The sequence below is a fragment of the Pipistrellus kuhlii genome, unplaced genomic scaffold (genome assembly GCF_014108245.1).
Source record: "Pipistrellus kuhlii isolate mPipKuh1 unplaced genomic scaffold, mPipKuh1.p scaffold_m20_p_10, whole genome shotgun sequence".
Taxonomy (NCBI): Eukaryota; Metazoa; Chordata; class Mammalia; order Chiroptera; family Vespertilionidae; genus Pipistrellus; species Pipistrellus kuhlii.
Window position 1 is genome coordinate 16,308,545 of NW_023425405.1, and position 244,199 is coordinate 16,552,743.

Below are 244,199 nucleotides of genomic sequence, written 5' to 3' on the forward strand. Positions count from 1 at the left end.
ATAGGTGTGCCCAGGGTTTGAATGAATCACACTTGAATGAATGCTTAGAAGTGGTGGAAAGTTTTTCTGAACCTTATTTTCTTAAATTTGGGGAGTTTCTGTGTGTGTGTGTGTGTGTGTGTGTGTGTGTGTGTTTTAAGTCAGCTCTAAGCAGGTGTTTTAATAGGAATGCATTTGGTAATGCTTTGGTTTATCGATGAGCATGAACAAAAATATGGCATGTAGTAGGTATATACTATATCTATACTGAGTTCCCTCGATTCGCACTCCTTTTAGATTGCCCCAAACCTGCTCAGTTTTCTGAGTCAGAACAGTATATCCAGATCCGTCCCCTTGTCTAAGTCCGCCCCACCCCTCTTATGTGGTAACTGGGCAGCACCCCTTTCAAAGGCTTTTTAAGCTTCTCAGGGGTGTGTGCCTCTTACTGCGAACTGTGCCGAGAACTGAATCCATGAGACTGTAAATGGTGAAGATCCAGAGCGGCCTTTGGGGTTAGGGTGCACTGCCTGTTATTCCCTGTCCCCATGGATTTCTCTTGGTCTTCAGTTTCCTTTAGCTCTTTCCACCTAGGGCCTCTGCTCGCCCCCAGGCCTGGATAGTGCGGTCTTAGCTGTCCAGGCCACAGAACTCTCCGTGGTTTTACTGCGGGAGAAGGAGCTGGGGAAAGGGAGTGTTAGCATGAATCGCGTATGGATCGCCATACAGTGTGCACGGTGCACACCCTGGGAAGGGCATCTTCCTCGTGGTGTGCCCCACCCCCACCTTAACCCCGCATCTCCCAGCTCCTGACACGGGAGGGAGCCTGGGACAGGCGGGGTGAGGTGGAGGTCACGGGTCCCAGTTGCTGGGCAGAATGCTCTAGCGCCACCTTCTCCCCTGGCGGTGGCAGTGAGAGCTGCCCCCTAGGGGGAGCAAGTCATGGGATGGTCTGCCCACTATGGGAGAAGCTGAGGGCTGCACCCTTCTCCCCGTGCCTGAAACGGACGACACGGCCATCTGGATATTCTAGGAACGTCTGTGAGTAGAAGCCCGGGAGAAACCCAAATTATCAGCATCGGCACTGGGAGCGTCCCACAGCCCAGAGGCCCTTGGTAATAGAATTTCTAGAACTAGAGAACTCCAGATTCCGGGAGGTCCCTGGAATTTTCACCTCCATTCCTTGATTTAAAAAGGTCCCCGTTATTGCGCAGGTGCATTCATTGTCCTTAAATTTAAATTAGAGAAGCTATGGCCTTAGGCCAGAAGGGTCTCATTTTGCCCCGGGCAGTTCAAAACCTTCCCTTTGTATGAAAGATGCACTGGCTTTTGGAAATGGGACACTCTGAGGGTGTGGCCTTCGATATGACCCAGCCCGCGGGCTGCACGGCCGCTGCAGGTTCTGCGCTGCCCCGGCCTGCTGCTGGCGTGAGGCCCGCTCACAAATGTCACAGGAGCGTCCTGCCGTGGTCTGGGCAGCAAACCGCGGGAAAGCAGATACCCCGGGGAAGTCCACGTTGTCGGCGGGAGATCTGCCTTCTGACCTAAGAGGCGTTTTCAGTCCCACCCTGCTTGATTGGTTGCCTGCCCTCTGGCCGATTTCACCCCTAGAACTTCGTGGCAAAGCGTTCTCCCACCCCTTCCCCATGCTCCCTCTAGCGAGGAGATCCCGTTCCCAGCTGCGGCCAGCTGTGGTGCTTTGACAGAAGTGTTGCCACGCGTACACTCAAACCATGAAGGTCTCAGAATGACCTGGGGAACGCGTTGCCCACCAGATGCCTGGCCCCACCCCAGCAGCTTCAGATCCAGGGTGTTTTGCGGCCCTGGCAGGCGGGGTGAGGTGGAGGTCACGGCTCCCTGTTGCTGGGCAGGGTTCTCTAGCGCCACCTTCTCCCCTAGCGGCGGCAAGTGACAGCTACCCCCTAGGGGGCATGTATGTTTTCAACAGACTCCCCAAGTGAGTCGCTGAGGTCAGGCATTGTCCTGCGCAGCAGGACTGAGCTCAGAGGAGAATGGGTCCAGGGAAGACCATTCTAATTTAGTAAAAACCCCAGCACTGAGCACACCTACTGGGGCCCGGAAGTGTTGAAGACAGGACCTCTCTGTTCAAAGAGCTGGCAGAGCAGTGGTGGGGTGAGTGCCTGAGGGAGGGGTCCATGCCTCAGGTAAGAGACCTGGACCCTGACTCTTATAACTGTCAGGTATCAGTCCCAGAATCCCCTCTCCTGGGGATGGGCTCCTGGTTCTTAAAATCAGGGGTGCCAAAGGACGAGGTAACGATCGCCTTCAGAGCCCACTAGACGCAGGACAAGCTAAGCCCACTTCTCTGTCCACGTGTGACGTTTTGCTTCCACAGGCAGGAGAGTGCCTTCTCTTCTCTTTGAAGAGCACCTGAAGAACACACTTCGGTGGGTTATGTTTTCGTATCTGCACGCCTGTGTAACCACTACTCAGGTCGCAGTGGGTGCATTCTGGCGTAGGGAAATGCCACAGAGGGTGGGCTGCCTCCCGGTTCGGCTTTTGACAGAAAGTGAAGGATACGATCTCAGGGTACAGCTTGCTCTCCTTGGCCACCGCAGTCAATGAACAAGCGTCTGGTGAGTACCTGCAGTGTTCTGGAAGCTTCCTGGTGCAAAGCAGCAGTGCGCCCTTCACCTGTAAGTCAAATACGAGTGAACGGGCTTGCCTTTAGGAACGGATTGTACAGAACACATTTTGTGTCACCTGTGGCTTACTATGTATCTGCTATTGATTCTGTTCATTGGTTTGGGACCCTTTACTTTCTTCCTGCTCCAATCTGCCTTCCCTTTTCTTTAATATTGTATCTTTCTTATCTAGCCCCACCCCCCACCCCCAAAGCGTACTATTACATTGTAGCTTTTAATGGCGACCAACGAAGAAGGCAGCGACCCCAGCCCCAGAGCGGCGCCCTGGCCCCTGGCGCAGGCGCGGGTGCAGAAGCTGGAGCCTCGGCTGGCCCGCAGGCGCCTGTCCCAGGCTCGCCACCGAGCCACCCTGAGCAAGCTCTTCGGGAACCTGCGGAGAATCCTGTACCAGCAGTCTGACTTCACGGCCTCGAAGGTATGAGGACCTGAGTGTGTGTGGGGAAGGTTCCTAGATGTGGAGGGGCTGTGGAGCCGAGGGGGGGGGAGGGGGGTTGGGCCTGGAGTTGCTACTCCCCCATCCTTACCCCTGAGGGCTGGGGCCTGCCCAGGCGGGCCGGCGGCCAGCTGTGGACACCGCATGGTGCTGCGCCTGCTGCTGTCCGGCTGCGCTCCGTGCCCTGGTCCACGAGGCCCGTCAGTCCCGCAGGGGAATCAGCCCCTCCTCCCGTGGGGTCCCACAGCCCGTTGCTTCGACCCCCTGTTAGCACTCGCAGAACGCTAGTTTGTGTTACAAGTTGTGGTTCCCGTGCCGGTCTTTCCTGATAGAATGCCAGCACCCTGAGAGCAGGGCTGATGGGCTATTCTTTTCGGGCCCAGCACAGCTATCGGTGGTCAGCGAATAAACAGTATTCAGCAGTTCTCGGTTTGTTTGTTTTTTAGGTTTTTATAATATATTTTTTTATTGATTTTTGTACAGAGAGGAAGGGAGAGAGTTAGAGAGTCAGAAACATCGATGAGAGAGAGTCATCGATCAGCTGCCTCCTGCACACCCCCCACCGGGGATATGCCCGCAACCAAGGCACATGCCCTTGACCGGAATCGAACCCGGGACCCCTCAGTCCCCAAGCCGACGCTCTATCCATTGAGCCAAACCGGTCTTGGCAGTTCTCGTTTTTTTTTTGTTTTTTTTGTTTTTGTTTTTTTTAACAATCTCACAGTTATCATTTTGACTTTAGTAGTCATTTGGGGGGCCCTAGATAATAAAGATACAATATTAAGGAAAAAGGAGGGCAGAATGAAGTAGGTTGCACACTGTGACCAGTGAGGGAAGCTTATTGGGAGCCTGCTGCCCACCTGGGGTTGACATCACTCAGGCCGCCTCTAAGTCACCCTTTATTCCACCTGCAAGTAGCACATGGAGTCGTTTGCCTTTTTATCAGCCCTAGTAGTTTGCTGAATGCAGCTTACTTGTTTCTGAATACTTTGTTGTTTCTGGGAGAACCATTTCCCTATTACAACTTAGACAAATCCTATATAATAAAATCCCAATATGCAAATTGACCAAATGGTGGGAAGAGCGGTCGCTATGATTCGTACTGACCACCAGGGGGCAGATGCTTAACACAGGCGCTGCCCCCTGGTGGTCAGAGCGCTCCCACAGGGGGAGCATGGCTCAGCCAGAAGCCAGGCTCACGGCTGGTGAGCACAGTGGCGGTGGCAGGAGCCTCTCCTGCCTTCACTGCAGGTGGGTGGTAAGGAGTGAGGAGTCCCGGACTGTGAGAGCCTCAGACTATGAGAGCCCGGGTCTGTGAGAGTGATGTCAGGGGAGTGGGCCAAAGCTGGCAGGCGGACATCCCCCACGGGGTCTGGGACTGTGAGAGGGCACAGGCCAGGCTGAGGGATGCCCCCCTGCCAGTGCACAAATATTGTGCACCAGGCCTCTAGTAAACAAACAACCAACAAACAAACTTCATGCCTTCTGCACAACAGAACAAATTTCCTACCCTTTTAATCAACAACGTGAAGGATGGTGATTGTGCATCTAAGTGAGGGGAGGGGAAGGGGGTAGAGGAGGGAGGAGGGAGTGTGGGGAGGGGGGTGGCTCCTCTGTTTGCAAAACCTGTCTGTGGCCGGGACAGGTTTGGCTCAGTGGATAGAGCGTCGGCTTGGGGACTGAAGGGCCCCGGGTTTGATTCCCGTCAAGGGCATTTACCTTGGTTGCGGGCACATCCCCAATAGGGGGTGTGCAAGAGGCAGCTGATCGATGACTCTCTCATTGATGTTTCTAACTCTCTATCTCTCTCCCTTCCTCTCTGTACAAAAATCAATAAAATATATATTTAAAAACAAACAAACAAAAAACCTGTCTGTGCAGTGGAAACCGGCCTGTCAGCATTTTCTGTCTCTGTCCGCAGTGGCAGGTTCTGAACAGGGCGAAGAGTCACATTCAGGAACAGGAACAAATCTTGGATAATCTGCTGAAGGTGAAAGGTAACAGATCCTACCTGCCACCTCCATCGCCCTCCCAGGGGAAGGAAGACTGGTTGGTTTTTCTATTGAAAACAGAGACACTGCCGAAACCGGTTTGGCTCAGTGGATAAAGCGTCGGTCTGCGGACTGAAAGGTCCCGGGTTCGATTCCGGTCAAGGGCATGTACCTTGGTTGCGGGCACATCCCCAGTAGGGGGTGTGCAAGAGGCAGCTGATCAATGATTCTCTCTCATCGATGTTTCTAACTCTCTATCACTCTCTCTTCCTCTCTGTAAAAAACAACAACAACACAAAAAAAACAATAAAATAAAACAAACAAACAAAAAAACAGAGACGCTGGGTGAAGTGAAGGGAATGAATATTTACTGAGTACCTACTGTGTGCTAGGCAGGCGCTGGGCTTGGGCCAGGGGCACGGGGAGATTCCCAGCCTGACCTTAGGGCTGTCAGCTGTGGGAGGTACCTGAGCTCATCTCGAGAGGCCAGAGGAGACGCAGGCCAGTGTTTGTCAGAACCTGGCTCCTCTCCTCGGCACTTGTCTTGGGAGAGATGGCTGCTGGGAACCTGAGTTTAACGACCTGGTGGAAGCTGAACTCTGAAAGGGATTCTCTCGATGCCTTGAGTGAGATGGGCCAGTCCGAGAAGCCCTTTCCCCTCACATCTGGAAGGAGGGGTGCACCTGGGCTCTTGACCCCTAACGCTGACCCCAGTGGGCTCAGGGACCTCCGTGCTCCCCCTGGAAAGACAGGAGACTCAATAAAGGCCCTTGTTCAACTCCCTTGCCTTCATTTCTCTAAGTCACCCCCCCTTTTTTTTTAATATATATTTTATTGATTTTTTACAGAGAGGAAGGGAGAGAGATAGAGAGCCAGAAACGTCAATGAGAGAGAAACATCGACCAGCCGCCTCCTGCACACCCCCCACCAGGGATGTGCCCGCAACCAACGTACATGCCCTTGACCAGAATCGAACCCGGGACCTTTCAGTCTGCAGACCGACGCTCTACCGCTGAGCCAAACCAGTTTAGGCTCTAAGTCACCCTTTATTCCACCTTCAAGTAGCACATGGAGTTGTTTGCCTTTTTTTTTTTTTTGCAGCCCTAGTAGTTTGCTGAACGCAGCTTAATTGTTTCTGAATACTTTGATGTTTCAGTGAGAACCATTTCCCTATTACAACTTAGATAAATCCTATATAATAAAATCCCAATATGCAAATTGACCAAATGGTGGAACAAGCGTTCGCTATGATTCATACTGACATTCTCCCTTGCCTTCAACTCCCCAACAGAATCCTTCAAACTGCAGGATGGAAATGCAAACAGCTTAGAGGAGGTCAAGGAGAAATATGCCAGGATGTTCTCCAGAAATCACAGGTAAGAGCCGGCCCCGGGGCCTCCTGGTGTCATGGCCTGCTGTCACAGGAGCCGCTTTTGGCTGCAGCATGGGGAGAGCTGAGGAGGGTGGCTCACTGGTTAGAACCCTCTTGGGGAATTCTTTTCTATTTTATCTTACAATGTGCCTGGGATTTTGTGTTCTGATGATAAAAATCTCTGCTTATTACAGAACATGTCAAAAATACAGAAAAGCCCTAAAAAGAAAATTAAAATACATATTGTTTCACCTCACAAGGAAATCCAATGTTAATTTCAAAGCCTAGCCTTCCATTAAAAAAAAAAAATTGCATGTTATTTTATGGAAAGATGAGACCAAGTACTTCTTTTGTATTTCAGCTTTTACAAACTCAGTCAGTGGCTTATTGGCAGGTGCATATGAAAGTAAGGAAAGTCCAAAACTCAGCCTGATCCCCCAGCTTCTCAGGAGCCAAGAAAGGCCAGTTTGGACTTCTGAGAGCTCTGACTGTGAATGGATGTTGACTTTTGCCAAGTGCTTTTTCTGCCTCTATTGAGATTGTACAGCCGAAACCGGTTTGGCTCAATGGATAGAGCGTCAGCCTGCAGACTGACAGGTCCCGGGTTCGATTCCTGTCAAGGGCATGTACCTTGGTTGTGGGCACATCCCCGGTAGGGGGTGTGCAAGAGGCAGCTGATCGATGATTCTCTCTCATCGATGTTTCTAACTCTCTATTCCTCTCTCTTCCTCTCTGTAAAAAAAACCCAATAAAATATATTTTTTAAAATCATACTATTTTAAAATCAAATATTGATAAGATTTTTAGTCTGTTGATATGGTGAGTTACATGGATAGATTTTCAAAGTTTAAAACAACTGTTTCGCATTCACAGGATAAACCACACTGGGCTATAATGTATGAACACACACATGTGTGTGTTATAATATATGACCTATATGATGCATATCATATATAATATATCATATATAATATATACGTTTGCTAAGACTGTTAAGAATTTTGGTGCCAATGTTCATGAGGGAATTAATCTGATGTTACCTTGTTTCTGTTTTCTCACCAGCCTACTCCCAAATAAGGTTCATCCATATGACTTTGACAACTTGTACCCATTTGAGGCAGTCGGGAAGGATGAGGAGGAGGAAGATGAGGAGGAGGAAGAAGAGGAGGAGGAGGAAGAGGAGGAGGAGGAGGAGGAGGAAGAGGAGGAGGAGGAGGAAGACCAAGAAGAGGAGGAAGAAGAGAAGGAGGAGGAGGAGAAGGAGGAGGAAAAAGTGGAGCTCTTACCCTCCCCAGTCACTTTGCCACCCGACCTCATGGAGTTTGAACGGTGTGAACAGCTGAGCGAGGTGGCTCTGTGCACAGCCCGAGCTCCTGTTGGGGAAGGGGCGAGGCTCAGCGGGGCAAGCTGCAGCCTCCAGTGCTCAGGCCAGGCTCTGAGCCGTGGATGCTCAGAATTTCCACTCGGGAGGGGCTGGGGGATGCGGTTGGCAGAAAAGCTAAAGAAATAGTCTTGAAGCTACATTTGCATAGCACACACACTGTGCTTACTTAGACCGGGTGCTTGTGTGGGGTAGGGGATGGGGGTTGATGGTGATTAGAAGAGCTAGAGCCCCCTTCCACACACCTTCCCAAGGTCTGTTTTGGGCTGCATTATAGTGAGAGAGATGAGAATGGCTGGCTCAGACTCCCACTGCCACTCACCGCCCTCCACAGATAGCCCCTTGGCAGCCACATCAGCGTTCAATAGACGGGAAGCTCCGTCCACAATGAGCCTGACTCTCAGGCCTCAAGTTTAAGCATCACGTCACGTCTGCACATGCACGGGCTCGGGATTTTAAGTGGAGTGAGAGCTGAGCCAGCCACGCCTCTCATCGTCCCCTCTGTAAGGCACAGGATCTGGGAGGATGTGAGGAAGGGCTGAGAAGCAGAAATCTGTCTCCATGGCCCTGGAGATGGCGTCTGCTCTCCTAGGCTCAGGCCCTCCAGAGACTAGCAAGGCCAAGCCCCTGGCACAGCACGGAGAGGTGGCCGCACGGGGTCCCTAGGAGTCGGCCTGGGGTGGGGGGTGGAGGTGGGGGGCCTTGGCCTCGAGTTTCAGGTCTGGGAGATGCTGTCATTTATGCTCCAGGTACCTCAACTTTTACAAGCAGACCATGGACCTCCTGACCAGGGACAGGATCGTCTCCTCCCAGGAGGTGACCCTGCCCGTGGTCTCCGCGGCCATCTCCCACCTGTGGCAGACCCTCTCCGAGGAGAAGAAGGCCGGCCTCCTGCAGGCCGTGGCGCGGAGGCACGGTGGCCTGGCGGGCCTGGGAGGGGCCCCCCGGGAGCCGGCCTGTGCCGAGGACAGCGTGAAGGACAGCGGCGTCGACAGCCAAGGGGCCAGCTACTCGCTCGAGTCTACCCCGGAGGAGGTGAGCGGTCCCTGGAGGCGGGGCGGAGGGGTGTCCTCGAGGTCACTCAGCAAGTCCGGGGAGCTGTTCAGATTCTGGCTCACGTGGTCAGTTTCTGATTTTCCTGACCTCATCACCACAACCACAGAGCGGCATTTCTTATTCTTCCGTTCGTTTCCTGGCCTTCCCCTGAGGATTATAGGAGAGACGCCTTAGCCTGGTCGGCGTGGCTCAGTGGTTGAGCATCCATCTATGCACTAGGAGGTCATGGTTCCATTCCTGGTCAGGGCACATGCTGGCAGAGGAGTGGTTAGGGGGTGATCAGGCCAACGGGCAGAAGTGGTTAGGGGCGATCAGGCAGGCAGGCAGGTGAGCTGTTAGGAGCCAGCAGTCCAGGATTCCAAGAGGGATGTCTGACTGCCAGTTTAGGCCCGATCGCTGTGGGATCCCTGTGGGATTGGGCCTAAACTGGCAGTTGGACATCCCCCGAGGGGTCCCAGATAGGAGAGGATGCAGGCTGGGCTATGGGACACCCGCCTCAGTGCATGAATTTTGTGCAGCAGGCCCCTATATATGATGTAATATGCCTAGGGGAAGGATGGAGGGAAATAAATCAATATGTTAACAATGAGCCTCTCCAGGTGGGATTGTTTCTTGGTGATTTTTTCTTATTGGTTTCTATTTTCATGATAAACATATATTTCTTTTATAAAGCAGATAATATTTGGGACTGGTTTGGCTCAGTGGATAAAGCAGATAATATTCAATAATAGCTAATATGGCCCTAGCCAGTTTGGCTCAGTGGATGGAGCCTGCAGACTGAAGGGTCCCAAACTCAATTCCAATCAAAGGCACATGCCTGGGTTGTGGGCTCGATCACCACTAGGGGCTGTGCAGGAAGCAGCCAATCAATGATTCTCTCTCATCACTGATGTTTCTCTCTCTCCCCCTCCACTCTTCTCTGAAATCAATAAAAATGTGTTGTTGTTGTTGTTGTTGTTTTTTAAATAATAGCTAATTTGTTTGAGCCATGATGTGCCTGGTCCCTCACACAGCTCTTCTTATTGAGTGCTTGCAAAATCCCATGTGTAGGGACTGTTGTGATTCCTATTTATAGAGGAGGGTTCGAGAGATGAAGTCACTTGCCTGAGGTCACGCAGCTTTCCGAGTGGCAGGGCTGGGTGTCAGCTCTCCTGCAGCCTAACTCCAGAGCCCCCTTGACCTCTGTGCTCAGCTGCCTCGGCATGAAGCTGCTCACCTGTCAACCTTGGCTCAAATGGGCTCTGCACCTGCGGAGGTGTAGCTGTGCCCTTCCCCAGGTAAACTGAGGCTCGGCTCTGGCATCTCACGCCGTCTTCTTTAGAAAGAGGAAACACGGTCCCCAGCACTTCCCTCTGGGGTCGGCAGTTTGTTCTGGGCGGGCAAGAGCTTCATATTCCCCGCCTGGAAAGGTCACCAAGCAGAGTCTGACGGGGCCCAGCTCTCATGGGCACGCCCTTCAGAGACAGAGAGACAGAGAGACAGTCTCGCTCCTCCTCCCGCAGCAGCCCAGGGCAAAGTTCAGACTGCTCTGTGCTTTCTTTCAGCTCCTTTTCGAAGATGCCTACGATGTGGCATGTTTCCTGGATAAAAGTGAGGCCCCAAGTACATCTAGCTCCAGGTGAGGTCAGGGTACGAGATGGTGTGTGTGTGTGCTCATGTGTGTATTATGTGTGTGTGTATGTGTGTGTGTGGGGGAGGTGTACCCTTCCTGGGATGTTCAGGAGCCTCCCCTGCAGCTCTCCAGAGGAGTGCAAAATTCAGTGGGAGTTCTTGGAGATCCACTTTGTCCTGTGATTCGAAGTGGGCTGGTCCTAGGATTGTGCCGTAGCCCTGGGGACACTATTGTCTGGGGTTCTTCTGAGCAGAACATTCTCCCATCCCGACCCAGGGCTGACACACAGGTTATCAACTCCAGACTGCTCATGTTGCACTGTTTTCCCAGGGTGAGGTGCCATGGGCAGTTACAGCCCTCGGTCTGATCTGAGAGGTGGGAGGGGGAAGTCTGGCCCTGAGAAACTGGGTCAACATGGATACAGGCCCCATGTCCCTCTCCTCTCCTCTCTGAAATCAATAAAAATAAAAATAAAAAACCTTTTTCTACTTTGCTTGGAAAAGATGGGGGCTGCTGTCTGAAGGTTCCTAGCTGCCTGGAATGTGAGGTGAAAATGCCAGCTGGCCTGGCATGACTCCCGGCTTCTTTGCTGGCTTCTTGTCCCAGGAAGGCAGGGGGAAAGGAGTCTGCACAACACGCCTTTCCTCTGCATCCTGTCCCCCTGAGACCTCCTGGGCGGAGGCATCTGAAGGGACTGAACTCAAGTGTGCGACGTGCCCGCAGGTGGGCCAGAGCCGTGAGGCGTCACTGTAGAGGTCGACTCTCAGGGACAGAGGACATCTTGTCCCCTTGCTCCCGAGACCATAGCTCAGGGCCCTAAATTAGGACCCAGGAGCCAGTCCCCCTATTGTCTCACTTTCCCGGTGCGTCCCAGACATGACATTGAGCTGAGGCGAGGCAAACCTAGCGAGAAGGACTCCTGGCTCTCTGAGGACTCAGCTGGGTGTTTGAAAGTGCTTGGTTCACATCATCATCCAAGTTCTGTAGGGGGTCCAAGCAGAGGTCAAAGAGTAGGATTCCAAACATGGGCTGTTTCCTTCTCTGTCGTCAGTCCCATGTTTGCCAACTGCAACCCAGAGAACCCAGAGGAAAAGTTTCAGCTCTACACACACATCGTCGACTTCTTCAAAGACCTCTGTGGTGCTCACCCTCAGGAGAAGCAGGTAGGACAGCGCCGAGTGGGAGACCCCCTTCCCCCTCAGGATCCAGGTCCCTTGAGGGGTGCTAGGTCTCACCCGATCACACCAGAAGGCTGAGTGGTGCTCCCGCTGAGGGAGCACACTGAATACCAGGGGGCAGCTCCTGTGCTGAGTATCTGCCCCCGGTGGTCAGGGCACCAGTCATTCCTTAGTTCGGTCAATTTGCATATTAGCCTTTTTTTTTTTTTTTAAGAAATAGTTTTAACATCTACGTTTTATCTTTTTTTTTTTTTTTAATATATTTTTATTGATTTTTCACAGAGAGGAAGAGAGAGGGATAGAGAGTTAGAAACATCGATGAGAGAGAATTATCGACCAGCTGCCAAGGTACATGCCCTTGACCGGAATCATCAATCAGCAACCAAGGTACATGCCCTTGCCCGGAATTGAATCTGGGACCCTTCAGTCCGCAGACCAAAGCTCTATCCACTGAGCCAAACCAGTTTTGGCAAGCCTTTATTATATAGGATAAGTTGCACAGCCAGAAATGAACATCTTCCCAAAGCTGACAGCGCATATTGCCCTGGGTCTAGGCGGGGAAACAGGTCTGCCTCTTGGCGAGGAGCCAAGCAGTCACAGGACATTTAGGAATTCCTGGGGACGCTCTTTCATTCTCTTTGGCCTGTTCCATGGATGCTCGACTCCAGCCTAAGGCAGCCTGTGGGGTGGAAGATGTTGGGGAAACTGAGGTGAGAGGGAAGAATGCCTTTTAGGGCAGACCTTGATGTAGCAACCAGGTACCAGGAGAGGTTGGCTGGGATCCTTGTAAAGGGAATGAGAAACTCTTGCTAACCAAACATTCCCTGTTTCCCCGAAAATAAGACAGAGTCTTATATTAATTTTTGCTCCCAAAGATGCGCTAGGTCTTATTTTCAGGGGATGTCTTATTTTTCCATGAAGAAGAATACGGTACACATTTATTGTTAAATGAAAATAAAGGAAATTTATTACCGTATACGGTACGGTAGTACAGTAGTTGTCAACACAAACCAGACAAACTGTGAATCCTACAGTATCAAGAATTTACTCATTTGTTCAATGACAATCATGTCATCATCTTCTGGAACATCATCATAACAATCCAATTCCTGGATTTCCTGGTGAATTTCTTGTGACTCCATTTTTTTTTTTTTTCAGAACCAGTGGACCAAAACTCTCATGTTTAGCTTAGGGGGGCCTTATTTTCGGGGGGATGCCTTATGTTTCACTCAGAAGGAAACCTGTAAGTAGGTCTTATTTTCGGAGGATGTCTTATTTTCGGGGAAACACGGTAGTGCTGCTTCTTGAAAAAAAAAAAAAAATGACCTCCTAACAGCTCACCCATGTTTAAGTTCAAGTTACCAGAAGGCAACAAGGAAAACAGCGTCTTTCCTACCAGCCCCCTTGGTTACTACCCAGTCTCTGCCTCAAAGGCAGCCACCATGACCAGTTTTTCGAACAGCCAACCAATGTGAATGGATTCTTTCAAACACAAATGGTAGTCTCCTTGTGCACATTGCTTTGTATCTAGTCCTTTAAAAAAAATATATTTTTATTTTCTACAGAGAGAGGAAGAGGAAGAGCAAAAGAGAAACAGCAATGTGAGAGAGAAACATCAAACACTAATTGCCTCCTGCATGCCCTGCACTGGGGGTTGAGTCCGAAACCCAGGAATTGAACCAACAACCTTTTGGTCCATGGGAGGATGCTCAACCAATTGAGCTACACTAGTCAGGGCGTTCTTTCCCTTTTAAATTAATATGTCCCACAGATAGAGAGCGATTGCATTCACTTTTTTTTTTTTTTTTTGGAAACAGCTGCATGGTGTTCCATTGGTAGATACATCACGATGTAATTCAAAGTCCCCTCTCTTCTGGGCCCCTGCAATTCCCCATGATAGGAAAGCAGCCAGTTCTGCGGCATCCAGGGAAAGCCTGTATTGTGGTCAAAGAGTAACATGGACATGGGACCTTCCCCCCACTGCCTTTACTTCCTGGCCGTAAGCTGGAGGTGGAGATGCAGCTGAAAAGATGTGGGTAGAGACGGAGGGAGAGGGGCACGCCTGCGGTGGAGGGGGCTCTGGCTGTCACCCAGAGCCAGGAACCCTTAAATAAATACCAATCCTCTTCATCCTGTGTGTTGCAGGAACCAGAGCTTCCCGTGGACGATGCGATGTTGATGTTGCAGTGCATGGAGACCTTTGATGACGAAGATCTGTAGTGCAGAAGGGCTGGCAGGGGAGGCAATGAATGAAGTGGACCGTTTCCAAGTTTGCCCGCTGCACCCGCCTTGGCCTTCTGGGATATTTTGGATGGACTCTCCCAGAAGCATGTTGATGGTTTTCATTTTTTATTATTATAAAGCTTTAAGAGCAGCATGGCTCTGTGTTGGTCTCTCAGGGTTGTTTGGTGCAAAGGACTGTCCTGCAGGGCACACACCTGCTCCCCGGGCTCCTCTGGGCCGGGTGGTGCCAGGCGCGGCTGAGGCGCAGGCCCTGGGCCATCCCAGGGAGGGACAGGCAGCATCTGTCTGTGGAGTGCACTCTGGGTTCAGGTTGTTGTTCTGGAGATTTCTGGAGACCACCACCTGTTCACCTGCATGCTCTGGGAGCCTGGGAAAAGTGCGGACCCCGAACCAGGGCTGCAGGACATCTGTCAGGGTGGAGCCAGCGACATCTGCTTCTTCTGGCGATAAAGACCCCTGAATGGAGCCCAGCCAGACTCCAGAGCTTTCCAGCGAGGCTCCTGGACAGAGTGTGTACAATGTCCCTGGGCATGTGCACTGGAGGTGACAGTTGGTCAAACGTTATTCTAGATGTTTCTATGAGGGTATTTTAAAAAAATATATTTTATTGATTTTTCACAAAGAGGAAGAGAGAGGGATAGAGAGTTAGAAATGTTGATGGGAGAGAATCATTGACCAGCTGCCTCTTGCACACCCCCTACTGGGGATGTACCCGCAACCCGAAATTGAACCCAGGACCCGTTAGTCCGCAGGCCGACGATCTATCCACTGAGCCAAACCGGTGCCGGCAAGGGTATTTTTTTTTTTTTTAATAATTTTTTAAGAAAATATATTTTTTATTGAATTTTTACAGAGAGGAAGAGAGAGGGATAGAGAGTTAGAAACGTCGATGACAGAGAAACATCGATCAGCTGCCTCTTGCACATCCCCCACTGGGGATGTGCGGGCAACCAAGGTACATGCCCTTGACTGGAATCGAACCTGGGACCTTTCAGTCCGCAGGCTGACGCTCTAGCCACTGAGCTAAACCGGTTTCGGCTGCCTGGCTCTTTACAGTTTACACACATCTTAGCAACAGCAGCTCCCCTCCACTGAAGGCTGTTTCACCTCCTGTCGGCTCCGCAGCCCAGCTCTCACCGCTCACCGTCCTGTGATGCAGGAGGCAACGCCAAGGACTTCCACTGCGGGAGCATGGCTGAGGGAGTTCCCATGGGGATGGGCATCAGGCTACACTGGTTTCCATGACAGCCCGCTGGGCTGGAGCCAGGGGGAGGATGCAGCCTGAGGCCAGGCCGTGGGGACGGAGTGCCAGGTCACAGTAGTCTTCACTTGCTGCGTATTCCGCTGCCACAGTGTACAGGATGCTGCGGGTGCTCAGGAGGGTGTGGTCCCTGCCCATGCCTGCCCGGGGAGACCAGCACCTTCGGGGTTGGGGAGGGGGTGGAGAGGGCTTGGGGACGTGCCTCAGAAGAGACAGCCTCACATCCGGGTCTCTATGGCACCCTTAGGGCGCTCTCCTGAGGAATCCTGGGAGCAGAGTGTGAGCTGACTCACTCCCACCTCCCCGGTCCCCCCAGGCTCCCGGCTGGGCCAGAAGGGGAGGAACTGGGCACAGGAGGAAGTGCAGTACGTGGTGCCAATCCCACAGGGGAGGCTGTAGATCTCCAGGACCCTCGCAGTCTCCTCCGTCCCCTGGGCTTGATCCCATGCCCGGAAGCCGCGCTCCTCCAGACTTCCTGCGAGGAGACAGGGAGCACTCAAGACTGGGCCCAGGGAGGCCTGGGTGGAAGCTGGAAGGCACCTCTGGTGCCCCCTGCGGGCACTCATGAGGTCTCCTCCTGCCAACAGAGCCGCCAAGCCCACCAGAGGAATCACACAGCTCAATCTGACTCCTTGGGCCACCCTGAGCCCCCAGGCGGGGCTGACAGTACAGAGCTCCGGGCAGGACCTTCTGTGAACCACTGTCCTTCACTGGGGCTGGCTTTCCACATGCTAATGTTTCTGGAATGCAGACACATCCTACACGTGGAGGAGAAAGGAATGTGGGAAAGAATAGAAGCTGAGGCTAGCGTAGAGGTTCCTGCAAGAGGCTGTGGGAGGGTCAAGAAGGAAGCATGTGGACCCAGCCAGTTGAACATCATCAACCTATGAACTGGGAGGTCACAGTTTGATTCCCAGTCAGGGCACAGGCCCAGGTTGTAGCTTAACCCCAGGGTGGGGTGTGCAGGAGGCAGCTGGTCAATGATTCTCTCTCATCATTGATCTCTCTCTCTCTCTCTCTCTCTCTGTCTCTCTTCCTTCCTCTCTGAAACCAATGAAAATATTTTTTCTTAAAGAAAATAAGGGAGCAGGGGAAGCCATCGATGATAGTGGCTCTGCGCTCTCCGCCTTCCACACCCTCAACACTTAGAGACCCAACTGGCTCATCATCGCATTTACTACCTCAGATGGCAAGTGCCTGCTTTCTTGACTCTCTCTCACAGTAGCCTGTGGGTTTCTGGAAGGCAGGGGCATGTCTTTCTGGTCTCTATATTCTCAGTTCCAGACCACCAGAAAGAAGTAAGTATTGTAATAAAGCAAGCCATAATATTTTTGCTGCTGGAGCTTGTTAAAACACAAACACAACATCATATCTGTGAAATGAAGTACAATAAAACAGGGTGTGCCTGTACAGAGCACCTGGAACATAAGTGCTCAAGGGGTTTCTGTTAAAAACTAGAGGCCTGGTGCATGGATTTGTGCACCAGTGGGTCCCTCAGTCTGGCCTGTGGGGATCGGGCTGAAACCAGCCGTCCAGCATCCCCTAAGGGGTCCTGGAGTGCGAGAGGGCACTCTGAAAAGTTGCTGTCCCTCAGCAGCTCCTGGATTGAGCGTCTGGCTCCTGGTGGTCAGTGTGCATCATAGCTACTGGCTGGTTAGCCCACCCAGTGGCTTAGGCTTTTATATATATACACTAGAGGCCTGGTGCATGAAAATTCGTGCACTTGAGCGGGGGAGGTCCCTCAGCCCTGCCTGCACTCTCTCAGAGTCTGGGACCCCTCGGGGGATGTCCACCCACCAGCTTAGGCCTGCTCCCTGAGGACATCCCTCTAGCAGACAGGAGCCCTCAGGGGATGTCCAACTGCAGGCCTAAGCCGCAGTCAGATATGCTTAGAGCTGTGGAGGCAGGAGAGGCTCCCACCACCACCACCACTGCACTTGCAGCCATCAGCCCGGCTTGTAGCTGAGCAACCTCCCCCTGCTTTTCCAGAAACTTGTACTGACCACCAGGGGGCAGCTCCTGCGTTGAGCATCTGCCCCCTGGTGGCCAGTGCAAGTCATAGCAACCGGTCATTCCACTGTTAGGGTTAATTTGCATATTACCCTTTTATTATATAGGATAAATATCAGTGAGTGAATGAATGAATGAATGAATGAATACTTGCGTTGTCTCCCTCATCAACTAGACTGTAGGCTCTAAGAGAGAAGGGCCTAGGTCTTTTTCTTTTCGCTTCTGGTGTATTTATCACCATAGGGCCCTGTGATGGGCTGAATTGTATCCCCCGAAAAATATGTTGGAACCCTAATCCCTGTACCTTACAAAATGATTGTATTTGGAGATAGGAGCTTTTAAGAGATGCCTAAGGGCTGAGACCAGTTTGGCTCAGTGGATAGAGCATCAGCTTGCGGACTCATGTGCCCCGGGTTCGATTCCGGTCAAGGGCATGTACCTTGGTTGCAAGCACATCCCCAGTAGGGGGTGTGCAAGAGGCAGCTGGTCGATGTTTCTCTCATCAATGTTTCTGACTTTCTATCCCTCTCTCTTCCTCTCTGTAAAAAATCAATATATTAAAAAAAAGAAAAAAGAAACAAAAAGAGAGATGCCTAAGGTAAAGAGGAGGGTTTTGGGGTGGGCCCTAACCTAACCTGATGGGTATCTTTATAAGAAAAGGAGCCTAGGACACACAGAGAGACCCCGGGGATGCACACCCCCAGAGGAAAGGACAAGTGAGGGCACAGTGAGAAGGCAGTTGTTTGCAAGCCTAGGAGAGAGGCCTCAGGAGAAACCAACCCTGCTAACACCTGGACCTTGGATTTCCAGGCTCCAGACTGTGAGAAAATACAGTTTGGTGTTTTAAGCCCCTGAGAAAGCTAATACAGACCCATACACCCCCCCCCCCCCCCCCACCACCACCACCACACCTGCTCCCCGAGACCCAAGGCCCATGCAGACTGTGGCCAGCCTGACCGGGCAATCAGTGCTGGAGAAGCACGGCGAGTGGCCCGCATGCTGGCCACCTACCCAAACAGCTAGCCTGCCGCGCGAAGGGAGCCCTACCAGGGATGGTGTTGTCCAGCACAAAGGCCAGGAAGCCGCCAACGAACATGCCTGTGGTCAGCAGCACCTGGATGACCTGGTCCAGCTGGAGAATCCCTGGAGTGGAGACAGAAGTGAGGAGCATTCCCAGGGCTGAGGGCCCCCAGCCCTGCCCCAGGAGTGGTCACAGTCCCGAGGCTGGCGAGTCACCTGTCTGGAGCTGGTCCGAGTTCTTGTTCACCCAGTTGGGAATCGCGAGCCCACAGAAGATGGAGAAGCCAAAGACAAAGAGGTTCCTGGACGAGTTCATGTCCACATGCTGCGGAGAGAGGCCCCGGCCGCCCTGAGCTGCTGCTGCTGCTGCTGCTGCACACCCAGCTGACACCCCTCTGAGTGCCCCTCCCTCCCACCGCCTCCTATGGGGGCAGGAGGCCGACCTCAGCAACACATGCTCTCCGTGGGCAAGCCAAGCTCCAATTCCCACTGGACCTTGGGAGCCGAGTGGTTTGGGTCAGTGCTCGGCACACTCATTAGTCAACAGAGCCAACTATCAACAGTACAACGATTGAAATTTCTTTGGAGAGCCACATTTTTAAAATTTAAACTTCTAATGCCACTTTTTCAAAATGGACTCGCCCAGGCCATGGAATTTTGTGCAAGGGCCACACTCAAGGAGCTAAAGAACTGCATGTGGCTCTCGAGCCGCAGTTTGCCAAGCATGGGTTTGGGTAATCCAGTTCAAACTGATACAATTTCTGGTTTGGGGTGCTTCTGTTTCTTTCTTCCATTGGGGGCCAGTGTGGTGACTGGCCTTCCCCCCCCCCTCCCCTGGCCCTGCTCCCTTCATCTCAATCCCGTGGGCTCCATCCAGGATGGGCAATGCTACTGCTTTCCCCGGGGCGCCCGGCTCACCTGCAGATTGGAGATCCCCACGGCGGTGATGATCCCGAACATCACGACGAACATGCCTCCGATCACGGGGGCCGGGATGGTGGCAAACGCAGCCCCGATCTTCCCGAAGACACCCATCAGGAGCAGCACGCAGCCCGAGGCGACAATCACCATTCTGCTCCCCACCTGAGGCACCCGGAGATGGAGGAGGCACTCAGTCGCCTCCCAGGGACTCACAGCAGCAGCCCCAGCACCTAACCCCAAAGCGGCCCCCCTCAGCTCTCTCCCGGGGTTTGGGAAAGATGGGGGTGTAGCCAGGTGGCAGCTGGATATTGGGGTCTGAAGGCCTCACCCAGGCTGGGCCAGAGGGAAGTGGCCTCCCACCCAAGTTTCAGAAAGTGAGGCACTTCTCCAGGGTTCCCAAAGCCCCTGCCTTCCACAGGAGTCAGGACAGGCTTTCTGCCTGCAGAATGGCCACCACCAGGAAGGGCAAGCGTGGTAAGCGGAAGGATGGTCCTTCGAAGAATCACGTCCTCATCCCCAAACCTGGGACTATGTCACCTTGCAGGGCAAAGGGGACTCTGCAGATGTGATGAAGATGGAGGTTTTGAGCTAGAGAGAGCCCCGAGTGACGCAGGGAGGCCTGATCTAACCGCCCGGGTCCTTATAAGCAGAGGACCTTTCCTGGCTGTGGTTGGAGGGATGTGTGACTGCAGAAGAGAGGCCGGACGGAGGCAGCATTGCTGGCCTGGACGGTGGAGGATGGGGAACCGTAGCCCAGGTATGTGAGGGGCCTCTATCAGGGGTCTTCAAACTACGGCCCGCGGAGGAGTCTGATCCGGCCCGCCAGGTTTTTTGGGCAGTGAGTGCAGCCGAGGTGATATAGTAGGAATTAGTAGTTCATATAGTCCAGCCCTCCAGCTCTCTGAGGGACCGTGATCTGGCCCCCACTTTAAAAAGTTTGAGGACGCCTGCTCTAGGTGATGGGAAAAGCCAGGAGATGGATGCTCCTCTGGAGCCTCCAGGAAGGAACACAGCACTGCCAACACCTTTACCTCAGCCCCACGAGACCGTGCGCACCAGCACGGCCAGGGGAGAACCTGAGTGGGGGCGGTGAAGGATTGAGAAAAGACAGACAAGAGAAGAAAGCTGGGTCCGGGTGGGACGCTGCCCTCTCTGTAAGCTGTCTCTTTATTTTACAGCCAGATTTCACGAGGCAAACTAAGAGCGTGGTTACAACATTCTCATGGGCTTCAAATCTACTCAATTACGTGCCCCTGAACTCTATCAAGCCCACATCACCCAGACGCATGGGGCCAGGTGTTCGGACCATGGGTTCAAGCTCACAGCTATAACCTCTGGCTATCATTACGCTGGGAGGACTCTGCCCTCCAAGCTGGGACTTGCACGTGACTTTGCCATGAGAGGACTGTGCCTTCTCATTAGTCCAAAGCTTGAGCCTGTCCAAACTCTGTAGTCCCTCTCCACAAGACCCATGTCAGACTTTCGACCTCCGGATCAGTCAAATAAATTTGGGTTGTTTGTAATCACTAAGTTTGTGTTCATTTGTTGTAGCAGCAGTAGGTGACGGATACATTGAGGGACAGAGTTAGGTACCCCACCTGCCCCCAGGAGCCACCGTCAGCAGCCTTACCTTGGTGATACCCAGTGCCCCGACGTTCTCACTGTAGGAGGTGGTGCCGTTCCCTGTGCCCCAGGCCCCTGCCAGCAGACAGCCGAGGCCCTCAATTCCAATGCCACGGTTGATGGCATGCTTTGGAGGGGGTGGGGCCCCCACCAGCCGGGCACAGGCATAATAATCGCCTACTGATTCCACCACGGAGGCGATCACCCCGGCGATGAACCCAAAGACCCCAGCCAGGCTGATGGTGGGGAGACCCCACTGTCCTGGAAATGCAATGCAGAGGGAATGTTAACTCAGAAGATAACAGGGGTGCTGAACCCCAGTAATGTCTTTGCCGGAGGGGTCCCTGAAAGGCTTTAAAGACCGGGCAGCGTGTCTTGAACCTCACAACAGTCCGGAAGCTTTGGCTCGGACTCCTGCCCTATCCTTTCTCCTCGAGGCGGGGCAGGCACGCTGACCTTGAGGTCCCTGTGCACAAAAAGAGCCAGCAATGGAGTATCTCCCCAGAAAGGCCTCGAAGCATTTGGAAGATGAGAGTCTTACTCTGGCCAGGGCAGCCCCGAGGAACCTGATTATTCATACATCCTGAGCCAAGAACTGCGGGGGAAAGAGACCAGAAGGGGCTAAGGCAGTGGTCGGCAAACTGCAGTTCAAGAGCCACATGCGGCTCTTTGGCCCCGTGAGTGTGGCTCTTCCACAAAATACCATGGCCTAGGCGAGTCTATTTTAAAGAAGTGGCTTTAAAAGAAGTTGAAGTTTAAAAAATGTGGCTCTCAAAAGAAATTTCAACCGTTGTACCATTGATATTTGGCTCTGTTGACTAATGAGTTTGCTGACCACTGAGCTAAGGGATGGTCTTGAACTTGTTCTCATTCAGCCCCAAGCCTCCCTTGTGTGGGATCTAGCGAATGCGAGAGGAGACCCACGGGTCTGGCTGGAGGGTAGGGGCCTCTCTGTCCTCTCCCCACTCCCAGGCTCACGGCTCAGAGGGAGGTCTGGAGTGGGAGCCTCTTGAACAGCAACAAAATAATAAATACGGGTTGTTTGAAGCCACTAAGTTTGAGCTAATTTGTCACAGTAGAAAGAGGGGACTTTGAGTGACAGACTTAGGAACCCCACCTGCCCCAGGAGCCATCGTCAGCAGCCTTGGCCTGGTCATACCCAGCGCCCGACATTCTCACCTTTGGACGGGGTGCTATTCTCTGTTCCCATAGGATTCTTAAGACAACCCAGGTGTCACCTTCTTCTCTTTGGAGTCTGACACGGACTCCCCAAGGCCTGCCCCTCATTGTCAGATTCCTTAGAGGGAAACCCACCTCCAACCCCATTCATCTCTCCACCCTGTGCCCTGGGTCCGCCGGGCAGCCCTGGGATATGTGCCCCAGGCCAGAGGCGCCCCCCCCCCTCTTTATTACCTGGGTAAGGGAAGCGAAACCAAGGGGCCTGGCTCAGGACGTGGCCTTTGGTGTCTGTGCGGGCCAGGTACCCGTAGGCCGTGGGGGCCGAGGGCAGGGTGTTGGTCTCCGTGAGCACGAAGCACAGGAGCCAGGAGATGCAGAGCGCCAGCAGCACCTGCCAGAGGAAGGAAGCGCCTTCACCACCGAAGGCCCACCCTCCACCCCTGCCCTCGCCACCCCTCCCCGAAGGCCCTTCCAGGGACAACAGGAGTCAGCTGTGCTGTGGACAATCAGCACGTTAACAGAGCCAAGCGTAGAAAATAAACAACGGGGAGCCCTTAGTTCTAACAGGCAGAATGTCTACTAACGTGGGCACTTATTACAGTCTCCTTTTCTGCTGTTTGCTGGTCACATGACCTTGGATCGAAATCCTTTGAGCCTCAGCGCGCCCATCTGTGCAATGGAGGTACAATCCCTGTTCTGTGGAGCCTGAAGCAGGAGTTTTTACAGCTGGTCCTCAGATATTGGATTTTTCATTACAGGTGGCTCATACATTTTGGAATCACTGGCCTACAGGGGCGTTGAAGGACCCACGAGCTCATTCTGTGGAGGTATCTTCTTACAGTGGGCAGTGGAGCTGCCAAGCTGCAGTTACTTGGCAGCAGTGGTTCTCGGGTGACGCACATCAGCTGCATGATTGACAGCTGCAGGTACTTGACGGTGTGGTGCTCCCTCAGCAGAGAAGGCTCTGCAGAGGGAGATGCCAGCATCGTCACTGGGCACTTGAATTACCCACGAGCCAAACAAGAAAGAACCTGGTCTAAGCATCTTGTCCCCGAGTTTCATATCATTGGCCGTGAGCCTGGCCGTCTCCCCAGTGTCTGGCTGTGAGTGGCCCGGGAACATGAGGAGGCTGTCCCACCCCGGTGCCCAGAGCGGCACCCAGGGCAGGGTTCTCTGCTCCTGGGAGAGGAGCCCTGAGGGAAGACCGGGGATGGCGTTACCCCAACGGCCAGATAGTGTTCCCACAGACCACAGGCGGGCTGAGGGAGGTCACGGAGGGGAGGCCGCTGCAGGAGGGGGAGGGCCAACTGGGAGTACAAGACACGGCCTCTCACTCTCAACTAAGAATGGAAGAGATGGGCAGTCGGTCCTACTTACAGGGAAGAGCTGGAACAGGCGCACGCTGGACATGTGACACTTCTTCTGTCGTCCATACAGGGGCACGGGCACCGCGATGTGCTTCAGGTACTGAGAAAACAGCACGATGAGGAAGATGGTCCTGAAACAGAAACATGCCACACCCAACCTGGCAGCCAGGCCGCCCTACGCGAGGGAGGGCCCAGGACGCTGAGCCGCCGGGGGAGGTCCCCGCCAAGCCCTGCTCTGCAGCTCAGGCAGCGTCCTGCCATCCTGCTGGCTGTTCCCTTTCAGATGTGGCTGGTGGCTGCAGAGAACTACTGGGAAGTGGGGGTGAGGGTAGAAGTCCCTGTGGGTGGCAGCTGAGTAGATCCAGCAGCTGGAGCCACGAGGCCAGGGTCTGAGACCGCCTTCTCTCCCAGGTCATTCTGCAAGTGCTGTGGTCAGACCACAGGGGCAGAGTGAACGAGAGCATCCAGCGTCATCCTCAAGTCCCTGCAGAGCTCTGTTTGCATGCTGGGGGCCTCTCTGTCCAGGACGCCGGAGGCCAGAGGTTTACAAACAGTTGCTCAATGAAAACTTGGTAGGCAGGGAACTGGTGGTGTTAACTTAACTGTGAACCCCACACGAAGTCTGTGTGTACTAACGACATAGTAAATAGCAGTAATATATATATAAAAGGCTAAGCAACCATCTGGCAGTTTGACTGTCCAGGAGCTATGATGGCACTGACCACCAGGGGGCAGATGCTCAACACAGGTGCTGCCAAGCTGCAGTGACTTGGCAGTGTTTCTCGGTGATGCACCCTGAAACCAGAGAGGAGGGACCCTGATTCCTGGCGGGGCCCTGTGATTCCACCTTCAGCCACGGGTTATGTTGTTACTGGGGCACTGTCGGCCCCGAATCTGGTTCACTGCACACTTGCATTTGCATTCCACACCCTGTATGACAGCGACTTTGCAGTGCCCTCTCGCACTCCGAGGGACCCCTCAGGGATGTTGGAGAGTCGGTTTTGGCCCTATCCCCGCAGGCCAGGCCAAGGGACCCCATATGCCGGAGGGACGCCGCTCACCCTGAAGACGCCCTTTGAGCCATGGGGCCCAGGTGCAGCCGGCCAGGGAGGGACCGTGGGAGGTTGGCTCCAGGGTGTGGCCAGCCCGTCTTGCCCAGTCCCACCCCACCAGCCACTTTCTAATTAATTTCCTCTCAATGTGCACGAATCCGTGCACCTGGCCACTAGTAAATTATAAGCAGCAATCTCACTGCTTTTTAAGGCATCATAATGCTCTTGGGAGTATTTGTAAAGCACAGAGTTGGCCAATATCCAGGACTCTGGGTTTTCTTGCCGAGTAATCTTCCACCAAAGAGAACCCAGACGGCTCTCCCTCCCGGGAGAGGACTTACATGGCGGCGATCCCCCAGTGGGCTCCGGCATCGTTGCCCGCAGAGTCGAAGAGGGGCAGGGCCATCAGGGAGATGGTCGGAGCGATGGTCAAGGGGCCAATGAAGCGCATGAGGTAGCCAACGAGTCCCGAGAAGCCCACAAACATCTGGACGCAGGAAGCGGCCATGATGACGCCCTGCAACTGAAGAGCGGGCAGCTCAGGCATCTGGGAGCCTGCAGCAGACAGCGGGTCCCAGCACAGCCCAGCCAGGCCTCTGCCACAGCTGTCACCCCTGGGTGCTGCACTCAGAGGCAGTGCAGAGCAAAGCGGGACCCCAGAGACACCGAGGGAAGGAGAACTCTGAGCTCGCTCCTCTCTCTAGTTCTGGACTACCTGACGGACATTTTCACTTAATACGAACCTTCTCAGGAAGTAGCTTTCGAAAGTATGTATTTCCCTAAATCGGCAAACCACGACTCGGGAGCCATATGTGGCTCTTTGGCCCCTTGAGCGTGGCTCTTCCACAAAGTAACATGTGTGGGCGCACAAACAGTGCAATTGAAACTTCGTGGCCCATGCGCAGAAGTCGGTTTTTGGCTCCCAAAAGAAATTCCAATCGTTGTAATGTTGATATTTGGCTCTGTTGACTAATGAGTTTGCCGACCACTGTATCAGACAACTCATAAAAGGAGGTTGAAACGTGTGACAGCCTCTGGTTGATAGCCCTGGTGAAAAGCGTGGGGCCAGCAGATGGAGCTAAAGTGCCGGAGATGGGACTCTGGGTTGGGCTCATTGTATTGAACCCTGGGAGGCAATGTGGGAATAAGCCATAGTGTCTATTCCCTCTCATTGGTCAAATATGGGTAAGAACAGGGATCTTGTACCATGTCCCTCTTCTGATGTCCCTCTTCCGTTATGCTTCGGATACAGGGGATGTGACCACAGATGCAGCCATGAGGCTCGGCGGGGTACTGAACATGGATGGGGGTGGGCTGCAAGATGGACCCCGCTGGCGTAGGGCTTCCTGGCCTGGCTCCCAGGGATATCTAGGGAACAGACTGCTCAGCTCAGGAATGTCTCTGGTTCAGGTCTAGTGAGTCTGCAGTGAGTGGGGCAATTCGTGGGGTCACATTCAGGCCTGAACAGACTTTGTACTGGAGCCCCATGATCATGGGGTGCTCAGGGAAGGCTGCCCCTGCTCTGCTGGGGGTGACCCCTGGCCCAGCTCCAGGCAGGGTGATTCAGGTCTGCGGGAAGGGAGATGGTTGGGCTTCCTGGAAATCTGAAGTGACCGTTATTCTAAGGTGACCAGATCGTCCAGGTGTTGGCTGGACAGTCCTGATTTCTAACAATTTTTCCCGCGTCCCGCAGTGTTTTAAAAAAGTCCTGATTTGCCAAAGCTAGTTTGGCTCAGTGGACTGAAAGGTCCCAGGTTCGATTCCGGTCAAGGGCATGTACATTGGTTGCGGGCACATCCCCGGTAGTGGGTGTGCAAGAGGCAGCTGGTCAATGTTTCTCACTGACGTTTCTAGCTCTCTATCTCTCACCTTTCCTCTCTGTAAAAAAATCAATAAAATATATTATTAAAAAAAAAGTCTCGATTTTTGGAAAGATTGTTAGCATTGGAAAGATTCTTTCCAAAAATCGGGACTTTTTAAAAATGCCGTGGGACGTGGGAAAAATTGTTAGAAAGCAGGACTGTTCCGCCAACTCCTGGGCGATCTGGTCACCTTACTTTATTCTCTTATATAGCACCCCCCCCCCCCCCTGCCAGCCCTCAGGTGAGGATGTGGAGATGGGGAAACTACCCAGTTTCCTGCCCCTGGGGGTGGGACTGAACTCTCTGCCGAGAGTCCTGAGTAGCTATTGCTTAGAGAAGCCCCCCGGGAGCTTGGCCGAGCTGCCGAGCTCACGCCCAGGCCAGCAGCTCCTTTCCCTCGATGGACACCCAGATTGAGCAGGGGCAGGTCTTATATAGAGAAGCACATGGCACAACCATCCAAAGTGGGCAGACGGAGCGGCCAGTCCCCACTAGTAGACACCTGGTCCTGCGCATTGGTTTTCCCTTTAATCTGAGCCTCCTGGGGATATGGTCAATATGGCACTTGTGCATCCATGAAACACTTGTAGCAGAATGTCGGAAAAACTCTACGTGCTTAGTAACGATGACCTGCTGCTACTATCTACTATCATCACCACCATCACCATCACCATCACCATCATCATCACAATCATCATCATCATCACCCCCATCCTCCCCCTCCTCCTCATCAACACTGTGATGTGTCTCTCTCCTCTTTGCTTCCTTGCACTTAGCACAACTCTTGGCATCAACCGTGACATCTGATGAGTTAATATAAGACAAGAGTACTGCCCGCTGCCTGCTCTGCCTCCTGGGACTGGCGAGGAAAATGCTTGCGCTCTCCCGCCTTGAAATTTGTGACATATGATGCATCTTCAGTCCCTCTCCACCTTTTCTGCCCGGCAGCCCCAATCCCTCTGTTGCTCATCACCCTGCTTGATTTTCTTCATTACACGTATGACTCCCTGAAATCTCCCCCTTTTACTTCCTTATTGGGATATTTTTGTCTCTCCCTCCCACCCTGGCCTGCACAGCCACACGCTAGGACATGAGGTCCTCCTTGTCTAACTTAGCGTCAGCAGTCTCTGAATGCCCCGGCCTTTGCCTAGAGGTGAACTGAATAATGAATGTTGAACAAATGAATCAACACAGTAACCCCCACTGAGTACCCCTCCATGCCACACACTGCCCCCCAGCCCCTCCCTCGTGTCCCGTTACCTCTCGGATCCTCATCTGCCATTCCTCGGTGAATTCAGGAGAGCTGGTGTTCACCTGGCTGGCATTGAGTGTCCAGTCAGGACACTTCCACGTGGGAAGGGAGAGCATGGCCAGGGAGGGTGCCACAAAGGTAAACGTCCCTCCCTGGAGAATGGGCAGCCTGGAGGGGGGGAAGCACACAGTCACCCCCACGGTTCTTTACCACTGGCCTGTCACTGCCCCAACGAGGGGCCTTTTCATCCCCAGAACGATCGATAGCTAGGGCTGGAGGCAACACATGACGCCTGCTGTTCTCCCTACACAGGGAGTTCCTGCGACGCCTCCACTCAGACCCACGAGCCCTGACAAACCTCTCGACAGGTAGGAGAGGGAAGGGGAAAGACAAGCAGACCTAACCCCCCTCTTGGAGATACAAGCCCAGGAGCAGAGCGTCAGGCTCTGGGAAATAATCTGGAGACAGCACAGAGCTCAGCACGCACGCTCAGTGGATGCCATTGTCTACCCGGGTCCCAGATCTTCCCCAGAACCAGAGCACAGCTCACACCGCCACCTTCTCCCACCAATAAGAGAGACACTGCTTAACATCTCGGTTGCAAGATTCCCTTGTGCCTTCAAAAATGAACCTCAGTCCAGAGACTTCTACTTTCAGGCTCCTTTTCATCACCTGGATGGAATGGGTTTGAGGTCAATAATCAGGGCTGCTCCCTGCCCAGACCCTTCTCCCTCCTGGTCAGCCTGTCACTCTGGCTGCTGTGAGGACTGCCCTTCAAGGAGCACACAGCCTGAGGGCCAACCTCCAGCAATCCTCTCTCACCAGGACACAGCCTGATCTTGTTCCAAACAGGACTTCAGGAGACTCACAAATACGTTATGATATATTTAGGACCTGATACTCTACACTCAGACCCTCCCATTGCACTTCCCACCAGTTCCTTCTCCTGCTCCCCACCCTGTATGGCCCACACTCAGTCTCAGGAACCATTGTTGAGGCCACATTCCCGATGCACCCTGCCTTTCTCTTTGCTTTATTGTCTAAGTTAATAAAGAATAAACCTTTGCCTGAGCTAATCTGAACTCATGTATGGGTTGAAGCTAGGACTTGAAACCAGGTTTTGACTGCTAGCCCTGTGCTCCGTCTGTTACGTCCTACCAGCTTCCTAACCTCCTTTCTGGCTGCAACCCAAGCACACTTTCCCGATACCTTGGCAGGTGGAAGTCAGAATCCACAGGGAGAAGTTGTACCTACCTGACTCCAAAAAGCACCTGCAGGAGAGTGCAGATGCCAGCGACGAAGAACATGGTGCTGATGAGGTAGCTCTGTGTGAGGGGGTCATGCTGCAGACACAGCCCCTTGGCCAGGATGAGCGGCACAGCCACGAGTCCCCCCAGGGCAGTGATGAAGTGCTGTGGGCAGAGCAGAGAGAATGGGCAGGCACTGCGTGCGGTGGATGCCTGCTCCGCCTTCATTCTGGTTTCTAGGCCAGAGGTGAGAGGTGGTCAGGAGGTGGTCCTCTGAGAACCTGGTCAAGAGTAACAGACAGGCAGAGATCCGGGCCAGCAGTGGGGCCCAAAGAAAGCCTGGCAGCAAGAAGCAGGAAACTAGCCAAGAGATCTAGAGTTGAAGGGCAGGACCCTAGTGTCAGACACTGACACCCGGGTAAGAAATCAAGGCAGGAATACAGCACAGGAGGACTTACCAGGAACCAAGGAGGGGGCTTTAAGAACAAGGTGGGGCCCTGGCTGGTTTGGCTCAGTGGATAGAGTGTCAGCCTATGGACTGAAGGGTCCTTGGTTTGATTCCAGTCAAGGGCACATGCCTGGGTTGCAGGCTCAATCCCCATGGCCAGGCGGGGCGGGGGGGGGGGGGGGGGGGGGGGTTGCGGGAGGCAGCCGATCAGTGATTCTCTCATCATAAATGTTTCTATCTCTCTCTCCCTTTCCCTTTCTTTCTGGAATCAATAAAAAAAAATTATTTTTTTTTTAAAGAACAAGGTGGGAGAACCAAGATGGCAGCGTAGGTAAACGCCAGTACCCACTGCCTCCCACAGCCACATCAAAATTACAGTTAAAATACTGAACAACCATCAATTAGAACCATCCGGAAGCTGGCTGAATGGAAGTCCTACAATCAGAGAAGTAAAAAAGAAGAAAGCCCATTGAGACTGGCAGGAGGGATGGAGATACAAAATGGGCTAGTCTGATACCCACATGTGCCTGTTTTTATCATCCGGGATGCATATCGGCTGCAGAGGCCTCCCATAAGGAGCAAGTGGTTCCAGCCCCACACCAGCCCCCCAGCCCAGGGTTTCAGAGCTGAGAAGAGAAGTTCCCGTAACTTCAGACTGTAAAAACCAGTGGGAACTGTGACTGAATGACAGAGGCTTCTGACCAGGTGTTTCTCTTAAAGGGTTAGCACACAAATGTACTCAGACTCTATCCCTCTGAGCTCTAGTGACAGGTGGCTTTGGGGGACCCACGGACATATGGGGAAGAACTGGACTGTCTGGCATCAGGGCAGGAACTTGGGGGTGACTTTCTCCCAGACAGAGGTGCTTGTGGGGGTCATTGTTCCTGTGCTGGAACCTCTCCCATCCCTTACAGCCATATCTAAGTCTCCATTAGTCTGATTCATACTGTTCACCTTGGTGATTCCCTGAGACCTGCCCCATCCAATTTGTAGCTCCACCCAAGCTGTTTGCATAGGCTTTTTCCATTTGAATGGCCTGTTCTAGTCAGGCTTCAGACTTTCCTAAAATCTCTCAAACAAGCAGCAGCTGGCATCAGTGTGCCCCAAACCTATCAATAAAAGGTTCAAGACCTGGCACTAGCACCAGCTGCCTTGCTTCATGTCTGGGCGCTTCCAAGCCCAATACAAGTAGCAGCCACCTGCAGACTTCTCTGTAGCTCCTACCAGGTAGCACTGGGCATTGGCTGACTTTGCACTTCCTCAGAGGCCCTAGAGCCAGTGCCCCAAGTGGTCAGCATCAGACCATACAGATTACAACTCTATACATCCACAAGCAACATACTCAAGGAACAGACTCAGTGGGCACCAAAGCCCCACGGAAGCAAGTCCTTCTCTATAGGGGTGTCTCCTGCACAGCAGCTCTTTCACTGTAGATACAGCTGGTCCTCACAGCCAATTGGCCTGAAGGTCAATTCCTCCCAGGGATGCCAACAGCAATCAAGGCTCAACTATAACAGCACAGTACATACAGCCCCAACAGGGACACATCTAGAGTGTCCAGCTCAGGTGATTGAAGAGTCTGAGCCACTGGGCTCTACAGGACCCCTAATACACTCTACCAATTTCAGGAGACATTGCAGCTATACCTAATACACATAAACAAATACAGGGCAGCAGCCAAAATGCAGAGACAAAGAAACATGTTGCAAATGAAAGAAATGGAAGAAAGCAAACTACTAGATACTAAGTTCAAATCAATGTTTCCAATGTTTGCTCAAGGATCTTAATGAGAGCTTTAAGGGACTTAGTGAGACTTTCAAGGATCTTAGTGAGAATTCCGAAGACAAGAAAAAGGACCAGTCAGGAATTAAGCATATACTAATTGAAATAAAGAATAATTTATAGGGAGTCTATAGTAGAATAGAGGATTCTGAGAACCAAATCAACAATTTGGAATATGAAGAAGAAAAAGCACCCAGTAAGAAGAGCAAAAAGAAAAAATAATTTAAGAAAGTGCCCGTATAACTGTCAGCTGATTGCTCAACAGAAACTATGCAGGCCAGACAGGAGTGGCAAGAAATATTCAAAGTGATAAATAGCAAGGACCTACAACAAAGATTACTCTAACCAGCAAAGCTATTATTTAGAATTGAAGGTCAGATAAACAGCTTCACAGACAAGGAAAAACTAAAGGAATTCATCATCACCAAACCAGTATTACATGAAATGTTGAAGGGTATTCTTGAAGAAGAAGAAGAAGAAGAAGAAGAAGAAGAAGAAGAAGAAGAAGAAGAGAAGAAGAAGAAGAAAATGGAAATAAATACATATCTATCAACAATTAGAATCTAAAAATCAAAATAAATGAACAAGAATTCTAATGAACAAAATAAACTAGTGAATAAAATAAAATCAGAGGCATGGAAACATGGAACAGACTGACAATTACCAGAGGGAAGGGTGAGGGAGGTGAAAGAGATTAATCAAAGAATTTATATGCATTACTTATGGACATAGACAATAAGGGGTGAAGGCTTGTAGCAGGACAGGAACTGGGTGGAGGAGGGCAATGGGGGGAAAAGAGAGACATATATAATACTTTCAAAGATTTTTTAAAAAATAAAAAATATTTCTGAAATATAATAGCAACCATACTTGGGTAAAAACTGCTGTTTGAATTTTAACCATGCTGTTTTGGCTTCTGCACCTGCTTAAACATAGGGTAGTAACCTCAGCTTCCAGGTTGAGACGTGGAGGCTAAGGCAATTTTCCTGTGCCTGGGACCAGAAATACAGGAGATGGATTCCCACTGATTCAGTAGCTTCAGGGGTAGAAACTGTAGATAACCTTTAGAGATTAACCACTGAGTTTTGCTTCTGTATTATCGGCTATCGCAAGATAGGGCCACATTCCAATGTTCCCAGCCTTTAGAATTTAGAACAAAGGAAAATTCCAGTGGTTTGAACCTTTAAAAAGACTACCTACTCCTGGAACAGTGCTGTCTGTGGACTCCACCTGCGTGTGGTGCTCTCGCAGGCATCCTGGCCAGTTTTTCAATAAATCCTTGTCTTTTTTTTTTTTGTCTTTTTTTTTCTTTTTTTTTTTAATCAATCATCAGCCTCCAGTGGTCTTATTTTGAACCCAGGATTGGACCCCACAACAATTTCCTCTAAAAAAAGTAACAAGAACAAGATGAGAGGTTCATTATGAAAACAAGGCACAAGGTAGGGGCAAGACCATTGACCAGGAAAACCTGAACTCATTCTCCCGAATAGATCCTATGTTGAAGTCACAAAACAGCCATATCAAACTTAAGAATATTGAAATCATGCCCAGCCATTGTGGCTCAGTGGTTGAGTGTCAACCCATGAACCAGGAGGAAAGGGCTTGATTCCTGATTAGGGCACATGCCTGGATTTCAGGTTTGATCCTCAGCAAGAGGCAGGTGATCAACGATTCTATCTTATCATTGATGTTTCTATCCCTCTCTCCCTCTTCTTTCCTCTCTCTGAAATAAATTAAAAATATTTTTAAAAGAAGATTGAAGTCATACCTCAAAGGAACTAGAAAAGAACAAACTCATCCCAAAGTTAGCAGACGGAAGGAAATAATAAAAAATTGAGCAAAAATAAATTAAAGAGGCCAAAAGAGCAATAGCAGAGATCAACAAAACTAAGAGGTGTATTTTTAAAAAGACAGACAAACCCTTAGCTAGACTAAGAAAAAAAGAGACAACACAAAGAAATAAAATCAGAAATGAAAGAGGAGCCATTACAACTGACACAATAGACACAAAGTACTGTAAGGCACAAATTAGATAAATTCATAGAAACACACAACTTACCAATACTGAATCATGAAGAAATAGAAAACCTGAACAGACTGCTAACGAATGAGAAGTTTGAATCAGTAAACTTCCAACAAAGAAAAGCCCGGACAGAACAGATGGTATCACTAGTGAATTCTACCTAACATTTAAAGAAGAATTAACACCAATCCTTCTCAAACTCTTCCAAAAAATTGAAGAGGGAACACTCCCAAACCCATTTTATGAAGCCAGCATATATATAACCTGATACCAAAGCCAGATAAAGACACTACAGGAAAAGAAAACCATAGGCCAAAGAGTCTTAATGAATATAGATGCAAAAATTCTCAACAAAATACTAGCAAATGGAATTAAACAGTACATTGAAAAGATTATACACCATGACCAAGTGGAGTTTATTCCTGGGAATGCAAGGATGGTTCAACATACACAAATCAATAAATATGATACACTATATTAATAAAGGATAAAAATCATATGATCATTTCAATAGATGCAATAAAAGCATTTTACAAAATTCAACATCCTTCATGATAATATTCCTAAATTAATCATTTTATTGGCTTATATTTTAAAAACAGTATGATAGCCCTAGCCAGTTTGGCTCATTGGATAGAGCATTGGCCTGTGAACTTAAAAGTCCTAGGTTCAATTCTAGTCAAGGGCATCTACCTCGGTTGCAGGCTCTCCACCCTGTTTGGGGGGTGTGGAAGGCAACCTATTGTGTTTCTGTCTCTCCCTCTTCCTTCCACTCCCTCTAAAAATCAATGAAAAAAATGTCCTCAGGCAAGGATTAAAAAACAATGCTTTAAGACATTTGCTCTTATTTTATAGAAAAGCACAAAGAAGCAAACAAAAATGTATATCGCATCCCAATATGCCACATGGAACAGTTCGTAAAATTAGAAGAAACACATATATGAGATTAGAAAATCCATGCAATCAAAAGTTACAAAAGAAGTGAAAGTTGAAAGCTACGGTTAAATACCTTTGTTAGTTTCTTGTGAATCCTTCAAAACATATAAAATTACTACGTATACTTATTTCTATCGTCCTTTTTATCACGCTATGCACAGCTATTTACTATGCTCTTTTCACTTAATATATCTAGGAGAACATTCTCTAACCATGGGGTAAATATTTATTTCTCTTTTTAACAACTTCATAAAAACATCACTTGTTAGATTATGTCACAAATTATTTAACCAGTTTTCTACGGTGGATATTTTGTTTGCTTTGTTGTGTGATTTTGGTTTTACTATTATCAGTAATGCTAGAAGAACATCTTTGTATTTATCTTAACAAGTCTAATAAGCATATCCTCAGAGAAATTCTTACGTCTCAGGATTAAAGGGTATTTGCGTATTACATGTTAATAGAGATCACCGAATTGTCATCTAGGAAGGTTGTACCAAATAACATTCCAACAAAAGTGCTTGTTTTTCAGAAGTTCCCAGGCATTGGTTGTCGTGCTTTTTAGTTGTTGCCAATCAAATAAATTAAAAGTGGTATCTTTGTAAAACAACAGCAACAAAAACACACCACAATGTCCCAGTCATTGTCTTTAGAGATAGAGAATCCTCCTTAGTTCCTTCCCCCACCCCGAAACTCCTGGAGAGAGAGACCCAAGAAGCCCTGAGTTCCCTTGGAGGTCAACTACAAGGAAGACAAGAATATCCACAACTGAAGTGTGGATCTTGACTAATTTGACCTGGGTGTGTACTGATGTGGCTTTTGAGTCAGTGCTCGTTGGGTGGCATTACCTGGATCCCCAAGATGATGCAGAGATACCATGGTGGAATGTCCAGGATGCCATAGGCCAGGTCGCTGCTGCTGGGACTCCTGTGATGGCCATCCTTCTTCCTGTGATGGCCATCCTTCTTCCTGCCTTGGCCATCATCATAGATGGTGACCACACCATCACGCTTCTGCTGGGAACAAGACAAGGACACATTTGGGCGTTTCAAGAGGAATCAAGTGGACTTCCTGTTCAGCCACACAGAGGCCAGAGGCATGAGACAGGGGTAACTGTTGGCCAGCTGGGGCTTTCTAGGTCCAAACTCAGAAGGCCAATGGTTTTCTATATTATACCTCCCAGCAGGCCTCCCGTGTGAAGTCTGGGGCCATGCAAAGGGAGTGGATGCCAAGCCAAAGCCCTGGCAGAGAAGCAGCTTTGTGTAGGAAGGGACGGGGTCAACGCCAAGGTCAGAACACGGGCATGTTTATCTCCCAACCAGTCAGGAAAAGGGGGATCCTGGTCCCAGAATGATGAAGCTGTCCCAGGCCGTGTGCTGACATCTGCCAAAGCTCTCATCACAGCACGTTTATTTGTTTTTATTATTTTTAAAATATTTTATCGATTTTTTACAGAGAGAAGGGAGAGGGATAGAGAGCTAGAAACAGCGATGAAAGAGAAACATAGATCAGCTGCCTCCTGCACACCCCCTACTGGGGATGAGCCTGCAACCAAGGTACATGCCCTTGACTGGAATTGAACCTGAGACCCTTCAGTCCCCAGGCTGATGCTCTATCCACTGAGCCAAACCGCTCATTATAATAAACAGGCACAGCATGTTTATTATAATGAGCGTTTTCCTCATCCACCTCTTCTGCTGGGATGTGAGTTCCTAGAATACATGGATCGGGCCCTTGGCCTCCCGTGTGTGCCTGTGAATGAGCTCAGGGGGCTGCGGCGGGCACAGCTGTGTGTGTCCCACCAGCGAGCTGTCACAGCCCCCACTCCACCCTCCGGGCTCATTTCCTAACACCCCCATTCACCGGCTCTAGCCATCGGGACTGCCCAGGTCTCTCCCACGGAGGCCTTCCTTATCCTGCACCCAGGACTCCACATCTCCTCCTCCATCCCCTCTCCCGACGTCCTGCCCGGCGTGAGTTCCCTGCCTCGGACTCCTAGCGCATTTTGTCTCCCTGTTCAGTAAATAACTCCCTTAAAGAAGAAATACTTCCGTGTACCCTGCTCTCCCCTAGTGAGGCCATAAGCTCTCAGGGTTGGGAAGCTATCTTCCTGTGTTTATAGCCCTAGGGCGTTTCTGCAGAGCAACTTGTGCGTGAAAACCAAACGCATCCCAGAGCAGCGCCTTCTCTCCGCTGGGTGCTGACGCTGAGGCTCTGAGGAAAATGAAGAGAAGACAGGTCGCTCAAAGGAGCCGGATCCCTGCCCAGACCCCTCCACTGGCCCATAAGCCCCAAACGTGGCAACCATCACAGCCTTCCGAAGAGGGGGTCTTCTTTGACTTAAGATTTGTTTAGTTTGGGGTTTCTCTGTGGGGCAAGGGGGCCTCCATGAGGTAGTGGTAGAAATGATTCTGAGAAGAAAAAAGGAGTGTTCTCTCAGGTGCCCCCACGGTTTTCTGGAAGAGGGGCCAGGGCTTCCTGACCAGAGGCTGGCCCTGCCGAGCGGCTCCAGCAGACAGCCGGGAGCCCGGCCCGGATTGCATCCTGCAGACACCTTGGCTGAGCATCACCAGCCGCAGCCCTGGCCTGGCGTGCAAGGAGGGGCTCCTTCTGCCTGCGGTGGCCGGTGGCCAGAGCAGAGCCCCCGCACACCCCTCTCCCGTGGCCAAAATAGGTTTCAGAGGTGGTAGTGTGAACAAAAAGAGCCACATGCTACCCTGACAAACTCAGGGGAGGCCTGCGTGGCAGTCTTGCAAACTCAAAGACCTAAAATAACCACAAGCAGAAACTGGTAGATAACAGTGTCAGCCTGCGGACTGAAAGGTCCCAGGTTCGATTCCAGTCAAGGGCATGTACCTTGGTTGCGGGCACATCCCCAATAGGAGGTGTGCAGGAGGCAGCTGATTGATGATTCTCTCTCATTGATGTTTCTAACTCTATATCCCTCTCTCTTCCTCTCTGTAAAAAAAGTCAATAAAATATATTTAAAATAAAATAAATAAAAATAAAAGTAAAATAACCACAAAAGATGGTTTGAAAATTAAATATTTAAACTACAAACAGGTTATAGTGGGTAGTCACGTCCTAGAAAGATATTTTACCTGACAAGATCAGCTTAGATCTTCCTTCCTGAGCCCATTTGCCTTTAGGCCTCTAAGATAACATATCTGTGAGATGTCTAGGTAACTTGTAACTTCCTTTTTCTGGAGTCCCCCCCCCCCCCCCCCCACAACCCAATGTGGTGGGTGCCAGGACAGAAGCCTCAAATTCCTTCTTTACCATGTTAACTGTTCCTGTACTCACCTAAGCTACCTGTCCATCATTTAATTTTTATCCAATCCTAGGGCTTTCCCACCGCTTTGGTTTATCCCACCTCCTTAATCTGTCACCAATGAATTTTATGTAACCCACCTCGGTCCCTCCTTTGATTGCACTATATAAATAGGAATGTAACCCGCCATTCTTCAGAGCATTATCTCATTGAGATAATCTGCTTCCCCGAATATGCCAACAGTTTGGCTCAAATAGACTTACAAAAATTCTTTACAGGTTTCAATGTTTTTGTGTGTTTTTTTTCATTAACAGTAGGGACAGGCTTACCCTGACTTTACTTCCTTGGGCCTCAGTTTCCCCGTTTGTAAAATGGGAGCAGAGAGCTTGCTCCATGGGCTCCAAAGCACGAAATAAAGTGCATAAAGTGCCTGGGGTATTTTGACTGTTGAGGAAATACCAGTTCCATATCTCTCTCTCTCTCTCTCTCTCTCTCTCTCTCTCTCTCTCTCTCTCTCTCTCTCCCACCCTCCCCCCCTCTCTGCCCTTTAGCTTTGCTTCAAAAAGGATCTCTGATCCAAGGAACCATAACCTGGAAAACAAACATTTAGATCCAGGACAGTCCGACCTGTGAGTAAAGATAAAGCCAAGAGTTTTCCATCTCTTCCTCCCCTTTGTGATTCATTCACAGAGGTCAGCACTCAGGGAAGGATCATTGCCCTGGCGATGGTGAGGTCCCAGCATAGCTGCTCCCCCTGTCTAACCATTGCACCATCGCAGATCTTCAGCACCTAAGCCATCGATCTGTTCTTCCTTCTTCCCCTAATGATGAATCATGCATTGGGGCTCCATGCTAGGGCCCCTCCAGGGTTCTCCGATCCCTGCAGCCCCCCCCCCCCTCCCAGCACTCACCAAGGGGTCAGGGTGCTCACGGCTGGTGATGGCAGAATCCATGGCAACTCAGGTCTTCTCCCTTGGGTGTCCTCTCAGGATAGGAAAGAACGGGAGCCTCTCTAGGAGAGAAAGATTAACTTCTCAAAGCCTGCTGAAATAACAAGAAAAAGAGAAAGACAGGTATCCCAGCTGGCTCTGGGGAGGGTGGGGCCTCCAAGCCCCACCCCCTGATAGACACCAGACTTCCCCACCTCACCTCACCTCACCCCTGCCCCATTCCCCTCCCTCTCTGGCCTCTGCAGGGGACCAAGGTGCACTCTGCTGTAGCCAGTGTTCCACACTGGGACAGGTTAGAACAATTAGAGAAGTTAATGATCCCCTTGACACAAGGAAACAAGCCAGGGGGGCAGCCCTTCTTGGTGTGGCAGCACACTTTCCTGGAAGCCTGGATGGGAGGTGAGGGTGAGGCTCTGGGCCAGAGACATCTCACTTATCTGAAGCCGATTCTAGTTACTGGCTGAGCTGGAATGAAAACATTGCAAACACTGCCCTTGGGCCTGGCTCCTGAGATGCATTCATGAGGTCATTAATGAGGAAAAGAGGATTGCCGTTGATCTGGGAGGAGCTGCCAAGGCTCCTTGGTGGGGCAAAGCCTGAGGAGAAATGCCTCCAGGCCTGGGTGAGTCTCTGTAACAGCCAGGAATGCCTAACACCCCACCTTCTGGGGGAGAGAAATCCAGGGAGGGGTCGTGTAGCTCTAGGAAACAGGGTGCGTGGAAGGCTCTAGGAAAAACCCTAGAGGAAGCCCATCTGTGAAGTTCATAGCAAGCCACGTGCCAGTTAGTCAGGAGGGCAAAATGCTCTGGAATGGGCGGCGCTGAGTCTCAAGGTTCTGGAAACACATAGCTGTAGGCATGGTAGGCACGCGGACGTCAGTGGAAGTTGATCCGAGAGCAAGCCCTGAAACACACAACAATAAGATTAGGTATGTCACGAGGGAGGAGACAGCCCCAATCTGGGCTGTGACAGAAAGGCAAAGGTCAGAAGAAAGCCAAAGGTCACCAAGTAGCTGGCCTTCACGGAACACTTAAGCACCGACGCTAAGATCCATCTGTTTCATGTGGTCGTGTTTTATGTTCACAACAAAGGAGCATCCACATCCCTATTTCACGGATTGAGAAATTCAGGGCTTGGTGGGCTGAGTGATTTGCCCAAGGTTACGTACAGCAAACGCTGGGACCGAAATTCAAATCCAGACCATCAGGTTCCACAGCCCTCGGGGGTCAAGGAGATGCCAAGTGGCGATGTGCAGGCCGTGCGGGTCTGAAGATGGGCAGGCGGAGGCTCAGGGAAGATCTTGGCCCCGGAGAAGCCCCCCACCCTCTCCCTGGATGAAAGCATTGATCCTCTACCAATGGCCCCAGGGACCCCAAGTTCACCTCAGAAGTGAAGGTGAGACTCAGCGTCCGGAGGGCATGGCACTGTGTCCGTTGGTTCCCTCCCCCCCTTCCCCCCAGCACACTCCGTGGCAGCTCCCTGAGCTGGACAGTTGTGCGGTGAGGACAGGGAGCAGGTGTCCAGGTTCACGTGGAGCGGCCCAGCCTTGTCCCCGCAGGAAGCCTGGCTGGTGTGGGTCGGAGGAGAGCTGCCTCCGCTGCCCACCACAGCCCACCCTCGCGACCTGCGGGCATGGGCAGAGTTGGGTTCACACTGGACATCTCTTCTCCATGTCACACCTTGAAGGCAACATGGAAGAAGGGGCTTCACAGAGACCCTGCCCTTCCCGCACTGCAGGTCCTGCCTTGGCTGGCTCTGCCCTCCCTGCCGCTTGTCTAGCCCACAATTCAACCCCTCTGGAGTGGGAGGTAAGGGTTTGGGTTAGCAGCCCACTGGAGGCAACGCAGAGAGATGGTCTCCTGTTACCCACTTCGTTTGATTGCCTGAATGCCATTCTTCATCGTCAAGTCCTCCCTCTCTTCAGGGCCTGGCACAAGGTTCTTTATGCAAGTCCTTTCTGCATCCACCCTTTGGCTTGTGGGCACTGCTTCGGCCCATGGAGTCCCCACCTCCCTCAGCGGCTCAGGTGAGGAGCTAAGCTTTCCTTCCCTCAGAAGTCACCGCTGCAGACTTTGCTCCTTCCACTCATTGGCCTGGTCTGCCTCCTGCCAGCATCTCTCATCTGCAAGCCACTGTGGTGCCCCACAGCCCTCCCCCAGCTTCAGCCGCCCAGTGGTGGCCTTGACTTCCCTCACATCCTTGATTTACAACTTCACGGTTTAAATAACCCTCTACACACAGCAGCCTGAGGTTCACCACACCCCCAGCACATTCACAGGTGATTGTGTATGGCCCTTGTGCTACAGAATGAGTTACGGAAATCTAGTTCTACTAATTAGCAACGAGAGGAATTTGTTTTAAGAATGTGGATTCTCTCTGGGAACTCATGATCTTTCCTCAAATACACAGAGAAGTTAAAACTCTTTCCCACTAAAGCTCCCAATTCCAAATCCAAGGCAGCTGCTCAGGACCCAGGCGCTGTGGGAGAAGGAAGGCGCCGGGCCTCTGGGTTTGCAATGCCTGGTGGCTCCGCTGGATGCTCCATCTTTGCACGTGAAGTAGGCTAAGCAGGAAGGCTCGACCTGGACCTGTGGGCATTGAGATCAGATGAATTGGGAGTTGGCTATTGTGGGACAGAACATGCTAAGAGACAGTCATGGGGTAAATCACACCTGACAAGAGCACACGAGGCCAACAGGTTCCTAAAGAGCAGGTCCAATTAAACTGTAGGCACTGCTCTTGGTATCGCCTTTCAGAGTCCATTTAGCCTTCTCTCACTTTCCTCTTATTTTTAAAATATATTCTTATTGATTTCAGAGAGGAAGGGAGAAGAGAGAAACATCAGTGATGAGAGCGAAACATTGACCAGCTGCCTCCTGCCCGACCCCCACTGGGGATTGAGCCTGCAACCCAGGCATGTGTCCTGGCCAGGAATCAAACCATTATCTCCTGCTTTATAAGTTAATGCTCAACCACTGAGCCATACCAACCAGGCCTCTCATTTTCCTATTGAAAACCATCCTGATCTATAGCTATCGGCACGTGCTTCCGACAGTTTCCTCTGTCCTGTGGCTGCCCTGCATGGGGGTGAGGGTGCAGCTGGAGTCCTGCAAACCTCTGGCCATGGCCTTGGCTTAGCGATGGGCATGGAGCCCAGCTAGAGCCATGAGAGGCAGGGAGACAGACTTCTGCTGGGACGTGGGAGGGAGGCATTCTTTTTCACTGACCTTGAACCTAGAGGTTGCTGCTCTGCAGCTGCTGGCAGCCACTCATGACTACCCAGAGCCCGAGAAGGAAGCCAGCCTGGAGAACAGAGCCGAGAGGGAGAAAAGCTGGGTCCCAGTGGTGTTTGGATCCATATATCATGCCATCTGCCTTTGCTGGTAAATGCTCTTTTGGCTTTAACCCCATTTGATTTGGGTTTTCTATCATTTGCAACTAAATTATTCCAATCCACTGACCTACACTTTTATTTATTTATTTATTTATTTATTTATTTATTTATTTATTTATTTAAATATATTTTATTGATTTTGTACAGAGAGGAAGGGAGAGAGATAGAGAGTTAGAAACATTGATGAGAGAGTCATCGATCAGCTGCCTCTTGCACACCCTCTACTGGGGATATGCCTGCAACCAAGGTACATGCTCTTGACCAGAATCGAACCTGGGACCTTTCAGTCCCCAAGCCGATGCTCTATCTATTGAGCCAAACCGGTTTCGGCTGACCTACACTTTTATCTCCAATCCCTGATTAGCTCTTTTTCTAGAATGACTTACACAGTATTTGCTGATTTTTCACCCTTCACTAGCAATGACTGTTAAATTCCAAAAGCGTTAGAATAACCTAAACATCAATTCTAATGCTAACGACCTCAACCTAATTTCCCATAATATATAGACTTTGTCTAAAATGTGGCAAAAACCAACCAAGAGAGGCCCTGGGAATTGATTTGAAGGCCACTTGTTCCTAAGAGGCTTCACTCAAATGAATACCTGATTTCCTGCCTCAAGGGGCGAGAAACCAACATTAGCCACAGAGGGCGGGCTTTCCTACATCTTTATTGAGCCCTGACCTATTCCATCACAAATCGGAGTTATAGGACTGTAGTTTGGTTCTGCAAAATAACTTACTTCCAATTTTGATATGAGCAGCTTCAGAAAGCTGCCTCAAGTGGACTGTGGCTCTTGACTAATGACTTCATGGCCTACATCACCTCCATATTCACGCCTAATTTGAATTTCAGTTGATAAGATGGAGGCTGGGAGAATCCAAGATGGCGGCATAGGTAAACACCTAACTGCAGCCTCACACAACAATTTCAATAAAATACAACTAAAATACAAAATGGACATTATCCAGAACTACAGGAAAGTCGACTGACTAGAAATTCTACAACTAGAAGGAAAGAGAAAACCAGAAGGAAAATCAGAGGAGCTGTTAAAGCCTAAGGTACAGAGACATGTTGCGCACCCAGAGAGGACAGAGCCGGAAAGCAGGGAGAAGCTGAGTACCTGGCTGGAGTTCCCTAGCGGGAAGGAGATAAAAGCTCTGGACTGTGCTGAACCCCAGATCCGACGGCACTGAACCCCAGTTCTAGGCCAGACCCTGGGGACCCAAGCTCATACAGAAGGAATCTGTGATGTAAGGTGGAATCTCAGGGAAGCGGTGAAAGGCAGTCCCAGAGGCTCGCACATTGCGTGCAGAGGACGGACTGTTGACTCTGCTGCTAGATTGCCCTGGCGGGAAGGAGACAAAAGCTCCAGACTGTGCTGAGCCCCAGTGTAAACTGCACTGAACCCCAGTTCTAGGCCAGACCATGGGGACCCAGGTTCATACAGATAGAGCCTGGGCTATAAGGCAGAAACCCAGGGAAGCGGCAAAAGGAAGTCCCAGAGGTGCGCACATTGCGCGCAGAGAACAGACCGTTGACTGTGCTGCTGGATTGCCCTAGTGGGAAGGAGACAAAAGCTTCAGACTGCTCTGAACCCCACTTCCAATCCCACTTCCAACTGAACTGAACTCCAGTTCCGGGCTCATTGGGGGAGAGCCTAGACTGTTTGGTAGCAGGCGAAACTCGAGGGCACCTTTCTCTCAGAGGTGCTTGCAGCAAGTACTGAAGGACACTGAGGAACACTGAGACTCAGGAGCCTCATAGGGTGGGGCTGACGGAAGCCAAGGCTGTAGGCTCCACCCTGAAACTTGCCCCATCCAAGCTGAACACAGAGACTTTTAAGGCTACCAACTCAGGGAAGCTGTGAAAATGCAGAGACAAGGGAACAGATCACAAACGAAAAAAATGGAGGACAAAAAGCAACTGGATATAGAGTTCAAAACCACGCTTATAAGGTTTTTCAAGAATTTCCTAGAAAAGGCCGATAAGCCGGGACTGGTTTGGCTCAGTGGATAGAGCATCGGCCTGTGGACTGAAAGGTCCCGGGTTCGATTCCGGTCAAGGGCATGTACCTTGGTTGTGGGTACATCCCCAGTGGGGGGTGTGCAAGAGGCAGCTGGTCGATGTTTCTCTCTCATTGATGTTTCTAACTCTCTGTCCCTCTCAATTCCTCTCTGTGTAAAATCAATAAAATATATTTAAAAAGAAAAAAGAAAAAGAAAAGGCGGATAAAATAAATGAGACCTATGAGGATATGAAAAGGGATCAACTAGAAATAAAGAATACGTTGTCTGAAATAAAAAATATTATACAGGGCCCTAAAAACAGAATGGAAGATTGCAAGAATCATGTCAAAGATTTGGAACATAAAGAGCCAGAAGACACTCCTCCCCAGAAGCAAAAAAACAAGAGAATCCAGAAAGTTGAAGATAATGTAAGAAACCTCTGGGATAACTTCAAGTGAACCAACATCAGAATTATGGGGGTTCCAGAAGATGAGAGAGAGCAAGATACCGAAAACATACTGAAAGAAATAGTGAAAGAAGACTTCCCCCACCCGGTGAAAGAATTAGACTTACATGTCCAGGAAGCACACAGAACTCCAAACAAAAGGAATCCAAAGAGAACCACACCAAGACACATCATAATTAAAATCCCAAGAGCAAAAGACAAAGAGAGAATATTAAAAGCAGCAAGAGAGAAACAGGTAGTTACCTATAAAGGAGCACCCATATGATTGTCAGCTGATTTCTCAACAGAAACCATGCAGGCCAGACGGGAATGGCAAGAAATATTCAAGGTGATGAATAGCAAGAACCTACAGCCAAAAATAATATACCCAGCAAAGCTATCACTCAGAATCGAAGGCCAGATAAAGAGCTTCACTAATAAAAAAAAGCTAAAGGTGTTCATCACCGCCAAACCAGAATTATATGAATTGCTGAAGGGGGTTCTTTCGGAAGAGAAAGACAATAAAGATAAAAATTATGAACAACAAATATGTTACTATCAACAAGTAAATCTAAAAACCAAGGAAATTTAAAAAAAGAACTGATGAACAATATTAACTGGTGAATATAATAGAATCAGAGGTATGGAAGGGGAGTGGACTGACGATTCTCGGGGAAAAGGGGAGTAGGAGGTGTGGGAAGAGACTGAACATAAACTGTGCACCTATGGATGAGGACAATGGGGGGTGGGGAAAGGGCAGAGGGTGGGGTGGGAACCTGATGGATGGGGGAAAAAAGTGAGGAACATTTGTAATAATATGAACAATAAGGATTTATTAAAAAAAAAAAAAAAAAAAAAAAAAAAAAAAAAAAGAGGCCTGGCCAGCTCCTAGACTCAACCTGGCCCGCTGCCTATTTGTGTGAATAGAGTTTTATGAGAACAGAGCCAGGCCCACTGCTCCATATGGTCTCCATAGCTGCTTTTGTGTCCCCGACTGAATAGCTGTGACAGGCCCACAAAGCCTAAAGTAATTTACTACCAGCCTTTCTTTCGTAGAATGCCAGTCCAAACACTCATGCTTAAGAAAAACATGTAATTTTTCATTTCACAACATAGGTATGGTTTTAAATAAAAACAAAGTATAACTAAATCCCTTTTCCTTCCTTTCTCTCTCTCTCTCTCTTTCTTTTTTTCTTTCTTTCTTTCCCAAGTTTCTCCTCTCCAGTGGCTATCAGTCTGTGCCTTTCTCTTACAGAGCTTCACATAGTACAAGCCTGTGTCCGGGTCCGGGCTGGCGTGCACAGGCATGCCTCCGGGCTGCTTAACGGGAACTTGCCATGGATAATCCTGTTTCTCTGCTCTAGGGTAACCAACTGCTTCTGCTGACCCTTCGACTTGTCTCTGAGTCTTGGTGCCCAAGCCCTTCTGTGGGACAAGCAAGGACCAAGGAAGAATGTCCAGGGGTGGTGCCAGGAGCCAGGGCTGGGCACGAGGCGGGGGGGGGGGGGGGGGGGGGGGGGGATGAAACTGACCCGAGGGCTGGGTGGGGGGTGGAACCAATGCCTGAAGCCAGCGTTTGGAGAGTAGGGTTGAGAACCACTTCTCTACCTCCATCAGGCAGATGCCAAGTTTGGGAAACAAGTTGCCATAATGTCACAGCTGCTCCAAGTGGGGTGGCCGACAGCCAGCCGGGTTTCTCTGAGATTCTGGCTCTTTCTCATAGCACTCAGGGGAGGGTGGTGCTTCAGCAGGCCGGACCTCCTCACTCCTGCGTGTCCTCCTCACTGCAGTGCGGGCACTAGCCCCTCTTTGTGAATCAGCCGAGAGGTGTGGGAGCCTGAGCCAGAGACCTTTTAGATCTGGGCTAGAGACTGAATGTCCATGTCTCCCAGGATTCACATGGAAAGTCCTAAAGCCCCATGTGATGGTATTGGAGGTGGGGCCTTGGGGAGCAATAAAGGTGGGGCCCTCACGATAGAGTGCCCTCATCAAATAGACCCCACAGAGCGCCTCGCCCTTTGGGCCATGTGAGGACTAAAACGATGGCTGTCTGCGAACCAGGAAGCGGATCCTTGCCATCACTGCCACCCAGCCTCTGGCATTGTTAATTAACAGCCCGAACAGACAGAGGCAATCTGGCGTGTGCGGAATTCCCTTGTGATTGGCTTTGTAAGAAGAGAATGTGGTTTTGGCCTCTGGCCTTTCCTTTGCTCCAGGCCTCTCAGGAGGAGTTTGACCTAAATACTTTTGGCAGGCAGTGTCCGTCTGCCCTCCGGGCACTCGGGGAGGGGGAGCAGCACTGCGGCTTGTGCGACCCCTGGAAGATGCTTCCCCTGAGGAGCACACAGGGGGCCTTGTGGGTGGTGCTGCCCAGCTCTGCCCATCCCCCACGCGCCCTCCGTCATGGGCTGAATGCCAGCCTGGCAAGATGTTCAAGCCAACTTCAGGGCCATTCATGTCACCATCCCTTCCTCCCCGCCCACACCCACCCTATTTCCTTTTTTTCTTAAATAGGTTTTGATTGATTTCAGAGAGGGCCAGGGGAGGGAGAGAAACAGCAATGATGAGAGCGAATCATCGATCAGCTGCCTCCTGCATGGCCTCTCCTGGGAATCCAGCCTGCCACCAGGCCATGTGCCTTGGGGAATCGCACCATGGCTTCTGGGTTCATGGGTGGATGTTCAACCACGGAGCCATGCTCCATGCCTCTACCTTCTTGCAAATAAATTTTCTCATTAGGAAGTAGAAGTTTGGATTTGGAGAGCTGGAAGGAACTACAGAAGAAACTATTGTCCAGAGAGGAAGGGAACCTGCTGGTTCACACGCCTCATCTCAGTGACACCGGCATCCCCGAACACTCAAGCCAGAGCTCGGTCCTCCACACCCAACTCTTCCCCAGCCCTGCTCACATCGCCTCCTAAGTATATCACATGCGTGTCCAATTCTCTCACGATGACAAATGTAATAAGTTCATCTAAGCCACCTTCTTTACTTCTCTTGTAATTCGACATCAGCTTCCTTGTGAATTACGTACAGCAGTCTGGATAAACTCTTTAAAAAAAAAAAAAACACAACACCACAAATATGAGATAATTTGTCCGTTACAACTTATTACTTTACAACCTAATAGTTTAGGTTACAACCTGTTCATTTACAGTGCTACCAAAGTTCAAAGGTTAAAGGAAAATGGCTCTTTTCCTTATAATTTTTGTTTTTTCAGAGAGGAAGGAAGAGGGAGAGAGATAGAAACATCAATGATGAGAGAGAATCATTGATCAGCTGCCTCCCGCATGCCCCACACTGTGCCTCGTCAGCATGGCCAAGGGTGAACCTGAGGGGTGGGGTGGACGGTGAAGGAATAAGAAAAGACAGACAAGAGAACTAAAAGCTGGGTCTCGGTGGGATGCTGCCCTCTCTTGTGGAGAGAGAGCAACAGGAACTACAAACCATGTCTTTATTTTATACCCAGATCCAGGAGGCAAAGTAAGGGCGTGGTCAAGATGCTTACAGCATTCTCGTGGGCTTCAATCCTACTCAATGACATGCACCTGACCAAGCTTTGTTTCCTCGCAGCCTCTGTCACTCAGGCACCTGGGGCCGCATGTTTGGTCCCTACGTGCAAGCTTACCATTACAGCTGTTGGCTATGATTGTGCGGGGAGGGCTCTGCCCACCAAGCTGGGTTTTGCACGTGACTTTGCCATGAGAGGGCTGTGCCCTCTCATTAGTTTGAGGCTTGTACCTGTCCAAATACTGTAGCCACTCTGCACAGGGATCGAGCCCACAACCCAGGGCGTTTGCCCTGACCTGGAATCAAACTATGATCTCCTGGTTCATAGGTTAACACTCAACCACTGAGCCATGCTGGCTAGGTAATAAACTCTTTTTCTTTTTTTACTTCTTTTCATAAATGTAAATTTTTCAGTACTCAATACAATGAAATATCTTTATAAGACTATAATACACTATTCTGTTTTGTATTGACATTCTTGTTGTTGTTGTTAACCCTCACCCGAGAATATTAAAATAAATAGAGGATATATTTATTTTAATTTTTTTTTAGAGAGAGTAGAAAGGAGAGAGAGAGAGAGAGAGAGAGAGAGAGAGAGAGAGAGAGAGAGAGAGAGAGAGAGAGGAACATCTATATGAGAGAGACACCAATTGGTTGCTTCCCATAGTGCCCCGAACAGGGATGGGGGATTGAACCTGCAACCCAGGTACATGCCCTTAACGGAAATCGAACCTGTGACCCTTTGGTGTGAGAGGGCTGACACTCCAACCATAGAGCCACACCAGCCAGGGATGGATAAACTATTAAAACATAAATCTAGTTATGTCATTCCCCTTTTTAAAACCTGCCTCACTCACCTGCACCTGGAGGAGACAGTAAACCCAGTCAAAGGCCAACGACGGCCTTCATCACGGAGTCCCATTGCTCACCACTCCCCGTCACGCAGGGCCTGGCACACACGAGAGGCCTTCCGAGAAGAGGAGTCGGACCTAATCAGATTGACATGTGACTCTGAACTCTTGGGCCAGGTCTTTATCCAAAAAGAAATGGACTCCAAAGCCCCCATCCTCTGTCCAAGACTCTGGCTATAACTGATAGGTCCTCCCTTCTTCCAGTTGATGGACAGACGTAAACCCCACCTGCTGGACATTCCTGAGGATTAAACCACCAATCAGCACCTGCCAAATACCCTAAGCCCCCAATTCCTAAGTCCCTAGGTCCCTAATCACCAATCAGCGTGTGCTGAGTGCCCTAAGCCCCATCCCCTATCCTCCCCTTAAAAGTAAACGGCCCCCCCCCCCCCCCCTTCTTCGCTCTCTTCCACTCTCTTCCGCTCCTCTCTCTGGAAGCAGCTGGCAGTGGTACTCTTCTCTCCAATAAAGCCTGTGTCCTGCCATCCCAGTCTCTGGCCCTCTCTATTTCATCTTTTATAATGATGCCGAAACAGGTGTCTGGAAGCAGGGGCGGGTCTGGTTTCCTGGGGGGCCCGGATGGCAGACTCCAAGGCCGGGGACACCGCAGGGGGAGGCCCAGGCTGGCTTTTCTCTGAAACTTTAGAAATGCCGTCTCGTTTCAGAAGGTGGCACAGTCCCTCAGAAAGGGGCATAACTCAGCTGAGGTCTGTGGCCTCCCTGTGCCCGGGTTTTGCTTTCATTCAGGTCTGCGAGGCCAACAGCCAGGACCTGGTTGCCACTAAGAAGACAGGGTGTGCACACACCGAGGAAGGCCACTTCCTCCTCGCCTTCTCCAGTTCCTCCCTCCCCTCCCCACCCGCACCAGGGTCCTCTCTCTCTGGCTCCTCCTGGCTGGGACTCTCCCCTCTTGACTCCCTAGACATCAATATTGACCCAGACACAGACATTGTCAATGACTCAGGTTCCAGGCTGAACTGAAGCCAACCACTGACTCAGAGCCAGCCACTGAGCGCCGCCTCACTTGACCTTGCTGACATTTACTTGGAGAATGCACAGGCTTTGGAATTGTCTGCTGATGTGGAATCAAACCCGCCCCCCCACAACTCCCAGCTTCGTGGGGGGCAGTCACAGCAGGTGTCACTGGTGGCTATTCGGAAGAGCTGTGACTGGCAATACCCCAGCCGAGCCCAGCACCTCCTGGGTAGTGATGAGTTCATTTCAAACGCTTGTGTAAAAGGAGGCCGAGTCTCCATTGGCTGTGAGCGTCACTCTGCTCACGCAACTTTCTAAGAAGATCCTGAGCTTCGTGTGAGTAATTCCAAAAGGGCCAGTGAGCCACAGGATGGACCGGCTGAGGGTGAACACAGTAGAGGCCGTTGTCCACAGATGGAGGAGGCTGATCAAGGTTTGTGTCAAAGGAAAAAGAAGAAAAAGACCGTGGGTGACAGTTTCCAGGAGGAGGCGACACTGTGACTGGCAGAGCCTGTGACTGGCACTCCAGCGGACCACACGGGGCAGGGGGTCAGCGGGAGGAAGGAGTGAGGGGAGAGCCCGCACAAAAGCTTTCATGTGGTGTCTGCAGGGAGGACAGTGGGGCAGGGTAAGTGAGGGGAGAGTCCCAGGATAAGCGGCTGGACAGGTTTAGCATTGGCTGGCTTGAAGAGTTGTGGGGGGGCTGGCGGGGGAAGGGCGGGCTCTGGGGCACAGGGGTGTCCTGATTTGTCTGGTGTCAGGCCCTGGGATGATTAGGGCAGGGAGCTACTGGTGTGGCCAGACTGGGGGGGGGGGGGGGGGGCGGAGTAAGGAGTAAGGGGTATGAGGGGAGGGCTCTGGATGGGTTGGTTTGCATATGAAAGCCACGCTCACAGGGGAGACCTTTGCTACCTCTGCTGCCCTGGGAGTGGCAGTTTTCCCCAGGTCCCAGAGCCCCAAATGCCAGAGCATCAAGAATACAGAAAATGAGAGCATCAGCCCAGGGACTGAAGGGCCTGATTCCTGCGAAGAGTTCCCAGAGGGGCCGTTGGTCTGGGACCATGTTCCAAGCTAGTTACGGGAGGCTCCATGACAGCTCCGAGTGTGGGAGTGTGGGGATAGCCACCGTTTAAAGCTCTGCTGCAGGTGAACAGCTGACTCAGGGCTCAGGGGCGGATGGGGTGCGGACTCCCCTGGGGGAGGGGTGGCCAGTAAAGCACGTGGCTGCCACTTCTGAGACCCGGAGGGAAGACAGGCCTGAGGGGCAGCTCTGTCAGGAGGCTCTGACAGCGAGGAGCCTGGCCTGGCTCCGGACACCGAATGCAAGGCAAGTGCTTCCAGTTCCCACGGCGCCCGAGGCTCCCGTCCACTCAGAGTGTGTGACTTGAGCCAGAAATCTAACTGCCTGCCCCAAATGCCTGCAGCTGAGCCTAGGATCATGATGCCTGTAGATTTCCACCTGGCCTTTTGGTTTCTAAATGGGCCACCGTTTCAAGTTCATCCTTCTCCCCCAAACCTCCACTCCCACCCTCCAAACAACCCCCTCCCCCGTTATAGTAACAGTAATAAGGATAAATACAATATTGAATAAGTATTACAGTGTGGAACTGAAGTGTGATATCTGAAAGTATGGAATGGAATGTAAACAAACTGATAAGCACCCTTGCATGGCCTGTATATAGAAAATAATAAAGTGATCTGTACCCCATATATAAGACCGGATAGCAAGGCTCCTGGGACCCACTGATAAAACACACAGAAGACTCCTCTGAGCATGGGAGATACATAAAAAGAGGAAGCTCCACAGAAGATCAGAGACGTTCCTTCTGCTCCTCCACAGAGGGTCGCTCTCCACTTCCCCTGCCTGCACCAGTCAAAGCTCTGCCCGAGCTGCGAGCCCCGAACCCTGAGCCACGGAACGTGAGCCGTCGGGAGAGGCCTCAACTCAAGCCGAGCTGCAGCTGCAAAGTCCTCCGTGAACCGTGTGTGTGTGTGTGTGTGTGTGTGTGTGTGTGTGCGCGCGGATCCCCGGGTGGCCTGCCTAGGATTCTGGAACCCACCAGGACTCTGGTAAATAAACCGTGAGTGATTCGTGCATTGCACGCCTGTCACCTGTGTGATTTATGCTCGGTGGAATTATTAATTCAGTACCTAGGGTCGTACGTGTCAGATTTCTGGTTGAGGCACCCTAGGTCATTTGTGCATACGTCCCTTATGGAATTATTGGGACACCCTTCCCCCAGCACCCACCCAAGGCCCTCTGGCCGGTGCCCTCACTTTACCAGACTGTCTTAGAAGAAGTATGTCCAGCTGGCGGCCCAAGGCTCTCAGACCCCACCTGAGGAGTTCTGAACCTACCCACCATGCTTAGCGTGTTGGTCCAGGGAGAGGACGTTGCTCAGAAAGCTCTCGAGTACACACACCCCCTGCAGATGCCTCGGGACATCAGACACAGGGCAGATAAAGGTCCAGATCCTACAGCTTTCACGATTCTGGGAAGCAAAACCAAAACCCAGATGAGAGGTTAGCAGGAGGAGGGTGTGTGGACTGGTGCTGTGTGTCCACCACTGTTTCCTGGCACAGAGTGAGGGGAGTAGCTCTCCCCCCCCCTATTCAGGCCTGGCCAGAGGAAGAGCGAACATCTGTCTTCCACGTTGGGGACAGAAAGGCCTGCACCCTAGAGGGACTTCCCGAAGATCACAGGGGGTGGAGGGAACAGAGCAGATCTCTCCTGGGGTTTTCTGCAGTCCCGGAAGGTCGTTCTTTTCGGCACTCGCTCTCTCACTCCCACGATGCTGAGTCACTCTAAGGAACCCAGTGGCCAGGCTGTGGCCCTGCCCGTTCGGCTCCTACACCTTCAACAGGCTCAGGCCACTTGCTGGCTCCTCGTTGTGAGAAGGGTGTAGCTCACAGGCAGCGCAGCGCTGGCCTGCCCCTGGGGGTCAATCCTGCAGCAGCCCAGAGTCCCCTAGGGTGAGCAGGCAGCAGCCACGCACTGCGTGACCCTCAAGATAAGAGAGCCCCACCAGGGGCTTTGCTTCTCAGCTCTCTCACGTTCTGGGGCCTGGGAAGTCCTGAGTCCTCCCAGGATGGCTTCCAGCTGCAGTGTGAGCCTCTGTCATCAGCAGTGCCTGGCCCTCTCCAATGGGAGCTTCCCTAGGAGAGGGTGCCAGGGAGCCGTTCTGGGTGAGTGCCCAGGCCTGTGAGGCTGGAAGCCTGGAAGGCTGGGTGCACCAAGCACACAGCGGCCCTGAGGGTGGATGGGCCCAGGCGAGGCAGGGAACCGAGCGCCGGCACCTTTGGAGGAGCTCAATGTTTGCAGAGGTGCTGCAGGGATGAGAGGGACACAGCAGGGCAGGGGGAGACCTGGCTGCTGGAAACAGCTGCAAGCAGGGAGTTCCATTCAAGAGCTTCCAGCACCCCCCCGCCCTCCCCCCGCCCCCCCGCGCCACACACACACCTAATCTCACCACTCAGGGCAAGCCAGATCGCTGTGGTGAGTAGCACAGGAAGGCTAATACCCAGGCTTGGGCTCCCAGCCAGTGTTCCCTGGACTGACCCTGGTAATCCCTTCCCTGTTCCCCTTGGGGGAGGGAGCGGGGAGGGCCTCCTTTGCTTTATCGCCTAGCAGCCTGCCAGCTGGTGTGACAGTGACACCCAGTGGAGACATAGACCGCGCTCTCTGCTCCCTGGAGAGAAATTGTCCTGCCCTCTGCTGCACCCCTTCTTCCCAGGCCTGGGCTTTGAGTCCTGTCCATGGTACTGACGCCCGAGGCCTGAGAAAGACCGCTGGACGGAGGGGGATGGAAGGGCCTGAGAGCTGCTGCTTCAGGAGCCGTGGTCACAGCTCGCACAGCTGCCAATCACACGGGATTTAGTAACTCTCCGTATCTTGTTTCTTTTTAAAAAAATATATATTTTATTGATGTTTTTACAGAGAGGAAGGGAGAGAGATAGAGAGCTAGAAAAGTCAATGAGAGAGAAACATCAACCAGCTGCCTCTTGCACACCCCCTACTGGGGATGTGCCCGCAACCAACATACATGCCCCTGACCGGAATCGAACCTGGGACCTTTCAGTCCGCAGACTGACGCTCTACCATTGAGTCAAACCGGTTTTGGCCGTATCTTGTTTCTTAAGGGAAGTAAACTTAGGAAGAGAATGCCATAAGAAGGCCGAGTTCACAGCAAGGACTCCTGAGGAACTGGATGACTCCCTGACCCTGTAAATCGCTAGAAAGAAGACGGGCTACGTGCCGTTGGATAGCCATTGGGGACAGCGTGACCCAGAGGACCACTCACCCTATTTTCCGGTCCAGGGCCCAACTACCCTCAGAGGCCAACACCCTCTGTCTTCTTACTGAGAAGTGACAAGTGAAGCTGATAAACCGAATGCACACGTCTTACCGTCCTGCTGCGAGGAGTAAGCACCCAGGTTTGCATGTAGAACTCTGACTCCCTTGGCTCAGCCTGACCCCTGCTTTCCTCACTCCTGGCTCCATACCGCATTGGGAGAGCTCTGCAAGTGGACACTTACCCGCACATCCAGGCTGCCCACCCCTCCCTCTTGAGCAACTCCCCTGGGCCACTCCTCGGCTGGGCCTGGGCCGCACACCTGGGGAGGAGGCCTGCACCTGTTCTGCAGGTGGCCACTTGGGCAGGAAGGCCAGGATCTTGGAATGACTGTGTGGTCCGGAAGGGGGGCTGTGGATCCACACTGGCGTTTCTTCCTGGCCCCACAGACTCTTTGCCCCATGGGGAGAAGGCATACTCAGAGGAGGGGCAGAGTGGGCCCCTCCAGCTAAGCCTAAGCCTTAGTCACTCACTCTCTTCTCTACCAACAAGTGGTCAGCAGGTGAGACTTGGAAATGGTGCCCTCTGTTCTCCTGTCTAAGTCTTCCCTCTCATCCTGGTCTCCACTGCCCCATCGTCAGACCCACCAGGAGACAGAGGGCATAATCGTATTGGACCATTTACAGGTGGAGCTGGATTGGAAGGCTACCACCATGGGTATGTAGTCACCCCAGGGTAGGAACAGCAGGCCAGGAGAGGTAAGAGGTACTGGAACCCAGGAGGTACTGGAACCCAAGAGGTACTGGAACCCAGGAGTCCTGTCGAGAAGGATGACTCGAGAAATACAGGGACCTTTGTCTGAAGGGTACAACCAATCAAGGAGCCTCACAGGTGGGGAGCCAGGTGAGTAAGGTCATGGCCCACTCTCCATCCTCCCTCTGCTTTCCTACTGGTGCTCTCCATGGGCCAGACTCAACCAAAGCCAGGGGGCATAGGGCATTGATGTGGCTCAGTTAGGTCTCCCAGGACTAACCATGGGATGAAGGAAGTAGAAAGGTGGATCTGGAAAGACAGAAAATATCTGGGACAGACACTAAATAGTGACTCGGATACAAGTGATCATAACAGAAGATGAAAAGTGGGCATTTGTGAACAGTTCGCTCCCGTGATCCATTAAAACTGAAGTCTTGATAAGAATGTGCATGTTCACTCCTGTGCTGTGTGGTGATTGGAAAGGACAGGCATGCAGCTCACCCAGACAATGCTGCACCCGTGTCCCAGCTCCAAAGGGCCCAGAGTGTGCCAGCTAAGTGACAGACTGAGGTTAGACCCCAGGTCCACCGCCCAGCCATGGCTTCTCCCACATCCTGGCCCGGCGCTTACAAGTGAAGTCTGCAAACAGGAGAGGGGGACATGGAGCCAGGCTTCATGCATGCTGGGTGTGAAGGAGCAGTGGACATCTGCGTAGAAGCAGCCAACCAGCAGCTGGACCTACTGGGCTCCGGCCCGGAGAAAAGAACTGCTGACCTGCCCCCTGTCTTCACCGCCGGACCCAGATGGGAGGGGCCTGCACCTCCTCTCCTCTCCACAGGAGCTGGCTTAGTAGCCAGATGTCTAATGGCCGGCATGCTGCCATTGCTTCCCATTTCCTTATCGACTTTCTTCCTTTCCCACCCACTCACTGGCCCTATGCCTTTCTCCTCCCGTCAGCCCATATCAAGGCTACTGCCCTTGCCTTAGTTCAGTGGTCGGCAAACTGTGGCTCTTGAGCCACATGCAACTCTTTGGTCCCTTGAGTTTTTAGCAAAAGCCAGCTTAGGAGTACCCTAATTAAGTTAATAACAATGTACCTACCTATATAGTTTAAGTTTAAAAAATTTGGCTCTCAAAAGAAATTTCAATCGTTGTACTGTTGATATTTGGCTCTGTTGACTAATGAGTCTGTCGACCACTGAACTAAGTCTTCTTGTTCAGTGTCACATGGGTCCATCTAGAACCTCACGACAAGCGGCATATGCCTACAAGGACCAGGTTCAGAATGAAACATCAGATGGACCACACTAAGACAAAAATTAGAAGACAATTAAAGGCATGATGCAAGAAACACCAATCAGAAAGAATAAATGCACCCTTATGTTCATAGCAGCACAATTTACAATAACTAGGGTTTGGAAACAGCCTAGGTGCCCATCAGCAGATGATTGGATCCAAAAGCTACAGTACATCTACACATGGAATATTATGCTGCCATAAAAAAGAAGAAATTCTCGCCGAAACTGGTTTGGCTCAGTGGTAGAGCGTTGGTCTGCGGACTGAAAAGTCCCAGGTTCGATTCCGGTCAGGGGCATGTACGTTGGTTGTGGGCACATCCCCAGTGGGGGGTGTGCAGGAGCCAGCTGGTCAGTGTTTCTCTCTCATCGATGTTTCTAGCTCTCTATCTCTCTCCCTTCCTCTCTGCAAAAAATCAATAAAAATATATTAAGAAAAAAAAAGTTAAAAGAAAAATTCTCATCATTTGCAGCAACCTGGATGGAATTGGAGAACATCAGCTGAGTGAAATAAGCCAGTCAATGAAAGAGAAACACCACATGACCTCACTTATTTGTGGATGATAAAGAACATTATAAGCTGAAGAACCAAAAGATAGATATAGAGACAGTAAAGCAACAAGCAGACTGTCAAATTACAGCGGGGAGGTTGGGGAGATCTGGGAGAGATAAGAGATGAACCGAAGGACTTATATACAATGCATATAAATACAACCAATGGACACAAAACTCTGGGGAGAGAGGGCAAGTATGAGGGGGTGGGGGCAATGGTTTATGTACAAAGATAATAATTTAATAAAAATAATAAAAATAATAAAAATAATAAATAAAAAAAATAAAGGCATGATGCAAACTGCTGCGATGTTGGATACTAAAAGGGAAACCCTCCCCGGTTTCTCCTGAAATGTCATCTGTTTGGAGAGCGAGCAGTGGGCTTTCCTGAGTCTCCCAAGGGAGCTGCCCTCCCGGTCTGCGGCTTCGCTCAGCCCCGTCAGCAAGTGCGAGGCTCACCCTGAGCAGCGTGGATCTGGATGGGGATGTGCCGGTTTCTCTCACTCTTGGCAGGCTTCCTAATTAACTTGCTGGTGCCGTCCCTGCTGTGGGGTGCAGAGGTGCCTGCACTATTTTTAGGGGCTTGCACTAGGAACCCACCTGTCCCTCAGCCGGTCTGTCTCCGTGTGTGACTTGAATGCTGGCACACGGATCACCCAGGAAAGGAAGGCTTCACCAAGAGACTCACCTCACTTCTTTAGGGAGCTTTGGTGCCACCTCCTCCTGCCACCTCCTCTGCCCCAGAGTTTCCAGGTTAGCTCCTAGCCTTCACAAATCCACCAGCCAATATCATGCCCTAAGAAGCCAACTTAGGCAAAGATGTTGGAGATGGGCCTAAAGACACTAGAAGCCAGATAAGCCATGAGGCCTTGGAGTCCAGCAGGCAAGAGGACTACGTGACACTCGGAGATGGTGAATTATAAAAACAAATCCCAGCGTGGACCAATAGTCCAGTCCTATTCTGTAGTCATTCATACACAGGATCCTGGTTCTGGCAAAGGGTGCCACCATCACAAAGGTAACTGAGTGGGAATATATTAGAACAGAAAAAAAATTTTCAAAATCACTTAATCCAACCCCCTCATGTGATAGATGAGGACCTTGCAATCCAAAAAAGTAAAATGACTTATAACTTACTCAGCATCACACAGGAGGTCAGAGGCGAAATGAACTGGGACGGAGATTTTCTAACACCCAATTTATCACATGTCAACAATACGTATTATGGCCACCGGATACATGAAGCGTATGTCCCGATTGACAGCCAAGAAAGTCATCCTTATCTGTGACTAGGAGGAAATCATTATGTTTTTGAAGAGGTTCCCCAAGGCCAAAAGGGTGCCTCCTACTGACACAGGAGCCATCTTCACAGACTCATTTATAATTACAAGGTAAGACTCAATTTGGTGTTTTCATCTTCTTTAGTTCAAGAACCTCACATTTAGACCAAAGAGGAGAGGCTGAGGGTGCAACAGAGAGAGGAGGTTTTAATGGAGACAACAATCACCACTGATACATAGATTGGGCTTTGATAAAAATAGAAGAATGGAGACAAAGAGGTTAAAATGAGTGTAATTTTCAAAGAAGAGGAAGAATCTCTTATTTATTTTTAATTTTTACTTATTGATTTGAGAACGAGAGACATTGATTTGTTGTTCCACTTATTTATTCCTTGGTTGATTCTTGTACATGCCCAGACCAGGGATTGAACCCACAACATTGGCATATGGGGACAACGCTCTAACCAGCTGAGCTACCCAGCCAGGGCCAAGAATCTTGTATTTTAAAGAAATTAGTTTTCATGTACTACTTTCATTTCTTCACTTCCCATTCATTTCTTAACCCACTTCTACCTTCCCTCTGGAAAAGGCCACCAATGACCTCCAAATTCCCACATCTACCCACTGTGCTCAGTCTTCATCCCAACTGGCCTCCACAACATTTGGCATAACTGACCATGACACTCTCTTCTCTCTTAGCTTCCACAAAACCATTTTTTCTTTCTGGTTCTTCTTTTCTATTTTCTCTGTCTCACTGTTTTGGTATTCTCCCCTGAAACCCAACTCCTCCCTAAATGACTTCAGTTCCATACCACCCACATACTGACAACTCCTAAATGGGTGTCTCTGTGTGTGACTTGAATGTTGGCACCATGAGCGCTAGTGTTTTTTTATTTGTTTTTTTTTTGTGTATATTTTTTCACTATAGATCAGATTCCACAAACTCATACTTCTCTTCCTCCTGAACCAACATGTACACAGCCACCCAGATCAAAGACCTATCATCTCTGCCCTCTTCCATTGAGCTTTTCATCCAGACATAAATCCTGCCAATCATCTCTCAGAAACCTCTTAAATGTACATCACTCTTATGGGGGAGGATTAATTCCTATTTGTCTCTTTATTCTCTTTCTCTTCATTCAGACTCACGCACACATTCTTAGCTTTTGTTTCTTATTGTGGTATAAAATATACACCACATCACATTTACCATTTTTACACCCTTTTCAGTGGCGTTAAGTAGGTTCACGTTGTGCTATCCATTTCCGGCACTAGCCTGTCACCCCAAACTGAAACTCTGTACCCATTACACAGAAGGTCCTCATTCTCCCCTCCATCCCAGTCCCCGGTAACACCTATTCTGCTTTGTTTCTCTAAGAATTTAACTATTGATGTCCGTCTCCCCTTTACCATGCCTTCTTAGGTGGTCAGGAACACATCTTTCACCCTTGGCACTGTAGCTGCTGGGTGCCCAATAAATATATATTTAAGGAATAAATAAAAAAAAGTCACCTGTCTACAATGGGGTTAAAATTCAGCCTTGTCTGACATAAGAGGGCACATTAGGTGTTCCCTAAAAGGCTTCTCAGATACAGGATTCTGAAACATGCTTTAGGTGCCCTGCCGCATCCCGTAGGGGACGCCTCGGAATGAAAAGCTGTCATCCCAGCATCTGGCCGTGATTAGTAGCTCTTTAAGTGTCAAACGCAATCAGGGTGATTACTCAAAGCTGTCACCTCGATAGTCTGAGGCAATGAAGCCCAAAGCAGGGCCTTTCCCCCAGGAGGGCTGGGAGCACAACTCAAACCTGGAAGCATTTGAACTGAAGGTCTTCTCGAAGGGAAACGGTGATGCCCCTCCCGGGAGGAGTGACGTGCAGAGAGCCGTGTGGCCTGTGGGAGTTCCCGAGGCTCTTTAACACTGAAGAAGTCCATGTGGCCAGAGCAGCTTCTTCCCATATCCCTCCCAGTCACCAGCCTAAAGCTGTATGTAAGGAGGAGGGGCTATTTTTCAGTAAATTATTATGCAATCATTCTTTGCGTTTGTATTGTGCTGTAGTTTTCAAAGCACTCTCATTATAGTCTCTCACTTGAGCCTCACGGCCACGTGAGCACAGTGGGCTTGGTGTGGAGATGATTGTGGTCTTCCCAAGGCCAGAGAGTAAGCAGGGCACCCTTCCCTGTTGCATAGCGAGAGCCTGGGAGCTTGCGGATATGTAAGGTTATTAATACGTAAGTTGCAAAGATTTTCTGCCAGTCAATTCCTTTGAGCTAATCTTGTCCACGGTGTTTTGTTTTTAAAAAGCCTTACATTTAGGTTTAGTACACGGATCAATGTTTTTCCTGTTGGGTCTGTATTTTGTGTTTTGCTTGCAAATGCTTTCCTTATCCCAAGGTTATTCACGTGTTCTTCTGCCTTTCTGATATGACCGTGTGTTCACTGCTGGGCTGTTTAATGGGCACCTCGTACCCGAAGATGAGGTCTAGAGAAGAGGGGGTCATGTCTGTTTTATTCTCAACTGCATTTCTAAAACAAATCATGGCCTAATATAAAAAATGCATGATTAGAATAAATAATTAAGTAAACCATCACAACAAAACAAACAAACCAAAAACCCCACAACGATGTGGGTGTTACTAACAAGAACATAGAGATATCCCTTGGAGCAAATCAATATATAGAATTTGACTATTGTGAATTTCAGAAAAGAATTCTGTGTACATTCTATTAAATTTTACACTTTACATTCCTGGCTGTTGACAACAAGACCTTGACTTTCAGGAGAAACTTCGGGGTCCATTGAGGGGGTCCAACCTTTTAGCTGGTGTGGCTTTGCTCTGAATGGCTCTGTCCCTGACAGTAGGCGGTGTAGTTTGTGTGCACAAGTTCATGGAGACGAAAGCATGATTTAAGCACGCGTCCTACTGTTGGCCTTGGTGGCCCAAACCTCAAGGTGAGCAATTTGAAGTCTTCACCCATCCAAAGCCTCAAGCCATGGTTTTCTACCAGGTCTAGAAAAGCTCCAGGTCCTCTCCATCTCCGTTCCTTTCATTTGCTCTAAGACTGACGAGCATCTCTGAGCAACATCAGATTATTCTTATTGGGCCCATTTCAAATATCGATATCTGCTAACCTCAATGAGGCCCTTGCTTCTTTGCTTTCCACTCCCCTTCCTCACCCCCCCCCTTTTTTTTAAATATTTTTTTAATTGGTTTCAGAGAGGTAGGGAAAGAAATATCAATGATGAGAGAGAATCATTGATTGGCTGTCTCCTGCATGCCCCATATTGGGGATCGAGCCCGCAACCCCAGCATGTGCCCTGACCGGGAATCGAACCGTGACCTCCTGGTTCATGGGTTGATGCTCAATCACTGAGCTGCACTGGCTGGACCCTGCTCCTTTTACCCATCCTCCTATCTTCCTTCTACACTCCCCAGAGTGGTAGGAACACCTTTTGTGTGTTCTCAAGCTCTAACTCTCGATTCTATCTCTGGCCCCCTCAGTAAACTGACCTTATGGGTTCACTTAACATTTCTTTTCTTTTTAAAAATATATTTTATTGATTTTTTACAGAGAGGAAGGGAGAGGGATAGAAAGCCAGAAACATCGATGAGAGAGAAACATCTATCAGCTGCCTCCTGCACACCCCCCACTGGGGATGTGCCCGCAACCAAGGTACAAGCCCTTGACTGGAATCAAGCCCGGGACCTTTTAGTCCGCAGGACAACGCTCTATCCACTGAGCCAAACCGGTTTTGGCTCACTTAACATTTCTTGTCTTCACCTCAAAACTCTCTCTTTCGTTTGCTTCTGTCTTGGAGGGAAAAGTATCCCTGTTCCTACAAGTAAACCTCCACATGTGCTCTTGACTCTGTTGAATTTGGCTTCTCCTTCAAATTTACTTTTTCACCAAATAGTTTTGTCTCCTCTGACTTCTAACAGGCTTATGGCTTCCTTTGCGGGGGAAAGGCATCCTTGACTTCGCTTTGTGTTTCAGATTGTGCTGTCCTTGTCCTTGTATCTGACTTGTTTGCAGTACATCATCTCCGATTCTTTTCATTCCTAGGAGTCTTCATTCTGCGACCTTCTGCAATTGGCCTCCAGCGCCAGCGCTGGATTAAAAGCAGCCCCTTGAGGATCATGACTGATCTCCTGCCAATAAAATGTAATAGCATCCGCCACCCACAGCTTCCTTCCTTCCTTGTTTCATTCATTCAAACCGAATGCCAAGTAGTGTGCGAGGCCCTGGGTATATGTAGACAAAAAGAAACATTGCGTCATCACTGAAGCACATATAAGATACAAGGGGAGGCAGGGCCACCCAGACCTGCCTGGGCTGAGAGGAAGCTCCAGGGAGCAGAGTGCCACATTCCAGGGTGAGAGGACAGAGAGGCCCAGTCACTGCAATAGAGAATATCATTCTCTGTTAGGGGAGAGGGCACTGCAGCCACACAGCAAACGTTACAGTTCATGGTAAAAATACGGGGGGTGGGAGAGTTTTGACAGGGAAGTGACATGATCCACTTCAGAAGCTGTAACCCCCAGGTGCTAGCTTGTCTGTTGACAATTCACCACGAGCCCCACTCCCTGTTCCCCTCTCCCCTGCGTCACAGCACAGGTTCCTTCCAACTGGATCCGGGGTTAGATCCTGCTGATAAGAGGCACAGAGGTGAGACTTGAAAGATGGGTGAGAAGCCATATGTGGAAAGGTGGCAGCTCAGGGCGGGTGGCTGGCCATTGGCGAGTGTGGGGTTTTGATTGCTGCTCCCAGAGTCCTCAGCGTCACCACGTTGGTGCTGCAGGGAGCTGACTCTGTGACTCTTGCACTCCCACATCTCCTCACCCTTCCAGTGGCTGTGAAAGCCCTGGTTTCCTGACGAAATGCTGACTAGCACAGAATACCATCTTGGATAATTCTTGTCCAGAAATGGTCCTACATTGACACCTTCATTTCAGATCACTCTCTCTATGTGCCCCAAGGTTATCATTTCACTCATCTCCCCTGTAAAGATGACTCCAAAACTGTATTTCTACCTCTGGCCTTTCTCCTAAGTTCCACACCCAAATTTCCAACTATTTCCTGAACACTGCCACCTGGATGATCCACTGAAACCTAAAACTCAACAAATCTGAAAATAAGAATCATCTTCTTTTTATTTTTTAATTTTAAAATATATTTTTAGCCCTAATCAGTTTAGTTCAGTGGATAGAGCTTTGGCCTGCGGACTGAAGGGTCCCAGGTTCAATTCCGGTCAAGGGCACATGCCTGGGTTGTAGGCTCAGTTCCCAGTAGGGGGCATACAGGAAGTAGATGATTCTCTCTCATCATTGATATTTCTGTCTATCTTTCCCTTACTCTCTGAAATCAGTACAAATATTTTTAAAATATATATTTCTATTGATTTTAGAAAAGAAGGGAGAGGGAGATAGAGAAATATCAATGATGAGAGAGAATATTGATTGGCTGCCTCCTACACACCTCTGACTGGGGATTGAGCCCACAGCCTGGGCACATGCCCCAACCTGGAATCAAGCCATTACCTCCTAGTTCATAGGTCAACAGCCAACCACTGAGCTGCATGGGCGAGGTGAATCATCTTCCTTTTAAACCAGTTCATTTTCGCGAGCCCACATCTCTTTTAAGCACCATACAATTCTTTATTCCAGTTATCTTGCTCAAACCACATAACCTATATTTCACTCCCATTCAGATAAAATATTTCTTCAGAGGCTACTATGTGCCAGGCCCTTTGCTAAGTGCTGGGAGCACATTGGTTAATAAACAGAAGTGTTCCCTGCTCTCAAAGAGCTTACAGTCTAGTGGAGGAACTAGGAAAAACCTAAGAAAGTTCTAAAATTGTTTTCCTTAACCTTTAACTATATCCAAAACCTTTCAAAAATTCAAGATTGGAATCTTTCTTGAATTTGTTCTCCCTCCTCCCTTTCTCAATCCTCTTACCAGCCAATAATTGTCACATGGACTAGTTCTCTAGTTTAGGAGCCAGACTTTTATTATATCATGGACATTTTTTATGCATTGATAAAGCATATGTGCAAACACCATATTTTATAGATAGTTTTAGGGGGTCATTGATGGCACTTCTGAGGCCAAATTTTAGATCCCTTGGGTTCTCTCATTAGTGTTATTCCAATCCTCACTACTTCCACCTTGGCTGCATATTTATTTATTTAATTATTTATTTAAAATATATTTTATTGATTTTTCAGAGAGGGAGAGTTAGAAACATCGATGAGAGAGAATCATCGATCAGCTGCCTCTTGCACCACCCCTACTGGGGATGTGCCCAAAACCAAGGTACATGCCCTTGACCGGAATCGAACCTGGGACCCTTCAGTCCGCAGGCTGACGCTCTATCCACTGAGCCAAACTGGTCTCGGCTCGGCTGCATATTTATAAAGCACAATCCTATCAGTCTCTACTTCTTGACTGTTTCTGCTTATATTGAGTGTTATTTGCATTAAATTAGACTATCAAGTTAGCCGGTTCTTTCTGGATTTTGTTCAGATAAGGGAAAAAGACAAAGTAATTGTCTTAAAATATTTAAGGGCAGTTATGTAGGAGAGGAAACAGGATGAAGGATGTAACTGGCACTGAGATGTGAAAGAGAAACTTAGTCTCACGTTTCAAACATCTACTTGGGGCTCGGCATTTTGGCAAGTGCTAAGATGATCCCTGCTCTCATGCTCTGAAAAAGTTTGGATAGTTGACTCCCAAACAAGACTGAATGTGAGTCTCATCAGTACAAAACGTCCAAGCAGTGGAAGCTTTGGATTAGCTGAGACTTGGTGGGGGACAACCTGAGCAAAGAAAGACTTGGAGACCGCACAGAGCATGGGTTGAACTTGCATCTCATTTTGGAGGGAACAGGGGCTTGTGTAGTTGGCTTGTGAGAGCTTAGAAGGCTTGTAGGTGAAATGGGCACTGCTTTTGTTGGAAGTCCTTAAGGACTCTATTTCCCAACCATCCTGTGACTCATTTCGACTTATGATAAATACACATCTCTTCATACCTTTTCTTCCACACCCACTTAACTAACATCAGGGGAAAGAGAAAATATCACCCTTATCTTAGCCTATATTTATAAATATAAACAAGAAGGCTGACAATGCACCTGAGACTCCGAACAGGAAGAGAGTATGACCAGGGTCATGAATACACGTGTTCGAGGACGGCTAACCGTTAGCTCTATCTCTGCTGCAAAATCTGTGACCAGGACCAAAACACAACTTCTTTGGGCCTTTTTGTCTACTTTTGCATATTAAAAACCAAGGAATTCATACTCCTTAAACAACAATAAAAAGGAAGCCATCTGGACTATATGCAAAAATACGAGGCAGTTTGTAAACATTATTTTAGTTTTGCAAACACTAAAGCTGAAAACAAGCCATAGATCCTTTAATTATCTTTAAATGCTTTTAACTCAGTTATTTATGAGCCTCAGAGTTTTTAAATTACTCAGCCTCTCCCTCCCCACCCCCACCCCCACACACAAATTTTATTTAGCCTATTGATTTCTATTGGTCTTTTATACACCTACTTCCTTCAACTGTGGAAGGAGATGCGATGACACAAACATCTGCCTATTACACTCAGTTTCCCTCGGAGATTCATCACATGCAGAACATCTTCTCCAGGATGGCCAATTCTTATCAGATGGCCCCTGAACATTTGGGCCAATGTTTATGCTCTTTCCCAATGTATTTGGATTACCACCAACAGAAATACTTTACCCTATAGAGGGATTTTTCTAACCATGTACTCATTTCTTAAAATCAATTTGTTCAGAAACAAGTTTAGAAATGTATTTTCAAAGGCAGCTCTTCCTGGGAGGAAACTGCCCGAGTGTCTGAAGGCACAATGTGTTTAAATGAACATGCCTAAATGAACAATGTGTTTTAAGCACAAAGGATGAGGACTGATTTTTGTGACAAAATAAGTATTTTTTTTTTTTTAAAGAGTTCATCCTAATGACCTCAGTCATCTTTCACATGGATAGATCACTTGGGCAGAAATAGCTACCTCTGATGATGGATCTATCTCATGATTTTGTTTAAGGTATATAAGCTGGCTAACTTTTAAAAGTTTACATACCTTAAAGATAATACAGACCCTGAATAAATGATGTTGGTAAAGAATTTGATAGAAAACTCAATTAATGAGCAGTGTATGGTACGTCTTCAAGTTCAGGGAAACGGTGTTGGACAGAACTGACTGTATACAGCTCTATGTTGGTTATCATCGTAAAAACCATGAGTGGGAAATGCCCAGTGTGAGAAATCATTTGGGCCGGCCCTGCCAAGGCATTTAGGGTAAATTAATTAAATGTTTGACCAAATATAGCAGGGTAATTTTTTAAGTTGATTATTTTTTATGGCCTGAGAAACTTTTTTTTTCTACCAAATGGCCCTTGGTAGAAAAAAGGTTCCCCACTCCCAGAAACCTTGTGGAAATAGATTGCTGACACATATTACCTACTCGCAAAATACAATTCATATATACCATGTTTCCCGGAAAATAAAACATCCTCCGAAAATAAGACCTACTTACAGGTTTCCTTCTGAGTGAAATATAAGGCATCCCCCCAAAAATAAGCCCCCCCCCCAGGCTCTGTCTCAGAATGAAAATTAATTTACCATAAACTGGTCGCTAGGGCTGCCCCGACTGGTGTCTAGCAACCAATGATGTTACATGGAGTCCTGACGTCACTGCTGTGTGGAGGCGGAGCGGAGGTCGGAATGAGCAGTGAGCGCCAGGTGGGAGAGAGGAGGAGACTTTCACAGATGCGTGTAGAAGAACAGGAGGATTAGAGCGGATGGGACACGGCCAAGGTGGTGAGTGCTGGTCTGTCTCTGGTGACACTACCTGATGCTCGTGGCCGCCCTCATGATGACTGAAGGTTCTCAATCAGTGGCAGATCCTGCTCCAGCCCAGATCCAGGCCCCAGAAAGCCCAGTGACAGTCCCCAGGCAGGCCCCAGGGAGTAAATGTCTGATAAAGGAGTAGGGGGGATGTTTGATGAAGGTGTTCAGTGGCACAGGGGTGGAGGGAGGAGGATCACTTAAAATGACACAGGAGGATCAAAAGGGTTTACTAAAATGGTAATCCCCCTTCTGATTCTCCTGTGCCATTTTGATTCCCCCCTCTGATCCCCGAGTCATTTTAAGTGATCCCCCTCCCCCCACCTTGATACCCCAATTCCTTTTTATTACCCCTAGAAATGAGCATAAAAAGAAAAAGCTACTCCGTGGAGTACAAGAAAGGAACTGTGGAAGACTCTTGGGTCCAAAATCTTACTGCTTTCTGCAAAGAGAAGATGTTGAGTATTCGATTGGTCTGAAAATGGCGAGCAGAGTATGGTAACCTCATTGAACAAGTGGACAAGGGAAATGCTAAAAAGTACAAGTGTGGATCAGGTCTGCAACCATTACTTTCCGAGCTGGAAGACCTGATCTGTGAATGAGTTGTTGACAGGAGAGCAGAAGCTTTGGTTGTGAATAGGGCTCAGATTCAAGAATTTGCCCTTGCAATGGCACCACAGTTTGACATAGCCCCTGAAGACTTCAAAGCATCACAACACTGGCTGGATAATTTCTTTCAGCGAAGTGAACTGTCTTTAAGAAGATCTACAACATTGTTTAGGTTGGAAGATACTCAAGTTATTAAGCGAACACTTGCATTCAAGTCCTTTATTGATGATGCTGACTTCTCTAAATACAATCTTTCCAACATGATTGCTATGGATGAAACTGCAGTGTTTATCTCAAACAACAATTGAACAGCGGGGTACCTCCTTGGTGTACATTCCCTCCACTGCTTACGAAAGTGCACGTGTTTCCTGTATTTTGGCAATTCATCTGTTGGCACTAAGATCTCACCTTTAATCATTTCTAAGGGCAGGAAGGAAAAGATTGAAGGTGTTTTGGGTATTTTTATTCTTGAAACTGAAAAAGCCTGGGCCACACAAGCAGTTATAAGGAAGTGGGTCGATTTAATGCTGCCGCTTGTTATGGGAGGGAGCCAAAGAGGTCTGCTAGTCTGGGATGCAGCCAGCACTCCCCGGGCTAAAGACATGAAGACATTTCTTCACGAAAGAAAAATAGATCAGATAATGATCCCCACAGGAATGACGGCCTATCTCCAGACTCTTGATTTTGCAATAAACAAGCCATTCAAAGACAATTTGCGAATGGAAATTAATGACTACATTGAAAACAGAATGGAGAGAAATCAGCGTGGAAACTTTGTGAAACCTAAACTGCAAGAAGTTGTGACTTGGGTGAAGAATTCATGGGAGAAAATCACTGACAGTTGCATTGCAAATGCACTGCGAGCAGGCTACCTTAACAAGAAGTACTCATTTAAAGACAGTGCTATTGCTAAACATGAGAGATTTGGTCCACTGATTCTGAAAGAAATGGAATCACAAGAAATTCACCAGAAAATTCAGGAATTGGATTGTTATGATGATGTTCCAGAAGATGATGACATGATTGTCATTGAATAAATGAGTAAATTCTTGATACTGTAGGATTCACAGTTTGTCTGGTTTGTGTTGACAACTACTGTACTACCGTACCGTATAGAGGTAATAAATTTCCTTTATTTTCATTTAATAATAAATGTGTACCGCATTCTTCTTCATGGAAAAATAAGACATCCCCTGAAAATAAGACCTAGCGCATCTTTGGGAGCAAAAATTAATATAAGACACTGTCTTATTTTCGGGGAAACAGGGTAGTTAAAGATAGACTGTTTTTTTCCTACTCTGCAATTTCTAAAATAGTTCTAATGCAATGTAGCCTAGAAAACACACCCTCTGCCGGGACCGGTTTGGCTCAATGGATAGAGCGTCGGCTTGGGGACTGAAGGGACCCGGGTTCGATTCCGGTCAAGGGCATGTACCTTGGTTGCGGGCATATCCCCAGTAGGGGGTGTGCAAGAGGCAGCTGATCGATGACTCTCTCTCATCGATGTTTCTAGCTCTCTATCTCCCTCCCTTCCTCTCTATATAAAATCAATAAAAAATATATTAAAAAAAAAAAAAAAAAAAAAAAAAAACACACCCTCTGACTTGTAACCCGCCCACCAAATGGCAATAAAAGGCAAGTAAAATGTGCCTTTAACATCTAGGCTAAAATTTTTACCCCTAAAATACTCTCCTGTATGACCAGCCTTTGGAAAACAAACTACTGGCTGTAAATCAAAAGAGTTTCATTGGAAAAAAGAATGTTAAAAAGAGAAACCATTTCAATGTAAACCAGGGGTGTCGAACTCAATCAGAGAAGGGGCCAAAATCTAAAATCCAGCCTAAATCGCGGGCCGAATGGTTTACTGAACAGTCATAAACTGACAATGTTAACCAGAAATGTGAATTTAAAATGAGTGGAACAATCTTTTCCTTAACAGTGCTGTTAACCAACTCACATGCTATCAAGCAAAACAGTAATATTGGTATCAAGCAAAACAGTAATATTGGAATGTACCTAAAATGCTCATTGTTTTGTTTTCTGGCTAGATGTCTGACACTGTTTTCCCCGGATCAATGAGTCAATGTTCGGTTTTATTTCTTGGGCTGTAGCAACCAGCAAAACAGCATGGAGGTTGTCATCGGTAATGCGTGATCTGTGCTTGTTTTTGTTCAGATTCATTATTGAAAACATCTGTTCACAAAGATAGGTGCTCCCGAACATGGATAGAATACGGGCAGCATGAAGTCGGAGCTCTGGCATTGAGTCAGGGGGCAGTAGAGGGTAGAAGTCCTCAATTTCAACATCCTGAAACCTTGATTTCAGGCCACTGTCAGACTGAAGCTCGATTATCTCCATCTGAAGGTGATGGGGCACATTGTTGACATCAACTGTAAAAGGATTGGCAAAGATGTCAAAGCCTGAGTGCTGTGTTCTAAAGTCAGAGAAGCGCCGCTCAAATTCACTTAGTAAACGGCTAACTTTGGTAGCCAGCCGACTGCAAGGAAAAGTACCAGAAATAGTGGTTGAGATACTCAAACAAACGGGAAAGTGGGCAAGATTGTCCTGTTCCAGTTGGGACTTCCATAGTTGAAGTTTACGCTGGAATGCTGTGATCATGTCAGACATCTTCATGATGACTTGTTTGCGTCCCTGCAGCTTTAGATTCAGTTGGGCGAGATGCTCGCATATGTCACATATCATAGCAAAATCACATAGCCAGGCGGGATCCGACAGTTCAGGCAAGGGCTTTCCTTTACTTTCCATGAAAAGAGCAATTTGTTCTCTGAGCTCAAAAAATCTTTTGAGGACTGCGCTCTTGCTCAGCCATCTTACTTCTGTGTGGTATGGCACAACTCCATGCTCTGCACCCACCTCCTGTAAAAACTGCTGGAACTGGCGATGATTCAGGCCACGTGCCCGTATAAAGTTAATAGTTTTAATGACTGTGGTCATTATGTCATTCATGTCCAGAACTTTTCCACACATAGCCTCTTGGTGGATAATGCAATGATAAGTAATCAAGGGTGTGTGGCAGTGACTTTTTTGCATTCTTTCCTTCATTAGTCCAACCAAGCCTTTCTTTTCTCCGCACATTGAAGGTGCGCCATCGGTAGTTAGCCCCACCAACTTTTCCCAGGGTAATTTAAAATTATTTATAGATTTCTCCACAGCCTCAAATATATCTCTACCAGTCGTCGTCCCATGCATGGCAGCTACATCCAAAAGTTCCTCAGTGACAGAGAGGTCGGTCTTCGTAGCACGTATAAAGATGGACAGCTGCGCTGTATCAGTGTTGTCTGTGCTTTCATCAATAGCAAGTGAAAAAGCGAGATAACTGCATACCTGTTCGGCCAGCTGTGATGATAGATTTCCTGAGAGTTCTTGAACTCTATCTGCAATGGTGTTTCTTGACAAACTGACATTTTGAAAACTCTGTATCTGGTCTGGGCATACTTGCTCACACACTTTTAGCATGCATTGCTTCAAAAAGGCACCCTCTGAAAAACACCTTGAAGTACGGGCAATTTCTTCAGCCACTATAAAGCTTGCTTTCACGGCAGCATCATTTTTCGCTGTAGCCTTTGTAAACATTTGCTGCTGTGATTGTAGTTTGCCTTTTAGTTCTTTAACAATTTTATGCTTTTCTTCCAAAGTATATTTGCCATACTTAACATTATGTTTGGTGTCAAAATGACGACGTATATTGTACTCTTTCATCACCGACACTGTCTCATAACACAATATACACACTGGTTTGCCCTCTCTAAGCACAAACATGTATTCATTTTCCCATTTGTCATTAAATTGTCTGCCTTCACCGTCAACTTTTCTTTTCCTGGACATTTTGGGATCAATATTGGCAGTAAAAGATGTAGTTTATTGGAAATCTGCGTTAGAAGGAAAAAGTTGAAAACTGCACAGGGATAGCTTGATTTGGCAGATGGAGTGGAGAAAAAAAAAGTCAGTCAATAAATGCCTGGCTGGGTACAGATAGCAGATTCTGTTGCGATTTTTATGCCTGCACTTTATGCCAGGAACTGGCAGCTTCTGCTGTGTATTTTTTATGCCCGCACACTCACTCTCTCCTCTGTTCTGCCACCCGCACAACCACATCGGATGCCGGACTATAGGTCACGCCTCCTGAATCTCGCGTGACTTGTTATCTATGCGCATGCGTAATAGATAGGAAGTACTGCGGCCAGCGAGGCGGCCGGCAAGATCACAAGCCTCCTATGTCACCGCGCATCATTGTGATGGAACGCAGCAGAGTGCAGTGATGACAGCGCGGTGCGGACCACATTGCAAGGCCTGGCGGGCTGGATTTGGCCCGCGGGCCTTGTGTTTGACATGTGTGATGTAAACAAACGGGCAGGTGCCATTCACACTAAGAAATATACAACATTTTTACTAGTGTTCATTGGCCAATAGCAAGAAGCTCCTTCTACCTATGGCCTGACAAACATGCCCGTTAGCTTATGAAGTCAGAGCTCAAATCAGACTAGGGTGGCAGATTAAACCTATTGTACATACTTAATTTCATTTCTCCCTATAGGTCTATTCACATTAGAATGAAGAAGAAAAACAACAATAGGGAGAATGTGAGAGGAGACAACAGAAGAACACATGGTGACCTAGGAAGCAGACGGCCGAGGGACCTCCCTTGGCTTGATGAGAAGCCTCAAGATAGCAGTGGGGGAAGCTGAGCCCCAACTCGTTTCACACCACACACTCCTCACTGGCACACTCGCTGACAGTGCCAGGTACCCCTAGAACCAGGGTATGGCTGAAATAAAGGTTAGTGAGACATTTTGAGACGTTCGTTCCCAGGATTCACCCCCCCAATTCCACACCATAGGGCAACCATACTTTATCCAAGGTGGGCAGACATTTGGAGACTTAAATTCTAGAGAAGAAAGAAGTCAAAACAGGAAATAAATATATGCATAATGAATCCAGAAACCACCAACACAGCACTAGCAGTCGGACCCTTACCCATCTGACCAGCCCCAAAGAAAAGGACTTAAGACATTGACAGCAGGGGTTCCCCAACACGGAGCCCACCCAGATCTTCCAGCAGGGGAGTTCAAGCACAGCAAACCTTCATGCCCCCAACACTTCCCATCAGCTTTGTGGTCTTATTCATGAGCCAGGATCTGAGAAGTGTCTAATATGGAAGATAGCGATAAAAGCAAACAAATAGCTAAAACCAACTTGGAGAAACAAAAACAACACAAGGAGAAAAGTAACTATAAACAATAAAGTTGAGATAAAACTTCCTAGAAAGGAGCTCAAAAGACAAGTGGAAAATGGGGAGGTGAGGGGGATGCTAAACAGAGGGATGTTTAGAAGGTCTGGTATTTGGATAATGGGATTTTTAGAGAGGGAGAAGAAAGAAAATAACTGCAAAAAAAAATTCACTAATGAAATAAGTCAAGAATTTCCCAGAACCGAAGGACAAGAGTCACCAGATTTTAAGAGCCTACTGTGTGTCTTGCACAATAAATTAAAATAGACCCACACCAGGGAACATCACTGAAATTTCAGAGCATAAGACACAATTTTTATACGTTTTAGAGAGGGGGGAAAAAAAAGGATTACATATAAAGCATCTGAGTGGCTCTGGATATGTGTGTGGGTGTGTGTATTAATCCTCACCTGAGGACATTTTCTCATTGATTTTTAGAGAGTGGAAGGGAAGTGGAGAGACATCAAGGTGAGAGACAAATGGATTGGTTGCCTCTGACCAGCCTGGGGATTGAGCCTGTAACTGAAGTATGTGCTCTTGACCAGAATTGAACCCAGGATCTTTCAGTCCATGGGCCAATGTTCTATCCTCTGAGCCAAACCGCCTAAGGCTGGCTTTGAAAAAAAAAATTTTTTAACGGTAATACTGGAAGAAGACAACAGAGTACAGGCAATGTCTTCAAAAGTTTAAGGAAAAAATATCTGCAATTTAGAATCCTGTATCCACCAAATTGTTAACTGAGACACAGTATTTTCAGATGTGCCAATTACTAAATATTTACCTCCCACACACTTTTCTCAACTTTCTGGAGGATGTCACTCCAGCAAAATTAAAAAAATAATAAATTTAAAAAAACCTCATTGGGCTTGACCCATGTGGCTCAGTGGTTGTGTCAAACCCATGAACCAGTCGGTCACTGATTGGATTCCCAGTCAGGGCACATGCTGGGGTTGTGGGCTCAATCCCCAGTAGGGGGCGTGAAGGGAGCCAATTGATGTTTCTCTCTATCCCTCTCCTTTCCTCTCTCTCTAAATTCAATAAAAACATATATATATTTTTTTAAAAAAAAATAGACTTATAGGAATATAGGGAAAAAAGACGAAAGAAAGGAGAGAGGTAAAAGGAAATACTAGGAATGTCAGCTGTGAGCATTGTGGCCCAGCAGACATAGAGGGCTGTCAGTGCCAAGGCTCAGTGCAATTACACCAACAGACTGCCTCAGTCCGGGGTCTTTTCTGCACTTATCTGATCTGAGCACATCTAATGAAGTATATGTTCTCCTCTCCATGCCCCAGTGAACTGATCAGCTGACACTTATTTTAAACCAGCCCACTCCCACGAGCTGTGCTGTGATCTATTCCAGAGACCTGGAGGGAAGCCTCAGTGAGCTCACACACAGCACACAGACCCTCTCTCTGGCACACATCAGGTGCCCCGTCGGATGTCCCAACTGTGCTAGACCGTGTCCCAGAAGTCAGCCCTTCCCCCCAAACTGCCTTCTATAAATTATCAGAGAAGCTAAAGCCAAACTGTGACCAGGAGACTATCTATCCTCCGAAAGCCTTGATCTAGATGTGACAACATGGCCTTTGTCTTAACACAGTGAGGCTTCGGTTTACTACTCACCTTTCTAAAACTAAACAATGTATATTGAGGGATATAGATGGAAAGTTAAAGAAAAGACAGATTAAGAGGGTGGGAGGGAAGAAAAATTAACATAGAAACCAAGATAATGGTTATTTGTAGACAGCGAAGAAAGAAAAGAAAGTATGTTGAAAAAGAGCAGATAGGGGCCTTTTTAGATATGACAGGTTCTTTTTGTTGTTGTTGTCAATCCTCACCTGAAGATATTTTTCCATTGATTCTTAGGAAGAGTGGAGGGGGAGAGACAGAGAGAAAAACATCGATGTGAAAGAGACATCGATTGGTTGCCTCCTACACATGCCCTGACCCGGCCGAGGATAGAGATTGCAACTGAAGTACATGCCCTCGACTGGAATCAAATCCAGCTATCCACCGAGCCAAACCAGCTAGAGCTGGCAGGCCCTATTTTTAACTTGGGTGGTAAGCACACAGATTTGTATTGTTTTATTATTCTTTAAATGATGTTTATACATTTTATAAAGTTTTACATATCGTTTGTTAAACATACATTCACAGCATAGCCTTGCAAAAATTTCCTTCCTTTTCAAACAAAGTAACATTTTATGGATATGCCTGTATCTAAAGAATATCCAAATCCCCCCCCCCCCCCCCCCAAAGCCTTGATCAAAACTCACTGCTACCTGATTATTATATACTGGAGGCCCAGTGCAGATTCATGCACCAGTGAGGTCCAAAACCAGCTCTGACATCCCCTGAGGGGTTCTGGTTTGCAAGAGGGCACAGGCCAGGCTAGGGGGACCCCACGGGTGCATGATTGGAGCCAGGGAGGGACCACAGGAAGTTGGCCAGCTGGGGAGGGACCATATGAGGGCTCCAGGGTGTGTCCACCCATCTTTCCCAGTCCCAATTTGCTGGAACCCAGCTGAAAGCTAACCTACCAATCAGTGTCTGCCTCCTGGTGGTCAGTGCATGTCATAGCGACTGGTTCAACAGCTGAATAAACGGTCGAACACTTAGCATATTAGACTTTTATTATATAGGATGTGTTGACCCATCACTTTGCAGTGCTATGTGAATATTCAGGAGACCAAAGCAAAGTTCATAGGACAAAGAGACCCTAAAGTTTTTAGTCCTTTTCTCTGTATCACAGTAACATTTTGGTAAATTAGAAAAGAAAAAACAAAACAAAAAACAATTCACTATTTACCCAGTTGATATCTATTGGTGGTGACATTTGAGACTATCCTGTTTACATTTTTCCAAAAACAGTGTTGAAATTGTTTATTTTGGGTGGGGGAGCAAGGGGACTGGTAGCAAACCGAAGTACAAAGTAAATGTAAGAAGGAGAAAATCAACTGGAAAATAAAGAATGCAAGAATGCAAGAAGATCTACTTAATTCACCCTACAAAGATAACCTTAACGGATGTGGCTGGAAATATAGAACTCCAGCTTTGGACTTGTGAACGGAATCCAAGTCAGGACATACAAGACATACACAGTCCTGGGAACCTGGGAGGGGACATTTCATTTCGTTCTCTATCCTTCAACGGTGGGACTGTCTCTCCATCGTTAGGTGTTCTGCAGCGAGGCTGGTTGCAGACTTAGCAGTGGGTCACTACACCAGTGTTTTCTCATCTCTCTGCCATCACGGCACTCACATAGGTGCTGCTACTTGTCTGGCACACTGGCTGCCCCTGCCAGGTCTCCCCAAGACAACCAACCTCTATGCACATCGATAGCCCACCTGCTCCTTCCTGGAATAAGAGGGATGGTTTGGTCTGCATATACAATAGCAAAAGGGGGTTATGTCTACAGGAAGCCCCTGGAAAAGGACTTCTGGAGTGTAAGGTGAACTGAACTTCAAAAATGGCAAAGACTGACAATAAAACGATTCCCCCCCTACTTTCTTCTGCTAGGCCATCCTCCCTATTGTTGAAGATGTACAACCAATGGAAACATCTGGTGACCGCTATCACAAAATGTTTGAAACTCACATGCAATAAAATAGAAAACAAACAAAAAACAAAAACAAAACAAGAACAGCCCAAGGGTCATCATCAAGTTTTCTGTTTTATTTAAGATTTTAGTTTTAATTCTGAAGAAAGAGGTACATTTTCTTGGTTTTAGTTTTAGCGTCAGGTTATAACCAGGTTTCTGTTTTCTTTTCTCCTGTCTTTTCAATACTGCACAAATGTCCAGAAACTACAGGGTTAAGTAAAAGCTGCAGGCAGGGAGGTTGGAGGTTTGCTCCTGTGGTGATCAGATGTCCCCAGAGCAGTGCTCTCAGTGCCCTAGTCAGGTGAATTCAAGGTCAAAGAAAAAAAGATTCCGACAGATGAGAAAGACTGAAGAAATCACTTATATTTCAGCTCTTACGTTATACATAGGTATTAAATCTGTGAATACTCTTTTTCTTTAAAACATTTGAATTTACTTTAAATATAAAGCCAAAAATTTTCTTCTCCTTAAAAAAATCATTTCTCCCCTCCTTATAAACTCTTAGCAACTGGCCAGTTACTACTACAGATCAATTTGTCTTTCCATCAACTTCCAATAAATTCTTTTGCTTAACAACACAATCAAGTCCATTCCATCAATTTGCCAAAAGAATTCAAAATAAAATAAAATTTTAAAAAGCATTTTCCCTGCAATAGTGATAAGCTGAATACAAGATGGCTGCCAGGACCACGCGTTCCCTCACGCGGTTAGCAATCTCATTTCCATTAACCCGGTTTTCAAACGTCTGCAGTTGACAGTGCATTTACTTGACCTTTTCTATTGATTAATCGTCATTTTCTGCTAAGCAGATTATGTCATTATTATGCGAAACAAACAGTAATCTTCTAAGTATCGAGACTGCCCTTTGATTTTTTTTTTTTTTTCTTCCTTAGAAAGGCATTTTTAGGAAACATTCAACAGTGTCATTCAAATGCTGGATCAACAGAAACTTTTACAATTAAAACAAAGGATGGTGGTCATGACCCTGTGATCGCATTGCATCTGGGGATAGGGAGGAAAAAAAAAATTGATCGGGAACTGGATTCTTCAGAACTTAAGAGATGAGAAGGGAGCTGTGGGTGAGCCGAGGGAGAAAACAGGGTGGGACAAATCCTGCATTTTCTAACGGTGTCTCCTCTTTCCCTAGTGGCGGTCCAGTGTTGAGCTCTGTAGTAAATCTGTGGGGGTTTTGCTAGGGGGTCTGAAGGCTGTCTGAAAGCCTGGGGGCGGGGAGTGGAAGCTGGAGGGATTTGAAGGGGGGTAGGGGTTCCAACTGGCTCTGTGCAGGGGGATCTGTGTGCTGAAGGGGGCGCTGTGGTGGGCTTGTGACGGGGCGGCGCTGGGGCCGTCCATCTCTGTGAGGGCCTGGAGGGACTTTAGCCAGTGTGGAGGATTGTCGTCTTGAAGAGAGTCTAAACTGTTTCCTGAAGAGGCTGGAATACCTAAGGAGAGAAAAGAAAAAAGAGGGGAAATGGTGAGTTTGCGCAGAAAGAATAGGAAATTCATCCAACAACAACAACAAACTGTTTAAGGTGATTAGTTTCACACACACCCCACACACAGAATAGGAAAAAATTACAATTTTTAACTCCTTCCAAGTAAATTTTTTAGATCTCACATTCCTCTTATCCTCCACCCACATCGACCATCATTTATTGTCACGGAAACCCATGCCTCCTCTTCCACTGCACACTGTCCCCCACTGTTAGAGGCAGAGCTGCAGAAACGAGTCCCCCAAATTGCATGACATTATTTCCCAATTGTGCTTCTCCTCTATTCGGAATCCATAAAGAAGATAGCCTTATAATAAAGAGCTTTATTTTAAAAGTGGAGTATGTTCCTTTAAGAGGGTAAGTCAGATCCTTCTTGTACTCGGAGGCCTAAAGCATACACACACGCTGCAGAGGTTAGCACCTACTCACACCAGAGGAAGCCACCGAGGCACCAAACGCCTTATCGCACAACCAGGCCAGCGGAGTTAGCGGGACCGCACCCCTGAGAAGGACACAAGCCACCAGGCGTGTGGCTTTGTGAAAAGAAGCCGATGGTGAAGGGACTTGTTTTAGTTTAGTCTGTGCGAGAAACCAAACTGCTGGCGGTCAGTGGAGCTGAAGGAGCGAGAGAGTTACCTGTGATGATGGCTGGGTCTGTCCAGCTGCCCGGGCTGTCCCAACTCAGGCTGTCGGTGGTGGCAGTGTTGGACGTTGGTGCACTGTGGTTGGCGCTGGAGGGGGAGGAGGAATTGGGCAGTCCACCAAAGTTGATGTTAATGTTGGGTAGAAGTGCCCTGAGCCCGTCCTGCCATTCCTTCATATTTAAACTCTCTACAGAACTGCTGTTGTCTGGGAGATTTACCAACAAAAAATGAAAGATAAAAAAAAAAAAAATAAAAAGCTGACGTTAGAAACAGATGTGGTTCTTTAGCAGTTCAGCGGGAGAAGAATTATTCTTTCTCTATGGAGCATTTAAAACGGGTTGACCTAGCCACTATGGAAAGCAATCTGGTGATTCCTCAAAAAATTAAGAACAGAACTTCACTATGACCCAGTAACCCCTCTCCTGGGTATATACCCGAAAAACTCAAAAACATGTATTCACAAAGATATACCTATGCACCCCTATGTTTATGGCAGCATTATTCATGGTGGCCAAGACATGGAAATAACCAGAGTGCCCTGCAATAGAGAATAGATAAAGAAGATGTGGTACATATACAGTGGAATACTACTCAGCCTTAAGAAAGGATTGCCATTTGCAACAACATGGATGGATTTTAAGAATATTATTTTAAAAGAAATGTCAGTGAGATAAAGCTAAGAACCCTATGATTTCACTCATATGTGGGATAGAAAACTGAAACTCGTGAGCACAAACAGCAGTGTGGTGGCTGCTAGAGGAAAGGGGGTGGGAGAAGGGGTCCTAATATATGATGGCGGGAGAAGATTTGACTTGGGTGATGGGCACACAGTGCAATAGATAGATATTGCAACACAGAAACCCACACCTGAAACCTGTATGGTCATGCTGACCAATGCCACCCAAATTAATTTAATATAAAATAGGTTGTCCTAGCAAGATAAACTCAGTTAGGATTTTGCTGGTGAGCTCACAGCCCCTGAAACACGTTAGGTAAAACTTGCTCAAGGATCAGGAGAGGGAGCTTCCTGTCCTGACAGCCGCTTCCCATTCTGCGCTTGTAAATCAATAATCCAGAGCACAATTTAGTTCCAGCTTCACTCTGAAGTTTGTTAGTGAGGCATTTAGCCAACTGATCTGATCTATTCTATTAAAAAAGGAAGCTTGTAAAGTTCAATATATGAGCTTATTTCTGAGCCTGTTAAAAGGAATAAAAATAATCTTATGACGAATAAACATAAGGCAATAGAAAAAGGAAAAGTAATTAAGTCCTTCCTGATTATAAAACTGGTAATGCGTCTCAGAGAGGCAGTAATGATTAGGCTTTTTTTAAAAAAAGAAAAAATATATTTTTAATGATTTTTTTACAGAGAGGACAGGAGAGAGATAGAGAGCCAGAAACGTTGATGAGAGAGAAACATAGACCAGCTGGCTCCTGCACACCCCCCAACGGGGATGTGCCCGCAACCAATGTACATGCCCCTGACCGGAATCGAACCCGGGACCTTTCAGTCCGCAGACCGACGCTCTACCACTGAGCTAAACCGGTTTTGGCTGATTAGGCTTTTGAATTTGAGAGTGTTTTTCCATTAGTCACAAAGACCAAAGAGGCAGGGGCTAAGCTACCTTTCCAATGGAGCAATTTCCAGCAGTCTGCCTGCCTTGCTCTGAGAGTTCTACCCATCATTTAAAACACCAGTCCTGGAGTCTTTCAGTTCGCTGGGTCTACTTGGGACACTGTCAATGTAAAAGGCTTTTTATAAATTGTACCCAATGATCTACCACCATCCAGAATCCAACAGTATAACTAAGTGGTTGGGGGAAAGGGTAAATAAACTATTGCTTAGAATAACTGTTTGAAAATAGGAGTGTAAGTCAAACTACCATCTGGGGGTTTTGAGAAGAGCGTAGAAAATTATTTCTGGTCCTTCAGAATTGATTAGCAACTCCCATGGATGATGATGATGATGATGATGATGATGATAATAGGCTTAGTCTATGCTATTTGGTGAATTCAGAATTTTGTTTTGCACCAATCACGGATCTATGCCAAATATGTTTTAGCAAGTGAATAATCTTATTTTAAAAAGACAAAAAACTACAACCAAACCCTATGAAAGTCATCTCTGAATTTACTAAGGTGAAGGAAAGGCAATCTACACCATGTAGAGATGTCAATAGAAGGGAAAATAAATTCTTCAACCTACAGCCATTTCATAATCAATGCCATTTCCTAAAGCTCACCCTTCTATTTACATCCTACTACACATTTTCATTGTGTTTTATAACTTATGAAATAACAGTTATTTCATTTGGTCCTTTTCATTTAATGGATAAATGAAATACTTTTCATTTAATGGATAAAGGAACAGACTTTAGAATAATTTGCCCAAGGTCACGAGAGGCTTTGAATCCAGACTGTACCTGAATTGTGTTTTAAATAACACCGACTCTCTCTCTCTTGTATAGACCATTAATTTACTTTTTAATGGGTCAACTATTTAAGGGTAAAACCCAGGGACCTATAAAACCCATAATTTCAAGGAAGCAAAAAGAAACACAGCAGACTGTTGTATGTCCATTAGCCATGATACACAGGATAGAGCAATATTTTGGCTGAAAGAACCAACTGGTCTTCGCAGGGGGTTGGGGGAAATTCTACTCAACAACGCGGTCATCAGTATTCCCTAAGCTCTAACTGCATGAGACACTAATAAGATCACACTGAAAAGGTCCTAGAATACCCTCAATTATGGGAAGGCTTGGTGGCTATGATACATTGAACCTCTAAGCAGTCACATCATCAGATTGAAAAAGTTAAGAGTTTCAATGATACAGAAACTGAACTTTAGAAAACTAGGAAAACTTCCTGGGAGGGAAATAAATTCCCCCTGGTAAAGAAAGAGGATGTATAACTGTGGGAAATTTTTGAAGATGAGTGGCCTTGGCTAGGCAGGCAGAGTCAATAAGAAGCTATACTGGACGATTTGAGCTTCTCTCTTCCACTGAGTGGGGGAAAAAGAAAATACCCATAACTCACCAAGATGTATTTTCTCCTTACTTTTGCTTCACATTTAGTGAAAACTGGAACCAAGGATAAGAAACCTTTCATTTTGCATTAACAGAATAACACTGCACTTATATAAACTTTACTTGAAAGTTAGTATTGCAATGAAGTAAAAGGCATTTGTTTGTGGGCAGGGAATATTTGGGAACTGTAAATTTCCTCTCAATTTTGTTGTGAACTTAAAACTGCTCTAAAATTTCAAGTCTATTTTTTTTTAAAAAAAGATCATTGTTTCTCTGCTGTTAATAAAACCAAGCAGGAGTATGTCAGTCAGAAAAAAAAATCACATATGAAAAAAAAAAATCACATATGGCACATGATATAGGAATAGTGAGAAACTTAGATCCTCTCAGGTGAATTATGATGATAAGACTTTGGGAAATAAATTAGCCAGCTTATCACTTGTATAATCTTGCCAAAAAATAGTCACATGCCCTAGACTGCTTGGAGGCCTACAGCATGGGTGTGTGGTTCACAGAGAAGCTGCAAGTGACTTGGGAAAGGGACTGACATGTCCAGCTCTGGGAATAGGACCCTGTTCCAAGTACTTCAGAAGAAGAAAAAGAAGTTTCTTTACTGTTTCCTCCACTATTGCTGTGCCAAGTTTTGACACAAAGGGCGAGAGAAAGCAAATCAACTCTTAACACCATCAAAATAGTTCCTGTCGGACCAATGCACTTAAAATCACCTTCTTTACCTGCTCCCTGCCTCTGACCCAAGTTCATTTTAGCTTCTAGGACTTCAGTTAATTCCATTCCTTTAAACACAAGCATCAGGATTTATCAACCACAGCACTACTGACATTTTGGACTATATAATTAACTCTTTGTTGTAGGGATTGTTCTAGGCATTGTAGGATGTTTAGTAGCATTCCTGGTCTCTACCCACTAGATGCCAGTAGCACACAGGAACATGCACACACACCCACATCCATACCCTAGCTTTGACAACACCCAATGTGTCCGCAGACTGCCAGTGACTCCTGGGGGGAAAATCGTTACTGTTTGAGAACTGCTGACACAAAGAAAGATTCCTTTGTTTCTGGGGCTCTAAGTAATCCCATCAAATACAATTCCTCTTTCAAATAGTACCAGGACTTTGACCACTAGACTCAACTTGAGGCAACTTCATTTCCCATTATTTGTGCAGGACTTCACAATGGGGTACAATTCAATATATACAAGTCAGTGGGTTTAATGGAGAAACTCTGGGCTGAAAACTGCAGAGGTATTGTATGAAGCCACTCCACACGAATTATTAATATAACTTTGGGCATGTAAGTCATTCTGCTAATGTGTGAGGACCTTTCTTCCTAAGTAGAAATAACATCTGCCTGACTCTCTCAGAAAGATAAAGAGAAGGGAAAGTAATGTGAAGCCCATTTATTATCTGATCAATGGCTAACAATTTTTCTCTAGTGCTCAAACACCATCTACTTAAACAGATAGTAAACTTCCAAAAAGCCAAGGCACAATGGTCTCCTCCCTGGAAGGGGTAACACCCAGCACCCACGGAAGTACGGTGTAGTCAGTCTATTTAATAAGGCTTCTTATCACCAAAGTATTGCAAAGACAAATAAGATATGAGGAAGCACTTGAAACTTTCCACAAGAAAGACTAGAAGACCAAGCAACTTGACGAAAATCAAGCTACTAGGCATACTTTATATTAAAATGAGTGGTTTCATTTTTAAATTAATTATTCATAGTATAATACATTAGGGAAGGATTGTATATTTTAAAAGGATTACTAATATGTTTAAATGTTTTATGACGTCAAAAACTAATTTTAATGATCATTTCCAAATATGTACAACAACGCACTGGTTTTGGTTCTAAATCACCTGAGGGCAGGAGAGCGGGTCCAGATGTTTGCAGTTTTATCTTTCTGCAGAGAACTTAAAGTACTTTCAAGGTGCTACATACCACACTCTCCCATTCCAGTGTGTGAGAAGTGTCAGTATACTTTCAGTGTACCCGGCTTAGCACACCTTTTATTAAAGAAAAAACTATGGTAAGTCTATAACAACTTGGTCGTCACACACCAAGAGGACAAATCTAGTTTTTAGCAACAACAAAACTTATTATAACATGTATGAGTTAAGGCTGCCAAGATAAAGTCAAAGCAACTATTTCCTAAAAGTACGCAAGGACAAAGCACTTGAACCATGGATCCTGTTCTCACGGAGCTTAACGTCTTAACAGCGTGACAACCCAAGTACTAGAAAAGTTCAACTATTACAATCTGAAAAAGCATCTGAGGAAACGTCTAGGGCTGTACATTTTTAATGAACACTAAAAACTTTAGTAAAAAGAGAGGCCACTGAGGCACTCCCATGAGAATGTGCTGGTGGGTGAAGAACAGTAGCCATCATTCATTCATGGAATGGTTTAGTTACTACATAGACTCCCTACGCCTGAAAAATCCACAAGTTGAAACTACCTTCGGTATTTTTATCCAAAACTAGACTAGTTCAACTACTTACGAGGAGGCATAGTGGTTGCATTTTCAGAAGGCTCCAGGACGCAGCCTGGGTCAGCCACTGTGCCCTTCTCTAACACACACCCTCACCTCCTCCTGCTATATACTATTTCCTGTCAATTTTGGGCTGGAGTACATCTCCACCAGTAAATGATTTTAAGAAAGCATAAGCTACTTTCTCAAACTTTAACAACGTATCTCTAGCAACTCAAATATAGACAAATTACACTTGTCCTACATGTCAAACTAAACTTTATTGAGCACACAAAACTTCTATCAGAGAACTTAAAAGAAAGTCTTTATGACACAGACATGTTGTACACAAAAAAAATCAGTTTAACTAAAATATTTGCAGGGGGAATGACTACTATGTGAATGAATTCTTTAAAACAGGCTTATAAAATCAGATTGTTTATGAAAAAATTTTTATTCTACTTAAACAGAGTTGACACTCAAATTTCTAGGATTATGTTTATTATAAAGCAAGTAGACCAGTAGTGCAGAGCAAATTTGCTTAAGAATTTAACAGATCTGAAAATAGTGATTATTATGCTAAGTGAAAAATTCTTAGAACTCAAATAAAAGAAAGTTCTGAGAACAGAAGAACTGAACAAAGTAATAAAGAGTAAAATTTATTCTCACTAGAAGGAAGCAGAAAATATATAAACAGAAAAGATATACACAGATCAGCTACATATGATCTGTACTTTCTAGACTCTCTACTTTCTGCCTTTTTCCTTGTCTAGAATGCTTTTCCAATCTCTTCAACGAATTTTTACTCAATCTTCCAAAAGTCTAAGTTTGTTCTCTTCCACTCAGATCCTGAACCACACTAATGTGGCAGCTAACTGTGCTGTGACAGCTACAGTCGTACAGTTTACGCTGCTCAGACTCATCTCTTCTCCCTCGCAGCTGGCAGCTCTGCTCGGAGACGCGTGTACATTCCTCAGCATGCTGCCCGGCATCTCCGAGACTGACGTGCTCCAAGACATCTAGCTCTGCTGAAGCAAAGGTCCAATTTTGAAGAGCTGGAAAATCACTTTGCCCGAAAAGCCTGTTTAACTCATATCTCTATGATGCTATGAATCAAATAGGGGTGTCTCCAAAAAGATGCAAATGTTTTTGAAAGCATCATCCAGTTAAATTTTAGGAACCAAAAAGCTTCTCTGCATGTAAACTGAAGGAGAAGAACTAAGAAGTATGTTTTTCAAAATGCCTGAGATGTCAAAACACAAGCAATACAATTTTAAAAATCTAACACACCAAGATTATTTAAGTGTTTGGTTTTTTTTAAAGTTATCCTTTAAAGCACATGTGTCAAACACAAGGCCCGCGGGCCAAATCCGTCCCGCCAGGCCTTGCAATGTGGCCCGCACCGCGCTGTCATCACTGCACTCCGCTGCATTTCCATCACAATGACAGTTTATGACTGTTCAGTAAACCATTCAGCCCGTGATTTAGGCTGGATTTTAGATTTTGGCCCCTTCTCTGATTGAGTTCGACACCCCTACTTTAAAGTGTGTGTGTATGTATATATATTGATTTCAGACAGTAGTTGATCTGGTTCTCCCCCCCAAACAGAACTTTGGATCCCTGTAGGAACATTCTATATATTCTCTCTCTGTCTCTCTGTCTCTGTCTCTCTCTGTCTCTCTGTCTCTCTCTCTCTCTCTCTCTCTCTCTCTCTCTCTCTCTCTATATATATATATATATATATATATATATATATATTATTGATTTCAGACAGGAAGGAAGAGGGAAAGAGAGACAGAAACATCAATGATGAGAGAGAATCATTTACTAGCTGCCTCTGACACACCCCACACTGGGGATTGAGCCTGCAACGAGGCATGTGCCCTGACTTCCTAGTTCATAGGTCGATGCTCAACCACTGAGCCACACCAGCTGGGCTAAAAAAGATATTCTAATATTATGTATACAGGATAAGTAGGTCTACTAACTATATGCTATCATTTTTCTACTCTAGACACTGTTCATCGACTCACCATGCACTTAATGAACTGCATTACTTTACTACCCACAATCCCATAAGCCAAGTATCAGCTTCATTTTACAAATGAGGAGACCAAGTGGCTCTGGTAGTTTAAAGAATTTGCCCCAAGTTATACAGTTTAAAAGTGTCCAAGCCAGTAACTAAACCCAGTCTGACTCCAAAGCTTTTCTTCTCAGCACCAAGCACATTACCAGCCAGTCCTTGTGCTGGCAGGTCTCCCAGAGGAGGGGAGGACAGACATGTATAATCACAGTACGTGATGATAAATGCTACTCTGGTAAGAAGGGGCATAAAGAAAAGGGGAACAGTTCTGCCACTTTCTATGCAGGATAAATGGTGAATGGAGAAGCCAGAGGAAGAGAAGCTGAAATGGAAGAGGGGACGGTCATTCCACACAGAAAAGAGGGCAGCAGAAGATGCTAATCACAAAATTTAATAGGAACATTTCAAAATATAAGTAGATGTGTTTTGCACATGGTATGCTTTTCTAGAATGTTCTTACAGGGATCCAAAATTATGTTTGGGAGGGAGAACCAGATCAACTACTGGGAACCAGGAAAACATCTATATGTTTGTTTATGAAGGATCTAAGGAAGCAGAATCTATTTTTTAAAAAAGGGAGGGGGAGACTTATAAAAAATGTCCCTCTAAAAAGCTGTATAAAGAATGAGGAAAAGGGAAACTTTAAAAATTTATTTAAAAATATTTTTTATTGATTTCAGAGAGGAAGGGAGAGGAACAGAGAGATAGAAATATCGATGAGAGGGCATCATTGATGGGCTGCCTCCTGTGCGTCCCACACTGGCGATCAAGCCTGCAACCAGGACATGTGCCCCGGGTGGGAATTGAACTGCAACTTCCTGGTTCATAGGTCAACAACACTCAACCACTGAGCCACACTGGCCGGGAGTAAACTTAAAATTTAATGAAAAGATAAACATATTCTTAAAAGCACTGTAATGTGGATAAGATGGAACCGGAACCAGACAGAATATACAAGCAACAGAGCTCAAGGATGGGAACGTATACAATCTGAAGGTGGAAGCATGGAAGGCATTTGAGTGAGCACAAAACTGAGCACTGCCTATGAGCACAGGCTGCTGAGCACCTCCAGGACGACTGGGAGCTGGCTGTCCAGGAGGGGACACACAGGGCACCAGGGTGAGACTTCACCAAATCAAATCACAGAACTGCAGACACACGAAGGGTGCCAACCCACCCGGCATCCCAGGCCTAAACCTGCTAGGACAGGATAAACCTGGAAAATTAACTTCCTAACCACCTAACTTTCCCAAGGAGGAAACTTTTACTCTAGGCTTGTGACCAATAAGGATCTGGTTGCCTATTGTAAACAGAAGCCCTAAAAGTATATGAGATAATTTTAGGATTTACAGAAGCAGACTTAATAATTAGATTTGAGTTATTAAGTCTGGCTATTCAAAAAGTTATTAAGTCTGGCTTTTCAAAAATGCTGGCAATTTTTAAAATTACCACAGTGAATAGCAATCACCTAACCTGTTTCCCCCAAAATAAGACAATGTCTTATATTAATTTTTTCTCCCAAAGTTGCGCTAGGCCTTATTTTTGGAGGATGTCTTATTTTTGGGGAAACACGGTATTTACATGTTAAGGAAGAGGGGTTGGGGGGAAGGGAGAGAGAGAGGAAGGGAGAGAAAAGGAGGGAGAGTGGGGGTGAGGGAGGGAGGGATATAGGGAGGGAAAGAAAAAGAAAGGAGAGAGAGAGAGGGAGGGAGGGAGAGGGAGGGATGGAGGAAGAGAGAAAGAGAAAGAGAAAGAGAGAAAGAAAGAAAAGAAAGAAAAGAAAAAAGAAAGAAAAGAAAGATAGATAGATCACTCTGTTGCCTCCCGAAGTGCCTGAAATGGGGATCAAAACCAAACCTTTTGGTTCATGTGACGATGCTCCAACCAGCCGAGCCACCTATCCAGGGCAACATATTATTTTTTTTGTCTAGACTGTGAGCTCGTCCAGGAAAGGGGCCTTGGTTTAATTCTCTTTGTATATAGTGAACAATTCCTGAGCAGAACCTAAAGAGGTATTTATGTTTTCTAAATAAATAGCCATTAACATATGCTTCTAAGTGTTTTTTTTTTTTTTTTTTTTAAGATAGCTTTCCAAAAATGGTCAAAAAAAGGAATGGGCCAGGGTGGCCCTACGGTTAGAGCAGTGCTTCAGAGCACAGAAAATGCTAAAATATGACAGTCTGGCTCTGCAGTAACTCTAGTAAAGAAAACAAGCTGGGGAGAAACATAAAGGAGAACCTCATGGGATTAGGTTTGAAAAGCTTAGAGAAGATGGATGGAGGTATATAACCTACCTGTATAAGAGTATCATAATCCTTGAGGATTAAAATCAGAATCCATAATGACTGAAGCTTGTGGAAAATGCTGAAGGCAAGAAAAAGCTAAATTTGAGTAGCAGAAAATTAGGGAAAGTCAACACTCAGCCTGATATCACAATGCTAAGCCCCGAGAGAAGACCCAGCTATTTGGTTCCATCTTCATTTTGCTTCCCTCCATCTTCTTTATAAAAGAGCACACAATCCTCAAACCAGAAAGGACTGATTAAGCAATGTACAGAAGAGAACTGTCAGTAGAGATACAGAATGCTTTAAAAAAAAATCTCAATTGAAATGAGATTAAACTCTCTAGGTACAAAGTGAATTCTACCCCAAGGTATTAATTAATTCTTCAGATATGATCACAAAACCATTGTTGAGAAGTGCCAGAAAAGGAGGGAATGGCAGACTCTAGAAGCTGCATGCTTGTAATTAGTTCTTGGGGAATTCTGAAGCAGATTAGGAGCTGGATGATTCCTTTAAAAATTAGTAATGAAATAATAGGTTTAAGCAAGCACTGCTCTATGGCTTGTATTTGGAGGCATTTTTCATGGGAAATAGGTAGCCTTCTGGCTAGAACCACAGTTCCCTTCTAACGGATATACACAGAAGTGGAATAAGTAGTCATGGAGACAGGTTCTACTGATAATTGTTTCCCACTGGAAATGTCCTCCTTCTATATCCCAGGGTCCATTTCCTCTCCCTTTCTGTTGCATGCCCAAGCCCAAAGACTTTGCAGCTAGCTCCATTCCCATCCCACTGACATGTAAGTTCCATAAAGCAAAAGAACAGAGTGATCAATGAAAGCCAAAATGCATTTCCATGGAGAACCAATCTTATCAAAGTAATTTATTTTGGAGGTAAATTTCCTAGGATGTCACAAATATATCTTGAATTCAGTAGTTTCTGTTAAGTTTTCTGATGGTAACCTTTGGGATAAGATAGCATGGATAACAGCAGTGTTTAAATAGATTTGCATACAATATCAACCTAAAAGTTTCTGAGCTACTGCTTGGCATATCTTTTGACTCCATGTTTTTAATTATCATTAGTGTCATTTATAATGACATAGTTCTTTCATAAGACAAATTTGTAAGATGATGATATACAAACAGGACACACCATTAACTACACCGAACCCAAACACAGAAATTAAGATACACATTCAGATTTTAAAAAATGCATTATGAAAGCACAGGATGGAAGAATCCAACTAGTCATGTGTATGAAAAAGGTCTAACCTGTAGGACCTTAATAGGCTTATAATATTTAATATAAGTGGGTAATGGAAATTTTAAAAAGTTAATGTTAGGACCATATAAATAGATGTACAATGTCTAAATTAGCCTTTGTTAGACATTGGACAAATCACAAATGATAAACATCAGGGGCCTCTGTTTCTCACTTACAAAATGGGGATAGTACCTACCCCACAAAATATTTTTATAGATCTGTAAATTGAAAAGAATATATGTTAGTAATAATGATTTTCCTTAAAAAGTGGATCTATTTATTATCTGATCACATCTGGATTGTGAGCTTCATATTTTATGAAAGGTATTCATGATCAAGTGAAAATATGTGTAGAGAACTGAACTACAAAGAGAACTAGAAACCATGTTAAGTGTCTAATGGTTGAAAGAACTAAGAATGTTTCATCTACATCCAGAAGTTGCTAGACAAGTTGGAACTGTGTTCACATATTTAACCAGAAGTATAAATGGAAAAAAAGGTTGTTTTAAACAAGAGAAAAAAAACTCTTTAACAATTACAAGTTGCCCTAAAGAACTGCCCTATAAGTACGGATTGGTACAAAATAGTCCTGGGGATGTAAAATACAACATAGGGAATATAATCAATAATATTGTGCCTTAACCGGTTTGGCTCAATGGACAGAGGGTTGGTTTGTAGACTGAAGGGTCCCGGGTTTGATTCTGGTCAAGAGTGCAGGCCCAGGTTGCAGGCTCGATCTCCAATAGAGGGCGTGCAGGATGCCGCCAATCAATGATTCTCTCATCATTGGTGTTTCTATCTCTCTCTCCCACTCCCTTCCTCTCTGAAATCAATAAACATATATATTAAAATAATATTGTAATAACTGTCCATGGTGCCAGGTGGGTACTGGAATATCAGGAGAAATACTTTGTAATGTATGATTATTTAATCACTATGCTATACACCAAAAAGTAATACAAAATAATATAGAAGTAGATTGTAATTAAGAAAAAAACAAACAAACTAGCCCTACTTAGTGAAGTATTAAGCTCCCAAAACAGCTCATTACTACCCATAAAGAGTTCTGAAAGAAAAGGTATTTTATAGAGATTTTCTGAATTGTGGGTCTATGTCTATTATCTATTTGTACACAAGTGTATACAGATAGATTTATGGGGTGTGGGAAAAGTGGTTTTGCAGTTGTATGTGAGTTTATTCTTGTATTATTTTCCCCATATAAACATATACACACATATATGTATATATGAGAGAGTTTGTATCGTAAATGAGAAACTGAGGTTAAGAAAACTGTTAGTAGGTAAATTTTTTTAAAATTTTGTGTGGGGCAAGGGTTGGGCTGGTCTTGGGGAAATAAGGAAAAGTCAAGCGTTTTCTTGAGGTTTCCAGAGTTCAGAGTTAATGAAGACAGAATAAAAGGAATGGTCATGGAGTAGTGAGGGGAATCCTCACACTGAATGCCATAATGTAAGTTATAACTCATGTCCAAATGAATCTGATTACTTTTCTAAAAGTCCAGATGTAACACAAAGCAGATCCAGGCCTCCAGAAGCAATCAGACACTAATATCATTTTCGCAACCATTAGTGTTCATTCCACAAACATTTACTGAATATCTACTCTATCATTTTTCTCTGGAGCCTGATGCCATTATATTCTACAGCAATATCCTAAAAGTCATGCTGTTCTGCTTTGCTTTTGTATTTCTTTAGTGGATCACTGAAAGTTGGCCATTTTGAACAAGTCAGTGATAGCTTTTGATTATTTAGGGCCAATAAAATAGTTTTATGGGGGTAAGTTCCTCTTTAGGCTTGCATTCAGACTTAAGTATTTTTCTGCCTATGCATCAAATCCTCTGTGCTTATGTGTCTAGTGAAATTCCAAAGGTTTTTGATGTTCACAATTTCCCAAATTTTCTTTCTTTTTTTTTTTTTTTATAATATATTTTATTGATTTTTCACAGAGAGGAAGAGAGGGGGATTGAGAGTTAGAAACATCGATGAGAGAGAATCATCAATCAGCTGCCTCTTGCACACCCTCCTCCGGGGATGTGCCCGCAACCAAGGTACATGCCCTTGCCAGGAATTGAACCTGGGACCTTTCAGTCCGCAGGCCGACGCTCTATCCACTGAGCCAAACTGGTCCCGGCGAATTTTCTCAAAGTCATTAAAAACAGCAAACCCAGTTTTTTATTCCATTTGATCACACATCTCACTTTTATTTCAACAGTGAAGATCACTTAGTCTTAACTTTTTCTGAAAGATAACTCCTATCAAAATCATAAAATCCTCCCAAAAGAAGACTAAAATTATCCATGCTCTAAAACATTATTTTAATTGACAAATTCTTCATAATCCAGCTATGAGCTTCATTTTTATAAAGTATCTTTTGAGGCATTAAAACAATAATTTGTTTTATTAATTTCAGAAAAAAATTATTTCAAGAAATGAAGTAACTTCCTCATTATTTTATACTAAACCAAATGAAATAGATATGGGTATAGTCATGGTGAGGAACTTTTCCAACTTAACAGACCAACCATGTATCTTTAAGAGTTCTTTTTCACTGTACTATTTACCCAAACCAAGAGATAGCTGTTAGTTTTGAGACTGTTTCGTGTAGATTTAACTTTCAAAAACAAGCATTTATGATTTGAAATTTAACTATTTTATCTATGTATAATTAAAAAAAGACTACTTTTTCTCCTCCCCACAATTTATTCAGATACTAGGCAAAATAAAAATTTTTTGCTTCCAACTTTCAATTGATGTCTTGATTTTAAGAATTTTAATAAGAATTCGCCAAAACCAGTTTGGCTCAATGGATAGAGCGTCGGCTTGGACTAAAGGTCCCAGGTTCGATTCCGGTCAAGGGCATGAACCTTGGTTGCGGGTATTTCCCCAGTAGGGGGTGTGCAAGAGGCAGCTGATTGATGACTCTCTCATCGATGTTTCTAACTCTCTATCTCTCTCCCTTCCATTCTGTACAAAATCAATAAAATATATTAAAAAAAAAAAGAATTTTAGTAAGAATTTATCCTTTCAAGACCCTGATGAACTCAAACACTTACATGTTCACCACCAGTCTACCAGGAGCCTCAGTTTAAAAATCATTTACATTTATTTGTTCTATGATTTAGTACAGTTGAACTTGAAAAAGATTTTTAACAGAATCAAGTCTCAATCAGTATTGAATTTTACTGTGCAGGAAGAAAAGACGGAAGGTCAGATGAATACATTTAAAAATATATATATTTATTGATTTCAGAGAGGAAGGGAGAGGGATAGATAGAAACATCAATGATGACAGAATCATGGATCGGGCTGTCTCCTGCATCCTCTTACTGGGGATCGAGCCCACAACCCAGGCATATGCCCTTGGGAAGAATTGAACCTGAAACCCTGTAGTCTGTCCACCGATGCTCTATCCATTGAGTCAAGCTGGCTGGGGCCAGATGAATACATTTTCAAATATAAATTAGGAACTACAATTATTAGTGCATTATATCCCAGAGCTTAGTATTGAACTAGAACATTTTTGTGAAAAAATTTGTATTAAAAAATTACACATATTTGTAAAACATGAAATTTTAGTCATATTGCTAGAAGTATTAAGTGATTTTTCAAAGAGCTAGAGTAAGTTAGAAGGTGAGGAAAGTGAATGATAGTTTTACAGTATCAAAAATCTTATCAATTTGACATTTAACAGTACATGGTTGTTACTCAGTCTACTCTAAAACCCAGCCTATGGTTTCTGTTGTTTTGATTTTTTTTAAAAAGGAGAGAAAATAATAAGATCATTTAAAATAAAAGCCAGTCTGGAAATAGTTAAAAGGTAGTAAACTGGTTACTGGGAAGATAACTGATCAGAGAGACTAAGCCACCTGATAGGGACAGAGTTTTCTCCTTTGAAAAGGGAAATTTGGGCCTGTCAGGAAATCATAGAGGTGGTATACCATAAGGTCTAGTTGAGCCTGGCTGGGTGGCTAAGTTGGAGCGTTGTCCCATACACCAAAAGAGTTGCAGGTTTGGTTCCTAGTCAGGGCACAAAGGGTTGTGGGTTTGATCTTTGGTTGGAGAGCATACAGGAGGCAACTAATTGATGTTTCTTTTTCTCTCTTCCTCTCTCTCTCTAAAAATTCAATAAACATAGATAGCCTCAGGTGAGGATTTAAAAAAAAATCTATGAAAAATATCTAGTCAAGACCACTCCTTTTAATTGTGGTAAGTTATGTAGAGAAAGAAACCATTTCTTCTTTGTTCAAAGGGGAAAAATAAAGCTGGATAGAGAGGTGAGCACACAGAATAAGACTCAGGGTGGTCAAGAATAAAAACCTGAAAGCATGTTATAAAACAAAGGCTGCATGGTTGTGCGTATTTATTTAGACTGTATAAGATCTTTGATTATTTTGGTAACAGGCTTTATTCTAGTCACTTACCATTTAAAATACAGGTGAAGTTGCTAAGTTTACACCTAGCAACATTAACTACACTAAAATTCAAGCAAGGTATGCTTATACCTATCTGGGACTAGGGAAGACTACCATTAGTCAACAGTGAATGTTAACAGTTTAGGAGTAAAAAGAAACATACTTGCTACCAAATCTTAGCCTAAATGGGAGGTGAGGGGATAGAGCATATAACAGTAACCCATTATCATCTAAAAAAAACACAAGTGGAACAAAATATGTAGCCCAACACTCAGCTTAAAGCCAGTAAGAAACCTTCTTACTTAGTTGAATTCATAACCCAGGACCTCCTTTACCTGTAGCTGGATACTATATTTGTAGATGTACAATAATAAAGAAAACAAACAGTTTCAGGGTGTCAGGCTTCTTGCAAATGTCAACATGTAAAAATGAAAATGTTTAAAAGCATCCCATTAATGTTCCAGGTCACTAAGTTCTGCTCGTCGACACATGACTTCAGTATGCAAGACTGTTGACAGAGCATAAATACTAGTCCAGTCCTTGGGATAAGATCTCGCCATATTAGGTAACAGCACTAGGCTATAAAAGTTGATGGCAGTCGGCTTTCTTGCATTTCTTCTTGGACATGGTGATGATAGAATCTTTAAAATCCTTGTGGAGCTTTCCCTTTGTTTCATTATGCTGAAAATGACTTTCTTAATTAAAGAAAATCGGCAAATATGCTATCATTTTACATGGTGTAGCATATAGAAGCTCTTCAAAGATGAATCTGAGATCACACCTTTAGTGTGGGTACAGCACGTCCTGGTGCCATTAATATAAGCATTTTTATTATTAGAGATGTCACCAAGCTATGGTCATGAATTTTAGTCTTTAAACACTCTTTGGCACTGTAGAAAAGTACTGGGTAAATTTAATTCCACCCATTTTTCTTTTTTAGTTCTGACATTGCTAATTATTTTAAGACTACATTAAGAGTACTGCAAGGTTACATTTGCCACCCACTAAAGTCACTCCAAAATCACTGGGCCTCATTTCACACAAGGCTGTTTTGACAACTTACAGGATCTGTGATAATAGTTGCCAACAGAAGGACACTTTGAAAGCCTACAATTCACTACTTACACTGATACTCACAGTTGAAAGCCCTTGACCTGCAAGAACTACTATAATAATCCAACTGTAAGACACAACAAAGTTTAGAGAAGGGATATGTTCTGTTGGAAGTATTTTTTCTCCTTGAGTTACACATATGAAAGCAAATTCAGATGGTTAAGGCCAAAAGAACTTTACATTGTTATTGGAATGTGATTATGGACAAGTTACAATCATTCTGAGCCTTGTTTATTATAATTACTTGGTTTTTCAAAGGAGGATTATTGAAAATTATGTTATACACTATGCAATTTCATGATTCTAAACACAATTTTTTTCCTTATTAATCTTTCCTTTGCGTTTCCCAAAGAGTGTGATATGACTATTCTTAGTAGTGAGAGTGAAATTTGATGAGAAAAAGCTATGAAAATATTTATTCAGAAAAAGCATGACCAGGGGTAAGGTGACACCAGTATTATAACCTTATTGCATTTAAATAGGGTCTTTATTTCTTTCAAAAATTACTTAAAGACAGGATATAAATATAGCATTATCTTGATTATAATTTAATCAGAATACAGCAGAAATAAATACATGAAAAGCCACAAAGATGGCCTGACACTTTTTCCTCTGCTACACCCACCAAGTGGAGGATTTAATCGAAAATTACTACATATAACCCAGACTCAACCACTCCTACAACGCTAGGCTTACACTTTAACTTTGCTAAGCAAACCTTTTCTTACATAACACTAATCAAATGTCATGAAGACAGAAAGACCATTATTGTCATTTCAAAATTATTGAAATGGCTTTTCAAACTATTTACCCACTCAGGAAAGGAAGTATCTTAAGGTCTCTTGGCCTCCCCGCTTCCCCAGCCTGACACACTTCCTTTTTAGGAGAGTGGGGTATAAAAGTTGCTTGATCCACAATTTGAGTACTCGGTGTTTAATCCAGTACGCTGAAAGGCAAATATTACACCTTAATGTATCTTACATTTCTTCACTGGCTTGCCCTCACTCCTAGGAACCCAATAATTATAAACCAGATTTCCGTATAACTCGAGGGAGAAAACTCTAAAACTCTTTGGAACAAAGTTTCATTCTCCTTAATGAATCCTGAATTCTCAAGAGCAGTTCTTTCGGAAAGCTCCCGATTAAAGAAGCTGTAGGTTAGCATGCCCAACAATATAATACTGTTGGCAGCAAATCGTAGAGCAGTAAGGAAGCTTCTTGCTCTAACAGCATGGTTTCACAAACATAGTATTCTTGAACAATGACTTATACTTTGAAGCATTACCATTTTTAAATGTCATATCTGACATCTCAGTTGACAAATATGAAATAAGTCCAGGGAGTTTAAATAGTTTAAATTTTTTAGTATCAGAAAATTAAGGGTGCTTCCAAATTAGGCATATTTGCTATTAAGAAAGGAGGAAAAATGTGTTCTATATCTCTTTATCTCCTTGCCTATTCCACTACATCTGCAGCAGTTTTTCCTAAAGGTACATCTAAGAATATAAAATATAAGGACCAAAAGTAGATTAACAACTTGCAGGTATGCATCTACTCACAGGGCACATTCTCTTTTTGGGAAACCTATTACAATGTTTTTATAATCAGTTATGAGAAAATTCTTAATTTCTCTCTTCTCTACTCTTCACCAATCTACTGCTTTTAATTCCAACTTGTTATATAAATGAAGCAGAATGACCTAATCCAACTGAGAAGAGATACTTTCCCTAATGTAGAAGGAAAGCTTGTTTTTTTCCAGTTTGTATGTGAGCCTGGCAGAAACCAGTTCATACCTATAATATGGGCTACCAAACTAATGTGCCATACCTACTTCCTCGGTCTCAGTCCTTCACATCAGCAGTTGCCAACCGGTGGTCCATGGACCATCCTAGAAAGGTTGGCGACCGCTGCTTCACATCATATGTAACATGTCTGTCTACCAATCCCTCACACTCACTGGGCTTACCTCCACCTGTCCAATCTCATCTCTGGCTTTTTCCCCAGCCTCCCCCTTCATTCTGCTCCCACATCCTCCTATTGTACTTTGAGAAAGGATTATTTATTCCACTGTGCAAAGTTTTGCTTTGCATGATCAACTTACAGGAAACCAGATCCAGGATTCCCCAGGCAATACCATACTTTCAACAATTCTTTCATATAGTCTAACTTCCTACTCTTAAGAAAGGACCGGAGAGAAAGCAGGTAAAGATCATGGGGATTCTGAAAGCTAGACTTCTTTCCAAACTCTAGCCCTAAAGTTAATATATCTGCCATCCTTTCTTTGTTCTCATTTATCATTCAGCAGAGTGGATATCTCACTAATCACAATCTCCTAATCTGACATCCTCTTAACAGGACTATACCTGCTCTTTTCCCTATGAAACCTAAAATCACTAAATTCTCTTCAACATATTGACATCACTGTATCTTTCTTGCCTCAGTGCAATCTCCTTGACAAGATTAGTATTTCAAAAATGGACTTCACCTTCACACCAAACTCTTAATATATGCATTGTCCTCTCCTGAATCTTTGTGCTAAAGCAGAATACAAAATCATACATATTTAGACTCAAATTTTTAAATTTGGTCTTTATCTTTACTCAGCAATTCTTCATTTATTTCCAAGGCCCTTCTAGGCTTATTCTCACAGATTAATTTAATCTTTCTTTAAAGGATCCCAACTTCACTCTTTTGCTCCCATTCTCACACAACATGCATTCAATAATTACTGATATGAGTCCCTTTACTATTCCTATTTTCTCTAATCTTACATTCTATTCTCTTTCCTAAATTTTCTGATTGTTCTTACAAATAACAGAGGAAGATATATCACACCTCAATAAAGTTAAACCCACAACCTCACCTCATCTTAGAGGCTTACTTCCTCCAAAGTGCCTATAGAAATCTGCACCTTATTGGATCAGCTAATCTTCTCTTCATCACTGTCCATCTTTTCCTCTCAATTGGTTCTATATGGTCTGCCTTTAAATGCTTAGGTATCTCACTTATCTTCAAGCAACACCTTCTAAGATCTACCACACATCTAATTAGCATCTTGTTTGTCTCTTCCCCATTGTTGTCAAATGTGTTAAGTTCTCAATGACTGTTGTATCTATATCCTTGACATTTCCTCATGAATCCTAGAGATCTGGTTTTTATCTGAACCTTTTTATTAAAGCTGCACTTCTAAAGTTCATTAGAGACCAAACCAAACCAAAAGGTTTTTTCTTAGGTTCTTTCTGACTTCTAACTCATAATTTCTTCTCACTTTCTATTACTGTTATAGTCCAGGCCATATTAGCCAGCAATGAACTGCTAACTGGTCTTAATTTCAAGCAAAGATTTTACCAAATCAATCTTAAAATGCTACAATCAAGTTACATCTTTACCAAAGAAACTACCCTTCTCTACCATTGACCACAATCACATTAAGACTAAACTCTTCCTAGCGTTCTAGGTTTATGCACGCTTGCCTCACCTTTCTCTCTATGACCTGTATACCTCACACCAGTCCATCTCCTCCTCACTGTCCTTCCCTTCTAAACCCTACAGACCACGCTAATGGCTATCTCTAATTCTTTGTTCAATCTATTCCCTTTACTGTATTTCCCCTCCTTCATCAACTAAATTTCAGCTATCCTTCAAAATAAGAGCCCAGATTTACAAAGCCTGTCCTTGAACAAGCTCATAACTTCTAACTCCTACTTTTATTTTTGTGTCTGATTAGTTCACTAAACATTTTATTTTATTTATTTTCTAAAATATATTTTATTGATTTTTCACAGAGAGGAAGAGAGAGAGAGATAGAGAGTCAGAAACATTGATGAGAGAGAAACATCCATCAGCTGCCTCCTACACACCCCTTACTGGGGATGTTCTGCAACCAAGGTACATGCCCTTGACTGGAATCGAACCTGGGACCTTTCAGTTCACAGGCCGAAGCTCTATCCACTGAGCCAAACCGGTTTCGGCTCACTAAACATTTTAATGTGTGATACCTGCATATATTACTGCCATATATTCAGCATAAGGAGACAACACAGTAGGGACTCATTCAGATCAAAGGGCTGAGATGAGAGACACAGCACAAAGAGCAGAAGGACTAGCTTGACACCAGATAACTGACTTTGGTCATATTTTGTAGAAAAAGGCATAAATGTCATGTTTGGGGTTATCACCTCTCTTTAAGGTAATATTTTAAAAATACTGTTTTCAATTATATGGCATCTATCTCTTAGAGTCCATTAAGCAGATTTGGGGAAACTTCATAATCAAATAAACAAACAAAAAAATCCAAACCTAATAGCTCAACATAGGAAAAAATGTCCCCAGTTTTCATGTACACGTAAGTAACATGGTGGTCTTCATTTTGGAAGATTTCAATGCACCTGCAATTCTTTCCTTTCTGGTGGCTTTTCAGACAATGCCTCTGTGGGGGTAAGTAGGAATAGCTCCCTATAAACCAGTGTCACAGCAGAAGAGAGCTCTGGCAGCTTGAAGGTGCTTGGGATATTATACAAATAGGAACCATGTCAGTAAAAATGTGCTCAGACACAATGCTTTGAAGTTGTTTTCTTTAAAAGAATGCATTTATAGAGCTCTACTTAAGTTGAAGGATACCAAGTAAAAAGTAAAAGACGTGAGCAATACACGCACATGAGAAATACTTAAATTAAAATAGCAAATATATGCCTCCCCTGTTAAGATTTTTTTCACTCCTGGCAAATTATATGTTTAAAATATTCAAGGATCAGTATTCAATACCCTCTGCTGTCACTGTCTGAGCGATAATGAAATGGGTCTGAACTGCTATGGCTGTCCTTGTGGCTAAAAATATCAAGAGCTGACCTCATAAGAATAATTTGAAATAAAACTGTTACTAGATTGTTATCCTTGACAATAGGGTCTGTACTTTATATAATCTTGTATTCCCTCAAGATCTAGTTCAGGTCACTAACAAAGAATAAGCACTCAAATAATTAATGTGTTGTTGAAATATGGGGAGAGTATACAAAAGCACCACCTAGAAAAATAAAGTGCAAAAGCAGAATGAAAAGAATTATTAATCAGAAAACATTCTCTAATGGAATCATTAAGAAAATAAAGAGGCATTTGACATGCATCATATGACTAAAATCAATCTAGATGTCTCTTTCCTACAGTGGCACTAAAAACATTTCAAGATAGAAGTTCCTGCCCTAGCTGGTTTGGTTCAGTGGTTAGAGCATTGGCCTGCGAACTGAAGCATCCTGGGTTTGATTCCAGTCACCAGCATGGACCTCGGTTGCAGGCTCCTCCCTGGCCCAGGCCTTGTGCAGGAGGCAACCAATCAATGTTTCACTCACATTGATATTGATATTTCTCTCTGTCTTTCCCTCTCTCTTCCATTCTCTCTAAAAATCAATGAAAAAGTATTCTTAAGTGAGGATAAAAAAAAAAAAGATAGAAGTTTCTAATTTTTTTTTCTTGGAGGTGTCACCAAACCCTTTACAAAACTAGTAACTATGGGTCTTCTACCCAGAAAAAAATGGACACATGTACATACAAACTCATAACTTTGTAAGTTTGACTAAAGAGCTCTGGACTCCAGGTACAATTCCCAATCTGAGGAATTGACTAGTCACCTTTTAAAGGTTAAGTAGGTAAGAACATACAAAATGTCCCCTATGCATGATAAATTAATGATGCAGGAATTTATCAAAAATAATCTGAAGATTTTTAGAATTTCTCATTCTTGACCATCATTTGGTTTCATCAACTTACTTGCTATGTGAAGTGATGCTTCCTTCTATGTGTTGTATACTTTCTTCTATGCTTTAGTATACGTAATCATGACTGTGATTATAAGACTTCACTTTACTTAAAAATCATACTATATGAAATATTAAGTAAGCAAAAACAGTGAGGCTTGTTATTCTTCGGCTTCCAAGACCTCAGAATTGAAGCCTAACTGCTTCAGAAGCACTGTCCTGACATAAGATGTCTGCGGAAGTGGGGCTGGAGCGGGTGGGGGGGGGGGGGGGTGGGCAGCAGAGGAGGAGGCAGAGAAACAGTTCTGGGTTCTTAGCGAGTCTGGGCAAACTACCTGACAGCTCTTTGGCACTGGCTAGGAATGAGAAAGGAGAGACAAAGTTACCACAGGAAAGAAGCCTTGTTTAACAGGGCTACCTCTCAACACAGAGAAGTAAAGAGGAGCTGATCGAGGAGATGAAAGGCTTGCCTTGAAGGCTGGAGAAAGCTATGCTCTGCTAAGCCTCATTTCAGGGAGCTCAAGTCTATTAACAAAGCCCAGAGCCTTAGCACCACAAGAGACATTAAGTAGATGTCTTTGCTTCTTACAGCAAAAATGAAGCCATAATTAACCCATGATGAAAGGCTTCTCATAAGTCTACAATATTTCATTTGTATTTTCTAAATTTCTTCTAATTCTATCCTAAAAATCACTTTAAAAAAAATTAGAGGTTGTCATTTATGAAGAATTTCACAAAAATAAATTAAATGGCTAGGTAAGTAGCTGCTTTACAACCTCAGTCAACCCAATCAAAGGATACCTAAGAATAGATTTTAGTTTATCCCACTCTCAGTACAAAGCCATTTAACTTATATAAAACTAATGAAAAGTAACCAGACTTTATATAAAGAGGTAAAGAGGTAGCCTTCAAAATTCCACCTCCAACATATTAAGTGTCTCCTCATAAGGTATTTTATTATTATTATAAATGTTTATGCTTCCTTTTTTGGCATTCACATTACCCTTTTAATATTTTTAACAAATGAAGGCAAATCTTTTAAGTCACAATTGTTTTTCTGAAAACTTCAAGGGGTGCTCTGACTTTCCCCTTCTTGCCAATTTAGAACATGATTTCTGAATCCGGTTTTGTCCACTGCTTACAACCAAATTCAACTTATTTTCTTTCACTATCAATTTTAAAACTACTTCAAGAAATTGGGTATTATCCAAAAATATCACTTCACATTATGTCCTAATAAAGTATTCCACTACTCCGTGATTAACTAAAATGATCTATCACAACTTACGTGGCCTAATTTTAGAGGATCCCCAATCTCTTTCTCTTCCACCTTAGTCCCATTCTAATCAAGTACTTGTAATATAGTTTTATTATCACATTTCAGTTATTTTAAACAATGAAATTCCCAAACAGATATCCCACAGAAGTACCGTTTGTTCAAAGAAAAAGTTATACTGCTATGGTTGCTTCTCACATGCAATGTCTACCCATATTCAAGTTTCTGATAAAAATCAACTGTAAGTTGCAATTCTGTTTCTGAGGCACTTCCTGGTACACGAGGCAGTGCATTAGAAAAGAGATTATATTGCATTTAGTCTATATTGATTATTTTTAACCACCTATAAATAATTAACAACCATTCAAAAAGGAAGTGCAAATGTGCAAATGAGAGAGAACAAAAACAGTTTCTAAACATGTAATGCATAATATAGGACATAAATCCGTACAACTAAAAACAATTGCTGACAACATCCTCTGAGCATCAAATGACACCACCAATTTTGTTTTATATGTATTCTTAAGTATTCAAAGAATGCAATAGACATTATCTTTTTAATTTTTAAAATTTTCATGAGTATACTAGGATATTACCATTTTTTCACAAATCAAAAAAACAAGAAACTACCATTATCTTTGCATATTTTCAGTAATAGAGCCAAAATAAGAACAATTCTAGCTAATCTCATGTGGGATCTTAATTAGTACTACAAGTTTATTTTTGAGTTAAAAATCATATCACTCATGAGAAATAATGCCAAAATTATTATACTAATAAATTGTGTTAAAGGCCTAATGAAGACATACTTCAGCAACTATGAGGTAACACACTAGTTGAAGGCATGAGGAACGTTTATATTGGCTCTTTTGGGTGTATACATTAAATGCAAAATCAGAAAGAAATCATGCAAAAATCCGGTTGCCCATGCAAGCACCCCAGAGTCTAATCCTCTCCTCTCAGTTCTGTTGTCAGGCCACAGTAGTGTGGAGACTTGTAGGCTGCTGTCCTTGTTGTAATGAATGGGAAGAGGCTGACAGTGGCATGGTCGAAACCTTCACCTCTTCTTCCCCTGTGGAAAAGTCAGTCATGGTCTAGTTACGGGTGACTAGATTTGTTAACAGTCCCTTTAAAAATGATTTCAATATTTGGAATACTGATACATATATAAAATACATGCTTAATGATTGGAATCCGGGTGTGAAACAAGACATGAATTTCAAAATATAAATGTATCAAGTACCTAGAAAGTATTACACTCTAAACACACCCTTAAATTTAATACTATGTCAGATATGACAACAAATATAATAGATTTAGGATTATAAATATACAAAAAGGAAAAAAAAAAAGAGAGACCAGGAAAGCCATTCTTTGCCAAGCCAATTGGACCCCTTATAAATATAATTTAGAAACTGCTAAAAGTAAATAATATTTTATGAAAAAGTTAAAACCAAATTCACAGGAGTAAAAAATGTAATTTTTAAAGGGAAAAATGATAAATTAATCTTCAAAAGCAGGAATTATGCTTAGAAAAAAGAAATAAAAAGATATAAATGTTAATTCAGCAAATTACCATTTAGCACCTGAAAATTTAATGTGTACTTTTGAAGTAATTAGAAAATAGTAAAATGCCAACAACAATACAATGATCCAATTGACTGAAAGAGAGATGACTACTTCTAGGTCCAAGAACTATACATGAAAGGAGATCTGTTCTCCTAATTAAAATTGATAATTATTTGGCTACAAGTGACTTGTTTCACACATGACTCAAAATTCAATCAAGTCACTGTTAACAAAGAAAATTTAAAGAAAAATGCCCTCTCATAAGTAAAACTTAATGAATAAAAACGAAAAAAAAAAAAATCCAACTCTAAGTATATCTTGACACAATGCTTACAGACTTAGACTCACTATTATTTGTTTTTCCAAATAATTTTTAGCATTATGGAATAAAAACATCTTGGTAGAGTTCCTTGAAAAACATTCCTGAAAAATTACATTTGGAAAGATAGCTTCACCGACAATGAGAAAAAAAGGACTTCCAAGTCTCTAGAATAGGTTATTTCACAGTTTTTTTCAGTAAGCTGAAAGGACTCTAAAAACCCTAAGTATATAGCATGGAGGATGTGCAAGGGAAATTTTATACTAGAGTTCTTTGTGAGAATATGGTGCTAATGAGCAATAAACAAAAGATTAATTTTCATCAGGTCAATAAACTTCACTCTGTTTTGCAACAATAGGACACATTTCTGAGGTGGGCCAATTGTCTCATGAATAGATACTGTTCATAAAAAGGGACCTGAAGCTTGTGAGAGCAAAAATCAATTATTACAGGAAGAAAGCCAGTTAAAGTACATGCCAGTGATCTTCATTTATGAAGGAAAGCATCAGTGTTGTAGTGGAAAACATTTCAGTTATTGAATTTGAGTTCTTATCCTAATTCTCTTACTAGAAGAACGTGTGACTTTTAACAAATTATTTAACCTTTCTGGAACACAGTTTTGCCATTCCTAAAATGAGGAATTGGATAAGATAAGTCACTTTTTAGGACCAGAAAAGTCATTTTTTTCAAAAACAAAAGCACATGGCCCCAATAATAGAAAATATCTGAATGGACTTACTCTAACTCCCACTTAATGAAAGTTTCCCCCAAGAATATTTATTTCAAAATTCCTTCTAAACTTAAGCAAATGTGCTGGCAAGATATGCTAACATCTTTTCTTCTAATTAAGGAAATAACTAATTTTAAACACAAAAATGTTTTCAATTAGGCAAAGGAAATGAAAGCCACATTTCTGTCAAACCTCTAGCAACTGTCCTTCCAATGATAGGTTTCAGATATATCAATTTTTAATAATTAACTGAAACAAAACAAAAAATTTAAATACAAATACATAATAAATATAGATATGATATCAATATGATATGTAGGTGACTGACACCTCTGAGTATTTATTTGTTCCTGAAGGTCAGAGGACCCTAATTTGCTCCACATACCTAAAGAATAAATATGCAGGCCCTTTTCAGCATAGAATATTTTCTAAGTATATCTTAAAGTGGCTAGTCTCACTGAAACAGTATGTACCCTCCATTATCAAGCACGAAAGAAAAGCTACCCTATGTAAAATACTATATTTATTCATCACACGATACAAAGTTGAACCTATTTCACTAGTTCAACTCAAGTACAACTGAGTTACAACTAAGAATGTGAGAGGCAGATATTGCCTAGTTATTAAATTGCTTCAAATTTGACACAGTTAAGATGTTTTTACTTTCTATCATTTCTAATTATTACTAAATCATCCAACTACAATTATACAACTATTCTGTTGTCGCTTAGCACATTCAGCTCTCTGAGGTATCTGCCAAATATGTGTAGGCCATAAGAGGATTCTGTATAACTCTTGGTAACAATTTAAAATATCTTGGCGCATTAAACTAAAATTTCTCTAGTCATCAAAGCCTTAAAAATAATCTATTAATAAACTTAATAATAAGACACTACTTAAATATCAAACAAGTATGCATAGCCAAAATCTGAAATAACAAATTCTCTCCACCTCCCACAAGATTTTTTTTCATTTGACTAACATGAGGATAACTATACTCACAAGTCAGTGATTACTCATTACCACTGGGGCATTTCCAGAACACCTACCGGCTTAAAATATTTTGATTAAAACTGTTCTTTTTATGCTAATGGACAACACGAAAATAATAAAATTGGAAGAACAGATAATGGTCATGTAGTAAGTCAAATAAAAGTACACAATGAAAATAGCTAAGAACTAAAGTTCTGCAAAGGCACCCATCCTCTTTCCTGTCAGATCAAGTCATGCTGTTTGCCTTGCTGACCAAGCTCCCATGTTCTTATCTGTTGCCTCTACAATACATGAAACACCTCCTGTTATAGAAGACAGTTCGACTTCATGACATAGCAATAAATTCCTGCCTCTGGACCTTTATTCAGACATCCCATTAACATAAAAGGTCTTTCCCTCCTGCTAACCCAAATCCAAGATTCCACAGCATAGATCAATTTCTACTTCTTCAATGAAACCTCCCCAACAATATAAGCTCCATTAATGTCTCTGGGAGTCCAGTATCATATAATTACCACTTTTATACATAATCATCTTATCTCTTCAACTACACTATAAAGTACCTGGAAACAGTATCCATATTTTATATTTCTTTTGTATTACCCACATGGCCTCCTTCATTGTTGGGCAAATAGGAGCCCAACTATTCACTGTAATTGCTTTAATATTTTATTTTTAAATGTTTAGACTACTTAGGGAAATGTAACTTTAATTTTAATGTAATAATCAGCTATAACATACACTAGTAGTAATTGAAATCCCACATTTCTAAATGATTAAAACAAAGCAAAACAAAATTACACTCTAATATGCTGTCTTGAAAGGAATAATAAAATGAGTACCAAAAACTGAAAACTTAGTGTTTCTGTGAATATCATATAGAAGAGGATTAAAAAAGTCACTCAGAGTCACCTACTATCATATCAGATTAACAAGTATCATGAGTCCCACTGATATGCAAACTACTATAGTAAGTGCTATCAAGATTATGCAAAATAACTTTACTGTATCAACTGTTATATTCACTATATCAACTACAAACAATACTCTCAATCCCCCTATTTGTCTTAAAAATGAAATATTGTTGGTCATAAAGAGATTAGAGCTAAAGAATTTTGATGGATCTCTGTAAGTTCACCTATCAATCTTGCTAAAACCAAGACAATGAACACCTTGCTGGTAACAGCACGTTATGACAATAACACTAGGCCATGCCGTATCTTAAAGGCTATCACAAATGATGAAAATAAGTTTCATGAATTACATTTATGTGAGGGACTATTCTATTCTACTTGAGAGAATCAGAAGAACACTCATTTTACTAGTCACTTCTAAAGCCCACATTAAACTTTAAAAAACTATTAATGAGAATGATTCCTTTAAATATGAAGTTACTTGATCTAATTTTGGACCTAAAACCCAAAAATTCTGAAACCTTCAAGGTAACAGTACATACCAGAATTATTCTGGCATCACTTATAGAAACTTAATACCACCACCCCCACAAATAAAAATGATATGCCAAAAGGAAAAATATCTCTCCTTGAACAATCCTTTTTTTCAGAAAATATACTTATGCATGTAGATGTCTGTGAAATATTAAAAATCAGAGTTCTCAAATATTAAATACTTTATTAACATTAAGCACAGTTTTGATGTGTATGTGTATATCAGTCAAAATAAATAACTGCCAAAAGTAATTAGAGGAGTGGCTTTATCCTTCATGCTCTCACTTATTATCATCTTTAAAAAATTTTTTGAACCAGTTTACTTTTAGAATGTATAATCAGAATTTTGACCACAGTGTTGGCACCATAATTTCAGAGGCCATTTTTTTTTCTTTTTGTATTTTTATGGCATATGAAAAATTGGTAACTATCTTATTAAGTGAAATTATTCCAAGAAGTAACTAGGTATAATACTCCACCATCCTTATAAAGCTCAATATTACAAGGCATCCACCCAATTAAAAAAATTTTAGATTACAAGGACTTTAATTTTTTTCCAAAGAAATTTCCAAGACTAAATAAGTACCCTATTATTCAAAAGTTCCCTCCCTACCCACCCACCCAATAACCCGAAGGCATGAGTTATTCACAAATTCTCAAGAACTATAAATGAACCTACCTGCTATAGGGATCCCTCCCAGACCTGTGTTGTGCTGTGGCGGGAGATTCAAGTCCAAGAAATTACTATTTGAGGTGGGGTTTGCTGTGTGGTTCAAGTGCATGATGCTATTGCGTGGAAAGGCCATCCAAGGATAGCGGGCAGCTTGGCCTGGAAAATTGAATGAATTATAAACTGCTCGGTGCTGCTGAAATTGAGGGAACCTCTGTGGCAAGACTGAAAAGGTACTATTGAGAGAGTTGGCATTTGTAGGTGCAGCAGGATGTAGGAATCCAGAGCCTGGACCTTTGGCGGTTGTAGTGTGTGATGAGGAGTTCTGAAGAGATGTGGGTGAAAGGGAAGGCTGGTCTTGGACTGATAGTTCCTTTTCAATCAGGTCTGCTAAGGCTTTTCGAGTGACATCAAAGGGATCAAAACCCAAGTCATCCTCTGGTTGTTTAGAAGAACCAAAGCCAAATGCTGCTTGCCAGTCTGTAGAGGACGATACTGGGATTGTTTCTGTTGGAGACAAAATGAGTGACGACTTTAAAATACCATAGCCCATTTTCACACTTAATAAGTATCCATACTAGTGAAAGTTAAACATCATATTACAAGGTAAAGGTAAATATACATAAGGTATGATTTCTTAGCACATTAAGATTTTGTAAAATTACAAAAGTCCTCATATACTTCTAATTTCATTTTATATATATATATATATATATATATATATATATATATATATATATATAAACAATATGTATATTATTGATTTCAGAGAGGAAGAGAGAGAGATAGAAACATTAACAATGAGAAACAATCACTGATCAGCTGCCTCCTGCATACTCACACTGAGGATTGAGCCTACAACCTGGGCATGTGTCTTGACCAAGAATAGAACTGTAACCTCCTGATTCATAGCTCAGTGCTCAACCACTGACCCACACTGACTGGACAGTAATTTCATTCTTAAGTTACTAACATAAAAAATGAAGAATTGCCCTAGCCGGTTTAGAGTGTTGGCCTGCAGACTGAGAGGTTGTAGGTTCGATTCTGGTCAAGGGCACCTGGGTTGCAGGCTCGATTTCTGGCTTTGGCAGTGGTACGTGCAGAAGGCAACCAATCAATGTGTCTCTCCTGCTCCCTTCCACTCTCTCTTAAAAAAAAAATCAATTGGGCCGAAACCGGTTTGGCTCAATGGATAGAGCGTCGGCTTGGGGACTAAAAGGTCCCGGGTTCGATTCTGGTCAAGGGCATGTACCTTGGTTGCGGGCATATCCCCAGTAGGGGGTGTGCAAGAGGCAGCTGATTGATGACTCTCTCATCGATGTTTCTAACTCTCCATCTCTCTCTCTTCTTCTCTGTACAAAATCAATAAAATATATATATATATTTTTTAAAATCAATTGGAAAAAAAAACCCTCAGATGAGGACTAACCAAAAAAAACTCAAAACAATAAAAACCTCTGAATGATATAGATTGATTATGCTAATGAAAGAAAAAGTACTTGAAACCAAAATTATATTCTTAGACATTCATAATCAAAAACCCAACTTCGCTGGTGTTGCTCAGTGGTTGAGCATCGACCCATGAACTGGGTTGCAGTTGGGCTCGGTCCCCAGTAGGGGGGTATGCAGGAAATGGCCAATTGAAGATTCTCTCTCATCACTGATGTTTCTATCACTCTCTCCCTCTCCCTTCCTCTCTCTGAAAACAATAAAAATATATTTTCAAAAACACACACAACAACAAAAAACAAGTCATTTAAATGAAATAAAGTAATAACAAATATAATAAAATGTATTAGTAAAATTTACATTAAAATTTTTTTATTAAAGTAAAAGTATAATTTCTTCCATTGAGAATAGATGCTATTCACATTAATAAAAGAACTTATAATAAGTAAAAATGAAATGGCTCAAAATGCCAAAATATAAATTCTAATTTTTCAAAAAAAATATAAATTTTAATATAAATCAACACGTCTTTTGTCAGCTGAGGGAAAATCTTAAATTTAACTAAACAAACACAAATCTGGTTTAAATTTAAGCCATGCCCTAGCTAATCTGTTTCAGTGGACAGAGAGTCAGCTGGTGGACTCAAGGGTCTGGGGATCAATTCCAGTCATGGGCACATACCTCAGTTACAGGTTTGATACTCGCCCTGGTTGGGGTGCACGTAGGAGGCAACCAATCAAAGTGTCTCTCTCACATCAATGTTTCTCTCTCTCAATGGAAAAATATCCTAGGGTGAGGATTAACAAAAAATAAAATAATTAAAATAAAATAAAAGGTAAACCCTTAATACTTTCTAGAAGAATATCTGTTTAATAATTGGAAAAAGATTATCTAACCTTTGATTTCTGGAGAAATCTGTCTGTTATCATAGAACTAAGTTTCAGGTCATAAAACAACTTACCTAATCATCCAATTCCATGCAGTTTATATTTTTAAATGTTTATATTTTTATGAAAAAGAAAACGGAGAGAAAAAGAATAAGAACCCATCAAATCAGGGTCTCATTGTAGCCTGGTGTAATTATGAACATGCACCGGTGCTGTTATATACCTGATGTGAAGAGGCTCTGTGGCTCTGGTGCTGTAGGCCAGTCACTAGATGTCTGTGGGGAACTGGGGAAAGGAGGAAGCCCACTTGGAATAGGGTTGGGATGGCGAAAGTTATCTGAGAATAACGACTGTGACTCAGTTACTGCCCCTTCAAAAGGAGAGCGTGCACTGTGATTGGATGAACTGATGGGGATGACGGGGTTAGATTTTGATAAACCAGGTGGCGGTGATGGTGTATCACTGTTAGGTATCTAAATGAAATAGGAAAAGAAAAGAATAATCAATATAAGTTTATACATTTTAATAAGCCACAATTAAAATGACTTGAACAAAAGGAATTAAAATAGCCATCTTCAAATTGGGGTACTTAATTTCTTTTATGGGAGCACAAAATAATCCATCAACTTATATAAATAGTCTTCTCTAAAACTGACCCTCCTGAAAAGACTAAACCAGTCTCCTCTTGTTTTACAACCTAACTTCTGTCACTTTACATAGAAAAGAATATTTCTCACTCTCTGGGACCTAACTATAATATTTTGCCCAACAGTAAAAACTTTATGGGAATCAAACCAAAACATATTAGAAATATTCAGGTTGGTGTTGAGCAAGTGACTGACACTAATGACTGAATTCTTTTGCAAACTAGGTGATTCCCAATGCACTTGTTTTGAACAAAGATGGAAAGAAGATCTAATCAAGTTATTTCCAAATACATCATTAAAAATGTCCTTATCTATCTCAATAAAAGATGAATTTCCAATATAATTTTATTGTTTGTTTTATAATTATTTTTTATCAAAATCTATACTTAGATAAGTTGCTTTGATCAAATCAAAATGTCAGTTATTTCCTTTATACTTTTTAAAACTTTTATTAAACAAATCTTAAATTTTAACCTAAAATACACAGGAAACATACAGATTTTAAAATTCTTTTATGGAATTTGTAGACAAAAATTTTGGAAAAGCAGTGTATTTCAGATCTCTACGTTTCTCACAAACACTATGGAAGAGATTAGAACTACATTTTATTTCTACCAATGTAAGAAAAGTGTACAGAAACTTAACCAGTGCCCAGCTGATGTGGCTTAGCGGTTGAGCATCAACCTATGTAACTGGAGGTCACAGTATGATTCCTGGTCAGGGCACATGCCCGGTTTGTGGGTTCGATCCCCAGTGTGGGGTGTGCAGGAGGCAGCTGATCAATGATTCACTCTCATCATTGATGTTTCTATCTCTCTCTCTCCCTCTCCCTTCGTTTCTGAAAGCAATTGAAAAAATTAAAAAAAAGAAAAGACACCTAACACGTAATGATAATTTTGAACACATATGAAAGGGTTAAATTATGCTCTATAGATTCTGTAGAGAAAAAAAGAAGACTAATTATAATACATTTAGCAAGGCTGTCCACTAAAAGTGTTTTTAAATTGTTTAAAATTTAATGTATTTCTCACTAGAAATTCATTTACACAAAATGCCCTGTTTTAGGGGATACAACATTAAAATCTTACCTGCTGGGAATTATCACCATTCCCTATACTGAGAGAATCTGAAGGTTTGTCAATGGGGCTGTAAAAAGAAAACAAATCAAATCAAATCAGAGTAAAATCATTCTTCCACCATAAAAAAACAGACTTTTTAAAAGCTCAGAAAAATTGGCATCTTACCCTCCAGTAATACTTACTGAAGCATTATGATGTAAGATATTAGTTTGATATTAATAATACGAAGTATAAGATAAAATTCCTAACACTGAACAACTTACATTCTAATAAGATTCTCCAAAAACAATGGGTGAAACAATAGCTTATTTTAAAAAGTACTACTTCAATGAATACTATTCCAAGTAATAGGTTAAAAGTCTAATAAACTATTTAGTTTTGTGCATGTAATTATCACATTCCCCATTAAATTTCTTGAAATAATACCCATTTTTGTAGGTGTTTTTGACAGGGGGTATAAAAGTTATTGGAATGCTCTCTATAGGTTGTTAAGAGCAGTAAATTTAATACTTCAACCCGCTAACCCCCTGGTAGTGGGCAAGAAGGCACCTCTCATCATTGATGTGTCTCTCTCTCTCTCTCTCTCTCTCTCTCTCTCTCTCTCTCTCTCTCTCTCTCTCTCTCCCCCCCTGGCCTCTGAAAACAATAAAAAAAAAATAATAAATTAATTAAAAAAAGAAAAGAAAGAAAAGACACCTAACCAGTGAAATACTAGCAACTAGACAAGATACAAAGCATGCTCTAAAGATCAGAACCTCTTTCAGTGTCACTATGAGGCAACTCTGAATTTAACTATTTGGTTTACCATTTCAAATCACTATCATTTGGAGGAAGGGAAATACTTTTAGGAGTAAGTACATGAGAGAAATAGAAAATTGGTGACTGGTAGTGTTGCCCTTATATCAATCAAGGGCAAAGCAGACATACAGTCCTTAGTTCATCCTAGCTTGATGCCTGTATTAGTGGCCCAAGCTGTTTCATGCCTGAGGCACATAAAATTATAATTCCTAGGTCCTAGAGGTGAAAAGGTCTGAAACACTGGTCTCATAATAAGTAGATTAATATTAACTGAGGCTTAGAAGGGGATACAGTTTTAAAATGTTTTTGGAGATATTATGATTACTCTAGTAACTTCTAGATAACAGTTTATGTGACAGTTTTGCAATAGGACATGGATATATGTCATTGCACATAAAACTGGATGCTATGAGATCGAGCATAATAAGTCACTACTGGCTTTCAGAAAGTTGGGTAAGGGTCTAGTATGGTAATACTGAACTTGTTTCAGAGGACAGTTACTGTGACTCATGTATGCTCAGGAGCCAGAATTTGTACAAATCCTGTCCCTGCCACTTAACTGTCAGAGTGGTCTTAGGTGCATTTAACATGCCTGTTTCTTTCCTGAAAAGTGAATTTTAATAATAGTACATATGAGTTGTTGAAAAAATAAAACATGAGAAACACTTAATGGGGCCTGGTGCAGTTGTAGCTAATCTATAACAATAAAAGTGTAATATGCAAATCAACCGAACAGCAGAACAACTCTCCGGACAACATTCCAGACGAAGCCGAGGCTGCGAGGCCCAAGGCAGACGGGGGTGCAAGGGCCGAGCCCCTTGCACAAATTTCGTGTATCGGGCCTCTAGTAATATATGAGAGCACTTATCTTTTTCTGGGTTTAGAAGGAAAAAATTAATACTTCAGGTTTCTAATCATAACCCTACAGAAGGCATGTGCATGAACACACACACACACACACACACACACACACACAAACAAACAGAAACAAACCTTTGTTTGATTGTGCTAATAATCAACTGTTAAAAAGAAAAAACACATTAAAACTTGACTTCCACACAGAGAAAATTCAGTACCACAGTGAAGTAATTTAGAATTGCTAACTTCAAGTCCACCGGAACTCCTGACTTAAAACCAAAACTGGTATAAGCATTACAACACTGATACAGCTTTGACATAGAACTAGCAAGCTATTTCTACAACTAACTTTGTTTAACCCCAGCACATGAACAAACAATAAGTATTAGTACCCAAATGCAAAAACTTATTTCTGACATACTAGAGAGAGAAAAAAAATTAAGATTCCACATTTTTTAAAATGATTTTATTGACTGAAAATACATAAAAAGTCACCTTACAGACAAATTACTAGTGCCTCATTTAATTACTCTAAAAAATTTAACAAGGGCTAGTACCCAACCTGAATACCAACAGTACTTTCTGAAGAAGTACTGCCCAATGCTCTAGAATTTGACAGAGGTCTGAAATTTACATAAAGAGCATCTTTACTTATTATTATCCATAAAAATTTAAATAAATCAATTCCTGATATTAAGTCAAATGGGTAATTACAAATAATTGTAAGATATAGTTCTGAATCCATTAAGTTAGAGATATTTGTGGTAATAAGACAAGTCCACAAAAACAATTATCTGCCAGCGCCAACTGTTAAATTAATTGTTTCATCAATAAATGCTAGAGGTCTTTAGAAGTGAACCCACTGAAGTGGGACATTCGGCGAACGTTCCTAGGAAAGTTCAAATTTAAGTAAGCCACTGGAAGGGGGGAAGACCAGCATTAAAGGTAGGAATTACAGGTGTGCCCAGAATCAAAAGGTTGCAGAAAGAGCTGGGAGAAAGTTAAGTAATTAGTTTAGTTAATGTAGGATGATTTTAACAATGGGAGGTAAGGATAGAAAGATGGACAGAGGTCAACGGAAATTTGAGCACAGAAATGATAAAAATAAAGCACTGCTTTACAAAGATAAATTTGGTGGTAACATGAAGAACAGATGTACATAATACACATAAACTGAGATAAACCTACAATATATTTTTTCAATTTTATGTGGTAAAATACACAACATAAAACCATGTTAAATATTTTAAGTGCACAGTTCAGTGTTACTAAATACATTCACATTGTTGTTAATACTATCAACCATCCCTATAACTCTTCATCTTATAAAACCTGAAATTCTGTACACACTAAACAATAACTCACCAATTTTCCTACCCCCCAGCATCCACCATATTCTTTCTGTATAATTCTGACTACTCTAAATACCACACATAAGTGGAATCATATAGTATTTGTCTTTTTGTGACAATAATGTGCTCAAAGTTCATCCATTTTGTAATATATTGAAGAATGTCCTTCCTTCTTAAGGCTGAATAATATTACATTGTATGTATATACCATATTTCTGCTTGTCCATTGATCTGTCCATGGACACTTGTGTTCAGATTTAAACTATTGAGAATAATACTGTTATGACATTAGTGTAGGAGTATTTCTTTGAGATGCTGCTTTCAGTTCTTTTAGGTACATACCCAGAAGTGAAATCGATGAATTTTACCGTAATTCTATTTAATTTTTAAAAAATATTTTATTGATTTTTTTACAGAGAGGAAGGGAAAGGAAGAGAGAGTCAGAAACATTGATGAGAGAGAAACCTCGATCAGTTGCCCCCTGCACACCCCCCCACTGGGGATGTGCCCGCAATCAAGGTACATGCCCTTGACCGGAATCGAACCTGGGACCCTTGAGTCCCCTAGCCGACACTCTATCCACTGAGCCAAACCAGTCAGGGCTCTATTTAATTTTTTGAGGAACTTCCATACAGTTTTCCAAAACAGCAGTACCATTTTATATTCCTATCAATAGTGCACCAGGGTTACAATTTCCCCATACCCTTTCAAACTCCTTTCTGCTTTTTTTTTCATGGCTAAGTGACTATTTGTATATCTTCTTTGGAAAGATGTCTATTCATGTCCTTTGCTATTTTTCAATCAGGTTTTCTAATTTTTGTTGTTGTTGAGTTTTAGAAGTCTTCTATATATTCTTGTTATTAGTCACTTAGATATATGATTTGCTAATATTTTCTTCTACAATATTTGTGAGTTGTCTTTTACTATGGATAGTGTCATTTGATTCACAAAATTTTAAAATTTCCATGAAGTCCAATTTGTCTATATTTTTTCTTTTATCTGTGCCTTTGGCGCCAAACCCAAATCCAATCCCATGAAGCTAAATAAATGCCTTGAAGTCCTATTAGTGTTTTAGGCCTTATGTTTAGGTCACTGACCCATTTTGAAGCAATTTTTGAATAAGGTGTTAAGTAAAGGTTCAACTGCATTCTTTTTCTTGTGGATATCGTTTTCCCAGCACCATTTCTTGAAAAGATTGTCCTTGCTCCATTGAATGATCTTGGCCTTCTTGTCAAAAATCATATGACGCTATATGTGAGTTATTGTAATTTCTGGACTCTTTTCCCACTGGTCTATATGTCTATATGTCTGCTTTGGCCAATAACACATTGCTTTGATTACTTAATAAAAGATTGCTTCTTTTTTTAAAGATTATTTGGCTATTTGGGAAACTTTGAGATTCCATATGGATTTTAGAATGGGCTCTTCTATTTGTAAAATCTGCCACTGGAATTTTGATTACGGACTGTACTGAATCTATAGACAGCTTTTTAAAAAATTACTAATTCAATCTCCTTAGTAGTTATATATCTATTAATATTTTCTATTTCTCCCCTCCCCCCTTTTTTTTATTTTAGATTTTTGTTTCAGGTATGTCCATTTCATCTATGTTATTCAATTTGTTGGCATACAATTGCTCACAGTATTCTCTTATAATGCTTTATTTCTGTAGAACCTGTAGTAATGTCCCTACTTCTATTTCTGATTTTAGTAATTTGAACCTTTTCCCTTTTTTAATAGTCCAGCTAGCTAATAGTTTATGAATTTTGTTGATCTCAAAGAACCAACTTTTATTTCATTGACTTTCTCTATTTTATCTCTGCTCTAATATTTATTATTTCCTTCCTCTCCTAGCTTTGGGTTTAGTCTGTGTTTTTGTTGTTGTTGTGTTTGCGTTTAGTCTGTTTTTGTTGTTATTGTTATAAAATTAGATTGCTGACTTGGAACCTTTCTTTTTTATATATATAAACATTTAAAATAGTCCTGCCTTATCCACAATTTTGTTTTCTGCGGTTTCAGTTACCTGAGGTCAACTAAGGTCTGAAAATATTAAACGAAAAGTTCCTGAAAAACACTTCATAAGTTTTAAATTGTGCGCTGTTCTGAGCAGCATAATGAAATCCTGCTCCACCCCACATGGAACATAAATCAGCCCTTTCCCCAGCACATCATGCTGTAAACATCACATGTCCATTACTCACTTAGTAGGCTTCTCAGTGATCAGATCGACTGTCATGGTAGCACAGTGCTTGTGTTCAAGTAACTTATTTTATTTAATAATGCCACCTGATGCCTTAAAGTAGAATCATGAATATAAAAAACTTATGAATTTGAGCCCTGCTCCCAATCTCTTTGCTTTTTCAGCATGTAGGTGTGTGACCATGTCAAGTGAATAAAAAAGCATGTTTGCATTTTATTGATATAGATGCTGTCAATCTCTCTAGAAATAGCAAAATAAAATCTTACTTAAAAAGGAAACCTAATGCTTCTTGACAAAGTGATACTGCCCACGTGGATTCTGATGATATGTCTTTATTTCCTGCTGTTCAATGAATTGCTCTGGGAGTTAGTTATCTGTGTGCTGCTGTAGTATGGAACTTGCTGCTCATTTAAAAATCTAGGCCTCTTGTTTATAAAGAAAAATAGCTTTGCTAAAAAATTAAGACTTTTATGAGATTGGAATGTTTACTTTATTGCATTAAAAAAACATAGCAACAAAGCTGCTAAAACAGAAAAAAAAAAAAGGCACATTTACATAACTCTTATTACCGTACTAAAGGCCTGGTATACGAAATTCGTGCAAGGGGAGGCCTTCCTTCCCCCAGCTGCCAGCAACAGCTTCCCTCTGGCACCCGGGACCCAGTTTTGTCTGGAAGGATGAAAAAACAACCAGAAGGATGTCTGGTCTATTAGCATATTATGATTTTATTATTATAGATGTTGTTATAAATGTCCTATTTTATTGTTAGTTATTGCTGTTAATCTCTTACTGTTCCTAATTTATAAATTAAAATTTACCATAGGTATGTACATATGTACAGGAAAAAACACTGTATATATAGGGTTAAGTACTATCTCTAGTTCCAGGAATCCACTAGGGATCTTAAAACTTATCCAATGTATATATGAAAGGACTACTGAATAGCCATAAATTCCCCCTTAACACCACTTTTGCTGTTTCCCATAAGCTTTGATTTGCTGTATTTTCTTTTTCATTTTTTTCTAAATATTTTCTAATTTCCCCTGTGACTTCTTTGATACATTAGTTGTTTAAAAGTGTTGTTTAATTTCCAATTTTTTGAATTTTCCAGATTTCCTTTTGTTAATGGTTTCTAACTTCATCCAGTTAGGGTAAAACAAAACAAAAACAAAAACAACAACAACTACCTGGTATACCTATCTTTAAAAATCTACTGAGACTTAATTGTGAGTTAACATATGCTCTAACTTGGAAAATATCCCCTGTCCACTTGAGAAGAAAGTGTACTCTATTTTTGGGTACAATGTTATGTATATGTCTATTAGATACAGCTAACTTTACCTATCTTGTGTTTGGCTGTTCTATCCATTATTGTGAGAGGGGTACTGAAGTCTCCAACTATTACTGTTGAACTACTTATCTCTTTCGTTCTATTTTCCTGGTATTAGGTACTTCATGTTTTTCTTCTTGCAGGTTAGAAACACAGCTTTTGTTTAGCTGAGAACATTTGTAGCCTATAGACTTTGCAAGAAATGCTTACGGGAGAAATTAATACCCTCTCAGATTTTGTTTAACTGAGAGGGTATTAATTTCTCCCTCATTCTCTGGGGACAGTTTTGCTAGATATAGGCTTCTTAAGGTTGATAGGGTTTATTTTTTTCTCTTTTAGCACTTTAAATATTTTGGCCCATTGTTTTCTGGCCTCCAAAGTTTTTGATAAGGAATCTGCTAATAATCTTATTGAGGGTCATATATCTATGTGATGACTTGCTTCTCTAGCTACTTTCAAGATTCTGTCCTTGTCTTTGGTTTTTAAAGTTTGATTATAATGTGTCTCAGCATGCATCTCTCTCAGTTCATCTTAGAATTCATTAAGCTTCTTGGATATTTATATTCATGCCTTTGGGAAGTTTCCAGCCACTTTTTCTTCAAATAGCACCTTTTCTTTACGCATTCTGAAACTCCAAGAATGTGTATGCTGGTAGGCTTAAGAATGTCCCACAGGTCCCTCAGGCTCTCTTCACTTTCCTTCAATCTTTTTTTCTTTGTGTTCCTTACACTCAATAATATCCATTGTCCTATCTTCAAATTTGCTAATTCTCTTTTCTGCCTATTCTAATCTACCTTTGGCTCTTTTAGTGAATTTTTCATTTCAATTATTATATTTTTCAGCTCTAGAATTTTTTAGGTTTTCTGTCTCTTTATATTTCCATTTTATTTATACATAATTTTCTTGCCTTTCTTCACATCTTCATTTAGTTCTTTAAGATTTTTAAAGAGAGGTTCTTTAAAGTCTTGGTCTAGTGTATCTGTTATTCCTTTTCAGAAACACTTTCTGTTGATTTTTTTCCTTTGGAATAGGCAATATTTTTCTGTTTCTTTATATGACTTCTGTTTGTTGTGTTGTTCTTCTTGTTGAACACTGGCAATTTGAATCTAGTAATATGGCCCCTTTGGAAATCAGATTCTTCCCCTTCTCCAATGTTTGCTTTTTAGTTATTGGGTTTTGGGTTTGTTTGTTTTTATTGTAGGCTGTCTCTGTGCTGAGGATCAGCCTTAAGTGTTAACTTAAGATCTTCTCAGGTCCTTTCTGAGCTTTCCCTGAACATAGAGTCATTTTCTAATTTACCCCATATGCAGTTGTTCTTTAATGTCCGGCTCCCAAAAGGGGGGAAAAAATGAAAATCATAAGGGTGAGGGAGAGGCAATCAGTCCTATAAATTCCCTTATAATCACTTCAGCCAGAGGGAGAGGAGATTGTAAGAATGAAGGAGGAGCAACAATGGTTGCCTGACTGTGATCAGAACAATACTCAGGAGTCAGAGAAGAGAACCTCAAAATTTGGGGAACAGGGTCCTTTTTGCCCACCCTGGTTCCCTCAAGCTATGTTCAAGGTGTTACAGAAACATGTGGACAGTTGCCTATCAGGCTGCTACTGAGCTAAGAGCTGAAATTAACCAAAATTAACTACCAAGTCTGATCCTGAAGTTGCAACACATTAACACTTAAAAGTTCCAAAATAGTTACATCAGACAGATTCTTATTGCTACCTCCTCTGCCATCTTTCCCAAACTTGCACTATTTTTATAATATAGGAATAAGGGCTAAAAGTTGAAAGGAAGCAACAGTAAGACATGAAAAGATGAAAGCAAGACATTACAAAGAAAGAATCTTGCTTCACCTTTCCAATCACCACTAACAAAGAGCACTAAATAATTTTCAATATAGTTGAGGGCAGACTGTTAATGTCAAGGGCGATATATGAAAATACTACATTCAGAATAAGTCTAAGAAGGCTTATAAATTACAGCCAATTAGAATAACTTATAGCATCTTATCCACCATGCCAGCTGCAGCTTTATAAGCAGATTTTGCATACTTTACATGGGAAAGTTTTATCAAAGATTCTTAAAAATTTATAGATAATTGTCATCAATCCAAAGATAACTGCTGAAAAATTGGGATGGGGCAAAATATAAGTAAGCTTACGTTCCACTGAGTTTTAGTATATTCTTCAATTTATTTCAAGAATAATTAAGCTCATTGTAAAAGTGGAAAATAAAGAGGGGCCCTGAAAATGTACATATAACTCCAAGAAAAAGTATATTTACAAACTCCAATTCTAATAAATATGAACTCTTTGGATCTGTAATGGCTAGACAGAATGTAAATATCCCAAGGCCTAACAGGTCATAGTTTTTACAATTACCCTGACATCAGATGTCAAACTTGCTCCCTCAAACAAAACTCTGTGTCTGCTTAAACTGTGATCTATTAACAAATTTCTTGTTTTACATTCAAAATCTACCTGCCCACTGTCGTCCATTATCATGCCAAGAAGGTTAAGGAAAAAAAAACTTTAATAAACACTACATTTATTTACTAATGAAGAAAGAGACCCACTTTATTAAATGTTCTGGTCAAAAATGATCAACTCCCACTGATATCAGATGAAGGAAGATTGGGTACACTATGATAAATTGCACATGGCTTTTATATTAAAAAAAAAACACAAAAGATCTATAAGTTACCTTTTCTTCCCAACCTGGCCCCCATTCCCCAGGTCAGCACAAAGTTTATCAGCCACTTCTGCTCATAAGGCCTCTTTCTGATAGGGAAGTTCCTCTAACATACCAGGCACAAAACAGCCACCTGTTCAGGCACACCTCAAGGATATTGCAGGCTCAATTCTAGACCACCATAATAAAGCAAATATTACAATAAGACAAATCAATCTGTTCGCTGGTAGAGGGCCTTGCCTTCAACTTAAAAAACAAATAAAACACCTGTGAAGTACAATAAAGTGGAACACAATAAAATTAGGCATGCCTGTACAGGGCCTTTCATTTGCAGCTTTGGTTACACTAGGAGCGCATCTTAGAGCAAGCATGTCAAACTCGCAGCCCATGGGCTACAAGCAACCCACAGTGAATATTTTTTAGGCCCAGCCAATATAATGGTATGTAAGAAACTTCAATAAAAATTTCATAACTTAATGTTTATAATATCCTGCTATACATAATTATTAATAATGAATTACAACGTTCAGTAATGACTGATTACTATAATACTGTTGCATTCATTTCCCTCTCGTGCCTTATGCTCAAGCGTACCATTTCTCTCCACTAATACTAGCAGCAAATATTTTAGCAGCCAATTGCCACCTCGTTAGTCTTTGACTGACTTGTTTGGTGTGCACAACAGGAATATTTCGCTTTTGGAGAACAAGAAAAATAGGTTTATGTGTTATGCTTATCAATTTATGCAGTTATGCAGTGTCTGGTAAGTTAATGTTCAAGAAAAAATGTTAGTTTTTATTAAAATGTTTTATTAATTTATTTCAACGATCACTCATTTATTTCAGCCCTTTGTATTCAGCATATCTCTACTGAAATAAACCTAAGTTTCTATGAAAATTAAAGCCTTTTTTTTGTGTGTGGCCCACATCCTAAATTAGGGGTGTCGAACTCAATCAGAGAAGGGGCCAAAATCTAAAATCCAGCCTAAATCGCGGGCCGAATGGTTTACTGAACAGTCATAAACTGTCATTGTGATGGAAACGCAGCGGAGTGCAGTGATGACAGCGCGGTGCGGGCCACATTGCAAAGCCTGGCGGGACGGATTTGGCCCGCGGGCCCTGTGTTTGACACATGTGTCCTAAATAATAAAAGCCTAATATACTAAGTGTCCTTTAGCATAATATGCTAATGATATGCTAAGGCCATTCAACCGCTCACTATGACGTGCTCTGACCACCAGGGGACAGCTACTCTAACCACTAGGTTAGCTTGCTGCTGGGGGCTGGCTGATCAGAACTGAGTGAGAAGGGTCGTACATGCCCTGGAGCCCTCCCACTGTCTCTCCCCAGCCCCTATCATGGATCAGTGGGGTCTCTCGGCCTGGCCTGCACCTCTCGAAATCTGGAACCCCTAGGGCAGTGGTTCTCAACCTTTCTAATGCCGAGACCCTTTAATACAGTTCCTCATGTTGTGGTGACCCCATCCATAAAGTTATTTTTGTTGCTACTTCATAACTACAATTTTGCTACTGTTAATGAATCATAATGTAAATATCTGTGTTTTCAGATGGTCACGGCCCACAGGTTGAAAACTGTTAGCAGGGTCGCCTAAAACCATTAGAAAACAGTTATTTACATTGCGATTCATAACAGTAGCAAAATTACAGTTATGAAGTAGCAATGAAAATAATTTTATGGTTGGGGTCACTACAACATGAGGAACTGTATTAAAGGGTCGCAGCATTAGAAAGGTTGAGAACCAATGCTCTAGGAGATGTCAGAGGCGATTTTGGCCTGATCTCACAGGCCAGGCCAAGGGACTCCACTGGTCCATAAATTCATGCACTGGACCTCTAATAAACTTAAACCTTGTTTATTCAGCCTGTTAGCCTTTGAGTTTGACATGCTTGTCTTAGAGTAATGGCAGTTGTTTCCTGGTACTGGCTCCAGGATATGGCTCCAGCTTCAGTTCTAGTCTCAGGTTTGGATCTGATACTCTGTGATACCATGCACACCTGTGTGGACTCCAGTCCTGGCCCCAGATCTAGCCCTCCCTCAAGCAGCAGTTCTAAACTCAGGCCTAGCTCTGGCCCCACCTCTAGTCCCAGATCCAGCTCTAATGATTCCAGTTCTGACTTCAGTTTAAGTTCCAGTAGTTGTTGCAGCTCATCCATCTGTGTGTTCAAGACCATGATGAGCCTATGTTTTGGGTATTTCCTCCATTCTTAGTAAAACTATCTCCTGTTAGTAGCACCCAAAAGCCTCATCCCAGGGGATTTGGAGGTAGAGGAAGCACAAGTTCTCAGCTATGTTCTCCTTAGTGAGCAGTTGGTAGTGGTGGATGCTTTCAGTTGGTGTGAGTGATTGTAGTATCTGTTTGGTGTAAAGCTGCTCAGAGTAGATGACAACCTTATCATCATCCTGGTGTTCTCCCTTCTGATGATTCACTGAAGCACAGTAGGTACCAGAATGGTCTCTTCAGCAGTTGGTGTTCTTTATTCTGGTTTGCAAAGCCCATGTTGTGTCGATCATTCCAGAGATCTGTCAGGTTTGTCCAGCCATGTCCTGGGGGTGAGGGACTCTCTTGCTTTAATGAAGTCACCCTAGGACAACAATGCACACTCAATCCTAGAGTTATGCCCAATCAGCTTGTCGCTCAGCTTGCTTAGCTGCTCCAGGTTAAGGGCTTGCCCAACACAATAAGATTACCAACTGAAAGGAGGACCCAGAAAAGTCTAGGATGACTTTTTTGGGATGGGTGGGAAGGACTTGAAAAAGAAGTGCTAATTCTGGGGAGTTAAGCTGAGCAGACTGAACCAGAGAACTGAGGACCAGGATATTGAGAATAAGTTCTTCTTAGAAATAGAAATACTAACTGCTTAGAGAGTGTCTGTTTTTAGCTCTTGCTTCAGTCCCTGGTAGGTGTATCCAACCATGAAGTTGATAATATGCAGTTCCTCTCTCATACTTAGTAACCCCATTGTTGCCCTTTCCAAATCACCTGTATGTTGCTCAATCAGTGAGGTAGCCCAAGTCTCAAATTAAGCCTTGACTCTGTCCTTCTTTGGGGGTCAAAGTTTTCTGGTTTGAAGTCAGAATACTGAACTTCTGGAAACCTTGTAATGACAGTCTCTTGTCAATGGAGATGTCTGCAGTCAATGACTCCACTGCCTTCTTTGAATCTCAGCAGTGGCCTTGTTCATATAGTAAACTTCCTCTAAGTCTGAACGTTGAGGGATTGACGGGAGTGAAGGTCAAACAGACCTGGGTTTCTACCACAAAGGCTTTGTGAAGCAGACATTGTAGCAATTCTGTGACGTAGGCCTTTTGTAGGTCTATCCCTTTGGTCAGAGGGTCATCCTGCTAGCTAACAAGGTGACTTAATTCCTCAGTTCCTTCAGCAGCTGATGCAGGTGAAAACAACAGCTTTGCTCCAGCTGTGAATCACTTTCCCAGGTATTCCAACCGTAGTCCAGGGAGTTCCAAAGCAGGCATTTTTGCAGCTAGACTTTCTATGCCTCCAACTTAGGCAATATTTCCTCAATTAAGGTAGTTAATTGCACTAGCAGTGCTTTAAAAGCACCCAGAACCTCCTTCCTTCTTTTGTCCAGTTCACTGATTCTCCCATAGAAACTGCTGCTCTCTGGTCCTTAAGGGTCAACACAATACTGGGGTCTGGGTCTTTCAGAAGACATCTTGCTGCTCTTTCAGTTAGTTGACCGATTTCACCAGCTTTTCCATCTTAAAACCCTCAATTTCAGGATCCAGGATTCAATGCCATGCTGCCAGCTCTCCATAGGTGCTTCAAGGCCTGGTTCTCCTTGCTTGTCTGAGACCTCTGAGCCTGGATCAGAATTAAAGAAATTAAAGATCATCTCAGCTAATTGGACAGGACCCTGGGAAAAGATTTGAATGTCTTGATAAAATTTTCACAAGTTGTGCTATAGCAACAAGCTCTCGGGGTGCTGGCTACAGCAGCCATACTCATAGTTCAGATGGTATTAGAAGCGGAAGAATAGCATGTTAGCTTTGGCGTTATCGTTGTGCAGTGTAATCTCCTGGCCAGATCTGGTCTTCAATCCAGATTGCCAAATAATTATCAAATGTCCACCAGCAGGAGGCTCTTTGATCCTAAAATGGGCTGTCAAAATTCTGCAGAATCTCTCACTGTACCATTTTGGGTCTGAGTTTGGCTAGGGACTCAATTCCCACTCCCTTTAGAAGCTCTGGTCTCAGCTCCTAGTCTCCAGAGGGAGCTCCAGCACCAGGGCCTCCAGCTGTCTTGACTTCAGACCCTCTGACCCACCCCACATAGCAAACTTGAAAGGGTAACTGAATGCCAGAGCTAGACATTCCCAGCCGGATGCACCAACACTGGCTGCCACTCAGTCCGAGCTTTCTTAAATCAACCTCTTTGCCACACTGAAAAAATAGTTTACATTTTGAAGCAGAAGTTTTTGTTGTTTATTCCAGTTTTAACAGGAAAGATTAACAACCATTTGCTCAAAGCAGTGGGGCAGAGGTTGCCTAGTAAGGGAAAAAGAAAGGTGTTGAAAAGTTGAAGCATATTAATTTGGTTCTCTCGGATAAAAACAAAGAAAAGCAGATAATTTAAACTGAACCAAATTCAAGAAGGAGAGAGGCAAAAATAGACTGACACTTTGAAAAAACTACCTATACCCATAGTTCTTTCAAATATTGCCAAGTTGTGTGCTGAGAGAAAGCAAAATCAAGACACCTGAAGACACAGTTGATTGAAATTACTAAATTTAAGTGGGACTAAAAAGTTTTGATACTTTGGTCTCATAACATAATCAAGACCTTATTTCCAGAAAGTAATGATGTGTGTTTAAATACCTATAGATCAAAACTCCTAAACATGTTTTGATACAAACAATCTCACTAATTTTTTTTTTTTAAATTCTAGTCTTAAAATAGTTCTGAAATAATGAGGAACATTATTCAGATTTCTCAGGAGTAAATATTTTTCAGTTAACCCAGCAGTTGAAATCCAGTGCTATAAAGCTCTTCAAAAAACAAGATAATTAATATAAAATTAAAATATTTTGTTTTATAGGTAAAGAAACCAAAATTCACAACTATTGTATCTGCAAGCAGGCAGGCTGACACAACTGTGCCTCCATTTGAATCTTTAGATCACATGTGTCAAACACAAGGCCCGCGGGCCAAATCCGTCCCGCCACGCCTTGCAATGTGGCCCGCACCGCGCTGTCATCACTGCACTCCGCTGCGTTTCCATCACAATGACAGTTTATGACTGTTCAGTAAACCATTCGGCCCGCGATTTAGGCTGGATTTTAGATTTTGGCCCCTTCTCTGATTGAGTTCGACACCCCTACTTTAGATGCTTGGCCAACTTGGTTGGCTTCTAACTTGCCCCAAAGTCTTCAGTTGGTGAACAAATAGTGTCTCAATCTATATGAAGGTATTTTAAGTGCCAAAGTTAAATTCAAAATACCCAGTCCTTAAATATCACTATGGTACAATAGTGATATCACTCCCCAATCTCATCTTTTTATTTATCATTTCAAAGTAACTTATTAATATAGAAAAATAGCACATCTATAATCAATACTCAATCTGACAGATATACTTTCAAATTTATAATATGGAGGGGAGAAAGAAAATGTCCCATTCCATTTTAGAATTTATTGTTCATTTAAGTGAGACAGGACTAAAGACAAATTGGGATTAGTAGTACTCTTAATATTTGTACTCTGGCTTAATTAGAAATAAGAAAAAAACTACATTGTAAGTTTAGTGTCAGTGTGTAAGGTTCCAGGTTTTGCTTTCTAACAATTCTTCTAAAACTGCTTCTCACTTTATAGGAATGCCAAGGAAAGAGGAAAGAAACCATTAATTTCCTTTTTTCAATCCTATAAAGTCTAATTCTCACCTTATCTGAACTAAAATTTTATCTTGGGTAGAACCATGGAAAGACTTATGCTGCTCATCATTTTACTTGGTAAGTTTTACCCTGTGGGAAGAAGAAAACCTATCTACAAATTTATCTTTACTGCTGTACCCTGTATGGTGGCCATGGAAATGGAGACCAAAGCACACCTTTGGTATCACTGACAGTACTCTCTTGTAGGGATTAGCATGGAAAGTAAGAAAGCTATAGGAGCTTGCCAAAACAAACAAGCAAGCCACAATTCTCTTTTAGGACATCAATCGCCCTTAATACATTTTGGGGACCTACTTAAACAAACTAAAATCAACTCCTCATCCACCCCTAGGAAAAAAATTTCTTTATCATGCAGTTATGCAATGCATAAAACCACGTCCCAGCAGATATTCTGTAGCATTGGCTTTGGACAGTTATTAAATGAGCACACTGTTTTAAAGCCTCCTTGGGCCCTGGCTAAGGGGTTGATTATCAACCTATGAACCAGGAGGTCATAGTTTGATTCCCAGGGTAGGCACATGCCAAGGGTTTCAGGCTCCATCCCCAGAAGAGAACATGCAGCAGGCAGCCAATCAATGATTCTCTCTCATCATTGATGTTTCTCTCTCTCTCTTTCTCTTTCTCTCCCTTCCTCTATGAAATCAATAGAAATATATAAAAAATAATAAAATTAAATAAATCCTATTTGGTCTTCCCTCTACAACTTGTGGCCCGTAGTAAACTACTCTCCTGCTACTAAAACATTTATGAATGTACTCAGACCATACTCTGTATAAAGACAAAGCCAATAAAATATTAGTAAATCTATTTATAACTGATCACAAAAAGTAAATTAAAGAAAAGCTAAATACTTGTTGTAAATGCTAAAAAGACATTTGGTAAATTCCTATTTTCACATCCAATATAAAGAAAAAAGTCCAATAAATTAGAAATAAGGTATTTTCATATTATGATTAAAAATATTTATCTCAAATGGTCAAAACCATACTTAAGAGTGCATAATACATTGAAGATATCCTTATAGAAGTAAAAAATTAGGATAAGGACAAGGACCTGCTAGTACCACTTTCTAACACTGTTCCTTAATTTTTAGCATAGGGATTCTCAGTTGAAGGTCCACTACAATAAAATAAGAAACAAACAAACAAACAAACAAAAATCTTTCCTGAGGGACACAAATCACTTAAATAGAGAGATATACATGCTAACAGTTAAGATGATTCAGTATTATATTGTCTAATATGTATTCTTCTAAATCGAATTTATGAATTCATATATTGTGAAATATAAATAGATTGGTCAACAATCTATAGATTGGGTTTATTGACAGAAAGAAAAAATACTACTAGAAAATACATCAAATAATTTTCAAAAAAATGTCCCAAGTACTGCGATTACATATATTTACTTCTTTGTATATATTTTAAATTTCCTTCAATAAAAATATATTACTTTTATATATTATATTAAAAACACACACAAATGTTATCTCAAAGAGATAATCTAAAATTTAAATTTCTGCTCTGAATTTTCTAGGTACTGTAAGCCCAGAATATGATTTTAATTCAAATGACTTTTTAAAAATTGACTGCAGAGAGAGGAAGGGACAGGGAGAGAGAGAGAGAAAAACATCAATGATGAGCCCTAGCTGCCTTGGCAGCTCACAAACCAGGCATATGCCCTGACAGGGAATCAAACCATGACCTTCAGGTTCAGGGATTGACATTCAACCACTGGGTCACACAGGCTGGGTTCAAATTATACTTTTATTGAGAACAATGATTAAAAGTATCTGAAATAAATTTTTACTACAATAACCCTATTCTTCAAAGAAGGACTACAGAGTCAGCAACCAAGGAGGTAAATAATAGCATATGGTTCATATTAAACATACAGGTAAAAAAAAAAAAAAAAAAAAAATCAATGGGAAGGGTCAAAGGTTATCCAAAGAATTTCTTTTGCACTTAGCTTTTATTCTTAACTTTGATATTTAAAGAGTTCACAGTTTATTATACAGTAACATTATGTTACTCTGAGTTTGTGTGTGTGTGTGTGTGTGTTTATATATATATATTTATATATATATATTTATATAAACTTGTACGTGTGTATGTATGTGTATAAACAAGAATTATTTTTAAATACTCTTTACTATTAAAGCAAAGAAATTTAACAAGGACTTTAAAAATTTAAATATAATTTTGAAGAAACTGGTTGACAATAATTCATGTAGTTATTGCCTATACTTGAATAATGGCCCTTACATTATTTTAGTCCTATATAGACATTGGACTATACATATAATAACCAGACATTTAAAACATCACTAAAGCAAATTTAACTTTGGAATAAAATTAAAAAAAAAAAAAATCAACATATCTAAATGAATTATAGCTATTTACTTTAAATGAATTCATTTTATATAAATTAAACAGATGAAATTAAAAAAATAAATAAAGATCCTAACTCATCAAACTTAAGGAACATTCAGGATAGAGTATAACCTTAAAATTATTGTTTCTATTAATCAAACCATTTTCTTTCTTTTTTAAAAAAAATATATATTTTATTGATTTTTTACAGAGAGAAAGAGAGAGGGATAGAGAGTTAGAAACATCGATGAGAGAGAAGCATCGATTAGCTGCCTCTTGCACACTCCCCATTGGAGATGTGCCCGCAACCAAGGTACATGCCCTTGACTGGAATTGAACCTGGGATCCTTCAAGTCCGCCATGCCGACGCTCTATTCGTTGAGCCAAACCGGTTTCGGCAATCAGACCATTTTCTGACAGGCCATAAGCAAATGTAATAGAAGATGCAAAGTGCACCACTTCAGAATGAGACTTAGTATTTAAGACTATTGTTTAAACACTGACACAACACAGATCTGCGCAAAAACAAGTTGTCACCTAAGATGAATAAGATTCTGAATATCAGACACCCTCCTCACTCAGAGAATATAAGACCTTAGTGATTCCTGAGACTAGACAACCATAAATATGTGTCCCCAACAAACAATACTTCAATAGCTCCCCTTCCCTTTTACAGTATTTTGTTCCCTTCATTATGTCAAGGGAAAAACCTCAATTAAGTGACAAAGATTTTTAAAAACCAACATCCCTTAATTTTATCAATTAGGGCACATGTGTCAAACACAAGGCCCGTGGGCCAAATCCGTCCCGCCACGCCTTGCAATGTGGCCCGCACCGCGCTGTCATCACTGCACTCCGCTGCGTTTCCATCACAATGACAGTTTATGACTGTTCAGTAAACCATTCGGCCCGCGATTTAGGCTGGATTTTAGATTTTGGCCCCTTCTCTGATTGAGTTCGACACCCCTAAATTAGGGTGTTCCTAAGGCTGAGGGTCATTTGCAACTCAATACAAATATGAAGCCATTAAGAGGCTCATCTAAATTATCACCAGTGAGCAGCAGGCAACAATTATTCAAACCCAAAATTTTGACTCAACATTTCCTAAACAGTGCAACAGTTCTGCATAAAACTGATAAGGCATTGAAATAAGGTTCAATCTGAAAATGATGTAGAAGGAAAAGAGATCGACAGACAAGAACGTAAGGTGTCTGATTATACCAACATCCGTACTTACGTATCATACCTCTGCAGTGGGGTCACTTTGTTCTTATTCTTATCAACTGAACCCGTAGACAATTGAAGAAAATTGGGGTTTAATTTATATAATTCTTGTAGTAGCTTCTGTTCATATTCTTGGTGTTTACCTGCCTAATGGAAGAAGAAATTAAAACTGCAGTGGGGTTCACAAAATGGCTGGTATAAAATATTGAATTATTAAAGATATCCTAAATAATATAACTAAAGGTTTTGCATGTCAAAGAAACCTGTCAGGAGGGTAGCACAAAACTTTTTCTAGACCAATGAAAGTTCTTCCAACAAAACAACAAACTAATATATTCCATTAATAAAGGCATTTGATCAACAACTTGTGTAGAAAAGTGTATTAAGTGACAATATTTTTGCTACCTAAAAAAAACACCTACTTTTAAACCCCATCTCCATATAAAAATTAAATACTATAATAGGCCATTATTAAATTTTCCAAAGATTATTGAAACCCAGTCAATTTCTTTTTCTCGATTAAAATGTTTATGTTTCTACCTAACATTTTATGTATTTTAAACTCTAGACCTGGGGTTGTCAATTTACAAACAGCCACTTTGATTTTGAAAATAAAGTTTTATTGGAACAGTCATGCTCATTCATTTATGAACTATCATTTATGAATTGTCTATTATTTATGAATTAGTCTATGGCTGTTTTTGTGCTATAACAGCATAGTTGAGTAACTGCTACAGAGACCATGTGGCTGAGAAAGCCTAAAATATTTATGAATTGGACATTTACAGAAAAAGTTTGGCAATCCCTGCACTATACACAATAAAGAAAATTCTGTATTTATTGTAGTAAATACATACATAGTAAATATGTAGTAAATACATATCAGAAGACAATGTCACAAACATTATGGGAGAAACTAGGCAAAGACTGACTGAAAACTAATCATATGTGAAAATACATTATAATGAAATTAATTTGAGTAACTTTTTACTATATGCACTGGAATGACATGTTTACTTACCTTCAGGATTGTTAATTGCTTTAAAAATGTGGTCTAAATGTTATGAAAAAAACAAAACCAGAACAGAAAAGAGAGGAAAAACCCCCCAAAACAATAAAAACAAGCAAGGGCAGGGCAATATCATCTAATCATGCACAATTGTATAACACATACTGCACAATGCATCATTCCCTGTTCTGAGAGGGCTCTTGCCTGTTTCAATTGGATCTCTAAATATTTCATAGGATCTCTGAATTGTGAGTATACAGTAACAAAAAGAAAATTACCTGATTTTTGCCCTGATATACTTGTTCCACTTTTCTTTCTACTTTGAGAAAGTATTTTAACAAAGAAATTCTTTTACACAGAAAATTTAAACTCAGGTAAAGAAGAGCAAGATGAAGTCTGGACAACAGTACAAAATGAATTTTAAAGTAGTTACTAAGAAAAAATATAGTTAGATGTAGATTTTACATCTTTAACACATAAGAGCCTTAAAAATTCTTTCTGCAATCAATACTTCAACATTATGGTGTTCACTGGCCACAAAGAGTTCAAACTGATATTCAATTGATTCTACAGGGGCATTTCATAAAACAGTTTAAATCCCATTACAAATTAAGTTCTAAGGGATCGTCCATCCATTTATTAAAAAAATTTTTTTCTTTATTTTTCTGTTACAATTGACATACAATGTTATATTCGTTTTGGGTATCACCCATTTTCTTCTGTGCAATGCTCTTTAAAAATGAGATAAAATGGAGCTTAGAAAGTTTTTGATACAGAGATTTTCATTGTAATAGTACCTGTGAGTAAAGCATATTCCCACTAGTCAAAATTCAGTTTGAAATAGCTAAACCTTAGATTTCATCCAAGAAAGCTGCAGTAAAAAGAAAAAATAAGTCAAAAAGCACTTATTGTATATAAGAAATAAGTCATTCCATAAAGATCATAAAGACATTATTGTCAAGAAATTCCAATGTATTTAAATAATGGGATTTAATCTGCAATAATTCCAAATTAAAAAGGGTATTATTTTATTTTATTTTATTTAATAATCTGCTATTAAAGAAATCCCTACTAGACTTCTTCTAGTTTGACCTGGAGAATGAAAGGTAGCAATCAATGCCCCCCACCTTCTAAATGAGAAGTATTCCTGCAAAAGTCCACAGCAACAATCTGAAGTCCTCATCTATAAAAGGGAAGTGCAGCATTGTGCTTTGGTATAATCCGCATTTAATATGCCGCATAGTCAACATTTTTACTTGTAAAGACATGTTTATACTAAAAACTGAAAGGAGACAGACAGGAGAAGAGGAAATGTAAAAATGAACATAAAATAATAAGCCTTCAATTTACCCTTTACAATACTTTCACGGGAGGGAGAATCATTTTATAAAAATGTGAGCTTATCAGCAATATTTGCTAGAATATTCTTCTCTAGCATGCTCTGTAAAAAGTAGAGGTTAGGGGGAAAACCAAAAGTCATAATTATAGTATCACACTTAGCTGTCATTTTGCTGGCATTCCCCTTAAAGTAGCATTTCCCAGAATGCTTTCCTTGGTCAATAAAAGTTTGAAATGTACATTCCTATCGTGGGTATGTTTTAGCATATTAAAGACTGAGAAGTCCTGTAGGAAAGAAAACCTATTTATCTTCATTAACCTGGCATTTTCAAATTTAGTGGACCAAAGATCCATTTTTATTGTTACAATATAATAGCTGACATTCCATAGAACAAAGTTTAGAAAATGCTACTTTAAAGTAATGCCAATTAAAAAAAATAATAAAACCTCCACTTTAGCAATTTTAACTTATAAAGAAGAATCCTCCCTTTTTCTGCAAATTTGAGAATTCACAATACGTGACTACCTGCATTTCCTCTTTTGTGAAGCTGGCCGCCTCATCCCCCAATTCATGTAGATACATGCAGTCAGGCTTTGGACACTGCATATTTTTTAAGAAGTAACTGCAGTATTTTGTTGTACCTAGAGATGCCTACAGGAAGGGGAAGGGAGGGAGAAAAAAAAAGACCCAAAATGTAAAATAACACCACAATGAGAATTTCCATGTTTTGTGTTTTCACTTCACCTAAAATGAGACACAGACATAACAAAACAAGAAGTACAGCTATGAATACTAGAGAAATAAACTATTACTAGCAGGATTAATTAAAGATGATGCTCATTTGGAAGAACTAAAGAAAACATCTCAGTTTATGGTTTCTAGGACTTGAGCATCCAAATCTAGCCATCAGAAGAGAAACAAAATATTGCATGTTATGTGTGGTTAGGCAACTTAATTTTGCCATTCTTCTTCTATTTATATAAAGCACTAGAGACCCGGTGCAGAAAATTCAAGCACTGGGGGAGATTAGGTGTGAGTCTCTCAGCCCGGCCTGCATCTCTAAAAGTCCGGGTCCCTTCAGGGGATGTCTTAGGCCCAGGGAGAGTAGACCTAAGAAGCAGGCAGACATCCCTCTCACTGTCCAGGACCCCTTGCTCCTTACTGCCTGCCTGTATGGAGGCGGGAGAGGTTCCTGCCACAGCCACTGTGCTCGCCAGCCATGAACCTGGCTTCTGGCTGAGCGTCATTCCCCCTGTGGTAGCACACTGATCACCAGGGGGCAGCTCCTGTGTTGAGCATCTGACCCCTGGTGGTCAGTGCACATCATAGCCACCAATCGTTCTATAGTTTGGTCAATTTGCATATTAGGGTTTTATTATATAGGATTGCTTGATGGGACCCTTCACTCAAACATGCATTGATAAATGTCCAAATATTTAATGACAACAAATTAGAACTATTATTTATTTCTGATAATAGATTCCTTTTTTACAAAATATGTAAATATAGATTTTAAAAGGTTATCCCCTAATATTGAAAATGTTTGTTCATACCTGACAAAACAGAACTTTACATAAGTCAGCAGTAAACAAACTAGCTGCCATAGGTTGGTATGGATGCCTAAGAAGCAATCTTAGCCACTCTTCAAATGTATTATAATATGTAAATGCTAGCTACTTCTCTCCTTACTACATTTTATCCTTTCCTCTTTAAAACAAAATAAATCAAGAGGACCATATTACCTTAAGCGTTCTGCCATCTACCACCACATTGTTGACACACTGTATGGCTCTGAGTGCATCTTCTGACCGGATATAGGTTACATAAGCACTGGCACTTGGACCCTAAAATGAAAACCCACTGTTATTACTTTCAAATTCAATAAAAACATTATAAAAAAATTTATCTTGAAAATTGCCTAGGAAATTCTAAAAGCCTTTACTACTTACTATCATTAATAATAATCACAATAATTATAAGTTGTAGTAGCTTTAATTAAATCATATACTAGCTCATTGTAAATCAATCGTACTTAATGAATTTAATCTTTTTTTACGTACACTAAAATATGTATGAATAAAATATCATCTTTAGTAGCTCAAATGGTTAGAGTGTTTTCCCTATCTGCCAAGGTTGCAGGCTTGATTGCTGGGTCAGGACACCTGCCCAGGTTGTGGGCTTAATCCCTAGTGTGCGGGAGGCAGCTGATCAATGATACTCTCTCACTGATGTTTCTATCCCTCTCTCCTTCTCTCTGTCTCTCTGAAATCAGTAAAAATATATTTTAAATAAAAATAAAATGAAACTTATGTGCTTTGCCTTCTCTGCTCTGTTTTTTTGTTTGTTTGTTTGTTTTTAAATAATCCTTGGATTGGCACTTATTCTTTTAAAGTCATGTGACAAACTTTGAAAGTTAGATTTTAAAAACTAAGATTTGAAGACACTGTGTCAAATAATGTTCTCCCCAAAATCAATGCATTTTGCAAGAACAATCTGTCTGATAATAGCAGACATTTGAGGAGCATAAGAAAGATGCTCTATTAAGTTTTCAATATCTGAAAAGATTAATTAGGAATCATTACCTAATTATTAGACTAACAATAGACTCAACTTCTCCTCCCCTTCAAACAAACCACCAAATCTTTGTTTTACCACTTCCCTATTTATTCCTAGCAATTCATTGTTAAGTCTGGGAAGGGTCCAATCTATGAGCACCAAAAATTACCCCACCCCATCAACAGAGATCACTATACTATTTAAGTACTTGGCCCTCAAGCTTTCTAATCACAAAAATAAATTTTCCTTCTGAACAGCCCAAATCAAACCGCAACCACAGGAAAGGCAAAAATCCCTATAGTTAGTTACCTGTGAACCTGCATATGATGTGCTATTATTGATGACAACTTTATGTATTTTACCAAACTTCCCAAAATATTCTGGTCGTTTTAAAACCTATAAAAGAAGAAGAAATAAGGTATAAACTCCCCATTTTCATCAATTTTATCCTTATAAAAGGCACACTCTTCAGTGAAAGAAAAATAACTTTTAATGTTTTCTAATAAATATGACTTTCTTAATTACAATGTGTGGTTAATCTATAGGAAATCATCAACAAAATCTAAAAGCTATTTTTTATTGACCTACTAAAAAGAAACTGAGACTCATTAAGTTTGATATTTTCTATTATGTTCTAATTTTTGTACCTATACTCTATGGGAACTTACATTTTACAATATTCTTAAACACAAAACAGATAAGATATCCTGACCATATTTTCATTAATAGATGATCCTGTAAGAAATTATTTCTCAAAACAATAACCAAAATTATGTACTAAATAGAGATAAGAATTCAGGGACCTGAGTAGAAATAGTCTACTTATAAATCTATTGTATATAATATATGACATACTTAAACATTATTTATGAGCTACAAATTCAATATGGTAATAGAATGCTCCTCAAATGTCAATGCTTTATGATTTATCACTGTGTGTGTGTGTGTATGTATGTATTTAGCTTCCCTATGTCCATCAATTTTATCATTTCTCAACTCTCCAATTTCCTCCCCTCTCTTTTCCTGATAAATAATGTGTGTAAGGTGATAGATTGAGGGGCGGAGAGACAAACAACAACAGTTGGAGAAAATTTTATACATTTCTTCTCTATTACCTTCATGGTTATTTCCCCTCATATTTGTGATCATCTTATATACTCATTTAGTTTCTCTTAAAAACTTACTCCCTAAATTGTGTGCGACCATTTCCAAATGTTTAGAAAGAATGCTTTGCATACACTTGAACAGGCATGCACAGAAAACTTTCATTGAAAGAGAGCTTATTGTTTGAAGAGATTGTAGGAATAGTAGGTTTATAGGTAAATTTCAGAAAAAGAACAGAATGTAATTTTGAGATAGGTTTAAATCATGGGAAAGGTTTTTGTATCAAGATATATACTGGCAAATTAGCCAAGTTTATATATGTTCTGTATCAGACAGAATCAAAGCCTTATGAAATAATCTATAACTGGGGTGTCATTAATTCTTAACAGTTTCCAACTTAATTAATATACAGTTGACCTCTGAGCAACACTAATTTCTTTAAATAAATATATGGGAAATTTTTTTGGAATTTGCAATGTGAAAAAACTCACAGATAAACCATGTAGAAATATAAAAAAAGAGTTAATGGCTATCATCAACACATCAATAAACGACAAGGGCTGATAAGGATATGGAGAAAAAGGAACCCTCGTGCACTGCTTGTGGGAATGCAGACTGATGCAACCACTGTGGAAAACAGTATGGAGTTTCCTCAAAAAATTGAAAATGGAACTCCCAATTCACCAAGTGATCCCACTTCTAGAAATACATCCCAAGAAACCAGAAACACCAATCAGAAAGGCTATATGCACCCCTATGTTCACAGTAGCACAATTTACATTAGCTAAGATTTGGAAACAACCTAAATGCTCATCAGCAGATGAATGGATTAGAAAACTGTGGTACATCCACACAATGGAATACTATAAGATGCTATAAAAAAGGAATTTTTACCATTTGCAACAGAATGGATGGACCTGGAGAGCATTATGCTAAGTGAAATAAGCCATTCAGAGAAAGGTACCGTATTTTTCGGACCATAAGACGCACTTTCCCCCCCCCCAGAAGTGGGGGGGAAAGTCCCTGCGTCTTATGGTCCAAATATAGCCTACACATATACTTTTTAAAAAAAGTTTTTTTACTTGCCCGGCTCTGTGTGGTCTCTGTGTGCTTGCCCGGCTCTAAAATGGTTCTAAATGCTGCTGTTTACTTTACAGGGTTGATTACATGTGTTTATGACTGTGATGTTGGGTTTTAATGCACATAAAATATTTTAGGACACTATTTGTTTCAGAATCTTTTTTTCTTCATTTCCCTTCTCTAAAAACTGGTGCGTCTTATGGTCCGGAGCGTCTTATGGTCCGAAAAATATGGTAAGTATCACATAACCTCACTCATTTGTGGAATATAATGAACAACATAAAATGATGAACAAAAATGGATCCAGAGACAGAGAAGCACCTAATGGTTTGTCAAACCTCAGAGAGAAGGCAGGGGAGAGTAGGGATGTAAGAGATCAACCAAAGGACTTGTATGCATGCATATTAGTATAACCAATGGACACAGACTCTGGGGTGGTGGAGGCTTGTCATAGGAGGTGGGAGTGGCTGGGAAGGGGTTGATGGGGGAAAAGGAGACATATGTAATACTTTAAACAATAAAAAAAGAAATTAATAAAAAGTAAAAGAATTAGGTATATCATGAATGCATAAAATATATGTAGATACCAGTCTATTTTATTATTTACTAACATAAAATATACACAAATCCAATATAAAAACTTAAATTTTTCAAAACATGCAAACATAGACCATACATAATGCCATTCACAGTTGAAAGATGCACTGTTCAATCATAACTGCATAAAACTAACTGCAGCATACATTGTACTACTGTAATACTTTCCTAGTCACCTCCTGTTGCTACTGTGGTGAGCCTATTACAAGTCTGCTTAAAATGCCATGTGATGCTGCTAATCATCTATGTTTTAGCAGTTGTCTCTCTAATACACTGCGTATCAGTAAAAAGTGATCTCTCGAGCTTCTTGCTTATTTTACATTGTGTTCAGTGAAGTACCATATACAATGAATAACACCATGGCACCCATATGAAGTGCCCCTAATGATGCTGGCGGTGCTCCCAAAAAGCAGAGAAAAGTCATGTCTTTACAAAAAAAAGCTGAAGTGCTTGACATGAGTCACAGACCGAGGTCTGCAGCTGTGGTAGCCCACCATTTTGAGGTAAATGAGTCCGGCATTAAGGACCATGTTAAAAAAAAAAAAAAAAAAAAAAAAAAAAAGGAATGGAGATTTATGAGGCCCTTGCTGCAGCTGCATCAGCACTTGCAAAAACCTTGGACTTGCTGAAACCGCTCTGGCTCAATGGATAGAGCGTTGTCGGTCTGCGGACTGAAAGGTCCCGGGTTTAATTCCGGGCAAGGGCATGTACCTTGGTTGCGGGCACATATCCAGTAGGGAGTGTGCAAGAGGCAGCTGATCAATGATTCCCTCTCATCGATGTTTCTAACTCTCTATCCCTCTCTCTTCCTCTCTGCAAAAAATCAATAAAATATATTTTTAAAAAACACCTTGGACTTCTGAAAAATAATTTTTAACTTTTATTGAAAATGCAGCTTTTATGTGGGTACAGGATTGCTGTAAGAAAGGCATATCTATAAAAAAGCAAAGTCATATGCCAACTTAAAGCAAAAGATAGGTGAAGGAGCTAAAGTTAAAGACATTTTAAAAAATATATTTTTATTGATTTCAGAGAGGAAGGGAGAGAGAGAGATAGAAACATCAATGATGAGAGAATGTTATTGATCAGCTGTTTCCTGCATATCTCCTGCTAGGGATAGAGCCAGCAACTGGAGCATGTGCTCTTGACCAGAATTGAATCCAGGACCTTCTATTCTGCAGTCCAACACTCTATTCACTGAGCCAAACCGGCTAAGGCTAAAGTTAAAGAATTTAATGCCAACAAAGGATGGTTTGATAATTTTAGAAAGAGGGTTGGCTTAAAAAAGAAGTCAAAATAACAGGAGAAGTAGCTTCTGCCAAACAAGAGGCAGCAGACAAGTTCCCAGACGCCATTAAGAAAATAATTGAGAAAGGATATCTGCCTGAAGAGGTTATAATACAGATGAAAATGCCCTATTCTAAGGAACCAGCAGGGGGGAAATGCCACAACAGATATTAGTAAACAGGGAAGTAAGCACCAGGATTTAAGGCAGGAAGTGACAGGCTAACTACCATTTTGTACAAATGCATTCAATTCAGATTTACAATGAGGAATGCCCTTATGCCCTTATCTATAAAGCTGCTAACTCCTGCCTTGAAGGGAAAAGACAAACACAAGCTGCCGGTCATTTAGTTTTACAAACGAAGGCCTGGACAATGAGAACCCTTTTCTGGATTGGCTCCATCAATGCTTTGTCCCTAAAGTCAGGAAGTACCTTACCAATAAGAGACTGCCTTTTCAAGCTCTTTTGGTTTTAGACAATGCACTTGGTCACACAGAACCCCATCAGATAAACAGTGAAGATGTTGAAGTGATCTACTTGCCCCCAAACACTATGTCTCTTAACTCAGCCTCTAGGTCAAGGGTCACAAGGATCTTTAAGGCTCATTACACACAGGACTCTCTGGAAAGGACTACCAATGCTATGGAAGAGACCCTGATAGAGAGAATCATAGAAGCCTGGAGGTTCCACCACTGAAGATGCATTGTTGTTATAGAGAAAGTTGTGGAGCCATCAGCCCAAAAGAATAAATTCCTGCTCAAGAAAACTGTCCAGATGTTGTACATGACTTAACAGATTTTATGACAGAGCCAATAAAGAAATCACTAAAGAGGTTGTGAATATGGCAAAAAAGAGTGAAGGGTTTCAAGATATGGATCTTGGAGAAATTAAAAAGTCAGTAGACATCACATTAAAAGAATTAAAAGAAGAAGACTTGCTGAAGATAAGTGCTTGCAAACCAGAGCCAGACACTAAGGAAGAAGATGTGCCAGAAAACAAAGTGACATTAGATAATCTGGCAGAGTGTTCCAATTATTGAAGAATGCTTTTGACTCCTTATATGACACTAGAGGCCTGGTGCACGAAATTTATGCACATGGGTCCCTCAGCCCAACATGCACGCTCTACAATCCAGGAGCTCTCAGGGGATGTCCTACTGATGGCTTAGGCCCACTCCCCATGGTTCTCTGCTCTCTGCGGGCCTGGAGGTTTTGCTGCAGCCATGGAAATGAAGCCCCCATGCCCTGCTCTCTACTCTCTGCCTGCTTCACCATGCACCATGCGAAGAAAGCCCCAATGCCTTCAGTGTGCTCTGTCTGCCAGGCCTGGGGGCTTCGCTGGCACTGACACACTAAGGAAGTCCATGTTCTGTTGTCCTGGCTCTGTCTGTGGGGTCTGGGGTGTTCCTGCCACCACCTCGCTAAGGAAGCCCCCAAGCCCTGCTGTCTGGGCTCTGTCTGCCATGTCTGGGGACTTCCCTGCCACTGCCATGCAAAGGAAGCCCCCAAGTCCTGCTGCCCGGGCTCTGATTGCCGGGCCTGGGGCTTCCCGCTGCCTCTGTGCTAAGGAAGCCTCCATGCCCTGCTGTCTGGGCTCTGACTGATGTGTCTGGGGCGGATCAAAAACCCTCCGGAGGTGGATCCAGCCTCGCTGCTCCTGCAGACAGGCCGGACACTCCAGCAGCAGAGCTGAGGGGACCGGGTGCCACCATCTTGTGGCTATGGGGGCCACAGTTTTTGTGGCAGAGTGATGGTTAATTTACATATTAGTCTATTATTAGATAGGATGGGCCTTTCTATGACACAGCTGAAACCAAGCCAAACAGTAGAAGAGGATTGGCACCACACAGAAACATTTTTAGAGAAATGAAAAAGCAAAAAAGCCCAATAGAAATTACAATGTATTTTTCTACAAAGTTACACTGTGTGTACTTGCCTCCCCTTCCATCTTTTTTGCCTCTGCAGCCCCTGAGAAAGCAAGACCAACTCCTCTCTTCTTTCTGCTCCTCTTCAGCCTATTCAGTGTAAAGCTGATGAGGATGATGATCTTTATGATAACTCACTTCTGCTTGATGAATAGTAAATAATCTACATATCCTAAAGGTAATAATCTCTCTATAAAAACAGAGACATCTAATAAGAGTTAACAAATCAAGATAAAATTTCCATGAATTTACTGAAGTAGCAGATCCAAAAATGCAAAAGTAGTTTCTAATCAATAAGATTAGTAGGAGTGAAAAGAGGCAGGTAAATAAAAAATGTGCAGTGGCAAGAGTGCCTTCTGGTTAGGAAAAAAGGCAGAACGGAAAGAAAGAGAGAAGGGTTGATGAAAAGTTGTGGTGGCATTCAAGGAAATGGTCAAAGGTGAAGTGGCATTATGCCTGCCAGGAGATTTAAGTGCTAGCTTAGAAAAAGAAAAAATTGGCCCTGGCCAGTTTTACTTAGTGGATAGAGTGTCAGCCTGTGGACTAAAGGGTCCCAGGTTCAATTCCAGTCAAGGCACATGTCCGGTTTGTAGACTCGATCCCCTGTAGGGGGCCTGCAGGAGGCAGCCAATCAATGATTCTCTCTGATCATTGATGTTTCTATCTCTATCTCTCTCTCCCTAACCTTCCTCTCTGAAATCAATAAAAAATATTTTTTTAAAAAATTTAAAGAAAAAGGAAAAATTGGCTGCTAGGGATTATTCATAGGTCTAAGATGAGCTCTCTCCTCTTTTTTTTTTTTTTTTAATATATTTTTATTGATCTCAAAGAGGGAAAGATAGAAACATCAATGATGAGAATCACTGGTCAGCTACCTCCTGCATAACCCACATTGAGGATCGAGCCCACAACCCTGGCATGTGCCCTAACTGGGAATTGAATTGTGACCTCCTGGTTCATAGGTTGATGCTTATCACTAAGCCACTCTGGCTGAGCAAGTTCTCTTCTTAATATCTCTTACTAAAGAAGTGTTTTCCCATATGAATTCTATTTTTTTTTAATATTTTATTGATTTTTTTACAGAGAGGAAGAAAGAAGGATAGAGAGCTAGAAACATGGATGAGAAACATGGATCAAATGCCTCCTGCACACCCCCCACTGGGGATGTGCCCGAAACCAAGGTACATGCCCTTGACCAGAATCAAACCTGGGACCTTTCAGTCCGCAGGCCGATGTTCTATTCACTGAGCCAAACCAATTTTGGTATCCTATATGAATTCTAGACCTATACTTTTGGCTTCAGAAAGAACCTGGTCTCCTGAAAATCATGTAGCCCACTAATGCCAGCATCCCTGGACCTAGGGTTTTAGTAATTCTTGAGTTGTCACTATACTTATTGACAATGGTAGAGCCTTCTTAGCAAAATCTCCCTCACTTTCTCCTCCTTGATACATAATAAACTCACAATCAATGAACATTTATTATTCTCTCTAAATGGAATTTTATAAAATCAATTTATAAAGGTTAGACTCCTTAAATTTCCTCTTTCTAGGGTCATTAGCTTACTTAGCCAAATCTGATGATTCCCAACTTCCTTAGTATATTCGTTACAATCCACCCTCTGATTGGAATCATAATGACTATTACTCCAAAATATTTTCAATAACACTTAGGCAGATCCCCAAAATCCAGCTCTCTCCTACTGGCTATCAATCAGCTTCCATCTGCCTTCCCATTAATCTAATATATCAGAAACTAAAAATTAGTAGATATATATTCAAAGGTATAAGGACTAACGTTATGAGTTCAACATTACCCTAATAAAGCTGGTGGTAGAAGGAGAGAAAAGATGTAATAAACAAAAGGGTTAAGATCTCCCCTGTCCAGCCGAAACCGGTTTAGCTCAGTGGATAGAGCGTCAGCCTGCGGACTGAAGGATCCCGGGTTCGATTCCAGTCAAGGGCATGTATCTTGGTTATGGGCATATCCCCAGTAGGGGACAAGCAGGAGGCAGCTGATCAATGATTCTCTCTCATCGATGTTTCTAACTCTCTATCCCTCTTCCTTCCTTTCTGTAAAAAATCAATAAAATATATATTAAAAAAAAAAATCTCCCCTGTCCACAAACAAATAACAAAGAACCTGGTCCATTATTTTCTTTTCATCAAATTCTTACTCTTTCCAGAAAATTGGCTTGAAATGAATGAGTAAAGAATGATGATACAGGAGAAACCAAGATGGCGACATAGGGTAGACACCTGAATGCAGCCTACCACAACAAATTGAAATTTAGAACTGGAAAAAAGGGGAAACATCACCCTGAAGCGCCGGACAGCTGGCTGAGAGGAAGTTCTACCATCTGGGAAGGAGAGAGAAGGTGAGAGAAGGTGCCAGATTTCCCTGCTGGCTTGCTTGTGGAGCGCAGAGAGGGCAGGCTGGGTTCCCTACTGGCTTACTCCCTGCGCGAGGAGAGGGCGCACAGCTAATTCGCGGCTAGCTTTCTTGTTCAGGAGGAAAACAGAAGCACCCTATTGCTCTGAAAGTCAGCCCCAGACAGGGAGAGGCCAGACTGTCAGGCAGTGGGCAGAGATCTCTCTGAGGTGTGTGAAGCCAGCGGCCATTACTGTGGGACTCAGAAACCAGACCCTCGTAGGGAGGGGCTGATCTAAGCTTGTCTGCACCACCCGAGACTCTGCCCGATCCAAGCGGAGCACAGAAACCTTTCCAGTGGCTAGCTTTCTCGTTCGCCACGAATAGGACTCTCCTAGGGAGGGACAGACAGGAATTAAAGCTTGTCTGCGCCTATACCAAAGAGGTGCGCGCGCTTGCAACTAATCTTGTGGGATTCACCAAAGCTTGGCTGTGCCACCCCGAGACTCCGCCCCATCCAAGCAGAATACAGAAACCCTCCTACCTGAGACACTTATGATCCTCATAGCCAATTGGCTTGGAGATCAACGCTTCCCAGTGATACCAACAACAAGTAAGGCTTAACAACAAGACTGCACACACGGCCCACAAAGGGCTACACCAAGACTGTCCACTTCAGGTTACTAACTGGAAGACTGACCCACTCAACCATATAGGTCACCTTAGCACACAAAGTCACCCTACCAACTCAGGGAAGCTGTGAAAACGCTGAGACAAGGAAACAGCTCACAGACAAAAGAAATGAAGGACAAGAAGCGACTGGATATAGAGTTCAAAACCACGCATATGAGGTTTTTCAAGAATTTCCTAGAAAAGGCAGATAAAATAAACGAGAACTATGAGGATATGAAAAGGGATCAACTAGAAATAAAGAATACATTGTCTGAAATAAAAAAATATTATACAGAGTCCTAAAAACAGAATGCAAGATCGCAAGAATCAAGTCAAAGATTTGGAACACAAAGAGCCAGAGGACACTCCTCCACAGAAGCAAGAAGATAAGAGAATCCAGAAAGTTGAAGATAGTGTAAGAAACCTCTGGGACAACTTCAAGCGAACCAACATCAGAATTATGGGGGTCCCAGAAGAAGAGAAGAACAAGATACCGAAAACATACTGGAAGAAATAGTGACAGAAAACTTCCCCCACCTGGGGAAAGAAATAGACTTACAAGTCCAGGAAACGCACAGAACCCCAAACAAAAGGAACCCAAAGAGGACCACACCAAGACACATCATAATTAAAATCCCAAGAGCAAAAGACAAAGAGAATATTAAAAGCAGCAAGAGAAAAGCAGGTAGTTACCTATAAAGGAGCCCCCATACGATTGTCAGCTGATTTCTCAACAGAAACCATGCAGGCCAGACGGGAATGCAAGAAATATTCAAGGTGATGAATAGCAAGAACCTACAGCCAAAAATACTCTACCCAGCAAAGCTATCACTCAGAATCCGAAGGCCAGATAAAGAGCTTCACAAATAAAAAAAAGCTAAAGGAGTTCATCACTGCCAAAACAGAATTATATGAATTACTGAAGGGGTTCTTTAGGAAGAGGAAGAAGATATAGATAAAAATTATGACCAACAAATATGTAACTATCAATAAGTAAAACTAAAAGCCAAGGGAATTGAAAAACCTGATGAACAATATTAACTGGTGAACATAATAGAATCAGAGGTATGGAAGGGGAGTGGACTGATGATTCTCAGGGAAAAGGGGAGTGGTGGATGCGGGAAGAGCCTGAACAAAAATTTTGCACCTATGGATGAGGACAATGGGGGATGGGGAAAGGGCAGAGGGTGGGGTGGGAACCTGGTGGAGGGGAGCAATGGAGGGGGAAAAAATGAGGAACATTTGTAATAATATTAATATGAACAATAAGGATTTATTAAAAAAAAAGAATGATGATACAGTATAACAACAGTTCTATAACTGTTCTATAAATAAGAACTACTTCTGGGACAAGATTTAAAAGAATACAGATCTCTAGTAAGTTCATGTAACTGCATCTCCACTGTTGGTCCTTATAAAGCTATAAGAAAGTAGTTGAGTCACATGTTAGCATTAACAGCAAAACATAACTATTATCCAAGTTTCAGATTATTAACACTAAAGAAGACTTCAGAAATCTAGTACAACTGCCTAGTTTTACAACTGAAGAAAATGAAGCCAGAAAAGATTTTAAAACCTACCTAAGATCACAACTAGTTACTGGTTTCTTAGTGATTATTTTAAAATATTTCCCATTTTCTCCTAAGTTTCAATATTTTTCGTAGAATTCTGCAGTTGGGCAGGGTCAGCTTCTTTCCCAATAAGAGAAGCAAAAAGAAAAAAATGTCAAGTTGAGATAAAAAGTAGAAGAGGACTTACCTCTGGGTCTGCTAGGCGCTGAGACAGACCTACGACAAAGACGAGGTTTTTTTGTACAACACGTACACTTGCCAAATGTTTACGATTTTCTGAAATTTTCTGTTTTCTCTCATTTTGTTTCTGTTTTTTCTCATTCTTTATCCTTTGCAGTTCTTCCTGGGAGAGTGGTTTATAAACTGCTGGGTCTTCTGGATATGGCTTTAAGCATAAAACAAAGAAGTTAGCATTAAATAAAAACTATACAAATAACAATTATCAAATTCTGAATAATGGGTAAGTGGTTATTTGTTACATTTTTCCCTTTTCTGAATCTCTTAATTGCTTAAAATATTTTTATTTAATAAAATTTAAATGTTAAATATATACGTATAAGTGAAAACAAAAAATACTCAAATTTATGATAACATATTAATAATGAAGGCAATTAAGAGAGATTTTGTCATAGCAGGTTTGGCTCAGTGGATAGAAAGTTTTGGTCTATGGACTGAAGGATCCCGGGTTCCATTCTGGTCAAGGGCACATGCCCAGGTTGGGGGCTCGATCCCCAGTAGGAGGCATGCAGGAGACAGCCAGTCAATGTTTCTCTCTCACCATTGGTGTTTCTATCACTCTCTCCCTCTCCCTTCCTCTCAGAAATAAAAATAAAAAACAAAATAAATGAGATTTCCCTCTATGTTCCTCAATTTATACTAATAATATCTTAAGGTCTCCAAAAACCTTGTTCTCAAATATTCAGTATATCCTGTAAGATGTAAGTACCCCATATCATTAGATCCCCGCTTTAAAAATCTGAATCTATTTGGTCCTATTAGGCATACTCCAACTTACTTTTAAGTGAAAAGCATACATAACGGTCAACTCCGTAATTTATCTGACTTTTGCATGGCCTAAGAACTTTCAAATAAAATGTCAGTACCACACATTTTAGGACCTCAATAAATATGTCTCAAATAAACACCAAGTTAATCTCTAGAATTGAAATTTTAGTGCTGCTAATTTTCTTTTAAAAAAAACCCCACACATAACAAAAACTTATTTTAAAATGGTCTCTTATTTTTACTTAGGGAACCAAATGATTAATGATCTATTACAGTAAGTCAATATTTTAATCAATGATGTAACTATTCCCCATTTAAGTTTTCTCTCTCTTTCCTCCACTCACCTTTCTGTGCTTAATAATCTCCTTTCAAATCTTTATCTGCCCAAATGATTTTAATCCCAAGAAACTATGAGCTACAAAGGCATAAATATAAAAATGAACTACATCTACAGCAATTAAAATACCTTTCCATAGGTTTACTTAAATTTTTCATTTGCACATGATAAAGTTGTTTTCTACCACAGGATTTCTAGCTAGCTCTTTTTGGAGTGTTTATCACTAAATTAATTTGAAAGCTGTTCCTCTGCACTAACATCTAAAGTGATAATTGTCTCCATCAGTGGATCAAACATGTGCATTGCTTCTATCCTAGTTCCACTTCAAAGTGTGGTCCATGCACTGCGTTTTACCAGTCTATGATAAGAAAAATACAAAAGTTGAGAATAAACATTTGAAAGCATTTATAACAACTTAAGATTGCCACAAATTTATGGAATCACCAGTGGACCATGCAGAATGTCTATCAGTGTGGTTATTATTAAACTTAGGTGGCTAATCACAGGACACAAGTTTGGAACCAGGCATGCATAATAGGGCCTTTTATTGGTCCTCAACAAACTTGGGGCATGGGAAGTGTGTGTGTGTGTGGTGGTGGTGGTGGTGGTGGTGGTGGTGGGGGGTGTTATAGTTTCAATTCTGATTCTTCATCAAAGATAGTCTGAAAAACACTGATGTAACTTTTCTGATACTCAAATTCTTCTGTAATATGAAGGATTTGACAAGTACTCAAAGTTTTTTCCCCCCTTTGCTAACATTCTCTGATATTGTAAAATCTTGAAAGTAATGTAAAAGCAGAAAATGCATAAACACACACACAAAAAAAGGAGGCTTGATAAGTACCAAAATTAAGTTGCAATATCAACTCTCATCAAGTGTATTACTGATGCAACACTGGTTATCCTAGTCTTTCTTCTGTGTTATTGCAAGTTTTTTTCAATGAAAATATAATTCCATTAAGCTTCAAAGTCAACTCTAATAGAAAAATACTGCCTCGTAATATAAAAAAACAACAATATAAGAGTACAACAAGACAAATTAGTTTGCTATGATTTACCCTCCATAATATCTCTTATTACTGCAACTTATAGAAAGTTATACTAGCTTTTTTCATCTTAATGTATTTGTGAAACTACATTTCTGTTGATAGACATTTAAAATATGCTTATTTACTCTAAACAGAAAGGCAAATATACAAAATCTTATTGGCCTTAGGTAGCCTAAAGTTTTATAAAAAGTTAGAAACATATGTAATCCATGATGCTTCCTCCTGCACACATGCACCATAAATATCTATTCTATGAATCCAATGATAGAAAATTAATAAGCTTATATAATGAGGTGAGGAAAGGAAGTAGACCAAAGATGAAAGATGAAGCACGATTTTAATAACTGCAGAAAAAGAATGTGACTCATGAAGTGAGTAACAGTAGTACTAAAAATAAATAAAAAGAAAAGTACATCTGGTCTACTTTTTGACTGAAACACATAAATTAAACTTTATTTTCTAGGAATATAGTATCAAATGAAAAATTACAAGCAGAAATTTTTTTCTTTAAAGATACTATTGTGTATTATGTATCAAACTAATGCTAAATAGGGTGTCTGTGAAGAAGCATTATTAATGTATAAAATATTTTAATAGGTAATTTGTAGTCTCTAGTGTAATCACTTAATTTTTTTTATATGTCTAGTATGTTCCCACTATTATCCCTAAGGTATTTGCATGTGTCTTCTCTTTACTTTCTAATCAGACTTGCCAAAAGTTCCATTATTTTATTGGTCTTTTCAGAGAACCAGTTCTAAACTTTATTGAAATACTGCTTTTCTTCTACAGGGTGTCCCCCAAAATTGTATACACACTTTGAATAATTATTAATTCCAATGGGTTAAATCTGAAAAGAAACATCAATTGAGCGATCGAAAAATGTACATGTATACTTTTTTAGGACACCCTTTATTTCACTAAATTCTGTTTAATCCCTATCTTAATAAATCCCCATATTTATTCTTTTTCTGCTTTCTTAACCTGAAAATAAGTTCATTTACTTTTGTTCTTCATTTTTTTAAAAATGCAGTCACAGCTCTAACTTTTCCTCTTGCTAAAGGCAATGAAAAACACGATAAAAAAAAAAACTTTAAATCAACATCTAAAAACAATAATGATCTGCAATAGAGAAGTTGCAAGCCAATTTTTGGATGAGAGTCAAAATCCAGAGAGAAAATTAAAAAGTCTAAGTAACAACAAACAGGGAAAGAGGGACAAATGGAGGAAAAGGGACAGCATTCAAAGCTGAAACCAACTAACCCTAGAGAAGATATGCACCCTGGAAACCAAAAGTCCTTTACGCTTGGCCTAAACAAAAACTTTAATGCCTGAAACATCTCTGATGCCAATGAATATAGGACACCTCAGAAGTCAAATCAAATCCTCTCTGGAGGATGGCAAATCTACTCTGGACCTTGGAGAACCAGGAAATAATTCAAAGACAACAACCAAGAAGCAGGCATAGGAAACCACACATATCCTAACATAGAAAAACCCAGGGTTCATAAAGACTAACTGAAGGCTCGACCAAATACCGGAAGTCAGTCCTGCAGACAGTCCAGGGTGGTGACACTGATTGCCACTGGTGCGGGCGTGGTGATCCAGCACAGACTGCCAAGGGGCTGCGGATCAGGCCCAGAGAGAGGTCCCAAGAGAGAGGCAAGGTCTGATTTGCAGCCTCCAAGGCAGCTGTTGACCAGCTGTTGCCTCTCTCTTTTACTCTGGGCTTCCTCAGCAGCCGCCTGTTTCTCTCTGGGTCTCCATGGAGGCTGCTAATTAGCCCAATCTCTCTGATCATGCCTGGAGATAGGCCGGAGACACTGACTGGCATAAAAACTGACCAATCAGAACCAAATCTGGGTCAACTGTGAGGAGCTAAAGGCTGCCTAGGAGGTGGAGCTTTTGATGCTAACTGGCATAGAAACTGGCCAATCAGAATCCAATTGGCCGGCAGAGGAGGGCAGTTGGGGGCGAGATCAGGCTAGCAGGGAAGGGCCGGTAGGGGCGATCAGGTAAGCAGGCAGAAGCAGTTAGGGGAGATCAGACAGGTGGGCAGAGAGGTTAGGGGCAATAAGGCAGGCAGGCAGAGAGGTTAGGGGTAGTCAAGCAGGAAGGCAGAGTGGTTAGGGGCTATCAGGCGGGCAGGAGAACAGTTAGGGGCAACCAGGCAGGCAGAGTGGTTAGGGGTGATTAGGCAGGAAGGTGAGCAGTTAAGGGCAATGAGGCTAGCAGGCAAGCAGTTAGGAGCCAGCGGTCCTGGATTGCAAGAGGAATGTCTAACTGCTGGTAGGACATCTCCTGGATTGCGAGAGGGTGCAGGCCGGGCTGAGGGACCCCTCCACAATGCACAAATTTCCTGCACCAGGCCTCTAGTAAAGAAATAGTTAACATGAATGATAATCAGCAGGAGCATTCCTCACAGGCCAGCTACTAGAATTATTTGACACATATTTTAGAACAATGCTTATCTGCTTAAATAAATATTTATAACAAATCAAACTGTGACCCCCTGATTCATAGGTTGATGCTCAAACACTGAACCATGGTGTCCAGGTGCAAAACATTGTTTTAATAATCTTTAAAACTTAGAACAATGATAAACTTTATTCATGAACTAGATAAGTCAACATTTTTAAGATGTCATTTTCCCTCAAATTGTTCTGTATATCAGTGCAATCTCAATTAAAACCAAGTAGACTTTTTGTACAAAATAATAAACTTATTTCAAAAACTTATATGGAAATGCTAAGGACTTACTGTAGATACTCAAAATAAATTATCTATTTATAGATATCTATATACTAGAAATGCGGTTTACAAAATTCATGCATGGGTTGTGTATCGAGCCCAGCCTGCACCCTCTCCAATCTGGGACCCTCGAGTGACATCCGACTTCCCATTAGGCCCAATCCTAATCCAAGACTGCTGGCTCCCAACTGCTCACCTGCCTGCCTTCCTGATTGCCCCTAACCACTTCTGCTTGCCAGCCTGATCACTCCCTAACTACCCCCCTTCCAACCTGATTGATGCCTAACTGATCCCTACCAGCCTAACTGATGCCTAACTGCCCTCCCCTGCAGGCCTGATCATCCCCAACTGCCCTCAATTGCAGGCCTGGTCCCTCCCAACAGCCCTCCTCTGCTGGTCCGATTGCCTACAACTGCCCTCCCTTGCAGGTCTGGTCCCTCCCCTGCTGGCCATCTTGTGTCCACATAGGGGCAGCCATCTTTGACCACATAGGGGCAGCCATCTTGTGTACTGGAGTGATGGTCAATTTGCCTATTACTCTTTTGTTAGATAGGATAATCACCCCTAACCAGTCTGCCTGCCTGATTGCCCATCACTGCTTGCCTGATTGTCTAATCATGGCCTGGCCAGTAGCTATGGCATGCACTGATCACCAGGGGCCAGACGCTCAATGAAGGAGCTGCTTAGCTGCAGTCACTTAGCAGTAGTGGTTTTCAGGTGACACACCCCAGAACTAGAGAGAAGGGAGTCCAATTCCTTGCAATTCCTCTCATACTCCAGGACCCTTCAGGGGAAGTCAGAGAGCTGGTTTTGGCCTAATCCCTCAGGCCAGGCCAAGGGACCCCACTCGCTCTGCAGATGCCCTTCAAGTCGCAGGCTGGGAAGGGACCACAGGAGGTTGACTCCATGACATGTCCAGCACACCTTGCCCGGTCCTGCCCCGCTGGGCACCACCTGGGGCCACCTGCATTAGTCCCTGCACCGAAGGGATTAATTTCCTTTCAATGTGCATGAATCCATGCATCAGGACACTAATAAAAAGAATAACAATAAAAATTGAGACCTTTCAGGAATGAAAATGTCTTTTTGTGTATCTTTTTCTCACACTTAATTAACACTTGACAATATATGGAGTTCAAGGATGAAAATAAATTTCCTTCAGAAGTGTCTATCTTGCTTTTGAGAAGTCTGACATGATTCTGATTCCTGGTCTTTTATGTATGACTATCTTCAGTATTATGATATTTAAAAAAAAAAAAAAAAAAAAAAAAAAAAAAAATTTGTGCCCGGCACTTGATGGAACTTCTTAATCTGGGAAAATGTTTCTTTGGTCTTAGGAATATTTTTCAATGATATTTTTTTTTTTTTACAATTTTCCTTCTGTAATACTAGAACACAAACTTATTTAGTATTTGATCTCTTAGATTGATCCTCAAATAAAGCTATATCTTTTCTCAAATATTCTATCCTCATTGTAGTTTTGCACTACTTTTTAAGAGCTCTTCTCAACTTTATCTTCTCTTTCCTTAATTTTGCTATCATATTTTAACTGTCAATCACAATGCTTATTGTTCATTAAATTTTTAATACTATCCTGCTGCTGTTTCATAAATGCAATATCTTCTATTATTTCTGAAATTAAAATAATACCTTTGCTAAGGTCTTCATTTATTTGGCCAGTCTGATTTCCATGTGAGTCAATGCTATATAGCACTATGTCAGTATACCACCTGTGTTCCCACATCTGCTATCCCACCATGTATTTTTCTCAGAAATGCTGCACTAAAACAACATACACAGGCAGTCCAAAGAAACACCAGGTAGCCTATGCCACTATTTAAGAAAGCACTATGTCCGTTTGATTCCATTAGACTCAACAACTAGCAACAAACAGAAGCACTAAACTCTCTTGGTCTTTAAAACCTGCCATGTCTCTGCTTTTAAAAGCTATTAAGGCAAAGAGGCCCTTTCTACTAACAGGCAAGTTTCACCTTGTGAGCCAAAATCAGGAGCTTACTTAAACTAGCCCCCTACCTGCATCTCCAATTTTATTTAATTATGCCAATTTGGTACTCCAAAGTGACTTATGCAGGCTCTCTCCCTGCAGAGTTGGATTAAAGGAAATGGTAGCTTCGTGGTCCTCTCCAGGCCTCTATCAACCATGATGGTTTTCCTCTGTGTTAATACAAACACTGAGGCTGGTCCCCAGAGAAATAAATACTTGCTGGTCCCTAAAACAGGCAGCTTCACAAATATAGTGTTCAGCACATTCTCTGGAAAAGCTAAGCCAGATCTCAGTCTCTAAGACTCTGTTTGTGGACTACATTGTCTGCTTTCCATGACCCACTCCAGCCATGAGAGAAAAAGAAGCAAGGTCTAGTAGTCAAGACCACTAGCTGTGGTTCCACTAAGCCTACAACAACAACAACAACAACAACAACTCTGCAAATTTACTTTTTTTTTTTTTAAACCACCACCACCCTGATAATAAATAAATAAACTACCTCAGTTAAAGATTATAACTTGGAGACCCAAAAGGAAGTCAGCTAATATTTCTTCTATCTGGATTTTTTCTATAAATGTTAGAGAGTCTTGGCACTCATCCTTAGAAAATCAAAATTCTATTGACCCTCTCTTTCTTATGATCTCATGATGAATCATTATCTATATACTAGAAGCCTGGTGCATGAAATTTGTACACTGGAGGAGTGTCCTCAGCCCAGCCTGCATCCTCTCCAATCTGGGATAGCTCAGGGCATGTCCAACTGCCCACTCACAATCCAGGACTGCTGGTTCCTAACCAATCGCCTGTCTGCCTGCCTGACTGGCCCTAATGACTTCTGCCTGCCAGCCTGATTGCCCCCTAACCGCTCTCCTGCTGGCCTGATGCCTAATGCTCCCCTGCCGACCTGGTCACCCACAAATGCTCTTCCCTGCTGGCCTGGTTGCCCCAATTGCCCTCCCTTGATGACCTGATCTGCCCCCAACTGCCCTCCCCTCCCAGCCTGATGGCCTGCAGCTGCCCTGCCTTGCCTGCCTGGTCACTCCCAACTGCCTTCCCCTGGCAGCCTGGTCACCCCAAACTGCCCTCCCATGACAGCCATCTTATGGCAGCCATCTTGTGACAACATGGGGCGGCCATCTTGTGATGATGTGAGGGTGCAAGGGCCACCTACGCTTTTATTAGTGTGTGTATGTGTGTGTGTGTGTGTGTGTATATATATATATAAAAGCCCAGTGACCGAACAACAGAACGACCAGAAAGGCTATGACATGAATATTCCTATTTATTCAACAATTTAACTCAGGAGCTGCCCCCTGGTGGTCAGTGCACTCCCACAGTGGGAGCACTGCTTGGCTGACTGGGATGAGCAGCTGCTCACTGCTGCTAGCAGGCCCAGGATGAGGCCGTGTCTCACCTGAGACAATCCAGACTCTGGCCTGACCCTACCAGCTGATGCAGGCCTTCTAAGATGTATTCTAGAAAGAGCATGGGGAACTGGCATAGGCAGATGGCAAGCGGGGATGTGACTGTAGACCTCCCGGGGAGGCTGTCCTGATGTCTGAGGATCCTGGAGCACGGCTGCCCTGAACATCCCCGATGATGTCAACAACCTTGCATCACACATCAAGGACATTCACTGAGTGGCTTTGGGATGCAAAGCTCTCCGCCAGATTCCTCCAGGACACAGAACACGCTTTTACCCAAGACCTTACCCAGAAATAGCTCAGACTAATTTCCTCATCCAGCCGTCAGGTATTTCTCTCATAAGTCTTTAGAAAGTTGTCATTATTCTCGATACTCTAAAATTTCACATTAAAATAAATAAAAATAAAATTTCACAATTATATAAATAGTTAACTTCTCTTAGCAGATTAGAACCAGATCTTTGTGTTGCTTTAATTTTCTTTCATGATTTCACTTTATTTTTTTTGCACTATATTTTGTAAGAAAATACTCAGCAAAATCTCCAATTTACTAATTTGATCTTGAAATACATACATTCTGTTCTTCAGCCATCTATAAGATTATACATTTTCAACATCTCTAAATATATTTTTTAAATGTTCTTTCTACATGAATGTCATTCTCTCTTACCCCTTTGAGAAGTACCAATGACACTTTTAAAGGGTTTTTTGTTTTGTTTGTTTATTTACTTATATTAAGTTATTCTACTTACTAATTTTTGTTCTCTTTCATAATGTTTGTTTTTCTGGAATGTCTGTTGAATCTTATTTGTTGTACATGTTTACATACAAGGATTCTGTCAACCAGTCTATAAATGCTATTTTCTTACTGCAGGATGCTCTTTCATGACTGTACAGAAGAGAAATTCTTGGACAGGGTATGTTAGTAATTCATCTTCTGACCATACGCAACCCAAGTTTCTCCAGGGTATTTCTATCCCAAATTTATAATCAATGTTCTAGCTAGAGAGCATTTTCTCTCCTATGTGGTGTAAAAGTTGGGATGGACTCATATGGTGCTCAAACCCCATACTCAAACAACTACACTGATATTTTTCCTAGGATCTTGAAGCACTGCTATTCTTACCTTTTTGTTTTCCAGTTTTTCCTGAGTATGTTTTTTTAGCTAATGCTTCTTTATTGAAATTGATCCCAATGACCTTCTGTCCTTCATATTCCTCACACTCCCTTGTTTTTCCAGAAAGACACACTTTATTGATAACCAGCTTTGCTAAAGTTAGTTTTGTTTTCATCTTTAATTTTTTTTATTTTTTCTCCACTTTCTAGGGATTTGAGGTAATTCTAGGTAATCCCTTAAAATTGAAATGAATTTCTTTGCCATTTCCCCAAATAAATTATCATTTGGTCTTTTATTAAAACTCTACTTCATAACCATACAGAGAAAGAGAGAGACAGAGAGAGAGAGAGAGAGAGAGAGAGAGAGAGAGAGAGAAGAAAGAGAGAAGAAAGAGAGATGAATGTCATGAAGTCAATCACATTCACAGCCTTAGAGTTTTGGGTTATCCTGAAAATTAACACTATCAATAAAATAGTTCAATATGATAATCTTCTTGTAAAATGACCAGGAACTAATTTATAAAATATGACTGAATATTTTAAACCCATTACCACAAATTTATTATAGATGTTAACCAAAGCTAATGTTAAGATTTTATTTAAAAATGAAATTATATAGCCGAAACCGGTTTGGCTCAGTGGATAGAGTGTCGGCTTGGGGACTGAAGGGTCCCGGGTTCGATTCCGGTCAGGGGCATGTACCTTGGTTGCGGGCATATCCCCAGTGGGGGGTGTGCAGGAGGCGGCTGATCGATGACTCTCCCTCTCGATGTTTCTAACTCTCTATCTCTCTCCCTTCCTCTCTGTGCAAAATCAATAAAATATATTTTTAAAAAATAAATAAATAAATAAATAATGAAATTATATACATTAAATATACACTATAAATATCTATTACATGTTATATATACTATATACAGTGTATGTGTGTATCTATATATATACTATATTAACACTTAAGTAGATCTGTTGTACATTCATGTAATGTATATTAAATAACCACTATATTTTTTAAAAAGCTAGACAATGTATTGTCTTCTGAAATAAAATTCCTCAGGTAAGGAAATTAAAAAATAAAAAAATTAAAAATAATCTAGTTATCTAAAATACATGTCTGTTTTCTTAAAATCTGGAGTAATTACATAAAAGCTCTTTTAAATGGATACACAGAAATAAAGATTTAAATCATACAGACATTAAATAGAAGGCAAAAATAAATAATTGCATGAAGCATTAAGGTCACAAATAAAGTCCTTTAAAACAGAAATGCAGTGACCCTACTGATACTAATAGATCATTTACTATACTCTGTTTCACCACCTGCTTATTAAAACAAAAAAAAGAAAATATTAAAAATCATATATATTTTTAAATTTAATATATGTATTTTATTTCAGAGAGGAAAAGAAAGGGAGAGATAGAAACATCAATGATGAGAGGTAATCACTGATCGGCTGCTTCCTGCACACCCATTACTGGGGATCGAGCCCACAAACTAGGCATGTTCCCTGACTGAGAATCAAATCGTGAAATCATGGTTCATAAGTAGACACTCAACTACTGAGCCACACTGGCCAGGCAAATCACAGATTTTTTTAAAAGAGTTAGAAGAGACTCAAAAGACTTATTTGAATCACAAACCAATTATCACTAGTTGATGTCTATGGAAAAGTTTCTTCAAAGGCACACTTTCCTTAAGTATACAGTGGGAATAGCATTATTAGCCTAGAATTATCATAAGGACTCAGAAATGAGTGATTATTACCTTCTGAACCAGAATTCCTGCCATTTTAACCCATGACTTATCTTAGTAAATATCAAGACTTCTGTCCTATTCTGTACTAGAAAATTAAAGTATATCCCTCACAGATATACTATTGAATGTGTTTTTCCAATTTTATGCCATCCTATTTAAATTCTTTGCCTCTCTACTCCTAATCCTCTTAAGCAGACAAACTAAGTCAAGCTCTTTCCTCTTAAGCAGACAAACTGAAGTTAACCAAGAGGTTATGTGATTTAACCAAAGTCATATTCTTGGGAAATAACAAAGCCAAGAACTTACTTACTCATACTCATGTACAAAAAATATTTTTTTAAGTATTTACCTTTCTACATGCAGGACAAAGACCATTTTCATCAGTGCGAATTCGATGCCAACAAAATCGGCAAATCTGGTAGCCACAGGTGCAAGGGAAAAAATTGATATCATCTATCTCCAAGGGCTCCATGCAAAGAGGACATTCCACAGGGTCTTCCTTCGCATCAGGACTGCGAGACATCTTCACGTTTATTAAACAGCAGCAAAAGTTTATAATAATTTAAGGGAGGAAGAAGTTCAGCACTGAGAATTAAAATGTAGAACTTCAAAGACCTGCATGAGAAGAAACAAAACATACTGTTACTACTGGAAAAACTAGCATTTTCAACAATCAATAATCATTTATTAAAAATGTTAATCAGATCAATCTTTGCTATCATCTCAGAATAGATTTCAGAATGGAATCCTGAAATTTTTTGCATGTCAAGAGAAAAAAACCTGACATTATTAACTTTTTAGGGTTATTTTTGTGTGTGTTGTTGTTTTTAAATATATTTTTATTGATTTCAGAAAGGGGAAGGAAGAGAGAGAGAGAAATATCAATAAGAGAGAATTGGCTTCCTTCAGCACTTTCCCCACTGGGGATCGAGCTGCAAACGGGGCATGTGCCTTGAAAAGGGATTCAAACCATGACCTCCTGATATATAGGTTGATACTCAACCACTGGGCAACTTTTTGAATTTAATTAAAAAACAAAATAACTTCCTTTTTTCTAGATAAAATACTCAGTACTAACCATGTAGTAATCATATCACATTTGAGGGAAATAATTAATGTATAGAAGCATCTTTGGCATTAAAACACAGAGTAGACTGTCTTTATCCTTGTTCTAAACACTAGTAATCCTATATAATAAAAGGCTAACATGCAAATTGTTCCCTTGACTGGGAGTTCCACCAGGGGCAGAGCAGGGCTGGCCAGCCAACCTCCCATGTCACCTCCTCCCACCTGGCCTGATTGGCTATGATCAGGGTGGTCTGACCGGACCCCACCCATGCATGAATTAGTGTACTGGGCCTCTAGTATATAATATTGCCACATAACTAAAGGAGCAAGATATCTAAAATATATCACAATTTACAAAATAAACCTAATGAGAAAAAAAAGGCTTCAGTCATCTAAAATCACATGTTAATATCAAATCCTTACCAAAGAAAACAAAGGCCAGAGTCATTTAAAAATGCCATGTAATCTGTTTACAATTAAATATGTATTATATAACATGTCAACAAAAGCTTCTGGGAGAATAGGTACATATTAAACAGACCAATAAAAATTAAAATTGTATTTTGTTAAAAATATTTTTTTATAGATTTCAGAGAGTAAGGGAGAAGGAGAGAGACATAGAAATATAAATAATGAGAGAATTATTGATTGCTTACTCCTGCCACCCTCTACTAGGGATTGAGTCTACAACCCAGAAATATGCTCTGATCTGAAATAAAACAGTGAACTCCTTGTTCATGGGTTAACACTCAGCCACTAAGCCACACCAGCCAGGCAATAATGTATCTTTTTAGATTATACAGAGTTGAAAAGTTTTAGGTAACAATTTAGGTTAAAGCCACTCTTAAAACATTAGGATGGAATCACTATTTTAGGTTAAAAAAATTATAACCTCCAAAATATAACAATGCAATCCCTATGAAAATAACAAAGGTTTTGTTTTGTTTTACATAATTTGACAAAATGATTCTAAAGTTGACATGAAAGAATAAAAATGCATGAGAGTTGCTTTGAAACTTCTTGGGGGGCGCGGGGAGGAATGTGGGCATTTGCACTATCAGATATTGAACTGTTCTACAAAGCTACAATAATTTAAATAATTTGATTATTGGTACAAATATGGACAAAAGGTCAAAGAAATAAATTTTAAAATCTAGAAAAAGAACCATAAATTTATAAACGTTAATATTTTATAAAAGTGACATTACAAATTGATATGACAAGAATGACCAATTAATAAGCAGTAATAGGCCTTAGTGGGTTTGGCTCAGTGGATAGAGCATGAGCCTGCAGACTGAAGGGGCCTAGGTTTGATTCAGATCAAGGGCATATGCCTGGGTTGCAGGCTCAATACCCAGTAGGGGGCGTGCAAGAGGAAGACTATCAATGATTCTCTCTCATCATTAATGTTTCTATCCGTCTCTTTCTCCCTTCCTCCTAAAATCAATAAAAATATATTTTAAAAAATAAGCAGTAACAGGATAAGGGTTGATGTACTTTAAGTAAAAAAAAAAGACAGCATCGCCCCGCCAGTGTGGTCCAGGGATTGAGCACCAACCTATATCCAGGAGGTCACAGTTTGATTCTTGGTCAGGGGACATGCCAATGATCTCCAGTTGGGGGTGTGCAGGAGGCAGCTGATCAATGATTTTTTAACTTATTTATTTTTATTGATTATGGTATCACATAACTGTCCTCATCCCCCCATTCCCATCCCAAACCCCTCCCTACATATGCTCCCACTCCCCTGTTGTCCATGGCCACTGGCTAGGCCCATATGTATGCACACAAGTCCTTTGGTTGATCTCTTCCCCTTACCCCCTCCTTCCCCTACTTTCCCTCTGAGGTTTGAGAGTCTGATCACTGCTTCTCTTTCTCTGGTCAATGATTTTCTATCATCATAAATGTTTGATCAATGATTTTCTATCATCATAAATGTTTCTTTCTCTCCTCTCCCTTCCTCTCTCTGAAATCAATAAAAACATATTTAAAGTAAAATAAAAAACAGTATATATCTGTCACACTACCATCAAAATAAATCCCAAAATCTAAAGAAATATACATTGAAATAAACTATTAAAGTGTTAGAAGAAAAAGTCATAGAATTTTTCAGATCTTGGGATACAAAAGGTCTTCCTAAGCAAAAGCAGAAATTCAGAAGCCCTAAAGAAAGATATATGATCAACTTAGCAACATAAAAAAATAAACTACATAAAATTAAAGGCAAGCAACGGAGTAAAGGATATATACACTATATGTAATGAAGGTCTAGTGTCCAAAATAATTAAGAAATTGTGTAAAGCAATTTTTAAACAGCAAATAAGTCAAAAGAAAAAAAATGAGAACAGAATACGAGTAGTTCACAAGAATTATAAATGGTTACAATATATGAAATGGTGATCAACCTTTATAGTTTATAAACAGTAAGACAGCATTTTCCCCATCAGCCTGCCAAAGAAGTTAATTTCCCCACAAAGTAGATGTTATCACTGATCTACGTTCCTCTTCCTTAAGAGGAAACGGGAGCACAAAGAATACCTTGCCTTAAATTGCACAGCTATTAGGTGGTGCAGCCTGGATTCATTCCATGAAGTCATCCCCAGAATCTGTGTTACAAATCACTTCCTTATTCCACCTAAGAATCTGTCCTACATACTCATACATGTGCACCACGTATTCTGATACGTTTTACAGCATTGTTCATTCAAGTAGAAAACTGTAAACAATCCACTGGGAAATCATTATGTAAATAATTATATAGCCATAATAAGGTAGATGTGTGCATTGAATCAGAAGATGTCTATTATGCAGTGTTTTTTATTTCTGAAAAGTAAGTTGGAGACTAACATACTTGATTTGTTTCTCTAAAAAAAAAGCACTTGAAAGGTTATACACCAAACTGTTACCATATCACAAAAGACAAAATGGAGGAAAGGAGACTACTAAGTTATTTTTTTTGAAAACTCTGTATTATCTGAATTGTTACAACAAATATCATTTTTGCCATTCAAATGGCCAACTTAAAAAAGAGAAATTATTTTCATCTCATTTAGGAAAATTAAATATGACTTTTGTTAATAATATACATTGCAGAAAATAAGCAGAAAAATGAAGTAAAATACCTTCCTATAATTATTTCAAAATAAAAATGTTTTAAAAACAAAGAAATGGGCCCTGGCTAGTGTGGCTCAGTTGGTTGGGTATCATCCCATGCACAAGGAGGTTGCCGGTTTGATCCCGTCAGAGGTTGCGGGTTCTATCCCCCAAGTAGGGGCCATGCAAGAGGCCGCTGATTAACGTTGATGTTGTGCTCTCACATTGCTGTTTCTCTTTCTCTCCATTCCTCTCTCTAAAAAAAAATAAACTATTCAGAAGGAAGGGAGGGAGGGAGAAAAGGAGGGAGGGAAGGCATATGTATTTATAAACAATTAAGGCGTCTTGGTTTGCAGACCCAGTTTTGCCACAATCAGTTTCCTCATACTATATAAAATAAGGAGTCTAGAGCTGATCTAATGGCTCCTCCAACTTGAATATCCAAAAACTGTACCTATAGAAAATACAGACTCAAAAACTGGTTCCACCAACAGGAAACTAAACTAAAATAATTGAGGGGTGTTGTCTACACTTTTAATATACTTCTGATTGTAAGATTTTATTTCTGCCGAAACCAGTTTGGCTCAATGGATAGAGCATCGCCTTGGGGACTGAAGGGACCCAGGTTCGATTCCAGTCAAGGGCATGTACCTTGGTTGTGGGCACATCCCCAGTAGGGGGTGTGCAAGAGGCAGCTGATCAATGACTCTCTCTCATTGATGTTTCTCTCTCTCCCCCTTTCTCTCTGTACAAAATCAATAAAATATATTTTAAAAAAAGATTTTATTTCTATAATAAAATAATTTATGGAATGCTGGAAAGGAAACAATATACAAAGTTTATGAACTGAAAAGCTTTCTAGAAAATAAATTACTATAAATTAAAAATGACATATTTAAGTTTTGCTTTTTAATTGCTCTTTTAGTTTTAAAAAAGGTGGGAAGAGGATGAATCTTGCAGTTGGGGGGGGGGGGGGGGAGGATAGATAAGCTAGCAAGAAGTCCCTTAAAGTGGTTAACAAAAAACCAAATACATTTTGTACACTTCTAGCACCATGGAGAGATGCCATGCACTCCAGTGGCCAAATATAGGAGAGAAATCTGATGTAGTAGAACACTGGAACACTAAGTAAAAAAAAAACAAAACTGAATTCTGTCTCATCTCTTTCATTAAGTATCTGTATGATTTTGGAAGACACTCAAAATCTCTAAGACTCAATTTACTCAACTGGAAAAAAAACTAAAGAGACACAAAATTTAATAGAATTTCAAGTAGAGAGAAATTTCCTTTATGTAACCCCACTGAACCAAGCTTTTAAAATAAACTTTGAAATTAACTCTCTCTCTTCCAAATACCTTTGCCAGGATTTTCATTTAGGGAAGGATAATTTTTATTACAAAAGCTAGTTAATATTAAAATTAAAATAAAACAATGAGTTGAAACAATAAAACACAGAATACAATAAGGTATAAGACACAGAAACAAAATATGATTTTAGTTGGAAAAAGGGAAGTAAAGTCAATGACTTTCTAGATGAGGTATGAGGGTTATAGCACATAAGTGATCCATTTTTAATTTGGTAATTAATTTTACCCCCAAAAAATAGTTCATTTTCACATATACGATCTAATCCTCACAATGACTTGGTAAAAAAATATCCCCTTATAAAAGACAACTGAGGCCAAAGGGTACCCAGCCTTTAAGTAAGTGTTGAAGACACAAATTGGAAGTAAGACTGTCAACTTAAAAACCCAAACCCTTTCCAATATGGTAAGATAGAAATTATGATAACTGAAGTCATTACTGCATTACCCTTGTGTATAAAGTACAAATGTTCAATAAGTAAAAAATTACATTATTTTTTTTAAAAACTTAGATTCTACATGAAATTTTTACCTCATTACCTGTAATACATCATAACTAATACCTGAAACTAATACCAAAACACAGTGTAAATTCTGACACACATAATAATGTTCCTGTGTAGTAAGTAAAAATCATATACTCAAAATCATATTAAAAATTTTTTCATCACTCATAAAGTGCTATATGCATGGCTTTTGTTTCAGATACTTTTCAAAAGATAAGTATAAAAATACAGTAAAAAATGTAAAACATTGCAGCTGCTGTACAAAAACAGTTTGGTGGTTCCTCAAAAAGCTATATACAGAATTAGCATATGATCCAACAATTCCACTTTCAGGTACATACAGAAGGAATTGAAAGAAGGGTCTCAACAGATACCGTATTTTTCGGACCATAAGACGCACTTTTTTTCCCCCAGAAGTGGGGGGGAAAAGTCCCTGCGTCTTATGGTCCAAATATAGCCTACACATATACTTTTTAAAAAAAGTTTTTTTACTTGCCCGGCTCTGTGTGGTCTCTGTGTGCTTGCCCGGCTCTAAAATGGTTCTAAATGCTGCTGTTTACTTTACAGGGTTGATTACATGTGTTTATGACTGTGATGTTGGGTTTTAATGCACATAAAATATTTTAGGACACTATTTGTTTCAGAATCTTTTTTTCTTCATTTCCCTTCTCTAAAAACTGGTGCGTATTATGGTCCGGTGCGTCTTATGGTCCGAAAAATACGGTACTTAATAATGCTGCTATGAATATTGTACACCAATATTCATAGTACACCAATATTCATAGCAGCATTATTTCCAATAGCCAAAAGCTGAAACAACCCAAATGTCTGTCAACAGATGAATAAACAAATAAATAAAATGAATATTTTATGTATATACATAAAATATTATTCAGCCATAAAAAGAATGATTTTCTGATACATGCTACAATGTGGATGAGCCTTGAAAACATAATGCTAAATAAAATTAGTCACAAAAGACAAGTATATGATTCTACTAATAATGAGTCATCTAAAGTAGGCAAATTCATTGACAAAGAAAGGAGATGTTACCAAGGGCTGAGGTCAGGAGAATGATGAGTTATCATTTAATGGGTACTTAATAATGATTAGTCTTTTAAAGGAGAAGAGGGTTAAAAGCGAGGGAGGAGGCACATTTAGCCTCTCATCAAGAAAGCTAACTGGTTGTTCTACTCATATCTAGTAAATAGCACATATTATTCCATCTACACTGAGTGGCCAGATTATTATGATCTCTGAACGTATAATAATCTGGCCATTCAGTGTATATCCTATATAATAAAAGGTTAATACGCAAATTGTCCCCTTGACCTGGAATTTGACCAGCAGGCAGGCCGGCCAACTGCCCATTGTCCCCTCACCCTAGCCAGGCTGGCTGGACCCCACCCACATATGAATTCATACACCAGGCCTCTAATACACACACACACTGAGTGGCCAGATTATTATGCGTTCAGAGATCATAATAATCTGGCCACTCAGTGTATATAAACAGGTTCTAATTTTATTAGTAAAGTCAGACAGTTGGCCAATGAAGGTTTTTCCACTCTAACAGTTTTTTTTAAAATCTTCATTCAGTTATTCAATTAATAGTTATAAAACTCTAACTATGTTTCAAATTCTAGTTCAAATAGGTCTTTGGGATATATTAGTCAACTGTAACAGGCAAAAATCTCAGCCCTGCTACCTACCTTTTAATTGGGAAATTGCAATTTAAATAGGCCAGTTGAAGTAGGTTTCAAGAAAAGTTAACATTTAAAGGAAGTACTTGTGTAAGCTGTGCAAATATCTGAGAAAAGAAGACCCAGGCATGAAGAAGTCAATCAAGAAGCCCCACGGAGGGGACATGCCTGAAGTGCTTAAAGAACAGCAAATTCAGAATGGCTGGAGTAGAATAAGTAAGGGAAAGAACAATTTGAGATAAGGACAGAGATGTGAGGGGTCCAGGATCTTGTAATGATTCACCATAGGCCACTAGAACAAGTTTGCCTTCCTTTGTGAAATAAAGGAAGAGAGTTTTAAACAGAGAAATGGCATAGATTTAACTTATATTTTTTTAAAAAACCTCTCTTGGTTCTAGTTGCATCTTGACAGTAAGGAGTTCTATGAACCCACTCCCCAGAGAAATGGTGAAAATTACTTAAAACCAACCATTTAAAGTATCTGGAAATGATCCTAAAGGCCTAAGGCAAACAAATAAACATTTATTCAAGAAACTATTAAAATTCAGAAAAACAGCAAGACTGTATGGTATTTGAACTAAAACCTGTTCTTTCCCTTTCTCCTTCCCTCCCTCTTTTCAGATCAATGAAACTGAAACTCTTTTACAGATTGGTGTAGCCAAAATTTAGAATGCCCTTTCAACATATCTAACAGTCGGAAAGCTACATTGCCAGTAGGGACAGGACATCACTATTTCTCATCCTGCCCAAAGCAACCTGATGCTAAGCTAAATTCCAGGTAAGTGAAGACAAAAGGTGGGGGCTCTCCTCTTTCACCCAAGTGTCACTCAAGGGAAAGAAGCCCTATGTTGCTGCTGCATGTTGAAAATACTAGGACCTAGACTGCCTTTCACCCAACTACTTTGTAAAGCAGAGCTCCAATACCAGGAAAGGCAAAACAAGAAGACTTGAGGCTCCTGTACACCACTCCAGTAAGTGATCAGTAGAACTGGGGGTATGTGTCACGTGAAGTGGAAAGTGCACCACTGCCCCTGCTATCCAACTCCAGAGTCAAGAGCCAGAGACAGATATTTTGCCAGGAAGGTGAAGTAGGCTTAAAACAGATAGCTCTGAATCTCTTCCAAAGGAAGACTTCATATGGAATAGAGTGTAAAGTTCAGGCCTAAAGGCAATCTCAAAACCAAGAAGCTTGTGATGAAGGGCAACTGGGAGGAGATTCAGATACAGCTAAACTGTAAAGCAGCTAGCTTGCAGGAGAGAATAAAGACAGCCAGTATGAGTCCTCCTAGGGTCAGAATAAATTTCAAAATCTGACTATCCCTGCAAGTGAGCTGAAATTTTTTTTTGGAGCAAGTTGAAAAGCAATTTGTGTCTTAGGGCATAGTTGAAAACAAGGAAGCAGTCAGCTGGCAATAAACATCTGGGTGTGGTCAAGGAAAGAGACAGTGGAAGTGGAACACAATCTTGCCAAAAACACTGTCATCCTAAGGTGCATGTGGGCATATCCAAGTTTGCACCCCCCAGGATCATTACCGGATGCTTAACACTGCAAGAGGGAAATAGACTTCACTAAATTAATCTAAGCAGTCACTAAACAAATAAACAAATAACAGTAACAAGACCTGGGAGGGGAGACCAGTACTCACAGTTGCTACATAAAATGTCCAGTTTTCAACCAGAAATTGCAAGCTTTGCATTAAACAGGAACATATAACCCATGTACACCGGGAAGGAAGCAGGCAACAGAAACTGCCTGTGAGAGACACCATATGTTGGATTTAACACACAAAGACTTCAAAAGAATCATTTTAAGTATGTTCAAAGAGCTAAAGGAAAGCATGATTAAAGTAGTAAAGGAATGTATAATAAAAATGTCACATCAAATAGAGAATTTCAATAAAAAGATCTTTTAAATAAATAAACAAATGGAAATTGTGGAGTTGGGAAGTATAATAACTGAAATAAAGTCACTAGAGGGGCTCAATAGTATGTTTTTAACTGGCAAAAGAATGAACTAGTGAAATAGATGGCAGCAGATTAATAGAGATTATACAGTCTAAAGACAGGAAAAAATAATAAAGAAAAATGAACAAAGCTTCAGAAATGTAAAACACCATTAAATACATCAACATACACATAATGGGAATACTAGAAGAAAAAATATTTAAAGAAGTAATGGCTGTATCAAAATTAACAACTATAGCTACACAAAACACATGAATCTCAAAAACATAATATTGAACAAAGCAAGAATAATAATATAATTTGGTCATATAAATTTCAACAAATAAAAGAAAGCTATGTTTTAGGGATACAGGAAAAATGACAAATATCAGAATAGTGAATGCCTTTGGGTGAAAGGAAGAGGGTTATGAACCAAAAGTGCATTGATGGTAAAGGGGTATTCTGATATACCTAAAATGTTCTGTTTTGTTTTTGTTTTGTTTTTTAAGTTTTTTTTCAAAAGCATTGCCATGACTAAGCCCACCTCATTCTCTCAACTAGCTTCACATGTATATGGTAGCAGAGCTAGGATCAAAACCAGGTGTTTTCTATATTTACTATTTTTAAAAATATATATTTTATTGCTTTTTTACAGAGAGGAAGAGAGAGGGATAGAGTTAGAAATATCGATATGAGAGAGAGTCATTGATCAGCTGCCTGTTGCACACCCTCTACTGGGGATGTGCCCGCAACCAAGGTACATGCCCTTGACCGGAATCGAACCCGGGACCTTTCAGTCCGCAGGCTGACGCTCTATCCTAGGGGTGTCAAACTCAATCAGAGAAGGGGCCAAAATCTAAAATCCAGCCTAAATTGCGGGCCGAATGGTTTACTGAACAGTCATAAACTGTCATTGTGATGGAAACGCAGCGGAGTGCAGTGATGACAGCGCGGTGCGGGCCACATTGCAAGGCCTGGCGGGACGGATTTGGCCCGCGGGCCTTGTGTTTGACACATGTGCTCTATCCACTGAGCCAAACTGATCTCGGCAAAAACCAGGTGTTTTCTAATGCCAAGGTCCAACTGTGGGAATAGCTGCAGTAACCCATGCCCAATGACAACAAGGAAAAGTCTCCCAAACCTCCAGAACCAGTCTACTCTAAAATTCCCACCTCAATCCAATTCCCAATACACACACTGGGCAACATTGGGAGAAAAAATAAAAATCCTCTTATTTCCCCCCACATTCTAGCTCTCTACTTTCTATAACATCTCATCCAACTCAGACCCAAGGCTTGAGAAGTTGATTCATACCTGGAGAAAAACAAAATTAAAGTAACAGGGCAGGTGAGAAAGCCCTTGGGGGAAGCTCTGGAATGACTGTAGAAACTGAAGAAAGAGCAGAGGTACTGACAACTAGAGATAGGTATAGGCACTCATCCCAATTGGGATGGCTTCAGGACCCCAGGATCTGCCTGGGGCCAGAAAGTATTCCTTTCCCAGTCTGCTCATATCTAAGAAAGAACTGGTCTCTCTTCTCCACTCAGTCAGTCTCTTCCACTCAGCACTAGTGGCCCCCGTGGCCTACAGTGAGAAGTCATGGCATCTTAGCCTGGCATCAAGGTGCCTCATTTTCTGTCTCAAGCAAGTGGCTGCAGCAGTCAGAACAAGACAGGAACTAGGCCAGTACCCTTAGGGCCAGGTTCTAAACTACAATAGTAGGACTCCCGGCCTGGGTGGAAGCACACAGCAGTAAAAAAGCAGAGAAGGCCATAGAAGAGGAGGAGAAGGAGCCCTAAACCAGCAGCCTAGAGCTACACAGAGCCAGCTCCCCCAAGGTGAGCCCAAAGCCTTTTTGGCTCCAGACCCTGACAATCCTCAGCCTTCCTAGGGTTCAGGATGGCATTTCCTGCTCCCTCCTCCAAGCAGGATATGGGTGGCTGGCTGGAGGGCAGGAGTCCTGGAGTAGCACTAAAATACAGGCAGATTCCTAGGGTCCTTTCTGTGGTCTGCCTGCCTGTAATGAGAACCAGCTCTCCTGCAGAAGATCCTTTCAACCCCATCTGACTCTCCAAGACCTCGGCTTGGAATGTCTGGGTCTTGTTCCTGTCTGGACCATTTCTGAAGTTCAAGGTGGTCAGCAAGCCAATAACATGAGACCCATACCACTTCCCTGTGACTATCCTCGTCACAGGAACACAGTCAGCTGCCCAAAAGATCTCAAGACGGAGGCCCAGTCCTGAGATGTCACAGCTTCGAAAGTCAGTCCTGTGAGTGAGAAGGAAGCCTCCAAGACCAGGCCAGAAAAGCCAAGAAGCAACAAGACCAAAGTGGCACAGAGCAGAGGTATGTGGTGGACCAGACAGAGATGCAGGTTGTACCATGCCTGGCAGCTGCTCATGGGGAACCAGAGGGGCCTGGGCTGCCACAGAGATCCTCCATAGAGAGACCCCTTCCCGACCCTCATGCAATTGGGATCCACGTTCTCCCCCCAAACCCTCAGAGGGGATTCCCACGTGCAGTGAAATGTTCTATTTTTAACCTGGGGGTGGTTAAAAAGATGTTTTCTTCATAATAAAACTGTACATATTTTTTTTTCTGAATATATACTCTTTTCAAAGTCTTGATAAAAAGAGATAATAGCTATAAATTTCCCAGAATGACCCACAGACCCAGAAAGCACACATTCCCAAGATCAACAAACTTACCAAACACAAGAGAGTAAAAGCACAGAACACTAAAGGTAACAAGATTCTTAAAAACAGATAATGAAAAAGGACCCTTCACGCAACGGAATGTTAATTATTAGAATTATAGTAGACTTTTTTTTTTTTTTTTTTTAGTTTTTTATATACTTTTTTTTTTCTGCTTTTTTACAGACAGGAAGGGAGATAGTTAGAAACATGGATGAGAGAGAAACATTGGTCAGCTGCCTCCTGCACAACTCTCACTGGGGATGTGCCCGCAACCAAGGTACATGCCCTTGACCGGAATCGAACCCCGGACCTTTCAGTCCGCAGGCTGGTGCTCTGTCCACTGAGCCATACCAGCTAGGCTCAGTGGACAGAGACCTCTTAATGGCAACAACTGAAGCCAGAAGGGAATGAAATATTGATATATTCAAAATACTGAGAGTAAATTACTGTCAACCTACAATTGTGCTCCTAAAAAAGCAGTAACTCTTAATGAGCGTAAAATAATAAAACAGCATTTTTTATGATAACTGAGGTTTTCACATGAACTGGATATTAGATGATATTAAGGAAGTATTATTAGCTAAGTCTGACAGAAGTATTGTATTTATTTTTTTAAAGCTCTTCTACAGGAAAAATATTCTTAAGTAATTATAAACTTCATATGATGTGACATTTCAGCAGGAAAGGAAGCACAGAATGGGATGAGACAAAACTTTCAAAGTGTCCCAAGTGCTCATAACTACAGAAACTGAGGGATGGAAATAATTGGATTTTGTTGTACTGTTTGGTCTATTTTCGTGCATGCTTAGCAATATCTATAATAATTTTTAAAATAATTGATAAAATCTAAGGCTAAATTAAAACAAATAAAAAAAAATATAGCATGCTTACCAGTAAAAGACCTCCATTAAAGCAATTTGTCAAAATGTTCTTCAGGAAGAAGGAAAATAATCTCAGAAGGACAGTCAGATTAAAGAAGAGATGGTGAGGAAAGAATATGGTAAAATGTATGTAAACTGAATCACATATTTCTATGTAAAACAACATAATTTGATGGATTTAACAAGGGTAAAATAAAATGTTAAATAATGAAAAACAGATAAGATGGGAAAAAAGTGATATTGAATAAACTGCTATAAGGTCCAACTTTGAGAGCAATGTAAATGATTCAATTTCAAGGGTAAGTAACCACATATTCCCTGTAATCTACTAATTCCACTTCCCTTAACTGCCTTACAGAAACATTTGAACATTTTTTAAAATATTTTTTTTATTGATTTCAGAGAGGAGGGGAAAGGGAGAGAGAAGAGATATAGAACTATCAATGATGAAAGAGAATTACTAATTGGCTGCCCCCTGCACACCCCCTACTGGGGATTGAGCCCACAGCCAGGCACGTGCCTCGACAGGGAATCAAACTGTGAACTCCTGGTTCATAGACTGACACTCACCATGGAGCCACACCAGCCAGTTACACATTTTAATGAGGAGGCATATACAAACAGTTCCAGCACTGCCTGTAATAGCAAGAAATAGGAAATCTGCCATCAATAGGAAATGGCAAAATTATGGTATATCAATAAAACAAAATACTACATAGCAGTTTAAAAGACTAAGATGGACCTGAACATTCAAACATATTGAGTGAAAAAGACAAATTGCAGGTACTGTGTAACAGTGTTCCTATTATAAAGAAACCATATATTTTCTATATACACAAATATAATTATATATGCAAAACTATAGAAAAAGTTATAAACAAGCTGGTAATAGTGGTTATACTATCTATAAAAACAATGAAGGAAATTGGGTGAATTGGAAACCTGAGATTTGACAATGATTATATGTTTCTTCTATTATAGAAAATTAATTTTCAAAAATAACTTTTTAAGGATATTAAACTTTGAATTCCCTGAGTGCAAACATTTCATCTTTTGCACCCATTATATTAGCTGAATGAATATTATAAATCATAGGGTCTCACATGGACTGGAGGGGAGGATTCAAAGGAAATAAACCAAAATAGCAGTTTTTCACTTAATAAGACAGCTATGAGTAGTTTTTCCTTTTACTTTCCTTACTTTCCAATTTTTAGAAAATGAACATTTACATTTGTAATGGGAAAAACTATTTTAAATTAGTTAAAAATAAAGTACAATTGAAAAATAAAGAGAATAAAATAATGAGATGAAAAACCTTTTGAATTATAATATAATTAGAGAATCCACATCAACCTGTTTCCTATTAGTTTGTGCTCTCTCAAAAGGAGACTAGGAGTTTTTAAAATTAAAGGCTAAGCCTCTTAGTGTTATTAATAAGATAAAATCAAACTGTACAAAATCAAAGAAGAGACTAATTAGTGTACTAATTAGTTCTTTACCATAGCTGTACAGGTTGTCACAGGAATTGCCCTAGAAGTTTTCAATTCAGGAAAAAACCAAAACACATCTATTTGGGCGGAAAGTGCATGGCAGAAAGGTATGCCTATTTTAAAATTTTTAAGGATTCACTTAGAGACCTATTTAAAACAAATGCATCCAGGCATCTAAGCATCCAAAACGAAAACTCTGTCAGGCCAGTGTGGCTCAGTGGTTCAACATCTATCTACCCATGTACCGAGGGATCATCAGTTTGATTCCAGGTCAGGGCACATGCCTGGGTTGCGGGCTTCATCTCCAGCAGGGGGCATGCTAGAGATAGCCAATCAATGCTGATGTTTCTCATCGATGTTTCTCTCTCTCTGCCCTCCCTTCTAAAAATTAATAAAAATTAATAAAAACCTATTTTTTTCAAAAGCTAAAACCCTACTAGTCAATCTGGACTTAAAAATTAGTATGGCGTTTCCTCAAAAAATTAAAAATGGAACTCCCATTTAACCCAGTAATCCCACTTCTAAGAATATATCAAGAAATCAGAAACACCAATCAATAGGATATATGCATCCCTATGTTCATAGCAGCACAATTTACAATAGCTAAGATTTGGAAACAGCCTAAGTGCCCATTAACAGATGAGTGGATTAAAAAACTTTGGTACATCTACACAATGGAATACTACGCCGCTATAAAAAAGAAGGAACTTTTACCATTTGCAACAGGATGGATGGACCTAGAGAGCATTATGCTAAGTGAAATAAGCCAGTCAGAGAAAGATAAATATTATATCACATGATCTCACTCATATGTGAAATATAATGATCAACTTAATTTGATAAACAAGAATAGATCCAGAGACAAATGGCAGGTGAGGGGGGTTAGAGAGCAACCAAAGTGGGAATGATTGAGTAGTGAGGGGTGAGGTCAATTGGGGAGAAAGGAGACTTATATAAAACTTCAGACAATAAAAATAAAAAGGAAATAATATTTTAAAAGATGGTGTGGCTCACTGGCTGAGCATCCACCTACGAACCAGGAGGTCATGGTTCGATTCATCGTTGTGGTGGTTGCAGGCTCAGCTCCCAGTAGAGGGTGTTCAGGAGGCAGCCAATCAATGATTCTCTCTCACCATTGATCTCTCTCACCATTGATCTCTCTCTCTCTCTCTTTCTCTATCTCTTTCTCTCCCCTTTCTCTCCCCCCCTCCTCCCTTCACCCTTCCTCTCTGAAATCAATAAAAATATATTTAATAGAGAAAACAAAAACAAAAAACAGTAAGATCCTGAATAGTTTGGCTCAGTGGATAGAGTGTCGCCCTGCGGTCAGAAGGATCCCAGGTTTCACTCAAGGGCATGTACCTTGGTTGCAGGCACATTCCCAGTAGGGGATGTTTCTCTCTCATCGATGTTTCTAACTCTCTATCCCTCTCCCTTCCTCTCTGTAAAAAAATCAATAAAAAACATATATTTAAAAAAAAAAACAGTAAGGAAAAGTTGGGCTACACTACTATTTTTGGCTAAAATAAAAAATATTAAAATATGACAAAAAAATAGTTTTTATTCATTCTCCTGCAAATATATTGTGGCATTACTAACTTGGCAAAGAAATAAAGAGTGAGGTTTTTTTTTTTTTAATTAAATTATTATCTGTGTACATATCTTACCATTGAACAGTGAGTTTTTTAATTGACTGAACTGAGTAGACACACAGAGAGATTTAAGCACAGTGACTGTCAAACTGCAGGATTAAAGTAGCATATTATTCTATTCAGAGGCTAGGGGGACATAAGACAAAAGAACTCCTCTGTTATAAGAGTACAATAGTACTTATGACTTTTCTTTCAGGAATACTCTTATTTCATCATGCTAATAATTAATCTTAATTATTAAATAGGTTTTGATTCAAAGCACTAATGTAGTGAATAGAAAGTAAAGTTCTGGTTAAGAGTTAACATTTTCCAACCCTGCTGCTGATTTGTTGTTCCTATTACATTTCTATACAAAGAAAATGAAAATGTAAATGAAAGCAACTCCAAGAAACAATTTTACTCCTAGCTAGCTAAGTAAACACTTAAAAATAGTGATAACTAACTCTAAAAAAAATATATTGAAAACTGAGTTGCTTATACTGTGCTGATGGCACTATAAGTTAGTTCAATTCTTTTGAAAATCTAGAAAATCTATACTATGCAAAATTTATAATGATGATACTATCCTCTGCTCCAATAATTTCTTGATTAGAAATACAGCTTAAGCAAATAATTTAACTAAAAGCAATGTAAGTCATTTCGACTTGTCTGCCTAGCACTTGAGAGTACAGTTAATACAATTTATCATTCAATTTAAACAAGTTGAGGTCTTGTTTAAATCAGTATGAAGATCTATATTATGACAACCAAATTGTCTTGCTGTACTACACAGGTATTACCAAAGAAAACTACAGAACAAAATTTTACCAAAGAGATGGATAAGTCACTTGCAAACAGAATACTTAATTTTAAAATCACATCACTGGAACTAGAAGCCTCCAAAATAAAGGAGAACAACCAGTACTTTTAGGGTGAAGGTAATTGAAAAGCAAAAGAATTGAAAGAAGAATTCTGAGACTCACAGTAGTGTTAGCAGTCTTATAATATCAAAGAGAAATGCTTACAATTTTCTCACAGATTAGCTAAAAAATGAAAGATCAGTCTTTTTTTCCAACATATAATATAAATGCACCATTAACTAACAAAATTGGCAGACCAAGACTAAAACTGCACAAAATATGTTGCTGTCTAAAAACTGATGAGTCAACTTTTCAAAATAAGATTTCAGTGTGCAATATGTACACAAACTGAATTTGGTGGAAGTTCATAAATAAAAACTAATAAGTCCAAAGCTATAATCTGTAAACTTAATTAAAAACAAAATCTAATCAAATTAAATGTTCATTCTAATGTAAAAGGAAAAGAATCGGTCTTAGTAAAAATAATGAGTAAAAATACTGGAAAAAGAAAGTCTGAAAAAGTTTAATGTTATGATATGGATAACTAACCAATAAACTTAAGTGATGTAATATAATTTTCCACAGAAGATAATCTGATTAAAATTCATTAATGTTGGCATGACTGATTAAAATGCTTGTACTTCTAATACTATTAGAGCAGGGGTGGAGAGCCTTTCTTTCTGTCATAGGGTCATTTGGATATTTAGAACATCATTCTCGGGCCATACAAAATTATCAACTTAAAATTCACCTGCTATATTTGGTCAAACATTTAAATAATTCACCCTTAATGCCTTGGCAGGGCCAGACCAAATGATTTCGAGGGCCTCATACAGTCCATGGGCAGAATATGCCCCACCCCTGCCTTAAGAGGATAAATACCTCTACTGGATCAAAACCACACTCAGTTATAAAGGTAAACTAGCCCAGTCATTGTGGCTCAGTGGTTGAACCTCAATTTATGAACCAGGATGTCACGGTTCAATTCCTGGTCAGGGCACGTGCCCAGGTTTTGGGCTCCATGCCCAGTAGGAGTGCAATCTCATCATTGATGTTCCTAGTGCTCCCTCTCCCTTCCTCTCTAAAATCAATTTAAAAAAAAAAAAAAGGGGGGGGGGGGGAGGGTAGACTACTGTTCTGGCCAGTATTGCTCAATGGTAAGAATATCAGCCTGCATGCCAAAAGGTCAAAGATTCGATTCCTGGTCAAGGGCACATACCTGTGTTATAGGATGTGGGAGGCAACACAATATTACAATGCACACCCTTTAACATGTGTTTCTGTGTGTTAGTTTATCAGAAACAAACCAATTCTCCAAAATTCATTCTGCAGAATAAATTCACTTATATTCACATTCATCTCAAGGACCGAACAAATCAGACACATGAACCCTGCAACATATTTATATTAAATAAGTACATGCTGGGTTTATAGTGAAATAACGATTACTAATTGTGAAATGCTTTTCTGAATATTAAATATATTTATAAAACTCAACCAAGCTATGAACTTTAGTGTAGTAAAAGTTGAAATTTCTTTAAAATAATGACAAAAGGAAAATTGTAATTGAAACCTCTTAAAACATTAAGATCATTCCATCCAACATAAATAGCTGCAAATTTTAGTCAAAAACATAAAAAAAGGTTGACATACATTTTAAAAATAACAATAATGTTAGAAAAAGTAACTTTTGAAAAAATTGTAAAGATATCAGAAAATACTGGGGGAAAAAGCAATTTTTTAACACTAATAATAGAGCCGAAACCGGTTTGGCTCAATGGATAGAGTGTCAGTCTGGGGACTGAAGGGTCCCAGGTTCAATTCCGGTCAAGGGCATGTACCTTGGTTTCGGGCATATCCCCAGTGGGGGGTGTGCAACAGGCAGTTGATCGATGTCTCTCTTATCGATGTTTCTAACTCTCTATCTCCCTCCCTTCCTCTCTGTACAATCAATAAAATATATTAAAACATATATTATTAATTTAAAAAAAGACTGATTATAGAGTAAACTGAAAAATTCTCTCATGACATAATAAAATTTTGTCCATGCGCATTAGAGAAGTATTTTTCTGATATATTGATACAAAGAATCGGTAAATTTGATTAATTAGCCTATAGATTAATTGACCTAGAGCCAGTATATCTGTAGAACAAATTTCTAGAAATGAAATTGCTGGATCAAACATGGTATGTGCAATTTTTAGTTTTGACAACATTGCCAAAATGTACTTTAAAAAGTTGCACCAATCTACATTCTCACTAAAATCTATTAGAATCAAACTTTTTATTCCTTATGAATCTAGATGACCAAGACAAGAAGGAATAACGGTCATGCCTGAAAAGGCCGAGATCATGTGCAGCCTATTCGTTGCAACAACTGCACCCAATGCGTGCCCAAGGACAAGGCCATTAACAAGTTTGTCATTAGAAACATACCGTATTTTTCGGACCATAAGACGCTTCGGACCATAAGACGCACCAGTTTTTAGAGAAGGGAAATGAAGAAAAAAAGATTCTGAAACAAATAGTGTCCTAAAATATTTTATGTGCATTAAAACCCAACATCACAGTCATAAACACATGTAATCAACCCTGTAAAGTAAACAGCAGCATTTAGAACCATTTTAGAGCTGGGCAAGCACACGGAGACCACACAGAGCTGGGCAAGTAAAAAAACTTTTTTTTTAAAGTATATGTGTAGGCTATATTTGGACCATAAGACGCAGGGACTTTTTCCCCCCACTTCTGGGGGGAAAAAAGTGCATCTTATGGTCCAAAAAATACGGTAGTTGAGGCTGCAGCCATCAGGGACATCACCCAAGCGAGTGTCTTCAATGCCTACGTGCTTCCCTAGCTGTATGTGAAGCTGCATTACTGTTTGAGCTGGGCCATTCACAGCAAGTAGTCAGGAATCGTTCTCATGCAGCCCGGAAGGACCGAACACCCCCATCCCAATTCACACCTGTGGGTGCTGCCCCATGACTTCCACCAAATTCCATGTAAGAAGCTAAGTCTTTAAGGAGTGAAGAAAAGTTCTCTGGGGGGAAAATAAATGGAAATTGTACTTCAAAAAATAAAAATAAATAAAATGTAAATACTGGAATCACTGTTATTTTAAATTTGTGCTTTTAAAAATTTGAGCATGTACTTTACAATGGGATAAAGTCCTTTAATTGAATTATGAAAAAGCATTAAAGATTCACACAATAAAATTTTAAATTATTCAAAAACAGTTATATCCTAATAAGAACAGTGTAAAAATGAGTTCAAATATTAATAAGAAATTAAGATAATAAGCAAAAAATGAAAATGCTGTTTATTTCAGAATTTAGGAATTACAAGTGTGTGTTTTTTTCCATTTATTTTTAACAGTTATTATCATGCTGATTTTCTGTTAACAAAATGTTCTGGTGGCCTGAGAGTAAAAGAAAATCACAGCTTTTTATGCCACCCAGGCTTTTTATTTCCTGTCAATGGCCCACCCAGTTTTCAGTTGTCCAGTGCCAAAATTTGATCACAATCTTCATTTCAGCACTCTCTTCCGTTCTCCAAACCCTGGTCATTAAATTCTATTGCCTATATTTCTTTAATTAACTCTCTCTTTCATCTTCATTTCTACTGGATAACTAATATAAGGATCTAAATGAAATCTCTCGCCTCTAAAATCCAACTGCACACAGTTCTGTTTGATTAACTTCCCTTCAAACCTGATCACACATACAAATCATTAGTATGGCCCTAGCCGGTTGATTCAGTGGATAGAGTGTCAGCATGCGGAATGAAAGGTCCCAGGTTTGATCTGGTCAAGGGCACATTCCCAGGTTACGGGTTTGATCCTCAGTGGGGGACATGCATGAGGCAGCCAATCAATAATTCACTCTCATCATTGATGTTTCTATCTCTCTCTCCCTGTCCCCTCCTCTCTGAAATCAATAAAAATAAATAAAAATCAAAAACAAATCATCAGTATGTTGTTAAAAATGAAGATTCTGAGGTAGGGTATCAGATTCTGCATTTCTAGCAAGACCCACGTTATGCTAATGTTTTAACTTCAAACGTCAAGACACTCTTCAGATTACGAAGCTTTAAATCAAATACTACCTCCCTGTTCAAATTTAAGTTATTTCTTGGTGCTCAAGAGCCCTATCTCTCTACTTTTATACTGCACTAGAGGCCTAGCACGCACAAAATTGTACGTGGTTAGGGTCCCTAGGACTAGCCTGGCCTCCTTCGCATGGCCTCTGCCACCCTGGGACACTACATGAAACTCCCCGCCCCTGACTGCGCAAGGCCCCTTGACTGCTCCACGAGGCTTCCCCTGCCCCTTGACTGCTCCTCGAAGCTTGTTGCCGCCCTGTGAAGTTCACCACAGGACGCATCACGAAACTCCCCCGACCCCGCCACTGCTCCTTGAAATTCCCCTGCCCCATGACTGTTGCCTGAGTAATTGCTCCACTAAGCTCACAGCCACCCAAGAAGCAGCCTGCCACTGCCATTCAACAGTCCCCAGTTCCGTCCTATAGCCAGTTCCATCCCCCGTCATGGTAAGTGGCTTGGGGGCTGGAGGAGAGGGGGACCAAGAGGTGCTCCATGCACTGCATGGTGACCGGTAACCCGTTCAATTGTAATGCCACCTAGCTCTACAGCCTCACAGAATATCCTCCATTCTCCTTCTCACAGGCCATACACCTTTTGGTTTAGTAGCCCCCATCCTAATATATAAAAACCGTGGGTCTGTGACAACCAGAGGCTCAACCAACCAGAAGTCAGTCTTGCAGTCAGTGATGGGTTGCCATATCGACCCAACACTAACTGCTACTGCAGCAGGCACAGTGACCCAGCACTGACTGCTGAGGGGCTGCAAATAAGGCCCGGAGACAGGCCTGAAGAGAGAAGATGCATCTGATCTGTAGCTTCTGTGGCAGCTTTGATCAGCCCTTGCCTCTCTCTTTCTCTCCAGGCCCAACCCTCGATTTCTTTCCAGACCTCCACCAGGGCTGCTGATCAGCCTGCCTTTCTGATCAGGCCCCTTTGATAGGCCCAGAAACATTGACTGGCATAGAAACTGACCAATCAGAACCAAATGTGGGTGAAGTGTGAGGAGTCAATGGCTGCCTAGGAGGCAGGGCTTTTTAAAATATATATATATATTTTATTGGTTTTTTACAAATAGAAAAAGAGAGAGATAGAGAGCTAAAAACATTGATGAAAGAGAAACATCGATCAACTGCCTCCTGCACACCTCCTCCTGAGTTTTTTATTTTTTTTATTTTTTAATTGTTTTAATATATTTTATTGATTTTGTACAGTGAGGAAGGGAGAGAGAGAGTTAGAAACATCGACGAGAGAGTCATCGATCAGCTGCCTCTTGCACACCCCCACTGGGGATATGCCCACAACCAAGGTACATGCCCTTGGCCGGAATCGAACCCGGGACCCCCGAGTTCCCAAGCCGACATTCTATCCATTGAGCCAAATCGGCTCGGCTCCTCCTGAGTTTTTAAAACTATGTGCCCACAACCAACGTACGTGCCCTTAACCATAATCAAACCCATCAGTCCGCAGGCTGATGGTCCATCCACTGTGCCAAACCAGTTTTAGCACAGAGCTTTTGACTCTGACTGGCATAGAAAAAGAAACACTCTGACTCAGATGGCTTTACCCTAAAATTTATAAAAAATGTAAAGCATTAATTTTAATATTACACTATCTCTTCTAAAAAGAGGGAATACTTCCCAAGTCATTTTATGAAGCCAATATTAACTCTGGCACCAAAACCAGACAAACACAGTACCAAAGAACAGAAACAAAAACTTCAAGCCAATATTTCTCATGAACTTAGATGCAAAACCCTAAACAAAAATATCAGTAAATAATACCCAAAAATATATAAAAATATTATTGGGATTTAATCTAGGTAACCAATGCCAATTCAACATTTGAAAGTAAATCAATATAACCTACCATAATAAAGGACTAAAGACGACAAATTACATAATCATGTCAATCGACAGAAAAAGCATTTGACAAAATTCACAATAAAAATTTTCAGTAAAGCCCTAACCGGTTTGGCTCAGTGGATAGAGCATCGGCCTGCAGACTGAAAGGTTCGATTCTGATCAAGGGCATGTCCATTGGTTGCGGGCACATCCCCAGTAGAGGGTGTGCAGGAGGCAGATGATTATTGTTTCTCTCATCGATGTTTCTAACTCTCTATCCCTTTCCCTCTCTGTGAAAAATCAATAAAACATATTTTTTAAAATTCCCAGAAAATCAGGAATAAAATGGAACTTCCTCAACTTGATAAAGAACATGTATAAAAAAAATCCCACAGTTACCATCACAATTTAATAGTAAAAACTACATGCTTCTCCCCCCCAGCTCAAGTACAAAGCATGGATAGCTGCTCTCATCAATCTTATTCAACACAGTTATGGAAGCTCTAGCCAGCAAATAAAGTAGGATCCTATATAATAAAACCCTAATATGCAAATTGACTGAACGGCCGAATGACTGGTTGCTATGATGCGTGCTACCAGGGGGCAGACACTCAATGCAGGAGCTGTCCCCTGGTGGTTAGTGGACTCCCACAGGGGGAACGCCACTCAGCCAGAAGCCGGGCTCACGCCTGGTGAGCACAGCGGCAGTGGCAGGAGCTTCTCCCACCTCTGCTGTAGGTGTATGGTAAGGAGTAAGTCCTGGACTGCAAGAGGGATATCTGACTGCCGGTTTAGGCCTGATCCCCCCGGAGATCCCTAAGGGGATTGGGCCTAAGCCAGCAAGCAGACATCCCCAGAGGGGTCCCGGACTGCAAGAGGGTGCAGGCTGAGCTGAGGGACCACCTCAGTGCATGAACTTTGTGCACCGGGCCTCTAGTAAGTAAATGAAAGGCAAACAGATTGGAACAAAAGAAAAAAAAATCTGTCCCTGTTTTCAGGTGAATTATTTTCTACCTTGAAAATCCCAAGAAATCTACCCCCAAATTCCCTAGAAATAATAAGTGAGTTCTGCAAGATCATAGGATACAAGATTAATGCATAAGAATCATCACATTTCTACATACTAACAATAAACATGTGAAAACCTAAATTACAAATACAATGCCATTTACAGTTGCTCTCAAGAAAATAAAATACTTACATATAAATCCAAAAAGTAAAATGAAATATGTGTAGGATCTATATACTAAAAATTACACACTGTTGATGAACAAAATCAAAGTTCTAAAAAGTTGTTCACTTACTGGAAGACACAACATAATAATGATAGATATTCCCCAAATCCAATCTATAGGTGTAACGCAATTCCTAGCAAAATCCCAGAAAGATTTTTTTCTAGGTATAGATAAAAGCTTATTCTAAAATATAAAGAGGTAAACTCTTTTTTAACAACTAATCTCTAAGCTTTTTTATATGTAGTATCATATACCTCTAGAAATCATTAGCATATGACAAGCATATTCAATACACAGTCCCCAAATATCTTTAAATTTCCCATAATTCTACATATGATTTCTTCTTCACCTATTTGTATCAATTTGCTTTTTACTATCATGTTCAGTATCATTCTGTTGGAACTTTATTAACAAAAGTAAAAGCAGCTCACATTAAAATCTTAAGAATGGGATTCAGGATATCTGAAGAAAATTTAGATTATAAAATACTAATTTAGAGTCAAAAGTCATAAGAAATACAACATTTCCATCCAGAAGCAGGGGAAAATAGAGAAAGAGTATGAGTAGAGGGAAGACACTAAATTTGGCAGGGGTTAAAAGGAAAGCAAGTGTTGCTAAAGGAGGTTAGAGGCAGCAGTGACATAACAGACCTCTGTTGAGAAAGGGTGGTCCAGAAGCATTATTTTCAGTCTGTTGAGATCTTCCTTCCAGGCATATCCTTTGTTGGGCACAAAATTTTTGAAAGCAAGAGTAGTCCAGGCTTCCACTGAAAGCCACTCTTTGGAATAGCAATCAACTCATACATTCTATTTGCAATTTCCTCAGGGATACAGATGTCAAGTCTTCCTGTGTGTAGGGTGAAGGGTTAGTGAGAAGAAAAGAGGAAGGCCATGAACTATCTCTGACAACTTCCTGCCCACCCATAAAAATTGACATAATCTAAACCTACATTAAAGATGCCTCCCAAGCCTTCAGATTTAGTAAAATGAGATTAGAATATTCTCTGATCTTATCAACTCATAAAATTTTCCTAGCATGGAACAAAATCTCTTGCCATCTAACTTGTTTTCAAACTGTTACTAACAGATTATAGAAAAAAAAAAATGTTAAAAGCAGGGAAATTGGTTAGAAGGCTGTTGCAATTACCTAGCAAGAGATTATAGTGGCTATGGAATGATAAAAACTGGTTGAATTCTGGGTATGTTTTCAAGGTAGAGCCAACTATTTCCTGATGGAAAGAATGAATGTGGGATGTGCGACAGAATCAAAAATAACGCCAAGATTTCTGGCCTGACCAACTTGAAGCTGCCAACAACTGAGATGAAGAAGGTACATATATGGGTGGAGCAGATATGAAAGGGCAGAAATGGAAGGGGAAAGCATGATTCTATTTTGAACATGTTGAGTTTAAGATGTTTAAGAGTGATTCAAGTAGAGATATTGAGTAGACAACTACTAGTAGCTATATAAATCTGAAGTTCAAAAGAGTGGTCTGAAGTGCAGAAATAAATTTAAGAGTCATCCACATTTAGACTGTATGCAAAGCCATGAAACTTAGCAGAGGTCACCAAGGTAGTGAGTACAGATAAAGAAGATAATAAAAGTTAACTAAGCCCTGGAATATTACAATGGTAGAGGTAGACATAAAGGAGGGAGGATCTACCAAGAAAGTCTGAAGAGTAACCAATGAGTTTTGACAAAAAGCAAGAGGATGAGTTATCTTAAAGGCAAGTGAAATAAATATATCAAAGGAGACAACAACTTTGTCAAATGTAAATTAATCACATAAGATAAAAACTGACGAGATTTAAAATGTCATTGTTAGGAGACTTAAACAAAAATAATTTTAGTACAATGGTCAGAGCAAAAACCTGATTGGAATAGGCAGAAGAGAGAACAAGAGAAAACTAGAATAAGTGCATTCAGACAACTCTTTAAAGGGGTTCTACAGCAATGGAAGAGTGTTCAAGAGAACATACTTCTATGAGAAAAAATAAAAGCACGTTTGCATGTTGATGAGAATGATCCAGAAGAGAAGAAGCCATGATGTACCAAGAGAGGAGAAAAATTACTACAGCAATGTCCAGAGTAAATGAAAGGGGTGGGAATGCATCACCAGAGGGACTGGGATTAGAGAGAAGCAAAGACAGTTCATCTATAGTAATTTAAGGCAAGCAAGGTCTGTGAGTCAGATCACAAGATGTGGTGGTGAAGTCCTAAATATTCTTCAAACTGCTTCCATTTTCTCAGTGAGGTAGCAAGCAGGTCTGAAAGTGAACCAGAAGAGGACAGTTGAAAGTTTAAAAAAAAAAAAAAAAAAAAAAAAAAAAAAAAGGCAGGGGTATAAACTAAGTCACCTAAGAGTGGGAACACCGATAAATTAAGGAAATGGACTATGATTGCCAGACAATATTAAGAGCCATCTGAGCTTTCCTACCACGAATTTAAAGTGAGAATGGAGAGAAACCAAGATGGCGGCATAGGATAGACACCTGAATACAGCCTACCACAACAAATTGGAATTTAGAACTGAAAAACAGGGGAAACATCGCCCTGAAGCGCCGGATGGCTGGCTGAGAGGAGGCTCTACCATCTGGGAAGGAGAGAGAAGGCACGCTGAGCTTCAGAAACTGTGAAGGTACGGAGAAATGTGCGCGCGAAAAGGCAGCCACCCGACTTCACTGCCGGCTTGCTTGCGGAGCGCAGAGAGGGCAGGCTGAGTTCACTACTGGCTTACTCCCTGCTTGCAGAGAGGGCGGACAGCTAATGCGTGGCTGGCTTTCTTGTTCGGGAGGAAAACAGAACTACCCTATTGCTCTAATAGACGGCCCCAGACAGGGAGAGGCCAGACTGTCAGGCAGTGGGCAGAGATCTCTCCGAGGTGTGTGAAGCCAGCGGCCATTATTGAGGGACTCAGAAACCAGACCCTCGTAGGGAGGGGCTGATTAAAGCTTGTCTGCACCACCCGAGACTCTGCCCGATCCAAGCGGAGCACAGAAACCCTTCCAGTGGCTAGCTTTCTCGTTCGCCCAGAATAGGATTCTCCTAGGGAGTAACAGACAGGAATCCAAAGCTTGTCTGCCCTATGCCAAAGAAGTGCTCATGCCTGCAACCAATTGTGCGGGATTCAACAAAGCTTGGCTGTGCCACCCCGAGACTCTGCCCCTTTCAAGCAGAATACAGAAACCCTCCTAGCTGAGACACGTCTGATCCTCTTAGCCAATTGGCTTGGAGATTAACACTTCCCAGTGATACCAACAACAAGCAAGGCTTAACAACAAGACTGCACACACAGCCCACAAAGGGCTACACCAAGATTGTCCACCTCAGGTAACTGGGAAGCTGACCCACTCAACCATATAGGTCACCTTAGCACCCAAAGCCACCCTACCAACTCAGGGAAGCTGTGAAAATGCCGAGACAAGGAAACAGATCACAAACAAAAGAAATGGAGAACAAGAAGCGACTGGATATAGAGTTCAAAAGCACGCTTATAAGGTTTTTCAAGAATTTCTTAGAAAAGGCCAATAAAATAAACAAGACCTATGAGGATATGAAAAAGGATCAACTAGAAATAAAGAATACATTGTCTGAAATAAAAAATATTATACAGAGTCCTAAAAACAGAATGGAAGATCACAAGAATCACGTCAAAGATTTGGAAAACAAGGAGCCAGAGGACACTCCTCCACATAAGCAAGAAGATAAGAGAATCCAGAAAGTTGAAGATAGTGTAAGAAACCTCTGGGACAATTTCAAACGAACCAACATCAGAATTATGGGAGTCCCAGAAGAAGAGAGAGAGCAAGATACCGAAAACATACTGGAAGAAATAGTGACAGAAAACTTCCTCCATCTGAGGAAAAAAATAGACTTACAAGTCCAGGAAGCACACAGAACCCCAAACAAAAGGAATCCAAAGAGGACCACACCAAAACACATCATAATTAAAATCCCAAGAGCAAAAGACAAAGAGAATATTAAAAGCAGCAAGAGAAAAGCAGGTAGTTACCTATAAAGGAGCCCCCATACGATTGTCAGCTGATTTCTCAACAGAAACCATGCAGGCCAGAAGGGAATGCAAGAAATATTCAAGGTGATGAATAGCAAGAACCTACAGCCAAAAATACTCTACCCAGCAAAGCTATCACTCAGAATCGAAGGCCAGATAAAGAGCTTCACAAATAAAAAAAAGCTAAAGGAGTTCATCACCGCCAAACCAGAATTATATGAATTGCTGAAAGAGGTTCTTTAGGAAGAGGAAAATATAGATAAAAATTATGATCAACAAATATGTAACTATCAACAAGTGAAACTAAAAGCCAAGGGAATTAAAAAACCTGATGAACAATATTAACTGGTGAATATAATAGAATCAGAAGTATGAAAGGGGAGTGGACTGATGATTCTCCGGGGGGAAAAGGGAGTGGGGGGTGCGGAAAGCCTGAACAAAAACTTCACCTATGGATGAGGACAATAGGGGGTTGGGAAAGGGCAGAGGGTGGGGTGGGAACCTGGTGGAGGGGAGAAATGGAGGGGGGAAAAATGAGGAACATTTGTAATAATATGAACAATAAAGATTTATTAAAAAAAAAATCCAAAGAAAAAAATTAAAAAATAAAGTGAGAATGATCATACTGTATTTTCCTTCAGTCACCTGCAGCTGCTTTGGTGCAGACATAAAGTGCTTAGAGCACATGTGTCAAACACAAGGCCCGCGGGCCAAATCCGTCCCACCAGGCCTTGCAATGTGGCCCACACCGCACTGTCATCACTGCACTCCGCTGCGTTTCCATCACAATGACAGTTTATGACTGTTCAGTAAACCATTCGGCCCGCGATTTAGGCTGGATTTTAGATTTTGGCCCCTTCTCTGATTGAGTTCGACACCCCTAGCTTAGAGAATCTGGCTTATAGGATTGAGATTTTGACACATATGAAGAAGAAAGGAGCAAGAGAGTTGAAAACACATTAAAAGGAATGAATACAGTACCTGACCATTAGGTAATAAATATACACTAGGAAATGAGGAAAGAAAAGTAATCAAGGGGGCAAGGAACAGTGAAAGGAGAATAGCTGTAGACTGGAGGTCCTAATGACAATAAAAAATTATTGGGTTGGAGTAGTAGGTAGAATGAGCTGAAAATATAGATACCCTGTTTCCCCGAAAATTAGACAGTGTCTTATATTAATTTTTTCTCCCAAAGTTGTGCTAGGTCTTATTTTCAGGGGATGTCTTATCTTTCCATGCACTAGGTCTTCTTTTCGGAGGATGTCTTATTTTCGGGGAAACATGGTAGTAGTCAGAAAAAGGGCTGCATGAATTGAAAACCATGAAAAGGTTTAATATCTACAATAATAAAAGCATAATAAGTGGCTGAGGTAGAGAACAAGATCATTAGAAAAGAGGAATTTTAGAACTTAATAAGCTATTGTATTACAAGTACCATAGATACTACATGTTGAAATTACTAAGAATTAAAAGAGGCATAGAGTTGGTAAGAATGACAGTGAGCTAGGAGCTAAAATAGACAAGAAAAGATAAGGAGTAATCCAGGGTGTGGTATATGCCAACAAACATGAGGGTTTATGGGTAATATGATCTGTTAGCAGGTAAGTTTTTGGGAGAAGAAGAGGATGGAAGACATTAGCCCCATTTCCAGGCTCAGTGAAACCAATCTCCCTCTTGGACACCCCCCTGCTGACCCTTCATGATGACATATAAGAAAAAATTAAAAACTTAACAGCAAACACGTAAGAGGGCTGCAGGGGAAGAGTGTCTTCAGAAAAGTATAAAGTAGAGGAAATGTTCAGGGGGGAAAAACAAGGACATGGAAAAATTTTGCTGATCATAGAGAGGAGTGAAAAATAAATCATTCACAACATTATAAGGATTAAAGTGGGAAACATGAAGTGTCAACTGGCAAACTGATGGCAACTAACATAAAAAGGGATAAAGGATATAATAAGATTAGTCCTGATGGACTTCAGGCAAATAATAGTGTCAAGGCTATGAGTGCTGGCAGGAGGAATGAGGTCTGAGAAGCTCCCTGTCAATAGAACACAAGTCAGGGAAGCATGTTCTTAGCCTCAGTGCAAAGGGCTTCTCCCTCACTCACTAATGATGACTTGCAAGGAAAGTGTAATGTAAGGCTATTGTAGAATTTTTAAAAATTAATAATAGAGTGATTAGAACAGTGCCTTGAATCTAATAAGCATTCAAAGATAAGTTTTACCATCAAATGTAAAATATAATTATTGTAACAAGAAGTGATTCATCATACATTTTATTTTCCTCAGCAAATGGATTTCCCAACTGATTCCCAGAAAAACCGTATCAAAATGGACTCAGAAAACTCATTTGAAAAAGAAGAAGTCTCTGAGGTCAACTTTTATGAAGTGTCCATCAATCTCAGAAATTGGTTCTCCTCCAAAAGCACCACCACCGGCCCTTGAATTCATTTCTCCATCCACTCAACTTCAATGGTAAAATTATATATTCATTCAAAAACCATATACTGAGCACCTATTATGCACCAAGTACTCTTCACAGAACCTAGGATACATCAGGAAACAAACAAAAGTCCCTATCCTAGTAGATGGAGATTAACAACAAACAGTATATATAGCCGAAACCAGTTTGGCTCAGTGGATAGAGCATCAGTCTGCGGACTGAAATGTCCCAGGTTCAATTCCGATCAAGGCATGTACATTGGTTGCGGGCACATCCCCAGTAGGGGGTGTGCAGGAGGCAACTGGTCAATGTTTCTCTCTCATCAACGTTTCTAGCTCTCTATCCCTCTCCCTCTCTGTGGAAAATCAATAAAAATATATTAAAAAAAAAAAAAAAGAAAAAAAGAATCTGCTCCCAACCCGGAGATAACTACTGCTGTCAACAGTTTGGTGAATATGTCTACAGATTAAAAAAAAAAAAAAAAAAAAAAAAACAATACACACACACACACACACACACACACACACAAATACACACACACACACAAAACACAGTATATATAATGGCTTATATGTTTGAAGAGAAGTATTACACAAAAATAAAACAATACAAATAATGAGGTAAGGGGCCTGGATTTAAATAGTCAGGGTAGGACTAGTGGTGAGATCACCTGAACAAAGGTCTGAAAAAGTTGAGATAGATATTTGGAAAAGTGCTCTCTAGGCAGAGGGAACAGCCAGGACAAAGATTCAAAGACTTCTTCATTTAGTTCTTGCCACTACTTGGCAATAATTTCTCAAAATGTTTTTACTGATTTCAGAGAGGAAGGGAGAGACAGACAGAAACATCAATAAGAGAGAAACATAAATTGGCTGCCTCCTGCTCGTCCCCCTCTGGGGATTGAGCCAGCAATCCAAGCATGTGCCCTGACTAAGAATCAAACTGTGACCTGGTTAAGGGGGCAATGCTTAACAAACTGAGCAACATCAACTAGGTAGCAATAATTTTATTAATTCCTTCCCTCCGCCCCCATTTCTTCTCTTCAAGCCTCTAATCCTACTCTCTACTTTCCTTCAGCAGTGGATGATAATAGCTAATATTTATCATACATTTACCACATACCAAACATTGTTCTAAATGTTTTTAAAAGAAATAAGTGCTACCATTGCCTCCATGCAGAAAACTGAGATGCAGCCCTAACAAGTTGGGCTCAGTGGATAGTCAGCCTGTGGACTGAAGGGTCCCAGGTTCGATTCCAGTCAAGGGCATGTACCTTGGTTGTGGGCACATCCCCAGAAGGGGGTATGCAGGAGGCAGCTGATTGATGCTTCTCTCTCATCAATGTTTCTAACTCCTTTCCTCTCTGTACAAAATCAATAAAATATACTTTTTTTAAAAAGAAAGAAAACTGAGACGCAAAAAGATTTAAGCAGCTTTCCCCAAGATTAGAAAGTTAGCAAGTGGCAGAGCACAAAACGCCTCAAGTTTTCTCATCCCTAATATGTAGAATTTCTCCAAATACACATTCAATAACTACGAAAGCTATTATAACGTCTTCTTGCCATTTTTCCAGTCATTTTCTAGACTAGTCTTTACATAACATCTATACCTCCTACCTTCCTTAACCTCCCCCCAAATTTGATTATAGTCCTACTCTACTAAAATTACTCTAATGTAGTTAGTGATTATCACACCTCAAGCTAAATGGCTTTATCAATTCCATTCTCCTTGAATGTTGTGTTAGACTATGTCAATTCCTTTTCTTCTTGAAATAGAAGCAACACCATGCTGGATCTTCCTATCCCTATCTGCGATTTCTCTCCCTGGTAAACTTCTCTCTTTGTTTCCAAGACTTATACTTGCCCATCTTCTTCTCACCTCTCCAATTGTTCCTTTAATACCTTTTTCACTTCCGGCCCTTTAAAGGTAGAGATCCCAAAATTTAATTAGGATCCTTTGTGCTTCTACGTCTATTAGTTAGCTCAGTTTCCCTTAACGTTCATTTGTCCAATAAAAATAATATAGCACTCTTCTCTCTACCAGGCAAATTGTGTGGGTCATTCTGGATAAATCAGCAAACAAAATGGACCAAAAACCCCCCCACAAAAACCTATGCTACCAAGGACACTCAAAATTATCTCCCTTTAAATACTGTTTTAAACACATCACTCTCCTGACTTCAAAAAAATATAACCTTGCAATGATTCCCCTCTTATCAACCAAATCAAAATGCCTTTGTTCAAAACATTCCATCACCATTTTCCATCATACCTATCCAGGTTCATTTTCCACTACTCACTGATTCAAAAATATTCCAGAAAGTCTAGACCTTTTGATTACTCCCTCAAATACTTTGTGTTCCAACTCATCAAATAACTTCTGAAAACATTGGTCAAGTACCTAGACATTAAGAAGTATCCTAAAGCATAGTATGCAAATTGTCCCTTTGACCAGGAGTTCGACCAGGGGGTGGGGGCAGCCAAGGGAAGTGAAGGAGGCCCGAAAGGCAGCGTGGGATGAGAGGGAGCACTCAGCCGCTAGGGACCCTACCAGTGCATGAATTTTGTGCCCTGGGTCTCAGGTATTGAATAAAAAGTTAAGTGTTCAAAAATGGATGTATTTGAATTCTTTCAAATATATTAAATAGCAAGCACTTGTATGGGACTTGCCAAACACTATTCAAAGCACTTTTCAAACATTAATTCATTCATTTACTCCACACAACAATCCTATTATCTCCATCTCATAACTGAGGAAGCTGAGGCTCAAAAAGAGTAAAGTAACTTGCTCTAAGTCTGACAAATATTAAGTGGTAGAGCCAAGATTCACACTCAGGCAGTTTGGCTCCTTACTATACTGCATACTCCTAGCAAGAACAATAAAAAAAGCAAAAAGAGCCCTGTAGTGTGGCCCAGGAACCAAGAGGTCATGGTTAGATTCCGAGTTAGGGGCATGCTAGGATTGCAGGCTCGATCCCCAGCAGTGGGTGTGCTGGAGGCAGCTGACAGATGTTGTTTTTGGGGTTTCTCTTTTTGGGGTTTCTCTCTCTAAAAATCATATTTAAAAAGCAAATCAGGGAAAGTTCAAAGGGCTTGCAGGAAAAACTATGTTCAATTATGAAAAATCATTTAAATTAGTCCTTTACTCCAAATACTGAAGAGTAATATTTCCTTTAATATCATGCCAAATTTTTAAAATTTTACAATTTAGTACTATATAATAAAAAGTACAATCTATAAACACAAATACATAATATATTACTCAGAGTTCTACAAAGCTGTTGAAAATATTTGCTAGTAATGACTAAAGAATATATGGTGACACATGACAAACAAATGTTCTTTTATTACAATGCCTGTATTAAAGTGTTTTACTGTCATACTTGTTTTCACCATGATCAAAACAGATATGAATAAAATTCAGGGAAGATAACTACCTCTAACTTTAATTTTTGGAAGCAAAATTCACATCTAGAACAAGGTCCACTATGACAAAAAATTTTAATAAAACCAAGAAATTCCAAAAAAGTTCCATTAAACATCTAAAGGCCCTGTCACAAACTCTATAGTTAAAGGGCCTTTTAAACAGATAAGAACAGATACTACACTTGATCTTAGCCAAAAGGCCGAGAAGTGATACAGGGCCTTTTAAAAGGTTTCTGAGGATTCATCTAGTAAATTCACGAGGCTATTTTATAACTGATTACATAAAATTAAAAATAAGAGGCAGAGGTTCTTCCATAAAAAGTATCTTATAATAATATAATCCTAACATATGAGCAGATGAGGACTATCATACCTATCATTTTCTTCTCTTACCTTTTTCTGCTTGCCTTCTGGCAGAGAAAAGACACAAAAATTATCAGGTTTTAAACTGGGGAGATTAAACTGCATAAGCCTATATGAATAATAGCTTGATTTAGAAAAGGCTAAAATTTATAGCTTTCTCAATTCATACTGACAACCTAAGTTAGAAAACCTAATGTATGTAGCCAAAGGCAGCAAAAAAATGCCTCTCAGGCAAAAATACACAGTAGCCATTATTAGACTTTGAAGTCTTCCCACTTAATATTTTTTCCTCTCCTCTCTTTTCCTGAGTATACAATGCACCTACCTCCTGGCTACCCAAGATGAACTAAGCCACTGGCACAAAATCAGCTCCCTCCCAAGAACTATATGAATAAAAATTATGCAAAATGTTAATAATTTGAGATCAATTCAAGTTATTAAATCTCAAAGAGATTCTTGGAGCAGAGAGCCTATGTTCTCTTTTTCCCCAGCACAAACCCACCGTGACACTTAATAAGCAGCTCCACACTCCAAGAGATTAATTTAAACTTCTTGGGAGAAAAGAATGGATTGGCAGCTACCATTGGAGATATTCTCAAATACTATAGTATGTATTTGATATTTACTTCCCTTCCATATGCAATGAGAAAGATACATAATCCTTTTCAAGATTGTCTCACACACAGTGGAACTCAATTCAATCTTAAATCCAAAATTAACACATTAAAACCCCTGTTAAACTCCCAAGGAGAGGACAACAGCTTTCTATTCTAGTGACCATATTAGCACACATGAACAGCTAACTAAAGAAGTAAAAAATGTCAAAAGCTGTCACATTTCCAGAATTAAGGTAGCCTTAGAATGGAAGAAAGGAATGTCAATGAAAAACAGATTTTTTCCAATAATGCACTATATTGCATCATCGATATTTTCCTTATTAATATTTCCAAAGTACCTAAAAAGTGCATGCTACTATGGTAAATCATACCTTTTATAATAGCAAAAATGAAAATGATTGGTAAATTAGATAAATTTTATTTTGAAGCTGTAAGTACCTAAGCTTGAGATGTTTTCCGACTCAACTCTTAAGAATCCTTGAGATATCACAGGCTAAATACCGTGGAGAGAGATCATATCATATGAAAGCAGCAGCAAGAGACTAAATTATAATAAATAGTACTATTTGTTTACTATTTATAAATTAAAAAGCAAGTAATCTACCTTTCCCACCTGCTTTAAGATAAAATGTGAAATTTCCCTTCATAAAACAAAGCAAGCATGCTATCCAGAAATACACAATAAATGAAGAAAGTTGGCTTAACAAAGAGTCAACAAACCAAAACAAAGAAAAGAATAATTTCAAAGGTCTCGGTTCTTTTAAAAATTTCAAATAAAACAAATATGGCTGCTGTTGAACCAGATCTGTTTTTAATAATACCTTTGCAGAGCAAAATATATCAAAATAAATTAAAGAATAAACTTTCATTTAATAATGTCTCTGCATTCTTCATTGGCCTGCTGACCTAACCTTATCCACCCTTAAGGGAGCTTGGAGCTGACAATATTTAGTGCCCTATTTCATCAGAATTTCTTCTGTTTTAACCAGGTCATTATTAAACTTTGATGATACCCAATAAAGTATTCTGGTTATAAGTTTCCTAATACCCTTTTGAACTCATACACTCATAGGAAGCAGATGAGGGACAAATTAACTCTTCTTCAAATGAGTTCCATATCTTACTATTATATAATAAAATTTTCTTTATCTTCCCAACTCTTATACCTCAGTGAATACCATGTTTCCCCGAAAATAAGACATCCTCCGAAAAGAAGACCTAGCGCATGGAAAGACAAGGCATCCCCTGAAAATAAGACCTAGCACAACTTTGGGAGAAAAAATTAATGTAAGACACTGTCTTATTTTCGGGGAAACACAGTATCTAAAACTATTTGAAAACACTAGTAGCTTTTATTTAATGAAATTTTTTTAAATTATTTAAGTAATCATGCATCATTTGCTTTCCAAAAGCTGGGCTTAGATACAAATTGCAGTTTACTATCAAAGACAAATAGACTACATTTCCTTAGTTTTCTATTTTCCAAAACCTTAGTGTCATTTCTAGATATAAGTGACTGAAAAGGAGATAGAATCAATTAGCTGCCAAATCCTGTAGAATTTCCACACTAACATCCCTCAAATGGCCCCTTACCTAGGTAGCTAGATGTTAATTTTTCACACTCAACTGTCAACCCCAAAATATGCTGCACTCTACTGAAAAGCTATCTTTCTAAAAGCACTTTTATTGTCATCTTCTGCCCCCTACCAACTTCTAATGGCTCCTTACTGCTTAACATATCAAATTCAATTTGACAGTGAATTAACCTTTCATAATCTAGCTCTACCCTACTAGACTACCTTCCCCAAAACCCTTTTCAGCAACTAACACCTTATTCCATTGAGACCAAACTCCTTACATCCCTGTCACATCAAGGAGGTCCCACCATTTAGGGGTTGCTCGTGGTTCCTTCCCACACATGGAATATATGGAATATTCATTCTCCTTCTGGAGACCTTTTGCCAATGCAAATACAGTAGTACATACTTTAAAAAATATATATATTTTCATTCATTACAGACAGGGAGAGGGAGAGATAGAAACATAAATGATGAGAATCATTGCTTGGCTGCCTCCTACAAGCCCATTACTAGGGATTGGCACGCAACCTGGGCATGTGCCCTTGACAGGAATTGAACCCGGGACCCTTCAGTATGCAGACCCAGGCTCTATCTACTGAGCAAAACCAGCTAGGGCAAAATAGTTCATGTTCTTTGTTCGAGTCCAACTTTCTCCAGGGAGCCGCCCCACATCTAGACTTTTAGTCTGAAGAAACCCCTACACTAACATGATTCAGACTATATGTACCACACATTATTTGTATAATGCTTTAGATAATGCTACTTATATTATGGAAGTATACCCGACAAGATAATAAACTCTTAGGAAAGATAAGATCATTTTCCAAAAACTGGGTCTATAATAAGTACTCAATGATAATTTGACAAGCTAACTGAAGAATCCTGATTTTTAAAAATCAAGGTATTTTATGTCAAGAGTCCTAGCACAAATGAAATAATGTGATGACTAGGATTTGCTTGAAAACAATCTAGGTCAAAGTGAGGGGGACAAAGGAGTAAGAAAGTGGGGATTCAGATAAACTCACATGGGCTATAAATTAATAATCTTTGGCACGGCCGGGTGGCTCAATGGTTGAGCATCAACTTATGAACCAGTAGGTCAGAGTTCAATTCCCAGTCAGGGCACATGCCTGGGTTGCAGGCTAGATGCCCAGTGTGGGGCATGCAGGAGGCAGCCAGTCGATGGTTCACATCATTGATGATGTATCTATCTCTCTCTCCCTCTCTCTCCCTCTCTGAAATCAATAAAAATATTTTAAAATTAAATAAATAAAAATAAATTGATCATCTTTGAAGTTACAGCTATGTAGAGGTTTATTTTTATACTTGTTTAAAATTTTTCACATTAATAATTTTATTTTTTAAAAGTATCAATAGTCTTGCCCTAGCTGGTTTGGCTCAGTGGATAGAGCATCAGCCTATGGACTGCAGGGTCCTGGGTTTGATTCCAGTCAAGGGAACATGCCTGGGTTCCGGGCTTGATCCCCAAGGGGGGGGGGGGGGGGGGGTGTATGCAGGAGGCAGTCGATCAATAATTCTCTTTCATCATTGATGTTTCTATCTCTCTCTCCCTCTCCCTTCCTTTCTAAATCAATAAAAATATATATTTTAAAAACAAAGCAAAAACTAACACCCTAACTGGTTTGGCTCAGTGGATAGAACATAGGCCTGCAGACTGAAGGGTCCCAGGTTCAATTCCAGTCAAGGTCATGTACCTTGATTGTAGACACATCCCCAGTAGGAGGTGTGCAGGAGGCAGCTGATCGATATTTCTCTCTCATCGATGTTTCTAACTCTCTATCCCTCTCTCTTCCTCTCTGTAAAAATCAATATAATATATATTTTTTAGAAAGTACCAATAGTCTCTTTACTTCATTTTAAATGACAAAACCAAAACACATTGTAACATTTTATTTACCCAACAAATAACCTACGTCCACATTTAGAGTAAGAAAAAAATTTCTGAATAGATATAATTTAGTAGGGAGCTTTTATGATCCTAATTCTTACCTAAGAATTAAACAAAAATAGTTAGAGGAATAATCTAATCAAAATGGCAGGGAATCTCAACCAAAAGAAAAAAGTGACCTTACCACCAAAAGCAATACTATTTATATTTCAATTTTTTATTCAATTACAGTGTTCACAAAAGGGTCCACCCAAACCACTGCTGAAAATCAAAAACAATGAAAAAAGCCATAAACAAAATATGAAAGGCAGAAAATCAGGGGGGAAAGTTGCTGCAAATCAGCCAATGTTGTTTCATGAAGACACCTATTATTGCTCTCAATAAGGAATGAGTTAGTTTCTTAAACAATCAGAAAAATTAGCACTTTCTCTTGGTCCAAGGACTACAAAACATGTTTAAGAAATTTCAGATGCCTAGCTAGTGTGGGTCAGTAGATAAGTGTCAATCTATGAACCAGGAGGTGATGGTTCAATTCCCAGTCAGGGCACATGCCTTGGTTGCAGGCTTGATCTCTAGTGTGGGGTGTGCAGGAGGCGATAGATCAATGATTCTCTCATCATTGATGTTTCCATTTCTCTCTCCCTCTCCCTTTCTCTCTGAAATCAATAAAAATAAATTTTAAAACAATATTTCACATATTTGGCTTAATAACAATGTATTTGCTTGTTGCTGCTAAAGAATGCAACCCTTTTTATATTTCAGTCTATAGCTTGTTTTCAAAATTCAATCACTACAACTTTTCCTACAACATTATTCACTAAATCCTACCAAAAGCGGGATTACAAAGCAGTAACACTTAGTATCTTAAAATGATAGCATTTTATTCTCATTATACCGTTCTTTTGCCTTGACTTTTTTCCCCCCCAAACTGGTTTTAGGAAGATATATAAACTAATATGATTATTCTGGATTTCCTCATCTCTAATTTTCTCTAAATACTCAATAGGTGAGATTTTAGTTACCATAAATATGACCTATTTTGACAAATTTAGTTAACATAAATATGACAAAATATCTGACATATATTTTGTACAAATATCTGATATACACACATATACAAATAGCAAGGTTCATCCTAAGAGTGATATATCATCCACCCATTACCCAATGCAATTAAAGTTTAAAACAGGGCAACTCTCTTGTATGAAAAGAGATTAGTAAGAATGAAATCTTCCTCACTAATAAAAAATTCGTACTCAAATTGCCTTTATTTTTTTAATATTTTTATTGATCTTTAGAGGGAAAACGAGAGAGAAATATTGATGTGGGAGCTAAACACTGATCAGTTACCTCCTGTGTGTGCGCGCGCGCACACACACACACACACACACGTGCACTGATGTGGAATGAAACCTGCAATCCCTTGGTGCATGGGATGATACCCAACCAACTGAGCCACACAGGCCAGGGACTTACAATATCTTCAAAGTTAAGTTTTCCTAGCAAGTAAAAATAATCCTCTTTTTAATAGCATGTAATTTCTCTCTCCTGGTAAAAGAAAAAAATCTGATATGGGAAAGTTAACCTAAAGTGCCTACTATTGAAATTTTCTCTTCTATAAACTACTTGAGTCCCACTTATCTTCTTTTCTTACATCACTAATTCAGTAAATTATGCCATCTTTATAATTTGTGTACTCTCAACTTTTGAAATACATATATATATTTATATTACTATCTTTAAAATATCAGGGATATTACCACATTTTATATAAGAATGGACATTTGCAAATTGTTCCTATTATTTCTGTGGTCACATAAATTTTTTTTTTTTTTTTTTTTTTTTTTTTTTTTTTTTTTTTTTTTACAGAGAGGTAGAGAGAGGGATAGAGAGTTAGAAACATCAATGAGAGAGAATCACTGATCAGCTGCCTCTTGCACACCCCCCTACTGGGGATGTGCCCGCAACCAAGGTACATGCCCTTGACCAGAATCAAACCCGGGACTTTTCAGCCCGCAGGTTGAAGCTCTATCCACTGAGCCAAACCAGTTTTGGCACATAAAATTTTTTAAATCTCAGAATATGTGGGGGGAACATATAAAGTATTTGATACATAACTGCTATGCTGTACACCTAAGACTAATACAAAATAATGTTGAATGCAAAGTGTAGTTGAAAAAAATTTAAATCTCAGAATGTGTTAATAAGTTTTGTCCAATACATACTATTCCAATGGGATGAAAACCATTTATAAATTCCACTTAGATTAAAAAATCCTTTGAGAAAAGTATGTAGTACATTCTAGTCACACTATTTCTAGAACACTAAAAATCTCTATAACCTATTTCCCTACTGTTTTTCTTTGGAACCAACTGAGGGCAATATAACTTCTTTCACAAAAAGTTAAGACAGTACCATATTTAATAACACAAAGCTAAATTTTTACAGAGGTTGAAGTTTTCATGAATTAAAACTTTCTATTTCTCCTGATCCGTACAAATAATCATAATGACTTAAAATAGATTCTACTGAGTATTATTTTCAGGTACCCCCAAACTATATAGTGTATATAGCTTCACCTTAAAAACAGCAGGAGAGAAGGAAAGGAAAGACTTGTAAAATACATTACCTAAACTGAGAAGATATTTTTCCATTCTCTTAAGACATGTAAAATAATTTTAAAAATAAAACTCCCGATTGCAAGGAGTTTATTATTAGGCAGTACCCTCTTTCTTTTACCCAGTAATGAGTCTCAATTTATTACTAGTGCTCCCATTTACGCTGAAGTTGAAGGCATTACAAAATAATGTTCCTGCATTTTGCCATTTGATTAAAGCTCATCCTAATAAGATGAAAGATTTCTCTTCAACTTTATGAAAACAAATGTTATAATAAGTCAACTTTAAGTAATTCATGCTCAAAAACCTCCCTATAGAAATAATCTATTCATCTGAAGAATTCAACAACTGAACCTGGCAGAAAGTATCCCAACCATCAAAATGATGAAGCTGCAATGTTCATAAATGTTACATCTAAAAAATCAAACCATACAAAAATATGTTGAAATCTCAGCTCCCTATTTCCTATCAAAATGTCAAGCAACTTTAGAATTCTTTAGATGTGATAAAGATCCCCAAGTAAATTCATTTTGACTTTAGAGTGCTAAAACTAAGAATTTGATGATTGCAGAAAAAAAGAAGTGTGCAGTGGAGAAAATTACTTGAAATTATATTTACTGAGGCAAAGTGTCTTTACAAAAGAAAAGATGTATTGAAATCATTAACCTCTTCTGCCAGATAAACAGTCCTCTCCTAGAACACATTGCTTATAATTCAGCCAAATATTACTGCCAAGAGTTTCTAAGCCTGTGTGCTAGGTTTGTTCAAAGTGGGAAGCTTCTCCACCAGTATATTACAAAGAAAAATGAAATACATTTTTACTTAAGAGTGAAGATCAATTGTATTAAACTCATCCCGACTGATAAACTAAATGTAAGGAATATTAAAAACAAAACAAAAACACCTACTAATAAAGTAAATGTAAGTAATATTTTTTTTAAAAACCTCAAATTATAACTTAGAACAAGGTTTGCTATATAAATTGCTTCCAATTCCCCAGAGCAGGGATCTATTTAGTTTCCCCAGAGTAGGGCTTAAGTAGCTAAAAAGAAAATAAGTTTTATAAACAGCTTTTCTACCTCGGTTCACAGTAGATAAAACAGACCATTTATGACAATCAAGTGATGATCACAATGCCAAAAGTAAGATTACTCAAGTATGACAGATAAAAAAATTTTAAATTACCATACAGTAATGTACAAAAATGATTTAAAACTATGTATCTCTATTTACACTTGAAGTATTACTTTAGCAAATAAGAGATATTGCTGCATGAGATCACTAGTATGACTTTCAACATGTTTACATATATCTTAAGAACACAATGTCTTATTTCAATTTGAGATGTATGTATCTGATTTTTGTAATACTGTTCGCTTTCCTGGTAATTCTTTTTCCCCCCACAGTGGTCTGATTAGAGCAAAGGCTCCTTCTTCCCATTTTGCCATTAGTCAATGTATTTCAATTTAGCCCTTGCCACCAAAGCCATGTATGTGCACTTTGTCATTTCTTTCCCCCAGTCCTTCATCTCTTCTATTTAACTTGGGGGGAGGGAAAACAATCTACCTTTCTTTCTAATACAATATCTAGTGGGTTTTCAAAAGAAAACAATGTATCCAGATACTTACTATTCTAAGAATGTCAAAGAGAGAACTTCCAAAACCCAAAAGATACTAGTAAGTCTGATAGCTGGAGAGGAAATTTCCACTCAAAACCATAAATAAAACATGCCATCAATTAAGCTGAACATCAATATCATCCCTTTAGTCGATAATCAATATGGAAGGGATGTGTAACCCGCAAACCTGTATGCAATCAAAATATCACTTATATTTGCTCGAGGAGTTCACAGATGGATTTGGTCGCGTGCCAGATTTCTCTTATTTTGAAATGTCAAGGCTAACATTTGTTAGTATAATCAGAGGCAGCGTTAAGTGTCCTGGGGAGAGGCAATTCAGAAGAACGCTTAGTAGCGTGGACAAACGGGTCCAAAATGAAAAGAGGGGGGAAACAAAACAAAACGAAACACCAGAAGCCCTCCCAACAGAGCGAATAATCCACAAATCACTGAACACAACACGAAAACGTGCCTCTCCTGCGTAGCCTAAGTAGACGCTCCTCACTCAGAACGTGCACTTAGTACCCTTCCTCGCTTCCTTCACTCCCAACTTCCTTTGGACTTGCCAGGGGCCAACACCACACGGGGCACCCCCGTTCGTGGCAGTGCATGTGGGGAGAATCTGTTACCGGAGAGAGAGGGGAGGCACAGGCGATTCCCAAGGAGGCTGTGTGTGGAACAGGTGGGTTAGGACGAGCAGCGGCACAGCTCAGGGGCAGCTTTCACATGACAGATGCGGTTACGGCTGACACTCACACACCTCGGAAGGAGCCCTCCGGGGGCAGGCCGGCCGGCCGGGGGCTGATTGCAGGCGCCAGGAGGGGGCAAAGGCTAACTCCGGGGCGGCAGCGGAGCACAAACAAGCCGCGGGAGCAGTGAGATCTGTGAGCAGCGGCGGCGGCGGCGGCCGCACGGGTCCGGGTGGAAGGGATGGCTCTGGTCTCGGGAGGCAGGGGCCACCGCGAAAGGACGTCAGAGCGGGGCGAGCGGGCTGGGGAGCCGGGAGTCCTGGGCTCTCAGGTTCCTGCCCCAACACACATGGAGAGGGGAGAGCAAGAAGGCGGAAAGCCGCCCCGGCTCCCGGATAGGAGAAATTTTCCAAGGAGTCGCGCTGCTCGCCGCCACGGCGCCCGGTGCCCGCTCCCTTTTCCTGATGGTAACTGCTGTGGCGTAGAGCGGTGAGGGGGGAGGAGGAGGAGGAGGAGGAAGAGGAGGAGGAGGAGGAGGAAGATCAAGAAGGAGGAGGGTGAACAGGAGGCGAGGGTGGGGAGCGAGGGGGTGCGGCCTGCACAGTTCCAGCGAAGCCTCCGCTCTCTCGTAGCCGGCCAGTGCCGGGTTTCCCCTAAGCCCAGCCCCGCAATAGACTCACCCGCCTGCCTTGCCTCGCTTTCCCCTTCGCCGACTCCACGAGCTGCCGCGTCCTCCCAAAAGACCCCTGGGCGAGTGTCGAGGAAAAAAACTCTTCAGAACCGGGCCTGATTGCTTCAGCGAGTCCGACCTTTACGGCTGAGAGAGACACCCTCAGCTTTCGGTGGGTTCCACAGCCAGACGGGCAACCATCTTACATTAGGGTAAGACTCCTCTGGCTCCCCATGCGCAGGCGCACGCCCGATCCGGCAGGGAGGGGCGGGGGAGGGGCGGGAGGAGAGGGGGGCGGCCTCTCCCGCGGCACTCTGGGAGTTGTAGTTTTCGGACGGCGGCCGCCCAGTGGCAAGCTGGGAGTTGAAGTCCTCCCTCTCTTGGCTGCTAGACTGACTCCCTCACGTGGCTGCTAGGCTACCGCCTTTCTTCGTGTTTTGCTTCCTTCGCTGCCCGCGTGTGCCGCTCCGTTGTCATTGGGTGGGCGATCTTGTCTGAGCTTCCGTTTTCTCGGTGTTTGCTCACATTTGGGAAACCAAAACTCGGGGTGAGCTTAACCGATTTAGGGGGGAGCCAAGAACGCCTCTGCCCTGCCCCGCCTACCATAGGCATGGAAGGGGCGGGATGGAGGCAGACTGGCGAGGTGAGGAGCGCGGGATTTGATCTGGGGAGAGAACTGGATCCCGAATTGTCTGTTTGCGAAAAGAGCTCCTTAGGAGCCACTCGTCTTGATCCCATCCTCACCATTACTCTCCAGTATAGAGACAATACAGGTGTACAAGAGAACGGGAGATCCTTGCACTTAACAAAAATGTGTTTCTGATTACAATAAATCTGAGAACATTTTGCGGGGTTTTGGTGCAAATTATTACTTCTGGTTTTCAGCCTGCACAGCCCTCACAGCCCTGCGCACAGTTTAGAAAGTCCTCACACATCAACACATCCCAAAGAATATAAAAAATAACACCCGAAGTCCTTTGATCGCAAAGTCACAGGAATCAACTTACTGGTTCCTCCCTATTGCCTCCTAGAATTCTGGTGAAAGGGGCGCTCCAAGCAGTCGTTTCTGTTTTATTGCGTGTATTCTTTCATTCATAAAACAAATACGGAGCTCCTCCTATGTCCCTTAACTGTCTTATGCACGGGAATTCTCTCTTCCTCTTCTAGGAATTCCTGTATCCTAGTGTGCGTTGGGGTGAGGGGAAAGGAAGAGGAGGCAATTTTTTTTTAATATTATTAAAATGAATAGTAGTATATCACAGCTAATGAACATTTTAAAACAAGGGAGGGGAATAGGTAAAGAGCTTGCAATTTTATTTTTTTAATTTTTTATTTATTAACTTTAGAGAGAGAGAGAGAGAGAGAGAGAGAAACATTGATTTGTTGTTCCACTTACTTATGCATTCATTGGTTGATTCTTGTATGTGCCGTGATCAGAGATCAAACATGTAACCTTGGCATATCAGGATATACTCTAACCAACTGAGCTACCCCACCCGGGTAAGAGGTTGTAGTTTTAAACCTGTTCACCTTCTTAGCAAGAAGCCTTCATTCTTTTTTAAATACTAGTACATTTGTTCTTTGTATTTCAGTTTCTTCATTATAGAGCCTAAAAACAACAGTTATGTGGTAAAAACTTAAAATAGGTAATAAATTCACAACTTACCATCAACTTCTAATTGTAGAATCATAAAATAATCTAGCAAGGAAACTTGGGGAATCATTTGGATTCACCTTTATATAACTGTCTAAACAGCATAGATGTACAGGAGTGGGGAAACATAGGTTTACATTCATGAGGAGGGGAAACAGTTTATTCTTGCATTATTTTGTATTTATTGGTAATAATCATACCTTGCATGTCTTTTTCCTTATAGACAACTGTAAACCTACTTTTGTCCAGCTCTGTATTTTTTTTAATGTGTGGTTTATCAGTCTTATGGTGGAATATAAACAAAGTAATAAAAAATAATAAAATTATTAAAGATTAGAAACATTTCATTAAAAACCAGGATAGTTATTTTCCTTTCTTGCCCTGGCCAGTGTGGCTCAGTTGGTTGACTGTCCTCCTATGCACTAAAGAGTTACTGGTTCGATTCCCTATCCAGGCACATACCTAGGTTTTGGGTTCAATCCCCAGTCTGGGTGCATATGAGAGGCAACCAATCAATGTTTTCTCTCACATCAATGTTTCTCTCTCCCTCCCTCCCTTCCCCTTCCTCTATCTAAAGTCAATAAAAACAAATATAGTTTTTAATTGTCATCTAAGTCATGAATAGTTCTCAACCTTATTTTACCCAACACACATTTTTTAAATTTTATTTTAGAAAAAAAAAAACACGTTGATTTGTTGTTCCACTTATTTATGCATTCATCGGTTGATTCTTGTATGTACCCCATACAAGATCAAATCTGCAACCTTGGCATACTGGACAACTCTAACCAACTGAGCTACCCAGCTAGGCGTGACATACTTTTTTTTAATAACACATATTTCTGTAACATCTCCTTCATTAGCCTAACATGAAATTCATAGACAGTTATTACCTATATATGATTTGTAATATAAGAAGAACAAAGAAAGTAATTTATAATACAGTAATTCATATTTCAATGTACAAATGCTCAGGCATGACTGTTGTATAAAATGCAACCAAGTCATCATTTACTGGCAGTTATAAAATCCCCATGAATGTGAAAGCTACAAATATCAGCTGACACAAGTATGGTATTTTGGCCTTGGTGTTTATTATAAATGCATTCCTAAAACATTCACTGTTAGAATTATGTTTTAAAAATTTTTTAAACAGCTTTGGGTTCATATATAAAATAGTTTAGGTTTTAGGTACAGGTCATTATAAATAGAAACATCATAAATTTTTCACATATGCTGGGGCATTTAAAATTCGTTAGAGACACAAAATAATTTTTCATGTGGGGAACACTCACACAAGCAGGAAGTCTTGCTTACTGGTCCTGGCTCTCTAAAGGCCAGTAGTATCTCCCAGGCTACCCAACACTAGGGGGCAACACCATGCTTACTGAGAGTCAGTCATTGGTGGAAAGCAATGGTTTTCCATCTTTTCCATCTCATGGCACACAAACTAAGTACTGAAGTTCTCTGGCACACCAAAAAGCTTATTATATGTTTGCTGATCTGATAAAAAATATAGGTATAATTTTGGTTCATTCACACCAGACTGCTATTGTTGTGCTGGCTGTTGTCATTTTTTAAATTTGACAACCTAAGGGAAAAGAGGTCAGTGCCCCTGGCTAAATAGTTAGGTACAGCAAATTTTGAAAATTCTTGTGGTACACCAGTTGAAAAATCAATGGTGAAGACTAACATTTCCTAGGTCACCAACCAATTAGGGACAGAGTCACCACTTTCTCAGGACAATGTTCCTTTTATTATCCTATATCACCAATTTTTCATATGTCATATGTATGTATATGTGTATATATTTAATTTTATACAACAGTTCTCATATGATTTTAAAAGTTAATTAACATTAAATTTTATTGCCTAGCTGCCTAGTGATTCCTCAGTGTAGGACATTTATTCATTTAGTAAATACTTTCTACATGTAAGTATGTGCTTGGTGCTGGTGTTACAGCAAACATTGTCTTCATAAAGCATGGTGCCTAGTGAAGAAGGTGGAAAATCAATAATCAGACATATCAGTAAATACAACTATTCTATATAATAAAAGCCTAAAAGCCTAATATGCTAAGTTGCCAGTCAACCATTCAACCAATCAAAGAGTAATATGCTAATTATATGTTAAGGATGCTCAACCACTCTCTATGATGTGCACTGACCACCAGGGGGCAGATGGTCGACCAGTCCCTTTGACACGCACTGACTATTAAGGGGAAGACGCTCAACACAAGAGCTTCCCCTTGGTGGTCATTGCACTCCCACAGGGGGAATGCCGCTCAGCCAGAAGCTGGGCTCATGGCTGGCAAGCGCAGTTGCGTGGCGGGAACCTCTCCCACCTCCACGGCAGTGCTAAGGATATCCAACTGCTGCTTTAGGCCACGGAGAATGGGCCTAAGCCATCAGTCGGACATCCCCCGAGGGCTCCCGGACTACAAGAGGGCACAGGCCAGACTGAGGCACCCCCCCCCTCTCCCGGAGTGCATAAATTTCATGCACCGGGCCCCTAGTATAAAAACAAATCCTTATATGTAATTAGAGGCCAGGTTCACAGATTCGTGCACTGGTAGGGTCCCTCGGCCTGGCCTGCGGGAATCGGGCTGAAACTGGCTCTCTAACAGCCCCCGAGGGGTCCTGGATTGCAAGAGGGCACAGGCCATGCCGAGGGCCCCCTCCAGTGCACAATTGGGGCCAGGGAGAGATCCCGGGAGGGCCCAGGGCATGTCTGGCCAGTCTTGTCCAGTCCCAATTAGCCAAACCCCAGCAGCAAGCTAACCTACTGGTCAGAGCATCTGCTCCCTGGTGATCAGTGCACATCATAGTCACTTGTTGAATGGTCGAATGAATGGTCAGACACTTAGCATATTAGGCTTTTATTATATAGGATATGTTTATATACTGTATATGAGGCCCCTAGAACCACAAGAAATGCAAAAAATTCATTGTTAATAACTCATTCTCAAATCCTCCCCCCCAAAAAAAAGACAAATTGCCCCCATGTGGAGGGTGTGCCCCACGTTGGAAACCACTGCTATAGACATTATTTAAATATTCACCATTCTCCTTTTACCAAAGGAGCCACCGTCTACAAAGCCATTTTTTAAGTCAGGAAATCTTAGAGCCATTCATGAGAGCATCCCCATTATCCAGTTCATCGCCAAGTCCTATTGTTTCAATCTCAAAAAATATATCTGTATTCATTACCTTTTTTCTATCTTCACTACTACCATAATCAGAACCAACATCTGGATAACTGAAATGTTCTCTTAATTTCTCCATTTTCATTCTTTTTAAAAAATATATTTTTTTAATTGATTTCAGAGAGAAAGGGAGAGGGAGATAGAAACATCAATGATGAGAGAAAGTAATTGGTTGGCTGCCCCCTGCATACCCCCTACTGGCCAATCAATACTCAACCACTGAGCCAGCTGGGCCATTTTTATGCATTTTTTTCTCCTATCCATTCTCCAAAGAGCAGAGTGATCTATTTTTTTTAATGTATAAAACTAACCCATACACACAATAAATCAATACAGCAACTTAACAAAATTATTTTCTCCCTCCATTGCTTTCCAAGTGCAATCCCCCAAGATAACCAACCACACACTAAAATTTGTTGTGTACATATTTTCCCATTATTTTTTTCTTTGCTATGCAGATATATACACAAATATTTTTATTGATTCTTTCTATTTCTATATAATATATCATGTTGTCATTTACATGTATATATAATTAACATTCTTTCAGGTCAATATGTAGTTCTTTGCCTTTCTTATTAATTGATTAATTTTTCTTTTATCCCTGTCCTTTGTTAAAAATATATATATTTCTTTATTGATTTCAGAGAGGAAGAGAGAAGGAGATATAGATAGAAACATCAATGATGAGAGAGAATCATTGATCGCCTGCCTCCTACACGTCCCCTACTGGGGATCGAGCCAGCAACCCAGGCATGTGCCCTTGGCTGGAATCGAACTTGGGCTTTATCCACTGAGCCAAGCCAGATAGGGCTAGCCCTGTCCTTTTAATATATAGCCATGTAATATTCTGAAAATGAAAGTAAAATAAATTAATAACTTCCCCAGTGATGGACATTCAGTAGCATGGTCTTTTATTATTGATTTATTTTATTAATCCTCATCCGAGAATATTTTCCATTGATCTTTTAGGGAGAGTGGAAGAGAGAAGGGAAGACAGAGAGAAACCTCAATGCGAGAGAAACATATCAATTGGTTGCCACCTGCAAGTGTCTTGACTAGAGCCTAAGTCTGGGAGGAGCCTGCAACCAAGGTATGTGTCCTTAACCAGAATCGAACCCAGGACCCTTTGGTCTGCAGGCTGATGATCTATCCACTGAGCCAAACTGGCTAAGGCAAGCATCATCTTTTAAAATGTAAATTAGATCATACTTCTCTTAAAATTCATCATATTCCTCTCTTAAAATCCAAGGCTAGTTGCTCACCATAGCACATTCTAGTGTTAAATTTGTTTCTACTGCATGGTCCCTGCATATTTTCCACAATTAACCTGTAAACATCTTCACTGACTATCCTCCTCTTCACCACCAATCTAAATTAGGTTTCCCTCTTAAATGTTCTCATAACATCTTGTAAATGCCCTCAGAGTACTCATTGTAGTTATAATAGTGATATATTTATGCATTTCAGTCCTCTATTATATATTTTGAAACTTTATTTGCTATTTTTCATATCATTGCATATTATTATTATTTTTAACAATTTCTGGGTTATTTCTTTCTCAGTTCTTCAACTATTCCTTTGTTCTTTCATTTTTCTCTTTCATGGATGCCATGTTCTTTGGAAGCTTGTTTAGAGAAAGTTGATGGCCTTTTTGGCTTCCTCCACATGAATAGGAGTTCACTTTTGGAATAAGAATTATATGTTGCAGGGGGAGCATCAGGATTAAGAGATGCTTAGGTGGGACATGGCCAAAAAGTGATTGTCTACCACTGATATATAGAGAGTAGGAAAACAGCTTCATCATAAAAACAACAAGATATCAGAGAAATGATGATTGCCCATTTGAGATAGGTGACCTAAAAAATCATGGAGGTAGTATTTTGTCTACTTACTGATTTTTCTCTAATGCTTATCATCTTGGGTTCTACTATAGAAGCAACATATTCTTGGGCTTATCTAGGCTACAGAAGGAGAATACCTTCTTCTCTAGCCTAGATAAGGGGAAGGTTAGTGGGCAACCAACATTATGGGTTGTTTTCATTTTTTCAACCTTCAAAAATTTTAAATATAAGAATACTTTTAATAAATAAAAATTTCAAGTTATTTTTGAGATATAGTCTCAAATGTAGACCTGCTGGGCTGAAGGAAATGATCAGTTTTATGATCTTTGTTATGGCTGGATTAATGTCCATTTAATGTTAATGAATATTTTTTTAAATATATTTTATTGATTTTTTTTACAGAGAAAAAGGGGGAGAGATAGAGAGTCAGAAACATCGATGAGAGAGAAACATCAATTAGCTGCCTCCTGAACCCCCCCACTGGGGATGTGCCCACAACCAAGGTACATGCCCCTTGACCTAATCGAACTCGGGACCCTTCAGTTCGCAGGAGGATGCAATATCCACTGTGCCAAACTGGTTTTGGCTAATGTTAATGAATATTAATGACACTATTTGTGGAGCTTCCCTCACCTCCCAAAAATAACATTTACTCTGAGTTTTACCATTATTATAATTTTTTTTAAGTTTTAATTATTTTATGAGTATTTCAGTGCTAAATATTGGGTATATAGTAGTGAGTTCCCTTAAAGAACTTAGGGTTTAAAAAGGAAAACAAAAAAAAGGTAAGCAAAATAATAAGCAAGTAAAACTCTGTATTGTCAGAGTATTCCTATTGTCAGAGCAATAGGAATGAGAAGGAACAGAGTAATAGAAATACGGGGGTGGGGATTTACTTTACATTAGAAAATCTCTCTGAAGAGATAACTTAACCTGAAATTTAAAGGATGAGAAGGGATCACCCATTTGAAGAATGGCCTGTGCCAAGACCCTAACACAGGAATGAATTTAGCATATTCCAGGAATGGCAAGTTAGCCAGTGAAGTTGGAGCATTCAAAGGCAGAGTGGTAGGAGAGGAGGCTAGGGGAGAAGGCAAAATTCAGCTTATGAAGGGTTTTATATGGAATTTGGATTTTATTCTAAATAGATTAAGAGAGGATTAAATAGATTTGAAGCAAAAGAGTGACATAAATCAATTTATCTTTTCAAAAGATCAGGGTAGCTGCCATGTGGAGATGAATCAAAGAAAGGTGGAGAGCCGAAACCGGTTTGGCTCAGTGGTAGAGCATCGGTCTGCGGACTGAAAGATCCCAGGTTCGATTCCGGTCAGGGGCATGTACATTGGTTGTGGGCACATCCCCGGTAAGGGTTGTGCAGGAGGCAGCTGGTCGATGTTTCTCTCTCATCGACGTTTCTAACTCTCTCTCCCTCTCCCTTCCTCTTTGTAAAAAATCAATAAAATATATTAAAAAAAAAGAAAGAAAGAAAGAAAGAAAGAAAGAAAGAAAGAAAGAAAGAAAGAAAGAAAGAAAGAAAGAAAAAAGAAAGGTGGAGAGACAAGTTAGGAAGCCTTTGTGCAGCCTGGAATAAATAAATGGCTTAGACTAGGACAAGGCAGGGACTAAGAGTGATGTGAGGGAGGCATTCGCTTTGGGCACAAAATGTAAGCAAGCACAAAAAGATAAATGATATTTTATCAGTATAAAGGTAAATGATATTTTGAGATAACATTTTTAGAAATCAAAATTAATGCCAAAAAATATGTGATGAACAAAATGTCACCTGGCTAGTGTGGCTAAGTGGTTAGGCATCAACCCAGGAACCAGGAGGTCACTGATTCCGGGTCAGGGAACATGCCTGGGTTGCTGTCTCAATCCCCAGTGTGGGACGTGCTGGAGGCAGCTGATTGATGACTCTCTCTCATCATTGATATTTCAGTCTCTCTCTCCCTTTCCCTTCCTTTCTGAAGTCAATAAATATATTTTTAAGTGTCAAAATATAAAATAAAGACAAAATGAGACCCTAAGTTTATAAATCCCAGCCTTACTTCCCTCCCCTTAATCCTGGCTCTGGTTTCAATAAAACTTTATTTACCAAATAGATAGCTGGCTCTAAGGCTGAAGTTTGCTGGTTTGTTTTTGTCGTTTTTAAGTGTTTATATAAGAGAAAATAAGTAATGGCCCATTAAAATGTACCCTACAAGTCGGCAATATGGGAGGGGAGTGGACTGACAGTTCTCGGGGAAAGGGGGAGTGGTGGAGGGAGGAAGAGAGTGAACATAAACTGTGCACCTATGGATGAGGACAATGGGGGGTGGGGAGGGGGCTGAGGGTGGGGTGGGAACTTGGTGGAAGGGGGAAGAAAAGAGGAACCTTTGTAATAATATGAACAATAAAGATTGATTTTAAATAAATAAATAAATAAATAAAATGTACCCTACAACTAAACATTTCCTCTCCTGGCATACACAGTTATGCCAGGGAAAATTAATGGCAGCATTAGTAGGAATACCAAAAGCACTGGAAACAACCCAAATGTCAATCAATAGTAGAATGGATAAACTGAGTAATTTAAAACAGTGTAATATTACGCAGCAAAAAAATGAATTCACTACAGCTACACATTTCCATTTCAAGAATAAATTTCAAAAACAAAATGTTGAAATAAAAAAAAGAAGGAAAAAAGTCACATATAGCAGTATGATACATTTTATATGAAGTTCACAAATAGGCAAAACTAAATAATATTGCCAGAGAGACATAGATTAACATTACAAAGAAAAACAATGAAATGTTTTATAGAAAATGCAAGACATGGTTATCTCTATGGGGAGAAAAAGGGACATGAACTCGGAAGGTTACACAGGGAACTTTTGAAGAACTGGTGCTGGTCTATTTCTTTATCTTGTAGGCTCACGAGTGTTCATGTGAGTCTGCAAGACTCACTATTTTTAAGAAATGCAGATACATTTTGTACTCTCCTTTGTGTGATATGCTTCACAATTAAAACAATTATATTATTCAGGGACATACTCATGAAAAATTGGATAAGTAGTCAGGTTTCCCTTGATGAAAGACACTAAGTCAATATTTTTGCAGGCCAGTTTTGGCAATCATTCAAGAAACAGATAATGCTTCTCTAATTCAAATCTTTTTTTAAAATACATTTTTATTCTTTTCAGAGAGTATGGGAGAGGGAGAGATAGAAAAATCAACGATGAAAGAGAATCATTGATAGGCTGCCTCCTGTACACCCCTTATGGGGATCAAGCCTGTAACCCAGGCATGTGCCCTTGACCAGAATCGAACCCAGTACCCTTCAGTCCACAGGCCAACATTCTATCCACTGAGCCAAACCAGCTAGGACTTATTCAACTCTTCTTAATCTATTTCTTTACTTATGGAAATAAATGCACTATAACTTACATCAACAAATTAAAGTAGGAAATACATGATCTTTAAGATTTCTTTTTAATCATATATAGAGAGAGAGAGGGGGGGAGAGGGAGAGGGAGAGGGGGAGGAAGGGAGAGAGGGGGAGAGAGGGGGGGAGAGGAAGAGAGAGAGGGGAAGGGAGGAAAGGAGGGGAAGAGAGAGAGAGAGAGAGAGAGAGAGAGAGAGAGAGAGAGAGAGAGAGAGAGAGAGAGGCATCTACATAAGCATCTATATAAGAGAGAACATTGATTGATTGCCTTCCTTATATGCCCTGACCAGTGGTCAAACCCACAACCTTTCAGCAATGCTCCAAGCAACTGAGCCACACCGGCCAGGGCTGATTGTAAAGATACTTTATGAATCACTTCTATTAAATAATTGGCCATATCTTCTTTTGTTTCCTCAAACTCCTTTATTAATCCAGTCAACAAATGTTTATTAAACACTTACTTTGTTTGCCATGCACTGTGCCAGACACTGGGAACACTACAATCTTGCTCCTCTCTGCCTGGGAAAGACACACCCTAAACAAGACTCAGATACACTGTGGTCAGTGCTCCGAAGGTGAGAAACACGATGAGCTGGGTGAAGCAGGTTTGGAATGGAGGGATCAGGGAAACCCTCTCTAAGCAGATGGCGTTTGACATTCTATTTTGAACCTTACAGAGTATTATTTTTAATAAAGTAAATATCAATCTTTAATATCCCACATTAACAAAAAGTTCTTTTTGGGTCCTCCCTGCAGCCCTCAGAGTAAAGGGGTCTTGAGATAAAAAACTGACTAAACCACTATGGTTTATCCCCAGCTGTGATTGGTTATCTCTTGCTCTGACCTCATAAGGAATTACAAACAACTCCTATAGAAGGCCCTGGCAGGGTTCATGATTTTGTCCTTTATAGCACAGGAAGCTGATTTGTGGTGACCTGTTGACTTGAACTAGTTAGCTTTTCTCCTCCCACCCCAACCCCCTTTTTGTTTCTTTTTTTTTTATTTATTTATTCTTTTTTCTCTTTTCTCATTTTTCTCACATTTTTTCTTTTTTTCTCATTTTTTCTTTAGAATTTTTTAAGTTCATATAGTTAATATTTGTATAGTTAATATAGTTAGTATAGTTAGTATAGGAGGGTGATAAAGGGTGTCCCTCAGCCCAGCCTGCACCCTCTCCAATTTGAGACCCCTCAGGGGATAACCAGCAATCGGACATCCCTCTCACAATCCAGAACTGCTGGCTCCTAACTGAACACCTGCCTGCCTGATTGCCCCTAACTTCTTCTGCCTGCCAGATTGTCCCTAACTGCTCCCCTGCTGGCTTGATTGCCCCTAACCACATCTGCCTCGGCTCTGCACCCGGACCCAGGATTCCCTCCTCCAGCCAACCACAGGCACCCACGATCCGGGCTTCCCTTCCTCTGGTCAGCCATAGGCGCCCAGGTCGGCTGCAGATGTAGGGGATGGTGGGCAGGTGGCTTCGCCTGGGCTGCAGCCACAAGTGCTGATGCCCAGGACCATGGGATGGGCGGCTTCTCCATCCACCAGGTTGTAGCCAGCTGCAGGTGCTGGTGCCTGGACCACAGGCGAGCAGCTTCTTCGTCTTCCCTGGGATGCAGCCTGAGATCATGGAGCAGGCAGTTTCTTTGTCTCCCGGGCTGCACCCAGCCTCAGGCACTGGGGCTCAGTTTCTCAGTCTCCCCCAAGACATGGGGCAGGCGGACTTGAGGCTTCTGAGGCTGGCTGTAGCCTGGGGTCAGGGGGCAGGCAGCTTCTTGGTTTCCCTGGCTGCTACCAATCGCAGGAGCTGGCACCTGAATTCTCCGACCCTCACAGGCCCAGAGTGGAGGGGTTGGGGCTGCTGACATGTTTTCAGGTTAATTTGCATACTCACTCTGATTGGCTGGTAATGTAGCAGAGTGATGGTAATTTGCATATTTCTCTTTTATTAGTGTTAATTTGGTTCTTTTAAATTTGATAATAAACTTGATGCTCCAGAAAGAAAAGAAAAGAAATACATATGATGATTCAAAAAGATGCAGAAAAAGCTTTCAATAAAAAGTCAATTCAGCTAAGGAGTTCATCACCACCAAACCAGTATCATATGAAATGCTGAAAGGTATTTTTTAAGAAGAAGAAAAAGAAAAAGGTAAATATAAAAATTATGAACAACAAATACATATCTATCAACAAGTGAATCTAAAAATCAAGTGAATAAAAAAATCTGATGAACAGAATAAACTGGTGAATATAATAGAATTAGGGGCATAGAAAGGGTGTGGACTGACAATTCTTGGGGGGCAAAGCGGTGTGGGGGTGCAGGAAGAGACTGGACAAAAAACATACACCTATGGATGAGGACAGTGGGGGGAGGGCAGTAAGGGCAGATGGTGGGGTGGGAACCGGGTGAAAAAGAAGAACAATTGTAATAATCTGAACAATAAAGATTTTTAAAAAGTCAATTCAGTGATTAAAATATATATTTTAACAAACCAGGAATAAAAGGGAAGTTTCTTAATCAACTAAAAGCCTGCAGCAGCCGATTTGGCTCAGTGGTAGAGCGTCGGTCTGTGGACTGAAAGGTCCCAGGTTCGATTCCAGTCAGGGGCATATACATTGGTGGCGGGCACATCCCCGGTAGGGGTTGTGCAAGAGGCAGCTGGTCGATGTTTCTCCCTCATCGACGTTTCTAGCTCTCTATCTCTCTCCCTTACTCTTTGTAAAAAATCAATAAAATATATTAAAAAGTAAATAAATAAATAAAAGCCTGCAGCAAACATTATACTTAATATTAAAGTTATAAATGCATTTTCTTTAAAACATGGCAAGGATGTTCTTTCACTACTATTACAGTTACTATTTAGCATACAGGAAGGTCTAGTCTTACTTGGAAAGAAAAAATAGGTACCTTCCAGTGAGTCATCTAGGTACCCAGTTTTGTCCTTGACTGCCAGCATAATCAGGTACTTGGTAGAAGGGAAACATAAATTCTAAAGAGAAAGCCTACATTATCCTAAGTTTTAAGTCATTCCTAAAGTAATGTTTAAAATAAAATGTCTAAAAAACAATAAGAGATTATGGAATACACTTCAAGTCAAGCTGATACAGGATTAAACACCAGTGCCTGCCATAATAAACTGATCCTTTTCCTCTCATCCCTGCCTCACTTTCCATATGTTCTCACTTCCTATACTCCTACATAACTATTTCACCCAACTTCTTGCTTCTAGTTCTGCTTCCGAATGACTCTAGCCTCACACAGCAGGTATACAATGACACAAACCCCACCACAATCCAGATATAGAACACCCTAACAAGTTTTCTTGTACCCCTTTGCAGTCAGTCCTCTCTCCCTAATCTCAACCTCAAGCAACCACTGAACTTTTATTTTTTTTAAATATATGTTATTGATTTTCTACAAAGAGGAAGGGAGAGGGCTAGAGAGTTAGAAACATTGATGAGAGAGAAACAGATCAGCTGCCTCCTGCACACCCCCTACTGGAGATGTACCCACAATTAAGGTACATGCCCCTCGCCAGAATTGAACCTGGGGCCTTCAGTCCGCGGGCCGATGCTCTATCCATTGAGCCAAACCGGTTTTGGCTGAACTTCTTTCTATTACGATCATTTTGCTTTTTTTTTTTTTTTTTTTTTTTTTTTTAATATATTTTATTGATTTTGTACAGAGAGGAAGGGAGAGAGATAGAGAGTTAGAAACATCGATGAGAGAGAGTCATCGATCAGTTGCCTCTTGCACACTCCCTACTGGGGATATGCCCGCAACCAAGGTACATGCCCTTGACCGGAATCGAACCCGGGTCCCTTCAGTCCCCAAGCCGATGCTCTATCCATTGAGACAAACCGGTCCTGGCTCATTTTGCTTTTTACCCACATTAATAATAAAAGGCCTGTGGCTGTAATGCCGTAATGACCAACAACCAGATGGGGAACCACGGGGAACTGGGTGGGTGGCAATGATGGCTGGAGCAAAGCAGCCTCGGTCCCGGGTGTCTGGTGGCAGTGGCTAGAGAGAAGCATCCTGGGTCCCAGGTGCCTGGCAGCTGGCAGGCAGACAAGGGCAGTGAGTGGGTGGGTGCGGTGAGGCAGGCATGCAGAGGTGTGCAAGAGTGGGCGGGGGCCTCATGATTTTGCATGTTGGGCTTCTAGTCTATATATATAAAAGTCCAGCGACCAGAGCAGTGGAATTACTAGAATGACCAGGGTCTATGACGCACACTGCAGCAGCCAGCCAGCCAGCCTGATCCAGGCCCCAAAAGGCACCCCCTTGGCTGGCCCCACCCCCGAGCAGCCCCCAGCATCCTGATGGGGGACAGCTCTGGCTGACTAACTGTCTGATGCCTCTTCCCCCAGCCAGTCCCACCTGCAGCCCCTCCCCGCTGCCAGCCCAGCCTAATGGGGCCCCATTGTGGCAGGCTGGCCAGATCGCACCGTGCATGAATTCCTGCACCGGGCCTCTAGTTTTTATGTAAGATAAAACCTTGATTTAAAATTTTTTTTCATCTTGTTGACTTCATTGCATGGAAGTTAAAGAGAATTATTGTATACTAGTGACCCGGTGCATGGATTCATGCACTTTGAAAGGAAATTAATTAGAAGGTGGCCAGTGGGGCAGCACTGGGTGAGATGGGTCAGACACACCTGGAGCCAACCTCCTGAGGTTCTTCTCTGATTGGTTGCACCTGGGGCAGTGCCAGAGCTTAAAAGGCATCTTCAGAGTGAGAGGAGTCCCTCTGGCAGGTGGAATCAGCTGAAACCAGCTATCCGACATCCCCCAAGGGGTCCCAGAAGGCACTCTGCAAAGTTGCTGTTGTACAAGGTGTGGAATGCAAATGCAAATGTGCAGTAAACCAGATTTGTGGCTGACAGTGCCCCAGCAACAACATAATCCACGGCTGAAGGTGGAATCACGTGACTCCAAGAGGAATCAAGCTCCCTCCTCTCTGGTTTCAGGGTGCATCATCTGAGAGCCTGAGAACCTCCGCTACCAAGTCACTGAAGCTTGGCAGCTCCTGCGTTGAGTGTCTGCCCCCCGGTGGTCAGTGTGCAACATAGTGACCCTTCAGATAGTCGGACAGTTACCATATTAGCCTTTTATATATATAGATGCTTGAAACCGCTAACTTTGTCCAGAAAGGATCCTAGGGAGAATCTCATTTGTGTCTACTGCTGGGATGGCCACTTGAAGTCTATAGGATAGAAGATTCCAAAAATCCTGAGAGATGAACCTCCAGGGAAGAAACTAGCATACAAGATTAGTCATTGGAGGGTCAGGGGATGATATTGAGTCATATTTTCTACTTAGATCTGTGCCCTAGTTCAGCCCCCTTTGTAAACTCATAGTTGAGTAATATGGGCAGCCAAGTACATACTGGGGAGAGGAAGAAACGTGAACCATGAGTCAACTCAGAAAAAGCAATTTCCATAAAATCTCTGTGTGACATATTCACTTTTATACTCACTCATGAAGTATGACACCCAAAGTACATTTGCCCAGAATTCAAGGAGCTTTGGCACCTTAAAAAATCCAGTATATCTGCCACAATGATGTACAGAGAAGGGGGAGGTAACAACCAGGGCAGGTGACAGCTTGGTGAGCACCAACAGCCATGATGGGCATCTTTGCGTGGCTTGGAAGGAAGCAGAATCCTGAGCAATTACAGCTACTGGGGTCCAGGAAGTAGACACCATAACCCAATGATTAAGAATTTGGACTTCAGAGTCAGACAGGTCTGTATTGAAACCCCAAATGTCATTTCGCCCTGCCTACATGAGGTGCCCTGATGTGACTAATGGTGAATGTCTAATAGTTAACAGCTATTTCATTCCCTCAAAAAATATTATTGAGGACCTCAGTTTAATAGGCACCGTTGAAGATATGGCAGTGAGCAAAGCAAATGAGTTCCTTTTGCTATTAGATGATGTACAAAGACTCAACTCCTTCTGTGCTGGTATCCTGGTGCCTTAGTATTTCCAAGTTATAGACCCTTTCTTACCTACTACCAAGCTCCCTTAAACACTTGGATTTGAAGTCTGCAGCTTTGCCCTGGATACTCTCATCAATTTCCTCTTGAGTCTCTGCCCTTCCCCTCTCTTGCCCCCGACCAGCTCCTCTTTGCTGGGAGAAGAGTATTCAGATACTTATCCTCTGACAGCCCTGGTAATCTCATCAGAAGAAAGGAGAGCTGTCTAATTCCCTGAGACCAGTGCAGCCATGCTTTTTGCTTCTCTGGCCTTTCATGAAGAGACCAAGTTTATAGCCCGTTGTTAAAATTGATCCCATTAAGAACCCAATCCTGGGGATTTCTGTCCTTGACCTTATTTCAATCAGAGGCTGGCTCCAGCCGAAGCTGTGTGCTTACTTCATGTTCACTTTATCAGCCCGGCTTCTTGAATACAAAGAACAGCCATGGAGCATAAGTGGAAAATAAATTTATTAGAAGAATATTGGATGAGTCATAGAATTGGCTGGGAAATGAAGAACCAGTCTTGGAAAACAGGCAGGAATCGAGGGCTGGCAGCTGCAGCAGTCTGGTTAAGAGGACAAACATCGCAGACATTACACTCATCACCACTGCTCTGAATGGCTCGACTGGCACTGTGGCACTTGTTGCTAACTCTTCCTGCTTGTATCACTGAATCCTACAGTGAGCACCTAGTTGCAGAGCCTAGATTACATGCCTGCGCGTTAGCTGTCTAGAAACTCAAGCAAAACTTGATGACATACTAATTGATTACTCTTTGTTTTCCCTAACTTCCCCTGGCTGATACTGCCCCCCCCCCCCCCCAAAAAAAAAGAAAAAAATTGGAAGGACCAGAGTTGGTCATGGCTGAGATGATAATCATATTTGTAAAGAGGCTTCCATGGATTTCATGTTGACCCCATTTGGGCCCATCATTATATAACCATCCTTTGGATTTTGCTATTATTTCTTTTTATCAAGAGTTGTCTTTAGTTCCATTATAATTCCCTTGCCCTGGTCCTCTACCTCTTACTTTGCCATGTTTCTCTGCAACACTATTTGAACCTGTTCATTCTGCTGTGTTTCCATGTCTATGACCCTTCTCCCAGCCTTAGTCCTTTCAAACTGTAGTCCTGTGTTCTATATCTTCTCTAGCTTTAAGGCCATTACACTGGAAAAATCTGTGCACTTGTAGCTAAAGTTATTTCTTTAAAAAATTTTATTTTCAAGAGAGGGGGGGGAAGGGAGAAAGAAAGAGAGAGGAGAGAGAGAGAGAGAGAGAGAGAGAGAGAGAGAGAGAGAGAGAGAAACATCTATTTGTTGCTCTATTAATTTATGCATTCATTGATTGCTTTTTGTATGTGCCCTGACCAGAGATTAAACTTGCAGCATTGGTGTATTGAGACGACTCTCAAACCAATAGAGCTACCCAGCCAAGGGCTAACTAAAATTATTTTTCTTCAACCACCTCATTCTGGTATCCAAACACTTCACTTAGTTCTAGAACAATCCTACTCATAAAAATCCAATTTTCTTTTGCATGCTACAAACCTCTAATCTCTACTATAATTCATTGTTTCCTAAATTCCTAGAGATTTTACATTTTTTGGTGTTTTCTTTAAATACATAAACCAAAAGGTTTCAAACAGCCTCCTTTTTCAGTATTTACCTATTTTTCCTCCTCTTAAGTACTTGTCTGCATATTTAGATTTTTTTTTTTTTTTGTGGTATCTTTTGTAATAGCAAAAAAATAAGGTCAATCAGTCTAATGATACTAGACTGGCTAAAATGTTGTATATTCATATAATGAAATTCCATATGATCATTTAAAAGAATTACACTGGTGTATCTACATTGATATGGAGCCATATCAACATACCATGATATGAAAAAAGCAGTGTATATTATCATTTGTGTATGTGTATATTATCATTTGTGGGAGGGAAATTTGTATCTACAAAGAATATCTCTGGAGGGGTACACAAGAAAATAATAATATTGATTCCCTTGGGGAAAGAATCTTTAGCTAGTGGGGAGGGGTGGGAGGGAGACCTTTTCACTGTGTACTCAATACTGTGCCAAAATGAAATAAATTATTTCTACAGGGGGAAAAACACAGGGACAGAGGCAAAAACTGTAATAATGTGTTATTCATCCAGAAGACCTTGAAAAATGATTCCATTTAAAGACTTTTGGTTCATGGTTTAAACAATTTCTGATTTTTCCTCTGGGTTTCATTGCCACAAAAACTTTGGGGAAAACAGGATTTTTTATTTCACTTTATCTCTTTGGAGGGACTGACCTCCATTTTTGAAGAGTAATTCTAGGACCCAGGAGTCAGATATCTAACTGTATTTTTCCTTCTATGTTACCCTCTCTTCAGCAAGTATGTATTGAGCGCTTGCAGGGCCACCAGGCCAGGGGCTACACCTTGAGGTGGTCCATGTGCTGCAAACAGGTGTCATACTCTGATGAGAATAAAGTAGGAGAAAATATAAACTTGACCATGATATATATATATATATATATATATATATATATATATATATATATATAATTTGATATTTTTTACAGAGAGGAAGGAAGAGGGATACAGAGTTAGAAACATTAATGACAGAGAAATATCAATCAGCTGCCTCCCGCACACACACACACACACCCCCACACACACACACACTGGGGTCGTGACCAAGGTATGTATCCTTGACCGGAATCGAACCTGGAACCCTTCAGTCCTCAGGCCAATGCTCTATCCACTGAGCCAAACCGGTTAGGGCAACCATGTAACTCTTGCTTCATCACTGAGGGCACAATTCCATGTGATTTTCTCATTCCAAGTTCTTGAAATAACAGTAAAAGAGATTTATAATTTTTTTTAAAGCCTGTAAATATTCAGACACATTTACTTCCAAGCTATGCATATTTTTCTTTCAATATTCCAGTAGGTGTAAATAATTTTGAAGAAACCAAGATTCTGGTTTCATGGCACAAGCTTTAGTAGAACAAATCAAGCAAATAATAAACTGTAGAAAATTCATAGCAGACGTTTCTGTTTATATTTTAAATATGTGTCTTTAATTCTGTTTCAATATTTTTCAACAGTTTTCTTTGGATCTGAGGGATTTCAGCAAATGATACTGCAGGTTTAGAAATAAAATAAATTTTTAGCCTTTTTTCCCGATTTGGCACTCTATAGACATCTAGCAATGCTATGAGAATCCAGTTTTTTAGTTATTTTCCAAAGATTTAAACAACTGTTTTCCACCTTTTTTTTTTTACACATTTGTAGAGACTAAAAGCAGAATAACTGAGACAGAAATATCTGGTGCTTCACTCCGCTGACTTGCAATTGTAATATTCATCATTTTTCCACTGGAGGAGGCCTGGAAAAATAACAAACCCAAGCCATTAAAGGAAGCCATCAAGAAGCCACTAGGAAAACAAATTGACCACAAAAGCCTAAGGAACAGCAATCCCAGATTATACAGTGTATAGAGATAGATAGGTCATTATTTTTTTTTTAATTTTTAGCAGTTGATCTTGATTTTTCTCCCTCTCTATTTTTGTTTAGCAGTTGATCTTGATTTTTCATCTTTTTTTAAATTTTTAATATATTTTTCTTGATTTCAGAGAGGAAGGGGGAGGAAGAGAGAGATAGAAACATCAATGATGAGAGGGAATCGACTGGCTGCCTCCTGCATGCCTCCCACTGGGGACGAAACCTGCAACTTAGGCATGTACCTCTGACTGGAATCAAGCCCAGGACCCTTCAGTCTGCAGACCAATGCTCCTCCACTAATCCAAACTGGCCAGGGCTAGATATGTCATTCTTTATTCACATATTCATTGCGCTTAGAAGTTAAAAACATGGACTGGAGTCAGACTGCCTGAGTTTTAATCTCGATTTTGTTATTTATTAGTAGAACTGGAGGCCTGGTGCATGAAATTCGTGCGTGGGGATTGTGTCCCTAAGCCCAGCCTGCACCCTCTCCAATCTGGGATCCCTCTCACAATCCAGGACTGCTAACTCCAAACTGCTCACCTCCCTGCCTTCCTGATTGCCCCTAACTGCTTCTGCCTGCCAGCCTGATCACCCCCTAACCATTCCCCTGCCAGCCTGATTGATGCCTCACTGCTCCCCTGACAGCATGATTGCCCCTAACTGTCCTCTCCTGCAGGCCTGGTCACTCCTAACTGCTCTCTTCTACAGGCTTGATCGCCCCCAACTGCCCTCCCTTGCAGGCCTGGTCCCTCCCAACTGCCCTCCCCTGATGACCTGATTGCCCCCAACTGCCCTGCCTTGCAGGCTTGGTCCCTCCCAACTGCCCTCCCCTGCCATCTGGTGTCCACATGGGGCAGCCATCTTTGACCATATGAGGACATTCATCTTGTGTGTTGGAGTGACAATTTGAATATTACTCTTTTATTAGATAGGATAGAGGCCTGGTGCATGGGTGGGGTTTGCCCTGAAGGGTGTCTCAGATCAGGGTGGAGGTTTCCTTGGGGTGTGGGGTGGCCTGAGTGAGGGGCCTGTGGTGGTTTGAAGGCTGTCCATGCCTCAGGGCAACCCAAGCAGAGGCCCTGGTATCTGGATTTATTTATCTTCTATAATTGAAACTTTGTAGCCTTGAGCAGAGGCCAGGGCAGGCCAGGGCTATGGGAAGCTTGGCTTCCTCCATTGCCAGGGGCAACTCAAGCCTCCTGCTTTCTCCAGCTCTGTGACTGCCACCATTTTTGTTGGGATTTATTTATCTTCTATAATTGAAACTTCGTAGTCTTGAGTGGAAGCCAGGGACAGCCAGAGCAGGCAGGAAGCTTGGCTGTCTCCATTGCCAGGGAAACCCAAGCCTCCTGATTGCTCTGTGGCCTCAGTCATCTTGGGTGGGTTAATTTGCATACTCACTCCTATTTGGCTGGTGGGCATGGCTGGTGGGTGTAGCTGGTGGGTGTAGCAAAGTACGGTCCATTTGCATGTTTCTCTTTTATTAGTGTAGATGTTACTCTGTTCAGATTATTCAACTTCTGTGTGCCTCAACTTCCTTATCTGTAAAATATTAATAGTACAGACCTCATTGGGTTATTTCATATTTGCTATTTGAACAGTAGCTTGACACATAGTAAACATTAAAGAAGTGCTGGTTAGATTAATTTTTTAATCAGTTTAACAAATATACTACTGTTTTCCAGGTATTGAGCCAGGTGCTTGGATTACAATAGTGAATGAGACTCACAGCATCTGCTTCCATTCTCTGAGACTATGGATAAAGACAAACAAGTGGTTACAGAATTGTGAAGAACATTTTTATGGGACATAAAAGGTGTTATGGGAGTACAGTTTAGAGAGATGTTTCTAGCTCAGGTCAAAGTCAGTCTGGCTGTTCTTGGAAGGAGCTTTGCAGGCTCCAGAAAAGGCAGTACAAGAACTGGCTAAGTGGCCCTGAGAAACCCAGCTCTCTGGGTATAGCAGGCTCCATCACTACTTTTGTCCCTCCTTTGCCCCAATAGTGCACTGGTGGGGGTCCCTTGGCCAGGCCTGTGCCTTCTCACATTCCAGGACCCCTCAGGGATGTCAGAGAGTTGGTTTTGGCTTGATCCTGCAGGCCAGATGGAGGGACCCCACTGATGCATAAATTCATGCACCTGGCCTCTAGTTAATAATAAAGGAGGTGGGGAAAAAATTGGGAGGAGATTGGATATGCTTATAGCCTTGATGGTGGTGATGGTTTCACAACTATATACTTATCCCCAAACTCAACAACTTGTATACTTTCAATATCTTTAGTTTTCTATATGTCAATCATGCCTCAATAATATGGTTTTTTTAAAAACTGAGAAATAGCCCTAACTGTTTGGCTCAGTGGATAGAGCATCGGCCTGCAGACTGAAAGGTCCCGGGTTCAATTCCGGTCAAGGGCATGTACCTTGGTTGCGGGCACATCCCCAGTGGGAGGTGTGCAAGAGGCAGTTGATCGATGTTTCTCTCTCATTGATGTTTCTAGCTTTCTATTCCTCTCCCTTCCTCTCTGTAAAAAAATCAATAAAATATATTTTTAAAAAACACCGAGAAATTTAGTCACATGCATTTGCATCATAAAATCAGATCTAATTTTCTATAGCTAGCCACTCCCATGGCCCATTCATGCTGCCCAGGAACTCCTCAGTCATCTATCTGCTCTAAATCTTTAGCTACTTCCCTCAATTCTAAATCAGTCTAGGAAGCTGAAAGAGGGCTTAAATTGCAAAAGGGGTAGGTTTGTGGGAATGGGAAAAAACCTAAATTTGTATGTGTGTGTGAATCCTCACCTGAGGATATTTTTTTATCTTTGATTTTTAGAGAGTGAAAGGGAGAGAGAGAGAAAGAGAAGAACATTGCTGTTATTGATTGGTTGCCACACATGCCCTAACTGGAGCCAAGGATCAAACCTGCAACCCAGGCACATGGCCTCAACCTGGAATCGAACCCAAGAACCTTCGGTACGTGGGCCGACACTAACCAATGTACAACACTAGTCAGAACAATCATTTTCTTTTCTTTTTTTTTCTTCTCTCTTTATTCTCTTTCTCCTCTCCTTTACTTCCTGAAAACCCTTGATTTGTCCGATCAACAAAAGGAGTAGAGCTAAGAGGAGTTGTTTTTTTGTTCCTTATCTGTATTTCTGTGCTCCTTTATAGTCACCTGCATCACAGAGAATTATGGTGTGTTATGGTTATGTGTTGATATATCTGTTACTCCTACATACCTCTCTTTAAAAATTTGTTTTTCATGGTGGGCTCTCAATAAATGTGTTTTGGATTGAATTTACCTGAGTAGAACGTAATAAATTTGAAGCTATTCAGAGCTCAGAATGTACTTCACACACTCAGATCAAGTGATTTATTTATTGAAGGTAAAAGGAGTTTCCAGAGGGTTAAAAATAGAGATCTGGGTCCTGCCAGTTTTGTTCAGAGAGTTCTGAGGGGGTAAAATAGCTCTGGCTGCAGGCTAAGGTCTTTGTTATGAGAAAAATGCAAATATGAAGGATTGTACAGCACTGCCAGGGAAATGTCTGGGTATTTTTGAACCTTTGGCAGAGCTTTATTTCTGTCTGGAATACACTTCCTTCCCTTTGCTCACGTCTTCTAAGCTTAGTCATGACTTAACCCAGTAACACACAATAAATAGGCAAAATTCAAATCCTGATTCCTTGAAATTATGACCCGGCAGTTTCTTCCCCACCCATAATTCTGAAGTTAACATGATGTATGAATAAGGCAACTGCATGTCCTGACTTTTCTGCCTCATTAAAAAAAATTAATTTATTGGGGTGACATTGGTTAATAGGGTCATATAAGTTTCAAGTATACATTTCTATGGTACATGATCTGTATGCCTATTGCATTGTGTGCCCACCACCCAAAGTCAAATCAGCCATATATTTGGCCCCTTTATACCCTCTTTCCCTCTTTCCTCTGGTAACCACCATACTATTGTCTATCTATGAGTTTCAGTTTTATATCCCACATATCTGCCATAGAGTTTTATTTTATTTATTTATTTATTTATTTATTTATTTAAATATATATTTTATTGATTTTTTACAGAGAGGAAGGGAGAGGGATAGAGAGCTAGAAACATCGATGAGAGGGGAACATCGACCAGCTGCCTCCTGCACACCCCCTACTGGGGATGTGCCTGCAACCAAGGTACATGCCCTTGACCGGAATCAAACCTGGGACCTCTCAGTCCACAGGCCGATGCTCTATTCACTGAGCCAAACCAGTTTCGGCCACAGTGGGGTGTGTGTGTGTGTGTGTGTGTGTGTGTGTGTGTATGTGTGTGTATGTGTGTATATATCGAGATATATATATATATAATTTCAGAGAGGAAGAGAGAGGGAGCGAGAGATAGAAACATCAATGATGAGAGAGAATCATTGATTGGCTGCCTCCTGCACATCCCACACTGGGGACTGAGCCCAAAACCCAGACATGTGCCCTGACCGGGAATTGAACCATGACCTCCTGGTTCATAGGTTGACAATCAATCACTGAGCCATGTGGTCTGGGCTGCGTTAGTTATTAATATTTTTGTAATTTGATTTTTATATTGTTGACACTATTGCAGCTGTCCCCTATTTTCACCTTCTTTGCCTACCTCCATCCAGTCCCCCCACCCCCATTGACCCTCACCATTCTGCCTCAATTTTGATTTAAAGTATTATCTTTCAATATCAGACTTGTCTTGTTTTTGGTTCATATTTATGGAGGTCCTATAATAAATAGTTTATGTGAGAAAAATTCTACATACTATCATCTTATGGTATGCTTTATTTCCTTATGTTTTAAGAGAGAGATTATTTCCTTATGTTTTAAAATATAGAGTAGGACAGTGTTTTTCAACCTTTTTTGGGCAAAGGCACACTTGTTTCATGAAAAAAATCACGAGGCACACCACCATTAGAAAATGTTAAAAAATTTAACTCTGTGCCTATATTGACTATATATAAAGTAATTCTCTTGAATAGGAATCAAATAAACACAAAGAAAGTATTTTATATATAATTACTTTATTATGAAATATTAAGTAAACAAAATAGTGAAAAATTATAAAATTCTTGTCTTGTCTGCACCTACGGCACACCAGGCAACATAGTGTGCCGCGGAACAGTGGTTGAAAAACGCTGGAGTAGGACATTATTTGGACCTGCAAAGACATTTATTTGAACAAATTCTCAAACTTCACCAGCAATAGAAAATACAAGTTAGGATGGGAAGGGGATCTGGCTATGACATCTGTCTCCCCACTGATCGCCAGCATTGATTCGGCTGATCCAGCTGGCTAGGGGGGTGCCCCCCTCCCTACCTCCCTGCTTCATGTGCTTCCTCCCGAAGCTGCCCGTTGGCGCTCCTTGGAAGACGACGACTTTCCCCATAGAGAAGAGGACCATTCTTCGGTCAAGGGTACATGAGCAGGTATGCTTTTTTGCTAAAACCTCCAAATAAGCTCTCCAGGTCCATTTGTAGGAAAACACTGGGTAGTTAAAACTCCAGACATATCCAATGGGGGGGGGGGGGGGGGCGGAGTGCAAGTTAAAATTAGATACCATTTTTATTTTTATTTATTTTTATTATTATTTTTTAATATATATTTTATTGATTTTTTACAGAGAGGAGGAGAGAGGGATAGAGAGCTAGAAACGTCAATGAGAGAGAAACATTGACCAGCTGCCTCCTGCACACCCCCTACCGGGGATGTGCCCGCAACCAATGTATATGCCCTTGACTGGAATCAAACCTGGGACCCTTCAGTCCACAGACCAATGCTCTACCACTGAACCAAACCGGTTTCGGCTAGATACCATTTTTATATAGAATTTTAAATTTGGTTTTTTATTGATTTTTAGAGAAAGAGGAAGGGAGAGGGAAAGAGAGAGAAACCCATGTGTGGGTATCTAGCCAGCAACCCGGCCATGTAACCTGACTGGGAATAGAACTGGCAACCTTTTGGTGCATGGGACAATGCTCAACCAACTGAGCCACCCAGCCAGGGCTGGATACCAATAAAACAACAACAACTTCCCAATAACATATATTTTTAAATTATAATATGTAGTACTTGTGAAGGTTGGAGAATCAGGTACACCCTCTAACAGGAATGTAAAGTTTTTAAAACAATTTTTCAGTGTCTATTAAGAATGCTAAAAAAATTCAGGCATATTAGCCGAAACCGGTTTGGCTCAATGGATAGAGTGTTGGTCTGCAGACTGAAAGGTCCCAGGTTTGATTCCAGTCAAGGGCATGTACCATGGTTGCGGGCACATCCCAAGTAGGGGGTGTGCAAGAGGCAACTGATCGATATTTCTCTCTCATCAATGTTTCTAACTCTCTATCCCTCTCTCTTCCTTTCTGTAAAAAATCAATCAAATACATTTTTTTAAAAACTCAGGCATATTAAACTAATACTGTTACTTTTAGGAAAGCTTCCCAAAGGATGTGGGTAAAGATTCATACATAAAGATGTTTGTCTAAGTATTCATTACAATGAAAAATTAGAATAAATCTAAATATTAAGTATTAGGAATTCAGCTGCATAAATTTGGGGCTTTATATCTGTGTACTGGATTACAATGCTGGCTTTTGAATTCTTTCAATGTAAGTGTTCTCTGAGTGAAATAAAGTTAAAATGGTAATTTTGAAGAATAATTAATGATGTGCACAATGTTCTTATGAAGAACATAAGAAACAAAGTAAAATATATAATATTAATAATGTATAGTAAATCAGTATGTATCATCTGGAATTAAATCAAGATCTCTGACTATGGGATTATAGAGTTTCAGTTTTTATTCTTTTGCACCATTTTGTGTTTTCAAATGCTCTGTAATGAGCATGTGTTATTGTAATAACTGGGAAAAAATAACTAAAAATTATGGAGGCTTATCAGTGAACCTTAACATAGAGATAAAATAGTACATAGGGAGCTAGGTGGGTGAATAAGGGAGTCAGCAGAGGTTTGTCAAAGAAATTTGTGCTGCTGTTCTCCTCCCCCGGCCCCAAGTTCATCTCTTCTGGCGTGCCTTTTGCACCACTCCCACTAGGACAATCAGTCCCCTTCTGTTTGGGAGCCCTCTGCCTTCTTACCCCTAACTCCTCCTGCCACCCAGCCACCTGCCCAGGGGTTCCTGCTCCCCACCCTCCCATTGTGGCCCGCCCAGCTGGTTTTGTAAGATACTGGGTTGCTACACATGGATATTTTTTAAAAATATATTTTATTGATTTTTTACAGAGACGAAGAGAGTGGGATAGAGAGTTAGAAACATCAATGAGAGAGAAACATCGATCAGCTGCCTCTTGCACCTCCCCATCCCCCCACTGCGGATGTGCCTGAAACCAGGGTACATGCCCTTGACCGGAATTAAACCCGAGACCTTTCAGTCCGCAGGCCGATGCTCTATCCACTGAGCCAAACCAGTTTCAGCCACATTGATTTTTTTCCCTTGTAATTTAAACAGGCCTAGCATTGTTGGTTCTACTTAATGGACACAAGATAATGTTAGAAGTTTTTTTTAAAATATATATATTTTATTGATTTTTTACAGAGAGGAAGGGAGAGGGATAGAGAGTTAAAAACATCTATGAGAAACATCAATTCCGTTGCCTCCTGCACACTTCCTACTGGGGATGTGCCCGCAACCAAGATACATGCCTTTGACTGGAACTGAATCTGGGACCCTTCAGTCCATAGGCCGACGCTCTATCCACTGAGCCAAACTGTTCAGGGATAGAAGTTTTAAAGTGATTAAACTTACATACCTATGCAATAAAATAAAAAATTAAAAAAAACAACGAAATTCGTGCTGGGAGAGACCCAGGAGTGAGCATTCAGCTTTGCCAGTTTCCATCCAGAGGATACATAAGTGCTGAGAACTCAGGACCAGTAAGCCAAGACCGCGGGAGAATTCGGTGTGAATGTGCCTTCAATAATTGAAAACTTCTTCCTGCCGCAGGGGAGATGTTGGGGGAGGAGAGCACCAAGAGCAGAGGGAGAGTATTAAGGAACGCTAATAGCTACGAAGCTATTGTACATGGCAAAGGCAGAACACTGTCTCCTGGAAAAACCAGCCAGCTACCCAGACGGTAGCTGACCCCCACCTCTGCCCAGGAAGGTGGAAATTAAGTCATTTATTAGTCTCATTCTCATTTACTTACTTACTTACATATCCAAGATATTAAGTACCTCCTAAGTCCCAGGCATTGTGGAAGAAAGGCCCAGGGAATATATTGAGAAATAATACACCAGGAACATACTTGTAATCGAACAAGGTGGGTTTACTAACTCACCGCTGCTAAGGAGAACACACGCTGAGGAACTGTGGGGCATTTCAGTAAGAGGGTGTTAGAAAGGCCTTAACGGATTTGGGTTTGAGTTAGGTAGCTGAGGAGAGGGTCTAAAGAAACACAGGTTCGGTCTGCATTGGGTATTTTCAAGAAATGGCGTAAATCTACGATTGGGTTTATCAATACGTCTTATTGGAGAGAGGGCACACGAGAGTAAGACGAAAACTGTAACTGGGAAAGGAGAGGCAGTTGCAGGGGTGCAGGGGGGGATATTTTGTAGCTTGGGCCATGTTAATGTTTTCTCTCTGTTCAGATATGATTACAAATCGTCTTGCTTTTTCAGATTCATCACGGTCACAGAGTGCTCTTGTCTGAAGTTAATGTTGGATGATATTGTCTGTGCTCAGTGGGATAACATCAAAACCTAGCTGTGAGTGCTGGGCCGGCTCATGGCAACAGCAGGCCTAAGTGACTATATCAGTCCAGTTCCTGGATATCTCACAAGTAAAAATGTAAACCTAGCCGAAACTGGTTTGGCTCAGTAGATAGAGCATCTGCCTGCGGACTGAGGGGTCCCAAGTTCGATTCCGGTCAAGGCACGTATATTGGTTGTGGGCACATCCCCAGTGAAAGGTGTGCAGGAGGCAGCTGCTGATTGATGTTTATCTCTCATCAATGTTTCTAGCTCTCTATCCCTCTCCCTTCCTCTTTATAAAAAAAAAATCAATAAAATATATTTTTTAAAAAAAGTAAATCTAGAACTTCAGAGATGCTAAGTGCTGTAATAAATGAATAAATAAATAAACAAATAAATAAATAAATAAATAAATAAAATGAACAGGATGCAATGACAGAGAATCAAAGGTGGGACAGAAACCATTTGCACAGGTTGGTTGAAGAAGCCTTTCTCAGGAAGTAATGTTCCAGTCAGGACCAGAAGAACATTACCTTTGCTTATCTGTGTGAATCCTGGATGATGTTGCAACATGTATTTCCTATTGAGGGTTACCATTAAAAAAGAAATTTGAAAAACAGTGCATGAAGATTTCAACATGGCTAAAAGGGTGAGAAGAGATGGGGTCTAGCTTAGACAAGTCCTGATAGGCCAGAAGTTTCTGTTTTATTTTAAGTGTTAGACTGATCAATGTAATCGTTGGTTTTCACTTTTAACCAGTGATATCACTCAACACAATGAAACATCATTAAAGGCAGAATCATGACTCGGTTTATGTGGTAAGAGGATTGCCCTGGACGCTGGATGGATGAGAGATGGGAGGCAGGTGAGAGGCCTGGGAAAAGATCAGTAAGGATATGGTTGCTGGAAATGCCCTGTTCTGATACTGACCCCTCAAGGTGGTTGGCTTGGGAATCTGTTTTGTCAATTACCTTGCAGAATTGGGGCAGAAGGGAATTGCCTCATGCTAAACACATTCACAAGAGATTGATAAGTCTTAGCTCAAAATGAGAAATAAAACTACCAAGCAACTGAGTTTTTGTTTACTGATTAATGCTATCTCTTTTCATGGGTAGCTAAATTAAAATCAATAGGTTGTTTGATGGCATTGCAAGAAATCAGAGCAAGGGGAATTAGTGAGAACTGCTACTGGCACTATTTGTTGGCTTGAACCTGGTTGGAAATACATTTTTCATGGAGGCCTACTTTATACGACACAAAATTTAGCTAAGATAAAATTTTTATAAATCAGAACATATCCTTATTACATGTGAAATAGTGATATTTTCTTGTGGGTTTTTGTTGTTGTTTTGTTTTGTTTTAGTTAAAGATTTTGAGGAATTGAATTATTTCAAGATCTAATGGGCCAGTTCCCATTTTGAAAATCACTGTTGATTCTTCTTAATGTGAGTTGCCATCACACAGTGATAGTCTAGGTTGGGATGGTGCCCTAACAGTAGCCCTCAGAGTGAGGGTACAGGCTGCCCTCTGCCTCAACTTCCTCCCTATCACGTTTCAAGCCTTGAGCCATCTTCCCAGCCTCTGTCGCCTATGAACCTCCAAAACCTTCTGAGGGCCTCCCCTTTGTTAGTCCAGAATTGGGACATGGGTCTCTCCCCAGCTCCCAGGGGATGAACAGCACCTTGCTTGAACTGCCTCCTTTCTCAACCTGGCCTAGCCTTCACCCTTTTGAGCAGCATGGCCCTTCCCACTCTGGATGGGACAGAAGCAGAGAACAAGCCACCTGCACTGCTGACCAGCCAGTGCCCCAAAGGTGAAGTGAGCTACTCAGCTCCACATTTCAGAGTCAGCACACTGAGGTTAGATGGATACAACTTTCCCCTCCAGCAGAAGTCTGGGACTGACTGGCCCTTTGGGCTGCAGGTGAGAGGAATCTAACTGAGGACTCTGCAATTGGAGTCATGATTCAAAATAGCCAAGAGGCAGAGGCCTGCGGAGTGAGGTTTCATCCTGGAAAGTCTCTGCTGATTCAAGCTTCCTACTTGAACAGCAAACAAACAAATGCTTCTCAGCTCCATTAGAGGGTCATTCCTCCACCCCACCTAGGAGCAGGTAGGGGTGGAGGTGATGCTGAGATGAGTTAGAATTTAAGAAAGCCAAGACAGCGGGGGGGGGGGGGGGGGGGGGGGGGGGGGCTGGAGGGGCGGGGAATGACCCTCTACTGAGGCCCAGATTCAGGTGTTGCCACTGCAGCCTCTTTTAGTTAGCCCCAAGTAGGAATGTTGTCCTGCGTGACTGAGAGCAGCACCACCACTAACATCTGTGATTCCCTCTGGACTAGTCCTGGCTGTTGAAAGGATTCTTGTACTTTTTCCCAGCCCCAAGCTTCTGAGACAGGCTTATTCCTACTCAGAGTACTCAAAACACTACAGAAACAGACATTGTATTCAATTGTGCCTATGAAAATAGTAAACAAGATAATAAAATGTCCTAGAACTGGGGAGTGAGGTCAGGAAAAGGTTACCCTTGGAGATTCACAGATTCGTGGATTCAACCCGATGGAAGTCTCTTCGGTCAGGACTTCAGCTACCGTAGTTGCTGAAGGTTAGCTGTGGGAGCAAGATGGTCTCTGTTCTCACACTCCTGGGTGAAAGACTTAGCCAATAAACAGTTAATTTACCAAATGATTAATATGAGGGTGAAACTAGAAATGATCATGAACTGTAAGCTAAAGTAGTGATTATACTTTTTGCTTGAAATGATTATTTGCAAGAAATCTCTTACTCTATTCAGGCTGCTATAACCAAATGCCATAAACTGGGTGGCTTATAAAAGTTGAAATTTATTCCTCACTGTCTGGAGGCTGGAAGTCCAATATCATGGTGCCAACATGGTCAGGTGAGGGTCCTCTTTGAGGTTGCACACTTCTCATATTCTCATTTTGTGGAAGGGGTGAGCTAGCTCTCTGGAGCCTCTTTTATTTATTTTTTTTAATACTGTTTTTATTGATTTCAGAGAGGAAGGGAGAGGGAGGAGAGATAGAACATCAGTGATGAGAGAATCATCAATCGGCTGCCTCCTGCATGCCCCCTACTGGGGATTGAGCTCAAAACCCAGGCATGTGCCCTGACCTACTAATCATCACCTCCTGAGGGCCCCACCTCCTACATCACATTAGGGATGAGGATTTCAATATATCCTAATTTGGGGGGATACAAATATTAAAGCCATAGCAAATCCCAAGAGATAGACTGCAAATGCATTTATACATTTGGAAGGCTGAGTCCAATCCAGTTATAGGAGTGTGTCCCCATCTCATCAAAAGGTTTCTGATGGAATTAATTGCGGGGGGGGGGGGGGGGGCAGGCTGGGAGAAAAACAAAACAAAATCTGTTAACAGAAGCAGAGTGGTCTGTCTTCTTGGGAAAAGTGGAGCAACAGACCTAGATCTGTGATTGCCAGTGTCCCGTGGAGAGAGGGCCTGGACCAGCCTCTCAAAGATTTCAGCTGGCTTAGTAATATCTCTGGACAATCACACTAGAATTCTCTTTTGCCATTTACTCTCCTTATAAAATAGAATTAATAAAAGACAGTTTCTCTCTGATTGAAAAGAAATTGCCAAAATTGAATTTGTAAAGCTCATTGGGTCATGACATAATATCCTTTCTCTATATTGGTGATGTGGTTTTTCTATTTTTAGTGGTTGTTCCCATTAAGAATTTTGACAGCTTATCTTCACTAGTAATATTCGTCTGTAGTTTTCTTTTCCTTAAAATGTCTTTGGCTTTATAATGGCCTCATACAATTAACTGGAAAGTGTTTATTCCTCTGTTTTCTGAAAGAGTTTGTGTAGGATTAGTATCATTTCTTTTTTTTACTTTTATTTATTTTATTTTTATTTATTTTTAATAAAAAAATAAAACTTTATTGTTCAGATTATTACAAATGTTCCTCTTCCCTCCCCCCACCCCCCAATTGCTCCCCTCCACCAGGTTCCCACCCCACCCTCTGCCCTTTCCCCATCCCCCATTGTTCTCATCCATAGGTGCACAGTTTTTGTTCAGGCTCTTCCCACATCCACCACTCCCCTTTTCCCTGAGAATCATCAGTCCACTCCCCTTCCATACCTCTGATTCTACTATATTCACTAGTTAATATTGTTCATCAGGTTTTTTAATTCCCTTGGCTTTTAGTTTCACTTGTTGATAGTTACATATTTGTTGATCATAATTTCTATATCTTCTTCCTCTTCCTAAAGAACCTCTTTCAGCAATTCATATAATTCTGGTTTGGGGGTGATGAACTCCTTTAGTTTTTTTTTTATTTGTGAAGCTTTTTATCTGGTCTTCGATTCTCAGTGATAGCTTTGCTGGGTAGAGTATTTTTGGCTGTAGGTTCTTGCTATTCATCACCTTGAATATTTCTTGCCATTCCCGTCTGGCCTGCATGGTTTCTGTTGAGAAATCAGTTGACCATCGTATGGGTCCTCCTACCTGCTTTGCTCTTGCTGCTTTTAATATTCTTTCTTTGTCTTTTGCTTTTGGAATTTTAATTATGATTTGACTTGGTGTGGTCCTCTTTGGGTTCCTTTTGTTTGGGGCTCTGTGAGCTTCCTGGACTTGTTAGTCTATTTCTTTCCCCAGGTGGGGGAAGTTTTCTATCACTATTTCTTCCAGGATGTTCTCGGTATCTTGCTCTCTCTCTTCTTCTGAGACTCCCATAATTCTGATGTTGGTTCGCCTGAAGTTGTCCCAGAGGTTTCTTACACTATCTTCAACTTTCTGGATTTCTCTTATCTTTTTGCTTATGTGGAGGAGTGTCCTCTGGCTCTTTGTGTTTCAAATCTTTGACTTGATTCTTGCGATCTTCCATTCTGTTTTTAGGACTCTGTATATTTTTTATTTCAGACAATGTATTCTTTATTTCTAGTTGATCCCTTTTCATATCCTCATAGGTCTTCTTTATTTTATCAGCCTTTTCTAGGAAATTCTTGAAAAACCTTATAAGTGTGCTTTTGAACTCTATATCCAGTCGCTTCTTGTTCTCCATTTCTTTTGTCTGTGATCTGTTTCCTTGGCATTTTCACAGCTTCTCTGAGTTGGTAGGGTGGCTTTGTGTGCTAAGGTGTCCTATATGGTTGAGTGGGTCAGCCTCCCAGTTACCTGAGGTGGACAGTCTTGGTGTAGCCCTTTGTGGGCTGTGTGTGCAGTCTTGTTGTTAAGCCTTGCTTGTTGTTGGTATCACTGGGAAGTGTTGATCTCCAAGTCAATTGGCTATAAGGATCATAAGTGTCTCAAGTAGGAGGGTTTCTGTATTCTGCTTGAAAGGGGCGGAGTCTCAGGGTGGCACAGACAAGCTTTGTTGAATCCCTCACAATTGGTTGCAGGCGCGCGCACCTCTTTGGTATAGGCACAGACAAGCTTTGGATTCCTGTCTGTCCTTCCCTAGGAGAGTCCTATTCTTGGTGAACAAGAAAGCTAACCATTGGAAGGGCTTCTGTGCTCTGCTTGGATGGGGCGGAGTCTCGGGGTGGTGCAGACAAGCTTAATTCAGGCCCTCCCTACAAGGGTCTGGTTTCTGAGTCCCACAGTAATGGCCGCTGGCTTCACACACCTCGGAGAGATCTCTGCCCACTGCCTGACAGTCTGACCTCTCCCTGTCTGGGGCCATCTATCAGGACAATAGGGTGCTTCTGTTTTCCTCCCGAACAAAAAAGCCAGCCGCGCAGTAGCTGTACGCCCTCTCCGTGCATGGAGTAAGCCAGTAGCAAACTAGGCCCGCCATCTCCATGCTCTGTAAGCAAGCCAGCAGCAAAGTCGGGTGGCCGCCTTTTTGAGTGCACAGTTCTCCGCACCTTCACAGTTCCTGAGGTTCAGCATGCCTTCTCTCTCCTTCCCCGATGGTAGAGCCACCTCTCAGCCAGCCATCCAGCGCTTCAGGGTGATGTTTCCCCTGTTTTCCAGTTCTAAATTCCAATTTGTTGTGGTAGGCTGCATTCAGGTGTCTACCCCATGCCGCCATCTTGGTTTCTCCAGGTTTGGTATCATTTCTTAAACATTTGTTAACATTCACCAAGTAAACCATTGAGGCCTTGAATTTTTTTTTAATAGTTCTTCGTTACAAATTTATTTGCGTTAACAGATATAAAGCTATTTGAGTTTTCTGTTTTGGAAATTTTTGTCTTTTATGAAAATTTACCATTTTATTTTTTAAATTTATGTTTTAAATACATTCTTATTGATTTCAAAGAGAGGAAGGGGAATGGAGAGAGAGATGGAAACGTCAATGATGAAAGAGAATCATTGATCTCCTGCCTCTTGCACACCCTCTACTGGAGACTGAGACCTCAACCCAGGCATATGCCCTTGACCAGAATCGAACCTGGGACCCTTCAGTCTGCAGGCCAATACTCTATTCACTGAGATAAACCTGCTAGGGCAAAATTGACTATTTTATCTAAGTTGTCAAATTTATTGGCATTACGTTGTTCATAATATTCCTTATTCTCTTTATTTTATTTTAAAGTTTTAATTTTTTATTACAGTTTACATTTAATATTATTTTTTATTAGTCTCAGGTGTACAGCATAATGGTTAGATAATATCATTTATAAAATGTTCCCCTGATATTTCCAGTACTCACTTGGCACCATACATGATTATTACATTGTTATTGTTTTTTCCTATATCCCCCATCCATTCTTGTCTGCTGCAATCAGACAGACAGAAAGGGCAAGAACACTTTTCTCTTGCATCTCAATATTATTGACTATATGTTCTATGCTGTACTTTATCCCTTACTCTCTTTTAAATGTTTGCAGCATCTGAAGCAATGTTTTCTCTTTCTTTCTTTCTTTCTTTCTTTCTTTCTTTCTTTCTTTCTTTCTTTCTTTCTTTGTTTTTTGTTATCAATGGAAATATCATTTTTATTTCCAACATGCATATAAAAATATATGATATAACAAATATGACTTAATAAATACATTTACATTGTTAAATAAATAATAATGAAGAAAAATTCAATGAAATGCCCAGTTCTACACCAAACATGGAAACTTGGCAACAGTGGTTTCTCTTTCTTTCTTAATAGTGGCAATTTGTGTGTGTTTTTTTCTCTCTCTCTTTTTTTAATCAATCAAGCTAAGGAATTATAAAAAAATTTTTTCAAAGACTTTATTGTTTTCATTGACTTTATTTTGCCCCCATTTCTTTTTTACTTTATTTTTCATTCATTGTTTCCTTCTTTCACATACATTTAATTTGCTTGATTTTTTTTACAAGATGTTTAATTTTCATTCAGTTTAAGATATTTTCTAATTTTGTTTGTGGATTTTCTTCTTGAACCCTTCTTAGTAGTTCTTTCTCTCTTAATCTTACTCTGACTTGTATATAACTTTTTTCTTCTGCACATTTACTCACTCAACAAATATTTATTGATCACCTATTCTGGTGTATTAGGTACTGTTCTAGGTGCCTGAGCGACATGGGTGAAGAAAATAAATATGCCTGCCCACTGAACTGTCCCTCCCGGAGCACGGCTGCGCCTTTCCCTCCCCGCTTCCTTCCCCACAGGCATGCATCTCCGAAACTCTAAGGGACCCCAGGAGACTTGCAGCCAGTGGAGCAATGGGCAGATGGTCAGCAGCAGTTTGTCCCTGGCTAACCTCCTGAGCCTGTACAGGCCCCAAAGTCCCCTCTTCTCTGGTTTCTCAGTGAGCCAAAGCAGCAACCACTCCCCACACCCCACCCCACTCCCGGCTCTCTCCTGTTGCTTTTCCTGTCTAAGCCATTCCTTGTCTCACTGTCCCCAGCTTTTATAAACACATGTGCCTGCCCACACAGAGCATACATTCTAATGTGGGTTACAACTTTATGATTTGGCCTGTATTTATTCCTAATGAAGAGGTCCCTTCCTTTTGAAATCTTGACATACTACTTTCTTCCTATATATCCATATGTTGCTATAGTACTTATTTGCAGCTATGAAATAATACCAATGACTTTCATATTTACAAATACTTAATACGTATGCCCCAGCTGGCTCAATGGATAAAGCGTCAACCTGCGGACTGAAGGGTCCCAGGTGGGATTCCAGTCAAGGGCTTGATATCCAGTAGGGGGTGTGCAGGAGGCAGCCAATCAATGATTCTCTCTCATCATGATGTTTCTATTTCTCTCTCCCTTCCTCTCTGAAATCAATAAAAATATATTTAAAAAAATATATTTTTAAAATACTTAACACCTAGTATTTATACCTTAATTGATTCAAACCACCTGCCTTCATATATTTCCTAAATTTTATAATTTTTAAAAGAGAAACAATGTTTATTGAGGGAATTGTTTTTGACTGTCTTATTTATGCTTTTTTCTGTCTGATGGCAGGGAGATGGACTGGATTTTCATAAGCATCTTCTAGCTTTAGGATTCAATCAGCACCAAGGTTTCCTAACATTGCCAACCAAAAATATTATTAAAGTTATCTCTCTGAGTGCTGGGATTATGGTGACTTTAAATTTCTCTTTTATACTGTTACTGTTTGAAAAATGAACACATGAAGGAGCCCATTGAATGACCTAAAGGTCTGATCATAATGGAAACGCTTTCCTGGTCATTTGATCCTTTTTTTAAAAATTAAATAATGCATTTTTAAATTAACAAATAAATATAAAATGAAACAAAAAATGAATACCTGGTAAGGGATTAACATTGAGAATATATAAAGTTATCTTACAATTCAACAACAACAACAAAAAGAAACATAACACAATAGTATTTTTTAAAATGGGCAAAGGTCCTCAATAAATATTTTTTTAAAAAGTAAACACATATGATCCAGCAATTTCACTTCTGTGTACATTCTCAGAATAACTGAATGTGCAGACTCAAAGAGATTATGTACACCCATGTTCATGAGCATTAGTCACAGTATGGAAGCAACCCAAGTGTCCACGGATGAATGAATGGACAAACAAAATGTGGTGTATACATACAATGGGCTGCTATTCAGCCTGGAAAAAGACATGTGCTACGACATGGATGAACCTGAGGACAATATACTAAGTGAAAATAAGTCAGTCACCAAAGGACAAAGGATAAGCATTGTGTGACTGCACTTATATGAGGTACTTAGACTAGTCAAACTCAGAGAACAAGAAGATGGTGGTTGCCCACAGGCTGGGGAGAGGGCAGAATAAAGAGTTAGTATTTAATGTGTACAGAGTTAGTTGGAGAAATTGAAAAAGTCCTGGAGATGGATGCCTCAGAATGGTATATTTAAGCCGAAACCGGTTTGGGTCAGTGGATAAAGTGTCGGCCTGTTGACTGAAGGGTCCCGGGTTCGATTCCGATCAAGGGCATGTACCTTGGTTGCGGGCACATCCCCAGTAGGGAGTGTGCAAGAGGCGACTGATCGATGACTCTCTCATCGATGTTTCTAACTCTCTATCTCTCTCCCTTCCTCTCTGTAAAAAATCAATAAGATATATTAAAAAAAAAAAGTGGTATATTTAAGAATGGTTAATTTTAGGTTTTGTATATTTTATCACAATAAAATGAGTACCCAATCTTGCGCTAGGTGTTTTGCAGAGGTAATTTTAGAAACCAGGAAGCAACAATATTTCAAGACTAAATAGTTGGATTTTTTTTTTCTTCTTAAATTACATTTTAAGAATGATTATCTTGCTTTCGGATTTTCATGCTTATCATGGGTGAAGACTGAAATCTTAAAATCACAGTAAATTCTGAGTTCCTTCGGCTACATCCATTTTCTATGTAATTTTAAAAGCATTTAAATTAGTCTTATTACTATATAAGTGCCATTTAAAATATATAGGGTTGTGCAACATGGTTGAGTTAACACTGCCATGGGAACTGCATTAATAGAATTCATTGATGCTATACTATTATTAGCACTACATTAATTCATCTGTATCAGACATTCTTATTCATTGCTTATTTTTCTTTCATTAATTCCCTTACTTTATCTTCATTGTTATTCAGTCTGATTATCCTAGTATTACAACAAAACCTTCTAAGTTTTTTTTTATGGTAAATTGATGTTATTGCACTGAATATTTTCAGCAAAAAGTATTCTTTTTTATGTGTTTTTTAAATTTTTTATTTATTGATTGATTTTAGAGAAAGGAAGGGAAAGGGAGAGTGACAGAGAAACATCAACTTGTTGTTCCACTTATTTATGCTTTCAATTAGTTTAATCTTGTAAGTGCCTTAACCAGGGATCGAACCAACTTGCGATCTTGGTGTATGGGGACCACACTCTAACCACCTGAGCTACTCTGCCAGGCCTTTTTTTGTTATTGTTAATCCTCACACGAGTATATTATTTCCATTGTCTTTTAGAGAGGGTGAGAGGAAGGGAGCGAGGATGAGAGACAGAGAGAGAAACATCAATGTGAGAGGGACACATCATCAGTTGGTTGCCTCCCTGCACATGCTTTGACCGAAACCAGGGCTCGAACCTGCAACCCAGGTACATGCCCTTGACCAGGAATCGATCCTGAGACCCTTTGGTGGGAGCAGACTCTCTCATCACTGAATCACACTGGTTAAAGCTTTTATTTCTATAGTAATAGATGAGGAAACTCAGTCTTGGAGAGGTTGAAAAGTTGCTCACTATCACAAAGTACATCACTGGCAAAGTAGAAATTTAGATTCAGGGCAACCTGTCTTAATAAAAGTTTTTCCTCAACTCAGTCAGCATGCTTATTTTCAGATTCTTCCTAAATATCTCAACTCTTCCATGACACGAGAAGATGCAAAATACACATCCCTGAAGAATAACCATAGGCCCATGGTCGGCAAACTATGGCTCGAGAGCCACATGAGGCTCTTTGAGGTTAGGAGGCAGTAGCTCCACCTCCCTTGAGTGTGGCTCTTCCATAAAATACCACGGCCTGGGCGAGTCTATTTTGAAGAAGTGGTGTTAGAAGAAGTTTAAGTTTTAAAAATTTGGCTCTCAAAAGGAATTTCAATCGTTGTACTGGCATAGGCCAAATTGAAGCAGAGGAAATGACACACAAGACAGCTTCATGTTGATCTGCGATCTTTCTTACAACTTCTAATTTATTAATTTTTGCATTTGTTTGCACGTGGGAACATTTCCTATTGTCCTTTGTTGCTGAGTTTACATCATGTCCTGAACAGTGCCGTAATTTATTTCAATTAATGCTTTCTTGTTCCTGGTACATAGTTTCACTTTGAGTATTCTTCTGAGGGGATGAATGCTCTGCTTTTTATCACACTCAGACAGAATTCGCTTCCCTCATAATTCCCCACTCTCCTTCACTCCCAACCCAAGACCGGAGCCAAGCATTCATGCAGACTCCCAGGGTACAATCAAGACTCTTTTTGATTGGATAAACCAACTTTGCCAGCGATACTTTTTACATTACTCTTCTCCTACCCACTTCTCTGTTTTATTTCATGCACCATTGTGGCGCGAGTCTTCTCCCAAGGCTAGAGTTTACACTTTATCTAAGGAAAAACCTCTCAAGGTGGTGCAGCCAACCTTAGCTGGAACGTTGGTGTTTTTCATAAAAGGAATTAAGGATTACCAATACCCACCTATCTCCTTTAGGTGGGTACCAATACCCAACTATCTCCTTTAGGTGGGTATTGGTAGTCCAAGCATTAAAAAAAGAAATACCTAGTCTTATTCTAGAGACGTGGTCGGCAAACCGCGGCTCGCGAGCCACATGTGGCTCTTCGGCCCCTTGAGTGTGGCTCTTCCACAGAATATCTCTCTATTTTGAAGAAGTGGTGTTAGGAGAAGTTTAAGTTTAAAAAAAATTGGCTCTCAAAAGAAATTTCAGTCATTCATTATATGGTTGATATTTGGCTCTGTTGACTAATGAGTTTGCTAACCACTATTCTAGAGTTTTCAGGCCCTTGCAAGCGAGATGGTACTTTATGCAACTGTCGCCAAGGAGCCACGATGGAGTCTGGCAGTGGGTTAGGAGGCAGTAGCTCCACCTCTCCCTGGCCGTATTCACTCAACGTTTATTGGCCACCTGGTGGGTACCTCTACTCTTCTATGTGGAGTTTTAATACCAGAGGGGCAGACAGTATTGTGGGAAATTATGAAACATTAAGGGAGAGCATAGCATTTAATCCAGCCTGATGCGGGGGAAATTAGGGTGGGGGAAGGTGATGCCTGTGAAGAGTAACCAGACGAAGGGGCTCAAGACATTCTATAATAGAATGAGAATACAGTGCCAACAAGACTCAGAGGGCAGGACAATGTGATTACAGTAGCCAAAGGGCTACACTAGGGAAGCGATCGGGGAGCTGCGGGGCTAAATGTGTACCTAAGTCCCCACTTACCTGTGGTTTCGCTTTCCACGGTTTCAGGTACCCAGGGCCCGACAGCCTCAGTCTGAAAATATTAAATGGAAAATTTCAGAAATAAATTATTTACAAGTTTTAAACTGCTGTTCTGCCTGGCCAGTGTGCCTCAGTGGTTGAACATCGACCTATGAAACAGAAGGTCATGGTTCAATTCCAAGTCAGGGCACATGCCTCGGTTGTAGGCTTGGTCCCTGGTATGGGGCATGCAGGAGACAGCCGATCAGTGATTCTCTCTCATCATTAATGTTTCTGTCTTTCTCCCTCCTTCTCCCTTTCTCTCTCTTTACTTCCTCTCTAAAATAAATAAAAATATCTTTTAAAAAAATAGCTGTTCTGAGTAGCATGATGAAATATCCTTCCAGCTGAAACCGGTTTGGCTCAGTGGATAGATCGTTGGTCTGTGGACTGAAAGGTCCCAGGTTCGATTCCGGTCAAGGGCATGTACGTTGGTTGCGGGCTCATCCCCTGTAGGGGGTGTGCAGGAGGCAGCTAGTTGATGTTTCTCTCTTATCGACATTTCTAGCTCTCTATCCTTCTCCCTTCCTCTCTCTAGAAAATCGATAAAATTAAAAAAAAAAGAAAAAGAAAAAGAAATCTCCTTCCATCCCACCCAGGTCTTGAGTCATAATCTTTGTTAGTATATCCACCCCAATTAGTCATTTAGTAATCAAGTTGACTATCAAGATCAATTATCAGAGAGAGAGAAAACATTCACATAACTTTTATTATAATTTATTGTTATAATTGTTCTATTTTGTTATTAGTTACAAATTAGTTAACCCTTACCGTGCCTAATTTATAAATTACACTTTATCATAGGTCTGCATGCATAGGAAAAAACAGCATATATAGGGTTTGATACTATCTGCAGTTTCAGGCATTCACTGCGGGTCTTGGAACATATTCCCTGTGGATGGCAACGGACCGCTGTAGCTCCATTTATCACTTATTTTTGCCTTAGAAATAGTTTATTTTATGTTAGCAAATACACATATATAGCGCTATGTATCTTATTTCCTTACATGGTTTCTCGGGGCAGCAAACAAGCAAAAGTGGAAACAGCAAGGCCTCTTAGATCCTAGTCTGAGAACTTGCCCAATGTCACTTCCACTGCATTTTTTTTTTTCAAGCAAGTCATAAAGCTCAGATTCAATGTGGCAGATGATTACAATGTGGCTTGCATTCAGGGACATGGGATTTATTGGGGACTTGATGAAAACAATAGCCTAAGGAGCAGAGGAGAGAAAAAGGGATTGAGAAAAATTTATGAGGTAGAATGGGTAGGACCTTTCTACCCATCAGTCACTTTAAGGCAAAGTCACACTTCTTTGTTGTTTTTATGGGCAATGGCATTTGGCAATTGAAGGAATAATATAAAAAGACTCCCAGGTGCCTTTGGCAACCAAGTAGATAGGGTGGCAGGTTTTTAAGAGAAAAGTGCTCCTTTGAGTTATGGATTAACTGGCTGATTTTGATATGCATGTGGTGACAATCAATAGAGATATGTTAGAGATACAAATCTGAGGCCTACGAGAGAGGACTGGACCAGAATTACAAATACTGAATCCATCAGCTAATAGGTAGTAGTAAGAAGGAAGAGATTTCCCAGAATCATGTAGAATGAAAAGAATAGAGGCTGGGATGACAGAAAAGGAAGAGCTATATTTACTGGTGAGAAGAGGAAGAGAAGTTCCTGTAGAAAAAACTTAAATAGAACTAGAAAGATAGAAGGAAAACCAGGAACAATGGTATCCCACAAGTCAGGAGATAGGATGCTTGTGTGATGATGGGTGAGGGTGAGTTGCAGGAAGTTAGAGTTCCTTCCTAGAAAGCGGAAGTGACCTATTCAGTGGAAGTGTGTGGGCTTAAAGAATATGTGGCCGGGAAGGCTTGTAACATTAGTGCTGAGAAAGTAAATCTTTGAAGCTGC

At 41.7% G+C, this 244,199-nt stretch overlaps 3 protein-coding genes and 4 pseudogenes across 18 annotated transcripts; 2 read left to right on the plus strand and 5 right to left on the minus strand.

Annotated features, from left to right (window-relative positions):
* Positions 1-2,731: 2,731 nt before the first annotated feature.
* On the plus strand, positions 2,732-14,199 carry STRA8 (stimulated by retinoic acid 8). The gene is made up of 8 exons (XM_045577029.1): positions 2,732-3,057; positions 4,997-5,072; positions 6,358-6,442; positions 7,501-7,767; positions 8,569-8,854; positions 10,420-10,493; positions 11,539-11,650; positions 13,811-14,199. Exons 1-8 carry the CDS (start codon positions 2,860-2,862, stop codon positions 13,883-13,885), a joined length of 1,173 nt encoding a protein of 390 aa, XP_045432985.1. The 5' UTR covers positions 2,732-2,859; the 3' UTR covers positions 13,886-14,199.
* LOC118713212 (solute carrier family 23 member 1) lies at positions 6,758-38,385 on the minus strand. Of its 6 annotated transcripts, XM_036427632.2 has the most exons (13): positions 38,075-38,370; positions 36,543-36,548; positions 34,741-34,854; positions 28,711-28,868; positions 27,465-27,624; positions 24,684-24,865; positions 23,301-23,421; positions 22,158-22,314; positions 20,752-21,005; positions 19,119-19,283; positions 18,417-18,525; positions 18,228-18,323; positions 14,949-15,645 (listed from the first exon to the last, which is right to left on the minus strand). In XM_036427632.2, the coding sequence occupies exons 1-13, from the start codon at positions 38,114-38,116 to the stop codon at positions 15,389-15,391; spliced, it is 1,821 nt and encodes a 606-aa protein (XP_036283525.1). In that variant the 5' UTR covers positions 38,117-38,370; the 3' UTR covers positions 14,949-15,388. The 6 variants fall into 6 exon arrangements, with proteins under 6 accessions (XP_036283533.1, XP_045432976.1, XP_036283525.1 ...); XM_036427640.2 differs by lacking the exons at positions 14,949-15,645; positions 36,543-36,548 and adding an exon at positions 6,758-6,968 and having other exon boundaries at positions 34,741-34,908; positions 38,075-38,385; XM_045577020.1 differs by lacking the exons at positions 14,949-15,645; positions 36,543-36,548 and adding an exon at positions 8,816-9,022 and having other exon boundaries at positions 34,741-34,908; positions 38,075-38,381.
* A 37,535-nt stretch (positions 38,386-75,920) lies between these two features.
* Positions 75,921-201,801, minus strand: CNOT4 (CCR4-NOT transcription complex subunit 4). Of its 11 annotated transcripts, none has more exons than XM_045577046.1 (12): positions 201,574-201,801; positions 157,560-157,825; positions 145,958-146,155; positions 135,477-135,563; positions 134,354-134,455; positions 133,134-133,262; positions 130,286-130,410; positions 111,522-111,579; positions 110,010-110,259; positions 107,460-107,957; positions 77,997-78,209; positions 75,921-77,309 (listed from the first exon to the last, which is right to left on the minus strand). In XM_045577046.1, exons 2-12 carry the CDS (start codon positions 157,731-157,733, stop codon positions 77,011-77,013), a joined length of 2,133 nt encoding a protein of 710 aa, XP_045433002.1. In that variant the 5' UTR covers positions 157,734-157,825; positions 201,574-201,801; the 3' UTR covers positions 75,921-77,010. The 11 variants fall into 11 exon arrangements, with proteins under 11 accessions (XP_045433002.1, XP_045432993.1, XP_036283658.1 ...); XM_045577037.1 differs by having other exon boundaries at positions 130,277-130,410; XM_036427765.2 differs by having other exon boundaries at positions 133,137-133,262; positions 201,574-201,800.
* LOC118713357 lies at positions 123,618-125,760 on the minus strand (annotated as a pseudogene).
* Positions 167,984-169,304, minus strand: LOC118713366 (annotated as a pseudogene).
* Positions 176,750-177,485, plus strand: LOC118713370 (annotated as a pseudogene).
* On the minus strand, positions 191,587-191,711 carry LOC118714648 (annotated as a pseudogene).
* Positions 201,802-244,199: the final 42,398 nt, after the last annotated feature.

Excerpts from the sequence above, each read along its gene's own strand:
- STRA8 (XM_045577029.1), top strand. The coding sequence starts at position 2,860 with ATGGCGACCAACGAAGAAGGCAGCGACCCCAGCCCCAGAGCGGCGCCC. Across the intron at positions 8,855-10,419 it reads TCGAGTCTACCCCGGAGGAG|CTCCTTTTCGAAGATGCCTA; the intron begins GTGAGCGGTCCC and ends GCTTTCTTTCAG. Across the intron at positions 10,494-11,538 it reads CCAAGTACATCTAGCTCCAG|TCCCATGTTTGCCAACTGCA; the intron begins GTGAGGTCAGGG and ends CTCTGTCGTCAG.
- LOC118713212 (XM_036427616.2), bottom strand. The coding sequence starts at position 38,116 with ATGGATTCTGCCATCACCAGCCGTGAGCACCCTGACCCCTTG. Across the intron at positions 27,625-28,710 it reads CAGGTGCTTTTTGGAGTCAG|GCTGCCCATTCTCCAGGGAG; the intron begins GTAGGTACAACT and ends CCCCCCCTCCAG. Across the intron at positions 24,866-27,464 it reads GGCAGATGAGGATCCGAGAG|TTGCAGGGCGTCATCATGGC; the intron begins GTAACGGGACAC and ends CCCGCTCTTCAG.
- CNOT4 (XM_045577037.1), bottom strand. The coding sequence starts at position 157,733 with ATGTCTCGCAGTCCTGATGCGAAGGAAGACCCTGTGGAATGTCCTCTT. Across the intron at positions 133,263-134,353 it reads TAGATGGCAGAACGCTTAAG|GCATCTCTAGGTACAACAAA; the intron begins GTAATATGGTCC and ends CCCTTCCTGTAG. Across the intron at positions 111,580-130,276 it reads CCACTGCAGAGGTATGATAC|CCCCATTGACAAACCTTCAG; the intron begins GTAAGTACGGAT and ends TTCTTTTTACAG.